The sequence below is a fragment of the Dendrobates tinctorius genome, unplaced genomic scaffold, assembly GCF_039654945.1.
Source record: "Dendrobates tinctorius isolate UK_male_01 unplaced genomic scaffold, ASM3965494v1 ptg000173l, whole genome shotgun sequence".
Lineage (NCBI taxonomy): Eukaryota > Metazoa > Chordata > Amphibia > Anura > Dendrobatidae > Dendrobates > Dendrobates tinctorius.
This window is the reverse complement of record NW_027361840.1, coordinates 1,638,191-1,926,548: the sequence shown is the minus strand read 5'-3', so window position 1 is coordinate 1,926,548 and position 288,358 is coordinate 1,638,191. Positions and strand designations below refer to the sequence as shown.

Below are 288,358 nucleotides of genomic sequence, written 5' to 3'. Positions count from 1 at the left end.
TCTTTTGCCATATGGCCAGAAGCATTACAATTCCTGCAAGTTGGCATCTCCTTGCAACTATCCTGGGTATGCCCAAAATTTTTACACCTCCTGCAATACATCGGGGCATCTGGAAAGAAAAAAACAGTATTTTTCCCAATTGAAAAATTAAGAGGGGGGTAATGGATGCCTCCCGGGCCTTGGGGATCCATCCCAAATCTCACAAAAAATTTGTACTTCCCGGTCCAAAGCCCTTCTCCATTCAGGACCCTGTGGGAGTACTGAACATAAATGCAATGTCTTTTCAAAAATAAACCAATGTCCTCCACGGAAACAAAAGGGTTATGCATGAAAACTACAAGTGGGATATCTCCCTTAGAGTACAGCACAGTAAAGGTAAGACCTTCCAGCAAAGGATTTGCCACTCCATTTTTCAGGGCAGTAAACAAATTCTGGCAAGCCGCCATAGAAGATAGCACCAGTACATACCTGCCTTCTCTCCTAAATTCCTGCAGGCATATTATATCGGACTTCCGAATCTTCAGGATGTCATAAAACACCATGTTGACCAAATATCCCAGGGAAAAATGCAACTTCTTATCTTCAGCGATGTCAATCCTGAATCCATTTTTGACCCGGCTATCACCGGTCCCAGAGAATTGAAGTCTGACTCCCATCATCCACAACTCCAAGGGTCTCCTCTCCGAAACCTCCTGGCTATCTCCCAAAAGCAGCGACCGGCTTAAGCCACCGAAGTGGCGATGCCGGAAGGCCAAGAGACAGCACTCAGGGTATTCAGGAAACTCCGCACCTCATCAGTGTGGAGTAGGAAACTGGCCAGTAGGAGCAATGCCTAGTAGAAGACTGTGAAAAATGAGGATGAATGAACTCATGGAGATCAACATCCAACACTGCGGAGACACATCACATGTTTCTCAACACAGTGATTCTAGAGCAATGCCCCCATCCTTTATGGGAAATATGTAAAAATATGCAAAACACTGTGTCTCCGCGGCTTGTGTTTTGCATATTTTTACATTTTTTTTTGTAAGTTTTAATGTTCAGATAATCCGACATGTAAAAAAAAAATAATTCAGTTAAAACACCATGAAAGGCTTTCTTTGGAGATATATATATATATAAATAAAAGGACAATAGGTGAATAATCTCTGGAGTGAAAAGTGGTCAAGTCACATTGTAACTTGGGGCAGGAAAGCGTGAATGACAGCAGAAAGCAACAAAAACAAAATATAGTTTCAATAAGTACATTAAAAAACACAACTATAATAAACTAGAAAACATAAAATCAGTTTATTTGTATTAGATTTTTATGTGCACCTGTGGGAAGACGGGGTGAAACAAAGAAAAAAAAAATTATCTGAAGCTGGATATTATAGACACACAAGAGGTAACAACAACAAAATAGTAAATATATATTAAAAAAGTGAGAAATAAAAAAACTGTGATCAATGAATTTAGGGACATTTAGGAAAAAACAGCAAAAATTAATACATAGGATACATTTGAGTCCTAACCACTGGATTTCCACGTTCTGCCGTAAAAGCCCATCTGTCACTAGGGTCACCAATTTCGTCAGTTCAAATTGGAACTTTGTTTTCCTTAGGAGAATTCAAAATTTAATAAATGTAATATAAGATGTTAGAACAATGACTTTGTTCACCTACCAGCTCGGCTTTAACAAGGTCTGGACCCTATAGGCATTTTTTAATAACAAAAAAATTAAAAAAATTGAATCAGGTCCAATGTAGTTTTCAGCAGCTTCACTTGATACCCAAAAAAATCGTAAACATAATCTCAAAACAATATACAACCCATAAATCAAGAAAAAAAGTAAATCAAGTGTACGAGCACCTTCAATGCAAGAGGGGCTGGCAACGATAGCTTAAGCAATGCCACAATGGCCACCAGAAACTGGATTGTCATGACAGGCCTTTAGGATATTTTGTTCGAACCTCCTTTTCCCCATGGTAAAGAAACCCTTCATCTGCTCGATATGGCTTAGATGTTTGTCTGGACTGGGACTTGGCTCTTACATGTTTCTCTGGAGGTAGGGCATTGATCCACTGGGGGCACTTTTGTTCTTTTGCAGTGTAGAATCTCAATAGCTGGTTATATAGTTGGTCTTCCATGGTTGTCAAAATTGGAAACCTTATTTTGGTGTTGGGGGTGTTGCAAACTCACTTTACATATCTTTTCAGGATAGAAGAGGAACTCACACTGGAGAAATGAGTGCACATCATAGAGAGCAGAGAGAAACATTCATAGCAAGCTGCCATACGACATAACATTAACTTTGCACTGATGGAACAGCGCCATCTACTGTCAGTGTAATGCAACTCCTCCAACACATATTGTTAAGGCTGTGTGCACACGCTGTCGGAATGCTCTGCGGATTTGTCCGAGCGGATTTAGTAAAATCTGCAGGTCAGAAGACCTGTGGTTTATCTGCGGTTTTCCCTGCGGTTTATCATCTCTACAATGGAGCAGATGGCAAACCGCAGCGGAATCCGCAGAAAGAATTGACATGTCAATTCTTTCTGCGGTTTTGAAACCGCAGCAAATCCGCGTGGAAAGTTCCGCACCGTCTGCACTGCGGGTTCCATTTTCCATTCATTTTAATGGTACTGTACAACGTAGCTGATTCTGCTGCGGTTCTGCAGGACCAAAACCGCTGCGGATCCGCAGCAGAATCCGCAGCGTGTGCACACACCCTTAGTGTAGCCCTACTTTCTGCATTGTAGTCATTCTGTAGAATAACTACACCAGGAAAACACAACAGTATTCGGGCTTGGAGGGGTGTAGTTTAGCCTAGGCCACTTTAACCACTGTTTCCATGCAGTGTTGCCGGACATTATGTGCCTGAGAATATTTTAATGCCATATTGACAATAAATATTTGTTTTTAACCGTCTCCTGACATCGCTGGATCCTTCCATTTCTTGGACTGATGTTTCCTTACTCTCTTGGATCCGTGCAGGGCGTTGGCTGATGGTGAGACAAGCTGCACATAGCAGAAAGGTGAGCTGACTTCAACCTTTTTTTTTCCTCTAAACAAAACACCATGTCTGCTTTTTATGTGGAGAGGGACTGAAAACTTGTGCTTAAACATTATACTTGAAATAATTTATTTTTTCACTTTCATAATCCATTGTTATACACTTCTGTGAAATATCTGTACATTTAAAATGTTCAATGCAACCCTAGAGTAATTCTTGGAGAGGTATAGTTTCTAAAATGGGGTCACCTCGGGGGGGTTTCTGCTGTTACGGCATCTCAGGGGCTCTGCAAATGTGACATGATATCTGAAATCTATTCTAGCAAAACTTGTACTCCGAAAGTCAAATGCTGCGCCATCCCCCTCAAGTCTTGCTGCATGTCCAAACAAGAGTTTCTGACAAGGGATGGGCGAACCCGAATAGTAAAGTTCAGTGTTCGTACCGAACACCTTGTGTCCATGCACAGACCCCAAACACGGAATTTTCCAGGAATGCTGTGTTACTGTTCAGATTCGGCAGCCCAAACACTTATTGAAAGGCTGCAGAAAACTCAATCAACTAGCTATACTGTGAGGACACTTCCGGCGCCTCCTTAGTATATGGGCTTGTGGTTTATGGCAGCTCATTTATGTGCATATCACACAAGAGAGGGCTGGGGTCTTCCAAACCATGCTGAGCAAGGAAAAAACAGATTAAAAACATATGTGACATGCACGAAATGTGAACAAGTCAGTCAGACAGTGCTCACGCCACCCAATGGCTGAAATACAACAAGAAAACACAAAATGACAAATTTGCAAAAATACTCTGCAGTAAAAAATATGGCAGTAATCAGCAAGTGCTGGATAACAAATCCAGGGTATTTAGTCGAAATGTTTATCCTGTTCATTTAGACACTGTTCACATGTTCAGGTTTTAAATACATTAGATAGGAACTGCTCCGTGAAGGGTTACCGTGACGTGGTGGAGCAGCTTGGCATATATTTTTTGCAAAAAACGTATCGACTAAATACCCTGTATTTGTTATCCAGCACTTGCTGATTACTGCCATATTTTTTACTGCAGGGTATTTTTGCAAATTTGTCATTTTGTGTTTTCTTGTTGTATTTCAGCCATTGGGTGGCGTGAGCACTGTCTGACCGACTTGTTCACATTTTGTGCATGTCATATATGTTTTTAAGAAGATGGGAGGCGCCGGACCCGGACCTGCAACACCCATCGGACCGAACCGCATCGGACCGCCCCCCGATGAGTATAATAAAACTTATTCTTCATATCTTTCAGGTCGGAACTGGGGCTTAGCTACAGCATTATATACTAGTTGCCAAAACTGTGGCAACACTTAAAGGGGTTGTCCGGGCTTTTCACATAATCTCAGTGCATATCTGGGCTGCAGAATGTTGACAATAAGTAATTTACCTTCTGTGGCCAGTTTGCAGCGCTTCCAAGATATGATCTCTTGCTTCTATGAAAAACGTCCAGGGGGGTGTTCTGGCTTTGAAATGAGAACTGGTCGTTTCCTCCTCAATTGTTTTACTTTCCATAGATCACTGTTCAGCGTGTGTCTGGGGGAGGAGCAGCTGGGTGGTCCTGCTCTCTGCGCGGAGGCTGCTAGAGGGGGAGGATTTGTTATTGTGTGAGGAGGGATAGGCTTCTTCATGTGGTCGGGGAGGGCCTGTTGCTATGGAGGGTGGGGTTGTTGCTATAGAGGGCATGTTTTTAGTAGAGTAGGAGGAAGCGACCAGTTCTCATTTCAATGCCAGAACACCCCCCCCGGACGTTTTTTTTAGAAGCAAGAGATCATATCTTGGAAACCCTGCAAACTGGCCACTGAAGGTAAATTACTTATTGTCAGCATTCTGCAGCCCAGATATGCACTGAGATTATGTGAAAAGCCCGGACAACCCCTTTAAAGTTTATTGTGGATAAACTTAAAATTTGTAATAATTTTTGAGGCTTCTGGAACTTTTGGAGATCTTTCTTATTTGATTATGTGATTATATTTATAGCCCAGGCACGCAATCTGTTACTAAAGATATTAAGAGACTTGTTTTTGATATTTTGTCGGTAGTTTTTATAATTATGACAAGAAATACTGTACTTCATTCTCTGTGAGTAAAATTCATAAATTTTTATTTGAAGCCTTGTTGAATCAATGCCAAGAAGATGCAAAGAATACCCTACATGCTACTAAAGGAAGAACACATGGGGATAGCATGAAATTAAAATATTAGGATGTGACATTTTTATTCGGCCATTTCACTGTTCTATTAGAAGTAATGATGAGATATTTTGTATTATGGTAACCTTTTTTTCTATGTAGAAGTGTTCTAATCTACCATAGACTACTTGTGGCATTATTGTTATAAACACTTTGCATGATTGCATGCTAAACACTTTAACCCCTTAATGACCGCCGATACGCCTTTTAATGGCGGTAGTTAAGGGTACTAAAACCACAGCGCCATTAATTCACGGCGCTGTGATTCAAGTGAATAGCGCCCCCCAGTGTCAGATTTTCTCCGGGGTCTCGGCTGCCAGGGGTAGCTGAGACCCCAGAGAACATGAATCGGTCGGTTTTTACTGACCCCGCTTTTGCGATCGCCGTTATTAACCCTATAACGGCGACCCCCAAAAAAAGCCGCGATTTTACATTTAATTTCTCTTTCCTCTGATGTGATCGCACATCAGAGGAGAGAGAAATAGGGTCCCCGATCCCCCCCCCGGTACATCTACGTGGCCCTCCGTCGCCTCCCGGTGGTCCCACGTCCCGCCGGCGTCCTCCGATGGGCGCCGCCATCTTGAAAATGGCGGGCGCATGCGCAGTGCGCCCGCCGGGAATCTGCCGGCTCCGGCTGGCAGATTCCATTCATTATTTTGATCACTATGATAAATGGTCATAGTGATCAAAATAAAAAAAAGTACATAACCCCCCCGTGTATCACCCCCTTATATAGTCAAATATAATGAAACAAAGAAAATATTTTTTTTTCAGTTTTCCATTAGGGTTAGGGTAGGGCTAGGGTTAGGGTTAGGGTTGGGCTAGGGTTAGGGTTAGGGATGGGCTAGGGTTAGGTTTGGGCTAGGGTTAGGCTAGTGTTAGGGCTAGGGTTAGGGTTAGGGCTAGGGTTAGAATTAGGGTTAGGGCGAACTAGGATTAGGGTTAGAATTAGGATTAGGGATTAGGGTTGGGATTAGGGTTAGGGGTGTGTTGGGGTTAAGGTTGGAGCAAGAATTGAGGGGTTTCCACTATTTACCAACTTTGGGGGTCTAAAAATTGGGGTCTAAAAAATAACTTTAGTGGAAATAAAAAAGTCTCTTTATTTTCACGGCTCTGCGTTTATAAACTTTTGTGAAGCGCTTGGGGGTTCAAAGTGCTCACCACACATGTAGATGAGTTCCTTAGGGGGTCTAATTTCCAAAATGGGGTCACTTGTGGGGGGGTTTCCACTGTTTAGGCCCATCAGGGGCTCTGCAAACGCAACATGATGCCCGCAGACCATTCCATCAAAGTCTGCATTCCAAAATGGCACTCCTTCACTTCCAAGCTCTCCCATGAGCCCAAACAGTGGTTCCCCCCACATATGGGGTATCAGCGTACTCAGGACAAATCGCACAACAACTGTGCAGGTATGATTTCTCCTGTTACCCTTGTAAAAATAAAAATTTGTGGGCGAAAAGATCATTTTTGTTGAAAAAAATGGATTTCTTATTTTCACGGCTCTACGTTATAAACTTCTGTGAAGCACTTGAAGGTTCAAAGTGCTCACCACACATCTAGATAAGTTCCTTAATGGGTCTAGTTTCCAAAATGGGGTCACTTGGAGTTTTCCACTGTTTAGGCACATTAAGGGCTCTCCGAACGCAACATGGCATCCGATCTCAATTCCAGCCAATTCTGCGTTGAAAAAGTCAAACGGCGCTCCATCCCTTGCGAGCTCTGCTTTGTGCTGAAAAAGTGGTTTACCCCCACATATGGGGTATCGGCGTATTCAGGAGAAATTGTACAACAAACTTTGTGGTTAATTTTCTCTTTTAACACTCGTAAAAATAAAAAAAATTGGTTCTGAAGTAAATTTTTTGCAAAAAAAAGTTAAATGTTAATTTTTTCCTTCCACATTGCTCTTGTTCCTGTGAAGCACTTAAAGGGTTAATAAACTTCTTGAATGTGGTTTTGAGCACCTTGAGGGGTCTAGTTTTTAGAATGGTGCCACTTTTGGGTATTTTCTGTCATGCACACCCCTCAAAATAACTTTAAATATGATGTGGTCCCTAAAAAAATGGTTTTGTAAATTTTGTTGTAAAAATGAGAAATCGCTGATCAACTTTTACCCCTTATAACTTCCTAACAAAAAAAAATGTTGCTTCCAAAATTGTGCTGATGTAAAGTAGACATGTGGGAAATGTTATTTATTAAGAAATTTGTGTGACACATCTCTCTGATTTAAGGGCATAAAAAGTTAAAGTTTTAAAATTGCAAAATTTTCTAAATTTTCACCATATTTCCTTTTTTTTCATAAATAAACACAAGACTTATCGAAGAAATTTTACCACTAACATGAAGTACAATATGTCATGAAAAAACATTCTTAGAATCAGTAAGATCCATTAAAGCGTTCCAGAGTTATAACCTCATAAAGGGACAGTGGTCAGAATTGTAAAAATTGGCCTGGTCATTAAGCTGCAGACTGGCTCTGCCGCTAAGGGGTTAAAAAACGACAAAAATTTGAAGTGTTGCCCCAATTTTGGCCACTAGTGTAGAATGCTGTAGATGAGCCCTGGAAGGTGGTGGCCGCATCTTAAAGCGGCCAAAACAGCTGACAGGTGCACTTTAAAATTATTTAATAAATAATTTTTAAAAAATGAAGTAGGATCCCCATCATTTTTGATAACCAGACAAGCTAAAGTGGACAACTGGGGATTGGTATTCTCAGACTGGTAAGGGGCCATGCATATTGACCCTCCCCAGCCTATAACTTTAGCAGCCCTCAGCCACCCCAGAAGAGGTGCATCTATTAGACCCAGAGGGGTCCAGATTCTGGCCTGGTATGGTGGTAAAGGAAAAAGACACCGCCCCAGGGGGTGGAGAGAAGCTCCGCGGTGGGAAAGAGAGCCAAGAAGAAGACACAGCACCAGGAGGCCATGATGGAAGATGGAAGGAGGCCTGTGAAGCTCGGTGGAGAGATACCAGCTTCTCTCGGCTCTATGGAATCAGGCTCGGCCCCTCAGCAGACTTCGACCTGGTGCAGCTGGAGAAGGAGATCGAGGAGCTGAGCAGGAGTCTTCAGCAGCGACAGGCTCTGCTTGCGCTGAGAAGACAGACTACCCAGGAGCAGTCCGCCATCCCCCTGGTACCCTCACCACCAGTACCCACCAGCAGTTCCCCGATACCCATCGCCAGCTTCCCGGTACCTGCCGCAACAGTCTCCCCGTCACCTGAGGCTGAAGAGAATGATCATGGCTCTGGAGGAACAGGTACAGCTATCACCCCTGGGACATGGGATGTCCTGCTAGGCCCCATCGGGTTACCACCGACCCCAAAATCCAGCCAGGTTGTGATGGACGCCACCTGGGACCGGAAAATAGCGCCCAGGGGAGGGATACTGGAACCTGTCCCCATGCCGTGGACACCTTCAGTAGCGTGCAGCAGGCAGGAATTCCCCAAAGGGATGTACTGGGAGCTGAAGTCAGGGGGTTTCCCATCTCCACGGAGTAGTTCTGCCATCGGCAGGTGCTCCAGTTTGAGCAGGAGGAGATGGAGCACTGAAGGCAGAAGCAGGCCCTGGTGGAACGGGATCTAATGCACAAGAGATAGGTCCGGGGTGAACAACTGGATGACTGCAGTCCCATGGGATGGGGCAGATTCCTCCTCTTTGACAACAAGAGGGGGTTCGGCTTCATACAGGACTCCAGGGAAGCCCCAGAACTATTTGTCAACAGGCGAGATGTAGAAGCTCATTTAATCCACGGGCATCCAGAGCGTGACCTGTTTCTGGGGGAGTACGTCTCCTTCACCCGCCATCTTGGAGACAGGGGATGGTACGCGCTTCATGTCCACAGGATTCCCACAGAGCTAGCAGTACCACAAGAACACCAGGGGGCACCAAAACCAATCAAGCATTCACCAAAAGCTTCATCTGACCACCAGGGGGCAGTAGTAACCACCGCAACGCCTGCAGCTACAGCAACAGCTTCCACAGTTAACCAAGTGGTGGGCAAAGCACTGGAGCCACCTTCAGCAGCAATGTCACCGGCTTCTAAAAAGCATCAAGCTGCCATGACTCAACCACAGGCAGTTCTCCCTCCAGAACAATTGTAGGAAGTGTTACAGCATACACTAATGGAAAATGCATGTCTTGTGCACCCTAGCAAAAAGAATACAGAAGTTCTTCCCTGGAGGCAACAAAAGCCAGATGCTTCCAGTCCTTACGAGCTGAACGAAACTTGCAGCAAGTTATTGTAAATAGTTTACCCCAGGAGGGTATTTATCAAAATATTTCCAGACTGTGAGATCATGAACGCTGAGTGATCCGGACACTCTATTTGTACATAGTTCAACACCTTTTTAGGTGCTCTTCCTTGGTTTTACGCAAATCTTTTCATCATCACACAAAATCACAGACCTGAACCAAAACCCGCTGGGTGTGGCCGAAGACAGGGTCTAAGGGGAAGAGCAGGGATGTCCTGCAGCCCACCCAGGACCAACGTCGGAGGTTTTGAGCGGGTTCTCCAGACAACAGATGGACACTTGAAGATACCGGCTGGAACAGTATCTGTCACCTACTTCACTTAATAAATAGCCTTTTGGATGTAATAATAAAAGTGATAATATAACTGTAATTATTATGCTGTGTACAAGAAACATATGTTGATAATGTAGATAATAGGCTATAGGTATTGGTAACAGTTACCACGCAACTGTTAGGTAAGACTTGTGTATGATAAATGTATAGGTGCAGGATGTAATATATATTTATGGTGAATGCAGCTAGAAAAATGATAATAATAGATAGGATCCTAAAGCAGTTTTTGAAAAATGGAAACAGAAATGGTTAATTAGGGACCAAAATGTTTGTAGTAGGTGACGAACCTTAGAATGGCGGTTGTCACCCAGTTTAAAAGTGGTAAAAGGAAATGGAAAAAGTATTTCAGTAGTAATGAAGGAACTTTAATATGGTATCGAACCAATAAACAGATAACAGCTGTTGCCAGTAGCACTTTAAAATGGTAATAGTATATAAGATAGCATTAGTAACTTACAGGTAATGTGTTAAACTATTTTATGCAATGTTCAACTATAAGTGCCTCCCATAAAGGGAAGATGCGTTTGATATTGCTAATAGGTTGACAGATCTATCTAAAATATTTTTGTATGTTCCAGTATCATCATGTTTTTCTTACTTGTTACAGCCCGCGGATATGCTATGCTTAACGGGGGGTATGTGGTGCCCCTGAGTGTTCAGTTGCCACAGAGGTACTGCACCTCTTCCTGAGGTGTAGTATCCCACTATCCAGGTAAGATGGAGACACCTGACCAGACTCCAGCACCTGCACCCAGCACAGACACCTTAGAACAGCAGGGCACCTTATATGACACCCAGCTTGGTTCATGAAGGGTGCTGGGAGGTGGGTGGAGCTTAGGTTTTACTTGAGAGCGAGAGAACTGTAGGAAATCAGGGAGCAGTTCCCCAGAGGGGGACGCAGTGAGAGAACGTTTTATGCAGAAGCTCTCTGTGAGCTGGAGCTGCTGGGAAGGAAAAGGAAAGAAAGACAGTTATTCATTGGAAGGAAGGAATAGATGGGACGTGTGGAGAATAGCTGGGGACTGGGAGCTAGAGTAGAGCCCTTCCTCAAGCTAAAGCGCCAAGAGCCGGGCTCTGGGAAACCGAGGTTGTGTGGATGCTAATGGTCCCACAGCAGAAACCGGAGGAGTAGAGACTTCAGACTCTCTATTTCCAACTAAGACTCGACAACACAACAGCAGCACGAGTGTGCCGGGACACTGGAGTGAAGTGGTCCCTGAAGTAGGCTACAGCTGCCTGTCATGCGAGTTCTATGCAATAACAGACAGAAGGAACTTGAGTGTAATCCAGAACTACAAGTACTTCACAATAGCGCTAGGAAGGAGTCATCCAGGAAAGGCACATAACGAGGGAGTGGTGGGAAGGAGTACTCCATCTGCCTGGGTGTTATGAATGGGCACCGAGGAGGATAGCAGGCCCAAGCTAAGCCACAGAAAACCAGAGAGGTTGGTAACTAAGTGGATGCAAATCCCTGATCCTGTCCACACAGCTAGCAGTAGCCATGGAGCATGCCTACGATGATCCTAGACGCCTCGGCACAGCCAGAGAGCTAACTAAGCCTAAAGCAAGAAAAGGGAAATCTTATCTGCCCCGGAGCAGACCCCAAAGGAATAGATAGCCCCCAAACATATATTGTCGGTGAGACAAGATGAAAACACAAACACAGGCAGAAAAATAGACTGAGCAAAAGATGGGGCCCACACTGACTAGACAGGACAGGAAAGGAAAGACACTGTCTGCAATCACGCAAAAAACCCTGCAAAAAGTCCAACACTTCTGATGCACATAAAACACTGAAGTCGCACAACTTCACCCCCCTATATCAGCACTCTGGTATATTCTGAAAGCAAAGCAAAAAGAGACCAAAATAACAGTGGAAAAAACAAACTGGCACAAGCAGTAACATATGGGCGGTGATTCAGCACAGCCCCAGCCGGAGCTGGCTAACCCGCACAAAGCTGAGATAGACAAAACCAGATCAAATGCAAACAGAATAGCAAATGAATCACTTAGCTGAACCATGCAGGGGAAGAGCAGGAGACATCAGACCTCAGAAGGAACAGGAAGAAAATCACCAGCAGGGATAGAGGGAGTCAGCTGTCTTAAATCCCAATCAGAAACCCCAGATCTCCAATCGTCTTCCACATTATCAGGTGGCGAGCCTCTGTTAATCAGATCAGCTCCACTACCTCCAGTAACCACCAGAGGGAGCCCAGAAAGAGAACTCGCAACCCCTCTGTCAATCTGACCAGCTCCACTACCTTCAGTAAAGCCAGAGAGAGAATTCCCAACACCTGGGAGTTGATTGAGCCCCACACCTGGAGGACACGGCACAGAAACGGGCATCTGTGAGCACCAGAAAAGTGACTAAAGCTTTGGAACTGCATCTGGCTGTGTCTGTTGCCTTCTTCCTGCGTCAACCCGCTCGGCACTGCTACATCTCTGTGCCTAAACACTACACCATCTTCCTACAACTGCCCTGGGACTACAGCTCTACCTGTGGAGAGCTATTACACCTCTGCTGCATCACACCATCAGTCCCAGAGGATCTGCACTGCAGCGCTGGTCACCTTCTGACCAGATACCACAGGTGGCGTCATAAACTTACCTACACATAAACTTTATTCAACACCAATCTCCTCATTTTACATGGTCACTAAGGGCCACGGACCGGGTCACTGCCATCGCGACACATCCCTTTAAGATACCGGTACGGTACCGAGTCACCCCACATGCCCTGGGGGTGTTCTACAAACTACACATAGAGGCTTTTTGGCACAGTACTCCCACGGGCAGGGGTCCAGAGTACACAGAGAAATTTTTGGAACAGTACTCCAACAGGCAGGGGTGCAGAATACACACAAAGCCTTTTTGGCACAGTACTTCCACAGGCAGGAGAGCAGAGTACTCACAAGCTTTTTTGCAGAGTGCACACACACAGACCCTAACACTGTCCCTCACTCCAGCTGCATCCTATCCCTAGGACGCAGGAGGATCGGTCCTAGGCCTCCTCCTCTTCTCTTTGTATACAGCCCCTATTAGACAAACAATCAGTAGATTTGGTTTCCAGTACCATATCTATGTTGATGACACCCAATTATACACTTCTCCTGGTATCATGCCTGCATTACTACAAAGCACCAGTGATTGTCTTACCGCTGTCTCTAACATGATGTTCTCCCTCTATCTGAAACTGAACCTGTCAAAAACTGTAATCCTCGTGTTTCCTCCCTCTACTAACCTACCTATGCCTGCCATTGCCATTTCCATGTGTGGTTCCACCATTACTCCCCAGCAACATGCCCGCTGTCTTGGGATCATACTTTCATTCACCCCCCCACATCCGATCACTGGCTCGCTCTTGTAATCTGCACCTCAAACCCATTTCTAGAATTCGACCCTTTCTTACTTTCGACTCTGCAAAAACTCTTACTGTTTCTGTTATTCATTCTAGTCTGGACTATTGTAATGCTCTACTAATCAGTCTCCCTCTTACCAAACTCTCCCCCCTCCAATCTGTCCTGAATGCTGCAGCCAGGATCATATTCCTCACCAATCGTTACACCGATGCCTCTACCTTGTGCCAGGCCTTACACTGGTTACCCATCCACTCCAGAATTCAGTATAAACTTATTACCCTCACCCACAAAGCACTCCATGGCTCAGCACCACCCTACATCTCCTCCCTCGTCTCAGTCTACCACCCTACCCGTGCCCTCCGTTCTGCTGATGACCTGAGGTTATCATCCTCATTAATCAGAACCTCCCACTCCTGTCTCCAAACCTTTTCATGTGCTGCGCCAATTTTTTGGAATGCACTACCCAGGTTAATTCTATTAATCCCCAAAACCCACAGTTTTAAGCGTGCCTTAAAAATGCATTTGTTCAGACTGGCCTACCACCTCAATGCATTAACCTAAATATCCCTGTGTGGCCAATTCAATATTTTTACCATAACCAGGTTCCTCTCATCATGTTCTCACACGCTTTATGCATTTAATAGACCTCTGTGTCTGTACTGTTACATATTTAGACTGTTAACTGGTTCATGTGTGGCGACCTGTGACTTTGCCGCCACAAAATGGTCAACTATGTACTACTTTATATGTGTTTTGTAAATGATGGGAGTTATGCTTTCTCTATTGGAGACAACTGCATGTGGGTTGCCCTCCCAGGGCTGTGAGGTACTCGGTACCAGGCCGGTCACTCAGAGGGGAAGGTGTCACAGCAGCGGAGACCCGGTCCGTGGCCCTGGGTGCCCAAGTAAAAGGGAGATTGAATGGTGGAATGTAGGTGATTAGATGAATAGTTTGTGACGCCACCTGTGGTGTTCGGCAAGGGAGGTGTTAAGCCAACGCTGCATGCAGATCCTCTGGGACTGATGGTATGATGCAGCAAAGATTTTATAGCTCCCCACAGGTGAAGCTGTAGTCCTAGGGCAGTGTAGATGTAGAGGCAAAGGGAAGGCGTAGGTGAGGCAATGTCGGGCACCAAGATGTAGCAGTGCCGGGTGTGTTGACGCAGGAATAAGTGGAGGACACCAGAGCATGTAGTTCCAAAGCTTTATTCACAGTCTGTTGTGCAAACAGGTGCCTGCCTCTGTGCCGTGTCCTCCGGGTCAGGGACTCAGTCAACCTCCAGGCCAGGTAGAATACTCCTTTCCAACACTCCGCCAACATGTGCCTTTCTGAACGTCTCCTCTTATAGCGCCTATAAATGAAGTACTCCCAGTACTGAGTTACACTGGAGTTCCTCCTGTCCAATGTTCTTATGAACTTTCCTTGTACGGCAGACAGCTGCAGCCTACTTCGGGGACTCATTGCTTCCTAGTCCTGGCTCACTTCTCTGATGCTGTTGTGCCCCCAAGTCTGATGTGGGAATAAAGTATTGTTAACTTCTACTCCTCCGGTGTCTGCTGCAGGATCATTAGTATCCATACAACCTCGGGGACCGGGCCCCGGCCTTGCGCTTAGAACTTCTAGGAAGGGTTCTCCTCTAACCCACGTCCTCTGTTCTCTTTTACTCCTCACGTTCCGTACTAATCCTTCTTTCTATGGAGAATCAGGCTTTCAGTCTATGTTGCTCTCTCTCTCTTCCTTTCCGGTGCCAGCAGACCCAGGTCACTGGGGTCTGCTGCAGCACGTCCATCCATCTATCCCTCTCTCTGGGGATCTCCTTCTCTCTCCAACTCACTAACCAACTGACCTTCTCATCCTAAACTCTTCCCGCTCTTTTAATGTAACCTAAGCTCCACCCACCTCCCAGCACGTTTCGTGTTCCAAGCAGGGAGCCACCAATGGGTGCTTTGCTTTACTCCAAGCAGGGAGCCGCTGAAGGTGCTTTGCTACACTACTTTGTGGTGTAAGGTGCAGGTGTTGGAGTTTGGTTGGGAGTCTCCACCTTACCTGGATGGTGGGGCACCGCACCTCAGGAGGAGGTGCAGTACCTCTGTGGCGACTGAGCCTCAGGGGCGCCACATAAGCACACAATTTTACCTCACTCTCTTACTTTCCTGAAGCTTAGAGCTTTGGAGATGTACCCTAACTGGGAGGGGAGGAGTTTAGTTGTTGTTCTGTGAGGAAGACGGTGTGAAGAAATTGGAGAATGTTCTGGGAGCAGTGACATGTGCTCTCCCCTGGAACAATGCTTAGGAGAATCAGGGCTTCAGCCCCTAGGCCAGCTATGCTTTTAGAGTCAGATGGTAATGTAGTGGTAGGCGGGGAAGGTGTGCTGTTCCCACAGAACTGGGGGGTGACCCACCTCTTGGCATCGACAGACACGAGACAGAGACAAGAGTTATATTCAACTGGTTCCGTTTTTATTGGCCGCCCTTCTGACTACCAGCACAGTTCTTGACAGGAGATATTACACTGTTCTCTTGTTCACAGGCCCGAGTACCTTCATTTCTTGACTAACACCATTGTGGTTTCCTTCGTCGTTCTTTCCACCGTGGCTGCCCTAGGCAAATCCACCACGGCGTTTCACCCTCCAAAGTACACCGTCGTCTGGTACTCACAGACTGTCTCTGTCTACGACCACTATCCTATAGGGTCACCCCCGTGACCGTCTCCATCGTCAGTTACTCTCTGTAGGGGTATTCGACTTTTCTCCCTACAGCAGGTCCGCCTCTCTAGTGAGCTCCCTGGGCTGACTGAAGCTTCTAGAAGCTTACCTCAGGATTTATACTCTCAGCCCAGGTAGCCCCGCCCACTGTCACCTGACAGTTACCTCTGACCAATGAGAGTGACCTTGACCTCTGGCAGTTATGTAACACTCTCATGGCAGTTACATAACCACCCTTTACAAGCTCCTCACTGCCATCTAATGGTCACTCTCAATATGGCACCCTTTCCCTTGATCTGAGTGCCTCTGTCAGGTCAACCTCCCCACATTCTCCCTTCCTTTGACCATTGTCATCCTCGACAATCTTGTCCTGGGGTGAAAGTGGTGTCCGAAATCTGCACTGTCATAGTCGGCGGCTGGGTCACACAGACCCTCTGTCACCCAGACTCCTAGTCACACAGACCCCTTTGTCACACAGACTCCTGGTCACACAGACCCTTATGTCACACAGACCCCTTTGTCACACAGACCCCTTTGTCACACAGACCCCTTTGTCACACAGACCCCTTTGTCACACAGACTCATGGTCACACAGACCCTTGGTCAAACAGACCCGTGTCACACAGACTCTTGGTCACACATACCCCATTGTCACACAGACTCCTGGTCACACAGGCCCTTGGGCACACACACTTGGTCACACAGACCCCTTTGTCATGTACCCGGTCTGTCAGTCTCCTTCTTGTCCCATCGTCCTGTCATCTTGGACAAGTCATGGTCGTCATGCTCTCCATACCCGGGATCTGCTGAATATACATTTTCTTGTTTAAAATAAATAACACTTTAACATTTCAAATTCACTAAACAGTTTTCCACATTTGTTGCAATACGTTTTTTATCAAAACAGAGCTCTCTTTTTTTTTTTTTTTTAACACAACTACACACACACAAAAAAAAACATGTCAACCAGATTAGGACAGGGATGCCCCCTTCCTTTAAATATAACACTCTCATTAGGCATCCCTGATGCACCAGGAGGATATGTTTCCAGGCAAGATGGAATGCTCCCTTCCAACACTCTGCCAACATGTGCCTTTCTGAACGTCTCCTTTATAGCGCCTATTTGGATGAAGTACTCCCAGTACTGAGTTACACTGGAGTGCCTCCTGACAGATGTTCCCAAGAACCTTACTTGTATGACAGACAGCTGTAGCCTGCTTCAGGGACTCCTTTCTCCTGAGTCCCGGCTCTCTATCATGTTGCTGTTGTGCCCCAAGTCTTAGATGGGAGTAGTGCATTTACAGCCCACTTAGAACTTCAAGGCAGCGTTCTCTCTCTCTAACCCACGTCCTCTATGTTCCCTTTTCTCCTTCGTTCCGTACTTGTCTCTCTTTCTTAAGGAAACTTTGGTTTCAAGTCTTTGTCTTTCTCCTTCTTTCCTTTCCCGTGCCAGCTGGCTCAGATCACTGAGGCAGCTGCAGCACTCCTTCCTCCATCCCTCTTCCAGGGATCCTCACTCCTCTCTGAGTGACTTCCTAACCGACTGACCTCCTGTCAGACTGACCTGTCATCCTACACTTTCCCACTCTTTTATATACTCTCAACTCCACCCACCTCCCAACACGTCTCGTGTTCCAAGCAGGGAACCACCAAAGGTGCTCTGCTACCCTCTGAGCATGGAGCCGCAATGTGGATTTGCTGAACTACCGTCTGGTGTGGGATGCAGGTGTTGGAGTGTGGTTAGGAGCTCCCACCTTACCTGGATGGTGGGGCACTACACCTTGGGAGAAGGTGCAGTACCTCTGTGGCGACTGAGCCTCAGGGGTGCCACATACCCCCCCGTTAAACACAGCACGTCCGTAGGCTGCAAGGTAAACAAAGTTGACAGCAAAGAAAGATACAAAAATTTTGTAATGCAGAACAAACATTTCTTATACTAAACTTCCTAGTATAGGAGGTGCTCATTCTTTAATGTTGCAAACAGTCCTTAATTAACTACCTAAAGTTTTTAATTTTAAGTGCAATTCTCAATTCAAAGTGCTATTCTCTGTTACTCACTATCACTTCAGTATTCTTTATTAACACATTTCTTTTTATGTCTTGTGCATATTTTCCACTTTTCACTCTGCACCTTCAATCCTCCAATTCTTTATTCTCTTTATTCTTTATTCAATTCTCTTATCTCTGTGTCAAAACATTCCTAATTTTCCATAAAAGCCATTTCTCAGTTACCAATACTCTTATATAACACATTATCAAATACTTCACATTTAAAACATTCAACAATTCTTGAAAGTGCTGGACACCACTCCCAGCCGGGATCTCTTGCAGTGTCCTTTGATTGGAATCAGGTTCCAAATGAGGTAGACATCATCTTCGAAAAGTGTCCTTATGTAAAACATTATCTTTGCAAAGTGTCCTATGTAAACATTATCTTCGCAAAGTGTCCTATGTAAAACCAAGAGAGAGCACCTAAAGAGGTGCAAACTATTTACAAGAGAGTTTGTGATACACTCCAAGATCATGATCACTGTAGTTCAATTGTAGAGGCTGCCAATAAAACTGGGCAACACGGGAAAACACAAAACATGATAACCAAAAATAGAAGGCACAACTGGTGCAAATAAACCTTCCTGGGTAGCAAAAGTGGCTTATTTATTTTGAGTGGTGATCCCCTCGTGGGGTTCTGGAACTGGAACCGCTACCAGGGGTGATACTTGGGGTTCTGCAGGGGTTGCAGCCGGTTCAGCCAGGGCGGTAGCGGGTACCGATAGGTGTTGTTCTGCGATTGCAGGTGGTACCACAGCGAGTGATACTACAGCCGGTTGTTGCGGGTATTGGGCAATTTGATGGCCAGCACATGAGGTCGGCACGATCACTAGACCGTTTCTGTTTGCGGGTGTGGCTCCTAATACCAGGACCATGGTAGGGGCGGTCATTCATACCTGCTACCTCCCGGCAATGTTCCGGCTCCTGAGGAGGCACAGGATGGCGAATGATGGCGGCCGCAACCCCCGGGGTTGTCTGTCGTACGGCCGGAGACTGCATCCGTCCCGACTCAGGACCAGGACAGGCCGGTAGGAGCCTGCGCAGCCGCGCCGGCTTTGGGCTGGGACTCCGCTCCCATCCCACAGTCTCCAGGGCTCTCATGTACCTTCTCCTGGCAGGCCGCGTCCAGTGACAACACCGGCCTGGAGGCCGCGGCGGGCGCGGTACAGGGCGTTGAGGCGGCTGTATGCTCCGCGAGCGCTGCCTGGGGGAGCGTGGCTTCCCCCGCCATTCTCTTCTGGCCTCCGCACTCCCTCCATCATGGCGTTCTGGTGTTCTTCTTCCTGCCTCGGCCCCGTTCCCACCACTGGCTTCTTCTGCCCCTCCTTCTTGGGACGGCGTCTTCTTCCAGTGCCTCCATACCAAGCCAGTATACGAACCCCTCGGGGGGTGGGCCATGTTGCTGTCACATAGTAATTCAGGCAGGGAAGGCTCAAGACTGTTCGCGGTCTTTTCCTAGGACCTCCCATCTCTTCACGCCCTTCTTCTCCGCACCAGCGGCCATTTTTAATGTTCATGTTAGTCTATTAAATTGGGTCTTCTGCACATTCTCAAAAGATTTAAGTCCAAGGCACACAGAACCCGATGGTATCAGGTCTCGTCATCCTGTTCGTGACGCCAAAATTGGGTCTCCCTACCAGGGCTGTGGGGTACTCGGTACCGGGCCGGTGTCATGGGGATGTGTCACAGCAGCAGTGACCCGGTCTGTGGCCATGAGCGCCCAATGGAGTTTATGTAATGGTTTGAATGAATAGTTCGTGATGCCACCTGTGGTGTTCGGCAAGTGAGGTGTTAGGCCGACGCTGCATGCAGATCCTCTTGGACTGATGGTGTGTGACAGCATAGATGGTGCAGCTCCCCACAGGAGGAGCTGTAGTCCCAGGGCAGTGTAGATATGATGTTGAAGGAGAGGCACAAGCAGTGTCGGACTGGGGTGCCAAGGGTCCACCAGTAACATGGACTTTGGGGGGCCCACTTTTCACCTGCATACAAATATTACGCTACCCTCAATCACAAATTTACCTATATTTCTACAGAAATAATAAGCTGGGTAGTTTGGTTAATGAATGAGGAGATGCTGCTTTTTTCTGTACAGAGTGAATCAAGTGAATTATGCCAAGTACTGACCATACAATGGGGGTGGGGACCAGCTCTGCACAGGGGCCCACTGGGGGATTCCACTGTTCCCCTATGGGCCAGTCCAAGCCTGGGCACAAGCGATGTAGAAACTGGTACCCAGATGTAGCAGTGCTGATTGTGTTGGCGTGAGAATAAGTGGAGGACACCAAGGCTTGTAGTTCCAAAGCTTTATTCACAGTCTGTAGTGCACACAGGTGCCTGCCTCCGTACTGTGTCCTCCAGGTCAGAGACTCAGTCAACCTCCAGGCAAGATGGAATGCTCCCTTCCAACACTCCGCCAACATGTGCCTTTCTGAACGTCTCCTTTATAGCGCCTATTTGGATGAAGTATTCCCAGTACTGAGTTACACTGGAGTGCCTCCTGACAGATGTTCCCAAGAACCTTACTTGTATGACAGACAGCTGTAGCCTGCTTCGGGGACTCCTTTCTCCTGAGTCCCGACTCTCTATCCATGTTGCTGTTGTGCCCCAAGTCTTAGATGGGAGTAGTGCATTTACAGCCCACTACTCCACCGGTGTCTGCTGCAGAACCATTAGTGTTCATACAACCTCGGGGAACTTCTAGGCAGGGTTCTCGCTCTCTAACCCACGTCCTCTATGTTCCCTTTTCTCCTTCGTTCCATACTTGTCTCTCTTTCTTATGGAAGCTTTGGTTTCAAGTCTTTGTCTTTCTCCTTCTTTCCTTTCCTGTGCCAGCTGGCTCAGATCACTGAGGCAGCTGCAGCACTCCTTCCTCCATCCCTCTTCCAGGGATCCTCACTCCTCTCTGAGTGACTTCCTAACCGACTGACCTCCTGTCAGACTGACCTGTCATCCTACACTTTCCCACTCTTTTATATACTCTCAACTCCACCCATCTCCCAGCACGTCTCGTGTTCCAAGCAGGGAACCACCAAAGGTGCTCTGCTACCCTCTGAGCATGGAGCCGCAATGTGGCTTTGCTGAACTACCGTCTGGTGTGGGATGCAGGTGTTGGAGTGTGGTTAGGAGCTCCCACCTTACCTGGATGGTGGGGCACTACACCTTGGGAGAAGGTGCAGTACCTCTGTGGCGACTGAGCCTCAGGGGCGCCACACATGGAGCGTGGTGATGAGGCTGGGCTGGAGTGCTGCCGGCGGGACCGGTGACACGCTCACCTTCACAGCTGCCGCAGCTCCCTGCAGGCTTTCCCACTGCTCCTTTTTCAGCCATTGATCTTCACCCCGCCGTCCGACAGGGCCGGCCTCCAGGCCCGACAGCTCCGTGGGGAAACTCACTGGGCAGGTCTCCAATTCTTGGCGCCACCACCATTCCTGGCATCCGATACCCCGACAGCTACAGCGTCTCATGCCGTCCGAGGTCCAGTAGCTGAATGGCGCCAAACAGCCGCAGCAGGTCTCTCCACGTGGGCCACTCCCGTTCTTGGAGGGTGCGGCAGTGGGCTTCTCCACCCATCTTCCAGGGTCCAACATGAGGGAACAGTTCTCTTTAGATGAACACCACTCCCCCCAGGGGTGGATTTGATAAAGCACCGGGTCAGTCCGTACAATCAGCAATGCCTGTATCTCTCTCTTTTTGGACACCAAATCACCATAACCATTTCTTTGACAGCCAGCAATCCTCAGTCCAGTTTTTTTTTTTTTATTTGTAATCCACAGGGAACAGCAACCAAACTATTCTTCACCCCACACAACTTGGGGGCCTTTGTTTCTTGATGGCAGGCTTGCCACTGAAGATGTTGTATTGGTGGCGGCTATCCTGCCGACTATGCCAAATGTAGTGGTAGGGCTGAAGGAGGGCGTGCTGTGGTGCTGCTGTGAATTTTGACGTTGATACTGATAGACGGGGAAGGTGTGCTGTTCCCACAGAACTGGGGGGTGACCCACCTCTTGGCGTCGACAGACACGAGACAGAGACAAGAGTTATATTCAACAGGTTCCGCTTTTATTAGCCACCCTTCTGACGGCCAGCACAGTTCTTGACAGGAGATATTACACTGCTCTCTTGTTCACAGGCCCGAGTACCATCACTTCTTGACTAACACCGTCGTGGTGTCCTTCGTGGTTCTTTCCACCATGGCTGCCCTAGGCAAATCCACCACGGCGTTTCACCCTCCAAAGTACACCGTCGTCTGGTACTCACAGACCGTCTGCGACCACTATCCTTTAGGGTCACCTAGGGCTGCCACTAGGAATTTCAGGGCCCCATACTGGCAAAATTTTCAGGGCCCCCTTTAGACTCCGCCCAGGCTCCATCCAGCCCTGCCTCCAGCCCTCGAACTGTCCACAGTCCCACCGCTCTCTCTTGGTAAAACTCCACTTCTCACCTATCACACATTAACAGTTCCCATCACCAGGTCACACATATAGCCAGCAGCTTTTGCTTTGGCCTAAAGATTGTTTTAAGCCGCCACCATAACAGGGTAGACACTTTTGGCCAGGCCCTACTCTACTGTAACCTATTAAATATTTGTTAAAATATGCAATACAATTTAGGTATATTTTTATTTATTTTCAATTTTTTAAAATGACCAATAATATCACATACAAGGAACAAATACCACCGCACCATGTCCAGACCACAACTTACCACCACATACAAGGAACAAATACCGCTACACCATGTCCAGACCACATATTACCACCACATAGTGACCTATAATAATACATACAAGGAACAAATACCGCCATACCATGACCAGACCACATATTACTACCATAGTGACCGAATAATATCACATACAAGGAACAAATACCACCGCACCATGAACAGACCGCAAATTACCACCACAAAGTGACCAAATAATAGAATATACAAGGGACAAATACCACTGCACCACGCCCAGACCACATATTACCACCACATCTTTCATCCAGCACAGATCGCCATCACGTCTTCCAGCCAGGACTCGTCTCTGCAGGAAATAACACAGTTATCTAGAGCTCCGCTTGCAGAACACATTACTTATTTTTTCCCAACTTCTACATTACACCACATGAAGAAAAAAAGGCGACATAGTATCACTCTACACAGTAACAGGACCACCCCCCCATTTACAACAGTATCCTCAAGAAAATAAAATAAATACATCACTGCAGTAATAATATCCCTTAATTAGCCCCTATGGTAATAATATCCCTCATCCTGACCCCCATGTGTCTCATTCCTGGCTTCAGCCATATGTTCTCCCATCCTACCCTCATCAGTATCCATTCTGCCCCATATGATCTCCCCTCCTGACCAATCTGTCTAAATCGTATCCATCCTGCCCCATGACCCTGCCCCATCTGTCTCCAATCATGCCCGGTGTCACACATTCTGCCCCCTCCTGTGTCTCACTGTCACATTCTGCCCCCTCCTGTCTCACTGTCACATTCTGCCCCCTCCTGTGTCTCACTGTCACATTCTGCCCCCTCCTGTGTCTCACTGTCACATTCTGCCCCCTCCTGTGTCTCACTGTCACATTCTGCCCCCTCCTGTGCCTCACTGTCACATTCTGCCCCCTCCTGTGTCTCACTGTCACATTCTGCCCCCTCCTGTGTCTCACTGTCACATTCTGCCCCCTCCTGTGCCTCACTGTCACATTCTGCCCCCTCCTGTGCCTCACTGTCACATTCTGCCCCCTCCTGTGTCTCACTGTCACATTCTGCCCCCTCCTGTGTCTCACTGTCACATTCTGCCCCCATGTCCAGCATTCTGCCCCAGTGTCTGGCATTCTACCCGCAGCGTCCAGCATTCTGCCCGCAGCGTCCAGCATTCTGCCCCAGCTCACAGCCTGCCCCCATGTCCAGCATTCTGCCCCCAGCGTCCAGCATTCTGCCTCAGTCTCCAGCATTCTGCCCAGCTTCAAGCATTCTGCCCCATGTCCAGAATTCTGCCCCAGCATCCAGCATTCTTCTGCCCCATGTCCAGCACTCTGCCCCATCTCACAGTCTGCCCTCATATCCAGCATTCTGCCCCCAGCGTCCAGCATTCTGTCCCCAGTGTCCAGCATTCTGCTCCATGTCCATTCTGCCCCCAGTGTCCAGCATTATGCCCCATGTCCAGCATTCTGCCCCCAGCATCCAGCATTCTGCCCCATGTCCATTCTGCCCCCAGTGTCTAGCATTATGACCCATGTCCAGCATTCTGCCCCAGCATCCAGCATTCTACCCCATGTCCATTCTGCCCCCAGAATTCTGCCCCATGTCCAGCATTCTGCCCCCAGTGTCCAGCATTCTGCCCCCAGCATTCTGCCCCCAGTGTCCAGCATTCTGCCCCCAGCATTCTGCCCCCAGTGTCCAGCATTCTGCCCCCAGTGTCCAGCATTCTGCTCCCAGCATTCTGCCCCAGCGTCCAGCATTCTGCCCCCAGCATTCTGCCCCCAGTGTCCAGCATTCTGCCCCCAGCATTCTGCTCCCAGCATTCTGCCCCAGCGTCCAGCATTCTGCCCCCAGCATTCTGCCCCCAGTGTCCAGCATTCTGCCCCCAGCATTCTGCCCCCAGTGTCCAGCATTCTGCCCCCAGCATTCTGCCCCCAGCATTCTGCCCCCAGCATCCAGCATTCTGCCCCCAGCATTCTGCCTCCAGCATTCTGCCCTGGGCTCCCTGGATAGCCGCTCTCAAAAAAAAAAAAAAATTCTTCTTACCTTGTTATCTAGCTGTGCTCCAGCGGCAAGGCTCCCTTCCTCTCCCAGTCCCACGTGGCACACTGACTGAATGAGGAAGTGGAGGAGCAGAGCAGTGTGTGACGTCAGGTGAGGGCAGAGCTGTGGCTGCCGGACCATTGTGCAGGGGGGGATTTCGGCGCTGGCTGAACCATGGTGCGGGGGGGGCCTGCCCAAGGGGCCCGGGGGGCCCAGCAGGCGCTGAGTCTGAATTTAAAATAAAGCTGCAGAAGCCTGAATAAAATGTAGGGGGCCCCAGCGCGGATCGGGCTGCCAGCGTGGTCGAGCCCCCCTAATCACCGGGCCCCATACACATGTAAGGCCTGTCATGCCCTGATGGCGGCGCTGGGGTCACCCCCCGTGACCGTCTCCACCGTCAGTTACTCTCTGTAGGGGTATTCCACTTTTCTCCCTACAGCAGGTCATCCTCTCTAGTGAGCTCCCTGGGCTGACTTAGGCCTGCTTCACACTTCAGTTTTTTGTTGTCAGTCAAAATCCGCCAAAACGCCAGAAAGCGGATCCGTTCATAACTGATGCAAACGGATGCCAGCGGACCGTTTTTATGACGGATCCGTTTGCAGAAGAAATTTTAAAGGAAGAGAGAGAGAGAGAATGTATGTATGTATGTCAGGGTTAAGTTTCTTCCTGACATCATTCCTCCGGGCAGGCGCAGTAGAAAAATGCGGATCCTTCAGGCCAAAAAACGTTACATGCTCCTTCCAGGCATGTTTGCGGATGCCATAGAAATGGCGGATCCACAAAAAAACGTATATAACGGATGGCCATCCGTCAAGATCCACCAGTAATGAAAGTCAATGGAAGAAAAAACGGATCCGCCCAAAAAAATGGCGGATCCGTTTTATTAGGAAAACGGCGGATCTTGACTGATGGCAAAAAACTGAAGTGTGAAACAGGCCTTAAGCTTCTAGAAGCTTACCTCAGGATTTATACTCTCAGCCCAGGTAGCCCCGCCCACTGTCACCTGACAGTCACCTCTGACCAATGAGAGTGACCTTGACCTCTGGCAGTTATGTAACACTCTCATGGCAGTTACATAACCACCCTTTACAAGCTCCTCACTGCCATCTAATGGTCACTCTCAATATGGCACCCTTTCCCTTGATCTGAGTGCCTCTGTCAGGTCAACCTCCCCACAGTAAGTTGAGAGACTGCTTGGTTTGTACAACCAGCAGTGGAGTGTCTTCTCCCAGGAAAACTACAGCAGTGAGGGATTATGCCAGAACGAGCACTTGCTTCACACAGGATTCAAGCTGCATGTTGCTGGGGCAGAAACACTGGAAGTTTCAGAATCTGGGAAACCTTTGTCCCTGAAGGGATTAGAACAGCAGGAAGTTTACACTCAATCACAGCAGAGAGATAACTTCCATCGTGCAGAGCAGACTGTAAATCTGGTGAGAGAATTGTATTTTATCCTTTGAACTGCATCTGGACTTGAGTAAATGATAAAGTAACTTTTCTTGTCTCCTGCCTTGTTACTCCGTGCCATCTACTCCCATCACTATCTCTGGGTGACTAGCCCTAGTTGGAGGGGGTTTACACACCTGCACTGCTATCACCATCTATCCCCCAGAGATCATCTGCAGTACCGGCTATCTTACAGTCAAACACTCCAACTGGCGTCACAGACTCTTTTTCAAATTTCTTTTATTTTTTAACTTCCATTTCACTGTTCCCGGAGCACAGGCATCGGGCACAGCTGCCAACCCCATGACCCCTGAATCCAACCCGGTGACCAGAGTACCCCGCTCCGGGTGATACACATGCAGCAACAGGAACACCCAATTCTTACACTAAGGCTGGTCCAAACAATAAAAGCAATTGTTACCACCCACCTTTCGTGTCTCCCTCTTTCCTCATAGACTGTAAGCTTGTGAGCAGGGCCCTCATTCCTCTTGGTATCTGTTATGATCTATGTGATTATTGTTATGCTGTAATGTCTATTGTCTGTACAAGTCCCCTCTGAAATGTAAAGTGCTGCGGAATATGTTGGCGCTATAGAAATAAAATGTATTATTGTTAATAAGCTAAGCCGAGTAAAATAGTGACAGCCTATGCTGGCTGGGTCACGTTGTGTGCTGGCTAATCACAGCCATGCCAATACTTGGTATGGATGTGATGGCTCCTGAAGTGCCCACAGCTTAAAAGCTTGTTTGGCAGAGCTGCAAACCGGATATCTGTTAAAAAGTCCGTGTTTGGGGTTTAGTACCGGACACTAGGTGTTTGGTACGATCTCCGAACTTTGCAGTTCGAGTTCACTCATCACTACTGGTGACCCCTCTCTATAGTACTGAGGGGCTGGTGGCCTCTTCTTGGGGGTTCCATATTACAGAAGTTCTTTCTCTCCTAATTTCTCGCCCCCTGCACAAAGCTGACAATATCCCCCCTGCCCCCACCTGACGGCTCCAGACAGCTGCACCATCACCCTCATCGTCCTCAATGGCTGTCAGGATACTCGATATGTCTCCATTCCTGTGCAGCTGTCAGGAGTCAATCAAGAAGAGGAGCGTCCCTCCAATCTTCAGGAGGTTTCTCTGGACTCAGGAGCAGTCAGTGCCGCTGTCTACCGTCCTCCAGCACTAAGCAGCCTCTCCAGGACCCCGCTGTCTACCGTCCTCCAGCAGTAAGCAGCCTCTCCAGGACCCCGCTGTCTGCCGTCCTCCAGCACTAAGCAGCCTCTCCAGGACCCCGCTGTCTGCCATCCTCCAGCACTAAGCAGCCTCTCCAGGACCCCGCTGTCTGCCGTCCTCCAGCACTAAGCAGCCTCTCCAGGACCCCGCTGTCTGCCATCCTCCAGCACTAAGCAGCCTCTCCAGGACCCCGCTGTCTGCCATCCTCCAGCACTAAGCAGCCTCTCCAGGACCCCGCTGTCTGCCATCCTCCAGCACTAAGCAGCCTCTCCAGGACCCCGCTGTCTACAGTCCTCCAGCACTAAGCAGCCTCTCCAGGACCCCGCTGTCTGCCGTCCTCCAGCACTAAGCAGCCTCTCCAGGACCCCGCTGTCTGCCATCCTCCAGCACTAAGCAGCCTCTCCAGGACCCCGCTGTCTGCCATCCTCCAGCACTAAGCAGCCTCTCCAGGACCCCGCTGTCTACAGTCCTCCAGCACTAAGCAGCCTCTCCAGGACCCCGCTGTCTACAGTCCTCCAGCACTAAGCAGCCTCTCCAGGACCCCGCTGTCTACCATCCTCCAGCACTAATCAGTCTCTCCCGGACCCCGCTGTCTGCCGTCCTCCAGCACTAATCAGTCTCTCCCGGACCCCGCTGTCTGCCGTCCTCCAGCACTAAGCAGCCTCTCCAGGACCCCGCTGTCTGCCATCCTCCAGCACTAAGCAGCCTCTCCAGGACCCCGCTGTCTACAGTCCTCCAGCACTAAGCAGCCTCTCCAGGACCCCGCTGTCTACAGTCCTCCAGCACTAAGCAGCCTCTCCAGGACCCCGCTGTCTACCATCCTCCAGCACTAATCAGTCTCTCCCGGACCCCGCTGTCTGCCATCCTCCAGCACTAATCAGTCTCTCCCGGACCCCGCTGTCTGCCGTCCTCCAGCACTAAGCAGCCTCTCCAGGACCCCGCTGTCTGCCGTCCTCCAGCACTAAGCAGCCTCTCCAGGACCCCACTGTCTGCCGTCCTCCAGCACTAAGCAGCCTCTCCAGGACCCCGCTTGTCTAACGTCCTCCAGCACTAAGCAGCCTCTCCAGGACCCCGCTGTCTGCCATCCTCCAGCACTGAGCAGCCTCTCCAGGACCCCGCTGTCTGCCGTCCTCCAGCACTAAGCAGCCTCTCCAGGACCCCGCTGTCTGCCGTCCTCCAGCACTAAGCAGCCTCTCCAGGACCCCGCTTGTCTACCGTCCTCCAGCACTAAGCAGCCTCTCCAGGACCCCGCTGTCTACCATCCTCCAGCACTAAGCAGCCTCTCCAGGACCCCGCTGTCTACCATCCTCCAGCACTAAGCAGCCTCTCCAGGACCCCGCTTGTCTACCGTCCTCCAGCACTAAGCAGCCTCTGCAGGACCCCGCTGTCTACCATCCTCCAGCACTAAGCAGCCTCTCCAGGACCCCGCTGTCTGCTGTCCTCCAGCACTAAGCAGCCTCTCCAGGACCCCGCTGTCTACCGTCCTCCAGCACTAAGCAGCCTCTCCAGGACCCCGCTGTCTACCGTCCTCCAGCACTAAGCAGCCTCTCCAGGACTCCTCTGTCTGCCATCCTCCAGCACTAAGCTGCCTCTCCAGGACCCCGCTGTCTACCGTCCTCCAGCACTAAGCAGCCTCTCCAGGACCCCGCTGTCTGCCATCCTCCAGCACTAAGCAGCCTCTCCAGGACCCGGATGTCTACCGTCCTCCAGCACTAAGCAGCCTCTCCAGGACCCCGCTATCTACCGTCCTCCAGCACTAAGCAGCCTCTCCAGGACCCCGCTGTCTGCCGTCCCCCAGCACTAAGCAGCCTCTCCAGGACCCCGCTGTCTGCCGTCCTCCAGCACTAAGCAGCCTCTCCAGGACCCCGCTGTCTACCGTCCTCCAGGACCCCGCTGTCTGCCATCCAGGTAACTCTCCATCCTCCACCTCCAGAGCTGTCGCTCCTGGAATAGTGAGTAATATATGAAGAGTGGGGTGAGGACTTATTCATCCTAATGACTCCGTCATATTGTGACTGCGGAGTCCTTCTTTTTTATGTGGCTGTGCCGTCCTCTATTACTGTATGTGGCAGGACACCAAGCCTCAGATGGCAGAGGATGGGGGTGGTCTATAATGTTTGTTGAGATTTATTAGAAACTAGCTGAAGATACCGGCGCTGCCCGGGCATAGTAACTAACTGTGGTTAGTTATAGCAAATTATAATTATCCTCCATCCCATAGTCCCGTGCCCATATACCCATCATACATATCCTCCATCCCATAGTCCAGTGCCCATATACCCATCATACATATCCTCGATTCCATAGGCCCGTGCCCATATACCCATCATACATATTCGCCATCCCATAGTCGAGTGCCCATATACCCATCACACATCCCCCATCCCATAGTCCCATGCCCATATACCCATCATACATATTCTCCATCCCATAGTCGAGTGCCCATATACCCATCATACATATTCTCCATCCCATAGTCGAGTGCCCATATACCCATCACACATCCTTCATCTCATAGTCCAATGCCCATATACCCATCACACATCCTCCATCCCATAGTCCCGTGCCCATATACCCATCATACATATCCGCCATCTCATAGTCCCATGCCCATATACCCATCACACATCCTCCATCCCATAGTCCCGTGCCCATATACCCATCACACATCCTCCATCCCATAGTCCCGTGCCCATATACCAATCAAACATATCCTCCATCCCATAGTCAAGTGCCCATATACCCATCACACATCCTCCATCCCATAGTCCTGTGCCCATATACCTGTCATACATATCCGCCATCCCATAGTCCTGTGCCCATATACCTGTCATACATATCCTCCATCCCATAGTCGAGTGCCCATATACCCATCACACATCCTTCATCTCATAGTCCCGTGCCCATATACCCATCACACATCCTCCATCCCATAGTCCCGTGCCCATATACCAATCAAACATATCCTCCATCCCATAGTCAAGTGCCCATATACCCATCACACATCCTCCATTCCATAGTCCTGTGCCCATATACCTGTCATACATATCCGCCATCCCATAGCCCTGTGCCCATATACCTGTCATACATATCCTCCATCCCATAGTCCAGTGCCCATATACCCATCACACATCCTCCATCGCATAGTCAACCATTATGACATCATAATAAGCGGCGGGGCTTGCAACCTATGTTGGCAACCATTGTGACATCATAATGAGGGGCGGGGCTTGATACGCACACACTGTTTCCCCAGTATGCAAATAGGGGCATTATGACATCATAATGAGGGGCGGGGCTTGACGCACACACACTTTTTCCCCAGTATGTAGATAGGGGCAAAATTGTTTGGTGAATTGGAACGTGCGGGGTTAAAATTTCGCCTCACAACATAGCTTAGGACGCTCTCGGGGTCCAGACGTGTGACTGTGCCAAATTTTGTGGCTGTAGCTGCGACGGTGCGGATGCCAATCCCGGACATACACACATACATACATACATACATACACACATACATACATACACACATACATACATACATACATACATACATACACACTTTGAGCTTTATATATTAGATAACATCACAGCCGGAGGACACAGACTGATGTGAGGGAATTAGTAGAATTCAGTAGTGTGGCAGCTCCAAGGTTAAGGTGGGGGAATTTCTCCAGACCCCCATACACATAGGCATATGCTTTCTATAAGGGAGGGAAGAAACAGCGGATAGACATCTCTAGTACCAGTGAGAGCAGAAGGTGGAGAGTTGTATCTGGAGACACAAGGAAAAGCATCCCAAAAATTGTCCCCGAGACCCTGACAAATGTCTCGTGTCCCTTCCCTTGTATATGGGGGCACCACATAACGAGCTCCTTGTAAATTTCTCAGTCTGTCACCACTGTAGCCCTCCACCATATATACACACAGGACTCAGTATATAGTGTATATAATATGCACAGAAATCCTTCTCCTATCCTGTACACTGGGTGTAATTCTCAGTATCTGTATTATTCTGTATATACAGTTGCTTGTGAAAGTATTGTACCACCCCCCAACAGCTCCCCACTCTCCTGACATTTTTTGTGTTTTGCATCAGTTCATGTACAGAACATGCCGACAACTGAGAACATCCGTTTTTCTTTTATTTTGTGAAGCAAACAACAAATAGGACAAAATAACTGAAAGCTTCAGTGTCCAAAACTATTCACTCCCCTAAAGTCAGTATTTTGTAGAGCCTCCTATTGTGGCAATTACAGCTACGAGTCTCTTTGGATAAGTCTCTATGAGCTTTCCACATCTTGCCACTGGGATTTTTGCCCATTCCTCAAGGCAAAACTGCTCCAGGTCCTTAGTTAGATGGTTTCCTCAGGTGAACATTGATCTTCATTTCTGACCACAGATTCTCCATTGGATTAAGGTCTGGGCTTTGAGTAGGCCACTCCAAAACATTTCCACGTTTCCCCTTACACCACTCGAGTGTTGCTTTAGCCGTATGCATTGGGGCATTATCTTGTTGGAAGATGAACCTCCATCCCAGTCTCAAATCACTGACAGCCTACAACAGATTTTGCTCAAGAATATCCCTGTATTTCACACCATCCATCTTCCCTTCAACTTAGACCATTTTCCCTGTCCCTGCTGCCGAAAAACATCCCCACATCATGATGATACTACTGCTATGTTTCACAGGGAATGGTGTTCTTGAGGTGATGAGCCATGTTGGTTTGGCAAAAGACAGCATTTACCTTGGTGGCCAAAAAGGTCAATTTTTGTCTCATCCGACCACAGCACCTTCCACAAGATATAATTAGGGAGTCTCCCACATGTCTTTTGACAACCTCAAAACAAGCCTTACAATTTTTGCTTGGAAGTAAAGACTTTTCTGCTCACTCTTCCTTAAAGTCACCTCTATGGAGTGTATGGTTTATTGTGGTCATTTGGACAGATATTCCAGTCTCTGCTTGGGAACTCTGCAGCTCCTTCAGGGTTAACTTTGGTCTCTGTGCTGCTTCTCTTATTAATGCCCTCCTTGCCTGGGCTGACAGTTTTGGTGTGTGACCATCTCTTGGTAAGTTTGTTGTGATACCCTGTTCTTTCCAAACGATGATAATGCATTTGATGGTGCTCCGGGGATCATCAGAGATTGGGATTTTTTTTAGAACTCAAACCTAACTTGTACTTCTCAACAACTTTGCACCTGACTTGTTTGGAGATCGCCTTGATCTTCATGGTGTTGTTTGGAGATCTCCTTGGTATTCATGGTGTTGTTTGGAGATCGCCTTGGTCTTCATGGTGTTGTTTGGAGATCTCCTTGGTATTCATGGTGTTGTTTGGAGATCTTCTTTGACTTCATGGTGCTGTTTGGAGATCTCCTTGGTCTTCATGGTGTTGTTTGGAGATCGCCTTGGTCTTCATGGTGTTGTTTGGAGATCGCCTTGGTTTTCATGGTGTTGTTTGGAGATCTCCTTGGTCTTCATGGTGTTGTTTGGAGATCTTCTTTGTCTTCATGGTGCTGTTTGGAGATCTCCTTGGTCTTTATGGTGTTATTTGGAGATCTCCTTGGTCTTCATGGTGTTGTTTGGAGATCGCCTTGGTCTTCATAGTGTTGTTTGGAGATCTTCTTTGTCTTCATGGTGCTGTTTGGAGATCTCCTTGGTCTTCATGGTGTTGTTTGGTTAGTGGTGCCACTTGTTAGTGGTGTTGCAACCTCTATGGCCTTTCAGAAAAGGTAAAGTGTACCCCATTCCATGAATATTCATTTTTATTAAGTATCGGCTCACGTGACTGCCGGCCGCAGCAGGAAGTCTCCGGATGACACTGTGCTCGCTAGAGAGCAATGAATACTCACTGCTTTACGCGCACACAGCCCCAGCGTACAGAGCATTGAGTATTCCGGCATCTGCTCTTTGGCTTGCGAGCAGCGCATGACGTCCCTGCTATGCATTGCTTACAAGCATAAAGCAGTTGACGCTGCGAGGGAGCACCGGAAAGTTAAGTATAATGGTTTTTTTTTTAATGTTTTCTGATGGGGCCGTGCATACCAGGATCGGGGTGGGTGGGTGCGGGCTAATCATAAAGATGGGGCCATGCATACCAGAAGAGGGGCTTGGGGCCAATCATACCAGAATAAGGAAGCGGCCAATTATACCAGGGTAAAGATGGGACCATGCATACCGGGATGGGGGCCAATCATACCAGGTTAAGGATGGCACCCTGTATACCAAGATAGTGATGGGGCCATGCATACTAGGATGAGATGGGAGATCCTGCATACCAAGATAAGGATGAGGGAGCCATGCATGCTAGGATGGAGATTAAGGAGCCATGCAAATAAGGGTAAGGATGAGGGAGACCGGTGCGTCTTATAGTCCAAAAAATACAGTATATACTGACAGACATGTGACACTGAGATTTTACACAGGAGAACGTCCTGTCACTAAGCATGTGATTTATGAAAAGAATTGCTTGCAACAGAAGTTTTTAGGGACTTCATCGCAAAAGGGATGAATACATATGGACCTGTCGATTTTTAATTATTTGATTCAATACGTTTACTTTATGCCTATATTGTTCTCACTTCACCAGTTAAGACTATTGGATTCTGATACTACATCATAGAAACATACAAAATAGAGTTGGAAGGGACCTCCAGCGTCATCGTACCAAACCCACTGCTCAGTGCAGGATTTACTAAACCATCTCAGACAGATGTCCAGCCTCTGTTTGAAGACTTCTATTGAAGGAGGACTCACCACCTCTCGTGGCAGCCTGTTCCACTCATTGATCACCCTTACTGTTAACAAGTTTTTTTCTAATATCTAATCTGTATCGTCTCCCTTTCAGTTTCATCCCATTGCTTCTCGTGTTTCCATGTGCAAATGAGAATAATGATGATCCTTCTACACTGTGACAGCCCTTCAGATATTTGTAGACAGCTATTAAGTCTACTCTCAGTCTTCTTTTTTGCAAGCTAAACATTCTCAGATCCTTTAACCGTTCCTCGCAGGACATACTTTGCAGATTGCTCACCATCCTGGTCGCTCTTCTCTGTACTTGCTCCAGTTTTTCAATCTATATACACAACCTCTGATGTTATACTAGTGGTAAAATGATAACTTGCCACAAAATGCAGAAGATTAAAATAATCTTTATTAATGACACATGATAAAATATATTAAAATAAATGAATTGCAAATCAAGCTAACGGAACACGAAGGAGCACGAATACTGGACAATCAACGGTAAGTACCAGCAAAAAGAAGCACAGCCGCCATTTAAATAGTGATTATTCACATGAGAGATATAAAGTGCAAAGTGCTAAGGAATCATTCTGTTAGATCTTTTTGAATCCTCTCAATTGTCTAGTTTTAGCTATTCCTACTAGCTTTGTCTCATCAGCAAATTTAATCAGTTTACCTTCAATTTCTTCATCTAAATAATTGATAAATATGTTGAACAATGCTGGAGCCAGGACAGAGCCTTGTGGTACCCCTCTTAAGACATTTTTCCTACTGGGTGTGCAACCATTTATGATCACTTTTTTGGGTTTGATCACTGAGCCAGTTATGAATCCATCTAACTGTAGCCTTGTCAATTCCATACTTGGTCATTTTTTCAATGAGGATTGTATGAGATACTTTGTCAAATGCTTTGCGGAAGTCAAGATATACTATATCTACAGCATTTCCTTATCCATCCAGTCAGTGATTCCATCATAGAAAGAAATTAAATTAGTCTGGCATGACTTGTTTGCTACAAACCCATGCTGGCTGTGATTAATTACTGTATTCTTATCCAAGTGCTTACATACATGCTGTTTAATAATTTGTTCAAAGATTTCCTGGCATAGAAGCAAGGCTCACTGGCCTGTAATTTCCTGACTCCATCTACTTTCCTTTTTGGAAGATAGGGACAACATTTACCTTTCTCCAATGTTTTGTTACTTATCCTGTTCTCCAGGATTTCTCAAAGATTTTGGCTAGCGGTTCTCCAAATTCTTTCAGTCCCCTAGTATCCAAGAAGTATCATTTCTCCTTGCGGAGAATGACATGTTAAGCATGCCGAGATGAGGAGACTTAAAGCCGCAATGCTTATTTATTTAAATAATTTTAAAAAAAACAGCATGGGGACCCCTCTATTCTTGATAACCAGCCCTGCTGAAGCTGACAGCTGAGGGTTGCAGCCCCCAGTAGTGAGTTTTGTCTGGCTGGTTATGAAAAATAGGGGGGAACCCACACCGCTTTTTTAATTACTGTATTTATTTACAGTGCAGTAGCGTCTGATGAATACTCCCATCCGCCGCTCCTGATGTCATTGTTATTAGCAGCAGCAGGGGTAGGACTTTTACTCCCATCATCTGCTGCCTGCTCTCTCTTTTGTTACTTAATTGTAACTCTCATCATTCTCCCCTGCTTTTGCCGATCGCCGGCAGAGCAGGGGAGAATGATGAGAGCCGTATTCTTCTTCCCCGGCGCCAATGCGTGTCACATGTGTCATGATACCAGTGCTGGGTGACCGGCACTGCTGGGGTTAATGTTCTGACCTCAGTGCAGACTCTCACCTGCACACCTGGGACCTATTATGGTGGCCTCTCATTGGTTCTGGGGAGGCTTCTTATAGCCTCAGGAAGCGCCCATCCCCCGTCAGTTATACTTTTGCCCTTGGCAATGTGTGGTGACCCCTGAGTGTGTTAGTGCTGTGTTCTGGTTGCTTGATTCTCTGTGTACGACTCGGTCTGTTCTCTGGATTTTGCTTTGGATTCTGCCTGGTACCCTCTACGTCTGTTTGGGTTTGATCTCTGCTTGGCCCTGACTATCCGTTCTGTCTCATCCCTGGTACTTTACTGATATCTTGTGTATGACCTTAGGCTTTGTCTGACCTCCCGTCTGTTTATCCCTCCTGTACCTCGCTTGCCTGTACTGTGCATGACCCCCGCTTTGCCCGACTTTGAGTTTTCTACCTTCTTTGAAAGCAGGATGCTAAGCCCCGCCCCCTTGCAGTCACATGACCGTTCACATGACCGTAGGTCCTGTGCCGGCTTGCTAAACTTCTACATTCAGGTCCTGTGCATCTTTATTTTCCCGCTGTTCTTGTCCCCAGGGGTCCCTACGGTGCGGGTGAGTCCCTGCTTAGCGGAGGCTGTACGCCGGTGCTGTCAGGACCCTGACATTATAACTGACCATTACGTTTTTTGGGGGGGTTTATGCAGAGAGTTATGGATCCCATACAGTCTCTGGCTGACCAGATGAAAAGTCTGAGTCAGATGTTTCAGGGTTTATCTCTGGAGCAGCGATCTCTGGCTCGTTCTCAGCAGCAGGTTTCTGAGACAGTGCGGGGGGCTCTAGCTGCTGGGTCTCTGGGGGCTGGGGCGAGTGATGTTGTTTTGGTGTCCCCAGAACCACCTGTTAAACTGCCTGACTTTTTTTCTGGAAACAAAAAGGAGTTCAGGGTCTTCATGGAGGGGTGCAAACTTTTTTTTAGTTTGAGACCACGTTCCTCTGGGGACGAAAGTCAGAAGGTTGGGGTCATAGAATCATAGAATCATAGAATCGTAGAGTTGGGAGGGACCTCCTGGGCCATCTGGTCCAACCCCCTGCTCAAAGCAGGATTCGCTAAATCATCCCAGTTAGATGTCTGTCCAGCCTCTGTTTGAAGACTTCCATTGAAGGAGAACTCACCACTTCTCGTGGCAGCCTGTTCCACTCATTGATCACTCTAACTGTCAAAAAGTTTTTTCTAATATCTAATCTGTGTCTCCTCCCATTCAGCTTCATCCCATTGCTTCTAGTCTTTCCTTGTGCAAATGAGAATAAAGTTGATCCTTCTACAATGTGACAGCCCTTTAGATATTTGTAGACAGCTATTAAGTCTCCTCTCAGTCTTCTCTTTTGCAAACTAAACATTCCCAAATCCTGCAACCTTTCCTCATAAGACAGGGTTTGCAGACCGGTCACCATTCTGGTCGCTCTTTTCTGAACTTGCTCCAGTTTGTTGATGTCTTTTTTAAAATGTGGTGCCCAAAATTGGACACAATATTCCAGATGAGGTCTGACCAAAGAGGAGTAGAGGGAAATAATTACTTCACGTGATCTAGACTGTATGCTTCTGTTAATACATCCTAGAACTGCATTTGCCTTTTTTGCTGCTGCATCACACTGTTGACTCATATTCAGTCTGTGATCTATTAGTATACCCAAGTCTTTTTCACATGTGCTGTCACTTAGCCCTATTCCTCCCATTCTATATATGCTTTTTTCATTTTTATTGCCCAGATGTAGTACTTTGCATTTCTCCCTGTTAAAAACCATTCTGTTAGTTGCTGCCCACTTCTCCAGTTTATTTAAATCTTTTTGAATCCTCTCTCTCTCTTCTCTAGTATTAGCTATCCCTCCTAGCTTTGTGTCATCAGCAAATTTAATCAGTTTACCCTCAATTCCTTCATCTAAATCGTTGATAAAGATGTTGAACAATACAGGGCCCAGGACAGAGCACTGTGGTACCCCACTTGAGACATTCTTCCAACTGGATGTGCAGCCATTTACGACCACTCTTTGGGTCCGATCACTAAGCCAGTTATGAATCCACCTAACAGTTGCCTTGTCCATTCCATACTTAGCCATTTTTTCAATAAGGATTGTATGAGAGACTTTGTCAAATGCTTTGCTGAAGTCAAGATATACTATATCTACAGCATTTCCTTGATCCACCCAATCAGTAATACCGTCATAGAAGGAAATTAAATTAGTCTGACATGACTTATTAGTTACAAACCCATGCTGACTCTGTTTAATCACTTCATTCTTATCCAGGTATTGACATACATGTTGTTTAATAATTTGTTCAAAGATCTTTCCTGGTATAGAAGTCAGACTCACCGGCCTATAGTTGCCTAGGTCCACCTTCTTCCCCTTTTTGAAGATAGGAACAACATTTGCTCTTCTCCAGTCTTCTGGCACTTCTCCTGTTCTCCAAGAATTTTCAAAGATTATGGAGAGGGGTTCAAAAATTTCTTCTGCTATCTCCTTCAGTACTCTGGGGTGTAATTCATCTGGACCTGGAGACTTGAATTCATTTAGGTTAGCTAAGTGTTTCCTCACTATCTTTCTGTTTATAGATATTCTGGATTCTTCTATTCCCTTAATAGGACAGTGAATAACAGTTGATGTTACATTTCCTTTCTGAGAGAAAACACATGCAAAATAGGAATTTAAAAGTTCAGCCTTCTCAACATCCTGTCTTACCATTTCATCATTTTCATCCTGTAAAAATCCTATAGCATCTTTGACTTTTCTTTTACTTTTGACATATCCCCAAAATCCTTTATTATTGCTTTTGACATCTCTTGCAAGCCTCAATTCATTTTCAGCTTTAGCTAATCTGATTTGTGCCCTGCAGGTTCTGCAGACAGCATTATATTCTTCTTTAGATATGCCTCCCTCTTTCCATTTTATAAACATTTTTTTCTTCCTTTTTATCATGCGCTTAAGTTCTGTGTTCATCCATCCTGGTTTCCTTAAATGCTTCCTATTCTTCCCTCTTTTCGGAATTGTTAACAACTGTGCTTTGAGAATTTCATTTTTCAAGATTTCCCATCCTTCCTGGACATTTTTGTCTTTAAGGATATCAAGCCATTGGATCCCTCCAATTCTCTTTCTGAATCCCTTAAAATCCGCCTTTCTGAAATCTAACCTTGACGTCTGAGTCTTCACAGGTCTTCCGCCGCTAGTTATCCAAAATTCTAAAATAGCATGGTCGCTACCTTCTAGGGTCCCAGCCACTTTTACCTCCTCAACCATTTCCTCCCTGTTTATAAGGATTAGATCCAAGGTAGCAGTTCCCCTTGTTTTCTCCTTTACCTTTTGGAAGAAAAAGTTGTCAGCAAGAGAGGATAAGAATTTCCTTGACCTGTTAGTTTTGCCTGAGAGAGATTCCCAACAAATGTCTGGATAGTTGAAATCTCCCATGACAACTATGTCATATTTTTTGGAGAACTTGGCCATTTGATGCTTAAAGAGTTCATCCATATCTTCAGCTTGCACAGGCGGCCTGTAGTAAATGCCTACAATGGTGTCCTTTCCATTGTTCTGTCCTTGTATTCTTACCCAAACAGTTTCCACAGAACTCCCAGTCTCTAAAGCTTCAATCTCTGTGCAGATATACGCGTTTCTAACATACAATGCGACACCCCCTCCTCGTTTATCAAGTCTGTTTCTTGCAAATAAGTTGTATCCTTCTAGTCTTGTATTCCAATCATGTGTATTGTCCCACCAAGTCTCAGTGATTCCAATGACATCATATTTCTTTTCCTGTGTTAGTAGTTCCAATTCTCCTTGTTTGTTGCCCATGCTTTGTGCATTAGTATAGAAACATTTTAGTTTGTGATTGGTTTCTCTTTCTCCAATATTTTTATTAATTAGATTCTTTCGTCTTTGTTCTTCCTTTCCACTTCTAATAGCAGAGTTCTCAATAGCATTTGTCAGGTGTATGGCTTTTTCTGGTCTTTTGCTTCCTTTCCCATGTTCTAGTTTAAAGCTCTCCTTACAAGTGTAGCAAGGCGACTTCCAAATACCTGCTTTCCAGTCTTCGTAAGGTGCACCCCATCTCTAGCAAGTAGTCCATCGTATAAGTAGTTCACTCCGTGATCCAGAAATCCAAATAGTTGCTGACGGCACCATCGACGTAGCCAGTTGTTCACCTGCAGAATCTTATTCCACCTCCTTGTTCCATGGCCATCCACTGGGAGGATGGAAGAGAAGACCACCTGCGCTCCCAGTTCTTTCACTTTCTTGCCTAAGTCTTCAAAGTCTCTGCAGATGGTTTCCAGGTCGTTTCTTGCGGTGTCATTTGTCCCCACATGTAGTAGCAGGAATGGGTAGTCATCTGTAGGTCTGAAGAGTCCTGATATCCTGTCAGACACATCTTTAATTTTTGCACCGGGAAGACAGCACATTTCTATTGAAGTTATATCCGGTCTGCAGATAGCGGCCTCTGTTCCTCTCAACAGGGAATCCCCCATGACCACCACTCTCCGTTTCTTCTTCACAACATTTTTCTTTCTCCATCCAGGAGGATTCTGAAGGCGTACAAGGTTGCTGTTTGTTGGCAAAGTCTTATCCTGATGTATTTCTTCATCGTTTCCCTGCGTGAGAGCCTGGTACTGGTTTCTGAGCAGTATGGGTGCTGACTGCCTCCTGATCCTCCTGCTTCTCTGGGTCACATGTCTCCATTCCTCTGTTTCTTCAGGTGCACTTCGAATTATGCACTTCGAATTATGGTCATTATGTCTCTGTTAAGAGGGTCCCCACAAGCTTGGGCTTTCTCCCTTCCTCCCACTGCCCCTGAGAGAGTGTCTGTGAATGCATTCTTTGAGGCTCTCGGGCACATTTATGATGAGCCTGACCAAGTGCGATTGGCAGAGGACATGGTGATGAGCGTCTGTCAGGGGAAACACTCAGCTGAGTGGTTTTGTACTGAATTTCGCCGCTGGGCCGCAGAGGTCTCTTCGAATGACGCTGCACTCCGAGGACTCTTTCGCAGAGGCTTGTCCGAGCGGCTGCAGGATGCCTTGGCGTTACATCCCCCACCTAACTCTCTTGAGGACGCCATGACCCAGGTCGTCCGGATGGACCACAGGCTGCGGGCCAGAGGGGTGATGCTGGTGGAAACTCCATTGTTCCCCAGTGGAAAGAGACTGCCCCTGAGCTCATGGATGTAGGCGCCCTCTCCCTGAAGGATACGGAGAGGAAACGCTGGAAGGACAAGCAGTTATGCTTTTACTGCGGTAAAACGGGACATTGGAAAAGGGAGTGTTCTGATTGCCCATCTTCAACCCGGTCGGCGGGAAATGACTAGGTCTGGGTAGTCAACGGGGAGACTACTCAGACCCTCAGGTACTCTTTTCCTCGTTTTCTAAAGTGTTACTGCATGTGGAACTATTTGTGGACAGTAGTTCTTTTTCCTCTACAGCCTTCGTGGACTGCGGATCATCGATTAACCTCATTGACTCCCAATTGGTCACACACTGTAAGATAGGGACAGTTAGGCTCAAGGTTCCGATCAAGGTGATGGCCATTGACTCCTCTCCCCTCACTAAGGAGGGAATTCTCTTTATGTCTGACTTGTTTTCGCTCAGAGTGGGCACTACTCATGTGGAAAACCTAAGTTGTTTTGTTCTGGACAATCTACCTGCAGGGTTGGTGTTGGGCATGCCCTGGTTACAACGTCATAACCCAGTTATTAACTGGAAAATGGGGGAGATTGTCCAATGGGGGTTTAATGATTTTAAGTTATGTGATAAATCCGCACTGCTGGTTGAACCTGTTAAATCTGTGTCTGTATCATCTGTCGAGCTGGAAGGTATTCCAGAATGCCTGAAGGACTTCGAACATGTATTCTCCGAAAGCGAGGCCGAGACGTTACCGCCACATAGACGCTTTGACTGCGCTATTGAGCTGGTCCCGGGGGCTAAATTACCTCAAGCCCGTCTGTTTAATTTGTCTGGTCCTGAGCGCTTGGCTATGAAGGAGTACATTGATGAAAGTCTGCGCAAAGGACACATACGTCCTTCAATCTCACCTGTGGCGGCAGGTTTCTTTTTTGTAAAGAAAAAAGATGGCGGGTTACCTCCCTGTCTCGATTTTCGGGAGCTTAATCAGATTACGGTACGGAATACGTACCCCCTTCTGTTGATTCCCGATTTGTGTAACCAACTATCAGGGGCAAAGTGATTTTCTAAACTGGATCTTCGGGGGGCATATAATTTGATAAGGGTCCGAGAGGGGGATGAATGGAAAACCGCGTTCTTCACGACCGAGGGACTGTTTGAAATATTAGTCATGCCGTTTGGTCTTACCAATGCCCCCACCATATTTCAGAACTTCATCAACGTGGTATTCTCGGATCTCATTGGTCATTTTGTCGTTATCTACTTAGATGATATTTTGATATACTCCCCCGACAAGTATTCTCATCTGGAACATGTACGAACTGTTCTCCAAAGACTGAGAGAAAATCATCTGTATGCCAAATTGGAGAAATGTGTATTCTATGTGCAAGAATTGTCTTTTTTGGGATTAATTGCATCCGGTGAGGGTTTTCGCATGGACCCCAAGAAGGTGCAGGCCATTGCGGATTGGGTGCAACCCCAAGATCTTAAGGGTCTTCAGCGCTTCTTGGGGTTCGCCAATTATTACCGCAAATTTATCCGGGGGTTTTCGCAAGTGATCAAACCTCTCACGGATCTAACATGCGAAGGTGCGGATGTGAGAAATTGGTCCTCACTCACAAAAGAGGACTTTGCAATGCTGAAAAAATGTTTTATGTCTGCTCCTGTCTTGGTACAGCTAGATCCTTCCAAACCATTTGTGGTGGAGGTGGATGCCTCCGAGGTAGGGGTGGGGCAGTGTTATTCCAAGGGTCTGCCACTCTAACCAACCTCAGGCCATGTGCTTTCATTTCCAGGAAGTTCTCTGCTGCTGAAAGAAATTATGATGTAGGCAATAGAGAGCTTCTTGCGGTCAAGTTGGCGTTTGAGGAATGGAGGCACTTTTTGGAGGGGGCCAGTCACTCGGTTACTGTGATCACTGATCACAAAAATTTGTCATACATTGAGTCTGCTAAAAGATTAACGCCCAGACAGGCCCGTTGGTCACTTTCTTTTTCTCGTTTCCAGTTTACTATTACATTCCGGCCAGGGTCAAAGAATGTCAAGGCTGACGCCTTATCTCGTAGTTTTCACCCTGTGTCTGCCCCTGAGCCACCGTCCTCCATCCTGCACCCTGGGGTTGTGTTAGCAGGGATCTCGTCTGAATTGGAACGGGAAATTGAGGGGGCCCAGTTGCTGGCTCCTGCGGCCAAGCCAGGGGGCAAGTTGTTTGTCCCAGAGCAACTTCGCCTTAAACTCTTGCAAGAGTTCCACGAATCCAAGTTGTGTGCTCACCCTGGTATATCAACCACGCGACTGGCGGTGGCTAGGATCTTCTGGTGGCCTACTCTTGGTTCTGATATAAAGAAGCTCATTTCTGGTTGCGGGGTCTGCGCTCGTTCTAAAAGCTCCCATAGCCGGCCGGGGGAGCTGATGCCCTTGGAAGTTCCCGAAAGACCGTGGACCCATCTGTCCATGGATTTTATTACCAATCTTCCCTCTTCCAGGGGTAATACGGTGGTATGGGTAGTGGTGAACAGATTTTCAAAGCAGGCTCATTTTGTACCTCTGTCCGCATTACCTTCTGCTGAGACCTTATCCAGATTGTTTGTGCAGCATGTGGTCTGCTTGCATAGGGTACCCCTGAATGTGGTGTCTGATCATGGTGTGCAGTTTGTGGCTAAGTTTTGGCGTGCTTTCTGCAAAAAATTAGGGATATCTCTGTCCTTTTCGTCTGCATACCATCCTGAGAGTAATGGTCAGACGGAACGCACTAATCAGTCTCTGGAACAGATCCTCAGATGTCTGACTTTTGCTAGACAGAATGACTGGTGTGATATACTGCCGTTGGCTGAATTTGCCTTCAATAGTCAGGTGAGTCAATCCACTGGTATGTCCCCTTTCTTGATCAACTATGGATTCAGTCCTCATTTTGGTGAGTTTTCTCGTCTGGATACGGGGTGCCCCGGGGCTGAGGACTCTGTTCAGTGGTTAAAAGATACATGGGCAGAAGTCCAGCGGCGTATATCTAGGTCTCAAGGCAGGTATAAGTTTTTCGCGGACAGGAAACGAACACCTGGTCCCATGTTTCAGGTTGGAGAGAAAGTTTGGCTCTCCACGCGAAACATTAAGTTAAAGATTCCGTCAGCCAAGTTGGGCCCCAAATTCATTGGCCCGTACAAGATTGTGGAAAAAATCAACCCAGTAGCGTACAGGCTGTGCCTTCCACCCTCTTTCAAGATCCCTAACATCTTCCATAGATCTCTACTGAAACCGTTTGAAGCAGTCCGGGGAGAATCCGAGTCCGCTGCTCCTCCGGTTTCGATTGAGGGACATGTGGAATATGAGATTGGTCACATCGTAGATTCTAAGTTGGTACGGTGGTCAGTACAGTACCTAGTTCATTGGAAGGGGTATTGGCCGGAGGACAGGTCATGGGTGCCGGCCCGGTTGATGCATGCGGATCGTCTGGTTCGGGCTTTCCATGCTAGATACCCGGGCAAGCCTGGGGGTCCAGAGGCCCCCCGTTGAGAGGGGGGTACTGTCATAATACCAGTGCTGGGTGACCGGCACTGCTGGGGTTAATGTTCTGACCTCAGTGCAGACTCTCACCTGCACACCTGGGACCTATTATGGTGGCCTCTCATTGGTTCTGGGGAGGCTTCTTATAGCCTCAGGAAGCTCCCATCCCTGTCAGTTATACTTTCGCCCTTGGCATAGTGTGGTGATCCCTGAGTGTGTTAGTGCTGTGTTCTGGTTGCTTGATTCTCTGTGTACGACTCGGTCTGTTCTCTGGATTTTGCTTTGGATTCTGCCTGGTACCCTCTACGTCTGTTTGGTTTTGATCTCTGCTTGGCCCTGACTATCCTTTCTGTCTCATCCCTGGTACTTTACTGATATCTTGTGTATGACCTTTGGCTTTGTCTGACCTCCCGTCTGTTTATCCCTCCTGTACCTCACTTGCCTGTATTGTGCTTGACCCCTGCTTTGCCTGACTCTGAGTTTTCTACCTTCTCTGAAAGCAGGCCCCGCCCCCTTGCAATCACATGACCGTAGGTCCTGTGCCGGCTTGCTAAACTTCTACATTCAGGTCCTGTGCGTCTTTATTTTCCAGCTGTTCTTGTCCCCAGGGGTCCCTACGGTGCGGGTGAGTCCCTGCTTAGTGGAGGCTGTACGCCGGCGCTGTCAGGACCCTGACAATATGGATGACATCCATGTGTGTTATGCATACGCACATATGCTGGATGTTTTGTGGCCCATGCTGATATAAAAAATGGACATCAGCGTGTTTTGCCCATGGACACATGGTCCGTGGAAACACAGTGACATGTGCACAGACCCATTCACTTAAATAGGCAAATAGCGCTCCATCCCTCCCGAGTCTCTCCCCATGGCTAAGTAGCACTGTACAGCTACATATGGGGTATTGCCACGTTCAGTAGAAATTGTGGGACAAATTTTGTTGCCATTTTTACCCACTTCTTGTGTGAAAATGTAAAATCTTTGACTAAAACAAAATTTTGGTGGTAAAAATGTAGTTATTTTGTACTCACTGCCCAATGGTATAAAATTCTGTGACACCCATGGTGTCAATATGATCACTGCACCCCTAGATGAATATATTGAGAGGTGTAGTTTGTAAAATGGGGTCACTTATGGGGGGTTCTGCTATTTTGGCACCTCATCGGCTCTCCCAGTGGGTCATGGCACCTGCAAACCATAACAGTAAAATATGGCGCTCCTTCCCTTCTGAGCTCTGACATGTGCTCAAACAGTGGTTTAACCCCACATATGGGGTATCAGCGTACTCAGGACAAATTGCACGATAACTCTTGCATTTCAATTTCTTCTGTTACCCTTCAGAAAATAAAAAATTGGGGGCAAAAAGATCATTTTTGTGAAAAAAGTATGATTTTTTATTTTTACGGCTCCACGTTCTAAACTTCTGTGAAGCACTTGGGGGTTCAAAGTGCTCACCACACATCTAGATAAGTTCCTTAGGGGTCTAGATTCCAAAATTATGTCACTTGTGGGGGTTTCCACTGTTTAGGCACATCAGGGGCTCTCCAAAAGCAACATGGCGTCCGATCTTAATTCCAGCCAATTTTGCATTGAAAAGTTAAAACGACGCTCCTTCCCTTCTGAACTCTGCCATGCGCCCAAACAGTTGTTTACCCCCACATATGGGGTATCCACATACAGTACTCAGGACAAATTGCACAACAATCATTGGGGTCCAATTTCTCCTGTTACCCTTGGAAAAATTAAAAAATGGGCACAAAAAGATCATTTTTGTCAAAAAATATGATTTTTTATTTTTACGGCTCTACGTTTTAAACTTTTGTGAAGCACTTGGGGGTTCAAACTGCTCACCACACATCTAGTTCCTTAGGGGATCTAGTTTCCAAGATGGTGTCACTTGTGGGGGTTTTCACTGTAAAGGCACATCAGGGGCTCTCCAAACGCGACATGGCGTCCAATCTCAATTCCAGCCAATTTTGCGTTGAAAAAGTTAAACGGCGCTCCTTCTCTCCTGAGCTCTGCCATTCGCCGAAACAGTGGTTTACCTGCATATATGGGGTATTATCGTAGTCAGGAGAAATTGCACAACAACTTTTGGGGTCCAATTTCTCCTGTTACCCTTGGTAAAATAAAAAAAATTTGATGTGAAATAATTTTTTTGTGTTAGGCTACTTTCACACTTGCTTTTTTTTGCAGCGCGTTTTTCCCGCAAAAAAATGCATTGAAAAAACGCATACATAAGCATACAAATGCTGCGTTTTTTTCAAGCATTTTTATGCACATGCATAAAAAAGACGCAGCGTTTTTATGCGTTTGTATGCATTTTTAGTGCGTTTTTAGTGCGTTTTTACCGCATTTGCGTTTTTTTCCAACATTAGTTGGCCTAGGGTTAGGATTAACAGTAACCCAAACCATGACTTTACAAAACCCTAACCCTAAACCCTAACCCTAACCCTAAACCCCAACCCTAACCCTAAACCCTAACCCTAACCCTAAACCCTAACTCCTAACCCTAACCCTAAACCCTAATCCTAACCCTTAACCAAACACTACAAACCCTAACCCTTAACCAAACCCTACTAACCCTAACCCAAACCCTAACCCTAAATCCCCTTAACTAACCCTAACTCTAACCCAAACCCATAATTTCCATTGTCTAACCAAAGGGCAAAAAAAAAACGCATGGGCAAAAAAACACATACATGAGCATGCCAATGCGCATGTGTGCGCACCCATAGACTTACAATGGGTGTCTTGCTGTAAAAAACGCATTGCGCGCGCATGCGTTTTTTTACAGCAAGTCGGACGCCCAAAAAATGCAACAGGATGCATTTTGTGCGCCTGAGCGCACACCACAAAAAAATGCATGCGCGCAAAAATGCATACAAACGCATGTGTATGCGCACATAAGCGCATCCCATGCAAAAGATAGGGGAAAAAAGCGCATGCGTTTTTTAGCGCTAAAATACAGCGCAATAAAACACAAGTGTGAAACCAGCCTTTAAAAGTTAAATGTTCCATTTTTTTAAACATTCCAAAAATTCCTGTGAAGCACCTGAAGTGTTAATATACGTCTTGAATGTGGTTTTAAGCACCGTGAGGGGTGCAGTTTTTAGAATGGTGTCACTTTTGGGTATTTTCTATCATATAGACCCCTCAAAGTGACTTCAAATGTTATGTGGTCCTAAAAAAAAATTATGTTGTAAAAATGATAAACCGCTGTTTGACTTTTAACTCTTACAACGTCCTAACAAAAGGAAATTTTGGTTAAAGTAGACATGTGGGAAATGTTACTTATTAAGGATTTTGTGTCACATGTCTCTGTGATTTAAGGGCAGGAAAATTCAAAGTTGGAAAATTGCAAAATTTTCCACATTTTCGTCAAACTTCCGTCTTTTTCACGAATAAACGCAAGTCATGTCAAAGAAATTTTACTACTATCATGAAGTATATGTCAGGAAAAAAACACTGTCAGAATCCCCGCCATCCATGGAAGCATTCCAGAGTTATTACCTCATAAAGGGACAGTGGTCAGAATTGTAAAAATTGGCCGGTCATTAACTTGCAAACCACCCTCGGGGGTAAAGGGGTTAATGAGCCTTGTCACATAACTTAGGATAAAAGCCAAACCAGAATCTCAATTTGCAGGCACTGTGTTTCGGGGTACTGTCCCTCATCAGTGCAAAGTGTGAGATCTGGTTTGGCTGTATGAGAGGCATCTGACTGGCATCCTTGCGGAGAGTGACATGTTAAGCATGCCAAGATGAGGAGACTTAAAGCCGCAATGCTCCTCTGGGAAATATGCAAATTGTCTCTTCAGAGAAGAAGAGGACTAGAACTCTAGCTCTACCTATTGGAAGTAGCAATCCTAAAAGTTAATTCAATTTTGACCCTTTAACGAGCCTTGTCACATAACTTAGTTATGTGACAAGGCTCGTTAAAGGGTTGACATTGACTTTTAGGATTGCTACTTCCAATAGTTGGCACTAGAGTACTAGTCCTCTTCCTCTCTGAAGAGACAATATGCATAGTCCCCTAGGATTTAATTCATCTGGACCAGCAGATGTAAAGTCAGGTAAATTAGCTCAGTGTTCCTGCACCATCTCTCTGTTTATAGATAGTGTGGATTCTTTTATTCCTTCGATGGCACTGTGAAGATCAGTTGATGTTTACAATTACTTTCTGAGAGAAAACAGATGCAAAATAGGAATTTAAAATTTCGGTCTTCTCAACATCATTTTTTACCACTTCACCCTTTTCATCCTGTAAAAATTCTAGAGCATGTTTGACTTTTCTTTAACTTTTGACTTATCCCCAAAATCCTTTTTGATTGTTTTTTACGTCTCTTGCAAGTCTTAATTCATTATCAGCTTTAGATAATCTGATTTGTGCCCTGTAGGTTCTGCAGACAGCATTATATTCTTCGTTAGATATGCCTCCTTCTTTTTATTTCATAAATATTTCTTTCTTACTTTTTCACATGCGTTTAAGTTCTGTGTTCATCCATCCTGATTTCTTCAATGCATCATATTCTTCACTCTTTTAGGAATTGCTAACGATTTTGCTTTGAGAATCTAATTTTTCAAAATCTCCCGTCCTTCTTGGACATTTCTGTCCTTTAGAACAACCGGCCATTGGACCTTTCCTACCCTCTTCCTCAGTCCCTTAAAATCTGCCTTTTGAAGTCCAACCTAGAAGTCTGAGTCCTCACTGGTCTTCCTCCTCTAGTAGTCCAAAATTCTATGATACCATGACTGCTGCCTCCTAGAGTCCCAGCCACTATTACCTCCTCAACTACTTCCTCTCTGTTGGTAAGAATTAGGTCCAAGATTGCAGATCCTCTTGTTTTCGCTTCTACCTTTTTGAAAGATAAAGTTGTCAGCAAGAGATGAGAATTTTCTGGACCTAATACTTTTGCCTGAGAGAGATTCCCAACAAATATCTGGATAATTGAAATCTCCCATGATCATTATGTCATTTTTTTTTTTGACAAATTGGTCATCTGATGCATAGAGTTCATCCATATCTTCAGCTTGCACAGGTGGTCTATATTAAACACCTACAATGGTGTCCTTTCCACTGTTCTCTCCTTGTATTATTACACAAACAGTCTCCCTAGAACTAGCGGTCTCTGAAGCTTTAATCTCTGTAGAGATCAGGGGCAGACATACCACCGATGAAGCCGGTCCAATTGCACTGGGACCGGAGGTGGAGGGGGCTCTTGCAGGCAGGGGCATACTGCCCATAGCGGCAGACCATGCAGCTGTTATGGGGCCACTCAGTCAAGATTATGCTCGGGAGTGAGAAGGGCCCGGTGTTATGCAACACTGGGTCCCTCTCACTCCCTCCAGTAATCAAGTGAATACCAAGAGCTGGGGGAAGAGCAGCGTGCAGAATGCAGGAGTTCAAAAAGGGGGTTTGTCATGCAGGGAGAGGTGCTGGCCAATGACTGCTTTACCCACCAGACTGATGAGAGCACTCACTGGCTGCCGTCTCTGTCCTCCTGCATGGCGCATCCCAATGGTGAGTACTCACCTGTAGTCGGGGGCCCAGGTCACACAGCACACAGGGGACAACTGTGGAGGAAAAGCAGAACTTACAGGGGGACTTCTGCTCCCTCCAATGTTCTATTCCCAGCAGCATCTCACAGAGAAGAGGTTGAGGCAGGAGGCTTACTGCATGGGGCAGCAGGGAGCTGATATCAGTCCTCTGATGTGCCCAATTCCCCACAGTGGGGTCTGCAGCCCTGTCCAGCTGGTCTTTGAATTATGAGGCCGACCTCCTCCAGGACTCTTCTGAACACCTGATATATATTAGCATGTATGTTTGTATATAGACATATGTGTGTATGTATGCACAGTATATGTATGTGTGTGTGTCTGTGTGTGTATGTATGTGCTTGTATGTGTTTTAATATGTGTATATATGTGTATGTATGTAAATTTGTGTGTATGTATCTACAGTGTATGTATGTGTGCGTGTCTGTGTGTTTATGTATCTGTGTATGTGTGTATGTATGTATGGTATGTGTATATGCGTATGCATGGTATATACATATGTCTGTGTGTATGTATGTATGATATATGTTTGCTAACTTTGTTACTATATCTTACAGTGATAAGGTTCTTTAGAAGGACGCAGATCTGGGGATTTTTTATGATGGAATATATGCTGAACTGGAAGGACACATGTCTTTTTTGGCCTTGCTAACTATGTTACTATATCTATGTGCACGTATGTGTGTGTATACATGTATGATATATGTGTGTGTGTATGTACGGTATATGTGTATGTCTATATGTATGTATGATATGTGTGTAAATGTACGATGTATGTGTGTGTATAGTATGTTTATATGTATATGTGTATACTGTACCGGGGTGGGATTCGGCCGGTTCTCCCCGGTTCGGTGGAACCGGTTGTTAAAAAAGCAGCCAGTTCCCCGAACCAGGGAGATCCAGAGCCGCGATCTGGTACTTTGCAGCGGCGCCGGCGCACAAGGGGAGAGGAGTAAGAGGAGGACTCTCTGCTTCGACTTCCTAGATGTTAGCCCCGCCCGCCGGATACCGCGTGCGGCGCACTGATACGTCCGTGCACTATGACTGAGCACACACCCTGCCGGACCCCAGCGGCCCCCGTGCACTGATACCTGCGGCAGAGCTTTGCCGCTATTGGGTATCTGGGGGAGTCGCCGTGCGCTGCTACCTACCCAGTGTGAGCTGTGCTGTGCGGCCTTGCGTGTCACCATCATCCTCATCACCCCGGTCACCGGTGCAGTGGTGGTGTGCTGCCAGTGTGTGTGCAGCACGGTGGAGCAGGATGGGCGGTGCGGGGCCTGGGGGCCACCTAGGAGGCCTGGTCAATCACGGGACTCACTTACTGCAGACACGTCGCAGCCTGTCACTGTGTACTGTACTCCAATGCCCCGTCAGTATGTCTGTGGTGCCTATTGGGGACCTGTGATGCCTATTGGGGACCTGTGCCTGCATATTGGGGACCTGTGCTGTCTAAAGGGAACAATGCTGCCTATTGTGGACCTGTGCTGTCTATTGGGGACCTGTGCTGCCTATTGGGGACCAATGCTGCCTATTGGGGACCAATGCTGCCTAATGGGAAACTGTGCTGCCTATTGGGGACCTGAGCTGCCTATTGGGGACCTGTACTGCCTATAGGGAACAATGCTGTCTATTGGGGACCTGTGCTGTCTATTGGGGACCTGTGCTGCCTATTGGGGACCTGTACTGCCTATAGGGAACAATGCTGCCTATTGGAGACCTGTGCTGTCTATTGGTGACCTGTGCTGCCTATTGGGGACCTGTGCTGCCTATTGGGGACCAATGCGCCTATTGGGGACTTGTGCTGACTATTGGGGACCAATGCTGCCTATTGGGGACCTGTGCTGCCTATTTGGGACCTGTGCTGCTTATTGGGGGACCTATGCCTGCCTATTGGGGACCTGTTCTGATCTCATTCCAATTTATTTTTTTTCAACTGTTTGACTGCACCCCTACTTGTATATGTTTGAGGAAAAGGTGCGTGTAAATGGGTGTAGCTTAATAACCGGTGTGGTTTAAAATGGGTGTGGCTTAAAATGGGTGTGGTTTTCCTACACACAAACACAGAACCTGTTGTTAAAAATTTGAATCCCACCCCTGATACTGTATGTGTGTATGTGTGTTTGTGTGGATATTTGTACGTAAGATATATGTGTATGTATGTGTGAAGATATTTGTTTTCGGTGCATGTATGATACTGTGTATTGCCAACTGTTTAGCAATAAGGTTTGGATACGGCTTTAAAGAAGGCACCACTTGGATATGACACAATTTTATTATGCAATGACCAACTTCAAATGATAAAACACCAAATTAATGGAATATATGACAATGATATAGACATAGAAAATAGTATGATATTGCGTATACTTATATATTCAAACTACAAAGGGTTTGGTACATATACTCACATCAGAAAGAAGAAGAGAAAATAATCTTCACTAGGGGCATTTACGTCTGTCCGGAAATACTTCAGCTGGAGAAGCGGTCAGCGAAGACAGAATGTTTCCTAGACCTACACTGTGAAGAGCGTCCTCTCACACAGGTCAACAAAGCTCCTGCCTCTTCTGACTGCCTCCCCGACTTTTATATGCTTTAAACAAAGGTTTACACAATATAATATTGTGTAAACATGAAAATACACAAGTTAGTTGTCTGATGTTCCAATCACATGACAGAGGCCAGCTATCATGAATAAATAACATCAAACAAAACTTGCCTCTTCGGACTATTTTACTCCTGTCCTAATATTTACATATGATAAGAGTAAATCATACACAGAACAAAGTTTCCAACAACATGCTATGATCAGAACCCTAGCACAAAATATATATATATTTCAGACTACAGTTAAAGAGATCTTTAAGATTGAATACACTATAATGGTTTCAGATCGCCAACTATATTCCTGGTTCTACATTAGGCTTCCCTAGGCATATTTCTATGGCCTTATGTACAATAATGTGCAATTGTCTATATGCCTGGTCCACTTTTAACCCCCATTTGACACAAATATCAGATGATGCCTTGTCAATATACTCACACCATTCACTGCTCTTAAAATTCAAGTAGGTCAACAGCGTACACAAAGGTTAATCCTTTCCAGTAATCCAGATTAAACATACTGTTTCAACAATCATTGTATTTTAGTATACTCAATACTAAGGCTGCATCTCAATATCCGTTGTGGGTCTGACCTTATGAACCCTGGTTTCCAAGAACTGGATATGGGGCCTTCAAATGCTGACATTACAGGCTAACTTCAATATGGACTAATCAATATATTACAATATGTAGGCTATAAGATATCCATATTTTTATTAGCACCACATACTGTTATTGTAAAGAATAGGAAAATCAATCTATCGCTTTAAAGGGTTATTCACCGATAATGGATCGGGGATAACTTGCTAATCACTGGGGATTCGACCACTGGGCCCCCCAGAGATTCTGAGAACAAGGCTCTGCAGTCTGATCCTAGATGGAGCAGAGTTGTGCATGCTCGGCCTCTGCTCTCTCCATTATCTATAGAGCTGCTGAGCGCTGCCCTTGGCTATTTCCATCGGCTCCATACACAATGAATAAAGTATTGAGAGAATGTCACACTGCTCCTAATCTAGGGATTGTGATGTGCGTGGCATAATGTGAATTAGCCGGACAGCTCGAATCATTCCAGAACACATAGCGGTGGGCTTCACGGACTCCAATCATAATGCAGCTGCTCCCGGTGTCTGGGACTGGCTGCGGTGCTGATGTCATATCAACAGTGCGGCAGCCAATCAGTGAACTGAGTGGGGTATTACATCTACATGGGGACCCAACGCTCCGACCTCCTGAGCTCACTGATTGACTGCTGTGCTGTTGATTTGACCTCAACACTGCAGCCAATCCCAGACACCGGGAGCAGAGGAAACACTCCGGGAAGATGAGTTCAGATTGTTTATTTACAATAACTTGGAGCCGGTGACCAATATTTCCTTAAAGAGAACAATCCCTTTAACTAAGAACCACATGTTCAGCTTAATATATTTTTTCATAGCTTCAAAAGAACTACAGGTGCTTTCAACAAAATTAGAATATCACCAAAAAGTGAATTTATTTCAGTTCATCAATACAAAAAGTGACTCTCCTCTATTCTAAAGTATAGCGTCATTGCACACAGAGTGATCTATGTCACGTGTTTATTTCTGGTAATGTTGATGATTATGGCTTAAAGCCAATGGGAACGCAAAAGTCATTATCTCAGTACATTAGAACACTTTATAACACCAGCCTGAAAAATGATTGTAAAATCTGAAATGTCTGTTCAGTAAATGCACTCAATACTTAGTCGGGCTCCTTCTGCATCAATTCCTGCATCAATGCGGCGTGACATGGAGGCGATCAGCCTGTGGCACTGCTGAGGGGTTATGGAAGCCGAGGTTACTTTGATAGCAGCCTTCAGCTCGTCTGCATTGTTGGGTCTGGTGTTTCTCATCTTCCTCTTGACAATACTCTATAGATTCTCTATGGGGATAAGATCAGGAGAGTTTGCTGCCAATCAAGCCCAGTGATACTGTTGTGAGTTTGGGTCGCCCTCCCAGGGCTGTAGGGTACTCGGTACCGGGCCGGTCTCTCAGATGGGAATGTCACAGCAGCGGTGACCTGGTCCGTGGCCCTGGGTGCCCAAGTAAAAGGGAGATTGAATGGTGGAATGTAGTTGATTAAATAAATAGTTCGTGACGCCACCTGTGGTGTTCGGCAAGGGAGATGTTAAGCCGACGCTGCATGCAGATCCTCTGGGACTGGTGGTATGGTGCAGCAAAGATGTTATAGCTCCCCACAGGTGGAGCTGTAGTCCCAGGGCAGTGTAGATGTAGAGGCAAAGGGAAGGCATAGGTGAGGCAATGTCGGGCACCAAGATGTAGCAGTGCCGGGTGTGTTGGCGCAGGAATAAGTGGAGGACACCAGAGCATGTAGTTCCAAAGCTTTACTCACAGTCTGTTGTGCAAACAGGTGCCTGCCTCCGTGCCGTGTCCTACAGGTCAGGGACTCAGTCAACCTAAAGGCCAGATGGAAAACTCCTTTCCAACACTCCGCCAACATATGCCTTTCTGAACGTCTCCTCTTATAGTGCCTATAAATGAAGTACTCCTAGTACTGAGTTACACTGGAGTTCCTCCTGTTCAATGTTCTTATGAACTTTCCTTGTACGGCAGACAGCTGTAGCCTGCTTCGGGGACTCCTTGCTTCCTAGCCCCGGCTCACTTCTCTGATGCTGTTATGCCCCCAAGTCTGATGTGGGAATAAAGTATTGTTAACTTCTACTCCTCCGGTGTCTGCTGCAGGATCATTAGTATCCACACAACCTCGGGGACCGGGCCCGGGCCTTGCGCTTAGAACTTCTAGGAAGGGTTCTCCTCTAACCCACATCCTCTGTTCTCTTTTACTCCTCACGTTCCGTACTAATCCTTTCTTTCTATGGAAAAATCAGGTTTCCTTTCTATGTCTCATTCTTGTGCCAGCAGACCCAGGTCACTGTGGCCTGCTGCAGCACTTCCTTCATCCATCCCTCTCCCGGGGATCTTCTCTGTCTCACTCTCTGTCCTTCTGCATCCCAATCACTGAATTACTCCATGACCGACTGCATGACTGACTGAATGACTGACTGCCTGATTGACTGCATGACTGCCTGAATCCTAAACTCTTCCCGCTCTTTGTAATATAAACTAACTCCACCCACCTCCCAGCATGTTTCATGTTCCAAGCAGAGAACCACCAATGGGTGCTTTGCTATACTCCAAGCAGGGAGCCGCCGAAGGTGCTTTGCTACACTACTTTGTGGTGTGGGGTGCAGGTGTTGGAGTGTGGTTCGGAGTCTCCACCTTACCTGGATGGTGGGGCACCGCACCTCAGGAGGAGGTGCAGTACCTCTGTGGTGACTGAGCCTCAGGGGCACCACATACCCCCCCGTTAAACACAGCACGTCCGTGGGCTGCAAGTTAAACAAAGTTGGCAATATAGGAACATACAAAATTTTTATATTACATAACGAACATTCCTTATACTAAACTTCCCAATGTGGGAGGCACTGTTTCTTGAACGTTACAAACAAGTTAACTGCCTATCTATATTTAAAGTTATGCTGCCTAGTTCAAAGTGCTATAACAACAGATTCACTATCAACTTGAGCAATACATTTGCTAGCAACACATTTCTTTTCTGTTTATCTTTCACATTTTTATTTAACGCTCACATCTTTATTCAAACTCTGTAACACATTCACTATTTTTCTTTCTCAATTAGACCTTATAAAATCTGTCATTAATACTTTCACTACACACTATCACTGTCTAGTTCTTATTCAAAAATATTAAGCATTATTAATAAGTGCAAAGAGTAGACACTGGTCCGGCCATCATGTCTTGAAATGTCCTTATTATGAGGTAATCCTTGTTCAAGGGAAGGTTCCTATGTAAAAACAAGAGAGAGCACCTAAAGAGGTGCAAACTATTTACATTTACAGTTCTGGATCACTCAGGGTCCATGATCTCCACAGTTCAAGTGTAAAGGCTGCCAATGGAACTAGGCAACAACTGGATCAACAGATACCATAATCAAAAATAGAAAAAATATTAGAAAACTGAAAAAACAGGCACAATGGTGCAAATACCCTCCTGGGCAACAAAGTTAGTTTACTGTAAATTACTAGTGGTGATCCCCTCCTTGGGTTCTGGAAGCTGATTGCTTGGGCTGCTCCAGGGGAGATGCTCTGGGTGTCCAGATGGGTTGAGGATGTGCTGATTCTCATATGGCATGGCTGCTGCCTGAGGTACAGCAGGGGTGGTGATATCAACGGTTGCTGGTGGCGTCTCTGCTACCAGGAGTTCAGTAGGAGTAGCAGCTGGTACTAATGGATACTGTTCCTCATTTGCGGGTGGTACTGCTGCTCTGGTGCGTGGCCTGACATCTAGGGACACCGCGGCCTGTTGGCATTGGTAGGCAGCTACACAGGGGCTTTGTGGCCAAGGGATTTCGATATCCCCAAGCGGCCTAGACTCTTCCAAGCCCTGAATGTGTCGAATCGTGCACGCCTGGTCCAGCCGGACCCTTCTCAGCAGGGACCTCTTCCACCTCCCCATTTCCGACAGTCTAGTGCCCCCGGACGGCTCGTCCAACATCCCCATTTCAAGCTCCCGCAGGCCAGCCTCTGACAATGTAAATTCAGGGGGTAGCCCATTAGGAGGGCCAGGATCTATAACTGGCACCTCCCGGTGGTGTTGTCTCGGGTCCGGTACAGGCACGGTGTGGTTCCTGGTTGCAGCGGCGATGGTAATGGCTGCCCGGGTAGATACCGGAGACAGCGGTGGAACTGGCGGCTCCCGGTCTGCGGGGGTCTCCAGTGGGACCTGCGCAGCCGCGTCAGGTCCAGGCAGGAGCTCCTCTTCCTCTGCTTCGGCTCCCTTGGCAGCATGGAGCGGCGGGGAGATGCCCACAGACCCTGCCGGGGTCATTGCAGCCATCTCAGGTTCTACAGGGTCTTCCTGGGGAGATCCGATGCAGCGGTGACAGGTAACGGTGTTGCGGGTACTGCAGGTGTAGGCCCCTTCTGGGCACGCTGCAGGTTCAATGTCCATAACGCTTCCTGCCTCAGTCGCAGGCAGCACGTCAGCTGTGCTATCTCGTCCTCCAGCTGTTGGCGGTTCATCCCAGAGACGGGGTTGGAGCCTTCAGCCATGGCGCCGGGGAGGTTCAACTCAACCTCTGCATGCTCCGCAGGCCTCCTCCCTTCTCCTTCCAAGATGGCGTTCTGGCATTCTTCTTCCTGCCTAAGCTCTTTTCCCGCCACTGGCCTCCGCTCCTCCTTCTGGGGGCGGCGTCTTCTTCCAACTCCTCCATACCAGGCCAGTATATGAACCCCTCGGGGGGTGGGCCATGTTGCTGTCACATAGAAGTTCAGACAGGGGAGGCCCAGGACAGTTCGCGGTCTTTTCTTAGGACCACCCATGTTGTCACGCCCTTCTTTACCCCACTAGCGGCCATTTTTAGCGTTCATTCTACAGTCTATTAAATTGGGTCTTCTGCACATTTTCAAAAACTTTGAGTCTTAGGCACACAGAACCCGATGGCATCGGGTCTAGTCATCCTGTTCATGACGCCAAGTTTGGGTCGCCCTCCCAGGGCTGTGGAGTACTCGGTACCGGGCCGGTCTCTCAGATGGGAATGTCACAGCAGCGGTGACCTGGTCCGTGGCCCTGAGCGCCCAAGTAAAAGGGAGATTGAATGGTGGAATGTAGTTGATTAAATAAATAGTTTGTGACGCCACCTGTGGTGTTCGGCAAGGGAGATGTTAAGCCGACGCTGCATGCAGATCCTCTGGGACTGATGGTGTGGCGCAGCAAAGATGTTATAGCTCCCCACAGGTGAAGCTGTAGTCCAAGGGCAGTGTAGATGTAGAGGCAAAGGGAAGGCGTAGGTGAGGCAATGTCGGGCACCAAGATGTAGCAGTGCCGGGTGTGTTGGCGCAGGAATAAGTGGAGGACACCAGAGCATGTAGTTCCAAAGCTTTACTCACAGTCTGTTGTGCAAACAGGTGCCTGCCTCCGTGCTGTATCCTCCGGGTCAGGGACCCAGTCAACCTCCAGGCCGGAAGGAATGCTCCCTTCCAACACTCCACCAACACGTGCCTTTCTGAACGTCTTCTCTTATAGCGCCTATAAATGAAGTACTCCTAGTACTGAGTTACACTGGAGTTCCTAGTGTTCAATGTTATTATGAACTTTCCTTGTACGGCAGACAGCTGTAGCCTGCTTCGGGGACTCCTTGCTTCCTAGCCCCGGCTCACTTCTCTGATGCTGTTATGCCCCCAAGTCTGATGTGGGAATAAAGTATTGTTAACTTCTACTCCTCCGGTGTCTGCAGCAGGATCATTAAAAAATCAGGTTTCCTTTCTATGTCTCTTTCTTGTGCCAGCAGACCCAGGTCACTGTGGCCTGCTGCAGCACTTCCTTCATCCATCCCTCTCCCGGGGATCTTCTCTGTCTCACTCTCTGTCCTTTTGCATCCCAATCACTGAATCACTCCATGACCGACTGCATGGCTGACTGAATGACTGACTGATTCCTAAACTCTTCCCGCTCTTTGTAATATAAACTAACTCCACCCACCTCCAAGCACGTTTCATGTTCCAAGCAGGGAGCCACCAATGGGTGCTTTGCTATACTCCAAGCAGGGAGCCGCTGAATGTGCTTTGCTACACTACTTTGTGTTGTGGGGTGCAGGTGTTGGAGCGTGGTTGGGAGTCTCCACCTTACCTGGATGGTGGGGCACCGCACCTCAGGAGGAGGTGCAGTACCTCTGTGGTGACTGAGCCTCAGGGGCACCACATGTACACCAGATATTGGTACTTTTGGCAGTGTGGACAGGTGCCAAGTCCTGCTGGAGAATGGCATTTCTATCTCCATAAAGCTTGTCGGCAGAGGGAAGCATGAAGTGCTCTAAAATGTCCTGGTAGACGGCTGCACTGACTTTGGTCTTGATAAAACACAGTGGACCTACACCAGCAGATGACATGGCCCCCAAACCCTCACTGATGGTGGACACTTCACACTAGACCTCCAGCAGCTTGGATTGTGGCCTCTCCACTCTTCCTCCAGACTCCATTACCACTGACAACAGTCCAGTTGTTCTCCTTGGCCCAAGTAAGACGCTTCTGGCGTTGCCTATTGGTCATGAGTGGCTGACACAAGGAATGTGACACTTGTAGCCCATGTCCTGGACACGTCTGTGTGTGGCTGCTCTTGAAGCAATGACTCCAGCAGCGGTCCACTCCTTGTGAATCTCCACCACATTTTTAGTAATAAAACTTATAGGAAAAAAGCGCAGATTGTGTCTTATCTCACAATTTAAAAGAAAAACATACCTACAAAGAGCTGCTCACCAGATGTCAGTGTATTCACAAGCGTATAATGCCGGCTGCTGCAGTTCCACGGGTCGGCCTACGACCATAACAGAATTGTTATATAGGAAGATTTGTGGATTGTAATCCGCACTGCCAGCAAATTCAAAACCAGACATAGTGAAGAAGAAAATAGTGGTTTATTCAACGCGTTTCGGAGTCCATATGACTCCTTCTTCAGGAAATACCACAATATTTCCTGAGATAATGACTTTTGGGTTCTCATTGGCTGTAAGCCATAATCATCAACATTACCAGAAATAAACCCGTGAGATAGATCACTCTGTGTGTAATGACTCTATAGAATATAGGAGAGTCACTTTTTGTATTGAAGAGATGAAATAAATTAACATATTGATGATATTCTAGTTTTATGAGAAGCACCTGTATTAGTTTTAGATGTGCGGTCCATTGTCTTTTTTCTCCAGTTATGTTGACTTTTCTTTCCATCTATAACTTTTCTATTATTTCTTTCACAGTTATGAAATCTGGTGAAGATCTGATGAATCTTAGTTCTGCAGCCGTAATGGAGAAAGAAGAGTGTGATGTGCGGGGTGATGAGCGGTGCACAGAGGACGGTCCCACAGGTAACCACCCTGGTGAGGAGCCATCACTAAATAAAGCAGAGAAGAGTCACGTTCTCCTCAATCTCCAAACCGGACAGTTCTGAGCTGGAGGTTTTATGTTTTGTGTTTTCTCCGTTTCTTCAGCCGTAGATTTCCCCATTCAGATAAATACAGGTGATATCTGGTGATAATGTGATAGTGCTCTATGATAACACCACAGTGCAGCTATAATATGGGTGTAAGATACAGCGAAAACATGGTGGTGAGGAGCGTGACCGGAGCCGATATCTCTATCATCTACTGTCACTACTGATGACGATGAGGATGTGTCCAATTTTGGGACTATGGAGCCATTAGCTGTTATTAGACACATACTGTATGTAGTGATGTTCGTGTAGACACAGCTATACCGGAGTCTGCTCACAGCTGTCTCTTCCGATTACTTAATAGAAGTTAACATTCGGCCATAGGTTTATCTCTTCTTTATATGGGGAGAGAAGAAATCTGCTCTGAGACTTCTCTGCCAGTGATTTAATATCCAAGAAAACAAAAGCATCAGACGTTTGAATCCAGACTTTAGGGAGAGATTGAAGATTATCACATATGAGGGGCGATCCAAAAGTAATGATAATCAATAATAAACACAATGAATATAGTCAAAAAAAGTTTTATTTTTCTACATAGTCTCCTAACAAGTCTATACATTTAGTCCATCTCTTTTCTAAACTTAGAATTCCCTTCGAAAAAAATTCTTGATCTTGACCCTCAAATCTCCCCAACAGCGGTTATCACGTCGCTATTGTCGTCAAATTTCTTGCTCCGGAGGTGTTCCTTGAGCCGAGGAAAGAGAAAGAAGTCACTTGGGGCTAGATCTGGTGAATGGGGGGGGTGTTCCACCAGTTCAAAGCCCGCTTCTTGAATGGTAGCCATGGCAACTGCAGCTTTGTGAGCCGGTGCGTTATCTTGGTGAAACAGCACTCCAGCCCGCAGTTTGCTGCTCCTTTTCTCCTTGATAGCCTCCCGCAATCTTCTTATTTGTTCTGCGTAGTAGGAGCCCATAATAGTGGCTCCCTTCTCCAAATAGTCCACCTTAATTATTCCTTCAGTATCCAAAAAAACGGACGCCATAACCTTCCCTGCTGAGCTTGACACTTTGAATTTCTTCGGCGTCGTTTTGTCGGCTCGTTTCCATGTCATCGATTGTTGTTTAGTTTCGGGATCAAAGTGGTGGATCCAGGTCTCATCCATGGTCAAAAAACGTGACAAAAAATTCTCCTTGTCTGCTTGGAACTTTTCGAGATTTGCTATTGAAATGTCAACTCGTTTCTTCTTTTGCTCGTCGGTTAACATTTATGGCACCCAATGCGTGGAGACCTTTCTCATATGCAATTCTTTTTCAAGGATTCTTTGAATACTGCCATATGAGATCCCTGTGACCTCAGCTACATGCCTGATAATCATTCTTCGATCTGCCAACACAACTTCTTCAACTTTTTTCACGTTTTCTTCATTGAGGGACGTGGATGGGCGTCCTTCGCGATGTTCATCTTCCGTCGATGTTCTTCCCAGCTTAAATTCCTTGGCCCAGCGTGCAACTGTGGAATATGGAGAAGAGTCCCCCAATTTTTCCACCAAGTCGCTGTGTAGGTCTTTGGTAGACATTTTTTTCAAGCAGAGGTATTTGATGACAGCTCTGAGCTCGTTTTTTTCCATTTTGATGTTCACTCCTTGGCAGTTCATATTCAAATGAATGTAGCTCCCGGGAATCGTGGCCTATTTAAGTGATTTTTTTTTCCTGGACTAGTGGGTACCTAAGAGAGAAGAAAACATTTTATTTTAATTTCTGTGTGCAATAGAAATAACCGATTTCATTACTTTTGGATCGCCCCTCGTACACACTAGATGGTTAGAAGATTCTGATATCTTTAACCTCACGGGTAAAGGGGTTTTCCCAAGAACAGAATATATAAAAATATTCTTGTGCTGAGTGTTACAGAAACTTGTTGTCAAGGGCTTACCACAACGGAGCAGAGCCAGAAGACGTCTGGTGGCTCCTACTAAGCTGAGAAGGAGCACTTCTCCAGTGTATTAAACATGTTTATTTCTTCCAGCAGAACATGGGTTAATCAGCCATGTTGGAAACTCCGGCATTCAGCTGTGCTCGGTTAGCCACTCCTTCTCCCTATAAAATCTGGGCTCGATTACCAAGTCCTCATCAGAGTTAGCAATTACTGCATGACATTGGATTGGGAGAAGTTAGTTTTGAGAAGTAGTGCTGGACGAGTTTATAAGCGACTGTTGTCTTGTTTGTACACTTGGTAATTCCTTATCCTTCCCTGTTTTGCTTTCTTCCCCCTCCCTACACACCCTGGTGAATACCTCTGTTATATGTGAGTGTATATTTTGTGTGTGTGGAGTTTTCAGTTTACCCTTGTCTTGTTACCCTGTCTGTCGGGTTGGTGTACTGCGGTGAACAGTAGCGCCCTTCTTCCTGTGCGGGGGAAATGGACAGACTAAGGGCTGATCTAGGAGATAAGGCAAGGGAGGAGGCCCCGGCATCTTTGCCATCTGAAGTATCCTGGGCAATAGGGCGAGCTAGGATGCCCCTTAGTGTTAGGGCCAGGAAAGGTGCCCCTGGTCCCAGGTCAGTCGCCAGTCGAATCGTGAGACTTGTTCAACCAAGTCAGGACCCAAATCATCAACTGATTTTAGCGCAAGGTTGTTTGTTGGCTTGCTAGCAAGGAGACAACACAAGCAGTGATGGGTGAACCCCTGTTTTTTTGAGTCCGACAAGATTGGCCAAACAGTTAAAAAAATGTTTTGTTCAGGTACCAGAACAGTACCCGGACCCCATTTACGTGAATGACGGGCCCAAACACCATATGTTTGCCACAATGTCATGAGCATGACTGCGCGGCAAACACTGCCTCTGATCAGAGGTAAGATTAATACCACCAGTCAGAGAGCTGCGGTTCCCACACTGTCATATGACAGTGTGAGACCGCAGCTGCGACCAGAGGTAAACATTTTACCTCCTGTCACAGACGTCGGCTGATGGGACTAGTACTCCCATCAGTCTACATCTGCAGTTGCTGATAACAGTGAGTAGGCGCAGCTGATTGGAGAGTTCATCAGCTGGTGCCTCCGCTATGAATAAAACAAATTAAATAATGGCATGGGTTCCGCTGTATTTTTGATAACCAGACAGGCAAAACTGACAGCTGTGGGCTGATACCCTCAGCTGTCAGCTTTATCAAGGTTGGTTATCAAGAATAGAGGGGGTCTCACGCCATTTTTTAAAAATTATTATTTAAATAAATAATTTAAAATTTATCTTTGAAAACCAGCCAAGTTTAAGAAGATAGCTGGGGGCTGGTATTCTCAGGCTGGTAAGGTGCCGTGAATATTGCCCCCCCTTAGCATAAAAATAGCAACCTGCAGCCGCCCCAGAAAAGGCTAATCTATTTGATGCACCAATTCTGGGGCTTTGCTCAGCTTTTCCCACTTGCCCTGTAGCGGTGGCAAGTGGGGTTCATAATTGTGGGGTTGATGTCATCTTTATATTCTCAGGTGACATCAATCCGACGGGTTAGTAATTGAGAGGTGTCTATAAGACACTTATCCATTACTAATCCTATAGTGATATTGTAAATGAACACACAGAAAGAATAATGTCCTCTATTTGAAAAGAGCACACTTTTTTACTTTTTTAATTAAAAATATCAAACACAGTTATACTCGCCTAACGCCCATTCCATTGAAATCATCACCTCCTGTAAAAGAACAGAAAATAATAAACAACAAAAATACTCACCTAACACCCATTTCATTGAAGCCATGGTTTCCTGTAAAAAAAACAAAAGTAAAAAACAACCATATCCTACACCAGTCCAACGTTCTGTCCCATGCTGTAATCCATGTGGGCGATAAATAGTTTTCTACCTGGACAATGCCAAGATGCGGCTGCCCAAGCATAAAACCACTGAGGAATGAGCTGTTGCGAGGTTACCGTAGTTCACTGAGGCTGCGATCCCAGCCGGGCTGATATGCAGTGACCTCACTGAAATTTCTCACTGTGAACTGCGATGAACTCACTGAGCTCATTGCTGCACAGTGAGACTTTTTCTCACGGTGCCAGTGGTGAGGTCACCTTAGTTCAGGGTCCCATCTGGGAATGCAGCCTCCTGCTAATGGATGATCACTAGATGATGCTCCCAGCTCGGCCAGGCAGGAAGCCCTGGATGTAGCCCTTGGCTCATGTCTCTCCCTACGAGAACAAGACCGGGGAGCGGGACTTGCAGATGTCCTCGAAGATTCCGATGATAAGGGAGAGCACCATCTTGAGGACCAAGACCAGGAGCCCCTCCTGTGAGATCTGGACATCTGACGCACATGCTTGGAACGCTTGCTGCGTCGGTGTGAGGACCCAGACGAGAATGAGCTGGATACACGCCTTCAACCACTATTTGATTCAGCTCCATGTGACATGGCTGTGGCCAAAACAGCAGAGGCCACATGGGGCAAAGTAGCAGCTACAGGGACCTCAGTATCCTCTTTATTAAATTCAGCAGTGCTGGGTACAACACCAGCAGGAAGAATTACACCACTTGTTGGTAACTGGGGATTTATTTGCAGTGGTTCAGGAGGCTCCTTTGCAGAGGTAGAAGTATTGCCTCTGGAAACCATCTGCTCACCATATGGGGGTTGAGGAGTAATATATAATGTCTGCTGTAGGGTTATTGATGGCGTCTTTTTAATGGTGCCGCACACACTGAGGACAGTGGATGCCAACATGTGGGGACTGGATGGGGGAAAGTGGTGTGAGCTCATCAGTTCATTCACCTTTTGTGTCCGAGGATCTCCCTCTTCTGGTGAAGGAAGGTAGTGAGGCTGATTTGGATGAAAGAAAACAAACACCTGATCAGGTTGATTGTGACTGGGTAACAGGAATTTCAGACTGGATATAAGGCAGCCGACGCCCTTCTGAGTGGCTGGTGATTTCTCTGCTGGATTCTTGGAGTCCAGTCTGATTCCTGCTTCCCAAAGATAAGTTTTTGCTCTGCTATTGAACTTATTAGTTTTGGTTTTGTTTACCTTGTTTTTTGAGTTCAGCCATCACCGGCCGGAGGTGTGCTGGATTCTTATTCCTTGATCAGTGTTCTCTTTTGCTCTGCTTTCAGAATATTCTGAGTGCTGACATAGGGTTTGAAGTCTAGTGATTTCAGGGTCTTTTTTGCTTATCAGTTGTGTTGGTAATATTTTTAGCAGGGTTTTCTCGGATTGCAGACAGCAGCTTTTCTGTCCTGTCCTTTTTAGTTAGCTTGGGCCCCATCGTTTGCTCAACCTATCTTTCTATCTGTGTTAGTGTTTTCATCTTGTTTCACCGTCATTATATGTTGGGGGCTGCCTATTGCTTTGGGGTCTGCTCTGGGGCAGTCAGTTTTTCCCTTTTCTCTCTTTAGGCTTATTTAGATCTCCGGCTGTGACGAGGTGTCTAGGATCACCGTAGGAACACTCCACGGCTACTGCTAGTTGTGTTATAGGATTAAGGGTCTGCAATCCGCTAGCTTCCAACCTCTCTGATTTTCTGGGCTGAGCTTGTGTTTTGTTTTTTCCTCCTCGGTGACTCAATCATAACAGGAAAGGGGGTGGAGCAACACTGCCTGTTTGGCACGCATGTAGTCGCCCAGCAGACAGAGGAGCAGAGAGTGTGGGTGTGGAGGAAGTTGGGCGGCACGGTGGCTCAGTGGTTAGCGCTGCAGCCTTGCAGCGCTGGAGTCCTGGGATCGAATCCCACCAAGGACAACATCTGCAAGGAGTTTGTATGTTCTCCCCGTGTTTGCGTGGGTTTCCTCCGGGTACTCCGGTTTCCTCTCACACTCCAAAGACATACTGATAGGGAATTTAGATTGTGAGCCTCATCAGGGACAGTGATGATAATGTGTGCAAAATGTAAAGCGCTGCGGAATATGTTAGCGCTATATAAAAATAAAGATTATTATTATAACTAAGAGCACCTTCCTGTGCCACACTGGCAAGCAGCAGTTTGATAAGAGGGTTATACATCACTTAACTCTTAACTCAGCATTCTCATTTATGGTCACCCACTGAATTGTAGACTCCCACCCAGTTGTTATTTGATTACTGGATTGAAATTCATTGGGAACTCCTTGGGGGACTCCAGTCTCATACACATAGATGCTAGAGTCAAAGGATCGTTTCGGAGACTCCCTTCTTGTGCTGGCATGTATTCGGGCTTTCTCCAACCTTTTCCATGTAGACGGCAGGTGTCAGGGCTTTATTAGTTGGATTAAGGCACACTCCCCTTCAGTGTTACGCAGGGCTGTGGAGTCGGAGTCATGGAGTCGGAGTCGGAGTCGGTGCTCATTTTGGTGGAGTCGGAGTCGGAGTTGGAGTCAGTATAAAATGTACAGACTCCGACTCCTAAAATATATAATAAATTGGGTACAGTAGTTCAATGCAGGATGTGCTGAATATTTTTTCATAGGAATTTGGGAAAGTTATGAAATGTCCTATAAATGGCTGTTCTATTCCTGATCTAAGGCTAGATTCACACACAGCATTTTTGCTGCGTTTTTTTGTGGATACATTTTTCAGCTGCAAAAGCAGATCAGATTTTAAAACACCCTATCACCTGAAAGGTTTTTGAGCTCATAGATAATGTTTTCAATATCAAAAGCAGATTAGAAATCTGCTCTATCTATATATCCATATCTGTCTATCCATATCTTATCTGTACCAAAAAGAATGAAAGCCGGGTAGCACACAGACTAACACTTCCTGCCAGGCAAAGGATGAGGAAAGAGCGTCAAAAACATCATTAACAAGATATTTTGTAAGTGACAAAGTTACTGTAACAGTGACAGCAGATGTGTCTAACAGACAGCTCCTCCAGCTTGTTGTGAAGGACGGTGTACGATTATCATTATTTGCACGACCAGCTTTTACAGCTCTTAATGGAGAAATGGCCGCAAACTTGGTGTTTCTCTGGAAAGAGAAAGTATTAGAAAATTAGTGATTGAAGAAGCCCTTAAACAAAAGGAAGATCTTAAAAAGACTCTCAAAAGACGCTTCATGTTTCTTACAATGGACGCCTGCACACGTCACAGAGTGAACTATTTTGCCATCAATATTCGATATGTTTGTGACAACAAAAATTGTTACCAACACGCTGGCAGTAACAGATACTAAAGCTCATCACAGCAGCCAGTTTCTCCAGGCCTTAGTGGAAAAAGTTCTGCAAGATTACAAACTCAAAAAAGAACAGGTTCTTGCTATTGTAACGGACAATGCTTCACACATAAGTACAATTACACTGATGAGAGTAATGAACAACAGCTAGAGGAACATTTAGGATTCAGTATGTTTGAGATGGAAGGCCACAGTGCTGTTCATGTAACTGAGGAACAAACCGATATTACAACAGAAGAACAGCAAAATTATGCTGTTGAAATTGATGATCTTGTTGAAGCTGCTTCAAAACACTTTCCTATTCATCACATGCGCTGTGCTGTGCACACGCTGCAGCTGGCAATAAGAGAGAGTCTGCAAGAGGGACATGCTGGAAATCTGATTGGAAAAGTGAGGAAATTGGTTATTGCCGCCAGAACCCCTAAAATTGATTCCATCTTGAAGAGACATTCTGGAAAAGGGCAATTGTTGATCAAGCCACTCGGTGGGGCAGCACTTATTTAATGATTGAGCGATTGCTTGAACTAAAACCGTTTCTTATAGATATGGCGAACCCTCAGGTAACCCTAAATGAAGGTCAATGGACACAGGTGGCTGAATTGAAGGAATTGCTTAATTACCCATTTACCGTGACTAAAAAATTACAAGCTGAGGATTTAACTCCTGGCATTTTCATGAGGGAGTGGAAGAACTTGCTATTTTGCTGTTTAATCGCAGACGGCATTTCTGCTTCAATGAAACGGAGAGAGACACAGCTATTGGAAAATAAAATTTTTCTGGCAGCTGTTTATGTGGACCCAAGTCATCGTATACTGCTTTAATAATCAACAGCTTACTAAAGGAAAAGAAGCTCTGCCTGAGGTAACAGTTAGGAAGAGTGGCCTACAGGAGGACTGCCAGGCGCAAGAGGACTCGGGTCCTGACAGTGCTACTGCTGCCATATCTTCAGCCTCATCAGATTTGACTTTGACAAGTATGTGGATGACATGGAGCAGGCAAAGCGTTGCCGCAAGGAAAAAGATTTCACTCCGTCTCCTATAGCAAGCAGATTGACCATATTTCAGCAAAATGTTTCACTTGCTCGCAAAGAAATAGAAAAATTCAACCATTCATCAAAACTGACTGTGCAGGAGGCAATTCCTTTATACCCGGAAATTGTTAGAGATGTTGCCCATGTGGTTACGTCTTTGCCTCCAACCCAAGTTAGTGTAGAGAGGTTGTTCTCTAGCCTTAAAATTATTAGGTCAGATGTGAGGTCATCTATGAAGGAGGATCTGATGGAGGCAATTCTATTTCTTAGAACAAATTCATAGACTGCACAAATGCTATTTAGTATGTTTTTGTTGAAAACTGCTTTTTGCCACTTATAGTTTATTACATAGTGTTATATATATACTGTATATATACACTCACTGGCCACTTTATTAGGTACACCATGCTAGTAAGGGGTTGGACCCCCTTTTGCCTTCAGAACTGCCTCAATTCTTTGTGGCAGAGATTCAACAAGGTGCTGGAAGCATTCCTCAGAGATTTTGGACCATATTGACATGATGGCATCACACAGTTGGCGCAGATTTGTCGGCTGCACATCCCTGATGCGAATCTCCCGTTCCACCACATCCCAAAGATGCTCTATTGGATTGAGATCTGGTGACTGAGGAGGCCATTTGAGTACAGTAAACTCATTGTCATGTTCAAGAAACCAATCTGAGATGATTTGAGCTTTATGACATGGCGCATTATCCTGCTGAAAGTAGCCATCAGATGTTGGGAACATTGTGGTCATAAAGGGATGGACATGGTCAGCAACAATACTCAGGTAGGCTGTGGCATTGCAACGATGCTCAATTGGTACCAAGGGGCCCAAAGAGTGCCCAGAAAAAATTCCCCACACCATGACACCACCACCACCAGCCTGAACCGTTGATACAAGGCAGGATGGATCCATGCTTTCATGTTGTTTACGCCAAATTCTGACCCTACCATCCGAATGTCGCAGCAGAAATCGAGACTCATCAGACCAGGCAACGTTTTTCCAATCTTCTACTGTCCAATTTCGATGAGCTTGTGCAAATTGTAGCCTCAGTTTCCTGTTCTTAGCTGAGAGGAGTGGTACCCAGTGTGGTCTTCTGCTGCTGTAGCCCATCTGCCTCAAAGTTCGACGCACTGTGCGTTCAGAGATGCTCTTCTGCCTACCTTGGTTGTAACGGGTGGCAATTTGAGTCACTGTTGCCTTTCTATCAGCTCGAACCAGTCTGCCCATTCTCCTCTGACCTCTGGCATCAACATGGCATTTCCGGCCACAGAACTGCCGCTCACTGGATTTTTTTTCTTTTTCGGACCATTCTCTGTAAACCCTAGAGATGGTTGTGCGTGAAAATCCCAGTAGATCAGCAGTTTCTGAAATTCTCAGACCAGCCCTTCTGGCACCAACAATCATGCCACGTTCAAAGGCACTCAAATCACCTTTCTTCCCCATACTGATGCTCGGTTTGAACTGCAGGAGATTGTCTTGACCATGTCTACATGCCTAAATGCACTGAGTTGCCGCCATGTGATTGGCTGATTAGAAATTAAGTCTTAACACACAGTTGGACAGGTGTACCTAATAAAGTGGCCAGTGAGTGTATATGTAATCGATATTAAATAGTGTATTACATATTTACAATTTATTACAGTTTTTTGTGTTCTAAAGTTGTATTCCAAAAAATATTATGTTCTATCTAAATATCTTGATTATTGTATCATAAAAATGATTTAATGTCTGATGTTCACATTGTACTACAATAAATTTTTCACTTAAATATAAGCAATATATGTGGGAGTCGGAGTCGTGGAGTCGGAGTTGGAGTCGGAGTCACAGGTTTGGCTTACTGACTCCACAGCCACGCCCACAGGGCCCTTATCTTACCATGACCACATAACCTCCATATGTCTTCTCTCACGGTAGTCTGGTTTGTCCAGATGTTGGTGTGGTTCTCATGTACGGAGATGTCGATCCTTTCTGCTCATGAGTCCCCTTGAAGTTTGTCATAGTCAAGTCCAGTAGCTGGGAGCACAAAACAAGTCTAGCTGCCCAGATTAGGCTACTTTCACACATCAGTTTTTCGCCGTCAGGCGCAATCCGGCATCGCGCCGGAGCGCCGGATCTGGCAAATGTTATGTAAAACCGGATGTGACGGATCCGGTTTTCTGCCGGATCCGTCTTGGTCATCAGACAAAAAACCGGATCCGTCTCATCCGTTTCATCCGTTTTTCCATCCGTTTTCCACCGGATTACGCCGGATCCGTTTTTTAAAAACACCCCTTGGGGGTTTTGAAACGGGATTGGCTGCTGAAATCTATATATACCGTGTTCCTACAGCCCATCTTTGACAGGTTGTAGAGGAGAAAGTGCAGGTTGGAGAGAAGAGCAAGTGACTGGCGAAGATGGATGTTGTGATTGCAAATATTTTGAAGAATTTGTTGGATTTTACAGCGGAGGCGAACCGTTTGAGGGTGATTGTTCTGGAGAAGGAGAGAGCGAGACAGCAGCGCATCAGGCATCAGCGACGCCGTTTGCGGATCCACCCCATCACAGCCAAGAGAATGACGCGTGGGGTCTATTCTACACTCTGCATGGACCTTAGACGAAACCCGGAGAAATTTTTGGGATATGTTCAGATGAAAATGGAGAATTTTGATTACTTGGTGGAGCGCATTGCACACCTCATAAGAAAATCGGACACCTATTGCCGCTTCTCCGTTTCACCCGCAGAGCATCTGATGGTGACTCTAAGGTAAGACACATTTATTGGATATGCTCGCATCAGAGCACACTTTCACTGCAATCTTGTTGGTGGAATAAAACAAAAACACATGACCATAGTCCTATCATTAAAAATATTTTATTGATATACCATAATAATATAAAACCAAGGTTTAATTAAAAAAGCAGCAAAACATCAAATATATATATGATAATATGCAAAAAAATTGAAGGGTCAGCTAACCATAATCATAAGAGAAGGTTACACATATGTGTAGAGTCCCATGCCACAGAAAAATATGCAAATAGTGTTACATAACGAATATAAAAATATATGTAATAGTGCCGTAAAGGTATGTGATAAAAAACATATATTAACAAAACGACATACAATTAGATTAAAGTGCAATATATGTGCTAACAAAAAACACAATTTGTGTGAATAATAAACACTAAAGTGCAAAGTGCAATAGTGTCCAGCAGGGGTTGCTACACATAGATAAAATTGCGATTTTGTGACCATGAACATATATCTCTTAACGAATGAGAGTGTATGAAGGCGCAGTTAGGAGATAAACAATCACCACAGGTAGTAGTAAACCAATCAGAAAAACGAAATGGTTGCTGCCAACAACCAGACTATAATGTTAAATAGTTATACCTGTGGATTTATAAATGCTCCTACACGCCAGAGGTAGCTGCCCTTCCCCAACGCGCGTTTCGGCCAATTGCCTTCGTCAGGGGGTGGATACTAGCAGAAGCCAATAGGTATTTATGTACCAAAGAGCCAATCAAGACTCATTAAACAAAATTTAGACCAATCACAGTCAGAAAGGCGTGGTGTTTCAATTATTATTAAAGCATATGCATATAATGCACATGACCTGAATTGAATGAAACTGCCACATCTAGCATTAAGACATTAAATACTGGTATAATGTAAAACCATCAAGTATAAGACACTGCACAGATCGCAGTTTATGTGGTGGCTGACATTGTGTATCAAACAGCCAATCATAGCCCGTAAAACAAAAATTGGGCCAATCAGCATCCAAGAGGTGTGGCGCTTCAAATAGTCACTCAGTCTGTACAAAATTGCACCAATAACTGGTAGCGTATCAGACAGCCAATCATAGACCTTCAAACAGAAAATGGACCAATCATAGTCTAGAGGGCGTGACGCTACGAACGATGTCTCCATTGGAACAAAAATGCGGATGCATACGTAAATACTTAATAATCACAACAACCAGCAGATGAATATCACAATGACACCACATAATACAAGGCTATGCAATTTACAGAAACCGCCATCTAGTTGGTAATTAACACAGATAGTTATAATGTGCAGTGTATAGGACTAGATAAACTTAATAACCAGCGGTTGTTACATATTTTTACAAAGCCGCAGTGTCTAAATATCATATCCCAAACTATATTGATACTTATTGCTTAAATAATACCACAACTGCCACATATAAATATTTAATGGTCACTGCAGCCAGCGGATGAAAGTCACAAATGACGCAACATAGCATATAACTACGCAATTTATAAACGCCGCCATTATATGATAACTTAAATCGTGCAGAGCTCAAACAAAAAGGCCACAATAAAGTCATACTACAGCATGTCTACTTCTCTCCCCCAGAAAGAAACCTGTCACATTTCAAGTAGCTGTATCCGTTATACTCAATAGAAATAATTTAGTTTCTGTAGACACACAATAGAAGAACATCAACTTATAATAAGCATCAATAGTTGTATTGATGTATTAAAAAAAAAAAAAATATATATGTATATATATGTATAAACAGACTTAATGGCCAACTGTTATTGCATATCTATACAAAACCGCAGTGTCTGGATATCTCAACCCTAATATCCAAACCCTAATCAACCCTAATATACAAATATTCACAACTGTCAACATGGACCTTGAGAACATCCTTGAAGTTCCTCAAGATGAATGAAATTTTTCTTTTTCCTTTATATTTTTTCTTTATATATAAGATGCAATCAACATGAATACCATTGTTTGTGTACTGCATATACATCAGTTGTGTCAGGTACGCGCGTGCTGCAATTGGGCATGCATGGGCCTCTGGTGTGTCGCGTCTTTTACCTCCCTTCTGCAACACGCTTTCAGTGGGGAGGCTGACGTGGCTCGTTGGAGTGTCCTGCTGTTCTTTGCGCCATGTGCGTCGTTTACTGCCATCTACTGAGTAATGCAATATTTAATCCATGCTATGTCTGTGATTGACATTTTTACATGCATGTTTAAACTAGATGACTTTGGTTTCATAATAATCTCCTTTGGTATATGGTATTAAGAAATAAATGTATCAATTTAGCTAGGGTTGAGATATCCAGACACTGCGGTTTTGTATAGATATGCAATAACAGTTGGCCATTAAGTCTGTTTATACATATATATACATATATATTTTTTTTTTTTTTAATACATCAATACAACTATTGATGCTTATTATAAGTTGATGTTCTTCTATTGTGTGTCTACAGAAACTAAATTATTTCTATTGAGTATAACGGATACAGCTACTTGAAATGTGACAGGTTTCTTTCTGGGGGAGAGAAGTAGACATCCTGTAGTATGACTTTATTGTGGCCTTTTTGTTTGAGCTCTGCACGATTTAAGTTATCATATAATGGCGGCGTTTATAAATTGCGTAGTTATATGCTATGTTGCGTCATTTGTGACTTTCATCCGCTGGCTGCAGTGACCATTAAATATTTATATGTGGCAGTTGTGGTATTATTTAAGCAATAAGTATCAATATAGTTTGGGACATGATATTTAGACACTGCGGCTTTGTTAAAATATGTAACAACCGCTGGTTATTAAGTTTATCTAGTCCTATACACTGCACATTATAACTATCTGTGTTAATTACCAACTAGATGGCGGTTTCTGTAAATTGCATAGCCTTGTATTATGTGGTGTCATTGTGATATTCATCTGCTGGTTGTTGTGATTATTAAGTATTTACGTATGCATCCGCATTTTTGTTCCAATGGAGACATCGTTCGTAGCGTCACGCCCTCTAGACTATGATTGGTCCATTTTCTGTTTGAAGGTCTATGATTGGCTGTCTGATACGCTACCAGTTATTGGTGCAATTTTGTACAGACTGAGTGACTATTTGAAGCGCCACACCTCTTGGATGCTGATTGGCCCAATTTTTGTTTTACGGGCTATGATTGGCTGTTTGATACACAATGTCAGCCACCACATAAACTGCGATCTGTGCAGTGTCTTATACTTGATGGTTTTACATTATACCAGTATTTAATGTCTTAATGCTAGATGTGGCAGTTTCATTCAATTCAGGTCATGTGCATTATATGCATATGCTTTAATAATAATTGAAACACCACGCCTTTCTGACTGTGATTGGTCTAAATTTTGTTTAATGAGTCTTGATTGGCTCTTTGGTACATAAATACCTATTGGCTTCTGCTAGTATCCACCCCCTGACGAAGGCAATTGGCCGAAACGCGCGTTGGGGAAGGGCAGCTACCTCTGGCGTGTAGGAGCATTTATAAATCCACAGGTATAACTATTTAACATTATAGTCTGGTTGTTGGCAGCAACCATTTCGTTTTTCTGATTGGTTTACTACTACCTGTGGTGATTGTTTATCTCCTAACTGCGCCTTCATACACTCTCATTCGTTAAGAGAGTGTTCATGGTCACAAAATCGCAATTTTATCTATGTGTAGCAACCCCTGCTGGACACTATTGCACTTTGCACTTTAGTGTTTATTATTCACACAAATTGTGTTTTTTGTTAGCACATATATTGCACTTTGATCTAATTGTATGTCGTTTTGTTAATATATGTTTTTTATCACATACCTTTACGGCACTATTACATATATTTTTATATTCGTTATGTAACACTATTTGCATATTTTTCTGTGGCATGGGACTCTACACATATGTGTAACCTTCTCTTATGATTATGGTTAGCTGACCCTTCAATTTTTTTGCATATTATCATATATATATTTGATGTTTTGCTGCTTTTTTAATTAAACCTTGGTTTTATATTATTATGGTATATCAATAAAATATTTTTAATGATAGGACTATGGTCATGTGTTTTTGTTTTATTCCAGTTTTGGTCTATGACTGTCCTTTAGTTGCTATAATATAGTCTTGGGTGGTGTATGCAACATACTATATTAAAATTGACTAATTTCCCACTACATCCCCTTTATTTTGCTAATCTTGTTGGTGGTAGTTTGTATCTCCAAGTGTTAGAGCTCAGTTTTGGTATGCAATGCTGTGATTTTTAACTAATTTATTGTTTTTTAATTCCCCACAGATTTCTTGCAACTGGAGAATCCCTTTCGTCACTGCATTTCCAGTACAGACTCGGGATTTCCACCATATCTGGAATAGTGAAGCACACATGCCGTGCACTGTGGGACTCCTTAGCTGAAGAGTTTTTACCAGAGCCCACAACAGAGAGGTGGATTGAAATTTCAGAAAAGTTTCAACAGATATGTCATTTTCCGAACTGCTTGGGCGCTGTGGACGGGAGACATATCCGCATTGTAAAGCCAGCCGGATTGGGATCGGAATATTTCAATTACAACAAATATTTTTCCATTGTCCTCATGGCCATCGCTGACGCCGAATACAAATTTATTGCTGTTGATATTGGGGCCTATGGCTGCTCCAATGACTCTCAAGTTTTCAAACTGTCTGCCATGGGGCGTAAACTATATGGAAACACCTTCCAGTTCCCACCACCTAGACCGCTGCCGCAAACATCTGGTCCACCTATGCCATTTGTCTGTGTAGGGGATGAAGCCTTCCAGCTGTCAGAACACCTTTTGAAACCCTACTGTAGCAGAGGATTGACAAGAACAAAACGCATTTTTAATTACCGCCTAACAAGAGCAAGAAGAATGGTGGAATGCTCCTTTGGTATTCTGACAGCCAAATGGCGGGTCCTATTGACTGCGATCAACCTCAAGACAGAAACTGTGGACGAGCTGATCAAAGCTTGCGTGGTACTCCACAATTTTGTTATGTGCAAGGAACCCATTTCCATTGAGGACTCGGAAGAAAGCACCTTGCAAGATTACCACAACATTACCAATCGAAGTTTTGTGACGGTGTCACGAATGAGGGACAATTTTGCACAATACTTTGTCACCCCAAGGCAGAATAGAATGGCAGGATGATAGAGTTTAATAAATTTCTGCCCTTAACCAAAGTTGTGTACCTTCTGTACCAACAGTATATACCTTTTCCAAACAAAGTTGGCTATCTTGTTGTCTATCTTGTTGTGGTTTAACTATTTTTACCTTTTGCCCACAGTTGTGTGTTAGGCAAAGTCTTTCACCTTTTAACCAAAGTTGTGTACATTGTTAGGAAATCGCCAACAAGATACCCAACTTTTGGTAAAAGGTGAAATACTTTGTGTAAAGCACAACCAGGAACACAACTGTGGGCAAAAGGTAAAATTTAATTACCTTTTACCCACTGTTATGTACCTTGTTTTGTATACCTTTTGACCTTTTGTCTACCCTGTAAACCTTTTTTTAAACCATATTTTGCCGCAGAAATAAAACACAGACAACCAGTGTAAACCAATAATTTAACTTTTATTGAAAACTTTTGTTTTTTATTAAACTGTAAATGTCCCAAAAAAATTTTCATTTTTATTTGAAGACACACATTTATAAGTTAGTGTAGTGTGGGGTGGAAATACTGCTGGAGGGGCTGCGGGACACTTCGACACTGGGAGTGTGTAGAGAGGACTGGGATCGTGGTGGGGAAGGAACAGTTAGAGGTGAAGGGGTGGAAAAAGCAAGAGAATGGGTGGACATGTGGGTAGCAGAACAGGTGGTGGGTGGTGGAGTGATGGGTTGGGCAGGGACTGGAGTAGCAGATGATGTGGTTGGGAAGTGGTAGGGGGACGGAGTTTGGTATGGGGAAGGAGCTTGGTAAGGGGCAGGTTGCTGGAAGTGGGGAGGTTGCTGGTACTGGGGAGGTTGCTGGTACTGGGGAGGTTGCTGGTACTGGGTAGGTGTCTGGTACTGAGGAGGTGGCTGGTAAGGAATAGGAGGGGGAAGAGGGACAGTGGCTGGAGGGGGTGCAGGTCGAGGAACTACTGTGGTGGGAGGTGGAGGTTGGGAGGTAACCTGCTGTAGAGCACCGTGGCACGAATGCATTACATGCATCTGCTGGGTAGGAGATAGCATTGTCATGCGCTCCACAACAGACCTGAAAAAGGTGTGGTTTGGAGAAGATCTTGCTTCTGAATGCATTGTTTGCAGAAGTGTCTTCAACTCCAGAATGCCGGAGTTGAGCTGTTGAAAGCCTACGGAGATTTGCTCTGACAAGACTTTGAGACAGTTCTGGAAAGATGCATTCAGATGCAAGAACTCTGGGGCATAGCTCTTTTCCTGACCCCTCTGCCGCTGCCGCCCAGTACCCGCAGGTGTACTAGAGGTGGCAGGGGCAGAAGGGTGGGGTAAAGGGAAAGCGTTCTCCTCACCAGCAGCTTCATGTAATGTAGGTGGCCATGATGCTCCTGCGCTGGTGGATGGGAGAGATGGATCGAATGTGAGGGAAGGTTGGGAAGGTGCAGATGTGCCGGGGTGCTTGAAGTGTCCCTCTGTGCCGGTCTCCTCAGGGATCGCTGCAGAAGGGTCCAACCGTGCAGGCTCCCGAGTGCTGGTCACCGTGCTGTGGAATAAAGAGAAAAAAATTTAATTAATATAGTGACATGGCATGGCGCTGGCTGAAAAAAATTAGACATGTAAAAATTATTTTTTGACATGGGGTGTGTAATATTTACCTTCTGGTGACCATTGTCTCCCGGAGGAACGACAGGGCTCGGGCGTACCTGTACTTGCTCCTGCGTCCACCAGATCCACTCGGGGCCCGCATCTCTTTATTGAACTCCTTCTTGAAACGATCCCTCACAGACCGCCACGGCTTCACAATTCTCTCCCCTGAAACAAGAAAGCACAAAGTGGTTAGTATACAACATCAGTGTTTCCCAAACTCCGGTCCTCGTGGTCCCCAGGGGTCATGTTTTCAGGATTTCCATAGTGTTGCTCAAAAGGAAAGCCTGAAAACATGACCCGTGGGTACCACGAGGACTGGAGTTCGGGAAACACTGCTTGACATCAAGCAGCTGAAACTGTATATACTTACGCTCTTGAATCTGGGCCCGAGCATCAAGGTCCTCCCAGCGGTCCACAAGGAGAGAACAGATTTCCTCCCAGAGCCGTCGGGTCACAATTAGATCAGCATGCCGGCGGTCAGCCATATTCCAAAGCGGCTCTTTCTCTAACAAGATCGATGAGGTGGTCCACATCAATCCCTCCATCCTCACCGTCAGAGTAGGGAGCACGCTGTGAAGGCTGTTAAAGAAAAAAAGAAAAATAGCATAATTAGCCTCCAGACTTAAAGAAATGAAATAAAAAGTGCAAAAAAAACAAAGCAAAAATATTATACTTACACGCTGGTGACTGCCGCGTCGCTGTCGCCGACGACCCTTGGAGGCACTGCGAGGACCTCTTGGCCGAGCACCAGATTGGGAAGACTAGAAAAGAAAAGCAAAAAAATTATGTTTGGATGTAGGCTTATGTGTTTGCTGTGTGATATCTGCGCTACATTGTTTTCAATGTGTTGTGTGTAGTGTGATGCTGTGTTTCTGTATTTGATGCAGGAAACTTACCAATTGTGAGCCCACTCCAGGTGTCTGTCCACCCCCTCCTTCTTCATCTGGGAGTTCCTCTTCAGCTTGTGATTCCTGTTTTGAAATAAAAGCCAATGAATAGACATATATTCCCGATATGATGGATTTTGGAAATACAAACTTACCGTCAAACGCTGACGATGTGAGGGAGGGCTCCCAGAAGAAGATGTGGTGTCCTCCTGCTGGCCAGTCTCCACTCCTGCTGCTGCTGCTGTTGCTGCTGCTGCTGCTGTTGCTGCTGGTGCTGCCGGTGCTGCTGCATCAATAGGGCGACTTCTGCTGGTGAATAAAGAGAAACAAAGGGCCACTGAATATATTGATATTCCATGGCCCTAGTTTTGAGGAATGGGAGATTTGATAATTACCGTCTGTCATCTGCTGGTGGACTCCCCTCCACATGGTCACCATGGTCCCTTCGCTCCATTTGGGGTGGTGGTGCTGGTGGTGCAGTTATCTCCTGCCATCTCCTGCGGCTGGCTCCTCTCTTGGGTGGCATGTTGGCTGTGGCTGAGGGTCCCACAGTCATGGTTTTATATATGTTTGCTGTGGGCAGGGCTACTGAGCATGCTCAGACCAAAAAACCGGATCCGGCACATTGCGGCGCTCATAGACTTTCATTGTGTGAAAAAGCCGGAAGCGCCGGATCCAGCGTGTACAGCTTTTTCGCCGGAGACAAAAAACGTTACAGTTGCCGTTTTTTCCAGACGCTGGATTGCGACACATTGCCGGATCCGGCCAAAACCGGACGAAACGCATGACCATCCGGCGCGATCCGGCGCTAATGCAAGTCAATGGGGAAAAACCAGATCCGACATTGCATTTCGCCGGATCCAGTTTTCGTAAAAATAGCCGGATCGCGCCTGACGGCGAAAAACTGATGTGTAAAAGAGGCATAAGCGATCACCTGGAGTGGGACGTCTGGTTTATTCATGGGTGGAAAGAGCAGGGGTTTTGCCTTTACCCTCAGTAGGTCGGTAAGAGCTGTTTTTATTTAGGCTCTTAGCTGTGTATCTTATCTGATCTAAGCACCAATTCTTTTCATCATACCCAATTTCTAGGGCCAGTTCGTCTTCATACATCAGGTGTACCTAACTGTGGGTCATAAGGATCCTAAAGTTGCTCCACCAGGGATTTCCATTTTTCGCTTCTTATTTATCTTATTGGCTTGGGGCTGTTGTACTTTTATGGAGAAGTGACCGATAGGCTATGTTCACATGCTGCATTTTTTCAGCTTTTTTTTAAGGCAAATTTTCAGCTGTGTTTACAGTACCAGCAAAGTCTATGAGATTTCAGAAATCTCATGCAAGCACCTTATTTTTTTTTAATCTGACTTTTGTCAAAGAGCTGCATTTTTGCAAAATACAGCATGTCACTTCTTTCAGCTTTTTTGGAGCGGTTTTCACCCTTCGAAAGCAATGGGTAGTGCAAAAATGCTGCAAAAACGCCTAAAAAAAATGACGCAGGTATCTGGTTTTGCTGCGTTTTTGCTGCCAAAGCCTGCTGAAGTTGAATTAGGTTATTTTTTTCTGCCCTAAACTTTATCAGCATTCACAAGAGACAAATGAACACTGACAAAACCGCAGTAGACAAACGCAGCAAAAACGCGTCAAAAAAACGAAGTAAAATCTGTTATTTTGTAGTTGCTTCTTTAATGCCAAGAGAGCAGGTTTTGCGTGCAGAAAAAAAATGCTGCAAAAACGACGCAACATGTGAACATAGCCATAGGGTCTGTACCTAATACATCGCCTTCAATGTCATGTAATCTTTGGTCTGTAATCTGGGGTTTCTTTAAAGTAATTCACAAATCATTACAATTATCTGCCTCTGTACAGGTATTATCTGGTGTGTTTGTGGGTATAAAGCAAATATATTTATCTGACTGTGTGAGTCTGGATGCTTGATTTTGATTTTTGCAATAACCATTCAATAATCTACCGAAATTTACTTGTACTGTAGATTCCTGTCCTTCAATAAATGTTATATTTGCTACGGGATACCCCATTCTAGTGTCTTTCCAGTAGGTGGGGCCCGAAGTCTAGATCCTCTGTACCCAACTCTGGGTGAAGGATCCAGTTCCCTGGAGGCAGAAAGCACATCATGTGAATAATGTCATGCATTTATGTGTGTGTATATACTGTATATACACACTGCCAGGGCAACAAATCTCCTGGAGTGGCCTAGCCAGTCTCCAGATCTGAACCTCACAGAAAACCTTTGGAGGGATTTGAAAGTCCGTGCTGTCCAGCGACAGGCCTAAAACATCACTGCTCTAGAGGAGGTCTACATGAAGGAATGGGCCAACATACCACCAACAGTGTGCGCCAACCGTGTGAAGACTTACAGAAAACGTCTGACCTCAGTCATTGCCAACAAAGGATATATAACAAAATACAGAGATGAACTTTTGTTAATGACCAAATACTTATTTTCCATCATAATTTGCAAAATAAATCTTCCCAAATCAGACAAGGTGATTTCCTGGATTTGTTTTCTCATTGTGACTCTCACAGTTGTGGTCGACCTATGATGTCAATTACAGGCCGCTCTCATCTTTATAAGTGGGAGAACTTGCACAATTGGTGGCGACTAAATACTTTTTTTCCCCACTATAAGGCTACTTTCACACATCAGGTTTTCGGCGTCAGGCGCGATCCGACGTCGTGCCGGAACGCCGGATCCGGCAAATGTTTAGTAAAACCGGATGTGACGGATCCGGTTTTCTGCCGGATCCGTCTTTTTCTTGACAGACAAAACCGGATCCGTCTCATCCGGTTCATCCGTTTTTCTATCCGTTTTTCGACGGATTACGCCGGATCCGGTTTTTAAAATTGACCCTTGTGGCCTTCCGAACGGGATTGGCTACTGGAAAACTATATATAGAGTGTTCCTACAGCCCTTCTTTGACAGGTTGTCGAGGAGAAAGTGCAGGTTGGAGAGAAGAGCAAGTTACTGGCGAAGATGGATGTTGTCATTGGAAATATTTTGAAGAATTTGGCGGATTTTATAGCGGAGGCGAATCGTTTGAGGGTGATTGTTCTGGAGAAGGAGAGAGCGAGACAGCAGCGCATCAGGCATCGTAGACAACGTTTGTGGATCCACCCCATCACAGCCAAGAGAATGACGCGTGGGGTCTATTCTACACTCTGCATGGACCTTCGACGAAACCCGGATAAATTTTTTGGATATGTTAGGATGAAAATGGAGAATTTTGATTACTTGGTGGAGCGCATTGCACACCTTATAAGAAAAGCGGACACCTATTGCCGCTTCTCTGTTTCACCCGCAGAGCGTCTGATGGTGACTTTAAGGTAAGCCACATTTATTGGATGTGATCGCATCAGAGCACACTTTCACTGCAATCTTGTTGGTGGTAGTTTGTATCTCCAAGTGTTATAGCTCAGTTTTGGTATGCAATGCTGTGATTTAAAACTAATTTATTGTTTTTTAATTCCCCACAGATTTCTTGCAACTGGAGAATCCCTTTCGTCACTGCATTTCCAGTACAGACTCGGGATTTCCACCATATCTGGAATAGTGAAGTACACATGCCGTGCACTGTGGGACTCCTTAGCTGAAGAGTTTTTACCAGAGCCCACAACAGAGAGGTGGATTGAAATTGCTGACAAGTTTCAACAGATATGTCAGTTTCCCAACTGCTTGGGCGCTGTGGACGGGAAACATATCCGCATTGTAAAGCCAGCCGGATCGGGATCGGAATATTTAAATTACAAGAAATATTTTTCAATTGTCCTCATGGCCATCGCTGACGCGGAATACAAATTTATTGCGGTTGATATTGGGGCCTATGGCCGCTCCAATGACTCTCAAGTTTTCAAACTGTCTGCCATGGGGCGTAAACTGTATGGAAACACCTTCCAGTTCCCACCACCTAGACCGCTGCCGCAAACATCTGGTCCACCTATGCCATTTGTCTGTGTAGGGGATGAAGCCTTCCAGCTGTCAGAACACCTTTTGAAACCGTACTCTAGCAGAGGATTGACAAGACCAAAACGCATTTTTAATTACCGCCTCACAAGAGCAAGAAGAATGGTTGAATGTACCTTTGGTATTCTGACAGCCAAATGGCGGGTCCTATTGACTGCGATCAACCTCAAGACAGAAACTGTGGACGAGGTGATCAAAGCGTGCGTGGTACTCCACAATTTTGTTATCTGCAAGGAACCCATTTCCATTGAGGACACCTCTGAAGAAACCACCTTGCAAGATTACCAGGACATTACCACTAGAAGTTCTGTGACGGTTTCAGTAATGAGGGACAATTTTGCACTATACTTTATGTCACCTCAAGGCAGAGTACACTGGCAGGATGACAGAGTGTGAAAGATTTGTGCCCTAAAACTTGTGTACCTTCTGTACCAACAGTATATACCTTTGCCAACCAAAGTTGGCTATCTTGTCATGGTCTCTATTTTTAGCTTTAGACCACAGGTGTGTACCTGGTTGTGTTTTATGCAAAGTATTTCACCTTTTAACAAAAGTTGTGTACATTGTTAGGAAATCACCAACAATAAACACAACTTTTTAGGTGAAATACTTTGCTTCAAACACAACCAGGAACACAACTGTGGCAAAAAGCTAAAATTTACCCACAGTTATATACCTAGTTTTGAATACCATTTCACCTTTTAAATACCCTGTATTTAACCTTTTTCGCCGCAGAAAGAAATGACAGGCAACCAGTGTAAAATAATTTAACTTTTATTGAAAAATGTTTTTTTTAGTAAACTTTTTTAAAATTTTAATAAACTTGTTTAATAAAGCTTTGAAACCATAAAACTGGTCATTTTTATTTAAATACACACATTATAAATCTGTGTAGTGTGTGGTGGAAATACTGCTGGAGGGGCTGCGGGACACTTCGACACTGGGAGTGTGGAGAGAGGACTGGGATCGTGGTGGGGAAGGAACAGTTAGAGGTGAAGGTGTGGAAAAAACTACAGAATGGGTGGACATGTGGGAAGCAGAAGAGGTGGTGGGTGGTGGAGTGGAGGGTTGGGCAGGGACTGTAGGAGCAGATGATGTTGATGGCAAGTTGTATGGGGAAGGAGTTTGGTATGGGGCAGGTTGCTGGAAGTGGGGAGATGTCTGGTACGGGGCAGGTTGCTGGAAGTGGGGAGATGTCTGGTACGGGGCAGGTTGCTGGAAGTGGGGAGATGTCTGGTACGGGGCAGGTTGCTGGAAGTGGGGAGATGTCTGGTACGGGGCAGGTTGCTGGAAGTGGGGAGATGTCTGGTACTGGGGAGGTTGCTGGTACTGGGGAGTTTGCAGGTACTGGGGAGGTTGCTGGTACTGGGGAGGTTGCTGCTACTGGGGAGGTTGCTGGTACTGGGGAGGTTGCTGGTACTGGGGAGGTTGCTGGTGCTGGGGAGGTTGCTGGTGCTGGGGAGGTTGCTGGTGCTGGGAAGGTGGATGGTATGTAATAGGAGGGGGAGGATGGAAAGTGGCTGGAGGGGGTGTAGATGTAATAGGAGGGGGAGGATGGAAAGTGGCTGGAGGGGGTGTAGATGTAATAGGAGGGGGAGGATGGAAAGTGGCTGGAGGGGGTGCAGGTGGAGGAACTACTGTGGTGGGAGGAGGAGGTTGGGAGGTAACTTGCTGGAGAGCAGCGTGGCATGAATGCATTACATGCATCTGCTGGGCAGGAGAGAGCGTTTCCATGCGCTCCACAACAGACCTGAAAAAGGTGTGGTTTGGCGAAGATCTTGCTTCTGAATGCATGGTTTGCAGAAGTGTCTTCACCTCCAGAATGCTGGAGTTGATCTGCTGATAGCCTGCGGAGATTTGTTCTGACAAGACTTTTAGACAGTTCTGGAAAGATGCATTCAGATGCAAGAACTCTGGCGCATAAGTCTTTTCCTGACCCCTCTGCCGCTGCCGCCCAGTACCCGCAGGTGTACTAGAGGTGGCAGGGGCAGAAGGGTGGGGTAAAGGGAAAGCGATCTCCTCACCAGCAGCTTCATGTAATGTAGGCGGCCACGATGCTCCTGTGCTGGTGGATGGGACAGATGGGTCGAATGTGTGGGAAGGCTGGGAAGGTGCAGATGTACCGGGGCGGTCGAAGTGTCCCTCGGTGCCGGTCTCCTCAGGGATCGCCTCAGAAGGGTCCAATCGTGCAGGTTCCCGAGTGCTGCTCACCGTGCTGTGGAATAAAGAGAAAAAAAAACAATTAAAATACTGACATGGTACGGCCCTGGCTGAAAAAAAAAAGTTACATCTAAACATTTTTTTGTCACATGTGGTGTGTAATATTTACCTTCTGGTGAGCATTGTCTCCCGGAGGAACGACAGGGCTCGTGCGTACTTGTACTTGCTCCTGCGTCCTCCAGATCCACTCGTGGCCCGCATCTCTTTATTGAACTCCTTCTTGAAACGATCCCTCACAGACCGCCACCGCTTCACAATTCTCTCCCCTGAAACGAGAAAGGACAAAGTGGTTAGTATACAACATCAGTGTTTCCCAAACTCCAGTCCTCATGGTCCCCAGGGGTCATGTTTTCAGGATTTCCAAAGTAAATAGAAATCCTGAACACATGATCCGTGGGGACCACGAGGACTGGAGTTCGGGAAACACTGGTTTAAATCAAGCAACCGGTACTGTATATACTTACGCTCTTTAATCTGGGCCCGAGCTTCGAGGTCCTCCCAGCGGTCCACAAGGAGCGAACAGATTTCCTCCCAGAGTCGTCGGGTAACGATCAGGTCAGCGTGGCGGCGGTCAGCCATATTCCAGAGCGGCTCCCTTTCTCTGACGAGATCGATGAGGCGGTCCACATCAATCCCTCCATCCTCACCGTCAGAGTCGGGAGCACGCTGTGAAGGCTGTTAAAGAAAAAGACAAAAATAACATAATTAGCCTCCACAAAAGAAATGAAATAAAAAGTGCAAAAAAAACAAAGCAAAAATATTTATACTTACACGCTGGTGACCGCCGCGTTGCTGTCGCCGACGACCCTGGGAGGCACTGCGAGGACCTCTTGGCCGAGCACCAGATTGGGAAGACTAGAGAAGAAAACAAAAAATGTTATGTCTTTGGATGTAGGCATTTGTTTGCTGTGTGTGGTCTGCAGAACATTGTTTTCTATGTGTTGTGTGTAGTGTGATGTTGTGTTTCTGCGTTTGATGCAAAAAACTTACCAATTGTGAGCCCACTCCAAGTGTCTGTCCACCCCTTCCTTCTTCTTCTGGGAGCTCCTCTTCATCTTGTGATTCCTGTTTTGAAATAAAAGGCAATGAATACACATATATTACAGAGATGATGGATTTTGGAAATAAAAACTTACCGTCAAACGCTGACGATGCGAGGGAGGGCTCCCTGAAGATGTGCTGTCTTCCTCATGGCCAGACTCCATGGCTGTGGGTGGTGTTTCTGCTGCTGCCATTGCTGCTGCATCTATTGGGCGGCTGTTGAATAAAGAGAAACAAAGGGCCAATGAATATCTTGATATTCCATAGCCCTAGTTTGGAGGAATGGGGGATTTGATAATTACCGTCTCTCATCTGCTGCTGGACTCCCCTCCCGTTGTTCAGCATGCTGCTCCATTTGGGGTGGTGCTGATGGTGCTGCTGCTGCAGATGTCTGCTGCCTTCTCCTGCTCCTGGTTCTTGGCTTGGGTGGCATGTTGGGTGTGGCTGAGGGTCCCATTGTCTTGCTTTTATATATGTCCTGTGGGCAGAGCTACTGAGCATGCTCAGACCAAAGAAACCGGATCCGGCCGCCGGATCCGGCTGTTGCCGGATCCGGCGCATTGCGGCGCTCGTAGGCTTTCATTGTATGAAAAATCCGGACACGCCGAATCCGGCGTGTCCGGCTTTTTCGCCGGAGACAAAAAACGTTACAGTCACCGTTTTTTCTAGACGCCGGATCGCGACACATTGCCGGATCCGGCGAAAATCGGATGAAACGCATGGCCATCCGGCTCGATCCGGCTCTAATGCAAGTCAATGGGGGGGAAACCGGATCCGGCATTGCATTTCGCCGGATCCGTTTTTAGTCAAAAGCGCCGGATTGCGCCTGACGCCGAAAACCTGATGTGTGAAAGAGGCCTAAGTGTTGGGATTTGCCCGCAAGGGGAGGACTTAGTGAGAGAGACAGTGTAACAATGTAGCAGGGGGTGAAAAGAAGAGCCAAGAAACATGCTACATATCTGGGACCACCAATTAAATATTCAAAAGTGCAAAGTTTATTAGAGTCGCAACACAACACCCAAAGATTAAAAACATTTAAAAACAGATCATGTGATACATACCCCATAATGGGGTCAGCTCCCGGGACATGAAAGCACCAAAATACAAAAGTTCATAAACAGGTAATATGATGATAATAATGATAATCCTATTCAATTTTTAGGATTATCATAATCGTCATCATATTACCTAGACATAGGCCTATTCACATAGACCCTTTCTCCAGTCTGGGCCTCCTGAATGAATCCATATCCTTTGGCCAGGTCGAGGTGCCAGACCACTCCGCTGGTCATTTAGCCAGCTACAACTCCCCCGCCGGGGCGCTTCAAGTCTCTGACAATGCAGCATTCCTGTCGCTTCTTTTCCCGGATCACACTCTGGATCCATTGAACCTCTTCTGCAATGGACCTCCGGGGCTCCTCCACATACGCAGCACTGGCACCGGCCAGAACAAGTGCAGGCCGGGAAGAAACAGATGCCACCAACAACGGGGATGACGGTGGAGACGGGGCGCGACCAGAGAGGATGACAGAGCCACAGAGGGTGAAGAAACAGTGGTCAGGCCGGTAGGTCGTTCGGACAGAAACTTCCTACTCACTGCCACTGCATCTGTTTGTAAGAGGTTCGTCGGATGCAGTGAACAGCAGGAGGCAGAGAAGGGGTTAACAAGGTTTACTAAGGCAATTATTGAATATGAGTTCAAGGAAATCTTCCGCGCAGGGAGGTGTTGAGACAGGCAGTGAAATATAAAATAAAACACAATAAAAGTAAAAGTGAAGATAAGGACTTATCGATTAGATCTTATTGGAGAACGGTTGGTACAGTTCCCAACGGCGTTGTAGTCCATGAACAAAGTCTTTGCCTTTGTGGCGTAAAAACGAGATGCACTGTCTCCTGACCGTGCCAAAGTATCCCGCTGCGTTGGTCTTGGGTCCGTTTAACTTGGGTCCATTAAACTTCGGATAAAGTTCCTGCTGTGGGTCATTGAAGCTTGACGCGACACGCCGGGAGCATGATGTCGTACAGGCTGCAGGTATGACAAGGCCTCGTACAGAGTCACAGCCTTTAGGAAAGGTCGTTAAATCTGCTGCACTACCCGTTAAGGGTCTCGTACGTGGGGAGGAACTGGATACAGTACTCAAGTAGGGAACAGTCTGAAAAGGATTGGCTTCAGTGGCAGTAGATGAGGAGAGGGAGTCAACCTTCGTCCTGCTCTGCAGTCGCCTTCCCGCCAAGTCTCTCCCCTTCCCGCGCTCCTCTCCTTTTAAGTCCCCCACGCCCCCTTCAGTCAGGTGCTCGCGCTCTTCCCGCCCAGGCAAGTCAGGCACGTCAGGCAAGTCACCCCCCTGCAACAGTGGTGACAGCCCTGATCGTTCCGGCTCCAGAGCGTATTTCTGTCTGCTGGCACTATTCCTGTTCACCCCCTTACATGGTGACAGTCCTCCTGCGTGGCCATGGAATACAGGGATGGTGACCGCAGCAAATACCCTGCAGCTTCTAATGTCCTCTGGGCTCCTTCCGCTTCTCCAGTTCCGCGGGTTCCTCATTCTCCACTGGCCGCTTGTCTGACTGCCAGAAAGGATGCCATTCCTCAAACTCCTCCACCAGGCTTCAAAGCTCAGGCCCATCTCTGCCCAGGCCACGGATCGCGTCCAGTCCTGATGGCCAATGCCACCATGGAAAGATGTGCTGCGCCTCTCCATCACGTCCAGCAATGGCATTTCGTCCATTAACAGGTAGTCTCTCTTTGCCAGACTACTCCCGTTCGTGGGTGGAGTCACTTCCTGCTGCTCCACCCATTTTTCCAGACTCTGCTGCGAGGAAGGGAACTCTCTCTTCACCCACACCCATTTTGGGTGGGCATCCATCACAATGGGGTGCCGCCTTCTCTCTCCTGGTGCCAAATCTCTGGCATGACGCCAACGAAAGGCGGCACCCTCCGTCATTTCCACGCCACTGACCTCTGTCATCTTGCCAGTGTTTGGCGCCATTTTACAGTCAGTGTCAGCCGCCATCTTTGACTCTCTCACGGCGGTCAACATTTCAAAATCATTGTCAACTCTTTCACGATGGACAACAATTCACAAAGCTCGAGAGTCTTCTCCATCAGCATCTCAAAATCACTTTCAGCTTCTCGTCTGGTTCCAATTGGGAAAGTTGCAGGGAACGCCATCTCAGCTACTCCCACCCTGGTCACAGACCCATATCCTTCTCTGTTTGTCAGTCTTGGGGTTTCAGGGCTGCTGAATCGATCCTGCCGACTACGCCAAATGTAAAATGGTGGTACATGGTGGTAGTCGCGGGCGAGTCCACTAAGGCATAGTCAGTCCACTCTCCGGCCCCTTGCACATGAAAAGGCAGTCCTAGTCCCACACCCAGGTCACAGTGGGTTACCTCAGATGGATGGCTCCACTCCATGCCAAAATGGATGCACCACACATCACACTCTTTAGGGCCCAACAGTGGCAATTTGGTTTTAATAAAGGTGTAGTAAAGAAAACGATAATGGTTTCTGATTTGTTCCAATTCACAGCAACGGCTGCAGCAGCAAAGTCCATAACTCCCAGGGAGATCCCAGAAGCTGAAAGTCTCTCAGAGGACACGTATACAGTCCTTGTGAATGCTGCCCAATGGTCCCCTGGCTGCTCTGTCCACTTCAGGGGTAAGGCAAGCTCCCAGCAGGAGAGCATATCCTGCCACAGGCACGCCTGCCCTGCCTCTGCTCTGGAGACAGGGACTTCCTGTCAGCTTGGAGGCTGCTGGCTCAGTCCCCTAAATTAACCCTATCTTTCCCTACTCCAAACACATCTATATATTACATGGTACACTGGTAACACATTAAAACATGGCAAACACAGCACATGCATTAATATACATAGCAAACATTACAGTACAACACGCATAAATGACCACATACAGGGAAGGAGAGAGGGAAGGCAGGGGAGCGTGTCTGCCATCTCCTTACACCAGGACTGTGCTTCTTGAATAGAGTTAGATAGATTTGGGGTTGTTAGAAGTGTGCATTGCTGCCAAGGAGTGATCCACAGCTGGAAGAGAAGAGACTGGAGTGAGGAATAGTGAGATCGTAAAGAGAGCTACTGAGAGACCTTCCTGAAGGCGATATCAGATGAGACGCCGAGTTACTAGAAACCTGAGAGCTTGCTAGTGCCAAATGTGATGGACCTAAGGAGGACTGAGAGCGTGGGACCAGCGGGGGTTCCGAGTGGTAGATCCAGAACGTCTATAGTGGTAGGACGTAGAACAGATGGGTGAGTAGCAAGAAACTCGCTCATCAGGACTGCGGCCTAGAAGCTGGGTTATGGTGACATACAGGCGAAACGATAAGCTGCAGAGCCCTGAAGTAGCCAACAGAGGAAGGATACAGTGTGAAAGAACCCTGCTTAAGGCTGTGCACCCGCTATCCCTTGTACATATCAAGTTCAGTAAATTCCCCATGTTTGAACAGATGTCTCCTGTATTATGGTAATCTGTGGAACTTGTGGTCCTGGCCAGCCAACATCATGTGCCAAAGGCGACCTACATGGGCGCAAGGCCCACACAACAGCAGCGCAAATGCAGAGACTGGTGGCAGGCTGGGGCGGAGGATAGCGTGCTGTGGGTATTTAGGAGATGTGGCTGGTAGGCGGCGGAGGTGTGCTGTACTCACAGGAATGGGGGGTGACCCGCTTCTTGACATCCACAGGCAAGAGACAGAGGCAGGAAATGTATTCAACAGGGTTTGCTTTTATTGGCCGCCCTTACGACGACCAGCACCATATATGACAGATGGTTTACACTGTTTTACCACTGCAGACAGGCCCGGGCACCTTCACTTGTTCACTTTCTCCATCAGGCGTACTTCGTGGCTCTATCCACCGTGGCTGCCCTAGGCCAATCCACCACGGCGTTTCACCCTACAAAGTCCACCGTACACCAGACCCTCACAGGCCGTCTCTGCCTGTGACCAATGTGCTGTAGGGTCACCCCCCGTGACCGTTTTCTACCGTCAGAAAGTCTCTGAGGGGTCTCCTCTGTGTGACAGACCCTGCTTCTTTGTGAGCTCCCCTGGCTGACTGAAGCTTCTAGAAGCTCACCTCAGTATTTATCCAGTCAGTCCAGGTAGCCCCGCCCTCTGTCACCTGACAGTCACCTTCGCCCAATCAGAGTCACCTTGACCTCTGGCAGTTATGTAACCCTCATATGACAGTTACATAACCATTGCCGTCGGTGCTCTCCAGTGACCTCTGATGGCGGACTGCCACATGACACCTGCTGTCAATCACTCTGTCTCCTATTACAGACAGAACCGTACCCAGCTCAACCTCCCCACACTGACACCCCGCCGGGATCCACGCTTTCATGTGGCACGCCGAGATGTGACTGCTAGATATATATATTTTGTTTATTAATTGATTTGCGACTTCTTACAAGATGAAATTCTCCAAAGAAAATGTCACGATAATTCTTAGAAAAAATGTAGTGCTTTATTGGATTGTCCACCAAAAAGCATCATTGCAGTCAAATAGAAAATACGTGAAATAGAAAGAAATTGTTCATTTGTCGATAATTAGCTCATTAGATTAGTTGAAATTCACCCATCTTTTCCTGGATTCTGAATGGATATTTTTGTCTGTCCATGTCTATATCATGGCTCCAGATGTTGCAGGAATAGCAGGTGTCAAGCCTTTAGAAGCACATGTCAGCTGTGGCATGTAGACCCTGTAATGAATGAAGAGAAGAGCCCGCTCTGTGTCTGATGTGGTTTATGCAGTTGTGTGAAAAAGTGTTCACCCCCTTCCTGATTTCCGATTCTTTTGCAAGTTTGTGACACTTAAATGCTTCAGATCACCGAGCAAATGTTAATATTTAATAATAAAGCCCTTCATTTAAAAACTGCATTCTGTGATTATTTGTCTTATTTTTGGCTAATATTTATATTTGTTCGATCTAAAAAGTGTGAGAAACATGCAAAAGAATAGGAAATCAGGAAGGGGACAAACATTTTTTCATACCACTCTACACCAGGATGGGGGCATATATCAGGTTTGGAGGAAATATACCAGCATCAGGAACATGTACCGGGATGGGGAACATGTACCAAGATAAGGAACATATACCGGGATGGGGAACATGTACCAAGATAAGGAACATATACCGGGATGGGGAACATGTACCAAGATAAGGAACATATACCGGGATGGGGAACATGTACCAAGATAAGGAACATATACCGGGATGGGGAACATGTACCAAGATAAGGAACATATACCGGGATGGGGAACATGTACCAAGATAAGGAACATATACCGGGATGGGGAACATGTACCAAGATAAGGAACATATACCGGGATGGGGAACATGTACCAAGATAAGGAACATATACCGGGATGGGGAACATATACCAAGATAAGGAACATATACCGGGATGGGGAACATGTACCAAGATAAGGAACATATACCGGGAAGGGGAACATATACCAAGATAAGGAACATATACCGGGATGGGGAACATGTACCAAGATAAGGAACATATACCGGGATGGGGAACATGTACCAAGATAAGGAACATATACCGGGATGGGGAACATGTACCAAGATAAGGAACATATACCGGGATGGGGAACATATACCAAGATAAGGAACATATACCGGGATGGGGAACATGTACCAAGATAAGGAACATATACCGGGATGGGGAACATGTACCAAGATAAGGAACATATACCGGGATGGGGAACATGTACCAAGATAAGGAACATATACCGGGATGGGGGACATATACCAAGATAAGGAACATATACCGGGATGGGGAACATGTACCAAGATAAGGAACATATACCGGGATGGGGAACATATACCAAGATAAGGAACATATACCGGGATGGGGGACATATACCAAGATAAGGAACATATACCGGGATGGGGAACATGTACCAAGATAAGGAACATATACCGGGATGGGGAACATGTACCAAGATAAGGAACATATACCGGGAGAGGGAACATGTACCAAGATAAGGAACATATACCGGGATGGGGAACATGTACCAAGATAAGGAACATATACCGGGATGGGGGACATATACCAAGATAAGGAACATATACCGGGATGGGGGACATATACCAAGATAAGGAACATATACCGGGATGGGGGACATATACCAAGATAAGGAACATATACCGGGATGGGGAACATGTACCAAGATAAGGAACATATACCGGGAGGGGGAACATATACCAAGATAAGGAACATATACCGGGATGGGGGACATATACCAAGATAAGGAACATATACCGGGATGGGGAATATGTACCAAGATAAGGAACATATACCGGGATGGGGAACATATACCAAGATAAGCAACATATACCGGGATGGGGAACATGTACCAAGATAAGGAACATATACCGGGATGGGGAACATGTACCAAGATAAGGAACATATACCGGGATGGGGAACATGTACCGGGATGGGGAACATATACCGGGTTGGGGAACATGTACCAAGATAAGGAACATGTACCGGGATGGGGAACATGTACCAAGATAAGGAACATATACCGGGAGGGGGAACATATACCAAGATAAGGAACATATACCGGGATGGGGAACATGTACCAAGATAATTAACATATACCGGGATGGGGAACATGTACCAAGATAAGGAACATATACCGGGATGGGGAACATGTACCGGGATGGGGAACATATACCGGATTGGGGAACATGTACCAAGATAAGGAACATGTACCGGGATGGGGAACATGTACCAAGATAAGGAACATATACCGGGAGGGGGAACATATACCAAGATAAGGTACATATACCGGGATGGGGAACATGTACCAAGATAAGGAACATGTACCGGGATGGGGGACATATACCAAGATAAGGAACATATACCGGGATGGGGAACATGTACCAAGATAAGGAACATATACCGGGATGGGGAACATGTACCAAGATAAGGAACATATACCGGGAGGGGGAACATATACCAAGATAAGGTACATATACCGGGATGGGGAACATGTACCAAGATAAGGAACATGTACCGGGATGGGGAACATATACCAAGATAAGGAACATATACCGGGATGGGGAACATGTACCAAGATAAGGAACATATACCGGGATGGGGAACATGTACCAAGATAAGGAACATATACCGGGATGGGGAACATGTACCAAGATAAGGAACATATACCGGGATGGGGAACATGTACCAAGATAAGGAACATATACCGGGATGGGGGACATGTACCAAGATAAGGAACATATACCGGGATGGGGAACAAGTACCAAGATAAGGAACATATACAGGGATGGGGAACATATACCAAGATAAGGAACATATACCGGGATGGGGGACATGTACCAAGATAAGGAACATATACCGGGATGGGGAACATGTACCAAGATAAGGAACATATACCGGGATGGGGAACATGTACCAAGATAAGGAACATATACCGGGATGGGGAACATGTACCAAGATAAGGAACATATACCGGGATGGGGAACATGTACCGGGATGGGGAACATATACCGGATTGGGGAACATGTACCAAGATAAGGAACATGTACCGGGATGGGGAACATGTACCAAGATAAGGAACATATACCGGGAGGGGGAACATGTACCAAGATAAGGTACATATACCGGGATGGGGAACATGTACCAAGATAAGGAACATGTACCGGGATGGGGGACATATACCAAGATAAGGAACATATACCGGGATGGGGAACATGTACCAAGATAAGGAACATATACCGGGATGGGGAACATGTACCAAGATAAGGAACATATACCGGGAGGGGGAACATATACCAAGATAAGGTACATATACCGGGATGGGGAACATGTACCAAGATAAGGAACATGTACCGGGATGGGAAACATATACCAAGATAAGGAACATATACCGGGATGGGGAACATGTACCAAGATAAGGAACATATACCGGGATGGGGAACATGTACCAAGATAAGGAACATATACCGGGATGGGGAACATGTACCAAGATAAGGAACATATACCGGGATGGGGAACATGTACCAAGATAAGGAACATATACCGGGATGGGGGACATGTACCAAGATAAGGAACATATACCGGGATGGGGAACAAGTACCAAGATAAGGAACATATACCGGGATGGGGAACATATACCAAGATAAGGAACATATACCGGGATGGGGGACATGTACCAAGATAAGGAACATATACCGGGATGGGGAACATGTACCAAGATAAGGAACATATACCGGGATGGGGAACATGTACCAAGATAAGGAACATATACCGGGATGGGGAACATGTACCAAGATAAGGAACATATATCGGGATGGGGAACATGTACCAAGATAAGGAACATATACCGGGATGGGGAACATGTACCAAGATAAGGAACATATACCGGGATGGGGACATGTACCAAGATAAGGAACATATACCGGGATGGGGAACATGTACCAAGATAAGGAACATATACCGGGATGGGGAACATGTACCAAGATAAGGAACATATACCGGGATGGGGGACATATATCAGGATGAGGGTTACATATCAGGATGAGGCACATATACCGGGATGGAGGACATACACTACCGTTCAAAAGTTTGGGGTCACCCAGACAATTTTGTGCTTTCCATGAAATCTCATACTTTTATTAATCACATGAGTTGCCAAATGAATGTGAAATCTCGTCCAGACATTGACAAGGTTCGAAAAAAAGATTTTTATCTGAAATAATAATTTTCTCCTTCACACTTTGCTCTCGGCACAGAATGCTCCTTGGCAGCAATTCCAGCATTGCAGACCTTTGGCATTCTAGCAGCTAATTTGCTGAGGTAATCTGGAGACATTTCCCCCCATGCTTCCAGAAGCCCCTCCCACTTGTCGGTTTGGTTTGATGGGCACTTTTTGCGTACCATACGGTCAAGCTGCTCCCACAGCAGCTCAATGGGGATGAGATCTGGTGACTGCGCTGGCCGCTCCATTACAGACAGAATACCAGCTGCCGCTTCTTCCCTACATAGTTCTTGCATAATTTGGAGGTGTGCTTTGGGTCATTGTCGTGTTGTAGGATGAAATTGGCTCCAATCAGGCGCTGTCCACAGGGTATGGCATGGCGCTGCAAAATGGAGTGATAGCCTTCCTTATTCAAAATCCCTTTTACCTTGAACAAATCTCCCACTTCACCAGCACCAAAGCAACCCCAGACCATCACATTACCTCCACCATGCTTGACAGATGGCGTCAGGCACTCTTCCAGCATCTTTTCAGTTGTTCTGCATCTCACAAATGTTCTTCTGTGTGATCCAAACACTTCAAACTTGGATTCGTCTGTCCATAACACTTTTTTCCAATCTTCCTCTGTCCAATGCCTGTGTTCTTTTGCCCATATTAATCTTTTCCTTTAATTAGCCAGTCTCAGATATGGCTTTTTCTTTGCCACTCTGCCCTGAAGGCCAGCATCCTAGAGTCGCCTCTTCACTGTAGACATTGACACTGGCGTTTTGCTTGTACTATTTAATGAAGCTTCTCTTTCTACTCTGGTTAGAGCCTGTTTGTGCTCTCCTCTGAAGGGAGTAGTACACACCGTTGTAGGAAATCTTCAGTTTCTTGGCAATTTCTCACATGGAATAGCCTTTATTTCTCAGAACAAGAATAGACTGTCGAGTTTCACATGAAAGTTCTTTTTTTCTGGCCATTTGGAGACTTTAATGGAACCAACAAATGTAATGCTCCAGATTCTCAAATAGCTCAAAGGAAGTTCAGGTTTATAGCTTCTCTAATCAGCCAAACTGTTTACAGCTGTGCTAACATACTTGTACGAGGGTTTTCAAGGGTATTCTAACCATCCATTAGCCTTCTTACACAGTTAGCAAACACAAAGTACCATAAGAACAATGGAGTGATGGTTGTTGGAAATGGGCCTCTATACACCTATGAAGATATTGCATTACAAACCAGACGTTTGCATCTAGAATATTCATTTACCACATTAACAATGTATAGAGTGTATTTCTGGATCATTTAATGTTAGCTTCATTGGAAAAAACTGTGCTTTTCTTTCAAAAATAAGGACATTTCTAAGTGACCCTAAACTTTTGAATGGTAGTGTATACCAAGATGGGAAACATATACCAGGATGGGGGACATATATCAGGATGGGAAAAATATACCAGGATGGGGAACATATACCAGGATGAGGGCCATATGTTAGGATGGGAGTCACATACCAGGATGATGCATATATACCAGAATGGGGGTCACATATACCAGGATAAGGAAAATATTCCAGGATGGGGGTCACATACCAGGATGAAGCACATATATCAGAATGGGGGACATATACCAAGATGGGAAACATATACTAGAATGGGGGATATATACTAGGATGGGGGCCATATACCAGGATGTGGGTAACATACCAGAATGGGGGTCACATACCAGGATAAGGAACATATGCCAGGATGAGAAACAAATACCAGGATGGGGAACATATTCCAGGATGGGGGATATATACCAGGATGGTGGACATATACCAGGATGGGAAACATTCCAGGATGGGGGCCAGACACCAGGATGGGGGTCACATACCAGGATGAGGAACATATACCAGGATGAGGGACATATACCAGGATGGGAAGCATATACCAGTATAAGGAACATATACCAGGATGGGAAACATATTCCAGGATGGGGGTCACATACCAGGATGAGGAACATATACCAGGAGAGGGGCCATATACAAGGATGGGAAACATTTCAGGATGGGGGCCATATGCCAGGATGGGGGTCACATACCAGGATGAGGAACATATATCAGGATGGGGGACATATACCAGGATGGGGGACATATATCAGGATGGGATTCACATACCAGGATGAGGGCCATATACCAGGATGGGGGCCATATACCAGTATGGGAAACATTTCAGGATGGGGGTCACATACCAGGATGAGGAACATATACCAGGATGGGGGAAATATACCAGTATAATATTTAAATTTATTTTGTGATCTGAAACATTTAAGTATGAAAATCTTGGCAAAACAACAGGAAATAAGGAAGGGGCAAACAATTTTTCAGGGGCGTAACTACCACGGTTGCAGCAGTCGCCACTGCGACCAGGCCCGGGGAGAGTCAGGGGCACAGCAGGTCAGACAATATCTCCCAACCGTCCCGATTCTTGCCGGACAGTCCCATTTTTTAACCCCCCGCATTCCGCCCGGGACTCTATTCTTCCTGCACTGCCCCGCCAGGCTCCCCCCACATGCACCCCATCCTCGCCCTCCCAGATAGACCCACCGCAGCCCCCCACAGCCTGCAATGATGTCGTAGGCTGTTCTGTGGCTATGCGCACAGGACCTGTGATGAGGTCACAGGAGGGGAGGAGTCAGGGGTCACATAATCAGGAGCCTCTGTGTATGCAGGACTCTGCTGTTCTGGTTGTCATGGATGAGGGGAAGTTTCTGTGTGGGGTCAAGAGGGGTTTGCAGGGTGGATGTAGCAGAGATGTGTGTGTACAAGGTGTACGGAGCGGAGCCATGTGTGTACGAGGTGTATGGAGCAGAGCGGTGTGTGTATGAGGTGTATGGAGCGGAGCCGCGTGTGTACAAGGTGTACGGAGCGGAGCCGCGTGTGTACGAGGTGTACGGAGCGGAGCCGCGTGTGTACGAGGTGTACGGAGCGGAGCCGCCTGTGTACGAGGTGTGCGGAGTGGAGCGTATGTGCACAAGGTGTAGGGAGAGGAGCCACGTGTGTATGAGGTGCGGAGCGGAGCCGTGTGTGTATGAGGTGTATGGAGAGGAGCCGCGTGTGTACGAAGCGGAGCCGCGTGTGTACGAGGTGTGCGGAGTGGAGTGTGTGTGCACAAGGTGTAGGGAGAGGAGCCGTATGTGTACAAAGTGCACGGAGCGGAGCCGTGTGTGTATGAGGTGTCAGGAGAGGAGCCGCGTGTGTACGAGGTGTACGGAGAGGAGCCGAGTGTGTACGAGGTGTACGGAGAGGAGCCGCGTGTGTACGAGGTGTACGGAGAGGAGCCGCGTGTGTACGAGGTGTACGGAGAGGAGCCGCGTGTGTACGAGGTGTACGGAGAGGAGCCGTGTGTGTACGAGGTGTACGGAGAGGAGCCGCGTGTGTACGAGGTGTACGGAGAGGAGCCGCGTGTGTACGAGGTGTACGGAGAGGAGCCGTGTGTGTACGAGGTGTACGGAGAGGAGCCGCGTGTGTACGAGGTGTACGGAGAGGAGCCGTGTGTGTATGAGGTGTTAGGAGAGGAGCCGTGTGTGTACGAGGTGTACGGAGAGGAGCCGTGTGTGTGCGAGGTGTACGGAGAGGAGCCGCGTGTGTACGAGGTGTACGGAGAGGAGCCGCGTGTGTACGAGGTGTACGGAGAGGAGCCGTGTGTGTACGAGGTGTACGGAGAGGAGCCGCGTGTGTACGAGGTGTACGGAGAGGAGCCGCGTGTGTACGAGGTGTACGGAGAGGAGCCGCGTGTGTACGAGGTGTACGGAGAGGAGCCGCGTGTGTACGAGGTGTACGGAGAGGAGCCGCGTGTGTACGAGGTGTACGGAGAGGAGCCGCGTGTGTACGAGGTGTACGGAGAGGAGCCGCGTGTGTACGAGGTGTACGGAGAGGAGCCGCGTGTGTACGAGGTGTACGGAGAGGAGCCGCGTGTGTACGAGGTGTACGGAGAGGAGCCGCGTGTGTACGAGGTGTACGGAGAGGAGCCGCGTGTGTACGAGGTGTACGGAGAGGAGCCGTGTGTGTATGAGGTGTATGGAGAGGAGCCGCGTGTGTAAGAGGGGGACGGAGCGGAGATGTGCGTGTATTTTGGCATGGGGGGGCCCATTTGAAAGTTTGCATCGGGGCCCATTACTTTGTAGTTACGCCACTGCACACCACCGTATATAGGTCTCACATAGCACCTGTTTCTATATATGGTGCTACTATCTGTCCATGTTAGTGTACAAGAATAACCTAAATGTCATGTCAGCAAATATACGCAGTGCTGAGCTAGTAGAAAATGAATAACGTAATGAATATTTAACGGTGAAAAGAGAAAACAAGTGTTTCACCCGCAGCTGCCGCCCCAGGCCCCATTACACCTACCAGCTTCATCCTAAATCTAAATCTTTTGCCCAGAATTGGGGATAGGGAGTCTTCACCAGGTCTGAGACCAGCCTTTGCTTGTGGCACGTTCCCCTTTGTAACTGGACTTTAATGCATTTAGCTTTGGATTCTATTGTGTCCCTCCCTATTCTACTTTTACCAGCTTGCAATGGGACATGTGGATCCAAGAGGTCCTTTCAGTTGTTTTTGCTGTAGTGGGAGAGGTTACTGGGACTTGGCATGGACCTTCCCATCGGAGTTGATACTAGTGCTTTCCTTTTATAACTTTTATCAGCACCCAATCTCCTGGCTTCACTGTGGTGCGTTCGGTGAGTTGTTCTCCTGGAATATTTGGAACAGAAACTTCTTTCATATTTAGCATTTTCACTATGTAATTAGCTTAAGTAAAATCAGCTTTTTTATCTGATCTGTTAAATTCCTTTAAGGCCTCATGCTCACTTGCGATGAAATCGGACGAATTCAATAGGATAAAAAAAAAATCGGATTTAATTCATACCAATGTTAATCTATGATGGTGCCTTCATCTGCTTTTTTTTTCCAGCTCGGTTCGGATCAAGATCGGATTGGAAAAAAAAATTGCAGCATTCTGCAATTGTACTCGCAAATCGGATCGCATCCCGCAATAGAAGTCAATGGGTGCGATAAAAATTTTTTACGATACATGGCGCGAGTGCTGTGTGATTTTTTTATCACACCCATTGACTTCTATTGCGAGATGTGATTCGATTTTTGCTGACAATCAAAGCATGCTGTAATTTTTTTCCAGCCCGATCTTGATCCGATCTGGAAAACAAAACGCAGATAAAGACACCATCATAGATTAACATTGGCCCGAATTCAATTCCATTTTTTATTCGATTGAATTTGTCCAATTTCATCGCAAGTGAGCATGAGGCCTTACTCCTGGTGTTCACCTCTTTCTGGAGTATTGGTTGCATGATTGAAATGAGCAAATTAATTTGCAAAACCCGGGACCTTCAGCAATGTCAGACGTTTGTGGCTGCTGGATGGGAACCATTCAAATCACCATTTACCTGCTGGCAGTTGTGATTCCTCATTTGATTTGTTGCCCTGGCATGCAATCATGTATTCTTCACACCGCAGTGATAACGTCATCCAAGGACTACAAATCAAAAGAGGATCTAGGGTTTCAGCCGGTATTACGTGATTGGCAGAGTTCCTGCCTGGTGTCCACAGACTACAGATGTGGCGTCTGGACCAGGGTCCTGCGAAATGACAGCACAATTATCTTCTCAAGAACGGAGGTATAATGCGCCTTAGGCCGGGGTCACACTAGCGTACAATACGGACAAGTGCTATGCGAGAAAAGATCACAGCACTCGGACCAGTGTTAATCTATGGGGCAGCTCCCATCACCGTTTATTTTCTCGGGCGTATTCGACGTGCGTGCTGCGATTTTATGCGTATATCGTCCGTGACTCTCCAATGTAAGTCTATGGGTGCGAGAAAAACTCGGACACCACACCGACCATCTGTGTATCTTGTAACGAATACGCGCACATTTTTCTCATTTCAACCCATTGAGCCATTAAATTAAATGGGGAAAAGCAGTGAGAAATGTAAAGCCATACGGATACATAGGTGCAAGAAAATCGCATCATCGCTTTGGAAACGCATTACACATGGATCACCATACGGAGAACACTCCTGCGACCCTCGGCAGGGAGACTTGGACCGATTTTCCATACGGCAAGTGTGACCCCGGCCTTACAAACATATTTCTACCTTGTAAAGAATCAAGGTCTACATCTACATTCCCCGTCACACTCTACTGTGTTGCGGAGTGCGCTGCCCTTGCCCTTCCGCTTGTGACATGTGAGCATTGTGCAGCCAGTGTCTGATCAATGCAGCCCATAGTTCGACATGTATCGACAGGTATCAATCTGATGGTAGGTTCCCTTTATTAACAATTTGCTACCTATCTTGCAATTTACACAGAATTTCTTAAATTAATTGTGTAATATTTATATATATATAAATATAATTTTTGAGGTTACATTATTCTCAAAAACTAACATCAATTTAATTCTTGGCAGATGAGTGCACCAGGAACTTTGAAGAACATCTGATTTTGTCGTATTGTAAAGCAGATGATTGCAGTATTACACGAGATACATATGAAGACCATGCTGGCGCCTCCGATATACCCTCAGCACCTCACAGCAAAGATCTGATTTCTGGTCTCTGTAAAGAAATGTTATCACCAAATTCATCACAGATTATAAAGCAAAATAAAAGTCACAGAAGAAATGTGGAAGATCAGAGAGGTCTTACAATTCAGAAGCCATATTCATGTTCAGAATGTGGGAAATGTTTTGCACATAAATCAAATCTTAATCGTCACGAGAAAAGTCACACAGGAGAGAAGCCATATTCATGTTCAGAATGTGGGAAATGTTTTACACATAAATCAGAGCTTAATTATCATGAGAAAATTCACACAGGAGAGAAGCCATATTCATGTTCAGAATGTGGGAAATGTTTTTCAATTAAATCAAATCTTGTTGCACATGAGAGAATTCATACAGGAGAGAAGCCATATTCATGTTCAGAATGTGGGAAATGTTTTGCACAGAAATCACAGCTTAATTATCATGAGAGATTTCACACAGGACAGAAGCCATATTCATGTTCAGAATGTGGGAAATGTTTTTCAGATAAACCACATCTTAATTATCACGAGAAATTTCACACAGGAGAGAAGCCATATTCATGTTCAGAATGTGGGAAATGTTTTGCACAAAAATCACATCTTAATAGTCACGAGAAAATTCATACAGGAGAGAAGCCATATTCATGTTCAGAATGTGGGAAATGTTTTGCACATAAATCACAGCTTAATTATCACGAGAAATTTCACACAGGAGAGAAGCCATATTCATGTTCAGAATGTGGGAAATGTTTTGCACATAAATCACAGCTTAATAGTCACGAGAAAATTCATACAGGAGAGAAGCCATATTCATGTTCAGAATGTGGGAAATGTTTTGCACAAAAATCACATCTTAATAGTCACGAGAAAATTCATACAGGAGAGAAGCCATATTCATGTTCAGAATGTGGGAAATGTTTTGCACAAAAATCACATCTTAATTATCACGAGAAATTTCACACAGGAGAGAAGCCATATTCATGTTCAGAATGTGGGAAATGTTTTGCACATAAATCTATTCTTAATCGTCATGAGAAAATTCATACAGGAGAGAAGCCATATTCATGTTCAGAATGTGGGAAATGTTTTGCACATAAATCAGAGCTTAATTATCATGAGAAAATTCACACAGGAGAGAAGCCATATTCATGTTCAGAATGTGGGAAATGTTTTTCAATTAAATCAAATCTTGTTGCACATGAGAGAATTCATACAGGAGAGAAGCCATATTCATGTTCAGAATGTGGGAAATGTTTTGCAAAGAAATCACATCTTAATAGTCACAAGAAAATTCATACAGGAGAGAAGCCATATTCATGTTCAGAATGTGGGAAATGTTTTGCACATAAATCACAGCTTAATTATCACGAGAAATTTCACACAGGAGAGAAGCCATATTCATGTTCAGAATGTGGGAAATGTTTTGCACATAAATCACAGCTTAATTATCATGAGAGATTTCACACAGGACAGAAGCCATATTCATGTTCAGAATGTGGGAAATGTTTTGCAGATAAACCACATCTTAATAGTCACGAGAAAATTCATACAGGAGAGAAGCCATATTCATGTTCAGAATGTGGGAAATGTTTTGCACATAAATCACAGCTTAATTATCACGAGAAATTTCACACAGGAGAGAAGCCATATTCATGTTCAGAATGTGGGAAATGTTTTGCACATAAATCACAGCTTAATTATCACGAGAAAATTCACACAGGAGAGAAGCCATATTCATGTTCAGAATGTGGGAAATGTTTTGCACAAAAATCACAGCTTAATTATCACGAGAAAATTCACACAGGAGAGAAGCCATATTCATGTTCAGAATGTCCAGGCCAGAACGTATAGGGAAGCTTCCCTGAAACCAGGTTTTGAGCTCCCCCTTCTTCTGGTCTGAAGTCAGGAAAAGTGTTGGATGCTGCTGTTACCTGTAAAGGGAACCCTCTTTGCTTCCAGGCATGACATTACCCCCTGTGAGGGAGGCAATGCCACTGTGGCAACCAGACTCCTGGGGTGCCACAATTCCTCCTGTCAGGTGTACAGTATGTTACTCCTCCTGTGAGGTGCACAGTACAGTAGATTTTTCCTCCTGTCAGGTGTATAGTGTTTTACTCTTGTCAGGTGCACAGTACAGAGTATTACTCCTGTTGTCAGGTGTACAGTACAGTGTTATTCCTCCTGTCAGGTGTACAATACATGTTTGGCCATTGTTAAATAATGTATGCCTTATATATTATGGGATATTCTTACTGTTGTGGAATAGGACTCAAGAGATAAAATCTTAAAGAAGATAATGTTTATTACTGAAGGCCAGGAGTACACTGACAGTACACTTCACGGAATGCTCTGAGAACAAACACTCTGATGATACTTTTCATAGTCAACATATTATGACTGTTGCATAAAGTTTCTTAGTCCCATCAACCAATGATACAAGCCCAGCTTTCTGACACTGGGCACTACATTACAACCAAAAATCTTTGGTGATCTTCAGATTTCTTGATTCCTTGCACCTAGTCAATGCACCCAGTGCCAGAGGCAGCAAAACAACCACAAATATCTTTGATCCTCCACCATATCTGACTGTAGGTACTGTGTTCTTTTCTTTGTTGCCCTCATTTTGTTTTCAGTAAATAGTCAAATGATGTGCTTTACTAAAAACCTCTATCTTGGTCTAATCTGTCCACTTATGTGGCAACTTATCGCATGGGCTGATGCCCTCAGATCTGGGGCAAAATGGCTGAGGGAACCCCCAAGCGCAGTGAGTTTGAACAGGGAGGACGCTGCATTACCACCAATGGCGGTATGACCCCGCAATGTACTGTAGGCCGTAAGAAGAACTGCAGGAGAAGTCAAAACAGTACAGAAAGGCAGGTCGCACACCATGTGGCAGCTGACTTCGGGGGCTGATGCTCTTATGTCTAGGGCAAATCAGACTGGGGAACGCCTAACTGTAGCAGATCTGGACGGGGAGGACGCTGAGGTACCGCATGATATGGTCCGACCTGGGTACGTGCCGTGTGATAGAGAGAAATACAGGGAAAGTGGAAGAAACGTGCAATGTGGAACTTGTTGATGCTGTGAAGAATATGAATGTGCTGCGTAAACGAACCGGTAAAGTTGTTCATTTGAAAGTTGAAATGGACTGTCTCGATTTGTGCGGAACCGTCTATAGGGAGCCTTTAGCAGCGCAGAGGGGACCCTGACGGAGCAGAAAGTGAAACCACAGGTATGAGAAGTAATGGACATTGTTTGCACGTGATGGGAGGCCAGGGTGCACCTGAAACATTAATCTTAGCCACTAGAGTTGAGCGAAACGGGTCGAAAAATTTCAAAAGTCGCCGACTTTTGGCAAAGTCGGGTTTCATGAAACGGAACCCGACCCTAGGATGAGGTCGGCCACGAGGTCGGCGACTTACGCGCCAAAGTCGCGTTTCAAAAGTTTGTTTTGCGCTCTTTTTCAGCCAATCAGGATCCACGGACACTGTGGGCAACGTGATGACATAGGCACGGGTCACCACCATCTTTCAGAAGGGCATGCAAGTGATTGGCTTGCTTTGGTATAAAAGGGCGTGCACGCCGACCGCCATCTTACTTCTGCCGATCTTAGCATAGGGAGAGGTTGCTGCTGATTCTGTAGGGAGAGCGTTAGGCAGGGAAGAAGAAAAAAAAACTGCTTCTGCTGCTAGCGATTGTGCCTGTACAACACACCAGTCACTGTGTGCAGTGCAAGGGGAGGCTATATTGTGGTGTATCAGTGGTGTTGGTTGTTAGGCTGCCTTCTAAGGCTTCCTGACAGCTGCATTGCTGTTTACCCACTGCTCTGAAAACTGCTTTTTTAAAAGCAATCCCAATTTTTTTTTTTGTCCTGCTGAGGTACTGAGCGTGCATTTTTTCACACCATACTGCGGTGTACGCTCCTTACACAGTACCATGTAACGGCTGTTATCACAGCCACAGTGAAGCTATCTGTGTGTCACTCTGTGAGAATAAGTCGAGGACATGTTCCGTTCTTACAGACCTGCACCTACTAGTTTTGTCTAGCTTTCAAACAGTTAAATATATTTGCTGTTTGATCGCATTCAAAACTATAGAGAGACAGCATGTGTCAGTCCGTATACTTAAAAAACACGGAGCTTGACAATTTAACGTACACCGGACAGCCGTGTACGTGCACGCTCCTCTCAGTACCGTGTAACGGCTGTTATCACGGCCACAGTGAAGCTATCTGTGTGTCACTGTGGAAGGATAAGTGGAGGACTTGTTCCGTTCTTACAGACCTACACTCTAAGGAGATTCCTATTCTGCCCAATTCTACATACACCTTGTAGTTTGTGATACACTAGCCAATTTCTGCCTGTGACATAGCGCTGTGATATTCAGTGGGCCTCACACAATCCGAAAGTGTCCATTGTCCACTAGTGTGTGCAGAAATTCAAAATCTCCCTTATCCTCTAGTCACTTTTTTCACACCTGTGCCATCGAGCCTGTGACATAGCGCTCAGATATTAAGTGGGCCTCACACAATCCAAAAGTGTCCAGTGTCCACAAGTGTGTGCAGAAATTCAAAATCTCCCTTATCCTCTAGTCACTTTTTTCACACCTGTGCCATCGAGCCAGTGACATAGCGCTCTAATATTCAGTGGGCCTCACACAATCCAAAAGTGTCCAGTGTCCACAAGTGTGTGCAGAAATTCAAAATCTCCCTTATCCTCTAGTCACTTTTTTCACACCTGTGCCATCGAGCCTCTGACATAGCGCTCTAATATTCAGTGGGCCTCACACAATCCAAAAGTGTCCAGTGTCCATAAGTGTGTGCAGAAATTCAAAATCTCCCTTATCCTGTAATCACTTTTTTCACACCTGTGCCATCAAGCCTGTGACATAGCGCTCTAATATTCAGTGGGCCTCACACAATCCAAAATTGTCCAGTGTCCACAAGTGTGTGCAGAAATTCAAAATCTCCCTTATCCTCTAGTCACTTTTTTCACACCTGTGCCATCGAGCCTGTGACATAGCGCTCTAATATTCAGTGGGCCTCACACAATCCAAAAGTGTCCAGTGTCCACAAGTGTGTGCAGAAATTCAAAATCTCCCTTATCCTCTAGTCACTTTTTTCACACCTGTGCCATCGAGCCTGTGACATAGCGCTCTAATATTCAGTGGGCCTCACACAATCCAAAAGTGTCCAGTGTCCACAAGTGTGTGCAGAAATTCAAAATCTCCCTTATCCTCTAGTCACTTTTTTCACACCTGTGCCATCGAGCCTGTGACATAGCGCTCTAATATTCAGTGGGCCTCACACAATCCAAAAGTGTCCAGTGTCCACAAGTGTGTGCAGAAATTCAAAATCTCCCTTATCCTCTAGTCACTTTTTTCACACCTGTGCCATCGAGCCAGTGACATAGCGCTCTAATATTCAGTGGGCCTCACACAATCCAAAAGTGTCCAGTGTCCACAAGTGTGTGCAGAAATTCAAAATCTCCCTTATCCTCTAGTCACTTTTTTCACACCTGTGCCATCGAGCCTCTGACATAGCGCTCTAATATTCAGTGGGCCTCACACAATCCAAAAGTGTCCAGTGTCCACAAGTGTGTGCAGAAATTCAAAATCTCCCTTATCCTGTAGTCACTTTTTTCACACCTGTGCCATCAAGCCTGTGACATAGCGCTCTAATATTCAGTGGGCCTCACACAATCCAAAAGTGTCCAGTGTCCACAAGTGTGTGCAGAAATTCAAAATCTCCCTTATCCTCTAGTCACTTTTTTCACACCTGTGCCATCGAGCCTGTGACATAGCGCTCTAATATTCAGTGGGCCTCACACAATCCAAAAGTGTCCAGTGTCCACAAGTGTGTGCAGAAATTCAAAATCTCCCTTATCCTCTAGTCACTTTTTTCACACCTGTGCCATCGAGCCTGTGACATAGCGCTCTAATATTCAGTGGGCCTCACACAATCCAAAAGTGTCCAGTGTCCACAAGTGTGTGCAGAAATTCAAAATCTCCCTTATCCTCTAGTCACTTTTTTCACACCTGTGCCATCGAGCCTGTGACATAGAGCTTTAATATTCAGTGGGCCTCACACAATCCAAAAGTGTCCAGTGTCCACCAGTGTGTGCAGAAATTCAAAATCTCCCCTGTCCTATAGACACCTTGTACCTTGTTTTACATTACTATATAGTTTGTTGGATTTTGTCTACATTTCTACAAAAAATGAGGAAGGCTGGTGGAAGAGGCCTTGGAATTGGGCGGGGGTTGGCAGCTGGTAATGATGGTGTTGGTGGTGGATCTGATGGTAGTGGCAAGAGCAAAATAGGACCGAATGCAGGAGGTGTTGAGCCTGCGTCATCGTCTGGCTCCATAAGGCTTCGAAGGCTTAGTTTTCTAGGAGTTGGCAAACCGCTTTTAAAGCCAGAGCATCAGGAAAAAGTTTTGTCTTACATTGCTGACTCAGCCTCCAGCTCTATCGCCTCCTCTTCTGAAGTTGTAAAAAGTAAAAGCACTGAGTCGTTATTGGAGGCTCATGTTCATGAACCACACCTTTCCTTGTGTCCTTCACCCCAACCAAGATTGAAGGATGACGCAAGCCATACTACTGATTACTCCATGGAGCTGTTTTCACATACCATGCCTGGATTATCAAGTGAAATGGTGAATTACCCAGGCCAAGATGAATCTGACATGGAGTGCACTGATGCACAGCCGCTGATAGATGATTCTGCTGGTACATTCACTCAGAGCACTACATTGTCCTCGCAGTGTACAGAGCCAGATTCTGACCCTGATGAGACTCAGGTGCCCCATCCCGCACACTATACCACCATACACGGTGACACAGAGGAAGGTGCACATGACATTGAAGAGGAGGTGATGGATGACACAGTTGTTGACCCAGATTGGCATCAATTGGGGGAAGAGGGTGCTGCTTCCAATAGCTCAGATGAGGAGCATCCACAGCAGACATCGACATCGCAACAGCTGTTATCTAGCAGGCCCGGAGCACTCCAAAGACAGGTTCCAAAAATCAAAAGAGTTGCTGGACAGCTTGTCCAGAGGGTCAAAAGATCACAGCGTGCTAGGCCGCAAAATGTCTGCCAAGGTAGGAAGAGTGCAGTGTGGCACTTTTTTGAACAAAATCCTCATGATCAGGCCAAGGTTATCTGTAAGAAGTGCGCAAAGACCTTTAGCCGAGGGAAAAATCTGAAAAATTTGAATACCAGTTGCATGCTTAGACATTTAACCACCATGCACTTGCAAGCGTGGACACAACACCAAACCTCAAGTGCCACATGTGCAACTGATCACAACGAAGGTAGTCCGCAGCGCTACATTGTTTCCCCCACTGTAAGCCTACCGGTTAGCACAGCAGCAAATGTTGAGGTGTCGTTGCAAGGCCACAGCAGTCAGGGAATCCCACTGTTATATCAACGAAAGACTGATTCTAGGCCATCAGAAAGAACAACAACTCCATCACCATCATCAACCCTCTCTCAGTCCGCCCAGTCCACCGCTACTTCCACCATATGCAGCTCTCAAGTCCAGCTCACCCTCCCAGACACTATGAGTAGGTCAAGAAAGTACTCAGTCTCTCATCCGCGTACACTGGGTTTGAACGCCCACATTGCCAAACTAATCTCGTTTGAGATGATGCCCTTTCGGTTGGTGGAAAGCGCAGCTTTCCGCGAACTCATGGCCTATGCAGTACCACGCTATGACCTACCCAGTCGCCACTTCTTCTCTCGCAAAGCCATCCCAGCCCTCCACCATCATGTGAAAGACCGCATTGTCCATGCACTCAAGCAGTCAGTGAGCGGAAAGGTGCACCTCACAACTGATGCATGGTCCAGTCGGCATGGCCAGGGCCGTTACGTGTCCATCACTGCGCACTGGGTTAATGTGGTGGATGCAGGGTCCACAGGGGACAGCGGTGGTGGGACAGTGCTGCCTAGCCCACGGTATAGGAAACAGTTGGCTGTAGGCCTTCGACCCTCCTCCTCCTCCTCCTCCAGAAGCGAAAGCTCATCCACAGAGCGCAGTCGTACGAGCACTCCATCTGCAGCTGCCACTGTTGCACACGAGGTGTCCCCCTATCGAGCAGCTAGTGGAAAGCGTCAGCAGGCTGTGTTGCAGATGATGTGTTTGGGCGACAGACACACCGCCGAGGTGCTGGCCGAGTACTTGAAGCGACAAACTGAGTCATGGCTGGGCAGTGTACATCTTGAGGCAGGCAAGGTAGTTAGTGATAACGGCCGTAATTTTGTGGCAGCCACAGCACTTTCAAAACTCAGCCACATACCTTGCTTGGCTCACACCTTGAACCTGGTGGTGCAGTGCTTCCTCAAAAATTATCCGGAGTTAACAGCCCTGCTCCAGCAGGTGCGAAGACTGTGCGCGCACATCCGCCGGTCGCCTGTACACTCCGTTCGTATGCAGAAGCTGCAGCGATTGCTCCACCTTCCCAACCACCGCCTCATTATCGACATTGCAACAAGGTGGAACTCCACCCTGAACATGGTGGAGCGGCTGTGCGAGCAGAGGCAGGCCATAATGCATTTGTGGGAGGATACACGGCCAGGCACTTTGAGAGCAGACATGGAGTTGACAGGTGTGCAGTGGTCGAAGCTGAAAGACCTCTGTAAAGTCCTTCAGTGTTTTAAGGAATGCACACGGCTGGTAAGCGCAGACGACGCCATCCTAAGCATGAGCATCCCACTTATGCGTCTGCTCATGCAAACTTTGACGCACCTTAAGGAGCAGGCTTCTGCAGCCAATGTTGATGAGGAGGAGGGAATCCTTGATGACATTCAGCCATTGTCTGCTCAGGGACCTCTCCTGGATGAGGTGGAGGAAGAAGAGGAGGAGGAGGATGATGGGGATGATTACTTAGGGGAGGAGGATGCATCTCGTGGGGCAAGTGAAAATGTTGGCGTGGCAAGGTCTGGTACAGGGTTTGTGCGTGACTGGAGGGATGTGGATTTTCCAGAAAGTGCTCCTCCAACCAGCACTCGCAGTGCATCATTGACACCGGGAACATTGGCCCACATGTCAGATTATGCCTTGCTGATCCTAAAAAGGGACCCCCGCATTGCCAAAATGATGAACGATGATGACTACTGGTTGGCCAGCTTCCTGGATCCACGCTATAAAGGCAAATTACAAAACATCATGCCACAGGAGAACCTTGACCTAATATTGGCTAATAAACAAGCAACTCTGGTAAATCGGTTGCTTGAGGCATTCCCAGCACACAGCAGCGGTGATGGTTCTCACACGAGCCGTACGGGCCGGGGGCAGCTTGGCAGAGGTGTTCCTGGTGCACACAGCAGAAGTGGCGTTGGAGACAGGGGTTTCATGACAATGTTGTGGACTGATTTTTCAAGTACCGCTCACACAACTGGTAATACTGCATCGATGGAAAGTGACAGGAGACAGCAGTTGTCAACTATGGTTACAAACTACTTTTCCTCCCATATCGATGTTCTCCCACACAGGTCATTCCCCTTTGACTATTGGGCCGCTAAACTGGACACCTGGCCTGAATTGGCACAATATGCCTTACAGGAGCTCGCTTGCCCAGCTGCAAGTGTGCTATCGGAAAGAGTCTTCAGTGCAGCTGGATCAATCCTGACAGAAAAAAGGACCCGTCTGTCAACCCAAAATGTGGATGATCTAACCTTCATTAAAATGAACCATGCATGGGTTTCCAAGGATTTTGTCCCACCTTCCCCTGATGACACATAGGGTGACAGAAAAATGGCTTGCTTTGGTCCACCTCTTCCTGGGACTTGACCTATTTCGCCTTTTGCATCAGCTGAATGTCCAACATCAACATATGCCACTTTCAAAAACTCCTTAACTGTGCTGCCTCCCCCCCCATGGCCATGGTCACCACCTAGCGCAAGACACCGTGCGAGTGCCGTTGCCCTGGACAGGTGGGTAGGCCGACTCTTGGGCGCGGGCACTGGCACAGGGACCCTCATAGTGCAATCAAGTGTCTCTGACGGTGGTGGTGCACACCCGCCGTCAGACACACCGCCGTACTATGAGGGGCCCAGTGCCAGTACCGACGCCCACGAGTGGGCCCCCCTTGCTTGGGCAGGGCCCCAGCATTTGCAATCTTTACCTCTCCCTGCTCCTCCGCTGTGTAGTCTGGGCCGTCAAATCCATACTGTGCCTGACACCGTCTGAGCCTGCCTCCTGATGTATAGACATATATTTTGAATGTGTACGCTACCCATACATGTTATCCGGGGATACGGTACCCTTTCTCACCTTTGTGCAATCACGTGCAAGCCATACTGTGCCTGACACCGTCTGAGCCTGCCTCCTGATGTATAGACATATATTTTGAATGTGTACGCTATCCATACATGTTATCCGGGGATACGGTACCCTTTCTCACCTTTGTGCAATCACGTGCAATCCATACTGGGCCTAACACCGTCTGAGCCTGCCTCCTGATGTATAGACATATATTTTGAATGTGTACGCTATCCATACATGTTATCCGGGGATACGGTACCCTTTCTCACCTTTGTGCAATCACATGCAAGCCATACTGGGCCTATCACCGTCTGAGCCTGCCTCCTGATGTATAGACATATATTTTGAATGTGTACGCTATCCATACATGTTATTCGGGGATACGGTACCCTTTCTCACCTTTGTGCAATCACGTGTAATCCATACTGGGCGTGAGAACGGCTGGCGAGCTGTTAAGCAAGCTACAGCACCTGTGGTTTGCACACGTAAGTTTTTCATTTTTTCAGGAATGACGGTTAGGCCTAATTCCGGAACTGCGGTTGACCTGCACTTACTGGGAAATCATCGTTCGCGGGTAATAATTGTAATCAGTGATCCCCATCACTAACGTTGTTCAGCGGGTTATCTGCACCTGTAAGCGACAAACGCTGGCCTTTTCAGTGTAGCGCACATGCAGCCACAGACATGTAAGGGCATGACACACCAGTTATTGGCCAATCTCATGTGCCAGAGCCTCACGTGTCCCTCTAGTAAGCCGGACTCGGACCGCGGGGCATGACGGAGTCTCGTTCGTTAACGGAATTAAGCTTGCAATGTGTGCATCTTTTCTGTAGCTGGCATGGTTGAGGTTTCCCAGGTGGAGTCGAATTTAACCGTAGGCTCCACTCCTGGTGGTGCCCTTCTGGACATTCCTTTAAGGTTCAGCTTTGCAACCATACTGCCCACGTAAAACAAACACTTTGCCTTCATGAATGCTGTTTGGAGGGTCATGACTCGTGGGAATAACGCCGCCCAATTAGTTAACCTGCTAGAGAGATCCTTCGTTGCTCCCAAGCATGACATCACACTCCCTAGGAGGAAGGTAATGCCACTGTGGCGACCGTACTCCTGGGGGCGACACAAGTGCACTGATGCCCAGCCACTGCTCGATGAATCTGCTGGTACATTGACCCAGACCACTGTCAAGGTGAAAATATATTTTCTTATATAACTTTTATATTTTTATACTGTGAAACAATAAGTTTTTCCTAATTGCTTGCTAATGCAAATGTAACTGTATTAAAGATGGCTGCCAGTGTTCACTTTCACTTAAATTCAGTGTCTAAAGAGTTAAGTTAAGTTTCATTTCTCCTAAGTTTCATTTCTCCTAAAAAAAGATAACTCAGGAATGTGAAGAAGGAGTAACCATCGGGAGACGTTTTGACGAATCAGAGAGAGACTGGACACTAGATGTATACTGCATAAACCCCGCCTAATGCACGCCTTCCCCTAACACTCAATATAGTATTGTGTATTTTTAAATAAAAGCCAGTTGTTGTACTGCTCCTGACAGGTGTGGATGCAGGACATTAGCTAAGATTGAATCAGCTACGTGTCTGAGTCATTCTTAATCGGTACCAGATGTTTTGCGCTCGCACAATGATTTGGAATGACTGGTGAATGAGGATTTATTGTCGTTTACGACCCCGACAATTTGGCGCCCAACGTGGGGCGTGGACAGTGATCCGAGGCTCCTCTGGACCCATGCTTGGATGTCTGTGGATGATACCTGTAGTGGCTGACCTCGAGGACTGATCACCCTCCAAAACACGGTAAGTGAGATCATATACACTGTATGTGTCACACTTGCTAGTGTCTCAGCCGTTATTGGTTTGTCTGTGGTCTCCTTGGGTCTGAGGGGTGACCGGTCGAGTGGTGAGACCGAGTGCGATCCTGTGCCACGCTCTGAACCAGCAACTGAGAGACGTTGCATTCTGCGCGTCCTCGTGTACACCACACCTCCTCCACCGGTCATTGTACTCCATTCAACCACCCTACCCGTGACTATTGTCTAGTAGTGAAGTGGAGTGATAAATTGAGCTAGTTGCAGATTGTGGGGCAACCTAGAGGAAGGGATAGGAGACGCAGCCTCTGTGATATTGTACCAGCTAGGTAATTAAGACGTCCCGAGAAGGGACCACCTGTATTTCTGTGGAGGGCTCTCACTAGGAGACCGCCTCCCGACTGTTGGAATATCGTGGCAGGATAGTCTGTTAATCACTGCTGTTCAAGGTTAGGGAAAGGAAATATTGAGCGCGAGGCTCTTTTCCTAGTACGTCGAACGTGAGGCTCCGTACTGTGGAACATCAGTGTTGATATCGCTACCAGTGGTTTTTCTGCAGAGAACCATAGTATTCTGTAAGAGTCATGCTGCGTATCTTAAAGCAGAAGAAGTCTGTGCCCCACAAGTTAGATGAGGATGCTGTGGAGGTCAAGGCAATAGTAGCGTCACGGGAAGGCAAGAAGGCAGTCAAGAATGTTGAGAGATTGTATAAGCATGTAGGATTGCCCTCGTCAGGGAGATTACAGCCGGCTATGTGGCATAATCTCATAGAGAACAAACGAGGCATGTTGAAAGATAAAGGATTGTTAGAACAAGCACAAGCTCATCTGCGAGTTGCGCGAGGCTTGAAGAATGAAGGATGGAAAGAGATTGATGGGGAACAGTCAGGGAAAGATACCTGAAGAAGGAGACCGGTTATGTGATATAATTGAGGATAGATATGGAAGTAGTGCAGCAAAGAACCTGGAAAAAGTATTAATCAAATCCAAAGTGCAAGATAGGCAGGCTGTGTGAATCCTTGTATATATGTCTATGAGAACCTCTGAATAAGATGAGAGATGAGTAATTGAGTATAAAAAAAAAAAAAAAAAATCAGTGAATGAGCACGTATGAATGAATCATCACACATCGTTTTTGTGTCAAGAGATTTGTGACCTTTCTAGTTGTGGTGGAATCCCGGACAGATGCGTTATAGATATTTCAAATCTACATCTGAGACTGAATGAATTGAGTAATGATATAGTTCGTGTTATATGTGGCATTACATTGTAAAGTTTCCTGAATGCATTTGGCCAGAAAAAGGGCAAGGCATGGTTAATCTCATTATACAGTTATCTGCCCTTACAGTGAAATCCCGTGATTTTGAGTTTCTTTGTAGAAATTGATTTTGATAAGTCTAAAGAACTACAGAATTCTGTGAAGGACGACGCTGCATTCTGACGGGAGGGAGGAATGATACCGCTGCGTAGTTTTTCTTCTCCCTTCGCTCTTGTCTCTGCTGAGTGTGAGCTGTGCTCAAAATTCTCTGTAATTCTATCCGTAAGGTACGCGCTGAAAGATTTGTGCATTTTAAAGCAACAGTACTTAATTGAAGATTGGAAGTTAAAAGTAAGATATGGTGCCTAATTTAGAAGGGAATTGTAAGTGATTGCTTGGTCATTAATGTGTTTGAACCTGCTTCTAGTTGTGTGATTGATTTGTATAGCAAATTGTGTCAAATTACAAGACACAGAGAAGGAAGGAGGCAGTAAAACAAGTGGGACAAATATTGAAAAAGGCAAAAATACCAGAGTGTGAATGTTTGGATGTACAAAAAGGCACAGACAAGGGAAGAAAATAGCAAGTGAATAAATGATGCTTGAGAATGTGCAGCAGTATGGAAGGTGTATTATGAATGTTTGATTGACAAAGTGTAACCAGAGACCCAGACAAAATAGATGGACTTGTAAACACTGTGGTCAGACTCAGACAAATCCAGACTGAATAGCTACTTGTGTGACCTGTGCTACTGACCTAAGAGAATTGCACTAAATCCTATCCAGACAAGATCATAAGAAGCTGACATGATAGTGTGGATAGTGGGGACATTGGCCCTTGAGGAGTAAGCTGACAGTAGACATCAGACGGCCAACCCCATCAGGACCTAGAAGTGTGACTAGAATAAGAAAGATGCAGGTGTATTATCCCTGGAGCCCCTCTGACCAGCTAGCTTTGCTGAAGCAGCTGCCTGCCCCTGAAGACCAACCATTCCCGTTTTACAGACACATAAAGGAAGTACAGCAGACATATAAGTGTACCTGGGCAGACCTAGAGAGGTTGGTGAGTTTAAAGGCAGGTGACGCACTAGATCATATAATTAAGACACACAGATGTGACAAAGAATCAGGCTTGGGGCATGGATGATAAATCTGCACGATCTGGGGAGACGTACTGTGAGTCACTAAGACAATGGGCTGCAGTGGAACAATCAGAGCAGTCCGTACTCCTGACTAATGTGACACAGCAAAGAGGAGAGAGTGTAGAGATGTACCTTGGACGGTTACAGCTGAAATGGGCAGACATGGGGTACATTTGCATAAACCCACTTGATGTTAGAATACTGGTGAATGCATTCATTGACGGTATGAACAAAGACTTACGAGACGCAGTACAGACAGCCAGACCTGAATGGAGACATGTAGATCCGAAAGACCTCCTTAAGGTAGCTAAAGAAATTGAGCAAACAAGGACAATAAAACGACCTGTCATGTATGCTGGAGCACAAGGAAAAAAGTGGAGACGTAATAGGGAAGACATGTGAGATGACACTGACGTTTCTTTTGACAATCTATTCCCCACATGACATCCATGCCATACTCCTACAAGTTCAACCAAAACATCTGTCTATGGCCAGACAGCTCTGACTTGAGTGTGCTCTACTAATTCCTGAGTATGTCACTCCTCAAAAGATGTAACGTTCTGAATCCAGCCACCCTCCTGCCTATGGATTCAGAAAAGGGGGAATTGGTGACCGTATTAGCGAGTGAGGAAGGATACTTTGACATGACGCATGAACATGTCTGCATAGAACTGATGAGTCAGGAGACAGTTGGGTTTGCACACATTCATGAAAAACCTGTTCCTAATGCAGACTTTGAGTTTCTTTTTTGTAGATGGCCCCAGATACCACCAGGATGGACGATTCTACACTGGATATGCAGTAGTATCCTCACATGAGGTAATCCGAGCGGAACCACTCTCTCCTCACATGTCGGCGCAGGAGGCAGAGTTGAAGGCACTCACTGAGGCGTGTAGAGCCGCTGCAGGTAAAGTCGCTAATATTTTCACAGATTCGAAGCCCATTAAAAATGCAGAGCTGGTGAAACAATTGATGGAGGCATTGATGTTACCAGTCCAGGTTGGCATTGTCAAGGTAAAAGCACACACAAAGGTGACTCCGTGGAGGTAGAGGGCAATAGAAGGGCGAACGAGGCTGCTAAAATAGCACAAGGCGGCCTAGAGAGAGCAGTGGACGGTGGCGGGGAGTCAGCGTATTCCAGCCACATTGGGTCTAGATGTCCTGAAATCCCTCCAGCAAAAGGCTGCCCAAACAGAGACGGTACACCGAGGGAGACTGGGAGCTGAGCTGAACTCAAATGGAGTATGGGAGAATAAGGATAAAATGTGCCCACCAAAGTCCCTGTTCCCAATCATGGCGCAAGCAGCACATGGCCCCAATCACACCTCAAAAAGTCACATGTGTGCCATGGTAGATGCCTTCTGGATCGCTCCTGGCTTCAGTTGCGCAGCCGCGAAACTTGTACAATCATGCCTCATCTGTGCACAGCACAACCCAGGTAAAACAGTAAAAGTCCCTAAGAAAGCGACACCTAGGCCTCTCTACCCGTTTCAGAGACAGCAGATTGACGACATACAGCTACCAAGGTATGAGTGTATGCAAATATCCTAGTATGTGTAGATCTCTTCTCTGGATGGCCAGAGGCCTACCCGGTGAAAACGGCTACAGCTCGAGCCACTGCAAAGAAACTGGTGATGGAACTAGTACCACGATTCGATGTCCCTGAAACAATTGAATCAGACAGAGATCCAGATAGTGTGGAAGGAACTCACTGTCTACAACCTGGTGATTACGTATATGTCAAGAAACACTCCAGAAAGACCCTTGAACCCCGATATCAAGGACCTTACCAAGTACTCCTAACAACGCCTACTTCTGTTAAGTTGGAAGGACGACCAACCTGGATCCACGCATCGCATTGCAAACTAGCCACAGGAATTAACAAAGCATAAGAGTGCATAATGTTTTGGTTTGGTTTTGTTGCATTATCTGTAATAATGGTAGCTGCGTGGGACAATCTAAATTCTCCAATGTCCTTGAATAATAAGTTTATACAACATCATGAAAAAATACTAAATGATTGGTCAAAAGACACTCAGTCTCCAGCAGATTGCTGGATCTGCACACATTCACCAGTATCAGCCACTAGTATTCCGTTCCTTGTTATTCCTGTGCCACCCGAGGAATTATTTGCCTGGACCAGTTGTTCTGATACACTTGCTAATAATGCTACAAATAATGTGAAGTTATGGAACACAACTGTTGGTATACCTATTGTGGGATGGGTAGGATACCCTTGGTGGCAGGGTAATCTTTCAGGAAGTAACACATACCTTCAATATCTGGCATATAAAGGGGGGGCTTGGGTACCCAGGAATAGAACTCGATTAACCTACCTGGGGCAAATTCCAATGTATGGCCTACAAGTTAGTTTTAATGTAACTTCCCACTCTACTGATGCCTTCAAACCAATACTGCTAGAAAGAAGGTTGCATAATACGTCCTGGGAGTATTCCAATTTATTTCCCCAGGGCAATAATGAAACTTGTTTTAATATTTCAGGTAATATACCTTGCAACGAGTCATCTGGATATGAGAAAGGAACTCCCACCTGTAGAAATCCCGATGTAGGGTATTGTAGCCCTTTAGGACAACTTCCAAATTGGTGTATGCTTCAGAATGTATCTGCGTTCATAGATTTAGTTCATAGACTGGTATTACAACATTCAGCCCTATGGGACCTACCTAGTGACATGTTCTGGGTATGTGGAGACAATGCATATAAATGGTTGCCAGTAGGGGTAAAAGGTGCTTGTACTCTGGGTCGTTTGACTCCAGCTACCTTTGTTATTCCGAATGACCAGTTGAATACTCAGAGCATACCTAAACACCACTGCCTGTGTCATGAATTTGTTGAAAGGTTTGAAGCCCACTGATTGCCCAGATTACGTCCCACTAATTCATAAGGAACCCAAACTAAAGGTCCCAGGAGAAGTAACTGTATTAGCTGACAATTACACCTGCTATAATTCCCACGACACCACAGGTACACCAGTAGGGATCTTCGAGACAGGTTTCTGCAAAGAGAATAGTTCTCTGGATGCTGACTTGTTAATCAAACATACACAATATATGTATGACATTTATTGGTTATGTGGAGATGGTAAGCTCCGTCCTAGGTTGCCAAATGCCTGGACAGGCCAATGCACCCTTGTTAAACTAGCTATGCAGTTCAAGATTCTACCCTGGGATCCAAAGATACCTGATGAACCTACCAGGAAAAGGAGAAGCCTCGATCAGCTCCATATGAGTTATGAAGAAGATCCACTAGTATATATTGATGCTATTGGAGTGCCAAGGGGGGTGCCTGACCAATTTAAAGCCCAGAAGCAGATCTATGCTGGCTTTGCTTCTATAATCCCACAGGTGCAGATTAATAAAAATGTTGAATGGATCAATTACATATATTACAGTGAACAAAGGTTTGTCAATTTCAGCCAAGATGCCTTCCAAGGTATAGTTGAAGAATTGGGCCCTAACACTAGGATGACACTCCAAAATCGACTAGCCCTTGATATGATATTAGCTGAGAAAGGAGGAGTTTGTGGGATGGTGGGAGAGGAGTGTTGTACCTATATCCCTCAGAACTCTGGAGTGAATGGAAAAACCATGATAGCCCTTAAAAAGATAACTGGGTTAGCAGCATTGAAAACTAATGCTGGAGTAGACACATCTTTCTTTTCCGGCTGGTTGGGTGGACTCAAGGGATTCCTTCAACAAGCTTGTATAGTACTGATTGCCCTCCTTGTAATTGGATCAATAACTCTTTGTTGTGTTATTCCCTTGTATAAAAAGGTTATTGCCAAAGCAACTCCGACTGGCACCTTCCTCAATCAAGAAGTAGACCCACCAGAGTACGATGGTACTGATCTAGGGGAGATCCCTAAGTATATTCCCCTCAAGAGAGTAGACAAAACCCCCCATTCTCAGATGATGTTAAGAGACTTAGTTTAGGGACAGCGGGAGAACTCCATGTGAGGTTAGTGAAGGGTTCAGCTGCCTGGAGGCCTCTCGCTAGGGGAGAGCTTCTGAGGTGTCTGGATGAAGAAATCCACCTCCCCTTTTCCCATCACATGGACAGTCTCGAAGGATCTTTCATTAAGGGAAAAACTTAGTGTTTAGGGGGGATTGTCAAGGTGAAAATATATTTTCTTATATAACTTTTATATTTTTATACTGTGAAACAATAAGTTTTTCCTAATTGCTTGCTAATGCAAATGTAACTGTATTAAAGATGGCTGCCAGTGTTCACTTTCACTTAAATTCAGTGTCTAAAGAGTTAAGTTAAGTTTCATTTCTCCTAAGTTTCATTTCTCCTAAAAAAAGATAACTCAGGAATGTGAAGAAGGAGTAACCATCGGGAGACGTTTTGACGAATCAGAGAGAGACTGGACACTAGATGTATACTGCATAAACCCCGCCTAATGCACGCCTTCCCCTAACACTCAATATAGTATTGTGTATTTTTAAATAAAAGCCAGTTGTTGTACTGCTCCTGACAGGTGTGGATGCAGGACATTAGCTAAGATTGAATCAGCTACGTGTCTGAGTCATTCTTAATCGGTACCAGATGTTTTGCGCTCGCACAATGATTTGGAATGACTGGTGAATGAGGATTTATTGTCGTTTACGACCCCGACACCACTACATTCCCCTCGCACGCTACACGGCCTGAATCTGACCCTGATGAAACTCAGGTTACCCTTCCCATATACAGTTCCATCTTACACGGTGACAAAGAGGAAGCTGCAGATGAAAGTGCAGGTTCGGCCCACCCGCCATCAGACACACCACCGTACTATCAGGGGCCCTGTGCCAGTGCCGTCGCCAACGAGTGGGCCCCCCCTGCTTGCTCAGGATCACAGCACTTGCAAGGTTGAAATACTGTGCAGTGAGATGGAAGATGGGGACGACGAGGAGTCCAGACTAGTACAGGGATTCCCTAGCGAGGAGACTTATTTGATTGTTTTCAATGTTGGGACAGCAATTTTTGGGGAGCACTATACTCTGGAGAATGATAGATGGGGCCCACCATACACTGGAACATTCCAAAAGTGGACATCAGACACTGGAGCAGCATTTACAGGGCCCATTATACACTAGAGCATTAGAAATGGGGCCCATTATGTTTGGAGCATTATTTGGGCCCATAAGACAGTGGAGCTTCATCCATGGGGACCAACATATACTGTAGCATTATGTGGAGCTCATCATATACTGTTTCAAACATTATATGGGACCAATGATTCTGTATGGAGAAATAGATGGGCCTCATCATGAGATGTAAAAAGTGAAGTATTTTTCATTGTACTATACCGCTATTTCTCTGCCGTATCGGAGCATGATGAGTTGTGGTATGTGTTAAAGGGGCGCTCTTTCGCCCAGGGCACATGAAAACCTGGAGCCAGCCCTACCCCCCCACAACTTTAGCCAAATCACCCCCATTTTTCAGTGCGTAACTTGTATTATGAAGTTAATTAAGGTTGACAAGCTTAAGTAAGAAGAATTGATGCTTTTGGCATTCAAATGGGCACTGTAGGTGTGTTTCCTGTCCTCCTCTCACTGCCGACTTTTATTCCCCATTGACTTACATTGGGTTTCGTGTTTCGGGACGACCCCGACTTTTCCCTATAATCGGCCGATCTTGCTGGACCCGACTTTTGGAAAAGTCGGGTTTCACGAAACGAAACTCGACCTTAAAAAACCAAAAGTCGCTCCACTCTAGTGATTAGGTTCTTTAGAAGGACATAGATCTGGGGATTTTTTATGATGGAATATATGCTGAACTGGAAGGACACATGTCTTTTTCGGCCTTGCTAACTATGTTACTATATCTATGTGCATGTATGTGTGTGTATATATGTATGGTATATATGTGTGTGTATGTACAGTATATGTGTATGTCTATATGTATGTATGATATGTGTGTAAATGTACGGTGTATGTGTGTGTATAGTATGTTTATATGTATATGTGTATACTGTACCGGGGTGGGATTTGGCCGGTTCTCCCCGGTTCGGTGGAACCGGTTGTTAAAAAAGCAGCCAGTTCCCCGAACCAGGGAGATCCAGAGCCGCGATCTGGTACTTTGCAGCGGCGCCGACGCGCAAGGGGAGAGGAGTAAGAGAAGGACTCTCTGCTTCGACTTCCTAGATGTTAGCCCCGCCCGCCGGACACCGCGTGCGGCGCACTGATACGTCCGTGCACTCTGACTGAGCACACACCCTGCCGGACCCCAGCAGCCCCCGTGCACTGATACCTGCGGCAGAGCTTTGCCGCTATTGGGTATCTGGGGGAGTCACCGTGCGCTGCTACCTACCCAGTGTGAGCTGTGCTGTGCGGCCTGCGTGTCACCATCATCCTCATCACCCCGGTCACCGGTGCAGTGGTGGTGTGCTGCCAGTGTGTGTGCAGCAGCACGGTGGAGCAGGATGGGTGGTGCGGGGCCTGGGGGCCATCTAGGAGGCCTGGTCAATCACGGGACTCACTTACTGCAGACACGTCGCAGCCTGTCACTGTGTACTGTACTCCATTGCCCCGTCAGTATGTCTGTGCTGCCTATTGGGGACCTGTGATGCCTATTGGGGACCTGTGCCTGCATATTGGGGACCTGTGCTGTCTATAGGGAACAATGCTGCCTATTGTGGACCCGTGCTGTCTATTGGGGACCTGTGCTGCCTATTGGGGACCAATGCTGCCTAATAGGGACCTGTGCTGCCTATTGGGGGCCTGAGCTGCCTATTGGGGACCTGTACTGCCTATTGGGGATCTGTACTGCCTATAGGGAACAATGCTGCCTATTGGAGACCTGTGCTGCCTATTGGGGACCTGTGCTGCCTATTGGGGACCAATGCTGCCTATTGGGGACCTGTGCTGCCTATTTGGGACCTATGCCTGCCTATTGGGGACCTGTTCTGATCTCATTCCAATTTATTTTTTTTCAACTGTTTGACTGCACCCCTACTTGTATATGTTTGAGGAAAAGGTGCGTGTAAATTGGTGTAGCTTAATAACCGGTGTGGTTTAAAATGGGTGTGGCTTAAAATGGGTGTGGTTTTCCTACACACAAACACAGAACCTGTTGTTAAAAATTTGAATCCCACCCCTGATACTGTATGTGTGTATGTGTTTTTGTGTGGATATTTGTACGTAAGATATATGTGTATGTATGTGTGAAGATATTTGTTTTCGGTGCATGTATGATACTGTGTATTGCCAACTGTTTAGCAATAAGGTTTGGATACGGCTTTAAAGAAGGCACCACTTGGATATGACACAATTTTATTATGCAATGACCAACTTCAAATGATAAAACACCAAATTAATGGAATATATGACAATGATATAGACATAGAAAATAGTATGATATTGCGTATACTTATATATTCAAACTACAAAGGGTTTGGTACATATACTCACATCAGAAAGAAGAAGAGAAAATAATCTTCACTAGGGGCATTTACGTCTGTCCGGAAATACTTCAGCTGGAGAAGCGGTCAGCGAAGACAGAATGCTTCCTAGACCTACACTGTGAAGAGCGTCCTCTCACACAGGTCAACAAAGCTCCTGCCTCTTCTGACTGCCTCCCCGGCTTTTATATGCTTTAAACAAAGGTTTACACAATATAATATTGTGTAAACATGAAAATACACAAGTTAGTTGTCTGATGTTCCAATCACATGACAGAGGCCAGCTATCATGAATAAATAACATCAAACAAAACTTGCCTCTTCGGACTATTTTACTCCTGTCCTAATATTTACATATGATAAGAGTAAATCATACACAGAACAAAGTTTCCAACAACATGCTATGATCAGAACCCTAGCACAAAATATATATATATTTCAGACTACAGTTAAAGAGATCTTTAAGATTGAATACACTATAATGGTTTCAGATCGCCAACTATATTCCTGGTTCTACATTAGGCTTCCCCAGCCATATTTCTATGGCCTTATGTACAATAATGTGCAATTGTCTATATGCCTGGTCCACTTTTAACCCCCATATGACACAAATATCAGATGATGCCTTGTCAATATACTCACACCATTCACTGCTCTTAAAATTCAAGTAAGTCAACAGCGTACACAAAGGTTAATCCTTTCCAGTAATCCAGATTAAACATACTGTTTCAACAATCATTGTATTTTAGTATACTCAATACTAAGGCTGCATCTCAATATCCATTGTGGGTCTGACCTTATGAACCCTGGTTTCCAAGAACTGGATATGGGGCCTTCAAATGCTGACATTACAGGCTAACTTCAATATGGACTAATCAATATATTACAATATGTAGGCTATAAGATATCCATATTTTTATTAGCACCACATACTGTTATTGTAAAGAATAGGAAAATCAATCTATCGCTTTAAAGGGTTATTCACCGATAATGGATCGGGGATAACTTGCTAATCACTGGGGATTCGACCACTGGGCCCCCCAGAGATTCTGAGAACAAGGCTCTGCAGTCTGCTCCTAGATGGAGCAGAGTTGTGCATGCTCGGCCTCTGCTCTCTCCATTATCTATAGAGCTGCTGAGCGCTGCCCTTGGCTATTTCCATCGGCTCCATACACAGTGAATAAAGTAGATACCAGGTGGTACAGACACCAGACACATAACATAATATAATATATACTTGGCCGGGCTCTGCTGGTTCCAGCAATTATCATGTAACCACGAGGAGCGCTTTGCACACTTGTCATGTGCTGACTCTAGTGTCCGCCACGTCTGCAGTGTTCTGTTCACTGACGTCGCTGACACCAGTTGTCACTTTACAGCAAGTCAGACTGCGCTGGAGCCAGCAGAACCGATTCCTGATGGATATATATGTATACGCAGTAATAAGATAGGGGCCGGAGGCTGGAATGGAGGTCTATCCTCATTAGAGATGAGGCCAGCTTTCGTTTTAGACACAATGATAACCAGACTTTGGTCTAGAGACCACGTAGGCAACACCACAAAGAAGCTTTCATGAGAGAATGTCACACTGCTCCTAATCTAGGGATTGTGATGTGCGTGGCATAATGTGAATTAGCCGGACTGCTCGAATCATTCCAGAACACATAGCGGTGGGCTTCACGGACTCCGATCATAATGCAGCTGCTCCCGGTCAGGGCCGGTTTTAGGCAAAGTGGGGCCCTAGGCAAAGTTTAAATTGGGGCCCCAAATGATAACATATAGCACATCACAGAAGCATTTCGATTGTATTTACATGCGCTGAGTTCAGTCCGCTAAATGAGTGTGATCGACAATACTGAAGAAGTTGTTCAACACTTGTTTCCCGGCCTCTTTCCACCGTCTGAGAAAGAATGATGGGAACAGAACGATCACTAATGGATCACTAAGGGTGTGTGCACACATTGCAGTTTTTGCTGCGGATCCGCAGCGGATTTGGTCCTGCTGATCCGCAGCAGTTTCCATGCGGTTTACAGTACCATGTAAACCTATGGAAAACCAAATTCGCCATGCACATGCTGCGGAAAATTCCACACAGATTTGCTGCGGTTTATTTTCCACAGCATGTTACTTCTTTTTTGCGGAACCGCAGCTGTAGTGTACGTTCCGGGACATACAAATCAATCTCTCTCTCTCATCCGCACTGCCAAACCGCACTAGAACCTGCATCAAATCCACTGTACACATGCTAGGAATCCGCAGGAAAAATGCATGTGTTTTACCCTGCGGTTTCGGCCAAGATATATGGATTCTCTGCAGAAAAAGTCACAGACTAATCCGCAACGTGTGCACACACCCTAACAGATCACCATACAGTATCATGTTATCAGCAGCACATCTACAGTTTACACCCCATAGTCCTCCATATAATATAATCTGCCCCATAGTCCTCCATATAGTATAATACACTCCTCAGTCCTCTATATAGTATAATAAACTTCTCATAGCCCTCCATATATTAAAATACACTGCTCAGTCCTCCATATAGTATAATACACTCGTCATAGTTCTCCATATAGTTAAATGCACCGCCATAGTCACCCATAGTTCTTCATATAATGTATTCCCCATAGTCCTCAATACAGTATAACGCAGCCCACATATAGTATAATGCAGCCACCCCATAGAGCATAATGCAGCCACCCCACAGAGTATAATGCAGCCCCGCCATAAAATATAATGTAACCCCCATAGAATATAATGCAGCCCACCTCTTATAGTATAATGCAGCCACCCCTTAGAGAATAATGCAGCTACCCCAGAGTATAATGCAGCCACTCCACAGAATATAATGTAACCCCCATAGAAAATAATGCAGCCCCACCCCCATATAGTATAATGCAGCCCCTCCACAGAATATATGGCAACCCCCTCATAGGATATAATGCAGCCCCTTATATAGTATAATGTAGCCCCTCCATAGAATACAATGTAGCCCTCCTCATATAGTATAATGCATCCTCCATCGAATATAATATAATACAGCCCCCCATAGAATATAATGTAGCCCCAAATAGAATATAATACAGCCCACCTCCCCATAGAATATAATGTAGCCCCCCCATATTATATAACACAGCCTCCCCCTATAGAATATAATGTAAAATGTACCCCATGGTATATAACACAGCCACATAGTATATAGCCCAGCACCACATGCTATACAGCCCAGCCCACCATGGTATACAGCACAGCCCACCATGGTATACAGCCCACCATGGTATAATACAGCCCAGCATGGTATATAGCCCCCCAGAATGGAATAATACAGCCCAGTAGTATAATACAGCCCAGCATGGTGTATAGCCCCCCAGCATGGTATAATACAGTCCAGCATGGTATAATATAGCCCAGCATGGTATATAGCCCCCTCAGAATGGTATAATACAGCCCAGTATGGTATATAGTCCCCCAGAATAGTATAATACAGCCCAACATGGTAGAATACAGCCAAGCATGGTATATAGCCCCCCAGAATGGTATAATACAGCCCAGCACGGTATAATACAGCCCAGCATGGTATATAGCCCCCCAGAATGGTATAATACAGCCCAGCATGGTATAATACAGCACAGCATGGTATATAGCCCCCCCAGAATGGTATAATACAGCCCAGTACAGTATAATACAGCCCAGCATGGTATATAGCCCCCCTAGAATGGTATAATACAGCCCAGCAAGGTATAATACAGCTCAGCATGGTATATAGCCCCCCAGAATTGTATAATACAGCCCAGCACGGTATAATACAGCCCAGCATGGTATATAGCCCCCCAGAATGGTATAATACAGCCCAGCATGGTATAATACAGCACAGCATGGTATATAGCCCCCCCAGAATGGTATAATACAGCCCAGTACAGTATAATACAGCCCAGCATGGTATATAGCCCCCCTAGAATGGTATAATACAGCCCAGCAAGGTATAATACAGCCCAGCATGGTATATAGCCCCCCAGAATGGTATAATACAGCCCAGCATGGTATAATACAGCCCAGCATGGTATATAGCCCCCCCAGAATGGTGTAATACAGCCCAGCATGGTATATAGCCCCCCCAGCATGGTATGATACAGCCCAGCCTGGTATAATACAGCCCAGCATGGTTTATAGCCCCCCCAGAATGGTGTAATACAGCCCAGCATGATATAATACAGCCCAGCATGGTATACAGCGCCCCAGAATGGTGTAATACATCCCAGCTTGGTATAATACGGCCCAGCATGGTATATAGCCCCCCCAGAATGGTGTAATACATCCCAGCTTGGTATAATACGGCCCAGCATGGTATATAGCCCCCCCAGAATGGTGTAATACATCCCAGCTTGGTATAATACGGCCCAGCATGGTATATAGCCCCCCCAGCATGATATGATACAGAATGGTGTAATACAGCCCAGCATGGAATATAGCCCTCCCAGCATGGTATGATACAGCCCAGCATGGTATATGGCCCCCCCAGCATGGTATGATACAGCTGAGCATGGTATATAGCCCCCCCAGAGTGGCCGCACAGTCCAATACTCATACTGATTTAAAAAAAAAAAAAAAAACACTCCTCACCTTCTCCTCGTGCCCGCGCTGCTGGCTGCTCCTGTCTCTTACTGCTCTGTCTGGCACACAGTGAGAGCGCAATGACGTCATCGTGCCCCCGCTGTGTCAGAGGCAGAGCGGGGAATGATGGGAGAGGGAGCCTCAGCTGACGCTCTCTCCTCCATCACTGCCTCCTTCAATGCGGTGGCGGCGGGAGTCGGCGCTGGGGGCAGGCAGGCCCCCCTGCCTCACAGGGGCCCCATAGCGGCTGTGTGATGTGCCGCTGGCTGGGGGCCCCTGGAGGAGCAGGGGCCCTAGGCAGCTGCCTGGTCTGCCTGCCCCTAACGCCGACCCTGCTCCCGGTGTCTGGGACTGGCTGCGGTGCTGATGTCATATCAACAGTGCGGCAGCCAATCAGTGAACTGAGTGGGGTATTACATCTACATGGGGACCCAACGCTCCGACCTCCTGAGCTCACTGATTGACTGCTGTGCTGTTGATTTGACCTCAACACTGCAGCCAATCCCAGACACCGGGAGCAGAGGAAACACTCCGGGAAGATGAGTTCAGATTGTTTATTTACAATAACTTGGAGCCGGTGACCAATATTTCCTTAAAGAGAACAATCCCTTTAACTAAGAACCACATGTTCAGCTTAATATATTTTTTCATAGCTTCAAAAGAACTACAGGTGCTTTCAACAAAATTAGAATATCACCAAAAAGTGAATTTATTTCAGTTCATCAATACAAAAAGTGACTCTCCTCTATTCTAAAGTATAGCGTCATTGCACACAGAGTGATCTATGTCACGTGTTTATTTCTGGTAATGTTGATGATTATGGCTTACAGCCAATGGGAACGCAAAAGTCATTATCTCAGTACATTAGAACACTTTATAACACCAGCCTGAAAAATGATTGTAAAATCTGAAATGTCTGTTCAGTAAATGCACTCAATACTTGGTCGGGCTCCTTCTGCATCAATTCCTGCATCAATGCGGCGTGGCATGGAGGCGATCAGCCTGTGGCACTGCTGAGGGGTTATGGAAGCAGAGGTTGCTTTGATAGCAGCCTTCAGCTCATCTGCATTGTTGGGTCTGGTGTTTCTCATCTTCCTCTTGACAATACTCTATAGATTCTCTATGGGGATAAGATCAGGAGAGTTTGCTGCCAATCAAGCCCAGTGATACTGTTGTGAGTTTGGGTCGCCCTCCCAGGGCTGTGGGGTACTCGGTACCGGGCCGGTCTCTCAGATGGGAATGTCACAGCAGCGGTGACCTGGTCCGTGGCCCTGGGTGCCCAAGTAAAAGGGAGATTGAATGGTGGAATGTAGTTGATTAAATGAATAGTTTGTGACGCCACCTGTGGTGTTCAGCAAGGGAGATGTTAAGCCGACGCTGCATGCAGATCCTCTGGGACTGGTGGTATGGTGCAGCAAAGATGTTATAGCTCCCCACAAGTGGAGCTGTAGTCCCTGGGCAGTGTAGATGTAGAGGCAAAGGGAAGGCGTAGGTGAGGCAATGTCGGGCACCAAGATGTAGCAGTGCCGGGTGTGTTGGCGCAGGAATAAGTGGAGGACACCAGAGCATGTAATTCCAAAGCTTTACTCACAGTCTGTTGTGCAAACAGGTGTCTGCCTCCGTGCCGTGTCCTACAGGTCAGGGACTCAGTCAACCTAAAGGCCAGATGAAAAACTCCTTTCCAACACTCCGCCAACATATGCCTTTCTGAACGTCTCCTCTTATAGTGCCTATAAATGAAGTACTCCTAGTACTGAGTTACACTGGAGTTCCTCCTGTTCAATGTTCTTATGAACTTTCCTTGTATGGCAGACAGCTGTAGCCTGCTTCGGGGACTCCTTGCTTCCTAGCCCCGGCTCACTTCTCTGATGCTGTTATGCCCCCAAGTCTGATGTGGGAATAAAGTATTGTTAACTTCTACTCCTCCGGTGTCTGCTGCAGGATCATTAGTATCCACACAACCTCGGGGACCGGGCCCGGGCCTTGCGCTTAGAACTTCTAGGAAGGGTTCTCCTCTAACCCACATCCTCTGTTCTCTTTTACTCCTCATGTTCCATAATAATCCTTTCTTTCTATGGAACAATCAGGTTTCCTTTCTATGTCTCTTTCTTGTGCCAGCAGACCCAGGTCACTGTGGCCTGCTGCAGCACTTCCTTCATCCATCCCTCTCCCGGGGATCTTCTCTGTCTCACTCTCTGTCCTTCTGCATCCCAATCACTGAATTACTCCATGACCGACTGCATGACTGACTGAATGACTGACTGCCTGACTGACTGCATGACTGACTGAATCCTAAACTCTTCCCGCTCTTTGTAATATAAACTAACTCCACCCACCTCCCAGCATGTTTCGTGTTCCAAGCAGGGAGCCACCAATGGGTGCTTTGCTATACTCCAAGCAGGGAGCCGCCGAAGGTGCTTTGCTACACTACTTTGTGGTGTGGGGTGCAGGTGTTGGAGTGTGGTTGGGAGTCTCCACCTTACCTGGATGGTGGGGCACCACACCTCAGGAGGAGGTGCAGTACCTCTGTGGTGACTGAGCCTCAGGGGCGCCACATACCCCCCCATTAAACACAGCACGTCCGTGGGCTGCAAGTTAAACAAAGTTGGCAATATAGGAACATACAAAATTTTTATATTACATAACGAACATTCCTTATACTAAACTTCCCAATGTGGGAGGCACTGTTTCTTGAACGTTACAAACAAGTTAACTGCCTATCTATATTTAAAGTTATGCTACCTAGTTCAAAGTGCTATAGCAACAGATTCACTATCAACTTGAGCAATACATTTGCTAGCAACACATTTCTTTTCTGTTTATCTTTCACATTTTTATTTAACGCTCACATCTTTATTCAAACTCTGTAACACATTCACTATTTTTCTTTCTCAAATAGACCTTATAAAATCTGTCATTAATACTTTCACTACACACTATCACTGTCTAGTTCTTATTCAAAAATATTAAGCATTATTAATAAGGGCAAAGAGTAGACACTGGTCCGGCCATCATGTCTTGAAATGTCCTTATTATGAGGTAATCCTTGTTCAAGGGAAGGTTCCTATGTAAAACCAAGAGAGAGCACCTAAAGAGGTGCAAACTATTTACATTTACAGTTCTGGATCACTCAGGGTCCATGATCTCCACAGTTCAAGTGTAAAGGCTGCCAATGGAACTAGGCAACAACTGGATCAACAGATACCATAATCAAAAATAGAAAAAATATTAGAAAACTGAAAAAACAGGCACAATGGTGCAAATACCCTCCTGGGCAACAAAGTTAGTTAACTGTAAATTACTAGTGGTGATCCCCTCCTTGGGTTCTGGAAGCTGATTGCTTGGGCTGCTTCCAGGGGAGATGCTCTGGGTGTCCAGATGGGTTGAGGATGTGCTGATTCTCATATGGCATGGCTGCTGCCTGAGGTACAGCAGGGGTGGTGATATCAACGGTTGCTGGTGGCGTCTCTGCTACCAGGAGTTCAGTAGGAGTAGCAGCTGGTACTAATGGATACTGTTCCTCATTTGCAGGTGGTACTGCTGCTCTGGTGCGTGGCCTGACATCTAGGGACACCGCGGCCTGTTGGCGTTGGTAGGCAGCTACACAGGGGCTTTGTGGCCAAGGGATTTCGATATCCCCAAGCGGCCTAGACTCTTCCAAGCCCTGAAGGTGTCGAATCGTGCACGCCTGGTCCAGCCGGACCCTTCTCAGCAAGGACCTCTTCCACCTCCCCATTTCCGACAGTCTAGTGCCCCCGGACAGCTCGTCCAACATCCCCATTTCAAGCTCCCGCAGGCCAGCCTCTGACAATGTAAATTCAGGGGGTAGCCCGTTAGGAGGGCCCGGATCTATACCTGGCACCTCCCGGTGGTGTTGTCTCGGGTCCGGTACAGGCACGGTGTGGTTCCCGGTGGCAGCGGCGATGGTAATGGCTGCCCGGGTAGATACCGGAGACGGCGGTGGAACTGGCGGCTCCCGGTCTGCGGGGGTCTCCGGTGGGACCTGCGCAGCCGCGTCAGGTCCAGGCAGGAGCTCCTCTTCCTCTGCTTCGGCTCCCTTGGCAGCATGGAGCGGCGGGGAGATGCCCACAGACCCTGCCGGGGTCATTGCAGCCATCTCAGGTGCTACAGGGTCTTCCTGGGGAGATCCGATGCAGGGGTGACAGGTAACGGTGTTGCGGGTACCGCAGGTGTAGGCCCCTTCTGGGCACGCTGCAGGTTCAATGTCCATAACGCTTCCTGCCTCAGTCGCAGGCAGCACGTCAGCTGTGCTATCTCGTCCTCCAGCTGTTGGCGGTTCATCCCAGAGACGGGGTTGGAGCCTTCAGCCATGGCGCCGGGGAGGTTCAACTCAACCTCTGCGCGCTCCGCAGGCCTCCTCCCTTCTCCTTCCAAGATGGCGTTCTGGCGTTCTTCTTCCTGCCTAAGCTCTTTTCCCGCCACTGGCCTCCGCTCCTCCTTCTGGGGGTGGCGTCTTCTTCCAACTCCTCCATACCAGGCCAGTATACGAACCCCTCGGGGGGTGGGCCATGTTGCTGTCGCATAGAAGTTCAGACAGGGGAGGCCCAGGACAGTTCGCGATCTTTTCTTAGGACCACCCATGTTGTCACGCCCTTCTTTACCCCACTAGCGGCCATTTTTAGCGTTCATTCTACAGTCTATTAAATTGGGTCTTCTGCACATTTTCAAAAACTTTGAGTCTTAGGCACACAGAACCCGATGGCATCGGGTCTAGTCATCCTGTTCGTGACGCCAAGTTTGGGTCGCCCTCCCAGGGCTGTGGAGTACTCGGTACCGGGCCGGTCTCTCAGATGGGAATGTCACAGCAGCGGTGACCTGGTCCGTGGCCCTGAGCGCCCAAGTAAAAGGGAGATTGAATGGGGGAATGTAGTTGATTAAATAAATAGTTTGTGACGCCACCTGTGGTGTTCGGCAAGGGAGATGTTAAGCCGACGCTGCATGCAGATCCTCTGGGACTGATGGTGTGGCGCAGCAAAGATGTTATAGCTCCCCACAGGTGAAGCTGTAGTCCCAGGGCAGTGTAGATGTAGAGACAAAGGGAAGGCATAGGTGAGGCAATGTCGGGCACCAAGATGTAACAGTGCTGGGTGTGTTGGTGCAGGAATAAGTGGAGGACACCAGAGCATGTAGTTCCAAAGCTTTACTCACAGTCTGTTGTGCAAACAGGTGCCTGCCTCCGTGCTGTATCCTCCGGGTCAGGGACTCAGTCAACCTCCAGGCCGGATGGAATGCTCCCTTCCAACACTCCACCAACATGTGCCTTTCTGAACGTCTTCTCTTATAGCGCCTATAAATGAAGTACTCCTAGTACTGAGTTACACTGGAGTTCCTAGTGTTCAATGTTATTATGAACTTTCCTTGTACGGCAGACAGCTGTAGCCTGCTTCGGGGACTCCTTGCTTCCTAGCCCCGGCTCACTTCTCTGATGCTGTTATGCCCCCAAGTCTGATGTGGGAATAAAGTATTGTTAACTTCTACTCCTCCGGTGTCTGCTGCAGGATCATTAGTATCCACACAACCTCGGGGACCGGGCCCGGGCCTTGCGCTTAGAACTTCTAGGAAGGGTTCTCCTCTAACCCACGTCCTCTGTTCTCTTTTACTCCTCACATTCCGTACTAATCCTTTCTTTCTATGGAAAAATCATGTTTCCTTTCTATGTCTCTTTCTTGTGCCAGCAGACCCAGGTCACTGTGGCCTGCTGCAGCACTTCCTTCATCCATCCCTCTCCCGGGGATCTTCTCTGTCTCACTCTCTGTCCTTCTGCATCCCAATCACTGAATCACTCCATGACCGACTGCATGGCTGACTGAATGACTGACTGATTCCTAAACTCTTCCCGCTCTTTGTAATATAAACTAACTCCACCCACCTCCAAGCACGTTTCATGTTCCAAGCAGGGAGCCACCAATGGGTGCTTTGCTATACTCCAAGCAGGGAGCCGCTGAAGGTGCTTTGCTACACTACTTTGTGTTGTGGGGTGCAGGTGTTGGAGCGTGGTTGGGAGTCTCCACCTTACCTGGATGGTGGGGCACCGCACCTCAGGAGGAGGTGCAGTACCTCTGTGGTGACTGAGCCTCAGGGGCGCCACATGTACACCAGATATTGGTACTTTTGGCAGTGTGGACAGGTGCCAAGTCCTGCTGGAGAATGGCATTTCTATCTCCATAAAGCTTGTCGGCAGAGGGAAGCATGAAGTGCTCTAAAATGTCCTGGTAGACGGCTGCACTGACTTTGGTCTTGATAAAACACAGTGGACCTACACCAGCAGATGACATGGCCCCCAAACCCTCACTGATGGTGGACACTTCACACTAGACCTCCAGCAGCTTGGATTGTGGCCTCTCCACTCTTCCTCCAGACTCCGTTACCACTGACAACAGTCCAGTTCTTCTCCTTGGCCCAAGTAAGACGCTTCTGGCGTTGCCTATTGGTCATGAGTGGCTGACACAAGGAATGTGACACTTGTAGCCCATGTCCTGGACACGTCTGTGTGTGGCGGCTCTTGAAGCAATGACTCCAGCAGCGGTCCACTCCACCACATTTTTAGTAATAAAACTTATAGGAAAAAAGCGCAGATAGTGTCTTATCTCACAATTTAAAAGAAAAACATACCTACAAAGAGCTGCTCACCTGATGTCAGTGTATTCACAAGCGTATAATGCCGGCTGCTGCAGTTCCACGGGTCGGCCTATGACCATAACAGAATTGTTATATAGGAAGATTTGTGGATTGTAATCCGCACTGCCAGCAAATTCAAAACCAGACGTAGTGAAGAAGAAAATAGTGGTTTATTCAACGCGTTTCGGAGTCCATATGACTTCTTCTTCAGGAAATACCACAATATTTCCTGAGATAATGACTTTTGGGTTCTCATTGGCTGTAAGCCATAATCATCAACATTACCAGAAATAAACCCGTGAGATAGATCACACTGTGTGTAATGACTCTATAGAATATAGGAGAGTCACTTTTTGTATTGAAGAAATGAAATAAATTAACATATTGATGATATTCTAGTTTTATGAGAAGCACCTGTATTAGTTTTAGATGTGCGGTCCATTGTCTTTTTTCTCCAGTTATGTTGACTTTTCTTTCCATCTATAACTTTTCTATTATTTCTTTCACAGTTATGAAATCTGGTGAAGATCTGATGAATCTTAGTTCTGCAGCCGTAATGGAGAAAGAAGAGTGTGATGTGTGGGGTGATGAGCGGTGCACAGAGGACGGTCCCACAGGTAACCACCCTGGTGAGGAGCCATCACTAAATAAAGCAGAGAAGAGTCACGTTCTCCTCAATCTCCAAACCGGACAGTTCTGAGCTGGAGGTTTTATGTTTTGTGTTTTCTCCGTTTCTTCAGCCGTAGATTTCCCCATTCAGATAAATACAGGTGATATCTGGTGATAATGTGATAGTGCTCTATGATAACACCGCAGTGCAGCTATAATATGGGTGTAAGATACAGCGAGAACATGGTGGTGAGGAGCGTGACCGGAGCCGATATCTCTATCATCTACTGTCACTACTGATGACGATGAGGATGTGTCCAATTTTGGGACTATGGAGCCATTAGCTGTTATTAGACACATACTGTATGTAGTGATGTTCGTGTAGACACAGCTATACCGGAGTCTGCTCACAGCTGTCTCTTCCGATTACTTCATAGAAGTTAACATTCGGCCATAGGTTTATCTCTTCTTTATATGGGGAGAGAAGAAATCTGCTCTGAGACTTCTCTGCCAGTGATTTAATATCCAAGAAAACAAAAGCATCAGACGTTTGAATCCAGACTTTAGGGAGAGATTGAAGATTACCACATACGAGGGGCGATCCAAAAGTAATGATAATCAATAACAAACACAATGAATATAGTCAAAAAAATGTTTTATTTTTCTACATAGTCTCCTAATGGTTTTAAATACAAGAGTTAGGACTGTCCCACAAGGGTTGCCGTGACGTGGCGGGATGGCTTCTACATTATTTTGATCAAAATTATGTTAACTAAATACCCTTATTATTACTATTATTACTACCTTCATGCAATTTTTGCAATATATTTTTTTACTTTTTTTATTCCAGGATATTTGTTTTGTGTTTTGTTTTTGTTTTTCTCTGTGTAAAGGTCATGTGTTCATATGCAATTACATTTTGCATGCACATTAATTTACTTTTTCTGCTCAGACCCAGTTTCTCAATTGTTTCATTGTGCATTCTGTGCATATAAGGGTGTGACCGCCCTGTTTCTGAGTTGGAAAATCCATCCTGTCTGGCCTATACTATTACTGGTGGCTCAGTCCCTCTGTCCTTGTTCACATTTACGTCACTTGACAAGTGGAAAGGTTTTAAATACAAGAGTTAGGACTGTCCCACAAGGGTTGCCGTGACGTGGCGGGATGGCTTCTACATTATTTTGATCAAAATTATGTTAACTAAATACCCTTATTATTACTATTATTACTACCTTCATGCAATTTTTGCAATATATTTTTTTACTTTTTTTATTCCAGGATATTTGTTTTGTGTTTTGTTTTTGTTTTTCATAGTCTCCTAACAAGTCTATACATTTAGTCCATCTCTTTTCTAAACTTAGAATTCCCTTTGAAAAAAATTCTTGATCTTGACCCTCAAAAAACTCCCCAACAGCGGTTATCACGTCGCTATTGTCGGCAAATTTCTTGCTCCGGAGGTGTTCCTTGAGCCGAGGAAAGAGAAAGAAGTCACTGGGGGCTAGATCTGATGAATAGGGGGGGTGTTCCACCAGTTCAAAGCCCGCTTCTTGAATGGTAGCCATGGCAACTGCAGCTTTGTGAGCCGGTGCGTTATCTTGGTGAAACAGCACTCCAGCCCGCAGCTTGCTGCGCCTTTTCTCCTTGATAGCCTCCCGCAATCTTCTTATTTGTTCTGCGTAGTAGGAGCCCATAATAGTGGCTCCCTTCTCCAAATAGTCCACCTTAATTATTCCTTCAGTATCCAAAAAAAACGGACGCCATAACCTTCCCTGCTGAGCTTGACACTTTGAATTTCTTCGGCGTCGTTTTGTCGGCTCGTTTCCATGTCATCGATTGTTGTTTAGTTTCGGGATCAAAGTGGTGGATCCAGGTCTCATCCATGGTCAAAAAACGTGACAAAAAATTCTCCTTGTCTGCTTGGAACTTTTCGAGATTTGCTATTGAAATGTCAACTCGTTTCTTCTTTTGCTCGTCGGTTAACATTTATGGCACCCAATGCGCGGAGACCTTTCTCATATGCAATTCTTTTTCAAGGATTCTTTGAATACTGCCATATGAGATCCCTGTGACCTCAGCTACATGCCTGATAGTCACTCTTCGATCTGCCAACACAACTTCTTCAACTTTTTTCACGTTTTCTTCATTGAGGGATGTGGATGGGCGTCCTTCGCGATGTTCATCTTCCGTCGATGTTCTTCCCAGCTTAAATTCCTTGGCCCAGCGTGTAACTGTGGAATATGGAGAAGAGTCCCCCAATGTTTCCACCAAGTCGCTGTGTAGGTCTTTGGTAGACATTTTTTTCAAGCAGAGGTATTTGATGACAGCTCTGAGCTCATTTTTTTCCATTTTGATGTTCACTCCTTGGCAGTTCATATTCAAATGAATGTAGCTCCCGGGAATCGTGGCCTATTTAAGTGATTTTTTTTTTCCTGGACTAGTGGGTACCCAAGAGAGAAGAAAACATTTTATTTTAATTTCTGTGTGCAATAGAAATAACCGATTTCATTACTTTTGGATCGCCCCTCGTACACACTAGATGGTTAGAAGATTCTGATATCTTTAACCTCACGGTTAAAGGGGTTTTCCCAAGAACAGAATATATAAAAATATTCTTGTGCTGAGTGTTACGGAAACTTGTTGTCAAGGGCTTACCACAACGGAGCAGAGCCAGAAGACGTCTGGTGGCTCCTACTAAGCTGAGAAGGAGCACTTCTCCAGTGTATTAAACATGTTTATTTCTTCCAGCAGAACATGGGTTAATCAGCCATGTTGGAAACTCCGGCATTCAGCTGTGCTCGGTTAGCCACTCCTTCTCCCTATAAAATCTGGGCTCAATTACCAAATCCTCATCAGAGTTAGCAATTACTGCATGACATTGGATTGGGAGAAGTTAGTTTTGAGAAGTAGTGCTGGACGAGTTTATAAGCGACTGTTGTCTTGTTTGTACACTTGGTAATTCCTTATCCTTCCCTGTTTTGCTTTCTTCCCCCTCCCTACACACCCTGGTGAATACCTCTGTTATATGTGAGTGTATATTTTGTGTGTGTGGAGTTTTCAGTTTACCCTTGTCTTGTTACCCTGTCTGTCGGGTTGGTGTACTGCGGTGAACAGTAGCGCCCTTCTTCCTGTGCGGGGGAAATGGACAGACTAAGGGCTGATCTAGGAGATAAGGCAAGGGAGGAGGCCCCGGCATCTTTGCCATCTGAAGTATCCTGGGCAATAGGGCGAGCTAGGATGCCCCTTAGTGTTAGGGCCAGGAAAGGTGCCCCTGGTCCCAGGTCAGTCGCCAGTCGAATCGTGAGACTTGTTCAATCAAGTCAGGACCCAAATCATCAACTGATTTAAGCGCAAGGTTGTTTGTTGGCTTGCTAGCAAGGAGACAACACAAGCAGTGATGGGTGAACCCCTGTTTTTTGGGTCCGACAAGATTGGCCAAACAGTTAAAAAAGTTTTGTTCAGGTACCAGAACAGTACCCGGACCCCATTCACGTGAATGACGGGCCCAAACACCATATGTTTGCCACAATGTCATGAGCATGACTGCGCGGCAAACACTGCCTCTGATCAGAGGTAAGATTAATACCACCAGTCAGAGAGCTGCGGTTCCCACACTGTCATATGACAGTGTGAGACCGCAGCTGCGACCAGAGGTAAACATTTTACCTCCTGTCACAGACGTCGGCTGATGGGACTAGTACTCCCATCAGTCTACATCTGCAGTTGCTGATAACAGTGAGTAGGCGCAGCTGATTGGAGAGTTCATCAGCTGGTGCCTCCGCTATGAATAAAACAAATTAAATAATGGCATGGGTTCCGCTGTATTTTTGATAACCAGACAGGCAATACTGACAGCTGTGGGCTGATACCCTCAGCTGTCAGCTTTATCAAGGTTGGTTATCAAGAATAGAGGGGTCTCACGCCATTTTTTTAAAATTATTATTTAAATAAATAATTTAAAATTTATCTTTGAAAACCAGCCAAGTTTAAGAAGATAGCTGGGGGCTGGTATTCTCAGGCTGGTAAGGTGCCATGAATATTGCCCCCCTTAGCATAAAAATAGCAACCTGCAGCCGCACCAGAAAAGGCTAATCTATTTGATGCACCAATTCTGGGGCTTTGCTCAGCTTTTCCCACTTGCCCTGTAGCGGTGGCAAGTGGGGTTCATAATTGTGGGGTTGATGTCATCTTTATATTCTCAGGTGACATCAATCCGACGGGTTAGTAATTGAGAGGTGTCTATAAGACACCTATCCATTACTAATCCTATAGTGATATTGTAAATGAACACACAGAAAGAATAATGTCCTCTATTTGAAAAGAGCACACTTTTTTACTTTTTTAATTAAAAATATCAAACACAGTTATACTCGCCTAACGCCCATTCCATTGAAATCATCACCTCCTGTAAAAGAACAGAAAATAATAAACAACAAAAATACTCACCTAACACCCATTTCATTGAAGCCATGGTTTCCTGTAAAAAAAACAAAAGTAAAAAACAACCATATCCTACACCAGTCCAACGTTCTGTCCCATGCTGTAATCCATGTGTGCGATAAATAGTTTTCTACCTGGACAATGCCAAGATGCGGCTGCCCAAGCATAAAACCACTGAGGAATGAGCTGTTGCGAGCACATTACCAGTGACTAGTGGTGATGTCATGGAGGTTACCGTAGTTCACTGAGGCTGCGATCCCAGCCGGGCTGATATGCAGTGACCTCACTGAAATTTCTCACTGTGAACTGCGATGAACTCACTGAGCTCATTGCTGCACAGTGAGACTTTTTCTCACGGTGCTAGCGGTGAGGTCACCTTAGTTCAGGGTCCCATCTGGGAATGCAGCCTCCTGCTAATGGATGATCACTAGATGATGCTCCCAGATCGGCCAGGCAGGAAGCCCTGGATGTAGCCCTCGGCTCATGTCTCTCCCTACGAGAACAAGACCGGGGAGCGGGACTTGCAGATGTCCTCGAAGATTCCGATGATAAGGGAGAGCACCATCTTGAGGACCATGACCAGGAGCCCCTCCTGTGAGATCTGGACATCTGACGCACATGCTTGGAACGCTTGCTGCGTCGGTATGAGGACCCAGACGAGAATGAGCTGGATACACGCCTTCAACCCCTATTTGATTCAGCTCCATGTGACATGGCTGTGGCCAAAACAGCAGAGGCCACATGGGGCAAAGTAGGAGCTACAGGGACCTCAGTATCCTCTTTATTAAATTCAGCAGTGCTGGGTACAACACCAGCAGGAGGAATTACACCACTTGTTGGTAACTGGGGATTTATTTGCAGTGGTTCAGGAGGCTCCTTTGCAGAGGTAGAAGTATTGCCTCTGGAAACCATCTGCTCACCATATGGGGGTTGAGGAGTAATATATAATGTCTGCTGTAGGGTTATTGATGGCGTCTCTTTAATGGTGCCGCACACACTGAGGACAGTGGATGCCAACATGTGGGGACTGGATGGGGGAAAGTGGTGTGAGCTCATCTGTTCATTCACCTTTTGTGTCCGAGGATCTCCCTCTTCTGGTGAAGGAAGGTAGTGAGGCTGATTTGGATGAAAGAAAACAAACACCTGATCAGGTTGATTGTGACTGGGTAACAGGAATATCAGACTGGATATAAGGCAGCCGACGCCCTTCTGAGTGGCTGGTGATTTCTCTGCTGGATTCTTGGAGTCCAGTCTGATTCCTGCTTCCCAAAGATAAGTTTTTGCTCTGCTATTGAACTTATTAGTTTTGGTTTTGTTTACCTTGTTTTTTGAGTTCAGCCATCACCGGCCGGAGGTGTGCTGGATTCTTATTCCTTGATCAGTGTTCTCTTTTGCTCTGCTTTCAGAATATTCTGAGTGCTGACATAGGGTTTGAAGTCTAGTGACTTCAGGGTCCTTTTTGCTTATCAGTTGTGTTGGTAATATTTTTAGCAGGGTTTTCTCGGATTGCAGACAGCAGCTTTTCTGTCCTGTCCTTTTTAGTTAGCTTGGGCCCCATCATTTGCTCAACCTATCTTTCTATCTGTGTTAGTGTTTTCATCTCGTTTCACCGTCATTATATGTTGGGGGCTGCCTATTGCTTTGGGGTCTGCTCTGGGGCAGTCAGTTTTTCCCTTTTCTCTCTTTAGGCTTATTTAGATCTCCGGCTGTGACGAGGTGTCTAGGATCACCGTAGGAACACTCCATGGCTACTGCTAGTTGTGTTATAGGATTAGGGGTCTGCAATCCGCTAGCTTCCAACCTCTCTGATTTTCTGGGCTGAGCTTGTGTTTTGTTTTTTGCTCCTCGGTGACTCAATCATAACAGGAAAGGGGGCGGAGCAACACTGCCTGTTTGGCACGCATGTAGTCGCCCAGCAGACAGAGGAGCAGAGAGTGTGGGTGTGGAGGAAGTTGTCGGAGCTACCTCATCTTCACAGTGTGCGTGTAAGCACCCGACACCCAGAGGAGTAAGAGGTATGGGTGGAGGAATGATGGACAGAGGATTGGGGGGCAGAGCCCCATTGTCTGCACTGCATTCGTGTAAGAGAAGCAGAGGGGAAGGGGCTGAGACGAACAAGAGGACGAGAACGCCTTGTAGACCACCGGCCTGGTATTGCTTCGGCAGGGGATGGAAGGTGAGTACTAAGCCCTGAACTAAGAGCACCTTCCTGTGCCACACTGGCACGCAGCAGTTTGATAAGAGGGTCAGACATCACTTAACTCTTAACCCAGAGTATGAGATAGCGGGGCGCTACAGTCAGTGGCACATTCCTTAATCAGTGTCATGCCACCCATTACAGCCAGAATTGTCAGCCAATTCTTCAGAAAGTGCTGTCTATGCCTCCAAGGCCTTGGTTATACTTCCATTTGGCGCTGTATTATTGGGAATAAAAATGCCAAAATAAAACAACCATGTAACAGACACCTTCCATGTCTACTAGCGACATATATAGAGCCATCCTATTCTGCCATGCCATCAGAGTGGTGGGCTCCAGTTGTTCAGCTTTCTCTTTAATAGCATCTCGGCTGTAATGAACAGATCTCTGCTGCTCATAGTAGGTGTACTGGGTGGGCCATTTTTATGGATAGACCTGGGTGGGCCATTTATAAAGTTGTATCCAAAATGGCCGACTTCAAAATGGCCACCATGGTCACCACCCATCTTGAAAAGTTTTCCCCCTCCCATATACTAATGTGCCACAAACAGAAAGTTGATATCACCAACCATTACCATTTTATTTAGGTGTATCCATATAAATGACCCACCCTGTAGTTTATCCAATCAGCATTCTCATTTATGGTCACCCACTGAATTGTAGACTCCCACCCAGTTGTTATTTGATTACTGGATTGAAATTCATTGGGAACTCCTCGGGGGACTCCTGTCTCATACACATAGATGCTAGAGTCAAAGGATCGTTTCGGAGACTCCCTTCTTGCGCTGGCATGTATTCGGGCTTTCTCCAACCTTTTCCATGTAGACGGCAGGTGTCAGGGCTTTATTAGTTGGATTAAGGCACACTCCCCTTCAGTGTTACGCAGGGCTGTGGAGTCGGAGTCGTGGAGTCGGAGTCGGAGTCGGTGCTCATTTTGGTGGAGTCGGAGTCGGAGTTGGAGTCAGTATAAAATGTACAGACTCCGACTCCTAAAATATATAATAAATTGGGTACAGTAGTTCAATGCAGGATGTGCTGAATATTTTTTCATAGGAATTTGGGAAAGTTATGAAATGTCCTATAAATGGCTGTTCTATTCCTGATCTAAGGCTAGATTCACACACAGCATTTTTGCTGCGTTTTTTGTGGATACATTTTTCAGCTGCAAAAGCAGATCAGATTTTAAAACACCCGATCACCTGAAAGGTTTTTGAGCTCATAGATAATATTTTCAATATCAAAAGCAGATTAGAAATCTGCTCTATCTATATGTCCATATCTGTCTATCCATATCTTATCTGTACCAAAAAGAATGAAAGCCGGGTAGCACACAGACTAACACTTCCTGCCAGGCAAAGGATGAGGAAAGAGCGTCTAAAACATCATTAACAAGATATTTTGTAAGTGACAAAGTTACTGTAACAATGACAGCAGATGTGTCTAACAGACAGCTCCTCCAGCTTGTTGTGAAGGACGGTGTACCATTATCATTATTTGCACGACCAGCTTTTATAGCTCTTAATGGAGAAATGGCCGCAAACTTGGTGTTTCTCTGGAAAGAGAAAGTATTAGAAAATTAGTGATTGAAGAAGCCCTTAAACAAAAGGAAGATCTTAAAAGACTCTCAAAAGACGCTTCATGTTTCTTACAATGGACGCCTGCACACGTCACAGAGTGAACTATTTTGCCATCAATATTCGATATGTTTGTGACAACAAAAATTGTTACCAACACGCTGGCAGTAACAGATACTAAAGCTCATCACAGCAGCCAGTTTCTCCAGGCCTTAGTGGAAAAAGTTCTGCAAGATTACAAACTCAAAAAAGAACAGGTTCTTGCTATTGTAACGGACAATGCTTCAAACATAAGTACAATTACACTGATGAATGAGAATAATGAACAACAGCTAGAGGAACATTTAGGATTCAGTATGTTTGAGATGGAAGGCCACAGTGCTGTTCATGTAACTGAGGAACAAACAGATATTACAACAGAAGAACAGCAAAATTATGCTGTAGAAATTGATGATCTTGTTGAAGCTGCTTCAAAACACTTTCCTATTCATCACATGCACTGTGCTGTGCACATGCTGCAGCTGGCAATAAGAGAGAGTCTGCAAGAGGGACATGCTGGAAATCTGATTGGAAAAGTGAGGAAATTGGTTATTGCCGCCAGAACCCCTAAAATTGATTCCATCTTGAAGAGACGTTCTGGAAAAGGGCAATTGTTGATCAAGCCACTCGGTGGGGCAGCACTTATTTAATGATTGAGCGATTGCTTGAACTAAAACCGTTTCTTATAGATATGGCGAACCCTCAGGTAACCCTAAATGAAGGTCAATGGACACAGGTGGCTGAATTGAAGGAATTGCTTAATTACCCATTTACCGTGACTAAAAAATTACAAGCTGAGGATTTAACTCTTGGCATTTTCATGAGGGAGTGGAAGAACTTGCTATTTTGCTGTTTAATCGCAGACGGCATTTCTGCTTCAATGAAACGGAGAGAGACACAGCTATTGGAAAATAAAAATTTTCTGGCAGCTGTTTATGTGGACCCAAGTCATCGTATACTGCTTAATAATCAACAGCTTACTAAAGGAAAAGAAGCTCTGCCTGAGGTAACAGTTAGGAAGAGTGGCCTACAGGAGGACTGCCAGGCGCAAGAGGACTCGGGTCCTGACAGTGCTACTGCTGCCATATCTTCAGCCTCATCAGATTTGACTTTGACAAGTATTTGGATGACATGGAGCAGGCAAAGCATTGCCGCAAGGAAAAAGATTTCACTCCGTCTCCTATAGCAAGCAGATTGACCATATTTCAGCAAAATGTTTCACTTGCTCGCAAAGAAATAGAAAAATTCAACCATTCATCAAAACTGACTGTGCATGAGGCAATTCCTTTATACCCGGAAATTGTTAGAGATGTTGCCCATGTGGTTACGTCTTTGCCTCCAACCCAAGTTAGTGTAGAGAGGTTGTTCTCTAGCCTTAAAATTATTAGGTCAGATGTGAGGTCATCTATGAAGGAGGATCTGATGGAGGCAATTCTATTTCTTAGAACAAATTCATAGACTGCACAAATGCTATTTAGTATGTTTTTGTTGAAAACTGCTTTTTGCCACTTATAGTTTATTACATAGTGTTATATATATACTGTATATATATATGTAATCGATATTAAATAGTGTATTACATATTTACAATTTATTACAGTTTTTTGTGTTCTAAAGTTGTATTCCAAAAAATATTATGTTCTATCTAAATATCTTGATTATTGTATCATAAAAATGATTTAATGTCTGATGTTCACATTGTACTACAATAAATTTTTCACTTAAATATAAGCAATATATGTGGGAGTCGGAGTCGTGGAGTCGGAGTTGGAGTCAGAGTCACAGGTTTGGCTTACTGACTCCACAGCCACGCCCACAGGGCCCTTATCTTACCATGACCACATAACCTCCATATGTCTTCTCTCACGGTAGTCTGGTTTGTCCAGATGTTGGTGTGGTTCTCATGTACGGAGATGTCGATCCTTTCTGCTCATGAGTCCCCTTGAAGTTTGTCATAGTCAAGTCCAGTAGCTGGGAGCACAAACAAGTCTAGCTGCCCAAATTAGGCTACTTTCACACATCAGTTTTTCGCCGTCAGGCGCAATCCGGCATCGCGCCGGTGCGTCGGATCTGGCAAATGTTATGTAAAACCGGATGTGACGGATCCGGTTTTCTGCCGGATCCGTCTTGGTCATCAGACAAAAAACCGGATCCGTCTCATCCGTTTCATCCGTTTTTCCATCCGTTTTCCACCGGATTACGCCGGATCCGTTTTTTAAAAACACCCCTTGGGGGTTTTGAAACGGGATTGGCTGCTGAAATCTATATATACCGTGTTCCTACAGCCCATCTTTGACAGGTTGTAGAGGAGAAACTGCAGGCTGGAGAGAAGAGCAAGTGACTGGCGAAGATGGATGTTGTGATTGCAAATATTTTGAAGAATTTGTTGGATTTTACAGCGGAGGCGAACCGTTTGAGGGTGATTGTTCTGGAGAAGGAGAGAGCGAGACAGCAGCGCATCAGGCATCAGCGACGCCGTTTGCGGATCCACCCCATCACAGCCAAGAGAATGACGCGTGGGGTCTATTCTACACTCTGCATGGACCTTAGACGAAACCCGGAGAAATTTTTGGGATATGTTCGGATGAAAATGGAGAATTTTGATTACTTGGTGGAGCGCATTGCACACCTCATAAGAAAATCGGACACCTATTGCCGCTTCTCCGTTTCACCCGCAGAGCATCTGATGGTGACTCTAAGGTAAGACACATTTATTGGATATGCTCGCATCAGAGCACACTTTCACTGCAATCTTGTTGGTGGTAGTTTGTATCTCCAAGTGTTAGAGCTGAGTTTTGGTATGCAATGCTGTGATTTTTAACTAATTTATTGTTTTTTAATTCCCCACAGATTTCTTGCAACTGGAGAATCCCTTTCGTCACTGCATTTCCAGTACAGACTCGGGATTTCCACCATATCTGGAATAGTGAAGCACACATGCCGTGCACTGTGGGACTCCTTAGCTGAAGAGTTTTTACCAGAGCCCACAACAGAGAGGTGGATTGAAATTTCAGAAAAGTTTCAACAGATATGTCAGTTTCCGAACTGCTTGGGCGCTGTGGACGGGAAACATATCCGCATTGTAAAGCCAGCCGGATCGGGATCGGAATATTTCAATTACAAGAAATATTTTTCCATTGTCCTCATGGCCATCGCTGACGCCGAATACAAATTTACTGCTGTTGATATTGGGGCCTATGGCTGCTCCAATGACTCTCAAGTTTTCAAACTGTCTGCCATGGGGCGTAAACTATATGGAAACACCTTCCAGTTCCCACCACCTAGACCGCTGCCGCAAACATCTGGTCCCCCTATGCCATTTGTCTGTGTAGGGGATGAAGCCTTCCAGCTGTCAGAACACCTTTTGAAACACTACTGTAGCAGAGGATTGACAAGAACAAAACGCATTTTTAATTACCGCCTAACAAGAGCAAGAAGAATGGTGGAATGCTCCTTTGGTATTCTGACAGCCAAATGGCGGGTCCTATTGACTGCGATCAACCTCAAGACAGAAACTGTGGACGAGGAGATCAAAGCTTGCGTGGTACTACATTTTGTTATGTGCAAGGAACCCATTTCCATTGAGGACTCGGAAGAAAGCACCTTGCAAGATTACCACAACATTACCAATCGAAGTTTTGTGACGGTGTCACGAATGAGGGACAATTTTGCACAATACTTTGTCACCTCAAGGCAGAATAGACTGGCAGGATGATAGAGTTTAATAAATTTCTGCCCTTAACCAAAGTTGTGTACCTTCTGTACCAACAGTATATACCTTTTCCAAACAAAGTTGGCTATCTTGTTGTCTATCTTGTCGTGGTTTAACTATTTTTACCTTTTGCCCACAGTTGTGTGTTAGGCAAAGTCTTTCACCTTTTAACCAAAGTTGTGTACATTGTTAGGAAATCGCCAACAAGATACCCAACTTTTGGTAAAAGGTGAAATACTTTGTGTAAAGCACAACCAGGAACACAACTGTGGGCAAAAGGTAAAATTTAATGACCTTTTACCCACTGTTATGTACCTTGTTTTGTATACCTTTTGACAGTTTGTCTACCCTGTACTTAACCTTTTTTTAAACCATATTTTGCCGCAGAAATAAAACACAGACAACCAGTGTAAACCAATAATTTAACTTTTATTGAAAACTTTTGTTTTTTATTAAACTGTAAATGTCCCAAAAAAATTTTCATTTTTATTTGAAGACACACATTTATAAGTTAGTGTAGTGTGGGGTGGAAATACTGCTGGAGGGGCTGCGGGACACTTCGACACTGGGAGTGTGTAGAAAGGACTGGGATCGTGGTGGGGAAGGAACAGTTAGAGGTGAAGGGGTGGAAAAAGCAAGAGAATGGGTGGACATGTGGGTAGCAGAACAGGTGGTGGGTGGTGGAGTGATGGGTTGGGCAGGGACTGGAGTAGCAGATGATGTGGTTGGGAAGTGGTAGGGGGACGGAGTTTGGTACGGGGAAGGAGCTTGGTAAGGGGCAGGTTGCTGGAAGTGGGGAGGTTGCTGGTACTGGGGAGGTTGCTGGTACTGGGTAGGTGTCTGGTACTGAGGAGGTGGCTGGTAAGGAATAGGAGGGGGAAGAGGGACAGTGGCTGGAGGGGGTGCAGGTCGAGGAACTACTGTGGTGGGAGGTGGAGGTTGGGAGGTAACCTGCTGTAGAGCACCGTGGCACGAATGCATTACATGCATCTGCTGGGTAGGAGATAGCATTGTCATGCGCTCCACAACAGACCTGAAAAAGGTGTGGTTTGGAGAAGATCTTGCTTCTGAATGCATTGTTTGCGGAAGTGTCTTCAACTCCAGAATGCCGGAGTTGAGCTGTTGAAAGTCTACGGAGATTTGCTCTGACAAGACTTTGAGACAGTTCTGGAAAGATGCATTCAGATGCAAGAACTCTGGGGCATAGCTCTTTTCCTGACCCCTCTGCCGCTGCCGCCCAGTACCCGCAGGTGTACTAGAGGTGGCAGGGGCAGAAGGGTGGGGTAAAGGGAAAGCGTTCTCCTCACCAGCAGCTTCATGTAATGTAGGTGGCCATGATGCTCCTGCGCTGGTGGATGGGAGAGATGGATTGAATGTGAGGGAAGGTTGGGAAGGTGCAGATGTGCCGGGGTGCTTGAAGTGTCCCTCTGTGCCGGTCTCCTCAGGGATCGCTGCAGAAGGGTCCAACCGTGCAGGCTCCCGAGTGCTGGTCACCGTGCTGTGGAATAAAGAGAAAAAAATTTAATTAATATAGTGACATGGCATGGCGCTGGCTGAAAAAAATTAGACATGTAAAAATTATTTTTTGACATGGGGTGTGTAATATTTACCTTCTGGTGACCATTGGAGGAATGACAGGGCTCGGGCGTACCTGTACTTGCTCCTGCGTCCACCAGATCCACTCGGGGCCCGCATCTCTTTATTGAACTCCTTCTTGAAACGATCCCTCACAGACCGCCACCGCTTCACAATTCTCTCCCCTGAAACAAGAAAGCACAAAGTGGTTAGTATACAACATCAGTGTTTCCCAAACTCCAGTCCTCGTGGTCCCCAGGGGTCATGTTTTCAGGATTTCCATAGTGTTGCTCAAAAGGAAAGCCTGAAAACATGACCCGTGGGTACCACGAGGACTGGAGTTCGGGAAACACTGCTTGACATCAAGCAGCTGAAACTGTATATACTTACGCTCTTGAATCTGGGCCCGAGCATCAAGGTCCTCCCAGCGGTCCACAAGGAGCGAACAGATTTCCTCCCAGAGCCGTCGGGTCACAATTAGATCAGCATGCCGGCGGTCAGCCATATTCCAAAGCGGTTCTTTCTCTAACAAGATCGATGAGGTGGTCCACATCAATCCCTCCATCCTCACCGTCAGAGTAGGGAGCACGCTGTGAAGGCTGTTAAAGAAAAAAAGAAAAATAGCATAATTAGCCTCCAGACTTAAAGAAATGAAATAAAAAGTGCAAAAAAAACAAAGCAAAAATATTATACTTACACGCTGGTGACCGCCGCGTCGCTGTCGCCGACGACCCTTGGAGGCACTGCGAGGACCTCTTGGCCGAGCACCAGATTGGGAAGACTAGAAAAGAAAAGCAAAAAAATTATGTTTGGATGTAGGCTTATGTGTTTGCTGTGTGATATCTGTGCTACATTGTTTTCAATGTGTTGTGTGTAGTGTGATGCTGTGTTTCTGTATTTGATGCAGGAAACTTACCAATTGTGAGCCCACTCCAGGTGTCTGTCCACCCCTTCCTTCTTCATCTGGGAGTTCCTCTTCAGCTTGTGATTCCTGTTTTGAAATAAAAGCCAATGAATAGACATATATTACAGAGATGATGGATTTTGGAAATACAAACTTACCGTCAAACGCTGACGATGTGAGGGAGGGCTCCCAGAAGAAGATGTGGTGTCCTCCTGCTGGCCAGTCTCCACTCCTGCTGCTGCTGTTGCTGCTGCTGCTGCTGTTGCTGCTGGTGCTGCCGGTGCTGCTGCATCAATAGGGCGTCTTCTGCTGGTGAATAAAGAGAAACAAAGGGCCACTGAATATATTGATATTCCATGGCCCTAGTTTTGAGGAATGGGAGATTTGATAATTACCGTCTGTCATCTGCTGGTGGACTCCCCTCCGCATGGTCACCATGGTCCCTTCGCTCCATTTGGGGTGGTGGTGCTGGTGGTGCAGTTATCTCCTGCCATCTCCTGCGGCTGGCTCCTCTCTTGGGTGGCATGTTGGCTGTGGCTGAGGGTCCCACAGTCATGGTTTTATATATGTTTGCTGTGGGCAGGGCTACTGAGCATGCTCAGACCAAAAAACCGGATCCGGCACATTGCGGCGCTCATAGACTTTCATTGCGTGAAAAAGCCGGAAGCGCCGGATCCAGCGTGTACAGCTTTTTCGCCCGAGACAAAAAACGTTACAGTTGCCGTTTTTTCCAGACGCTGGATTGCGACACATTGCCGGATCCGGCCAAAACCGGACGAAACGCATGACCATCCGGCGCGATCCGGTTTTCGTAAAAATAGCCGGATCGCGCCTGACGGCGAAAAACTGATGTGTGAAAGAGGCCTAAGCGATCACCTGGAGTGGGACGTCTGGTTTATTCATGGGTGGAAAGAGCAGGGATTTTGCCTTTACCCTCAGTAGGTCGGTAAGAGCTGTTTTTATTTAGGCTCTTAGCTGTGTATCTTATCTGATCTAAGCACCAATTCTTTTCATCGTACCCAATTTCTAGGGCCAGTTCGTCTTCATACATCAGGTGTACCTAACTGTGGGTCATAAGGATCCTAAAGTTGCTCCACCAGGGATTTCCATTTTTCGCTTCTTATTTATCTTATTGGCTTGGGGCTGTTGTACTTTTATGGAGAAGTGACCGATAGGCTATGTTCACATGCTGCATTTTTTCAGCTTTTTTTTAAGGCAAATTTTCAGCCGCGTTTACAGTACCAGCAAAGTCTATGAGATTTCAGAAATCTCATGCAAGCACCTTATTTTTTTTTAATCTGAATTTTGTCAAAGAGCTGCATTTTTGCAAAATACAGCATGTCAATTCTTTCAGCTTTTTTGGAGCGGTTTTCACCCTTCGAAAGCAATGGGTAGTGCAAAAATGCTGCAAAAACGCCTAAAAAAAATGACGCAGGTGTCTGGTTTTGCTGCGTTTTTGCTGCCAAAGCCTGCTGAAGTTGAATTAGGTTATTTTTTTCTGCCCTAAACTTTATCAGCATTCACAAGAGACAAATGAACACTGACAAAACCGCAGTAGACAAACGCAGCAAAAACGCGTCAAAAAAAGAAGCAAAATCTGTTATTTTGTAGTTGCTTCTTTAATGCCAAGAGAGCAGGTTTTGCGTGCAGAAAAAAAATGCTGCAAAAACGACGCAACATGTGAACATAGCCATAGGGTCTGTACCTAATACATCGCCTTCAATGTCATGTAATCTTTGGTCTGTAATCTGGGGTTTCTTTAAAGTAATTCACAAATCATTACAATTATCTGCCTCTGTACAGGTATTATCTGGTGTGTTTGTGGGTATAAAGCAAATATATTTATCTGACTGTGTGAGTCTGGATGCTTGATTTTGATTTTTGCAATAACCATTCAATAATCTACAGAAATTTACTTGTACTGTAGATTCCTGTCCTTCAATAAATGTTATATTTGCTACAGGATACCCCATTCTAGTGTCTTTCCAGTAGGTGGGGCCCGAAGTCTAGATCCTCTGTACCCAACTCTGGGTGAAGGATCCAGTTCCCTGGAGGCAGAAAGCACATCATGTGAATAATGTCATGCATTTATGTGTGTGTATATACTGTATATACACACCGCCAGGGCAACAAAGCTCCTGGAGTGGCCTAGCCAGTCTCCAGATCTCAACCCCATAGAAAACCTTTGGAGGGATTTGAAAGTCCGTGCTGTCCAGCGACAGGCCCAAAACATCACTGCTCTAGAGGAGATCTACATGAAGGAATGGGCCAACATACCACCAACAGTGTGCGCCAACCGTGTGAAGACTTACAGAAAACGTCTGACCTCTGTCATTGCCAACAAAGGATATATAACAAAATACAGAGATGAACTTTTGTTAATGACTAGTGTTGAGCATTCCGATACCGCAAGTATCGGGTATCGGCCGATACTTGCTGTATCGGAATTCCGATACCGACTTCCGATATTTTTTCAATATCGGAATTCGGCATCGGAATCGGAAGTTCAGTTGATTGACGGCCTGACGTCATCATGATGCGCGGTGTGTGCGCATCATGATGCGCCGTCATTTCGGGCCTTCCGGGGGTCTCTGCCGGCCTGCCGGGGGGCTGTGCCGGCCTGCCGGGGGGCTGTGTGGACTGCCCGGGGTCTGTACCGGCCTGCCGGGGGGCTGTGCCGGCCTGCCGGTGGTCTGTGCACCCTGTGGGGGTCTGTACCGGCCTGCCGGGGGGCTGTGCCGGCCTGCCGGGGGGCTGTGCTGATGTCCGGGGGTCTGTGCAAGCATCGTCCGATGGGACTACAAGTCCCATCGGACGATGCCTGCTACCATGACAGTGATTGACACATTAGCCAATGATGGGACAGTAGTAGTCCCATCATCCGGCTAATGTGTTAAATGTTAAAAAAAAAAAAAAAAATACTACATACATACTACATGCATGCTACATACATACTACATGCTACATACATACTACATATATACTACATACATACTACATACATGCTACATACATACTACATGCATGCTACATACATACTACATGCTACATACATACTACATGCATGCTACATACATACTACATATATACTACATACATACTACATACATGCTACATACATACTGCATGCTACATACATACTACATACATACTACATACATACTACATGCATGCTACATACATACTACATATATACTACATGCATGCTACATACATACTACATGCTACATACATACTACATATATACTACATACATACTACATACATACTGCATGCTACATACATACTACATACATACTACATGCATGCTACATACATACTACATGCATGCTACATACATACTACATGCATGCTACATGCATGCTACATACATACTACATGCTACATACATACCACATACATACTACATACATACTACATACTACATATATACTACATGCATGCTACATACATACTACATGCTACATACATACCACATACATACTACATACATACTACATACATACTACATGCTACATACATACTACATATATACTACATGCATGATACATACATACTACATGCTACATACATACCACATACATACTACATACATACTACATACATACTACATGCTACATACATACTACATATATACTACATGCATGCTACATACATACTACATGCTACATACATACCACATACATACTACATACATGCTACATATATACTACATGCATGCTACATACATACTACATATATACTACATGCATGCTACATACATACTACATGCTACATGCATGCTACATACATACTACATACATACTACATGCTACATACATACCACATATATACTACATACATACAATACATTCATACAATACATACATAGACATACAGTACATATAACATAGAGTAACATACTTACCAATACTTGTCACATTGTTCCCCGAAGCCATTGTCTTTTCCGGAATAAATATTAACATAACAAACCACAAAAATACTCACCCACGATCCGAAGCAGTCCACGAGTGTGTCCCACGACGATCTTGGGTAGAGAACTGCAGCATCAGATGATGCTGCCGTTCTCTTCGGGCTGCAGGAATCCAATGACGGAAGGTAGGTATCCTTCCGCACTGTATTCCTCCGCCACTTAAAAAAAAAAAGTCCCTAGTCTCACTTTATGCCCCCCGGCAGGCCGGCACAGCCCCCCGGAGCCTGCACAGACCACCGGCAGGCCGGCACAGACCACCGGAGCCTGCACAGACCCCCTGGCAGGCCGGCACAGCCCCCCGAAAGGCCCGTACAGACCCCAGAGATGCTGTACAAGGGCAGGAAAGGGTTTTTCTTATTCCGATACCGGAAGTATGTATGTAGCATGTAATTATTTTTTTTTTTTTTTTTTTTTTTTTTACATTTAACACATTAGCCGGATGATGGGACTACTACTGTCCCATCATTGGCTAATGTGTCAATCACTGTCATGGTAGCAGGCATCGCCCGATGGGACTTGTAGTCCCATCGGACGATGCCTGCACAGACCCCCGGAGCCTGCACAGACCACCGGCAGGCCGGCACAGCCCCCCGGCAGGCCGGCACAGCCCCCCCGGCAGGCCGGCACAGCCCCCCGGCAGGCCGGCACAGCCCCCCGGCAGGCCGGCACAGCCCCCCGGAGCCTGCACAGACCACCGGCAGGCCGGCACAGACCACCGGAGCCTGCACAGACCCCCTGGCAGGCCGGCACAGCCCCCCGAAAGGCCCGTACAGACCCCAGAGAGGCTGTACAAGGGCAGGAAAGGGTTTTTCTTATTCCGATACCGGAAGTCCCATAGACTTGAATGGGACTTCCGGTATCGGAATCGGCGATACCGATACTTTTTTTAAAGATCGGCCGATACCATCCGATACGATACTTTGAAGTATCGGACGGTATCGCTCAACTCTATTAATGACCAAATACTTATTTTCCACCATAATTTGCAAAATAAATTTTCCCAAATCAGACAAGGTGATTTTCTGGATTTGTTTCCTCATTGTGACTCTCACAGTTGTGGTCGACCTATGAGGTCAATTACAGGCCGCTCTCATCTTTATAAGTGGGAGAACTTGCACAATTGGTGGCGACTAAATACTTTTTTCCCCACTATAAGTGTTGGGATTTGCCCGCAAGGGGAGGACTTAGTGAGAGAGACAGTGTAACAATGTAGCAGGGGGTGAAAAGAAGAGCCAAGAAACATGCTACATATCTGGGACCACCAATTAAATATTCAAAAGTGCAAAGTTTATTAGAGTCAACGCAACACCCAAAGATTAAAAACATTTAAAAACAGATCATGTGATACATACCCCATAATGTGGTCAGCTCCCCGGACATGAAAGCACCAAAATACAAAAGTCCATAAACAGGTAATATGATGATAATGATAATCCTATTCAATTTTTAGGATTATCATAATCGTCATCATATTACCTAGACATAGGCCTATTCACATAGACCCTTTCTCCAGTCTGGGCCTCCTGAATGAATCCATATCCTTTGGCCAAGTCGAGGTGCCAGACCACTCCGCTGGTCATTTAGCCAGCTACAACTCCCCCGCCGGGGCGCTTCAAGTCTCTGACAATGCAGCATTCCTGTCGCTTCTTTTCCCGGATCACACTCTGGATCCATTGAACCTCTTCTGCAACGGACCTCCGGGGCTCCTCCACATACGCAGCACTGGCACCGGCCAGAACAAGTGCAGGCCGGGAGGAAACAGGTGCCACCAACAACGGGGATGACGGTGAAGACGGGGCGCGACCAGAGAGGATGACAGAGCCACAGAGGGTGAAGAAACAGTGGTCAGGCCGGTAGGTCGTTCGGACAGAAACTTCCTACTCACTGCCACTGCATCTGTTTGTAAGAGGTTCGTCGGATGCAGTGAACAGCAGGAGGCAGAGAAGGGGTTAACAAGGTTTACTAAGGCAATTATTGAATATGAGTTCAAGGAAATCTTCCGCGCAGGGAGGTGTTGAGACAGGCAGTGAAATATAAAATAAACACAATAAAAGTAAAAGTGAAGATAAGGACTTATCGATTGAAGATCTTATTGGAGAACGGTTGGTACAGTTCCCAACAGCGTTGTAGTCCATGAACAAAGTCTTTGCCTTTGTGGTGTAAAAACGAGATGCACTGTCTCCTGACCGTGCCAAAGTATCCCGCTGCGTTGGTCTTGGGTCCGTTTAACTTGGGTCCATTAAACTTCGGATAAAGTTCCTGCTGTGGGTCATTGAAGCGTGACGCGACACGCCGGGAGCATGATGTCGTACAGGCTGCAGGTATGACAAGGCCTCGTACAGAGTCACAGCCTTTAGGAAAGGTCGTTAAATCTGCTGCACTACCCGTTAAGGGTCTCGTACGTGGGGAGGAACTGGATACAGTACTCAAGTAGGGAACAGTCTGAAAAGGATTGGCTTCAGTGGCAGTAGATGAGGAGAGGGAGTCAACCTTCGTCCTGCTCTGCAGTCGCCTTCCCGCCAAGTCTCTCCCCTTCCCGCGCTCCTCTCCTTTTAAGTCCCCCATGCCCCCTTCGGTCAGGTGCTCGCGCTCTTCCCGCCCAGGCAAGTCAGGCACGTCAGGCAAGTCACCCCCCTGCAACAGTGGTGACAGCCCTGATCGTTCCGGCTCCAGAGCGTATTTCTGTCTGCTGGCACTATTCCTGTTCACCCCCTTACATGGTGACAGTCCTCCTGCGTGGCCATGGAATACAGGGATGGTGACCGCAGCAAATACCCTGCAGCTTCTAATGTCCTCCGGGCTCCTTCCGCTTCTCCAGTTCCGCGGGTTCCTCATTCTCTACTGGCCGCTTGTCTGACTGCCGGAAAGGATGCCATTCCTCAAACTCCTCCACCAGGCTTCAAAGCTCAGGCCGATCTCTGCCCAGGCCACGGATCGCCTCCAGTCCTGATGGCCAATGCCACCATGGAAAGATGTGCTGCGCCTCTCCATCACGTCCAGCAATGGCATTTCTTCCATTAACAGGTAGTCTCTCTTTGCCAGACTATTCCCGTTCGTGGGTGGAGTCACTTCCTGCTGCTCCACCCATTTTTCCAGACTCTGCTGCGAGGAAGGGAACTCTCTCTTCACCCACACCCATTTTGGGTGGGCATCCATCACAATGGGGTGCCGCCTTCTCTCTCCTGGCGCCAAATCTCTGGCATGACGCCAACGAAAGGCGGCACCCTCCGTCATTTCCACGCCACTGACCTCTGTCATCTTGCCAGTGTTCGGCACCATTTTACAGTCAGTGTCAGCCGCCATCTTTGACTCTCTCACGGCGGTCAACATTTCAAAATCATTGTCAACTCTTTCACGATGGACAACAATTCACAAAGCTCGAGAGTCTTCTCCATCAGCATCTCAAAATCACTTTCAGCTTCTCGTCTGGTTCCAATTGGGAAAGTTGCAGGGAACGCCATCTCAGCTACTCCCACCCTGGTCACAGACCCGTATCCTTCTCTGTTTGTCAGTCTTGGGGTTTCAGGGCTGCTGAATCGATCCTGCCGACTACGCCAAATGTAAAATGGTGGTACATGGTGGTAGTCGCGGGCGAGTCCACTAAGGCATAGTCAGTCCACTCTCCGGCCCCTTGCACATGAAAAGGCAGTCCTAGTCCCACACCCAGGTCACAGTGGGTTACCTCAGATGGATGGCTCCACTCCATGCCAAAATGGATGCACCACACATCACACTCTTTAGGGCCCAACAGTGGCAACTTGGTTTTAATGAAGGTGTAGTAAACAAAACGATAATGGTTTCTGATCTGTTCCAATTCACAGCAATGGCTGCAGCAGCAAAGTCCATAACTCCCAGGGAGATCCCAGAAGCTGAAAGTCTCTCAGAGGACACGTATACAGTCCTTGTGAATGCTGCCCAATGGTCCCCTGGCTGCTCTGTCCACTTCAGGGGTAAGGCAAGCTCCCAGCAGGAGAGCATATCCTGCCACAGGCACGCCTGCCCTGCCTCTGCTCTGGAGACAGGGACTTCCTGTCAGCTTGGAGGCTGCTGGCTCAGTCCCCTAAATTAACCCTATCTTTCCCTACTCCAAACACATCTATATATTACATGGTACACTGGTAACACATTAAAACATGGCAAACACAGCACATGCATTAATATACATAGCAAACATTACAGTACAACACGCATAAATGACCACATACAGGGAAGGAGAGAGGGAAGGCAGGGGAGCGTGTCTGCCACCTCCTTACACCAGGACTGTGCTTCTTGAATAGAGTTAGATAGATTTGGGGTTGTTAGAAGTGTGCATTGCTGCCAAGGAGTGATCCACAGCTGGAAGAGAAGAGACTGGAGTGAGGAATAGTGAGATCGTAAAGAGAGCTACTGAGAGACCTTCCTGAAGGCGATATCAGATGAGACGCCGAGTTACTAGAAACCTGAGAGCTTGCTAGTGCCAAATGTGATGGACCTAAGGAGGACTGAGAGCGTGGGACCAGCGGGGGTTCCGAGTGGTAGATCCAGAACGTCTATAGTGGTAGGACGTAGAACAGATGGGTGAGTAGCAAGAAACTCGCTCATCAGGACTGCGGCCTAGAAGCTGGGTTATGGTGACATACAGGCGAAACGATAAGCTGCAGAGCCCTGAAGTAGCCAACAGAGGAAGGATACAGTGTGAAAGAACCCTGCTTAAGGCTGTGCACCCGCTATCCCTTGTACATATCAAGTTCAGTAAATTCCCCATGTTTGAACAGATGTCTCCTGTATTATGGTAATCTGTGGAACTTGTGGTCCTGGCCAGCCAACATCATGTGCTAAAGGCGACCTACATGGGCGCAAGGCCCACACAACAGCAGCGCAAATGCAGAGACTGGTGGCAGGCTGGGGCGGAGGATAGCGTGCTGTGGGTATTTAGGAGATGTGGCTGGTAGGCGGCGGAGGTGTGCTGTACTCACAGGAATGGGGGTGACCCGCTTCTTGACATCCACAGGCAAGAGACAGAGGCAGGAAATGTATTCAACAGGGTTTGCTTTTATTGGCCGCCCTTACGACGACCAGCACCATATATGACAGATGGTTTACACTGTTTTACCACTGCAGACAGGCCCGGGCACCTTCACTTGTTCACTTTCTCCATCAGGCGTACTTTGTGGCTCTATCCACCGTGGCTGCCCTAGGCCAATCCACCACGGCGTTTCACCCTACAAAGTCCACCGTACACCAGACCCTCACAGGCCGTCTCTGCCTGTGACCAATGTGCTGTAGGGTCACCCCCCGTTACCGTTTTCTGCCGTCAGAAAGTCTCTGAGGGGTCTCCTCTGTGTGACAGACCCTGCTTCTTTGTGAGCTCCCCTGGCTGACTGAAGCTTCTAGAAGCTCACCTCAGTATTTATCCAGTCAGTCCAGGTAGCCCCGCCCTCTGTCACCTGACAGTCACCTTCGCCCAATCAGAGTCACCTTGACCTCTGGCAGTTATGTAACCCTCATATGACAGTTACATAACCATTGCCGTCGGTGCTCTCCAGTGACCTCTGATGGCGGACTGCCACATGACACCTGCTGTCAATCACTCTGTCTCCTATTACAGACAGAACCGTACCCAGCTCAACCTCCCCACACTGACACCCCGCCGGGATCCACGCTTTCATGTGGCACGCCGAGATGTGACTGCTAGATATATATATTTTGTTTATTAATTGATTTGCGACTTCTTACAAGATGAAATTCTCCAAAGAAAATGTCACGATAATTCTTAGAAAAAATGTAGTGCTTTATTGGATTGTCCACCAAAAAGCATCATTGCAGTCAAATAGAAAATACGTGAAATAGAAAGAAATTGTTCATTTGTCGATAATTAGCTCATTAGATTAGTTGAAATTCACCCATCTTTTCCTGGATTCTGAATGGATATTTTTGTCTGTCCATGTCTATATCATGGCTCCAGATGTTGCAGAAATAGCAGGTGTCAAGCCTTTAGAAGCACATGTCAGCTGTGGCATGTAGACCCTGTAATGAATGAAGAGAAGAGCCCGCTCTGTGTCTCATGTGGTTTATACAGTTGTGTGAAAAAGTGTTCACCCCCTTCCTGTCTTGGGGTCATACTTGATTCCGAGCTTTCCTTTTCCCCCCACATTCGATCACTGGCTCGCTCTTGTCATCTGCACCTCAAAAACATTTCTAGAATTCGACCTTTTCTTACTTTTGACTCTGCAAAAACTCTTACTGTTTCTCTTATTCATTCTCGTCTCGACTATTGTAACTCTCTTCTAATCGGTCTCCCTCTTACCAAACTCTCCCCTCTCCAATCTGTCTTGAATGCTGCAGCCAGGATCATATTCCTCACCAATCGTTACACCGATGCCTCTACCTTGTGCCAGTCATTACACTGGCTACCCATCCACTCCAGAATTCAGTATAAACTTATTACCCTCACCCACAAAGCCCTCCATGGCTCAGCACCACCCTACATCTCCTCCCTTGTTTCAGTATACCACCCTACCCGCGCCCTCCGTTCTGCTGATGACCTGAGGTTAGCATCCTCAATAGTCAGAACCTCCCACTCCCGTCTCCAAGACTTTACACGTGCCGCACCAATTCTTTGGAATGCACTTCCCAGGTCAATACGATTAGTCCCCAATCCCCACAATTTTAAGCGTGTCCTGAAAACGCATTTATTCAGACTGGCCTATCGCCTCAACACATTAACCTAATCTATCCCTGTGTGGCACAGCCAAAAGTTTTACCATAACCAGGTTCCCAGCATCATGTTCCCACATGCTTTATGCCTCCATTAGCCCTCTGTGTCTGTACTGTTACTTAACATTATGGCTGGTCCATACAATCAGGGCAACTGTTACCACCCACCTTTCGTGTCTCCCTCTTTCCTCATAGACTGTAAGCTTGCGAGCAGGGCCCTCACTCCTCTTGTTATTTGTTATAATCTACTGTAGGTGATTATTGTTATGCTGTAATGTCTATTGTCTGTACAAATCCCCTCTGAAATGTAAAGTGCTGCGGAATATGTCGGCGCTATAAAAATAAAATTTATTATTATTATTATTATTATTATTATTATTCCTGATTTCCGATTCTTTTGCAAGTTTGTGACACTTAAATGCTTCAGATCACCGAGCAAATGTTAATATTTAATAATAAAGCCCTTCATTTAAAAACTGCATTCTGTGATTATTTGTCTTATTTTTGGCTAATATTTATATTTGTTCGATCTAAAAAGTGTGAGAAACATGCAAAAGAATAGGAAATCAGGAAGGGGACAAACATTTTTTCATACCACTCTACACCAGGATGGGGGCATATATCAGGTTTGGAGGATATATACCAGCATCAGGAACATGTACCGGGATGGGGAACATGTACCAAGATAAGGAACATATACCGGGATGGGGAACATGTACCAAGATAAGGAACATATACCGGGATGGGGAACATGTACCAAGATAAGGAACATATACCGGGATGGGGAACATGTACCAAGATAAGGAACATATACCGGGATGGGGAACATGTACCAAGATAAGGAACATATACCGGGATGGGGAACATGTACCAAGATAAGGAACATATACCGGGATGGGGAACATGTACCAAGATAAGGAACATATACCGGGATGGGGGACATATACCAAGATAAGGAACATATACCGGGATGGGGAACATGTACCAAGATAAGGAACATATACCGGGATGGGGAACATATACCAAGATAAGGAACATATACCGGGATGGGGGACATATACCAAGATAAGGAACATATACCGGGATGGGGAACATGTACCAAGATAAGGAACATATACCGGGATGGGGAACATGTACCAAGATAAGGAACATATACCGGGATGGGGGACATATACCAAGATAAGGAACATATACCGGGATGGGGGACATATACCAAGATAAGGAACATATACCGGGATGGGGGACATATACCAAGATAAGGAACATATACCGGGATGGGGAACATGTACCAAGATAAGGAACATATACCGGGAGGGGGAACATATACCAAGATAAGGAACATATACCGGGATGGGGGACATATACCAAGATAAGGAACATATACCGGGATGGGGAATATGTACCAAGATAAGGAACATATACCGGGATGGGGAACATATACCAAGATAAGCAACATATACCGGGATGGGGAACATGTACCAAGATAAGGAACATATACCGGGATGGGGAACATGTACCAAGATAAGGAACATATACCGGGATGGGGAACATGTACCGGGATGGGGAACATATACCGGGTTGGGGAACATGTACCAAGATAAGGAACATGTACCGGGATGGGGAACATGTACCAAGATAAGGAACATATACCGGGAGGGGGAACATATACCAAGATAAGGAACATATACCGGGATGGGGAACATGTACCAAGATAAGGAACATATACCGGGATGGGGAACATGTACCAAGATAAGGAACATATACCGGGATGGGGAACATGTACCGGGATGGGGAACATATACCGGATTGGGGAACATGTACCAAGATAAGGAACATGTACCGGGATGGGGAACATGTACCAAGATAAGGAACATATACCGGGAGGGGGAACATATACCAAGATAAGGTACATATACCGGGATGGGGAACATGTACCAAGATAAGGAACATGTACCGGGATGGGGGACATATACCAAGATAAGGAACATATACCGGGATGGGGAACATGTACCAAGATAAGGAACATATACCGGGATGGGGAACATGTACCAAGATAAGGAACATATACCGGGAGGGGGAACATATACCAAGATAAGGTACATATACCGGGATGGGGAACATGTACCAAGATAAGGAACATGTACCGGGATGGGGAACATATACCAAGATAAGGAACATATACCGGGATGGGGAACATGTACCAAGATAAGGAACATATACCGGGATGGGGAACATGTACCAAGATAAGGAACATATACCGGGATGGGGAACATGTACCAAGATAAGGAACATATACCGGGATGGGGAACATGTACCAAGATAAGGAACATATACCGGGATGGGGGACATGTACCAAGATAAGGAACATATACCGGGATGGGGAACAAGTACCAAGATAAGGAACATATACCGGGATGGGGAACATATACCAAGATAAGGAACATATACCGGGATGGGGGACATGTACCAAGATAAGGAACATATACCGGGATGGGGAACATGTACCAAGATAAGGAACATATACCGGGATGGGGAACATGTACCAAGATAGGGAACATATACCGGGATGGGGAACATGTACCAAGATAAGGAACATATACCGGGATGGGGAACATGTACCAAGATAAGGAACATATACCGGGATGGGGACATGTACCAAGATAAGGAACATATACCGGGATGGGGAACATGTACCAAGATAAGGAACATATACCGGGATGGGGAACATGTACCAAGATAAGGAACATATACCATGATGGGGAACATGTACCAAGATAAGGAACATATACCGGGATGGGGAACATGTACCAAGATAAGGAACATATACCGGGATGGGGGACATATATCAGGATGAGGGTTACATATCAGGATGAGGCACATATACCGGGATGGAGGACATACACTACCGTTCAAAAGTTTGGGGTCACCCAGACAATTTTGTGCTTTCCATGAAATCTCATACTTTTATTAATCACATGAGTTGCCAAATGAATGTGAAATCTCGTCCAGACATTGACAAGGTTCGAAAAAAAGATTTTTATCTGAAATAATAATTTTCTCCTTCACACTTTGCTCTCGGCACAGAATGCTCCTTGGCAGCAATTCCAGCATTGCAGACCTTTGGCATTCTAGCAGTTAATTTGCTGATGTAATCTGGAGACATTTCCCCCCATGCTTCCAGAAGCCCCTCCCACTTGTCGGTTTGGTTTGATGGGCACTTTTTGCGTACCATACGGTCAAGCTGCTCCCACAGCAGCTCAATGGGGATGAGATCTGGTGACTGCGCTGGCCGCTCCATTACAGACAGAATACCAGCTGCCGCTTCTTCCCTACATAGTTCTTGCATAATTTGGAGGTGTGCTTTGGGTCATTGTCGTGTTGTAGGATGAAATTGGCTCCAATCAGGCGCTGTCCACAGGGTATGGCATGGCGCTGCAAAATGGAGTGATAGCCTTCCTTATTCAAAATCCCTTTTACCTTGAACAAATCTCCCACTTCACCAGCACCAAAGCAACCCCAGACCATCACATTACCTCCACCATGCTTGACAGATGGCGTCAGGCACTCTTCCAGCATCTTTTCAGTTGTTCTGCATCTCACAAATGTTCTTCTGTGTGATCCAAACACTTCAAACTTGGATTCGTCTGTCCATAACACTTTTTTCCAATCTTCCTCTGTCCAATGCCTGTGTTCTTTTGCCCATATTAATCTTTTCCTTTAATTAGCCAGTCTCAGATATGGCTTTTTCTTTGCCACTCTGCCCTGAAGGCCAGCATCTTAGAGTCGCCTCTTCACTGTAGACATTGACACTGGCGTTTTGCTTGTACTATTTAATGAAGCTTCTCTTTCTACTCTGGTTAGAGCCTGTTTGTGCTCTCCTCTGAAGGGAGTAGTACACACCGTTGTAGGAAATCTTCAGTTTCTTGGCAATTTCTCACATGGAATAGCCTTTATTTCTCAGAACAAGAATAGACTGTCGAGTTTCACATGAAAGTTCTTTTTTTCTGGCCATTTGGAGACTTTAATGGAACCAACAAATGTAATGCTCCAGATTCTCAAATAGCTCAAAGGAAGTTCAGGTTTATAGCTTCTCTAATCAGCCAAACTGTTTACAGCTGTGCTAACATACTTGTACGAGGGTTTTCAAGGGTATTCTAACCATCCATTAGCCTTCTTACACAGTTAGCAAACACAAAGTACCATAAGAACAATGGAGTGATGGTTGTTGGAAATGGGCCTCTATACACCTATGAAGATATTGCATTACAAACCAGACGTTTGCATCTAGAATATTCATTTACCACATTAACAATGTATAGAGTGTATTTCTGGATCATTTAATGTTAGCTTCATTGGAAAAAACTGTGCTTTTCTTTCAAAAATAAGGACATTTCTAAGTGACCCTAAACTTTTGAATGGTAGTGTATACCAAGATGGGAAACATATACCAGGATGGGGGACATATATCAGGATGGGAAACATATACCAGGATGGGGAACATATACCAGGATGAGGGCCATATGTTAGGATGGGGGTCACATACCAGGATGATGCATATATACCAGAATGGGGGTCACATATACCAGGATAAGGAAAATATTCCAGGATGGGGGTCACATACCAGGATGAAGCACATATATCAGAATGGGGGACATATACCAAGATGGGAAACATATACTAGAATGGGGGATATATACTAGGATGGGGGCCATATACCAGGATGTGGGTAACATACCAGAATGGGGGTCACATACCAGGATAAGGAACATATGCCAGGATGAGAAACAAATACCAGGATGGGGAACATATTCCAGGATGGGGGATATATACCAGGATGGTGGACATATACCAGGATGGGAAACATTCCAGGATGGGGGCCAGACACCAGGATGGGGGTCACATACCAGGATGAGGAACATATACCAGGATGAGGGACATATACCAGGATGGGAAGCATATACCAGTATAAGGAACATATACCAGGATGGGAAACATATTCCAGGATGGGGGTCACATACCAGGATGAGGAACATATACCAGGAGAGGGGCCATATACAAGGATGGGAAACATTTCAGGATGGGGGCCATATGCCAGGATGGGGGTCACATACCAGGATGAGGAACATATATCAGGATGGGGGACATATACCAGGATGGGGGACATATATCAGGATGGGATTCACATACCAGGATGAGGGCCATATACCAGGATGGGGGCCATATACCAGTATGGGAAACATTTCAGGATGGGGGTCACATACCAGGATGAGGAACATATACCAGGATGGGGGAAATATACCAGTATAATATTTAAATTTATTTTGTGATCTGAAACATTTAAGTATGAAAATCTTGGCAAAACAACAGGAAATAAGGAAGGGGCAAACAATTTTTCAGGGGCGTAACTACCACGGTTGCAGCAGTCGCCACTGCGACCAGGCCCGGGGAGAGTCAGGGGCACGGCAGGTCAGACCATATCTCCCAACCGTCCCGATTCTTGCCGGACAGTCCCATTTTTTAACCCCCCGCATTCCGCCCGGGACTCTATTCTTCCTGCACTGCCCCGCCAGGCTCCCCCCACATGCACCCCATCCTCGCCCTCCCAGATAGACCCACCGCAGCCCCCCACAGCCTGCAATGATGTCGTAGGCTGTTCTGTGGCTATGCGCACAGGACCTGTGATGAGGTCACAGGAGGGGAGGAGTCAGGGGTCACATAATCAGGAGCCTCTGTGTATGCAGGACTCTGCTGTGCTGGTTGTCATGGATGAGGGGAAGTTTCTGTGTGGGGTCAAGAGGGGTTTGCAGGGTGGATGTAGCAGAGATGTGTGTGTACAAGGTGTACGGAGCGGAGCCATGTGTGTACGAGGTGTATGGAGCAGAGCGGTGCGTGTATGAGGTGTATGGAGCGGAGCCGCGTGTGTACAAGGTGTACGGAGCGGAGCCGCGTGTGTACGAGGTGTACGGAGCGGAGCCGCGTGTGTACGAGGTGTACGGAGCGGAGCCGCCTGTGTACGAGGTGTGCGGAGTGGAGCGTATGTGCACAAGGTGTAGGGAGAGGAGCCACGTGTGTACGAGGTGCGGAGCGGAGCCGTGTGTGTATGAGGTGTATGGAGAGGAGCCGCGTGTGTACGAAGCGGAGCCGCGTGTGTACGAGGTGTGCGGAGTGGAGTGTGTGTGCACAAGGTGTAGGGAGAGGAGCCGTATGTGTACAAAGTGCACGGAGCGGAGCCGTGTGTGTATGAGGTGTTAGGAGAGGAGCCGCGTGTGTACGAGGTGTACGGAGAGGAGCCGAGTGTGTACGAGGTGTACGGAGAGGAGCCGCGTGTGTACGAGGTGTACGGAGAGGAGCCGCGTGTGTACGAGGTGTACGGAGAGGAGCCGCGTGTGTACGAGGTGTACGGAGAGGAGCCGTGTGTGTACGAGGTGTACGGAGAGGAGCCGCGTGTGTACGAGGTGTACGGAGAGGAGCCGCGTGTGTACGAGGTGTACGGAGAGGAGCCGTGTGTGTACGAGGTGTACGGAGAGGAGCCGCGTGTGTACGAGGTGTACGGAGAGGAGCCGTGTGTGTACGAGGTGTACGGAGAGGAGCCGCGTGTGTACGAGGTGTACGGAGAGGAGCCGCGTGTGTACGAGGTGTACGGAGAGGAGCCGTGTGTGTACGAGGTGTACGGAGAGGAGCCGCGTGTGTACGAGGTGTACGGAGAGGAGCCGCGTGTGTACGAGGTGTACGGAGAGGAGCCGTGTGTGTATGAGGTATATGGAGAGGAGCCGTGTGTGTACGAGGTGTACGGAGAGGAGCCGTGTGTGTACGAGGTGTACGGAGAGGAGCCGCGTGTGTACGAGTTGTACGGAGAGGAGCCGTGTGTGTATGAGGTGTATGGAGAGGAGCCGCGTGTGTAAGAGGGGGACGGAGCGGAGATGTGCGTGTATTTTGGCATGGGGGTCCCATTTGAAAGTTTGCATCGGGGCCCATTACTTTGTAGTTACGCCACTGCACACCACCGTATATATGTCTCACATAGCACCTGTTTCTATATATGGTGCTACTATCTGTCCATGTTAGTGTACAAGAATAACCTAAATGTCATGTCAGCAAATATACGCAGTGCTGAGCTAGTAGAAAATGAATAACGTAATGAATATTTAACGGTGAAAAGAGAAAACAAGTGTTTCACCCGCAGCTGCCGCCCCAGGCCCCATTACACCTACCAGCTTCATCCTAAATCTAAATCTTTTGCCCAGAATTGGGGATAGGGAGTCTTCACCAGGTCTGAGACCAGCCTTTGCTTGTGGCACGTTCCCCTTTGTAACTGGACTTTAATGCATTTAGCTTTGGATTCAATTGTGCCCCTCCCTATTCTACTTTTACCAGCTTGCAATGGGACATGTGGATCCAAGAGGTCCTTTCAGTTGTTTTTGCTGTAGTGGGAGAGGTTACTGGGACTTGGCATGGACCTTCCCATCGGAGTTGATACTAGTGCTTTCCTTTTATAACTTTTATCAGCACCCAATCTCCTGGCTTCACTGTGGTGCGTTCGGTGAGTTGTTCTCCTGGAATATTTGGAACAGAAACGTCTTTCATATTTAGCATTTTCACTATGTAATTAGCTTAAGTAAAATCAGCTTTTTTATCTGATCTGTTAAATTCCTTTAAGGCCTCATGCTCACTTGCGATGAAATCGGACGAATTCAATAGGATAAAAAAAAAATCGGATTTAATTCATACCAATGTTAATCTATGATGGTGCCTTCATCTGCTTTTTTTTTCCAGCTCGGTTCGGATCAAGATCGGATTGGAAAAAAAAATTGCAGCATTCTGCAATTGTACTCGCAAATCGGATCGCATCCCGCAATAGAAGTCAATGGGTGCGATAAAAATTTTTTACGATACATGGCGCGAGTGCTGTGTGATTTTTTTATCACACCCATTGACTTCTATTGCGAGATGTGATTCGATTTTTGCTGACAATCAAAGCATGCTGTAATTTTTTTCCAGCCCGATCTTGATCCGATCTGGAAAACAAAACGCAGATAAAGACACCATCATAGATTAACATTGGCCCGAATTCAATTCCATTTTTTATTCGATTGAATTTGTCCAATTTCATCGCAAGTGAGCATGAGGCCTTACTCCTGGTGTTCACCTCTTTCTGGAGTATTGGTTGCATGATTGAAATGAGCAAATTAATTTGCAAAACCCGGGACCTTCAGCAATGTCAGACGTTTGTGGCTGCTGGATGGGAACCATTCAAATCACCATTTACCTGCTGGCAGTTGTGATTCCTCATTTGATTTGTTGCCCTGGCATGCAATCATGTATTCTTCACACCGCAGTGATAACGTCATCCAAGGACTACAAATCAAAAGAGGATCTAGGGTTTCAGCCGGTATTACGTGATTGGCAGAGTTCCTGCCTGGTGTCCACAGACTACAGATGTGGCGTCTGGACCAGGGTCCTGCGAAATGACAGCACAATTATCTTCTCAAGAACGGAGGTATAATGCGCCTTAGGCCGGGGTCACACTAGCGTACAATACGGACAAGTGCTATGCGAGAAAAGATCACAGCACTCGGACCAGTGTTAATCTATGGGGCAGCTCCCATCACCGTTTATTTTCTCGGGCGTATTCGACGTGCGTGCTGCGATTTTACGCGTATATCGTCCGTGACTCTCCAATGTAAGTCTATGGGTGCGAGAAAAACTCGGACACCACACCGACCGTCTGTGTATCTTGTAACGAATACGCGCACATTTTTCTCATTTCAACCCATTGAGCCATTAAATTAAATGGGGAAAAGCAGTGAGAAATGTAAAGCCATACGGATACATAGGTGCAAGAAAATCGCATCATCGCTTTGGAAACGCATTACACATGGATCACCATACGGAGAACACTCCTGCGACCCTCGGCAGGGAGACTTGGACCGATTTTCCATACGGCAAGTGTGACCCCGGCCTTACAAACATATTTCTACCTTGTAAAGAATCAAGGTCTACATCTACATTCCCCGTCACACTCTACTGTGTTGCGGAGTGCGCTGCCCTTGCCCTTCCGCTTGTGACATGTGAGCATTGTGCAGCCAGTGTCTGATCAATGCAGCCCATAGTTCGACATGTATCGACAGGTATCAATCTGATGGTAGGTTCCCTTTATTAACAATTTGCTACCTATCTTGCAATTTACACAGAATTTCTTAAATTAATTGTGTACTATTTATATATACACTCACTGGCCACTTTATTAGGTACACCATGCTAGTAAGGGGTTGGACCCCCTTTTGCCTTCAGAACTGCCTCAATTCTTCATGGCAGAGATTCAACAAGGTGCTGGAAGCATTCCTCAGAGATTTTGGACCATATTGACATGATGGCATCACACAGTTGGCGCAGATTTGTCGGCTGCACATCCCTGATGCGAATCTCCCGTTCCACCACATCCCAAAGATGCTCTATTGGATTGAGATCTGGTGACTGAGGAGGCCATTTGAGTACAGTAAACTCATTGTCATGTTCAAGAAACCAATCTGAGATGATTCGAGCTTTATGACATGGCGCATTATCCTGCTGAAAGTAGCCATCAGATGTTGGGTACATTGTGGTCATAAAGGGATGGACATGGTCAGCAACAATACTCAGGTAGGCTGTGGCGTTGCAACGATGCTCAATTGGTACCAAGGGGCCCAAAGAGTGCCCAGAAAAAATTCCCCACACCATGACACCACCACCACCAGCCTGAACCGTTGATACAAGGCAGGATGGATCCATGCTTTCATGTTGTTTATGCCAAATTCTGACCCTACCATCCGAATGTCGCAGCAGAAATCGAGACTCATCAGACCAGGCAACGTTTTTCCAATCTTCTACTGTCCAATTTCGATGAGCTTGTGCAAATTGTAGCCTCAGTTTCCTGTTCTTAGCTGAGAGGAGTGGTACCCAGTGTGGTCTTCTGCTGCTGTAGCCCATCTGCCTCAAAGTTCGACGCACTGTGCGTTCAGAGATGCTCTTCTGCCTACCTTGGTTGTAACGGGTGGCAATTTGAGTCACTGTTGCCTTTCTATCAGCTCGAACCAGTCTGCCCATTCTCCTCTGACCTCTGGCATCAACATGGCATTTCCGGCCACAGAACTGCCGCTCACTGAATTTTTTTTCTTTTTCGGACCATTCTCTGTAAACCCTAGAGATGGTTGTGCGTGAAAATCCCAGTAGATCAGCAGTTTCTGAAATTCTCAGACCAGCCCTTCTGGCACCAACAATCATGCCACGTTCAAAGGCACTCAAATCACCTTTCTTCCCCATACTGATGCTCGGTTTGAACTGCAGGAGATTGTCTTGACCATGTCTACATGCCTAAATGCACTGAGTTGCCGCCATGTGATTGGCTGATTAGAAATTAAGTCTTAACACACAGTTGGACAGGTGTACCTAATAAAGTGGCCAGTGAGTGTATATAAATATAATTTTTGAGGTTACATTATTCTCAAAAACTAACATCAATTTAATTCTTGGCAGATGAGTGCACCAGGAACTTTGAAGGACATCTGATTTTGTCGTATTGTAAAGCAGATGATTGCAGTATTACACGAGATACATATGAAGACCATGCTGGTGCCTCCGATATACCCTCAGCACCTCACAGCAAAGATCTGATTTCTGGTCTCTGTAAAGAAATGTTATCACCAAATTCATCACAGATTATAAAGCAAAATAAAAGTCACAGAAGAAATGTGGAAGATCAGAGAGGTCTTACAATTCAGAAGCCATTTTCATGTTCAGAATGTGGGAAATGTTTTGCACATAAATCAACTCTTAATAGTCACGAGAAAAGTCACACAGGAGAGAAGCCATATTCATGTTCAGAATGTGGGAAATGTTTTGCAGATAAACCACATCTTAATTATCACGAGAAATTTCACACAGGAGAGAAGCCATATTCATGTTCAGAATGTGGGAAATGTTTTGCACAAAAATCACATCTTAATAGTCACGAGAAAATTCATACAGGAGAGAAGCCATATTCATGTTCAGAATGTGGGAAATGTTTTGCACATAAATCACAGCTTAATTATCACGTGAAATTTCACACAGGAGAGAAGCCATATTCATGTTCAGAATGTGGGAAATGTTTTGCACATAAATCACAGCTTAATTATCACGAGAAATTTCACACAGGAGAGAAGCCATATTCATGTTCAGAATGTGGGAAATGTTTTGCACATAAATCACAGCTTAATTATCACGAGAAATTTCACACAGGAGAGAAGCCATATTCATGTTCAGAATGTGGGAAATGTTTTGCACATAAATCACAGCTTAATTATCACGAGAAAATTCATACAGGAGAGAAGCCATATTCATGTTCAGAATGTGGGAAATGTTTTGCACATAAATCACAGCTTAATTATCACGAGAAATTTCACACAGGAGAGAAGCCATATTCATGTTCAGAATGTGGGAAATGTTTTGCACATAAATCACAGCTTAATTATCACGAGAAATTTCACACAGGACAGAAGTCATATTCATGTTCAGAATGTGGGAAATGTTTTGCACAAAAATCACATCTTAATAGTCACGAGAAAATTCATACAGGAGAGAAGCCATATTCATGTTCAGAATGTGGGAAATGTTTTGCACATAAATCAACTCTTAATAGTCACGAGAAAAGTCACACAGGAGAGAAGCCATATTCATGTTCAGAATGTGGGAAATGTTTTGCACATAAATCAGAGCTTAATTATCATGAGAAAATTCACACAGGAGAGAAGCCATATTCATGTTCAGAATGTGGGAAATGTTTTTCAATTAAATCAAATCTTGTTGCACATGAGAGAATTCACACAGGAGAGAAGCCATATTCATGTTCAGAATGTGGGAAATGTTTTGCACAGAAATCACATCTTAATTATCATGAGAGAATTCATACAGGAGAGAAGCCATATTCATGTTCAGAATGTGGGAAATGTTTTGCAGATAAACCACATCTTAATAGTCACGAGAAAATTCATACAGGAGAGAAGCCATATTCATGTTCAGAATGTGGGAAATGTTTTGCAAAGAAATCACATCTTAATTATCATGAGAGATTTCACACAGGACAGAAGCCATATTCATGTTCAGAATGTGGGAAATGTTTTGCAGATAAACCACATCTTAATAGTCACGAGAAAATTCATACAGGAGAGAAGCCATATTCATGTTCAGAATGTGGGAAATGTTTTGCACATAAATCACAGCTTAATTATCACGAGATATTTCACACAGGAGAGAAGCCATATTCATAGTATGATTGTAAATGTGATGCTCTATTTTGAGAACTGCTGAGCTAATTCACGAGTGCATGTACAGCGGTGTACAAACTCAATAGACAGACTACAGGTCTCTAGACCACTGTGCATGAGCGCTCCTGCATCGTTGTCTGACCAATCGTTGAAGATCTCAGGGTCTGGATCACCTATGAACAACAATGCTTTAAAAACATGCCAAGGAAATATAAATATTTAGCTACAATTTAATGCTTGGCTATGAAACAAAAAACATTACTGGTTAGTACAAAGATTATATGTAATGACCAAATAGTCTCAAGGATACAATAAAGAAAACAATAAAACATGTCGTATTCTGTATTTTCCTACTATAAATCCTTCATGAATATTCAATATACGACTATATTTTATTGAATCTTATCATGTGCTCTCCTGATGCTTGGGTAGACTAAAACCATCCCCCCAAAAATCATATATTTCTCAGACATGGGCCAATATTATTTGCACAATTTGTGCTTGAGCATAAAGAGGCTGCCCTGAACTCAGGCGGTTTAAAGGGTTACAGTAGGGTCTGTCCTAGGGTCAACCTCTCCATGCAGGAGTAGTGAGAAGATGGTCACTCGCTCCCTCCTGCCCCTTAGAACTGTGAGTGGATGACAGCATGAGACCTCGGTTATTTCCTTTCATACCCTTGTTTTATATATAGTTTATGTAGAAAGTATGAATATACAGACAATCACATGCAATAAGAATGAAGAAAGGTGCCCTCGGGATTTAGCTGCTGGGACTTCAGTACCCGCACAACCACGGACTCCGGCGTCCAGTCTCCAGCACTTGGCCCTGGAGTGAGCTTATCTACAGCTTCACTCCTCAAGTTCTTCCTTACTTCCTCTCTCCTCTCTGTCTCCCTCAGACTGTCTCTTGCAGTCTCTCTGCTACTGACTGACTAGCCCCGCCTCCAGGCCAGAACGTATAGGGAAGCTTCCCTGAAACCAGGTTTTGAGCTCCCCCTTCTTCTGGTCTGAAGTCAGGAAAAGTGTTGGATGCTGCTGTTACCTGTAAAGGGAACCCTCTTTGCTTCCAGGCATGACATTACCCCCTGTGAGGGAGGCAATGCCACTGTGGCAACCAGACTCCTGGGGTGCCACAATTCCTCCTGTCAGGTGTACAGTATGTTACTCCTCCTGTGAGGTGCACAGTACAGTAGATTTTTCCTCCTGTCAGGTGTATAGTGTTTTACTCCTGTCAGGTGCACAGTACAGAGTATTACTCCTGTTGTCAGGTGTACAGTACAGTGTTATTCCTCCTGTCAGGTGTACAATACATGTTTGGCCATTGTTAAATAATGTATGCCTTATATATTATGGGATATTCTTACTGTTGTGGAATAGGACTCAAGAGATAAAATCTTAAAGAAGATAATGTTTATTACTGAAGGCCAGGAGTACACTGACAGTACACTTCACGGAATGCTCTGAGAACAAACACTCTGATGATACTTTTCATAGTCAACATATTATGACTGTTGCATAAAGTTTCTTAGTCCCATCAACCAATGATACAAGCCCAGCTTTCTGACACCGGGCACTACATTACAACCAAAAATCTTTGGTGATCTTCAGATTTCTTGATTCCTTGCACCTAGTCAATGCACCCAGTGCCAGAGGCAGCAAAACAACCACAAATATCTTTGATCCTCCACCATATCTGACTGTAGGTACTGTGTTCTTTTCTTTGTTGCCCTCATTTTGTTTTCAGTAAATAGTCAAATGATGTGCTTTACTAAAAACCTCTATCTTGGTCTAATCTGTCCACTTATGTGGCAACTTATCGCATGGGCTGATGCCCTCAGATCTGGGGCAAAATGGCTGAGGGAACCCCCAAGCGCAGTGAGTTTGAACAGGGAGGACGCTGCGTTACCACCAATGGCGGTATGACCCCGCAATGTACTGTAGGCCGTAAGAAGAACTGCAGGAGAAGTCAAAACAGTACAGAAAGGCAGGTCGCACACCATGTGGCAGCTGACTTCGGGGGCTGATGCTCTTATGTCTAGGGCAAATCAGACTGGGGAACGCCTAACTGTAGCAGATCTGGACGGGGAGGACGCTGAGGTACCGCATGATATGGTCCGACCTGGGTACGTGCCGTGTGATAGAGAGAAATACAGGGAAAGTGGAAGAAACGTGCAATGTGGAACTTGTTGATGCTGTGAAGAATATGAATGTGCTGCGTAAACGAACCGGTAAAGTTGTTCATTTGAAAGTTGAAATGGACTGTCTCGATTTGTGCGGAACCGTCTATAGGGAGCCTTTAGCAGCGCAGAGGGGACCCTGACGGAGCAGAAAGTGAAACCACAGGTATGAGAAGTAATGGACATTGTTTGCACGTGATGGGAGGCCAGGGTGCACCTGAAACATTAATCTTAGCCACTAGAGTTGAGCGAAACGGGTCGAAAAATTTCAAAAGTCGCCGACTTTTGGCAAAGTCGGGTTTCATGAAACGGAACCCGACCCTAGGATGAGGTCGGCCACGAGGTCGGCGACTTACGCGCCAAAGTCGCGTTTCAAAAGTTTGTTTTGCGCTCTTTTTCAGCCAATCAGGATCCACGGACACTGTGGGCAACGTGATGACATAGGCACGGGTCACCACCATCTTTCAGAAGGGCATGCAAGTGATTGGCTTGCTTTGGTATAAAAGGGCGTGCACGCCGACCGCCATCTTACTTCTGCCGATCTTAGCATAGGGAGAGGTTGCTGCTGATTCTGTAGGGAGAGCGTTAGGCAGGGAAGAAGAAAAAAAAACTGCTTCTGCTGCTAGCGATTGTGCCTGTACAACACACCAGTCACTGTGTGCAGTGCAAGGGGAGGCTATATTGTGGTGTATCAGTGGTGTTGGTTGTTAGGCTGCCTTCTAAGGCTTCCTGACAGCTGCATTGCTGTTTACCCACTGCTCTGCAAACTGCTTTTTTAAAAGCAATCCCAATTTTTTTTTTTTGTCCTGCTGAGGTACTGAGCGTGCATTTTTTCACACCATACTGCGGTGTACGCTCCTTACACAGTACCATGTAACGGCTGTTATCACAGCCACAGTGAAGCTATCTGTGTGTCACTCTGTGAGAATAAGTCGAGGACATGTTCCGTTCTTACAGACCTGCACCTACTAGTTTTGTCTAGCTTTCAAACAGTTAAATATATTTGCTGTTTGATCGCATTCAAAACTATAGAGAGACAGCATGTGTCAGTCCGTATACTTAAAAAACACGGAGCTTGACAATTTAACGTACACCGGACAGCCGTGTACGTGCACGCTCCTCTCAGTACCGTGTAACGGCTGTTATCACGGCCACAGTGAAGCTATCTGTGTGTCACTGTGGAAGGATAAGTGGAGGACTTGTTCCGTTCTTACAGACCTACACTCTAAGGAGATTCCTATTCTGCCCAATTCTACATACACCTTGTAGTTTGTGATACACTAGCCAATTTCTGCCTGTGACATAGCGCTGTGATATTCAGTGGGCCTCACACAATCCGAAAGTGTCCATTGTCCACTAGTGTGTGCAGAAACTCAAAATCTCCCTTATCCTCTAGTCACTTTTTTCACACCTGTGCCATCGAGCCTGTGACATAGCGCTCAGATATTAAGTGGGCCTCACACAATCCAAAAGTGTCCAGTGTCCACAAGTGTGTGCAGAAATTCAAAATCTCCCTTATCCTCTAGTCACTTTTTTCACACCTGTGCCATCGAGCCAGTGACATAGCACTCTAATATTCAGTGGGCCTCACACAATCCAAAAGTGTCCAGTGTCCACAAGTGTGTGCAGAAATTCAAAATCTCCCTTATCCTCTAGTCACTTTTTTCACACCTGTGCCATCGAGCCTCTGACATAGCGCTCTAATATTCAGTGGGCCTCACACAATCCAAAAGTGTCCAGTGTCCATAAGTGTGTGCAGAAATTCAAAATCTCCCTTATCCTGTAGTCACTTTTTTCACACCTGTGCCATCAAGCCTGTGACATAGCGCTCTAATATTCAGTGGGCATCACACAATCCAAAAGTGTCCAGTGTCCACAAGTGTGTGCAGAAATTCAAAATCTCCCTTATCCTCTAGTCACTTTTTTCACACCTGTGCCATCGAGCCTGTGACATAGTGCTCTAATATTCAGTGGGCCTCACACAATCCAAAAGTGTCCAGTGTCCACAAGTGTGTGCAGAAATTCAAAATCTCCCTTATCCTCTAGTCACTTTTTTCACACCTGTGCCATCGAGCCTGTGACATAGCGCTCTAATATTCAGTGGGCCTCACACAATCCAAAAGTGTCCAGTGTCCACAAGTGTGTGCAGAAATTCAAAATCTCCCTTATCCTCTAGTCACTTTTTTCACACCTGTGCCATCGAGCCAGTGACATAGCGCTCTAATATTCAGTGGGCCTCACACAATCCAAAAGTGTCCAGTGTCCACAAGTGTGTGCAGAAATTCAAAATCTCCCTTATCCTCTAGTCACTTTTTTCACACCTGTGCCATCGAGCCTCTGACATAGCGCTCTAATATTCAGTGGGCCTCACACAATCCAAAAGTGTCCAGTGTCCACAAGTGTGTGCAGAAATTCAAAATCTCCCTTATCCTGTAGTCACTTTTTTCACACCTGTGCCATCAAGCCTGTGACATAGCGCTCTAATATTCAGTGGGCCTCACACAATCCAAAAGTGTCCAGTGTCCACAAGTGTGTGCAGAAATTCAAAATCTCCCTTATCCTCTAGTCACTTTTTTCACACCTGTGCCATCGAGCCTGTGACATAACGCTCTAATATTCAGTGGGCCTCACACAATCCAAAAGTGTCCAGTGTCCACAAGTGTGTGCAGAAATTCAAAATCTCCCTTATCCTCTAGTCACTTTTTTCACACCTGTGCCATCGAGCCTGTGACATAGCGCTCTAATATTCAGTGGGCCTCACACAATCCAAAAGTGTCCAGTGTCCACAAGTGTGTGCAGAAATTCAAAATCTCCCTTATCCTCTAGTCACTTTTTTCACACCTGTGCCATCGAGCCTGTGACATAGCGCTCTAATATTCAGTGGGCCTCACACAATCCAAAAGTGTCCAGTGTCCACCAGTGTGTGCAGAAATTCAAAATCTCCCCTGTCCTATAGACACCTTGTACCTTGTTTTACATTACTATATAGTTTGTTGGATTTTGTCTACATTTCTACAAAAAATGAGGAAGGCTGGTGGAAGAGGCCTTGGAATTGGGCGGGGGTTGGCAGCTGGTAATGATGGTGTTGGTGGTGGATCTGATGGTAGTGGCAAGAGCAAAATAGGACCGAATGCAGGAGGTGTTGAGCCTGCGTCATCGTCTGGCTCCATAAGGCTTCGAAGGCTTAGTTTTCTAGGAGTTGGCAAACCGCTTTTAAAGCCAGAGCATCAGGAAAAAGTTTTGTCTTACATTGCTGACTCAGCCTCCAGCTCTATCGCCTCCTCTTCTGAAGTTGTAAAAAGTAAAAGCACTGAGTCGTCATTGGAGGCTCATGTTCATGAACCACACCTTTCCTTGTGTCCTTCACCCCAACCAAGATTGAAGGATGACGCAAGCCATACTACTGATTACTCCATGGAGCTGTTTTCACATACCATGCCTGGATTATCAAGTGAAATGGTGAATTACCCAGGCCAAGATGAATCTGACATGGAGTGCACTGATGCACAGCCGCTGATAGATGATTCTGCTGGTACATTCACTCAGAGCACTACATTGTCCTCGCAGTGTACAGAGCCAGATTCTGACCCTGATGAGACTCAGGTGCCCCATCCCGCACACTATACCACCATACACGGTGACACAGAGGAAGGTGCACATGACATTGAAGAGGAGGTGATGGATGACCCAGTTGTTGACCCAGATTGGCATCAATTGGGGGAAGAGGGTGCTGCCTCCAATAGCTCAGATGAGGAGCATCCACAGCAGACATCGACATCGCAACAGCTGTTATCTAGCAGGCCCGGAGCACTCCAAAGACAGGTTCCAAAAATCAAAAGAGTTGCTGGACAGCTTGTCCAGAGGGTCAAAAGATCACAGCGTGCTAGGCCGCAAAATGTCTGCCAAAGTAGGAAGAGTGCAGTGTGGCACTTTTTTGAACAAAATCCTCATGATCAGGCCAAGGTTATCTGTAAGAAGTGCGCAAAGACCTTTAGCCGAGGGAAAAATCTGAAAAATTTGAATACCAGTTGCATGCTTAGACATTTAACCACCATGCACTTGCAAGCGTGGACACAACACCAAACATCAAGTGCCACATGTGCAACTGATCACAACGAAGGTAGTCAGCAGCGCTACATTGTTTCCCCCACTGTAAGCCTACCGGTTAGCACAGCAGCAAATGTTGAGGTGTCGTTGCAAGGCCACAGCAGTCAGGGAATCCCACTGTTATATCAACGAAAGACTGATTCTAGGCCATCGGAAAGAACAACAACTCCATCACCATCATCAACCCTCTCTCAGTCCGCCCTGTCCACCGCTACTTCCACCATATGCAGCTCTCAAGTCCAGCTCACCCTCCCAGACACTATGAGTAGGTCAAGAAAGTACTCAGTCTCTCATCCGCGTACACTGGGTTTGAACGCCCACATTGCCAAACTAATCTCGTTTGAGATGATGCCCTTTCGGTTGGTGGAAAGCGCAGCTTTCCGCGAACTCATGGCCTATGCAGTACCACGCTATGACCTACCCAGTCGCCACTTCTTCTCTCGCAAAGCCATCCCAGCCCTCCACCATCATGTGAAAGACCGCATTGTCCATGCACTCAAGCAGTCAGTGAGCGGAAAGGTGCACCTCACAACTGATGCATGGTCCAGTCGGCATGGCCAGGGCCGTTACGTGTCCATCACTGCGCACTGGGTTAATGTGGTGGATGCAGGGTCCACAGGGGACAGCGGTGGTGGGACAGTGCTGCCTAGCCCACGGTATAGGAAACAGTTGGCTGTAGGCCTTCGACCCTCCTCCTCCTCCTCCTCCAGAAGCGAAAGCTCATCCACAGAGCGCAGTCGTACGAGCACTCCATCTGCAGCTGCCACTGTTGCACACGAGGTGTCCCCCTATCAAGCAGCTAGTGGAAAGCGTCAGCAGGCTGTGTTGCAGATGATGTGTTTGGGCGACAGACACACCGCCGAGGTGCTGGCCGAGTACTTGAAGCGACAAACTGAGTCATGGCTGGGCAGTGTACATCTTGAGGCAGGCAAGGTAGTTAGTGATAACGGCCGTAATTTTGTGGCAGCCACAGCACTTTCAAAACTCAGCCACATACCTTGCTTGGCTCACACCTTGAACCTGGTGGTGCAGTGCTTCCTCAAAAATTATCCGGAGTTAACAGCCCTGCTCCAGCAGGTGCGAAGACTGTGCGCGCACATCCGCCGGTCGCCTGTACACTCCGTTCGTATGCAGAAGCTGCAGCAATTGCTCCACCTTCCCAACCACCGCCTCATTATCGACATTGCAACAAGGTGGAACTCCACCCTGCACATGGTGGAGCGGCTGTGCGAGCAGAGGCAGGCCATAATGCATTTGTGGGAGGATACACGGCCAGGCACTTTGAGAGCAGACATGGAGTTGACAGGTGTGCAGTGGTCGAAGCTGAAAGACCTCTGTAAAGTCCTTCAGTGTTTTAAGGAATGCACACGGCTGGTAAGCGCAGACGACGCCATCCTAAGCATGAGCATCCCACTTATGCGTCTGCTCATGCAAACTTTGACGCACCTTAAGGAGCAGGCTTCTGCAGCCAATGTTGATGAGGAGGAGGGAATCCTTGATGACATTCAGCCATTGTCTGCTCAGGGACCTCTCCTGGATGAGGTGGAGGAAGAAGAGGAGGAGGAGGATGATGGGGATGATTACTTAGGGGAGGAGGATGCATCTCGTGGGGCAAGTGAAAATGTTGGCGTGGCAAGGTCTGGTACAGGGTTTGTGCGTGACTGGAGGGATGTGGATTTTCCAGAAAGTGCTCCTCCAACCAGCACTCGCAGTGCATCATTGACACCGGGAACATTGGCCCACATGTCAGATTATGCCTTGCTGATCCTAAAAAGGGACCCCCGCATTGCCAAAATGATGAACGATGATGACTACTGGTTGGCCAGCTTCCTGGATCCACGCTATAAAGGCAAATTACAAAACATCATGCCACAGGAGAACCTTGACCTAATATTGGCTAATAAACAAGCAACTCTGGTAAATCGGTTGCTTGAGGCATTCCCAGCACACAGCAGCGGTGATGGTTCTCACACGAGCCGTACGGGCCGGGGGCAGCTTGGCAGAGGTGTTCCTGGTGCACACAGCAGAAGTGGCGTTGGAGACAGGGGTTTCATGACAATGTTGTGGACTGATTTTTCAAGTACCGCTCACACAACTGGTAATACTGCATCGATGGAAAGTGACAGGAGACAGCAGTTGTCAACTATGGTTACAAACTACTTTTCCTCCCATATCGATGTTCTCCCACACAGGTCATTCCCCTTTGACTATTGGGCCGCTAAACTGGACACCTGGCCTGAATTGGCACAATATGCCTTACAGGAGCTCGCTTGCCCAGCTGCAAGTGTGCTATCGGAAAGAGTCTTCAGTGCAGCTGGATCAATCCTGACAGAAAAAAGGACCCGTCTGTCAACCCAAAATGTGGATGATCTAACCTTCATTAAAATGAACCATGCATGGGTTTCCAAGGAATTTGTCCCACCTTCCCTTGATGACACATAGGGTGACAGAAAAATGGCTTGCTTTGGTCCACCTCTTCCTGGGACTTGACCTATTTCGCCTTTTGCATCAGCTGAATGTCCAACATCAACATACTCTTGGGCGCGGGCACTGGCACAGGGACCCTCATAGTGCAATCAAGTGTCTCTGACAGTGGTGGTGCACACCCGCCGTCAGACACACCGCCGTACTATGAGGGGCCCAGTGCCAGTACCGACGCCCACGAGTGGGCCACCCTTGCATGGGCAGGGCCCCAGCATTTGCAATCTTTACCTCTCCCTGCTCCTCCGCTGTGTAGTCTGGGCCGTCAAATCCATACTGTGCCTGACACCGTCTGAGCCTGCCTCCTGATGTATAGACATATATTTTGAATGTGTACGCTACCCATACATGTTATCCGGGGATACGGTACCCTTTCTCACCTTTGTGCAATCACGTGCAAGCCATACTGTGCCTGACACCGTCTGAGCCTGCCTCCTGATGTATAGACATATATTTTGAATGTGTACGCTATCCATACATGTTATCCGGGGATACGGTACCCTTTCTCACCTTTGTGCAATCACGTGCAATCCATACTGGGCCTAACACCGTCTGAGCCTGCCTCCTGATGTATAGACATATATTTTGAATGTGTACGCTATCCATACATGTTATCCGGGGATACGGTACCCTTTCTCACCTTTGTGCAATCACATGCAAGCCATACTGGGCCTATCACCGTCTGAGCCTGCCTCCTGATGTATAGACATATATTTTGAATGTGTACGCTATCCATACATGTTATTCGGGGATACGGTACCCTTTCTCACCTTTGTGCAATCACGTGTAATCCATACTGGGCGTGAGAACGGCTGGCGAGCTGTTAAGCAAGCTACAGCACCTGTGGTTTGCACGCGTAAGTTTTTCATTTTTTCAGGAATGACGGTTAGGCCTAATTCCGGAACTGCGGTTGACCTGCACTTACTGGGAAATCATCGTTCGCGGGTAATAATTGTAATCAGTGATCCCCATCACTAACGTTGTTCAGCGGGTTATCTGCACCTGTAAGCGACAAACGCTGGCCTTTTCAGTGTAGCGCACATGCAGCCACAGACATGTAAGGGCATGACACACCAGTTATTGGCCAATCTCATGTGCCAGAGCCTCACGTGTCCCTCTAGTAAGCCGGACTCAGACCGCGGGGCATGACGGAGTCTCGTTCGTTAACGGAATTAAGCTTGCAATGTGTGCATCTTTTCTGTAGCTGGCATGGTTGAGGTTTCCCAGGTGGAGTCGAATTTAACCGTAGGCTCCACTCCTGGTGGTGCCCTTCTGGACATTCCTTTAAGGTTCAGCTTTGCAACCATACTGCCCACGTAAAACAAACACTTTGCCTTCATGAATGCTGTTTGGAGGGTCATGACTCGTGGGAATAACGCCGCCCAATTAGTTAACCTGCTAGAGAGATCCTTCGTTGCTCCCAAGCATGACATCACACTCCCTAGGAGGAAGGTAATGCCACTGTGGCGACCGTACTCCTGGGGGCGACACAAGTGCACTGATGCCCAGCCACTGCTCGATGAATCTGCTGGTACATTGACCCAGACCACTACATTCCCCTCGCACGCTACACGGCCTGAATCTGACCCTGATGAAACTCAGGTTACCCTTCCCATATACAGTTCCATCTTACACGGTGACAAAGAGGAAGCTGCAGATGAAAGTGCAGGTTCGGCCCACCCGCCATCAGACACACCACCGTACTATCAGGGGCCCTGTGCCAGTGCCGTCGCCAACGAGTGGGCCCCCCCTGCTTGCTCAGGATCACAGCACTTGCAAGGTTGAAATACTGTGCAGTGAGATGGAAGATGGGGACGACGAGGAGTCCAGACTAGTACAGGGATTCCCTAGCGAGGAGACTTATTTGATTGTTTTCAATGTTGGGACAGCAATTTTTGGGGAGCACTATACTCTGGAGAATGATAGATGGGGCCCACCATACACTGGAACATTCCAAAAGTGGACATCAGACACTGGAGCAGCATTTACAGGGCCCATTATACACTAGAGCATTAGAAATGGGGCCCATTATGTTTGGAGCATTATTTGGGCCCATAAGACAGTGGAGCTTCATCCATGGGGACCAACATATACTGTAGCATTATGTGGAGCTCATCATATACTGTTTCAAACATTATATGGGACCAATGATTCTGTATGGAGAAATAGATGGGCCTCGTCATGAGATGTAAAAAGTGAAGTATTTTTCATTGTACTATACCGCTATTTCTCTGCCGTATCGGAGCATGATGAGTTGTGGTATGTGTTAAAGGGGCGCTCTTTCGCCCAGGGCACATGAAAACCTGGAGCCAGCCCTACCCCCCCACAACTTTAGCCAAATAACCCCCATTTTTCAGTGCGTAACTTGTATTATGAAGTTAATTAAGGTTGACAAGCTTAAGTAAGAAGAATTGATGCTTTTGGCATTCAAATGGGCACTGTAGGTGTGTTTCCTGTCCTCCTCTCACTGCCGACTTTTATTCCCCATTGACTTACATTGGGTTTCGTGTTTCGGGACGACCCCGACTTTTCCCTATAATCGGCCGATCTTGCTGGACCCGACTTTTGGAAAAGTCGGGTTTCACGAAACGAAACTCGACCTTAAAAAACCAAAAGTCGCTCCACTCTAGTGATTAGGTTCTTTAGAAGGACATAGATCTGGGGATTTTTTATGATGGAATATATGCTGAACTGGAAGGACACATGTCTTTTTCGGCCTTGCTAACTATGTTACTATATCTATGTGCATGTATGTGTGTGTATATATGTATGGTATATATGTGTGTGTATGTACAGTATATGTGTATGTCTATATGTATGTATGATATGTGTGTAAATGTACGGTGTATGTGTGTGTATAGTATGTTTATATGTATATGTGTATACTGTACCGGGGTGGGATTTGGCCGGTTCTCCCCGGTTCGGTGGAACCGGTTGTTAAAAAAGCAGCCAGTTCCCCGAACCAGGGAGATCCAGAGCCGCGATCTGGTACTTTGCTGCGGCGCCGACGCGCAAGGGGAGAGGAGTAAGAGGAGGACTCTCTGCTTCGACTTCCTAGATGTTAGCCCCGCCCGCCGGACACCGCGTGCGGCGCACTGATACGTCCGTGCACTCTGACTGAGCACACACCCTGCCGGACCCCAGCAGCCCCCGTGCACTGATACCTGCGGCAGAGCTTTGCCGCTATTGGGTATCTGGGGGAGTCACCGTGCGCTGCTACCTACCCAGTGTGAGCTGTGCTGTGTGGCCTGCGTGTCACCATCATCCTCATCACCCCGGTCACCGGTGCAGTGGTGGTGTGCTGCCAGTGTGTGTGCAGCAGCACGGTGGAGCAGGATGGGTGGTGCGGGGCCTGGGGGCCATCTAGGAGGCCTGGTCAATCACGGGACTCACTTACTGCAGACACGTCGCAGCCTGTCACTGTGTACTGTACTCCATTGCCCCGTCAGTATGTCTGTGCTGCCTATTGGGGACCTGTGATGCCTATTGGGGACCTGTGCCTGCATATTGGGGACCTGTGCTGTCTATAGGGAACAATGCTGCCTATTGTGGACCCGTGCTGTCTATTGGGGACCTGTGCTGCCTATTGGGGACCAATGCTGCCTAATAGGGACCTGTGCTGCCTATTGGGGGCCTGAGCTGCCTATTGGGGACCTGTACTGCCTATTGGGGATCTGTACTGCCTATAGGGAACAATGCTGCCTATTGGAGACCTGTGCTGCCTATTGGGGACCTGTGCTGCCTATTGGGGACCTGTGCTGCCTATTGGGGACCAATGCTGCCTATTGGGGACCTGTGCTGCCTATTGGGGACCTGTGCTGCCTATTGGGGACCTGTGCTGCCTATTGGGGACCAATGCTGCCTATTGGGGACCTATGCCTGCCTATTGGGGACCTGTTCTGATCTCATTCCAATTTATTTTTTTTCAACTGTTTGACTGCACCCCTACTTGTATATGTTTGAGGAAAAGGTGCGTGTAAATTGGTGTAGCTTAATAACCGGTGTGGTTTAAAATGGGTGTGGCTTAAAATGGGTGTGGTTTTCCTACACACAAACACAGAACCTGTTGTTAAAAATTTGAATCCCACCCCTGATACTGTATGTGTGTATGTGTTTTTGTGTGGATATTTGTACGTAAGATATATGTGTATGTATGTGTGAAGATATTTGTTTTCGGTGCATGTATGATACTGTGTATTGCCAACTGTTTAGCAATAAGGTTTGGATACGGCTTTAAAGAAGGCACCACTTGGATATGACACAATTTTATTATGCAATGACCAACTTCAAATGATAAAACACCAAATTAATGAAATATATGACAATGATATAGACATAGAAAATAGTATGATATTGCGTATACTTATATATTCAAACTACAAAGGGTTTGGTACATATACTCACATCAGAAAGAAGAAGAGAAAATAATCTTCACTAGGGGCATTTACGTCTGTCCGGAAATACTTCAGCTGGAGAAGCGGTCAGCGAAGACAGAATGCTTCCTAGACCTACACTGTGAAGAGCGTCCTCTCACACAGGTCAACAAAGCTCCTGCCTCTTCTGACTGCCTCCCCGGCTTTTATATGCTTTAAACAAAGGTTTACACAATATAATATTGTGTAAACATGAAAATACACAAGTTAGTTGTCTGATGTTCCAATCACATGACAGAGGCCAGCTATCATGAATAAATAACATCAAACAAAACTTGCCTCTTCGGACTATTTTACTCCTGTCCTAATATTTACATATGATAAGAGTAAATCATACACAGAACAAAGTTTCCAACAACATGCTATGATCAGAACCCTAGCACAAAATATATATATATTTCAGACTACAGTTAAAGAGATCTTTAAGATTGAATACACTATAATGGTTTCAGATCGCCAACTATATTCCTGGTTCTACATTAGGCTTCCCCAGCCATATTTCTATGGCCTTATGTACAATAATGTGCAATTGTCTATATGCCTGGTCCACTTTTAACCCCCATATGGCACAAATATCAGATGATGCCTTGTCAATATACTCACACCATTCACTGCTCTTAAAATTCAAGTAAGTCAACAGCGTACACAAAGGTTAATCCTTTCCAGTAATCCAGATTAAACATACTGTTTCAACAATCATTGTATTTTAGTATACTCAATACTAAGGCTGCATCTCAATATCCATTGTGGGTCTGACCTTATGAACCCTGGTTTCCAAGAACTGGATATGGGGCCTTCAAATGCTGACATTACAGGCTAACTTCAATATGGACTAATCAATATATTACAATATGTAGGCTATAAGATATCCATATTTTTATTAGCACCACATACTGTTATTGTAAAGAATAGGAAAATCAATCTATCGCTTTAAAGGGTTATTCACCGATAATGGATCGGGGATAACTTGCTAATCACTGGGGATTCGACCACTGGGCCCCCCAGAGATTCTGAGAACAAGGCTCTGCAGTCTGCTCCTAGATGGAGCAGAGTTGTGCATGCTCGGCCTCTGCTCTCTCCATTATCTATAGAGCTGCTGAGCGCTGCCCTTGGCTATTTCCATCGGCTCCATACACAGTGAATAAAGTAGATACCAGGTGGTACAGACACCAGACACATAACATAATATAATATATACTTGGCCGGGCTCTGCTGGTTCCAGCAATTATCATGTAACCACGAGGAGCGCTTTGCACACTTGTCATGTGCTGACTCTAGTGTCCGCCACGTCTGCAGTGTTCTGTTCACTGACGTTGCTGACACCAGTTGTCACTTTACAGCAAGTCAGACTGCGCTGGAGCCAGCAGAACCGATTCCTGATGGATATATATGTATACGCAGTAATAAGATAGGGGCCGGAGGCTGGAATGGAGGTCTATCCTCATTAGAGATGAGGCCAGCTTTCGTTTTAGACACAATGATAACCAGACTTTGGTCTAGAGACCACGTAGGCAACACCACAAAGAAGCTTTCATGAGAGAATGTCACACTGCTCCTAATCTAGGGATTGTGATGTGCGTGGCATAATGTGAATTAGCCGGACTGCTCGAATCATTCCAGAACACATAGCGGTGGGCTTCACGGACTCCGATCATAATGCAGCTGCTCCCGGTCAGGGCCGGTTTTAGGCAAAGTGGGGCCCTAGGCAAAGTTTAAATTGGGGCCCCAAATGATAACATATAGCACATCACAGAAGCATTTCGATTGTATTTACATGCGCTGAGTTCAGTCCGCTAAATGAGTGTGATCGACAATACTGAAGAAGTTGTTCAACACTTGTTTCCCGGCCTCTTTCCACCGTCTGAGAAAGAATGATGGGAACAGAACGATCACTAATGGATCACTAAGGGTGTGTGCACACGTTGCGGTTTTTGCTGCGGATCCGCAGCGGATTTGGTCCTGCGGATCCGCAGCAGTTTCCATGCGGTTTACAGTACCATGTAAACCTATGGAAAACCAAATTCGCCATGCACATGCTGCGGAAAATTCCACACAGATTTGCTGCGGTTTATTTTCCACAGCATGTTACTTCTTTTTTGCGGAACCGCAGCTGCAGTGTACGTTCCGGGACATACAAATCAATCTCTCTCTCTCATCCGCACTGCCAAACCGCACTAGAACCTGCATCAAATCCACTGTACACATGCTAGGAATCCGCAGGAAAAATGCATGTGTTTTACCCTGCGGTTTCGGCCAAGATATATGGATTCTCTGCAGAAAAAGTCACAGACTAATCCGCAACGTGTGCACACACCCTAACAGATCACCATACAGTATCATGTTATCAGCAGCACATCTACAGTTTACACCCCATAGTCCTCCATATAATATAATCTGCCCCATAGTCCTCCATATAGTATAATACACTCCTCAGTCCTCTATATAGTATAATAAACTTCTCATAGCCCTCCATATATTAAAATACACTGCTCAGTCCTCCATATAGTATAATACACTCGTCATAGTTCTCCATATAGTATAATGCACCACCATAGTCACCCATAGTTCTTCATATAATGTATTCCCCATAGTCCTCAATACAGTATAACGCAGCCCACATATAGTATAATGCAGCCACCCCATAGAGCATAATGCAGCCACCCCACAGAGTATAATGCAGCCCCGCCATAAAATATAATGTAACCCCCATAGAATATAATGCAGCCCACCTCTTATAGTATAATGCAGCCACCCCTTAGAGAATAATGCAGCTACCCCAGAGTATAATGCAGCCACTCCACAGAATATAATGTAACCCCCATAGAAATAATGCAGCCCCACCCCCATATAGTATAATGCAGCCCCTCCACAGAATATATGGCAACCCCCTCATAGGATATAATGCAGCCCCTTATATAGTATAATGTAGCCCCTCCATAGAATACAATGTAGCCCTCCTCATATAGCATAATGCAGCCTCCATCGAATATAATATAATACAGCCCCCCCATAGAATATAATGTAGCCCCAAATAGAATATAATACAGCCCACCTCCCCATAGAATATAATGTAGCCCCCCCATATTATATAACACAGCCTCCCCCTATAGAATATAATGTAAAATGTACCCCATGGTATATAACACAGCCACATAGTATATAGCCCAGCACCACATGCTATACAGCCCAGCCCACCATGGTATACAGCACAGCCCACCATGGTATACAGCCCACCATGGTATAATACAGCCCAGCATGGTATATAGCCCCCCAGAATGGAATAATACAGCCCAGTAGTATAATACAGCCCAGCATGGTGTATAGCCCCCCAGCATGGTATAATACAGTCCAGCATGGTATAATATAGCCCAGCATGGTATATAGCCTCCTCAGAATGGTATAATACAGCCCAGTATGGTATATAGTCCCCCAGAATAGTATAATACAGCCCAACATGGTAGAATACAGCCAAGCATGGTATATAGCCCCCCAGAATGGTATAATACAGCCCAGCACGGTATAATACAGCCCAGCATGGTATATAGCCCCCCAGAATGGTATAATACAGCCCAGCATGGTATAATACAGCACAGCATGGTATATAGCCCCCCCAGAATGGTATAATACAGCCCAGTACAGTATAATACAGCCCAGCATGGTATATAGCCCCCCTAGAATGGTATAATACAGCCCAGAAAGGTATAATACAGCTCAGCATGGTATATAGCCCCCAGAATTGTATAATACAGCCCAGCACGGTATAATACAGCCCAGCATGGTATATAGCCCCCCAGAATGGTATAATACACCCCAGCATGGTATAATACAGCACAGCATGGTATATAGCCCCCCCCAGAATGGTATAATACAGCCCAGTACAGTATAATACAGCCCAGCATAGTATATAGCCCCCCTAGAATGGTATAATACAGCCCAGCAAGGTATAATACAGCCCAGCATGGTATATAGCCCCCCAGAATGGTATAATACAGCCCAGCACGGTATAATACAGCCCAGCATGGTATATAGCCCCCCCAGAATGGTGTAATACAGCCCAGCATGGTATAATACCGCCCAGCATGGTATATAGCCCCCCCAGCATGGTATGATACAGCCCAGCCTGGTATAATACAGCCCAGCATGGTATATAGCCCCCCCAGCCTGGTATAATACAGCCCAGCATGGTTTATAGCCCCCCCCAGAATGGTGTAATACAGCGCAGCATGATATAATACAGCCCAGCATGGTATACAGCGCCCCAGAATGGTGTAATACATCCCAGCTTGGTATAATATGGCCCAGCATGGTATATAGCCCCCCCAGAATGGTGTAATACATCCCAGCTTGGTATAATACGGCCCAGCATGGTATATAGCCCTCCCAGCATGGTATGATACAGCCCAGCATGGTATATGGCCCCCCCAGCATGGTATGATACAGCTGAGCATGGTATATAGCCCCCCCAGAGTGGCCGCACAGTCCAATACTCATACTAATTTAAAAAAAAAAAAAAAAACACTCCTCACCTTCTCCTCGTGCCCGCGCTGCTGGCTGCTCCTGTCTCTTCCTGCTCTGTCTGGCACACAGTGAGAGCGCAATGACGTCATCGCGCCCCCGCTGTGTCAGAGGCAGAGCGGGGAATGATGGGAGAGGGAGCCTCAGCTGACGCTCTCTCCTCCATCACTGCCTCCTTCAATGCGGCGGCGGCGGGAGTTGGCGCTGGGGGCAGGCAGGCCCCCCTGCCTCACAGGGGCCCCATAGCGGCTGTGTGATGTGCCGCTGGCTGGGGGCCCCTGGAGGAGCAGGGGCCCTAGGCAGCTGCCTGGTCTGCCTGCCCCTAACGCCGACCCTGCTCCCGGTGTCTGGGACTGGCTGCGGTGCTGATGTCATATCAACAGTGCGGCAGCCAATCAGTGAACTGAGTGTGGTATTACATCTACATGGGGACCCAACGCTCCGACCTCCTGAGCTCACTGATTGACTGCTGTGCTGTTGATTTGACCTCAACACTGCAGCCAATCCCAGACACCGGGAGCAGAGGAAACACTCCGGGAAGATGAGTTCAGATTGTTTATTTACAATAACTTGGAGCCGGTGACCAATATTTCCTTAAAGAGAACAATCCCTTTAACTAAGAACCACATGTTCAGCTTAATATATTTTTTCATAGCTTCAAAAGAACTACAGGTGCTTTCAACAAAATTAGAATATCACCAAAAAGTGAATTTATTTCAGTTCATCAATACAAAAAGTGACTCTCCTCTATTCTAAAGTATAGCGTCATTGCACACAGAGTGATCTATGTCACGTGTTTATTTCTGGTAATGTTGATGATTATGGCTTACAGCCAATGGGAACGCAAAAGTCATTATCTCAGTACATTAGAACACTTTATAACACCAGCCTGAAAAATGATTGTAAAATCTGAAATGTCTGTTCAGTAAATGCACTCAATACTTGGTCGGGCTCCTTCTGCATCAATTCCTGCATCAATGCGGCGTGGCATGGCGGCGATCAGCCTGTGGCACTGCTGAGGGGTTATGGAAGCCGAGGTTACTTTGATAGCAGCCTTCAGCTCGTCTGCATTGTTGGGTCTGGTGTTTCTCATCTTCCTCTTGACAATACTCTATAGATTCTCTATGGGGATAAGATCAGGAGAGTTTGCTGCCAATCAAGCCCAGTGATACTGTTGTGAGTTTGGGTCGCCCTCCCAGGGCTGTGGGGTACTCGGTACCGGGCCGGTCTCTCAGATGGGAATGTCACAGCAGCGGTGACCTGGTCCGTGGCCCTGGGTGCCCAAGTAAAAGGGAGATTGAATGGTGGAATGTAGTTGATTAAATGAATAGTTTGTGACGCCACCTGTGGTGTTCAGCAAGGGAGATGTTAAGCCGACGCTGCATGCAGATCCTCTGGGACTGGTGGTATGGTGCAGCAAAGATGTTATAGCTCCCCACAAGTGGAGCTGTAGTCCCAGGGCAGTGCAGATGTAGAGGCAAAGGGAAGGCGTAGGTGAGGCAATGTCGGGCACCAAGATGTAGCAGTGCCGGGTGTGTTGGCGCAGGAATAAGTGGAGGACACCAGAGCATGTAATTCCAAAGCTTTACTCACAGTCTGTTGTGCAAACAGGTGTCTGCCTCCGTGCCGTGTCCTACAGGTCAGGGACTCAGTCAACCTAAAGGCCAGATGAAAAACTCCTTTCCAACACTCCGCCAACATATGCCTTTCTGAACGTCTCCTCTTATAGTGCCTATAAATGAAGTACTCCTAGTACTGAGTTAAACTGGAGTTCCTCCTGTTCTTATGAACTTTCCTTGTACGGCAGACAGCTGTAGCCTGCTTCGGGGACTCCTTGCTTCCTAGCCCCGGCTCACTTCTCTGATGCTGTTATGTCCCCAAGTCTGATGTGGGACTAAAGTATTGTTAACTTCTACTCCTCCGGTGTCTGTTGCAGGATCATTAGTATCCACACAACCTCGGGGACCGGGCCCGGGCCTTGTGCTTAGAACTTCTAGGAAGGGTTCTCCTCTAACCCACATCCTCTGTTCTCTTTTACTCCTCACGTTCCATAATAATCCTTTCTTTCTATGGAAAAATCAGGTTTCCTTTCTATGTCTCTTTCTTGTGCCAGCAGACCCAGGTCACTGTGGCCTGCTGCAGCACTTCCTTCATCCATCCCTCTCCCGGGGATCTTCTCTGTCTCACTCTCTGTCCTTCTGCATCCCAATCACTGAATTACTCCATGACCGACTGCATGACTGACTGAATGACTGACTGCCTGACTGACTGCATGACTGACTGAATCCTAAACTCTTCCCGCTCTTTGTAATATAAACTAACTCCACCCACCTCCCAGCATGTTTCGTGTTCCAAGCAGGGAGCCACCAATGGGTGCTTTGCTATACTCCAAGCAGGGAGCCGCCGAAGGTGCTTTGCTACACTACTTTGTGGTGTGGGGTGCAGGTGTTGGAGTGTGGTTGGGAGTCTCCACCTTACCTGGATGGTGGGGCACCACACCTCAGGAGGAGGTGCAGTACCTCTGTGGTGACTGAGCCTCAGGGGCGCCACATACCCCCCCATTAAACAGCACGTCCGTGGGCTGCAAGTTAAACAAAGTTGGCAATATAGGAACATACAAAATTTTTATATTACATAATGAACATTCCTTATACTAAACTTCCCAATGTGGGAGGCACTGTTTCTTGAATGTTACAAACAAGTTAACTGCCTATCTATATTTAAAGTTATGCTACCTAGTTCAAAGTGCTATAGCAACAGATTCACTATCAACTTGAGCAATACATTTGCTAGCAACACATTTCTTTTCTGTTTATCTTTCACATTTTTATTTAACGCTCACATCTTTATTCAAACTCTGTAACACATTCACTATTTTTCTTTCTCAATTAGACCTTATAAAATCTGTCATTAATACTTTCACTACACACTATCACTGTCTAGTTCTTATTCAAAAATATTAAGCATTATTAATAAGGGGAAAGAGTAGACACTGGTCCGGCCATCATGTCTTGAAATGTCCTTATTATGAGGTAATCCTTGTTCAAGGGAAGGTTCCTATGTAAAACCAAGAGAGAGCACCTAAAGAGGTGCAAACTATTTACATTTACAGTTCTGGATCACTCAGGGTCCATGATCTCCACAGTTCAAGTGTAAAGGCTGCCAATGGAACTAGGCAACAACTGGATCAACAGATACCATAATCAAAAATAGAAAAAATATTAGAAAACTGAAAAAACAGGCACAATGGTGCAAATACCCTCCTGGGCAACAAAGTTAGTTTACTGTAAATTACTAGTGGTGATCCCCTCCTTGGGTTCTGGAAGCTGATTGCTTGGGCTGCTTCCAGGGGAGATGCTCTGGGTGTCCAGATGGGTTGAGGATGTGCTGATTCTCATATGGCATGGCTGCTGCCTGAGGTACAGCAGGAGTGGTGATATCAACGGTTGCTGGTGGCGTCTCTGCTACCAGGAGTTCAGTAGGAGTAGCAGCTGGTACTAATGGATACTGTTCCTCATTTGCAGGTGGTACTGCTGCTCTGGTGCATGGCCTGACATCTAGGGACACCGCGGCCTGTTGGCGTTGGTAGGCAGCTACACAGGGGCTTTGTGGCCAAGGGATTTCGATATCCCCAAGCGGCCTAGACTCTTCCAAGCCCTGAAGGTGTCGAATCGTGCACGCCTGGTCCAGCCGGACCCTTCTCAGCAAGGACCTCTTCCACCTCCCCATTTCCGACAGTCTAGTGCCCCCAGACGGCTCGTCCAACATCCCCATTTCAAGCTCCCGCAGGCCAGCCTCTGACAATGTAAATTCAGGGGGTAGCCCGTTAGGAGGGCCCGGATCTATACCTGGCACCTCCCGGTGGTGTTGTCTCGGGTCTGGTACAGGCACGGTGTGGTTCCCGGTGGCAGCGGCGATGGTAATGGCTGCCCGGGTAGATACCGGAGATGGCGGTGGAACTGGCGGCTCCCGGTCTGCGGGGGTCTCCGGTGGGACCTGCGCAGCCGCGTCAGGTCCAGGCAGGAGCTCCTCTTCCTCTGCTTCGGCTCCCTTGGCAGCATGGAGCGGCGGGGAGATGCCCACAGACCCTGCCGGGGTCATTGCAGCCATCTCAGGTGCTACAGGGTCTTCCTGGGGAGATCCGATGCAGCGGTGACAGGTAACGGTGTTGCTGGTACCGCAGGTGTAGGACCCTTCTGGGCACGCTGCAGGTTCAATGTCCATAACGCTTCCTGCCTCAGTCGCAGGCAGCACGTCAGCTGTGCTATCTCGTCCTCCAGCTGTTGGCGGTTCATCCCAGAGACGGGGTTGGAGCCTTCAGCCATGGCGCCGGGGAGGTTCAACTCAACCTCTGCGCGCTCCGCAGGCCTCCTCCCTTCTCCTTCCAAGATGGCGTTCTGGCGTTCTTCTTCCTGCCTAAGCTCTTTTCCCGCCACTGGCCTCCGCTCCTCCTTCTGGGGGTGGCGTCTTCTTCCAACTCCTCCATACCAGGCCAGTATACGAACCCCTCGGGGGGTGGGCCATGTTGCTGTCGCATAGAAGTTCAGACAGGGGAGGCCCAGGACAGTTCGCGGTCTTTTCTTAGGACCACCCATGTTGTCACGCCCTTCTTTACCCCACTAGCGGCCATTTTTAGCGTTCATTCTACAGTCTATTAAATTGGGTCTTCTGCACATTTTCAAAAACTTTGAGTCTTAGGCACACAGAACCCGATGGCATCGGGTCTAGTCATCCTGTTCGTGACGCCAAGTTTGGGTCGCCCTCCCAGGGCTGTGGAGTACTCGGTACCAGGCCGGTCTCTCAGATGGGAATGTCACAGCAGCGGTGACCTGGTCCGTGGCCCTGAGCGCCCAAGTAAAAGGGAGATTGAATGGGGGAATGTAGTTGATTAAATAAATAGTTCGTGACGCCACCTGTGGTGTTCGGCAAGGGAGATGTTAAGCCGACGCTGCATGCAGATCCTCTGGGACTGATGGTGTGGTGCAGCAAAGATGTTATAGCTCCCCACAGGTGAAGCTGTAGTCCCAGGGCAGTGTAGATGTAGAGACAAAGGGAAGGCGTAGGTGAGGCAATGTCGGGCACCAAGATGTAGCAGTGCCGGGTGTGTTGGTGCAGGAATAAGTGGAGGACACCAGAGCATGTAGTTCCAAAGCTTTACACACAGTCTGTTGTGCAAACAGGTGCCTGCCTCCGTGCTGTATCCTCCGGGTCAGGGACTCAGTCAACCTCCAGGCCGGATGGAATGCTCCCTTCCAACACTCCACCAACATGTGCCTTTCTGAACGTCTTCTCTTATAGCGCCTATAAATGAAGTACTCCTAGTACTGAGTTACACTGGAGTTCCTAGTGTTCAATGTTATTATGAACTTTCCTTGTACGGCAGACAGCTGTAGCCTGCTTCGGGGACTCCTTGCTTCCTAGCCCCGGCTCACTTCTCTGATGCTGTTATGCCCCCAAGTCTGATGTGGGAATAAAGTATTGTTAACTTCTACTCCTCCGGTGTCTGCTGCAGGATCATTAGTATCCACACAACCTCAGGGACCGGGCCCCGGCCTTGCGCTTAGAACTTCTAGGAAGGGTTCTCCTCTAACCCACGTCCTCTGTTCTCTTTTACTCCTCACATTCCGTACTAATCCTTTCTTTCTATGGAAAAATCAGATTTCCTTTCTATGTCTCTTTCTTGTGCCAGCAGACCCAGGTCACTGTGGCCTGCTGCAGCACTTCCTTCATCCATCCCTCTCCCGGGGATCTTCTCTGTCTCACTCTCTGTCCTTCTGCATCCCAATCACTGAATCACTCCATGACCGACTGCATGGCTGACTGAATGACTGACTGATTCCTAAACTCTTCCCGCTCTTTGTAATATAAACTAACTCCACCCACCTCCAAGCACGTTTCATGTTCCAAGCAGGGAGCCACCAATGGGTGCTTTGCTATACTCCAAGCAGGGAGCCGCTGAAGGTGCTTTGCTACACTACTTTGTGTTGTGGGGTGCAGGTGTTGGAGCGTGGTTGGGAGTCTCCACCTTACCTGGATGGTGGGGCACCGCACCTCAGGAGGAGGTGCAGTACCTCTGTGGTGACTGAGCCTCAGGGGCGCCACATGTACACCAGATATTGGTACTTTTGGCAGTGTGGACAGGTGCCAAGTCCTGCTGGAGAATGGCATTTCTATCTCCATAAAGCTTGTCGGCAGAGGGAAGCATGAAGTGCTCTAAAATGTCCTGGTAGACGGCTGCACTGACTTTGGTCTTGATAAAACACAGTGGACCTACACCAGCAGATGACATGGCCCCCAAACCCTCACTGATGGTGGACACTTCACACTAGACCTCCAGCAGCTTGGATTGTGGCCTCTCCACTCTTCCTCCAGACTCCGTTACCACTGACAACAGTCCAGTTCTTCTCCTTGGCCCAAGTAAGACGCTTCTGGCGTTGCCTATTGGTCATGAGTGGCTGACACAAGGAATGTGACACTTGTAGCCCATGTCCTGGACACGTCTGTGTGTGGCGGCTCTTGAAGCAATGACTCCAGCAGCGGTCCACTCCACCACATTTTTAGTAATAAAACTTATAGGAAAAAAGCGCAGATAGTGTCTTATCTCACAATTTAAAAGAAAAACATACCTACAAAGAGCTGCTCACCTGATGTCAGTGTATTCACAAGCGTATAATGCCGGCTGCTGCAGTTCCACGGGTCGGCCTACGACCATAAGAGAATTGTTATATAGGAAGATTTGTGGATTGTAATCCGCACTGCCAGCAAATTCAAAACCAGACGTAGTGAAGAAGAAAATAGTGGTTTATTCAACGCGTTTCGGAGTCCATATGACTCCTTCTTCAGGAAATACCACAATATTTCCTGAGATAATGACTTTTGGGTTCTCATTGGCTGTAAGCCATAATCATCAACATTACCAGAAATAAACCCGTGAGATAGATCACTCTGTGTGTAATGACTCTATAGAATATAGGAGAGTCACTTTTTGTATTGAAGAAATGAAATAAATTAACATATTGATGATATTCTAGTTTTATGAGAAGCACCTGTATTAGTTTTAGATGTGCGGTCCATTGTCTTTTTTCTCCAGTTATGTTGACTTTTCTTTCCATCTATAACTTTTCTATTATTTCTTTCACAGTTATGAAATCTGGTGAAGATCTGATGAATCTTAGTTCTGCAGCCGTAATGGAGAAAGAAGAGTGTGATGTGCGGGGTGGTGAGCGGTGCACAGAGGACGGTCCCACAGGTAACCACCCCGGTGAGGAGCCATCACTAAATAAAGCAGAGAAGAGTCACGTTCTCCTCAATCTCCAAACCGGACAGTTCTGAGCTGGAGGTTTTATGTTTTGTGTTTTCTCCATTTCTTCAGCCGTAGATTTCCCCATTCAGATAAATACAGGTGATATCTGGTGATAATGTGATAGTGCTCTATGATAACACCGCAGTGCAGCTATAATATGGGTGTAAGATACAGCGAGAACATGGTGGTGAGGAGCGTGACCGGAGCCGATCTCTCTATCATCTACTGTCACTACTGATGACGATGAGGATGTGTCCAATTTTGGGACTATGGAGCCATTAGCTGTTATTAGACACATACTGTATGTAGTGATGTTCGTGTAGACACAGCTATACCGGAGTCTGCTCACAGCTGTCTCTTCCGATTACTTCATAGAAGTTAACATTCGGCCATAGGTTTATCTCTTCTTTATATGGGGAGAGAAGAAATCTGCTCTGAGACTTCTCTGCCAGTGATTTAATATCCAAGAAAACAAAAGCATCAGACGTTTGAATCCAGACTTTAGGGAGAGATTGAAGATTACCACATACGAGGGGCGATCCAAAAGTAATGATAATCAATAACAAACACAATGAATATAGTCAAAAAAATGTTTTATTTTTCTACATAGTCTCCTAACGGTTTTAAATACAAGAGTTAGGACTGTCCCACAAGGGTTGCCGTGACGTGGCGGGATGGCTTCTACATTATTTTGATCAAAATTATGTTAACTAAATACCCTTATTATTACTATTATTACTACCTTCATGCAATTTTTGCAATATATTTTTTTACTTTTTTTATTCCAGGATATTTGTTTTGTGTTTTGTTTTTGTTTTTCATAGTCTCCTAACAAGTCTATACATTTAGTCCATCTCTTTTCTAAACTTAGAATTCCCTTCGAAAAAAATTCTTGATCTTGACCCTCAAAACTCCCCAACAGCGGTTATCACGTCGCTATTGTCGGCAAATTTCTTGCTCCGGAGGTGTTCCTTGAGCCGAGGAAAGAGAAAGAAGTCACTGGGGGCTAGATCTGGTGAATAGGGGGGGTGTTCCACCAGTTCAAAGCCCGCTTCTTGAATGGTAGCCATGGCAACTGCAGCTTTGTGAGCCGGTGCGTTATCTTGGTGAAACAGCACTCCAGCCCGCAGTTTGCTGCGCCTTTTCTCCTTGATAGCCTCCCGCAATCTTCTTATTTGTTCTGCGTAGTAGGAGCCCATAATAGTGGCTCCCTTCTCCAAATAGTCCACCTTAATTATTCCTTCAGTATCCAAAAAAACGGACGCCATAACCTTCCCTGCTGAGCTTGACACTTTGAATTTCTTCGGCGTCGTTTTGTCGGCTCGTTTCCATGTCATCGATTGTTGTTTAGTTTCGGGATCAAAGTGGTGGATCCAGGTCTCATCCATGGTCAAAAAACGTGACAAAAAATTCTCCTTGTCTGCTTGGAACTTTTCGAGATTTGCTATTGAAATGTCAACTCGTTTCTTCTTTTGCTCGTCGGTTAACATTTATGGCACCCAATGCGCGGAGACCTTTCTCATATGCAATTCTTTTTCAAGGATTCTTTGAATACTGCCATATGAGATCCCTGTGACCTCAGCTACATGCCTGATAGTCACTCTTCGATCTGCCAACACAACTTCTTCAACTTTTTTCACGTTTTCTTCATTGAGGGACGTGGATGGGCGTCCTTCGCGATGTTCATCTTCCGTCGATGTTCTTCCCAGCTTAAATTCCTTGGCCCAGCGTGTAACTGTGGAATATGGAGAAGAGTCCCCCAATGTTTCCACCAAGTCGCTGTGTAGGTCTTTGGTAGACATTTTTTTCAAGCAGAGGTATTTGATGACAGCTCTGAGCTCGTTTTTTTCCATTTTGATGTTCACTCCTTGGCAGTTCATATTCAAATGAATGTAGCTCCCGGGAATCGTGGCCTATTTAAGTGATTTTTTTTTTCCTGGACTAGTGGGTACCCAAGAGAGAAGAAAACATTTTATTTTAATTTCTGTGTGCAATAGAAATAACCGATTTCATTACTTTTGGATCGCCCCTCGTACACACTAGATGGTTAGAAGATTCTGATATCTTTAACCTCACGGTTAAAGGGGTTTTCCCAAGAACAGAATATATAAAAATATTCTTGTGCTGAGTGTTACGGAAACTTGTTGTCAAGGGCTTACCACAACAGAGCAGAGCCAGAAGACGTCTGGTGGCTCCTACTAAGCTGAGAAGGAGCACTTCTCCAGTGTATTAAACATGTTTATTTCTTCCAGCAGAACATGGGTTAATCAGCCATGTTGGAAACTCCGGCATTCAGCTGTGCTCGGTTAGCCACTCCTTCTCCCTATAAAATCTGGGCTCGATTACCAAATCCTCATCAGAGTTAGCAATTACTGCATGACATTGGATTGGGAGAAGTTAGTTTTGAGAAGTAGTGCTGGACGAGTTTATAAGCGACTGTTGTCTTGTTTGTACACTTGGTAATTCCTTATCCTTCCCTGTTTTGCTTTCTTCCCCCTCCCTACACACCCTGGTGAATACCTCTGTTATATGTGAGTGTATATTTTGTGTGTGTGGAGTTTTCAGTTTACCCTTGTCTTGTTACCCTGTCTGTCGGGTTGGTGTACTGCGGTGAACAGTAGCGCCCTTCTTCCTGTGCGGGGGAAATGGACAGACTAAGGGCTGATCTAGGAGATAAGGCAAGGGAGGAGGCCCCGGCATCTTTGCCATCTGAAGTATCCTGGGCAATAGGGCGAGCTAGGATGCCCCTTAGTGTTAGGGCCAGGAAAGGTGCCCCTGGTCCCAGGTCAGTCGCCAGTCGAATCGTGAGACTTGTTCAATCAAGTCAGGACCCAAATCATCAACTGATTTAAGCGCAAGGTTGTTTGTTGGCTTGCTAGCAAGGAGACAACACAAGCAGTGATGGGTGAACCCCTGTTTTTTGGGTCCGACAAGATTGGCCAAACAGTTAAAAAAGTTTTGTTCAGGTACCAGAACAGTACCCGGACCCCATTCACGTGAATGACGGGCCCAAACACCATATGTTTGCCACAATGTCATGAGCATGACTGCGCGGCAAACACTGCCTCTGATCAGAGGTAAGATTAATACCACCAGTCAGAGAGCTGCGGTTCCCACACTGTCATATGACAGTGTGAGACCGCAGCTGCGACCAGAGGTAAACATTTTACCTCCTGTCACAGACGTCGGCTGATGGGACTAGTACTCCCATCAGTCTACATCTGCAGTTGCTGATAACAGTGAGTAGGCGCAGCTGATTGGAGAGTTCATCAGCTGGTGCCTCCGCTATGAATAAAACAAATTAAATAATGGCATGGGTTCCGCTGTATTTTTGATAACCAGACAGGCAATACTGACAGCTGTGGGCTGATACCCTCAGCTGTCAGCTTTATCAAGGTTGGTTATCAAGAATAGAGGGGTCTCACGCCATTTTTTTAAAATTATTATTTAAATAAATAATTTAAAATTTATCTTTGAAAACCAGCCAAGTTTAAGAAGATAGCTGGGGGCTGGTATTCTCAGGCTGGTAAGGTGCCATGAATATTGCCCCCCCTTAGCATAAAAATAGCAACCTGCAGCCGCACCAGAAAAGGCTAATCTATTTGATGCACCAATTCTGGGGCTTTGCTCAGCTTTTCCCACTTGCCCTGTAGCGGTGGCAAGTGGGGTTCATAATTGTGGGGTTGATGTCATCTTTATATTCTCAGGTGACATCAATCCGACGGGTTAGTAATTGAGAGGTGTCTATAAGACACCTATCCATTACTAATCCTATAGTGATATTGTAAATGAACACACAGAAAGAATAATGTCCTCTATTTGAAAAGAGCACACTTTTTTACTTTTTTAATTAAAAATATCAAACACAGTTATACTCGCCTAACGCCCATTCCATTGAAATCATCACCTCCTGTAAAAGAACAGAAAATAATAAACAACAAAAATACTCACCTAACACCCATTTCATTGAAGCCATGGTTTCCTGTAAAAAAAACAAAAGTAAAAAACAACCATATCCTACACCAGTCCAACGTTCTGTCCCATGCTGTAATCCATGTGTGCGATAGTTTTCTACCTGGACAATGCCAAGATGCGGCTGCCCAAGCATAAAACCACTGAGGAATGAGCTGTTGCGAGCACATTACCAGTGACTAGTGGTGATGTCATGGAGGTTACCGTAGTTCACTGAGGCTGCGATCCCAGCCGGGCTGATATGCAGTGACCTCACTGAAATTTCTCACTGTGAACTGCGATGAACTCACTGAGCTCATTGCTGCACAGTGAGACTTTTTCTCACGGTGCTAGTGGTGAGGTCACCTTAGTTCAGGGTCCCATCTGGGAATGCAGCCTCCTGCTAATGGATGATCACTAGATGATGCTCCCAGATCGGCCAGGCAGGAAGCCCTGGATGTAGCCCTCGGCTCATGTCTCTCCCTACGAGAACAAGACCGGGGAGCGGGACTTGCAGATGTCCTCGAAGATTCCGATGATAAGGGAGAGCACCATCTTGAGGACCAAGACCAGGAGCCCCTCCTGTTAGATCTGGACATCTGACGCACATGCTTGGAACGCTTGCTGCGTCGGTATGAGGACCCAGACGAGAATGAGCTGGATACACGCCTTCAACCCCTATTTGATTCAGCTCCATGTGACATGGCTGTGGCCAAAACAGCAGAGGCCACATGGGGCAAAGTAGGAGCTACAGGGACCTCAGTATCCTCTTTATTAAATTCAGCAGTGCTGGGTACAACACCAGCAGGAGGAATTACACCACTTGTTGGTAACTGGGGATTTATTTGCAGTGGTTCAGGAGGCTCCTTTGCAGAGGTAGAAGTATTGCCTCTGGAAACCATCTGCTCACCATATGGGGGTTGAGGAGTAATATATAATGTCTGCTGTAGGGTTATTGATGGCGTCTCTTTAATGGTGCCGCACACACTGAGGACAGTGGATGCCAACATGTGGGGACTGGATGGGGGAAAGTGGTGTGAGCTCATCTGTTCATTCACCTTTTGTGTCCGAGGATCTCCCTCTTCTGGTGAAGGAAGGTAGTGAGGCTGATTTGGATGAAAGAAAACAAACACCTGATCAGGTTGATTGTGACTGGGTAACAGGAATATCAGACTGGATATAAGGCAGCCGACGCCCTTCTGAGTGGCTGGTGATTTCTCTGCTGGATTCTTGGAGTCCAGTCTGATTCCTGCTTCCCAAAGATAAGTTTTTGCTCTGCTATTGAACTTATTAGTTTTGGTTTTGTTTACCTTGTTTTTTGAGTTCAGCCATCACCGGCCGGAGGTGTGCTGGATTCTTATTCCTTGATCAGTGTTCTCTTTTGCTCTGCTTTCAGAATATTCTGAGTGCTGACATAGGGTTTGAAGTCTAGTGACTTCAGGGTCCTTTTTGCTTATCAGTTGTGTTGGTAATATTTTTAGCAGGGTTTTCTCGGATTGCAGACAGCAGCTTTTCTGTCCTGTCCTTTTTAGTTAGCTTGGGCCCCATCGTTTGCTCAACCTATCTTTCTATCTGTGTTAGTGTTTTCATCTCGTTTCACCGTCATTATATGTTGGGGGCTGCCTATTGCTTTGGGGTCTGCTCTGGGGCAGTCAGTTTTTCCCTTTTCTCTCTTTAGGATTATTTAGATCTCCGGCTGTGACGAGGTGTCTAGGATCACCGTAGGAACACTCCATGGCTACTGCTAGTTGTGTTATAGGATTAGGGGTCTGCAATCCGCTAGCTTCCAACCTCTCTGATTTTCTGGGCTGAGCTTGTGTTTTGTTTTTTGCTCCTCGGTGACTCAATCATAACAGGAAAGGGGGCGGAGCAACACTGCCTGTTTGGCACGCATGTAGTCGCCCAGCAGACAGAGGAGCAGAGTGTGGGTGTGGAGGAAGTTGTCGGAGCTACCTCATCTTCACAGAGTGCGTGTAAGCACCCGACACCCAGAGGAGTAAGAGGTATGGGTGGAGGAATGATGGACAGAGGATTGGGGGGCAGAGCCCCATTGTCTGCACTGCATTCGTGTAAGAGAAGCAGAGGGGAAGGGGCTGAGACGAACAAGAGGACGAGAACGCCTTGTAGACCACCGGCCTGGTATTGCTTCGGCAGGGGATGGAAGGTGAGTACTAAGCCCTGAACTAAGAGCACCTTCCTGTGCCACACTGGCACGCAGCAGTTTGATAAGAGGGTCAGACATCACTTAACTCTTAACCCAGAGTATGAGATAGCGGGGCGCTACAGTCAGAGGCACATTCCTTAATCAGTGTCATGCCACCCATTACAGCCAGAATTGTCAGCCAATTCTTCAGAAAGTGCTGTCTATGCCTCCAAGGCCTTGGTTATACTTCCATTTGGCGCTGTATTATTGGGAATAAAAATGCCAAAATAAAACAACCATGTAACAGACACCTTCCATGTCTACTAGCGACATATATAGAGCCATCCTATTCTGCCATGCCATCAGACTGGTGGGCTCCAGTTGTTCAGCTTTCTCTTTAATAGCATCTCGGCTGTAATGAACAGATCTCTGCTGCTCATAGTAGGTGTACTGGGTGGGCCATTTTTATGGATAGACCTGGGTGGGCCATTTATAAAGTTGTATCCAAAATGGCCGACTTCAAAATGGCCACCATGGTCACCACCCATCTTGAAAAGTTTTCCCCCTCCCATATACTAATGTGCCACAAACAGAAAGTTGATATCACCAACCATTACCATTTTATTTAGGTGTATCCATATAAATGACCCACCCTGTAGTTTATCCAATCAGCATTCTCATTTATGGTCACCCACTGAATTGTAGACTCCCACCCAGTTGTTATTTGATTACTGGATTGAAATTCATTGGGAACTCCTCGGGGGAATCCAGTCTCATACACATAGATGCTAGAGTCAAAGGATCGTTTCGGAGACTCCCTTCTTGCGCTGGCATGTATTCGGGCTTTCTCCAACCTTTTCCATGTAGACGGCAGGTGTCAGGGCTTTATTAGTTGGATTAAGGCACACTCCCCTTCAGTGTTACGCAGGGCTGTGGAGTCGGAGTCGTGGAGTCGGAGTCGGTGCTCATTTTGGTGGAGTCGGAGTCGGAGTTGGACTCAGTATAAAATGTACAGACTCCGACTCCTAAAATATATAATAAATTGGGTACAGTAGTTCAATGCAGGATGTGCTGAATATTTTTTCATAGGAATTTGGGAAAGTTATGAAATGTCCTATAAATGGCTGTTCTATTCCTGATCTAAGGCTAGATTCACACACAGCATTTTTGCTGCGTTTTTTGTGGATACATTTTTCAGCTGCAAAAGCAGATCAGATTTTAAAACACCCGATCACCTGAAAGGTTTTTGAGCTCATAGATAATATTTTCAATATCAAAAGCAGATTAGAAATCTGCTCTATCTATATATCCATATCTGTCTATCCATATCTTATCTGTACCAAAAAGAATGAAAGCCGGGTAGCACACAGACTAACACTTCCTGCCAGGCAAAGGATGAGGAAAGAGCGTCTAAAACATCATTAACAAGATATTTTGTAAGTGACAAAGTTACTGTAACAATGACAGCAGATATGTCTAACAGACAGCTCCTCCAGCTTGTTGTGAAGGACGGTGTACCATTATCATTATTTGCACGACCAGCTTTTATAGCTCTTAATGGAGAAATGGCCGCAAACTTGGTGTTTCTCTGGAAAGAGAAAGTATTAGAAAATTAGTGATTGAAGAAGCCCTTAAACAAAAGGAAGATCTTAAAAAGACTCTCAAAAGACGCTTCATGTTTCTTACAATGGACGCCTGCACACGTCACAGAGTGAACTATTTTGCCAACAATGTTCGATATGTTTGTGACAACAAAAATTGTTACCAACACGCTGGCAGTAACAGATACTAAAGCTCATCACAGCAGCCAGTTTCTCCAGGCCTTAGTGGAAAAAGTTCTGCAAGATTACAAACTCAAAAAAGAACAGGTTCTTGCTATTGTAACGGACAATGCTTCAAACATAAGTACAATTACACTGATGAATGAGAATAATGAACAACAGCTAGAGGAACATTTAGGATTCAGTATGTTTGAGATGGAAGGCCACAGTGCTGTTCATGTAACTGAGGAACAAACAGATATTACAACAGAAGAACAGCAAAATTATGCTGTAGAAATTGATGATCTTGTTGAAGCTGCTTCAAAACACTTTCCTATTCATCACATGCGCTGTGCTGTGCACACGCTGCAGCTGGCAATAAGAGAGAGTCTGCAAGAGGGACATGCTGGAAATCTGATTGGAAAAGTGAGGAAATTGGTTATTGCCGCCAGAACCCCTAAAATTGATTCCATCTTGAAGAGACGTTCTGGAAAAGGGCAATTGTTGATCAAGCCACTCGGTGGGGCAGCACTTATTTAATGATTGAGCGATTGCTTGAACTAAAACCGTTTCTTATAGATATGGCGAACCCTCAGGTAACCCTAAATGAAGGTCAATGGACACAGGTGGCTGAATTGAAGGAATTGCTTAATTACCCATTTACCGTGACTAAAAAATTACAAGCTGAGGATTTAACTCTTGGCATTTTCATGAGGGAGTGGAAGAACTTGCTATTTTGCTGTTTAATCGCAGACGACATTTCTGCTTCAATGAAACGGAGAGAGACACAGCTATTGGAAAATAAAAATTTTCTGGCAGCTGTTTATGTGGACCCAAGTTATCGTATACTGCTTAATAATCAACAGCTTACTAAAGGAAAAGAAGCTCTGCCTGAGGTAACAGTTAGGAAGAGTGGCCTACAGGAGGACTGCCAGGCGCAAGAGGACTCGGGTCCTGACAGTGCTACTGCTGCCATATCTTCAGCCTCATCAGATTTGACTTTGACAAGTATTTGGATGACATGGAGCAGGCAAAGCATTGCCGCAAGGAAAAAGATTTCACTCCGTCTCCTATAGCAAGCAGATTGACCATATTTCAGCAAAATGTTTCACTTGCTCGCAAAGAAATAGAAAAATTCAACCATTCATCAAAACTGACTGTGCATGAGGCAATTCCTTTATACCCGGAAATTATTAGAGATATTGCCCATGTGGTTACGTCTTTGCCTCCAACCCAAGTTAGTGTAGAGAGGTTGTTCTCTAGCCTTAAAATTATTAGGTCAGATGTGAGGTCATCTATGAAGGAGGATCTGATGGAGGCAATTCTATTTCTTAGAACAAATTCATAGACTGCACAAATGCTATTTAGTATGTTTTTGTTGAAAACTGCTTTTTGCCACTTATAGTTTATTACATAGTGTTATATATATACTGTATATATATATGTAATCGATATTAAATAGTGTATTACATATTTACAATTTATTACAGTTTTTTGTGTTCTAAAGTTGTATTCCAAAAAATATTATGTTCTATCTAAATATCTTGATTATTGTATCATAAAAATGATTTAATGTCTGATGTTCACATTGTACTACAATAAATTTTTCACTTAAATATAAGCAATATATGTGGGAGTCGGAGTCGTGGAGTCGGAGTTGGAGTCAGAGTCACAGGTTTGGCTTACTGACTCCACAGCCACGCCCACAGGGCCCTTATCTTACCATGACCACATAACCTCCATATGTCTTCTCTCACGGTAGTCTGGTTTGTCCAGATGTTGGTGTGGTTCTCATGTACGGAGATGTCGATCCTTTCTGCTCATGAGTCCCCTTGAAGTTTGTCATAGTCAAGTCCAGTAGCTGGGAGCACAAACAAGTCTAGCTGCCCAGATTAGGCTACTTTCACACATCAGTTTTTCGCCGTCAGGCGCAATCCGGCATCGCGCCGGTGCGCCGGATCTGGCAAATGTTATGTAAAACCGGATGTGACGGATCCGGTTTTCTGCCGGATCCGTCTTGGTCATCAGACAAAAAACCGGATCCGTCTCATCCGTTTCATCCGTTTTTCCATCCGTTTCCCACCGGATTACGCTGGATCCGTTTTTTAAAAACACCCCTTGGGGGTTTTGAAACGGGATTGGCTGCTGAAATCTATATATACCGTGTTCCTACAGCCCATCTTTGACAGGTTGTAGAGGAGAAACTGCAGGCTGGAGAGAAGAGCAAGTGACTGGCGAAGATGGATGTTGTGATTGCAAATATTTTGAAGAATTTGTTGGATTTTACAGCGGAGGTGAACCGTTTGAGTGTGTTTGTTCTGGAGAAGGAGAGAGCGAGACAGCAGTGCATCAGGCATCAGCGACGCCGTTTGCGGATCCACCCCATCACAGCCAAGAGAATGACGCGTGGGGTCTATTCTACACTCTGCATGGACCTTAGACGAAACCCGGAGAAATTTTTGGGATATGTTCGGATGAAAATGGAGAATTTTGATTACTTGGTGGAGCGCATTGCACACCTTATAAGAAAAGCGGACACCTATTGCCGCTTCTCCGTTTCACCCGCAGAGCATCTGATGGTGACTCTAAGGTAAGACACATTTATTGGATATGCTCGCATCAGAGCACACTTTCACTGCAATCTTGTTGGTGGTAGTTTGTATCTCCAAGTGTTAGAGCTGAGTTTTGGTATGCAATGCTGTGATTTTTAACTAATTTATTGTTTTTTAATTCCCCACAGATTTCTTGCAACTGGAGAATCCCTTTCGTCACTGCATTTCCAGTACAGACTCGGGATTTCCACCATATCTGGAATAGTGAAGTACACATGCCGTGCACTGTGGGACTCCTTAGCTGAAGAGTTTTTACCAGAGCCCACAACAGAGAGGTGGATTGAAATTTCAGAAAAGTTTCAACAGATATGTCAGTTTCCGAACTGCTTGGGCGCTGTGGACGGGAAACATATCCGCATTGTAAAGCCAGCTGGATCGGGATCGGAATATTTCAATTACAAGAAATATTTTTCCATTCTCCTCATGGCCATCGCTGATGCCGAATACAAATTTATTGCTGTTGATATTGGGGCCTATGGCTGCTCCAATGACTCTCAAGTTTTCAAACTGTCTGCCATGGGGCGTAAACTATATGGAAACACCTTCCAGTTCCCACCACCTAGACCGCTGCCGCAAACATCTGGTCCCCCTATGCCATTTGTCTGTGTAGGGGATGAAGCCTTCCAGCTGTCAGAACACCTTTTGAAACACTACTGTAGCAGAGGATTGACAAGAACAAAACGCATTTTTAATTACCGCCTAACAAGAGCAAGAAGAATGGTGGAATGCTCCTTTGGTATTCTGACAGCCAAATGGCGGGTCCTATTGACTGCGATCAACCTCAAGACAGAAACTGTGGACGAGGAGATCAAAGCTTGCGTGGTACTACATTTTGTTATGTGCAAGGAACCCATTTCCATTGAGGACTCGGAAGAAAGCACCTTGCAAGATTACCACAACATTACCAATCGAAGTTTTGTGACGGTGTCACGAATGAGGGACAATTTTGCACAATACTTTGTCACCCCAAGGCAGAATAGACTGGCAGGATGATAGAGTTTAATAAATTTCTGCCCTTAACCAAAGTTGTGTACCTTCTGTACCAACAGTATATACCTTTTCCAAACAAAGTTGGCTATCTTGTTGTCTATCTTGTCGTGGTTTAACTATTTTTACCTTTTGCCCACAGTTGTGTGTTAGGCAAAGTCTTTCACCTTTTAACCAAAGTTGTGTACATTGTTAGGAAATCGCCAACAAGATACCCAACTTTTGGTAAAAGGTGAAATACTTTGTGTAAAGCACAACCAGGAACACAACTGTGGGCAAAAGGTAAAATTTAATGACCTTTTACCCACTGTTATGTACCTTGTTTTGTATACCTTTTGACAGTTTGTCTACCCTGTACTTAACCTTTTTTTAAACCATATTTTGCCGCAGAAATAAAACACAGACAACCAGTGTAAACCAATAATTTAACTTTTATTGAAAACTTTTGTTTTTTATTAAACTGTAAATGTCCCAAAAAAATTTTCATTTTTATTTGAAGACACACATTTATAAGTTAGTGTAGTGTGGGGTGGAAATACTGCTGGAGGGGCTGCGGGACACTTCGACACTGGGAGTGTGTAGAGAGGACTGGGATCGTGGTGGGGAAGGAACAGTTAGAGGTGAAGGGGTGGAAAAAGCAAGAGAATGGGTGGACATGTGGGTAGCAGAACAGGTGGTGGGTGGTGGAGTGATGGGTTGGGCAGGGACTGGAGTAGCAGATGATGTGGTTGGGAAGTGGTAGGGGGACGGAGTTTGGTACGGGGAAGGAGCTTGGTAAGGGGCAGGTTGCTGGAAGTGGGGAGGTTGCTGGTACTGGGGAGGTTGCTGGTACTGGGTAGGTGTCTGGTACTGAGGAGGTGGCTGGTAAGGAATAGGAGGGGGAAGAAGGACAGTGGCTGGAGGGGGTGCAGGTCGAGGAACTACTGTGGTGGGAGGTGGAGGTTGGGAGGTAACCTGCTGTAGAGCACCGTGGCACGAATGCATTACATGCATCTGCTGGGTAGGAGATAGCATTGTCATGCGCTCCACAACAGACCTGAAAAAGGTGTGGTTTGGAGAAGATCTTGCTTCTGAATGCATTGTTTGCGGAAGTGTCTTCAACTCCAGAATGCCGGAGTTGAGCTGTTGAAAGCCTACGGAGATTTGCTCTGACAAGACTTTGAGACAGTTCTGGAAAGATGCATTCAGATGCAAGAACTCTGGGGCATAGCTCTTTTCCTGACCCCTCTGCCGCTGCCGCCCAGTACCCGCAGGTGTACTAGAGGTGGCAGGGGCAGAAGGGTGGGGTAAAGGGAAAGCGTTCTCCTCACCAGCAGCTTCATGTAATGTAGGTGGCCATGATGCTCCTGCGCTGGTGGATGGGAGAGATGGATCGAATGTGAGGGAAGGTTGGGAAGGTGCAGATGTGCCGGGGTGCTTGAAGTGTCCCTCTGTGCCGGTCTCCTCAGGGATCGCTGCAGAAGGGTCCAACCGTGCAGGCTCCCGAGTGCTGGTCACCGTGCTGTGGAATAAAGAGAAAAAAATTTAATTAATATAGTGACATGGCATGGCGCTGGCTGAAAAAAATTAGACATGTAAAAATTATTTTTTGACATGGGGTGTGTAATATTTACCTTCTGGTGACCATTGTCTCCCGGAGGAACGACAGGGCTCGGGCGTACCTGTACTTGCTCCTGCGTCCACCAGATCCACTCGGGGCCCGCATCTCTTTATTGAACTCCTTCTTGAAACGATCCCTCAGAGACCGCCACCGCTTCACAATTCTCTCCCCTGAAACAAGAAAGCACAAAGTGGTTAGTATACAACATCAGTGTTTCCCAAACTCCAGTCCTCGTGGTCCCCAGGGGTCATGTTTTCAGGATTTCCATAGTGTTGCTCAAAAGGAAAGCCTGAAAACATGACCCGTGGGTACCACGAGGACTGGAGTTCGGGAAACACTGCTTGACATCAAGCAGCTGAAACTGTATATACTTACGCTCTTGAATCTGGGCCCGAGCATCAAGGTCCTCCCAGCGGTCCACAAGGAGCGAACAGATTTCCTCCCAGAGCCGTCGGGTCACAATTAGATCAGCATGCCGGCGGTCAGCCATATTCCAAAGCGGTTCTTTCTCTAACAAGATCGATGAGGTGGTCCACATCAATCCCTCCATCCTCACCGTCAGAGTAGGGAGCACGCTGTGAAGGCTGTTAAAGAAAAAAAGAAAAATAGCATAATTAGCCTCCAGACTTAAAGAAATGAAATAAAAAGTGCAAAAAAAAACAAAGCAAAAATATTATACTTACACGCTGGTGACCGCCGCGTCGCTGTCGCCGACGACCCTTGGAGGCACTGCGAGGACCTCTTGGCCGAGCACCAGATTGGGAAGACTAGAAAAGAAAAGCAAAAAAATTATGTTTGGATGTAGGCATATGTGTTTGCTGTGTGATATCTGCGCTACATTGTTTTCAATGTGTTGTGTGTAGTGTGATGCTGTGTTTCTGTATTTGATGCAGGAAACTTACCAATTGTGAGCCCACTCCAGGTGTCTGTCCACCCCTTCCTTCTTCATCTGGGAGTTCCTCTTCAGCTTGTGATTCCTGTTTTGAAATAAAAGCCAATGAATAGACATATATTACAGAGATGATGGATTTTGGAAATACAAACTTACCGTCAAACGCTGACGATGTGAGGGAGGGCTCCCAGAAGAAGATGTGGTGTCCTCCTGCTGGCCAGTCTCCACTCCTGCTGCTGCTGTTGCTGCTGCTGCTGCTGTTGCTGCTGGTGCTGCCGGTGCTGCTGCATCAATAGGGCGTCTTCTGCTGGTGAATAAAGAGAAACAAAGGGCCACTGAATATATTGATATTCCATGGCCCTAGTTTTGAGGAATGGGAGATTTGATAATTACCGTCTGTCATCTGCTGGTGGACTCCCCTCCGCATGGTCACCATGGTCCCTTCGCTCCATTTGGGGTGGTGGTGCTGGTGGTGCAGTTATCTCCTGCCATCTCCTGCGGCTGGCTCCTCTCTTGGGTGGCATGTTGGCTGTGGCTGAGGGTCCCACAGTCATGGTTTTATATATGTTTGCTGTGGGCAGGGCTACTGAGCATGCGCAGACCAAAAAACCGGATCCGGCACATTGCGGCGCTCATAGACTTTCATTGTGTGAAAAAGCCGGAAGCGCCGGATCCAGCGTGTACAGCTTTTTCGCCGTAGACAAAAAACGTTACAGTTGCCGTTTTTTCCAGACACTGGATTGCGACACATTGCCGGATCCGGCCAAAACCGGACGAAACGCATGACCATCCGGCGCGATCCGGTTTTCGTAAAAATAGCCGGATCGCGCCTGACGGCGGAAAACTGATGTGTGAAAGAGGCCTAAGCGATCACCTGGAGTGGGACGTCTGGTTTATTCATGGGTGGAAAGAGCAGGGATTTTGCCTTTACCCTCAGTAGGTCGGTAAGAGCTGTTTTTATTTAGGCTCTTAGCTGTGTATCTTATCTGATCTAAGCACCAATTCTTTTCATCGTACCCAATTTCTAGGGCCAGTTCGTCTTCATACATCAGGTGTACCTAACTGTGGGTCATAAGGATCCTAAAGTTGCTCCACCAGGGATTTCCATTTTTCGCTTCTTATTTATCTTATTGGCTTGGGGCTTTTGTACTTTTATGGAGAAGTGACCGATAGGCTATGTTCACACGTTGCATTTTTTCAGCTTTTTTTAAGGCAAATTTTCAGCCGCGTTTACAGTACCAGCAAAGTCTATGAGATTTCAGAAATCTCATGCAAGCACCTTATTTTTTTTTAATCTGAATTTTGTCAAAGAGCTGCATTTTTGCAAAATACAGCATGTCAATTCTTTCAGCTTTTTTGGAGCGGTTTTCACCCTTCGAAAGCAATGGGTAGTGCAAAAATGCTGCAAAAACGCCTAAAAAAAATGACGCAGGTGTCTGGTTTTGCTGCGTTTTTGCTGCCAAAGCCTGCTGAAGTTGAATTAGGTTATTTTTTTCTGCCCTAAACTTTATCAGCATTCACAAGAGACAAATGAACACTGACAAAACCGCAGTAGACAAACGCAGCAAAAACGCGTCAAAAAAACGAAGCAAAATCTGTTATTTTGTAGTTGCTTCTTTAATGCCAAGAGAGCAGGTTTTGCGTGCAGAAAAAAAATGCTGCAAAAACGACGCAACATGTGAACATAGCCATAGGGTCTGTACCTAATACATCGCCTTCAATGTCATGTAATCTTTGGTCTGTAATCTGGGGTTTCTTTAAAGTAATTCACAAATCATTACAATTATCTGCCTCTGTACAGGTATTATCTGGTGTGTTTGTGGGTATAAAGCAAATATATTTATCTGACTGTGTGAGTCTGGATGCTTGATTTTGATTTTTGCAATAACCATTCAATAATCTACAGAAATTTACTTGTACTGTAGATTCCTGTCCTTCAATAAATGTTATATTTGCTACAGGATACCCCATTCTAGTGTCTTTCCAGTAGGTGGGGCCCGAAGTCTAGATCCTCTGTACCCAACTCTGGGTGAAGGATCCAGTTCCCTGGAGGCACAAAGCACATCATGTGAATAATGTCATGCATTTATGTGTGTGTATATACTGTATATACACACCGCCAGGGCAACAAATCTCCTGGAGTGGCCTAGCCAGTCTCCAGATCTGAACCTCACAGAAAACCTTTGGAGGGATTTGAAAGTCCGTGCTGTCCAGCGACAGGCCCAAAACATCGCTGCTCTAGAGGAGGTCTACATGAAGGAATGGGCCAACATACCATCAACAGTGTGCGCCAACCGTGTGAAGACTTACAGAAAACGTCTGACCTCTGTCATTGCCAACAAAGGATATATAACAAAATACAGAGATGAACTTTTGTTAATGACCAAATACTTATTTTCCACCATAATTTGCAAAATAAATTTTCCCAAATCAGACAAGGTGATTTTCTGGATTTGTTTCCTCATTGTGACTCTCACAGTTGTGGTCGACCTATGAGGTCAATTACAGGCCGCTCTCATCTTTATAAGTGGGAGAACTTGCACAATTGGTGGCGACTAAATACTTTTTTCCCCACTATAAGTGTTGGGATTTGCCCGCAAGGGGAGGACTTAGTGAGAGAGACAGTGTAACAATGTAGCAGGGGGTGAAAAGAAGAGCCAAGAAACATGCTACATATCTGGGACCACCAATTAAATATTCAAAAGTGCAAAGTTTATTAGAGTCAACGCAACACCCAAAGATTAAAAACATTTAAAAACAGATCATGTGATACATACCCCATAATGTGGTCAGCTCCCCGGACATGAAAGCACCAAAATACAAAAGTCCATAAACAGGTAATATGATGATAATGATAATCCTATTCAATTTTTAGGATTATCATAATCGTCATCATATTACCTAGACATAGGCCTATTCACATAGACCCTTTCTCCAGTCTGGGCCTCCTGAATGAATCCATATCCTTTGGCCAAGTCGAGGTGCCAGACCACTCCGCTGGTCATTTAGCCAGCTACAACTCCCCCGCCGGGGCGCTTCAAGTCTCTGACAATGCAGCATTCCTGTCGCTTCTTTTCCCGGATCACACTCTGGATCCATTGAACCTCTTCTGCAACGGACCTCCGGGGCTCCTCCACATACGCAGCACTGGCACCGGCCAGAACAAGTGCAGGCCGGGAGGAAACAGGTGCCACCAACAACGGGGATGACGGTGGAGACGGGGCGCGACCAGAGAGGATGACAGAGCCACAGAGGGTGAAGAAACAGTGGTCAGGCCGGTAGGTCGTTCGGACAGAAACTTCCTACTCACTGCCACTGCATCTGTTTGTAAGAGGTTCATCGGATGCAGTGAACAGCAGGAGGCAGAGAAGGGGTTAACAAGGTTTACTAAGGCAATTATTGAATATGAGTTCAAGGAAATCTTCCGCGCAGGGAGGTGTTGAGACAGGCAGTGAAATATAAAATAAACACAATAAAAGTAAAAGTGAAGATAAGGACTTATCGATTGAAGATCTTATTGGAGAACGGTTGGTACAGTTCCCAACAGCGTTGTAGTCCATGAACAAAGTCTTTGCCTTTGTGGTGTAAAAATGAGATGCACTGTCTCCTGACCGTGCCAAAGTATCCCGCTGCGTTGGTCTTGGGTCCGTTTAACTTGGGTCCATTAAACTTCGGATAAAGTTCCTGCTGTGGGTCATTGAAGCGTGACGCGACACGCCGGGAGCATGATGTCGTACAGGCTGCAGGTATGACAAGGCCTCGTACAGAGTCACAGCCTTTAGGAAAGGTCGTTAAATCTGCTGCACTACCCGTTAAGGGTCTCGTACGTGGGGAGGAACTGGATACAGTACTCAAGTAGGGAACAGTCTGAAAAGGATTGGCTTCAGTGGCAGTAGATGAGGAGAGGGAGTCAACCTTCGTCCTGCTCTGCAGTCGCCTTCCCGCCAAGTCTCTCCCCTTCCCGCGCTCCTCTCCTTTTAAGTCCCCCATGCCCCCTTCGGTCAGGTGCTCGCGCTCTTCCCGCCCAGGCAAGTCAGGCACGTCAGGCAAGTCACCCCCCTGCAACAGTGGTGACAGCCCTGATCGTTCCGGCTCCAGAGCGTATTTCTGTCTGCTGGCACTATTCCTGTTCACCCCCTTACATGGTGACAGTCCTCCTGCGTGGCCATGGAATACAGGGATGGTGACCGCAGCAAATACCCTGCAGCTTCTAATGTCCTCCGGGCTCCTTCCGCTTCTCCAGTTCCGCGGGTTCCTCATTCTCTACTGGCCGCTTGTCTGACTGCCGGAAAGGATGCCATTCCTCAAACTCCTCCACCAGGCTTCAAAGCTCAGGCCGATCTCTGCCCAGGCCACGGATCGCCTCCAGTCCTGATGGCCAATGCCACCATGGAAAGATGTGCTGCGCCTCTCCATCACGTCCAGCAATGGCATTTCTTCCATTAACAGGTAGTCTCTCTTTGCCAGACTATTCCCGTTCGTGGGTGGAGTCACTTCCTGCTGCTCCACCCATTTTTCCAGACTCTGCTGCGAGGAAGGGAACTCTCTCTTCACCCACACCCATTTTGGGTGGGCATCCATCACAATGGGGTGCCGCCTTCTCTCTCCTGGCGCCAAATCTCTGGCATGACGCCAACGAAAGGCGGCACCCTCCGTCATTTCCACGCCACTGACCTCTGTCATCTTGCCAGTGTTCGGCACCATTTTACAGTCAGTGTCAGCTGCCATCTTTGACTCTCTCACGGCGGTCAACATTTCAAAATCATTGTCAACTCTTTCACGATGGACAACAATTCACAAAGCTCGAGAGTCTTCTCCATCAGCATCTCAAAATCACTTTCAGCTTCTCGTCTGGTTCCAATTGGGAAAGTTGCAGGGAACGCCATCTCAGCTACTCCCACCCTGGTCACAGACCCGTATCCTTCTCTGTTTGTCAGTCTTGGGGTTTCAGGGCTGCTGAATCGATCCTGCCGACTACGCCAAATGTAAAATGGTGGTACATGGTGGTAGTCGCGGGCGAGTCCACTAAGGCATAGTCAGTCCACTCTCCGGCCCCTTGCACATGAAAAGGCAGTCCTAGTCCCACACCCAGGTCACAGTGGGTTACCTCAGATGGATGGCTCCACTCCATGCCAAAATGGATGCACCACACATCACACTCTTTAGGGCCCAACAGTGGCAACTTGGTTTTAATGAAGGTGTAGTAAACAAAACGATAATGGTTTCTGATTTGTTCCAATTCACAGCAATGGCTGCAGCAGCAAAGTCCATAACTCCCAGGGAGATCCCAGAAGCTGAAAGTCTCTCAGAGGACACGTATACAGTCCTTGTGAATGCTGCCCAATGGTCCCCTGGCTGCTCTGTCCACTTCAGGGGTAAGGCAAGCTCCCAGCAGGAGAGCATATCCTGCCACAGGCATGCCTGCCCTGCCTCTGCTCTGGAGACAGGGACTTCCTGTCAGCTTGGAGGCTGCTGGCTCAGTCCCCTAAATTAACCCTATCTTTCCCTACTCCAAACACATCTATATATTACATGGTACACTGGTAACACATTAAAACATGGCAAACACAGCACATGCATTAATATACATAGCAAACATTACAGTACAACACGCATAAATGACCACATACAGGGAAGGAGAGAGGGAAGGCAGGGGAGCGTGTCTGCCACCTCCTTACACCAGGACTGTGCTTCTTGAATAGAGTTAGATTTGGGGTTGTTAGAAGTGTGCATTGCTGCCAAGGAGTGATCCACAGCTGGAAGAGAAGAGACTGGAGTGAGGAATAGTGAGATCGTAAAGAGAGCTACTGAGAGACCTTCCTGAAGGCGATATCAGATGAGACGCCGAGTTACTAGAAACCTGAGAGCTTGCTAGTGCCAAATGTGATGGACCTAAGGAGGACTGAGAGCGTGGGACCAGCGGGGGTTCCGAGTGGTAGATCCAGAACGTCTATAGTGGTAGGACGTAGAACAGATGGGTGAGTAGCAAGAAACTCGCTCATCAGGACTGCGGCCTAGAAGCTGGGTTATGGTGACATACAGGCGAAACGATAAGCTGCAGAGCCCTGAAGTAGCCAACAGAGGAAGGATACAGTGTGAAAGAACCCTGCTTAAGGCTGTGCACCCGCTATCCCTTGTACATATCAAGTTCAGTAAATTCCCCATGTTTGAACAGATGTCTCCTGTATTATGGTAATCTGTGGAACTTGTGGTCCTGGCCAGCCAACACCATGTGCTAAAGGCGACCTACATGGGCGCAAGGCCCACACAACAGCAGCGCAAATGCAGAGACTGGTGGCAGGCTGGGGCGGAGGATAGCGTGCTGTGGGTATTTAGGAGATGTGGCTGGTAGGCGGCGGAGGTGTGCTGTACTCACAGGAATGGGGGGTGACCCGCTTCTTGACATCCACAGGCAAGAGACAGAGGCAGGAAATGTATTCAACAGGGTTTGCTTTTATTGGCCGCCCTTACGACGACCAGCACCATTTATGACAGATGGTTTACACTGTTTTACCACTGCAGACAGGCCCGGGCATCTTCACTTGTTCACTTTCTCCATCAGGCGTACTTCGTGGCTCTATCCACCGTGGCTGCCCTAGGCCAATCCACCACGGCGTTTCACCCTACAAAGTCCACCGTACACCAGACCCTCACAGGCCGTCTCTGCCTGTGACCAATGTGCTGTAGGGTCACCCCCCGTTACCGTTTTCTGCCGTCAGAAAGTCTCTGAGGGGTCTCCTCTGTGTGACAGACCCTGCTTCTTTGTGAGCTCCCCTGGCTGACTGAAGCTTCTAGAAGCTCACCTCAGTATTTATCCAGTCAGTCCAGGTAGCCCCGCCCTCTGTCACCTGACAGTCACCTTCGCCCAATCAGAGTCACCTTGACCTCTGGCAGTTATGTAACCCTCATATGACAGTTACATAACCATTGCCGTCGGTGCTCTCCAGTGACCTCTGATGGCGGACTGCCACATGACACCTGCTGTCAATCACTCTGTCTCCTATTACAGACAGAACCGTACCCAGCTCAACCTCCCCACACTGACACCCCGCCGGGATCCACGCTTTCATGTGGCACGCCGAGATGTGACTGCTAGATATATATATTTTGTTTATTAATTGATTTGCGACTTCTTACAAGATGAAATTCTCCAAAGAAAATGTCACGATAATTCTTAGAAAAAATGTAGTGCTTTATTGGATTGTCCACCAAAAAGCATCATTGCAGTCAAATAGAAAATACGTGAAATAGAAAGAAATTGTTCATTTGTCGATAATTAGCTCATTAGATTAGTTGAAATTCACCCATCTTTTCCTGGATTCTGAATGGATATTTTTGTCTGTCCATGTCTATATCATGGCTCCAGATGTTGCAGAAATAGCAGGTGTCAAGCCTTTAGAAGCACATGTCAGCTGTGGCATGTAGACCCTGTAATGAATGAAGAGAAGAGCCCGCTCTGTGTCTCATGTGGTTTATGCAGTTGTGTGAAAAAGTGTTCACCCCCTTCCTGATTTCCGATTCTTTTGCAAGTTTGTGACACTTAAATGCTTCAGATCACCGAGCAAATGTTAATATTTAATAATAAAGCCCTTCATTTAAAAACTGCATTCTGTGATTATTTGTCTTATTTTTGGCTAATATTTATATTTGTTCGATCTAAAAAGTGTGAGAAACATGCAAAAGAATAGGAAATCAGGAAGGGGACAAACATTTTTTCATACCACTCTACACCAGGATGGGGGCATATATCAGGTTTGGAGGATATATACCAGCATCAGGAACATGTACCGGGATGGGGAACATGTACCAAGATAAGGAACATATACCGGGATGGGGAACATGTACCAAGATAAGGAACATATACCGGGATGGGGAACATGTACCAAGATAAGGAACATATACCGGGATGGGGAACATGTACCAAGATAAGGAACATATACCGGGATGGGGAACATGTACCAAGATAAGGAACATATACCGGGATGGGGAACATGTACCAAGATAAGGAACATATACCGGGATGGGGAACATGTACCAAGATGAGGAACATATACCGGGATGGGGGACATATACCAAGATAAGGAACATATACCGGGATGGGGAACATGTACCAAGATAAGGAACATATACCGGGATGGGGAACATATACCAAGATAAGGAACATATACCGGGATGGGGGACATATACCAAGATAAAGAACATATACCGGGATGGGGAACATGTACCAAGATAAGGAACATATACCGGGATGGGGAACATGTACCAAGATAAGGAACATATACCGGGATGGGGGACATATACCAAGATAAGGAACATATACCGGGATGGGGGACATATACCAAGATAAGGAACATATACCGGGATGGGGAACATATACCAAGATAAGGAACATATACCGGGATGGGGGACATATACCAAGATAAGGAACATATACCGGGATGGGGAACATGTACCAAGATGAGGAACATATACCGGGATGGGGAACATGTACCAAGATGAGGAACATATACCGGGATGGGGGACATGTACCAAGATAAGGAACATATACCGGGATGGGGAACATGTACCAAGATAAGGAACATATACCGGGATGGGGAACATATACCAAGATAAGGAACATATACCGGGATGGGGGACATATACCAAGATAAGGAACATATACCGGGATGGGGAACATGTACCAAGATAAGGAACATATACCGGGATGGGGAACATGTACCAAGATAAGGAACATATACCGGGATGGGGGACATATACCAAGATAAGGAACATATACCGGGATGGGGGACATATACCAAGATAAGGAACATATACCGGGATGGGGGACATATACCAAGATAAGGAACATATACCGGGATGGGGAACATGTACCAAGATAAGGAACATATACCGGGAGGGGGAACATATACCAAGATAAGGAACATATACCGGGATGGGGGACATATACCAAGATAAGGAACATATACCGGGATGGGGAATATGTACCAAGATAAGGAACATATACCGGGATGGGGAACATATACCAAGATAAGCAACATATACCGGGATGGGGAACATGTACCAAGATAAGGAACATATACCGGGATGGGGAACATGTACCAAGATAAGGAACATATACCGGGATGGGGAACATGTACCGGGATGGGGAACATATACCGGGTTGGGGAACATGTACCAAGATAAGGAACATGTACCGGGATGGGGAACATGTACCAAGATAAGGAACATATACCGGGAGGGGGAACATATACCAAGATAAGGAACATATACCGGGATGGGGAACATGTACCAAGATAAGGAACATATACCGGGATGGGGAACATGTACCAAGATAAGGAACATATACCGGGATGGGGAACATGTACCGGGATGGGGAACATATACCGGATTGGGGAACATGTACCAAGATAAGGAACATGTACCGGGATGGGGAACATGTACCAAGATAAGGAACATATACCGGGAGGGGGAACATATACCAAGATAAGGTACATATACCGGGATGGGGAACATGTACCAAGATAAGGAACATGTACCGGGATGGGGGACATATACCAAGATAAGGAACATATACCGGGATGGGGAACATGTACCAAGATAAGGAACATATACCGGGATGGGGAACATGTACCAAGATAAGGAACATATACCGGGAGGGGGAACATATACCAAGATAAGGTACATATACCGGGATGGGGAACATGTACCAAGATAAGGAACATGTACCGGGATGGGGAACATATACCAAGATAAGGAACATATACCGGGATGGGGAACATGTACCAAGATAAGGAACATATACCGGGATGGGGAACATGTACCAAGATAAGGAACATATACCGGGATGGGGAACATGTACCAAGATAAGGAACATATACCGGGATGGGGAACATGTACCAAGATAAGGAACATATACCGGGATGGGGGACATGTACCAAGATAAGGAACATATACCGGGATGGGGAACAAGTACCAAGATAAGGAACATATACCGGGATGGGGAACATATACCAAGATAAGGAACATATACCGGGATGGGGGACATGTACCAAGATAAGGAACATATACCGGGATGGGGAACATGTACCAAGATTAGGAACATATACCGGGATGGGGAACATGTACCAAGATAAGGAACATATACCGGGATGGGGAACATGTACCAAGATAAGGAACATATACCGGGATGGGGAACATGTACCAAGATAAGGAACATATACCGGGATGGGGACATGTACCAAGATAAGGAACTTATACCGGGATGGGGAACATGTACCAAGATAAGGAACATATACCGGGATGGGGAACATGTACCAAGATAAGGAACATATACCATGATGGGGAACATGTACCAAGATAAGGAACATATACCGGGATGGGGAACATGTACCAAGATAAGGAACATATACCGGGATGGGGGACATATATCAGGATGAGGGTTACATATCAGGATGAGGCACATATACCGGGATGGAGGACATACACTACCGTTCAAAAGTTTGGGGTCACCCAGACAATTTTGTGCTTTCCATGAAATCTCATACTTTTATTAATCACATGAGTTGCCAAATGAATGTGAAATCTCGTCCAGACATTGACAAGGTTCGAAAAAAAGATTTTTATCTGAAATAATGTAGAAAAATATATATATATATATCTTCTTGCACGGTTGAGAATCAAAAGTAAAGGCAATGTTGAATTGAGGATAAAATAAATCTTGTTTTTAATTATTCATTTCAAAAAGTGATTACAAAAATGAAGAAAAGTAAGTTCATGACATGCAGTAATTATTTGAAGAGAAAACGAGCATTGTTCTTACATATAGTCTTGAGCAGCTGTCCGGGTGTTCGAGAGTCTCAAGGGATATGAGATCTCCTGAACAAGAGTTAGACCGGCTTTATATACTATTCTGACCTATAAACTACAACCACATATGGTGGCTTGCCACTATGTTCATAAGTTCTTCCATATTAAGTGAACCGTAGTTATTTTAACAATATGCATACAGTTATTTATGCATTACCTTAGTCTGAGATATTTAAGCCTAAAGTCTGAGATCTTTAGAACCATTCATTATCTCTAAATAGTCACATTTTGACAGCTTTGACTATTTTGACCTATACATTTGACAAGAGAGACAGCTGTGTGAGCCAAGGAACTCAGAATAACTCAGTCACTTCTCTAAAGTAAGCAAAGCCTGTTAACTATATTCTGTATGAGAGAATTAATCCATATATTTTTTTATTATAGAAATACTGATATTTTACAGTCCCCCCTGATTATGATTTGAGAAATATCATAATCAATCCTAACTCATTCTCTCACCATTCGTATCACATTCATTCTTTATTCTGAAAACCTTGTATCACATCTGCCCTGAATGTCATCTGAATTTTCAAACCTATTGTAAAAACAAAAATTAGATCAGAGAGTTATATTTTTTTCGTTTTAACATCTCTCTTAAAATATCATCTTCCTTTTTCATTTCTATCTTTATATTCTTATAAATTCTCCTAATTTTACACATAATAATTATTTGATATATTATACACAGCAAAACTATGATAAATAGAATAACAATCGGATTAGACAATACATTTCCTGCTGCCATTTTCGCTGAAGACTGTGACCAACTAGTTACAGATTTTCCTAAATTTCTCCACCATGATGAGCCTGACATACTCGTCCATTCATGTTCAATATCATTTAGATTACCTTGTTCATGTCTAAATACAATTTCAGCTTCTTTTAATTGTTTTGTCAGCAGATTTAATAAACCCTTGTCTTTCTTTATTTCATTTGTCCACAAATCCCAAGGGAATTTATTGACTTGTGACAAATTGAACTGGATCGGAAGGATTTTCAGACGTCTTGAGCCTATTGACGTAATATTAATACTTCCTTCCTTCTTTGTGAGAGTTTTAACATTTCCCTCAATACAATATAAACCCATTGTCAGATTTTCGACATGTACACAAGATGAGAAGAATGCAGAAACTGCTTCTCTTCCTGACATGACTTGGAAACAAGTTTTGTTAGCGCTTACTGGTGTCACCAAGTCATGTATCGTGTGGACATTCTCAACTCTGGCATGACAAGAAGTATGATTATGGAAACATGAATGATAAATGACTTTATCCTGTCCAGGTAGACACATTACCTTGGAAACAAAATTTAAGCATGACGAAATGTCTAATTGTTCAATGTTTGTACCATCAAATGCAAAATCTGTGTACTGTAATTGATAATATAACAATTGTGTAGGGCTGACAGGAATTCCCAGAACACCCATAGGAACCAGGGTTTCTTCTCTTCCTGACACTGGAATCAGTGATGTTCCTACACAAATGTTCTGTTCACATCCTAACCACTTATTTACCCACAAATCTGTATGGTTTAACGCAAAGTTATATTCTATGGGCAAATTTCTTATTAGCCCTAAAGGGGTAATTCCACTTTGTAAGGCTTGTGCAATCATTTTCAGATTGGTGGAATATTCAATCTGAATTTCTAGACATGTTTTGGCCACTTGAGATTCCTGTTCACTTTCCATTAAAGCTAAAGTAGCATCTTGAAGATGTGATACAGAAGATCCCAATACAGTAGCAGTGTTCAAAACCATCTTTTCAAGGACTTGATTCAAGCTTTTCTGAATCTCTACCCCTTTTCCTCCAATATACCCAATATTTTCCAGATCTGATTTAAGTGTATGAATGTCCATAGTGTTAATTAAACTTCCTACTGTTCCTAATCCCCCCAAAATACCTTCAAACACTCCCCTCTTACTTCTAACCTGTGTTGAAGTTCTTTTCCCAAACCATTGTTCTATTCCCATCTCCATGTTAGTGAGATGTGGTTGACACTGGGGATATCTAGAAGAGATTTTCCAGTTAGACATGTTAAAGGTCCATACCATGGTCAGAAACACTCCATCTCGTAACAGAGGTTTAGTTTGGAACTGATTGATCTGAAAAGGAGTAGATGGTTGAAATCTTGTCTGTGTGCATACATTATCTACTGCTGACCATATATTTACCTTTACATCTCTACATTGTTTGTAGTTATATTTCGTTAAAATGCAACATTGGTAAGGTCCAGAATCCTTAGGAGATGGATTATCTACAGAAAAAATAAAATCCTTATTTAACCATCTCACGTTACCGGATTGACCTCTGTGTATAACATTTGTTGGACCATTTGAAAAACTTCCCAAAAATGATTTATCTTTGGTCCATATTAACAAAGATTCTGAAGGTAGCTCTAACCTCGTGTTGCATTTTAATAATAAAGGAGACATATTTTCTTGACTATATACTGCTTGTGGTGTAACCCTTACTTCTGGAGCTATAGTATTTGAAACTGTAAAAACTACAGATACCTGTACTTGTACTGGTTCTCTGGTTATCTGAAAATTCCATGTTTTTACCCAATCCTCGTCTCCTTCTGTAATAGAAAGAAATGCAGGATCTAAAACTTTCCCAAATAGTTGTGTCCTTAACCAAGCATCTGTTTTGGATGTTTCAACTTTCCCTTTTGCGATCATATCATTTGTAATATCTCCTGACCACACAGCTCTCTCTTCACCTCTTATCTCTATATTCCAGAATAACACATCTGTAGGACTACATTCCCATGTGCCTGTCTTATTATTGTGTATATAATCTCCTTGTAACTGTGTGAACTTCGTCTTAGGTCCTGTGGCTGCATGTAATATTATGTCAGTGTCATGTATAAAGTGTAGCTCAATACAGCATTTTGCACCAAAACCCATGCAAATGTTTCCAGTAATATCTACTGAATCGTCCGGTATGTCCTCATCTATTAAGCTTTGTAGATTCGTTCCTCTTGGTTTCCTTGGATGTAAAGTTCCTTTGAAAAGTTCCTTCACTTCACTAGTATTTGTTCCATGGTGTGAAATATCTTCAGCGTAGATCACAGTTGAAACAGTACAAAACAGCAGAAATGTGATTCCCATCAGATAGTAGCTTTTCCTGGGCAACGTCTTTTTCTCCTGAAGGATTGGTGTTGAATCCCTTCCGTCAAAGACGTGGAGTTTCATATTCCAGTTCTTATTGGAATCCATTTCTTCCTAAAAGAAATGCAGTATCATTATTTTGCAATATACAGTTTGCATTGATCAACATGTACCCACAATTTTTGTTGTCTGCGGGTATTTTTAACCACCTTAGATGCTCGTTGCACAAGAATCATCACTTGTCCCATGGTTTCGATAATTTCAAAGGGACCTTCCCAATTACTTTCCCAAGGTCCATTCTTCCTGAAAGTTTTAATCATCACTAGAGCCCCTTTCTTGAATTTGGATACATATGGTGGCTCCATTCTCTGCATTCTTGATGCAGCATGTGGAAGAATTGTTTTCAAATTTTCCTGCAACAATTGCAACCATTTGGACCTTGCAACAGCATCTTTTTGTGGTGTAGACAAAAATGGTTCATGAGGAAAAATCAATGGCATTTTTCTTCCTGTCATCAGTTCAAAAGGAGTAAACTGAGTTGTGGCAGAGGTTGTTCCTCTTACACTCAACAGTACAAAAGGTACTGCATCAACCCAAGTATTGCCTTTGTCCAATAACATCTTGGCAATTCTGGATTTTATTGTTCTATTCATCCTTTCCACAATACCAGCAGACTGTGGATGGTAGGGTACATGAAACTGCTGTCGTACCCCTAGAATAGCACAAACGGCTTGCATGATTTTTCCTGTAAAGTGACTTCCTCGATCAGAGGTGATCATTCTTGGGATCCCCCAAGTACAAAAGACATGATTAACTAATGCTCTAGCTGTAGACAAAGCATCATCTTTCCTGACAGGTAAAATTTCAACCCACTTAGAAAAAACATCTACTACAACCAATGCATACCTGAGACCATTTTTACCTGATGGTAACGGTCCAATGTAGTCGATTTGTAACGTAGACCATGGACCCTCTGCAGGTGCGATTCGGAGTAGTGGCGGTTTCTGTCCTTTTGGTCTTGGATTAATTTGGGCACAAATGAGACATGATTGAACAACACTTTGCACTGTCTCTTCCATCTTTTCCCAGTAAAATTTCTCTCTGAGAATGCCTAACAATTTTTGTTGGCCCAAATGACCCAAACTTTCATGATTGTATTTTGTGAACTCAACCTGTAGATGTCTTGGGACAACAGGACGCAACTCCCCGTTTAAGTCATGACACAAAACCCCGTTTTCACAAACAAAGGGAGGTTTTGGATCAACCCGGGAAGCAACAAGAGATGAGTCTTTTTCTTGTTCTTCCACAAAAGAAGGGATATGCGTGTCTGTTCTTTGAACTGCTGAAACCTCGAGCGGTTCAGGTTCAAACACCTCTTCTCCTGTCAGGGCTGCCTCTTTGGCTAGCATATCTGCGGTTGCATTTCCAACAGATAATTCATCATCAGATTTTTTATGGGCCGGAACCTTGACAATAGCAAAACCATTAGGGTTTTTTGATGCTATCCTGAAAATTGTCTTCAGTGTGTCACTGTGAACAAGAGTCTTATTAGATGAATCTACATAGCCTCTTTTTTCCCAAACTGACAAGTAATCTGTCAGTGATCTTACAACATAAGAGCTATCACTGTAGATTGTAATGGGACACTGATCATCTGCTTCATTCAGCTGTAGTACCATTTTTACTGCTTCTAGCTCTGCTCTTTGAGCTGAAAAATGACTCGGTAATTTGTGCTTCACAACCTGTCCTCTGTTGGGATAAAAAATGGCATATCCTGAATAATAGTGCCCATCTGAATAGAATCTGGAACCATCTACAAAAATTGGTTCGTCTGTTACCTCTGCTTTCCGTCTGAAAAGTGATGGACTTGGATCCTGAAAAGACTGTAAACAATCATGAGTTTGTCCTTCATATTGCATCAGCTGAGGAAGAACATATTTGGCCTTGTAATCTACCTCAATTTGTTTGGGAGACAATGACAATAACCAATGAGCAAATCTCTGATGTGACACACCTGGGATATTATTCTCAAAGAGAAGTTTTAGTGTAGAGTGAGGAGTTTGCAAAATGATTTTGTTGAACCCGACAATATGTTTGGTTGCTTTGACTGCAAAGTACACACCTACCAAGTGTCTTGCACAGGTCTCAAAACCTTTTTCAACAGGTGAGAGAAGTTTTGAAAAATAGCCCAAAATTCTCCACTCTTCCCCATGTAATTGCAGTAATACAGCAGAAACAGAAATCTCCGATGTGTGCACTTGCAAAGCAAATGGAGCCGAAGGATCTACTGTGGACAAAGCAGGTGCATTTTGTAAATTCATTTTCAATTGTTCAAATGAGGTTTGCTGTTCATCACCCCAAGGACCAAAGTAATCACTGTTTTCACCTTTCAAAAGATCATATAAAGATCTGGCCTTATCTGCAAAATTCTCAATGAAATCCCTTGAATAATTCATAAGACCTAAAAAATGTCTCAATGCCTTGTGTGATGTCGGAATTGGTAGGGAAGCAATTGCCTCAATTCTTTCCTGCAGTGGCTGCCTTTTTCCTGGACTCAACAGCACCCCTAAAAATCTGACCTCAGTCTGCATCAATTTGACCTTTTTGGTGTTCAATTTCAACCCTGCATCATGCAGCAACTCAAACAATTCTGTCAGAAGAGAAACATGTGTCTCTTTATCCTCTGTAGACAATAAAATATCATCCACATATTGCAGAATGCAATCAGGCCTCGAAAATCTGGATAATACCTTTGCCAATGCCTGATGAAAAACACTAGGTGACAAATGTGCTCCTTGAGGTAACCTGCAAAACAGATATTGCTCGTCCAAGAAAGTAAATGCAAACTTATACTGACAACTCTTTTCAAGAGGTATACTGAAAAAACCATTGCTAATGTCCAGTACAGAGAAGTATTTGGCCTTTGCATTTAACCTTGCCATCATGTCATGAGTATCTGCCACAATTGGTGCGACATTGGGTGTATGCTTATTGAACATCCGTAAATCCAATATCATTCGATAAGAACCATCAGATTTCAAAACACACCACAAAGGATTGTCCGAATTTCTGCATAAAATCTGTGCCAAGTATATTTTCAGAATCACGACAATACCAGATGTCAATTTCTGTTTTGAAAGAACTAGGTATTTCCAAAATCACATTGGGAACTAAGGTTGCTTTAGTTCCACCTTTTCCACTGAAACCGACAATTGTACAAACTGGTGAATCTGGGTTTAGCTTCAAATCAAGGTTTGGAACACTTAACTGAGCTCCTGTGTCAATGAGGAATACAGCATTCTGTCCTGCTAAACTTACTTTGATAAATGGTCTTCCACAGTCATCCAATGTAACTCGAGTCACAAATTCCAATGGATGTGGTACAGGAATAGTCTGTGATTGTCAGAAAGATGAAGGAGATGGGAGAAGACCAGTGTCCTTTTTAAAAGACCTTGGAATTCTATCCCTTGACTCTGTTTCCTTCACTGTCATTTCTCTGATCTGTCTGATTAATGGTGCATATGGTGACTGTGTTTGTCTGTTGGCAGTATGAGCAGGTGCAGATAATTGTAATGCAGGTGCGGAAGGTGTGGTGTATGATTTTGGCATGAGTCCGTTTTCCCTTCCAAGCTTACCTGTTCCTTGTGTACCCATCTCTGATTCTGCTCTCAAAAATTTCCTGCACTGCCACTTCAAGTGTCCAGGTATACCACAAAAATAACAATGGATATTGTTCCTTTGTGTAGTATTTTTACCTCTATGCTCAATGTGATCCCTGCTCTTGGAGAATACTGTGGCTCTAGGTTTCAGTTGACTGTCTTCCTTCTCATGAACTACCGCTATTTTAGCCTTGACCTGATTTTGTTTCATGGATCTCCTTATTCTGTCAATAAAAACTGTTGCTTCTTGCAATGATGGCTGAGTGTTAGCCAATTGCACTGAGGCAGGATCTAAGTACTTGAACTTCTTTACAAAAAATTTGATCATGGATGCTGGCTCTTCGTGAGGCCTGAGATCCATTACCATCCTATAGGCCTGTTCAAACTTTACCAAAAAAGAGAATGGGTCTTCAGAAATATTTGTTTGTAAACTCCCTAAAATATCAACTGTAGGCATGTCTTCTCCGGTTGTAAACAATACTAATTGTCTAAGTCTGTCTTCTTTTGTACTATGTGCCATTTCATTCTCATCATTTAATCTGGGTGTGATCTGTAATCTTTTTCCCATATGTGAAGGTAACCAAACTTTGAATATTTTATTCTTTTGCTCATCATTCAAATTGTATTTGTCTGTGTTTGATTCAAAAGTGTCCGCATTATAAAAGGCATCCATCTTATCATTGTAATTTGGAATGTCTTTTACAATTTTCATTAGCTGATCGTGTATTTTCAGATTAATGCGTGCTGCTCTGTCATGTAATTTTTTCCGTTGTAATTCTACTGCCTCTAATTCCTCTACTGAAGCATCTGGATTTTGCATATTTGGTACAAATGAAGAGGCAACACTGTCCTCCTGTTTACCTGTTGATCTTGTGTTAACAGAAACCCTTTTTATATCTTGTCGTAATTTAGACAATAACTCTGTCCTGGTATCTATTTGATCTTCCAATTGTTCTATATGTTCTGACAAAATCAAACAATTTGGACAATCAAAGTAATCCCCGTCAGACTCTTGTGTGTCACCTGGTGTGTCAGTGTGATTAATGTCTTGTGTGACAATGCATGTTTTATAGGTGTTAGGTTCAGTTTTCTCAAAGACTAGGCTATTATACACATGAACTAGCTGCATAACATTCTGAAGTTTCCTTTGTAATTTTCTAACTGAGAAAAACCTTTTGTCAATTTTAACATTTTCTGCCTCACATTGATTATACAAACTAGACCATAATTGGGCATCCGTATGATTATGAACAAACTTGAAATCTATGTTACTTTTCTTAGCATAATCATGTATAAAATCCATTATATTTTTTTCTCACCTATTGAGAGTCTTTCCCGTCAATGGATGGTCCTCTGTGTCCTTATGCAATCCTCAGATCTCCGTCTGGATGAGACGCATGCAGCTCTTTACGATCCTCACCCGTCGTCTCCAGGTTCAGTGTGATCCTTGTGCCGTGAAATAGTGGAATTCGTGAGGAGGCTTGTACAACAGGTGGTTTTTTAGCAGAGTTCGTGCTCCCCCCTTGCACAATCGAGGAAGGAATGCCAGCCAAAATTAGCACAAAAGATCAGTCTGGCTAAGGCTCACCAAAATGTAGAAAAATATATATATATATATCTTCTTGCACGGTTGAGAATCAAAAAGTAAAAGCAATGTTGAGGATAAAATAAATCTTGTTTTTAATTGTTCATTCAAAAAGTGATTACAAAAATGAAGAAAAGTAAGTTCATGACATGCAATAATTATTTGAAGAGAAAACGAGCATTGTTCTTACATATGGTCTTGATCAGCTGTGTTGTCCGGGTGTTCGAGAGTCTCAAGGGATATGAGATCTCCTGAACAAGAGTTAGGCCGGCTTTATATACTATTCTGACCTATAAACTACAACCACATATGGTGGCTTGCCACTATGTTCATAACTTCTTCCATATTAAGTGAACCCTAGTTATTTGAAACAATATGCATACAGTTATTTATGCATTACCTTAGTCTGAGATATTTAAGCCTAAAGTCTGAGATCTTTAGAACCATTCATTATCTCTAAATAGTCACATTTTGACAGCTTTGACTATTTTGACCTATACATTTGACAAGAGAGACAGCTGTGTGAGCCAAGGCACTCAGAATAAGTCAGTCACTTCTCTAAAGTAAGCAGCCTGTTAAATAGATTCTGTATGAGAGAATTAATCTATATTATAGAAATACTGATATTTTAAATGCAGTCACTGTGTGCAGTCTCCTACTCCTGTGCAGTCACTGTGTGCAGTCTCCTCCTCCTCTGCAGTCACTGTGTGCAGTGTCTTCCACCTGTGCAGTCACTGTGTGCAGTCTCCTCTTTCTGTGCAGTCACTGTGTGCAGTCTCCTCTTTCTGTGCAGTCACTGTGTGCAGTCTCCTCTTTCTGTGCAGTCACTGTGTGCAGTCTCCTCCTCCAGTGCAGGCACTGTGTGCAGTCTCCTCCTCCTGTGCAGTCACTGTGTACATTCTCTTCCTCCTGTGCAGTCACTGTGTGCAGTCTCTTACCCTGTGCAGTCACTGTGTGCAATCTCTTCCTCCGATGCAATCACTATGTGCAGTCTCCTCCTCCTGTGCAGGCACTGTGTGCAGTCTCCTCCTCCTGTGCAGTCACTGTGTACAGTCTCTTCCTCCTGTGCAGTCACTGTGTGCAGTCTCTTACCCTGTGCAGTCACTGTGTGCAATCTCTTCCTCCGATGCAATCACTATGTGCAGTCTCCTCCTCTTGTGCAGTCACTGTGCGCAGTCTCCTCCTCCTGTGCAGTCACCGTGCGCAGTCTCTTCCTCCTGTGCAGTCACTGTGCGTAGTCTACTTCCTCCTGTGCAGTCACTGTGTGCAGTCTCCTCCTCCTGTGCAGTCACTGTGTGCAGTCTCCTCCTCCTGTGCAGTCACCGTGTGCAGTCTCCTCCTCCTGTGCAGTCACCGTGTGCAGTCTCCTCCCCCTGGCAGTCACCGTGTGCAGTCTCCTCCTCCTGTGCAGTCACTGTGTGCAGTCTCCTCCTCCTGTGCAGTCACTGTGTGCAGTCTCCCCCTCCTGTGCAGTCACTGTGCGCAGTCTCCTCCTCCTGTGTAGTCACTGTGTGTGCAGTCTCCTCCTCCTGCGCAGTCACTGTCTTCAGTTTCCGCCTCCTGTGCAGTCCCTGTGTGCAGTCTCCTTCTCCTGTGCAGTCATGTGTGCAGTTTCCTCCTCCTGTGCAGTCACTGTGTGCAGTTTCCTCCTCCTGTGCAGTCACTGTGTGCAGTTTCCTCCTCCTGTGCAGTCACTGTGTGCAGTCTCCTCCACCTGTGCAGTCACTGTGTGCAGTCTCCTCCACCTGTGCAGTCACTGTGTGCAGTCTCCTCCTCCTGTGCAGTCACTGTGTGCAGTCTCATCCTCCTGTGCAGTCACTGTGTGCAGTCTCATCCTCCTGTGCAGTCACTGTGTGCAGTCTCCTCCTCCTGTGCAGTCACTGTGTGCAGTCTCCTCCTCCTGTGCAGTCACTGTGTGCAGTCTCCTCCTCCTGTGCAGTCAGTGTGTGTGCAGTCTCCTCCTCCTGTGCAGTCACTGTGTGCAGTCTCCTCCTCCTGTGCAGTCACTGTGTGCAGTCTCCTCCTCCTGTGCAGTCACTGTGTGCAGTCTCCTGTGCAGTCACTGTGTGCAGTCTCTTTCCCTGTGCAGTCTCCTCCTCCTGTGCAGTCTCCTGTGCAGTTACTGTGTGCAGTCTCCTGTGCAGTCACTGTGTGCAGTCTCCTGTGCAGTCACTGTGCACAGTCTCCTCCTCCTGTGCAGTCACTGTATGTGCAGTCTCCTCCTCCTGTGCAGTCACTGTATGTGCAGTCTCCTCCTCCCGTGCAGTCACTGTGTGCAGTCTCCTCCTCTTGTGCAGTCACTGTGTGCAGTCTCCTCCTCCTGTGCAGTCACTGTGTACAGTCTCTTCCTCCTGTGCAGTCACTGTGTGCAATCTCTTCCTCCGATGCAATCACTGTGTGCAATCTCTTCCTCCGATGCAATCACTGTGTGCAATCTCTTCCTCCAATACATTCACTGTGTGCAGTCTCCTCCTCCTGTGCAGTCACTGTGTGTGCAGTCACTGTGTGCAGTCTCCTCCTTTTCTCAGTCACGGTGTGCAGTCTCCTCCTCCTGTGCAATCACTGTGTGCAGTCTCCTCCTCCTGTGCAGTCACTGTGTGCAGTCTCCTCCTCCTCTGCAGTCACTGTGTGCAGTGTCTTCCACCTGTGCAGTCACTGTGTACAGTCTCTTCCTCCTGTGCAGTCACTGTGTGCAGTCTCTTACCCTGTGCAGTCACTGTGTGCAATCTCTTCCTCCGATGCAATCACTATGTGCAGTCTCCTCCTCTTGTGCAGTCAATGTGTGCAGTCTCCTCCTGTGCAGTCACCGTGCGCAGTCTCTTCCTCCTGTGCAGTCACTGTGCGCAGTCTACTTCCTCCTGTGCAGTCACTGTGCGCAGTCTACTTCCTCCTGTGCAGTCACTGTGTGCAGTCTCCTCCTCCTGTGCAGTCACTGTGTGCAGTCTCCTCCTCCTGTGCAGTCACCGTGTGCAGTCTCCTCCTCCTGTGCAGTCACCGTGTGCAGTCTCCTCCCCCTGGCAGTCACCGTGTGCAGTCTCCCTCCCTGGCAGTCACCGTGTGCAGTCTCCTCCTCCTGTGCAGTCACTGTGTGCAGTCTCCTCCTCCAGTGCAGTCACTGTGCGCAGTCTCCTCCTCCTGTGCAGTCACTGTGTGTGCAGTCTCCTCCTCCTGTGCAGTCACTGTCTTCAGTTTCCTCCTCCTGTGCAGTCCCTGTGTGCAGTCTCCTTCTCCTGTCCAGTCACTGTGTGCAGTTTCCTCCTCCTGTGCAGTCACTGTGTGCAGTTTCCTCCTCCTGTGCAGTCACTGTGTGCAGTTTCCTCCTCCTGTGCAGTCACTGTGTGCAGTCTCCTCCTCCTGTGCAGTCACTGTGTGCAGTCTCCTCCTCCTGTGCAGTCACTGTGTGCAGTCTCCTCCTCCTGTGCAGTCACTGTGTGCAGTCTCCTCCTCCTGTGCAGTCAGTGTGTGTGCAGTCTCCTCCTCCTGTGCAGTCACTGTGTGCAGTCTCCTCCTCCTGTGCAGTCACTGTGTGCAGTCTCCTCCTCCTGTGCAGTCACTGTGTGCAGTCTCCTGTGCAGTCACTGTGTGCAGTCTCTTACCCTGTGCAGTCTCCTCCTCCTGTGCAGTCTCCTGTGCAGTTACTGTGTGCAGTCTCCTGTGCAGTCACTGTGTGCAGTCTCCTGTGCAGTCACTGTATGTGCAGTCTCCTCCTCCTGTGTAGTCACTGTATGTGCAGTCTCCTCCTCCTGTGCAGTCACTGTATGTGCAGTCTCCTCCTCCCGTGCAGTCACTGTGTGCAGTCTCCTCCTCTTGTGCAGTCACTGTGTGCAGTCTCCTCCTCCTGTGCAGTCACTGTGTACAGTCTCTTCCTCCTGTGCAGTCACTGTGTGCAATCTCTTCCTCCGATGCAATCTCTGTGTGCAATCTCTTCCTCCGATACAATCACTGTGTGCAGTCTCCTCCTCCTGTGCAGTCACTGTGTGTGCAGTCACTGTGTGCAGTCTCCTCCTTTTCTCAGTCACGGTGTGCAGTCTCCTCCTCCTGTGCAATCACTGTGTGCAGTCTCCTCCTCCTGTGCAGTCACTGTGTGCAGTCTCCTCCTCCTCTGCAGTCACTGTGTGCAGTGTCTTCCACCTGTGCAGTCACTGTGTGCAATCTCCTCTTTCTGTGCAGTCACTGTGTGCAGTCTCTTCCTCCTGTGCAGTCACTGTGTGCAGTTTCCTCCTCCTGTACAGTCACTGTGTGCAGTTTCCTCCTCCTGTACAGTCACTGTGTGCAGTCTCCTCCTCCTGTGCAGTCACTGTGTGCAGTCTCTTCCTTCTATGCAGTCACTGTGTGCAGTCTCCTCCTCCTGTGCAGTCACTGTGTGCAGTTTCCTCTTCCTGTGCAGTCATTGTGTGCGGTCTCCTCCTCCTGTGCAGTCACTGTGTGCAGTCTCCTCCTCCGGTGCAGTCACTGTGTGGTCTCTTCCCCGTGCAGTCACTGTGTGCAATCTCCTTCCTTCGATGCAATCACTGTGTGCAGTCTCCTCCTCCTGTGCAGTCACTGTGTGCAGTCTCCTCCTCCTGTGCAGTCACTGTGTGCAGTCTCCTCCTCCTGTGCAGTCACTGTGTGCAGTTTCTTCCTCCTGTGCAGTCTCCTCCTCCTGTGCAGTCACTGTGTGCAGTCTCCTCCTCCTGTGCAGTGACTGTGTGCAGTCTCCTCCTCCTGTCAGTCACTGTGTGCAGATTCCTCCTCCTGTGCAGTCACTGTGTGCAGTTTCTTCATCTTTTGCTGTCACTGTGCAGTCTCCTCCTCCTGTGCAGTCACTGTGTGCAGTCTCCTCCTCTTGTCAGTCACTGTGTGCAGTCTCCTCCTCCTGTCAGTCACTGTGTGCAGTCTCCTCCTCCTGTCAGTCACTGTGTGCAGTCTCCTCCTCCTGTCAGTCACTGTGTGCAGTCTCCTCCTCCTGTCAGTCACTGTGTGCAGTCTCCTCCTCCTGTCAGTCACTGTGTGCAGTCTCTTCCTCCTGTCAGTCACTGTGTGCAGTCTCCTCCTTCAGTGCAGTCACCGTGTGCAATCTCTTCCTCCTGTGCAGTCATCGTGTGCAGTCTCCTTCTCCTGTGCAGTCACCGTGTGCAGTCTCCTCCTCCTGTGCAGTCACCGTGTGCAGTCTCCTCCTCCTGTGCAGTCACCGTGCACAGTCTCCTCCTCCTGTGCAGTCACCGTGCGCAGTCTCCTCCTCCTGTGCAGTCACCGTGCGCAGTCTCCTCCTCCTGTGCAGTCACCGTGCGCAGTCTCCTCCTCCTGTGCAGTCACCGTGCGCAGTTTCATCCTCCTGAGCAGTCACCGTGCGCAGTCTCTTCCTCCTGTGCAGTCACCGTGCGCAGTCTCTTCCTCCTGTGCAGTCACCGTGCGCAGTCTCTTCCTCCTGTGCAGTAACTGTGCGCAGTCTCCTTCCTCCTGTGCAGTCACCGTGTGCAGTCTCCTCCTCCTGTGCAGTCACCGTGTGCAGTCTCCTCCTCCTGTGCAGTCACCGTGCGCAGTCTCCTCCTCCTGTGCAGTCACCGTGCGCAGTCTCCTCCTCCTGTGCAGTCACCGTGCGCAGTCTCCTCCTCCTGTGCAGTCACCGTGTGCAGTCTCCTCCTCCTGTGCAGTCACCGTGTGCAGTCTCTTCCTCCTGTGCAGTCACCGTGTGCAGTCTCCTCCTCCTGTGCAGTCACCGTGTGCAGTCTCCTCCCCCTGGCAGTCACTGTGTGCAGTCTCCTCCTCCTGTGCAGTCACTGTGCGCAGTCTCCTCCTCCTGTGCAGTCACTGTGCGCAGTCTCCTCCTCCTGTGCAGTCACTGTGCGCAGTCTCCTCCTCCTGTGCAGTCACTGTGTGCAGTTTCCTCCTCCAGTGCAGTCACTGTGTGCAGTTTCCTCCTCCTGTGCAGTCACTGTGTGCAGTTTCCTCCTCCTGTGCAGTCACTGTGTGCAGTTTCCTCCTCCTGTGCAGTCACTGTGTGCAGTTTCCTCCTCCTGTGCAGTCACTGTGTGCAGTTTCCTCCTCATGTGCAGTCACTGTGTGCAGTTTCCTCCTCATGTGCAGTCACTGTGTGCAGTCTCCTTCTCCTGTGCAGTCACTGTGTGCAGTTTCCTCCTCCTGTGCAGTCACTGTGTGCAGTTTCCTCCTCCTGTGCAGTCACTGTGTGCAGTTTCCTCCTCCTGTGCAGTCACTGTGTGCAGTTTCCTCCTCCTGTACAGTCACTGTGTGCAGTCTCCTCCTCATGTGCAGTCACTGTGTGCAGTCTCTTACCCTGTGCAGTCACTGTGTGCAGTCTCTTACCCTGTGCAGTCACTGTGTGCAGTCTCCTCCTCCTGTGCAGTCACTGTGTGCAGTCTCCTCCTCCTGTGCAGTCTCCTGTGCAGTCACTGTGTGCAGTCTCCTGTGCAGTCACTGTGTGCAGTCTCCTGTGCAGTCACTGTGTGCAGTCTCCTGTGCAGTCACTGTGCACAGTCTCCTCCTCCTGTGCAGTCACTGTATGTGCAGTCTCCTCCTCCTGTGCAGTCACTGTATGTGCAGTCTCCTCCTCCTGTGCAGTCACTGTGTGTGCAGTCTCTTACCCTGTGCAGTCACTGTGTGCAGTCTCCTCCTCCTATGCAGTCACTGTGTGCAGTCTCCTCCTCCTATGCAGTCACTGTGTGCAGTCTCCTCCTCCTGTCAGTCACTGTGTGCAGTCTCCTCCTCCTGTCAGTCACTGTGTGCAGTCTCCTTCCTCCTGTGCAGTCACTGTGTGCAGTCTCTTCCTTCTGTGCAGTCACTGTGTGCAGTCTCCTCCTCACGTGCAGTCACTGTGTGCAGTCTCCTTCTCCCGTGCAGTCACTGTGTGCAGTCTTCTCCTCCCGTGCAGTCACTGTGTGCAGTCTCCTCCTCCCGTGCAGTCTCCTCCTCCCGTGCAGTCACTGTGTGCAGTCTCTTCCTCCTGTGCAGTCACTGTGTGCAGTCTCTTCCTCCTGTGCAGTCACTGTGTGCAGTCTCTTCCTTCTGTCAGTCACTGTGTGCAGACTCTTCCTTCTGTGCAGTCACTGTGTGCAGTCTCCTCCTCCTGTGCAGTCACTGTGTGCAGTCACTGTGTGCAGTCTCCTCCTCCTGTGCAGTCACTGTGTGCAGTCTCCTCCTCCTGTGCAGTCACCGTATGCAGTCTCCTCCTCCTGTGCAGTCACCGTGTGCAGTCTCCTCCTCCCGTGCAGTCACTGTGTGCAGTCTCCTGTCTGGTGTGAGGCTGTGATGAGAGTCAGACACAAGGGTCGTTTCGTGCCCCCCAGGATGTAGAGAGACTGGATGCGGTTGAGAGTTGGGTGAATTACCGCCACAGCTGTGGTTACAACACAGAACATCAGTGTGAACTGGGTTCGGTGATTTCACCAAGTCAGATTTCGGAAAACCTGATTGGGGCTTCTATTTTTGCAAAGATCTGTAAGACAGTAATGGGACAGATCTCTCCCTCCCGTCCGTGTCTTGTTTCCTGCAGGTACGGGTTGGGTGGGTCAGTTTTTGGTCTCATGTCCAGCAGAGCTGGAGGTTGAGTGTTTGCCTGGCAGTATGAGACTGAGCACAGACCAGAGACCTGGGCCGAGCCAACACAGCCCCCGAGATTCCCACAGTGGTGCAGGCGCCCACGGCACCGGACTGTACACGGACACATCCAGCTGCGATCTGGATGGGAACGGAAATTGGCAAATACCTGGGTCACTGCCTCACTACCTTACATTTGGTGGAGAATGCGGGCAGTGTGAATTGAGGCCTACAACAAAGAAAACTGCAGGCATGTGATGAAGCCCGCAACGCTACAACTCAGGACCGCAGACAAGATGGAGGAATGACTAAAGCAGCTGGCCCTCTAAAATGCAGCAGACAGTCAGGACAACAAACTGCGACCCTAAGAGAGATACCCCCACCGAAGACCCCAGATCATCACAAGGCCCTGGACAAAGTCAGGCCGGCGCGGAGAAAGGGAGAATTTGCCCATCAAGCAGACCAGTGGGCTGAAGCGCTGGCTCCATTCTTGATGGGAGATGCCTAGAAACCATACTTCACCCTCAGCCGTGAGGATGCTTGGAATTATGGAAGATTCAAAGGTGAGATCTTTGTCTGAATGGGGGTCAACACGCTGGTATGGCAGAGCGGGTACACCAATGGTCCTTTGTGGAGGCCCGACCCGCTAGGTCTCAGGCATATGACTTACTGCATCTCATAAAAAAATGGCTCCATCCCGAGACCTGGAGCCCAGTCCAGATGGCTGAGAGGGTAGTAGTCGACTAGTTTGTAGAAACTCTGCAGATCACCATACAAGGGGACCTGGGCAACCTAGGTCAAGTGCTTAGCCCGACTGAACGCTATTTGGCCACCCAGGACCTGGTACAGGACTGTGTCCGACTGCTGCTATCAAGCTGGCTCCTTCAAGTAAATAAGCCAGGGAAAGGGACATGACCCTCTGCTGGGTTTAGTCAGAACCAAGCCCAAACTGAGGGTACCAGGAGCCCAGCTTCTGTACACTTGTCTCGTGGATGAGCAGTGCCACCGCTATCAGGTGCTTGTGGTGCCAAGAGATGAGCCTGCCAACCGCCGCTTGAGCCCATGGAAAAGAGGGGTAATCTGCATACATGGGGAACTGCAGGAGTAATTGACGCGGAGGTTACCCTTTTCACACTGAGCGGGGGGATTAAACATGTAGTGGGAGTAGTGAACAACCTTTCCTTATGGGACGATTTTGGGAAGAGACTTGCCCCTGTTCTGGTCCCTATAGGAGAGCAAAGTCAACTTTCCCAAGGTAAAGGTCTGTCCGGGCGTGGAACCCAAAGATCCCAAGTCAGGGATACCTGCAGCTGGAGCAGAGGCGGTATTTCCTCATATGGCAATTGCTATACTGGGTTAACAAAATTCGAGAAGTAGAACAGCTGGTAGTGCCCCAATCTAACCGCTGGGCGGTGCTGCTTGAGATGGCCCACAAACACGTGCTGGGTGGTCATCTAGGGGTTAAAAAGACACGAGCGTATTCTGCAGCTTCTGGGCCCGGGGTTTATGCCGAGGTTTTGTGAGTTTTGCCCAGAGTGTCAGCTAACCACAGCCACCGCAAATTTCCACTGGTTCCTCTGGCTTTTATTGAGGTTCCTTCTGAGCAGGCTGCCATGGACCTGGGAGGGCCGATAGTAAAATCAGCCCGTGGCCACCAAAACAAATTAGTGGTGGTGAATTATGCTACTCACTACCTGAAGGCAATGCCTATTCGTCCTACCTCGGCAAACCGTATTGACCGGGAGCTAAGGAGATCCCTACAGATGAGTGGACTCCTTTTATGTCCAACATGACAGCGGAGTTGTGCGCCGCCCACAGACAGGTGGTTCAGTGGAGAGACTTAACAAAACATGAAAATCTGGGTTGAAAAAAATAGTATCCAAAGCTGGGAAGGATTGGGACATGTTGCTGCCCTACTTAATGTTTGCCATCCGGGAGGTATCGCAGTCATCAACAGGGTTCTCTCCGTTCAAACTATTATATGGCAGACATCCCAGAGGCCTGATGGACATTGCCAAAAAGGCATGGAAAGGGGAGGCGACGTGTGGTGGACTCTAGTACAGTCCCAGCAAATACACAAGATGGTGCAAATTACAGTCTCACCCTTCCGCTGGCTCGCCGGGATAAGAGCAGCTGCGACTTTGGGGTTTTCAGAGCCAACTACCCCCACCAGTGGCACCCGCTTTGACAGGCACCCACAGAGAGGAGATAATGACAGGCTTAGGAAGATGACAGTCCATTGGTGCCAGCTGATCTGATTGTCTCAACCTAGCTTCTTTGAACGTCTCCATGGGGCCTGGTGACCTGATTGTCACAACTTGGCTTCTCTGAAATTCTCCATGGGTTCAATGATGCTCAATTGATCAGATCTCTATTCCTCCAGCTGGGTCCACGGTCCCTTAAGCTGTCATGCTGTACAGTGTCTCAAATCTGTTTTCCTCTGGTTGGAGCCATGGTGTCTTGGCTACTGTCATGAAGAGTCATAAATCTATATTCCTGCAGTTGGAGCCATGGTTTCAGGCTGTTGTTCTGTAGTGACTCTCTGCGGAAGTATAGAGGTCCCTTTTAATACACACATCTGTCCTTAAGGCCATCATCCACAGGTTCAGGGCAAGGATACATAAGGTCAACTGTCATTGTTCAAGAATTCAATCTGCAATCTTCGAGGGTCAATAAGCTGCATGGACTGATACAATGGATAATCAACAAATTAGCAAACATCGATTGTTCGATGACCCTGCATTCCTGTGCGCCAAGGATAGCAGAACAATAAGCTGCAACACACATCAATTCAAGAGTCAACATTCAGGCTCATATGAAAAATGGCCTATGTCTCTTGACCTACTAGAAAAAATGAATTAATGCTATTTAATCACATTGCCCCCCTCTTAATTAGCCAGACATGATAGGCTTCCAATCATCCTCCTGATCCCCGGCTTGACCTGGGTAACTGCTCATGTAATCCACGAGAACTGATCTCGTATCCATTGCATCCACACATAGCATCCTCTGCATCCTGTGGTTTCTGGAAGCTGATGAAAGCAAAAGATGTAGCCCTACCTCCCTCGTGATTCTTCAACTTGATGGTACGGATCTGCCCATACCAATAGAATAACTACTCCAGCTCCTTTTCCCGCTTGAGGCTTCAGGTCCCAATGTGACCAACAACTCATGGATTTGGGTTGCTTGGGACTGAGTATTTGATTCCAGATTACCACTGGATCCTTGATTTGGCAGGCAGTTCAATTCCTCTTCGTCAAGCTCATCGTCCTCCACAATGTTCTTGCCATCCCAAAGGACCAATTTCTGTATCAAATCCGACTTGAGTGTCAGTGGCCCTGCATTTGATCTGCCGAAGCTGCCACAACTCCTGTAGTCCCCATTTCTTGTTGTACCTGCATATCCCCTGTGGTTCTGCTCCCAAGGCCGAGCTTGTTGGGTTGGACATGGTGGTGTCCAAAACCTGCTGTGTATGCCTCACCTATGGTATGCTGGGACTGTATCTGCCTCCCTGGTTGTGGAGCACTTGATCGGTGTCTACGAACACAAGTCCCCTGCAGCTCTCCCGGATCCGCCTGCCTGAGTAGTATCTCCCCACTGTCATCAAGTGTGGAGACACGAGGGTCAGTGGGTGGTCTTGTCCTCTGGCCCGGATCCCTTTAGAAAGACCGCATGGACCAGGGCTCATCCCACTGACGACCGCACTCCTTCCCTATGAGCATAATGCTACTCAGGCAACACAAGGTGAGCCGGTTGTTAACAGAGTGGTGGTAAAACTTTACTGAATCACCAACAGACAAGAACATACAGAACAGTCCAAGCAAATACACAAGATGGGGCAAATTACAGAGTCTCACCCTTCCACTGGCTTGCCGGAATTAGAGCAGCTGTGACTTTGGGGCTTCCAGTGCTGACCACCTCCACCAGTGGCTCCCTGCTTTTGGTGGGCACCCACAGAGAGAAGGTAATGACAAGCTTAGGAAGCTGACAGTCCATCAAGGTACGTGGCCAGGTGACCTGATTGTCCCAACTTGGCTTATCCGAACGTCTCCATTGATTCAGAGATGGTCAACGGATCAGATCTGTATTCCTCCAGCAGGGGCCATGGTCCTCTGTTATCCTGCAGAGTGTCTCAAATCGGTATTTATTTGGTATTCCTCCGGTTGGAGCCATGGTGGCATGGCTACTGTCATGTAGAGTCTTAAATCTGTATTTCTGTGGTTGGAGCCATGGTTTTTTGGCTGCTGTTCAATTGCGTGTCTCTGCAGAAGGATAGAGGTCCCTTTTTATACCCACATCTGTCCTCCAGGCCATCAGGTCAGGGGGAATATGGGATGAGGTCTACTCTCATTGTTCGAGTATTCAATCAATCTGCATAGTTTGTCCTTCAATGTTTGCAGGTCAACAAGCTGCATGGACTGGGACAATAGGTAATCCACATATTAGCAATCATTGATTGTTCAATGACCCTGCGTCCCTGTCCACCAAGGATAGCAGCACAATCAGCGGTAACAAACATCACTTCAAGAGTCAACATTCAGGCTCATATGAACAATTGTTCTCCTGTCCTATTGGGAAATATGTCTGGTATAATTAAGAACACACGCTGTGTCATCACAGTCCGAATTCCAAAGCTGGACGGACCGTTATGGTCACAATTTGACCTTTGTCCAATTCCCCAGGTAGATGAAGAAATTAAGAGACTGGGTCAGGCCCGTACTTCACAACACTCCATCTGATCAATGGTCACTGGCAGGTGCCTTTGACAAAGTTGGCGAGAGAAGACCACCTTCTAACCCCGGAGGGTCTCATCACCATGTTGACTTGCCTTTTGGGTTACATGGGGCCTCAGCCATGTTTCACAGGCAGATGGACATAGTTTGAGAATCCCATGTTAAGCATGCGTCGGCGTACCTGGGCCATGTCATCATCTACAGTGACGACTGTCAGAATCACTTATCTTGTACAAGTGGGAGTGGCTCAGAGCCACAGGCCTAACAGCAAACCCCAAAAAATGTGTAAAAGGTCTTGAGAAAGCACGTTACTTGGGGGTACGTGACTGGTCGAGGGCTCATTATGGGGGTTGGTCATTCATGGAGCGATTACTGAGACATCAATCATTCCAGGGTGATCACCGAGGTGTCGATCATTCATGGGTCGATCATCGAGGCGTCGATCATTCAAAGGGCGATGACTGAGTCATCAACATCAAAGAGGCTCCATGATGAACGTCCTCATGGCCACAAGGACAAACCAGTCAATACGGGGAGGCTTCCGGCTCATGTGTGCAGCATGCGGTTGTGGACGGCGGATGGTTAATGATTGTCGGCCGCATCCTCATTAAAAGCAGGAGAAACTTCTGCACAAGCTAATGAGTAACTGCGTGCGCGGAGGCGCGAGGTCATGTGACTGCCACCCGGGGATCGGGACTAAGGTAGAAAGGACTGAGCCAGCGGACAAAGAACTAAAGGGGGAACGGAGTGAGCAGCTCTGCGGCTTTGTGATTGGCTGCTTCGGTTCTTCGTCTCTGTTTACACTAATTGGTTACAAAACTCTAATTTCACATAACCACTTACACTCCAATCACATCCAGAGCTGCGCTCATAGTTCTGCTATTCAGAGTCAGAGCTCTAAATTATTTACAGATGCTGCTTTGTGTGTGACTGGAGATGAGATAAAGGATTTACAGGGACTTTCTGCAGCAGTCTCGCCTCTCATGTCTCCCCTCACATGTCTCTCTGCTTTCTGGGGTTAAAATGATTTGTCCTCAGAAAGCCAATGAGCCTTGTGTGATACTGGGGCGCCATCTACTGGTCAGAAGAGGAAGTGCAAGGGGACTTTCTAACCAAAGCTCTGTAGGTGACAGATAAGGCCTCTTTCACACATCAGGTTTTCGCCGTCAGGCGCGATCCGGCGCTTTTGACAGAAACCGGATCCGGCGAAATGCAATGCCGGATCCGGTTTCCCCCCCATTGACTTGCATTTGCGCCGGATCGTGCCGGATGGCCATGCGTTTCATCCGGTTTTCGCCGGATCCGGCAAAGTGTCGCGATCCGGCGTCTGGAAAAAACGGCTACTATAACGTTTTTTGTCTCTGGCGAAAAAGCCGGACACGCCGGATCCGGCGCGTCCGGCTTTTTCACACAATGAAAGCCTATGAGCGCCGCAATGCGCCTGATCCGGCGAAAGCCGGATCCGGTGGCCAGATCCGTTTTTTTTGGTCTGAGCATGCTCAGTAGGCCACAAGGGTCAATTTTAAAAACCAGATCCGGCGTAATCCGTCGAAAAACGGATAGAAAAACGGATGAACCGGATGAGACGGATCCGGTTTTGTCTGTCAAGAACAAGACGGATCCGGCAGAAAACCGGATCCGGCACATCAGGTTTTACAAAACATTTGCCGGATCCGGCATTCCGGCACAACGCCGGATCGCGCCTGACGCCGAAAACCTGATGTGTGAAAGTAGCCTAAGACGACATGTGACAGCAGAATAGTGACTGCAGCTCTGGAGGTGAGTGGAGTATAAGAACGCAGGATAGTGAGTGCAGCTCTGGGTATGAGTGGAGTATAAGAGCGCAGAATAGCGTGTGCAGCTCTGGGTGTGAGTGGAGTATAAGAACCCAGAATAGGGAGTGCAGCTCTGGGTGTGAGAGGAGTATAAGAACGCAGAATAGCGAGTGCAGTTCTGGGTGTGAGTTGAGTATAAGAACGCAGAATAGTGAGTACAGCTCTGGGTGTGAGTGGAGTATAAGAACGCATAATAGTGAGTGCAGCTCTGGGTGTGAGTGGAGTATAAGAGCGCAGAATAGTGTGTGCAGCTCTGGTTGTGAGTGGAGTATAAGAACACAGTAGTGTGTGGAGCTCTGGGTGTGAGTGGAGTATAAGAACGCAGAATAGTGAGTGCAGCTCTGGAGGTGACTGGAGGATAGAGCACGCCCAGGAAGAGGAGGAGCATCTGTGCTGAGCATCTGCAGGCTAGGGCCTTGCTGAGCTCCTGGGAAGGGAGGTTTTTTCCTGCAAGGACTTTCCATCTGCCCCCTTCCCAGGAAAGAGGACTTTCCCTGGGACTGAGCGCCGGGGCTGTGCCCCTGGCTCCCACCCTCCGGCAAGCCAGCTGGGGGTGGGGGGCCTCAGCACCATCCGGAGGCCAGGGTGCAGCCAGCCAGTCCCAGGGAGATGGGGAAGAGACGGAGCCAGGAGAGAGGGGGTCGCAGGACCCAGGAGCCCCGGGACACCGGGCCCCCCGAAGCTGGTACCGTGGCGGCTCCTCCTCCCGGAGGAGTGGCGGCCCAGAGCAGAGGTGCAGTGGCAGAGCCCCCCAACATCTGGGGCTCCAGAGCTGAGGGAGAGCCATCCACCATCTACGCCTCCCGCATCCATGCGCACCTCTGCGAATATGAGGAGGCCGCCAAACAGCTGAGAAAACTCCGGGAGGAGTTAAGGGGAGCACGAGCGGTGGCTAAGAACCGGCTCCCCGCCTCGAGACGAGCTGAGGTCTCCGCCACGGTGGAGAGGCTGAAGGGGGCTATCAGGGCCTTGGAGGAGATACGGGCGGCTATCCTGAGTGGGAGCGGCCCCTTTGCAGAGAAACTGAAAAACGATGACCGGTTTAGAGCCATGACCGGAGGGTCTCCTGGGGGGTCGGGAGGCCCCTGCCAGGTGGAGGGCCAAGAGGAGGAGGATGGCGGAACATCTACGCCTGCCCCACCTGAAGGCCTGGTGAGCAACAACACCCAGGTAACATGCAGCGGGGTGGCCCCTGAGCAAGTGGCTCTCCCACCGGACTCCAGTTACTCGGAGGAAAGTGGGGGCGAGGGGGAGGCTGGTGGGAGTGGGGACAGTAGTAGTGAGGGGGGCTGCCTCGTCCTACAACAGGTGAGGCAGATCGAGTCCCCAGAGCGGTTTGGCACACTGCTCTTTGGGGATGAGGTCTGCCCTGAGGACGAGGCAACCGGAAAGAGGAAAAAGAAAAAAAACAAGCGCAAGCCAAAAAACACCGTGGCTGACAAACTTATGTTTGTCCCTCTTTCCGGGGTCCCTCTGTCCCGCTGTATGGAACCCGCTGCCCACCCCGGCTCGGGCCCTGTGGTGGGTCCGCAGCGGGGGCGCGGGCAGAGTGATGTGTGCCTGGACCTTACCGTCACATCTGGTGGTGGCGGTGAGGGTTCAGGCAGCGACATGGAGGTCGGTGCTGGTGCCAGTGGTGTAACAGCCGCTGGCGGTATTGGCAGTAGTGGTGTCCGGGCTCAGTCCCCGGTGGCAGGGGGGGCTGTCCTGGCGCTCAGCACGGGTACAGCCAGGACCGCACCTCCGGCGGTGAGTGCTGGGGTCTCTGGATCCCCCACGCACGGGTCCGTTAAGTCTGGTCCACTTATGGGGGTCCAGAGACCTAGAAAGGGCGTGGAGGCTGCTGTGAAGCAGCAGCTAAAAAAATGCAAGGGGCTGGTAGCTCCTCTGACGGCGCCCGTGGCAAGAGCGGGGTCCCCGGCGCGTAGACCCAAAAAGGGGTCCGTGCTGGGGGCACCGCCGCCGCTGGGCGATGAGGGGGAGTGGCCAGCCCTGCCAACATCAAGTGGTGGGTTCAGGGGCGCAGTGACAGTCCGTGAGGGGGGCGTGGCCTCCCCGAGTGTTGCCCAGCCTGCAAAGGCTGCGGCATGCGGGGGGGCGTGTCCTCGGCCGCTGTCCCGCCCGCTGTGCCCGCGTCACCTGGGGAGGGCGTGGCCTCGCAAGGGGTCACTGCTCTGCCCGGGGTGGCTGCGGCCGGCGGGGGGGGCGTGGCCTTGGCGGGCCCACTGCCTCCTGTCCCGCCTACCCCCTCAAGCAGCATAGTGCCCCCAAAAGTCGGTAGGGAGTTGTCGGGGTCCCCAGCCCGCTTACCTCCATCTGGTGGTGCGGGGGCTCTGGCGCTCCTTGGGAAGCCGGCGGGGGCGAACAGCAGAGGGCAGGGTGCGGTGGCAGTGGCCGTCCCTGTCCTCAGTGCAAAGACACCACAAAAAGAAAAAAAAGTGGAGCCAGAGAACCCAGGAGCTGCTGCTGCTCCCAGGCTCGGGCAGGGCGTACTGAGTGCGCTCTGCTCGGAGGTATTTAAAGGGGCAGCGGCACTCCTGGACAAGAGTTGGAGCAGTGCCAGCAGCTCCAAGGAGCAGAGCACTGGCCAGTCAGGGCCCCCAGCAGGCAGGCAGGGGTACTGCAACACCAAGTCTGCTAATGTAAATAGTGGTCTATCTGGAAGTGAGAGTGGGAGTGAGATAGGAGATATTTTTGAAGAGCTGTTTGAGGACATAAATGGTGATGTGAGCGATATGGATGAGGGAGTGAGTGCGAGTGTGAATGTGGCAGTAAATGCTGGAGTGAGTGCCGGAGCGAGTGGAAATAATAAAAGAGTGAACGGGAGAGTGAATGAGGGTGCTGGCACAAGTGGTGGTAGTGGTGGGAGGGCTGGCCCGTCTGCCCCCCCAGCCGCGAGGCCCCAACGTAATTATGCGGGGGTCGCGGCTGGGGGTCGGGGTGGTTCCGGGGGGGTCTCCTCGCCTCCGGGCTCCGGGGACGGCGGTTTGCACCGCCGTTTCCTGGAGGCCCTCCAAAGGGGAGAAAGATCGATCATGGTAGAGGGGAGGACAGTGGACCTGTCTTTCTGGATAGAGAGACATGGCCTAGCAGCCTTCCAAAATCAAAGGGAGGGAGGGACTGTTTGGTCTCTCCCCACAGCCGGGCAGGGGCCGCCAAGAAGGAATGTGGTCCGTCTTAGGTGGGGGGGCAGTGAAGCTTGTCCACCTAGGAGCAAGGTGGTGGAGCTCCTCCTTAAGATGGGCTTCGGGGCGAATGACATCTTTGCCCTGATACACCCTTCGGCGTCCCGCTTCTTCGACGTCAGCTTCGTGCGGCCAGAGGGGCTTGAGCTCTTCTGGTCAAACTACGAGCTGGTGCGAGAAGAGCCCGGATGGCGAGACTTCGTGGCTCAAGCGGTGTCTCGCCAAAATTCCGTCAAGCGAGTGACCGTGGTTACATGTAACGAGTCACTCGCAGGCGTGGACATCATGACGTGGCTTTCCCGTTACGGGGAGGTCACCGAGGTCCCAAAAAAGAACAGGGACGAGTTTGGCATCTGGTCGGGGGGCTGGACCTTCATGGTCAAATTGAAGGTTTCCGGCGGCACGGTCACCCACATCCCTTCCTCGGCGTTCCTGGGAAGGGACAGGATCCTGGTCTTCTACCAGGGGCAACCGAAGGTCTGCCACAAGTGCGGCGACCCCACTCACTTCAGCGCCAACTGCAAGGTGCAGAAGTGCGCGTTGTGTGGTGGGGTAGGTCACCTGGCTGCCTTGTGCAAAGACATTCGGTGCCACCTGTGTGGTGACCTGGGTCACCCTCTCAGCCGCTGCCCTCGCTCTTTCTCTAATGCCGCCACAGGCCCGGTGGGGGGAGACCGCGGGGGGGCAACCCCCGGTGGCGCTGCTTCTGCTGTGGCAGGTGGTGGCGAAGGGGGAAGGGCTGAGGGGCCAGTGAGGAAGGGCAATGCTGCAAGGGGCCCCGCGTACCAGCGGAGGCAGGAAAAACGCCAGGGAGGTAAGGGACAGGTGGAGCCTCGGGCAACCGGGGTGATGCCTGCTCCTCCCTCCAGGCCCGTGGCCAAAGCCTCTGAGGCCCTGGGGGAGAGTGCGGTGAGTGAGGAGATCAGGAGGATGGAGAGAGAGGAGAAAGCGGCTGACTCGGACAATTCCTCTCAGTATGAAAGTGTTGATGAGGATGTCCAAGAGCAGCCTACAGCACCAGGTGGCAAAACCAGGCGTGCCAAGCGCAAAGCGGTGGGGAGGAAGGCTGACAAGCCTTCAAAGTCCCCCCCGCCCCCGACCACAAGGGTGCATACGGAAGGGCCCGCTGACCCCCCTCTGATCAGACTCTCCAACCGGTTCAGCGCCCTCGGGGGTTCAGATGATGAACCGCAAGACGAGGGTACTGGGCCGGGGGTAACACCGGAGGGTCCTTCGGGGGATGGCGGAGTCCGTCCCTCAGGGGGCATTGCTCCTCCTGAGGGGGGGACAGACCTGGAACCCGGGGGCGAGGACACCGGGGGGGGTGGGATGGACACGTCGGGAGCTTCCCTGAAAAGGAAGGTGTCTGACCCCTCCCCAGGAGGAGGTAATAGCGGGGTAGGGAAGAAATTGGCCATCCAACTCGATCACCCATGATGGCTGAACTCGCCCCGTTGACGCTGGCGTCTATTAATGTCGCCAGCATTAAGTCAGATGCGGCTCGCTTCACGGCCTTTGATTTTTTCTCCCGGATTGAGGCAGAAATTTTATTCTTGCAAGAGACCAGACTAACAGACATGGGGGCCATCTATAAATCACGGAGGGAGTGGAGGTGCGGGCCCTCATACTGGTCTCTTGCGGCCGAGCCGTATAGCGGGGTGGCAGTCCTTTTTAAGACTGCAGCAGTTGAATGCCGACGGGTTACTGAGTTGGAAATGGGGAGGTGCCTGATCCTAGATGTCTTCATGAGGGGACAAGAGCTCCGGCTCATCAACATCTACGGCCCGCAGTCCAAGTGGGACCGCAAATGTCTCTTCCTGAGGATCAAGCCCTTTCTTTTTACGAGCCGACAGGTGGTCTTCGGTGGGGACTTCAACACCATTACGAGGTCCCGTGACCGGGGGGGTCCCGGAGACCGCCTGGCTTATGATAGCGTCGCGTTGAATAGCATAGCCAGTGAAGCTCGCCTGGTGGATGCCCACATCCGGCACACCCCAGGTCACGGAGGTTTCACCTACCATAGGGGTAGCTGTAGGTCTAGAATAGACAGGTTTTTTTTGAAGGAGGACGCCATCTTTTCTGCTGTGTCCGCCGTTGAGGTGGAGTTCTCCGATCACTGTCTAATTTTCTTTTCTCTGAATGTTGCAGAGACTCCTCGGATGGGAAGAGGGCTGTGGAAGCTCAATTCGTCCCTGCTGGAAGAAGCGGAGGTGAGACAATCCTTCGAGGATTTTCTTCAGAGCCAGGTACCGCTGTTGGATCTCTGTAGTAGTAAGTCAGAGTGGTGGGAGATCTTCAAAAAGCGGGTGGCGGGGTTCTTCCGTCAGCTCTCGAGCCTCAGGAGTCTGAACAGGCACCGCTTGTACCAGGCTCTGGGGAGGAAACTCGAGCAGCTTGTCTCGACTGGAGGTGACCGAGAGGAAATCTCCAGAGTGAAATCTTTGCTCAAGAGGTGTCAGTATGATAGGCACACATCTTTGGTTTTTGAGAGGGACTTCGGGAAGTACCGCTCGCCCGACCCTTACAGAAACTGTAAGATGTCAGTGAATTGTAAGATGGTGACAGGACTGATCGACAGTACGGGGTCCCTGAACAGATCCAAATCAGGGATCCTGGAGGTGGTCAGATCCTTCTACTCACACCTCTTGGAAAAGAAGGATCTGGATCGGGACAGGATGTCGGCTTTCCTGGCTGAAGCCATCCCTGAGCCAGGGGGTGACCCCTCTCTTGGTGTTTTGGCAGAAGAAATCAGGGAAGAGGAAGTGAGACTGGCCATTGATGGGCTTCGGCTCAAGAAATCGCCAGGTCCGGATGGCTTAACATCTGAGTTCTATAAGACTTTTAGGGACTCCTTGGTCCCCCTCTTGACAGGGGTCTTTAATGAGTGTCTCTCCTCGGGCACTCTTCCCGGCTCAATGAGGAAGTCAGCCCTCATTATTCTGTCAAAGGGTAAGGATCCGTCCCGAATCGAGAACTGGCGTCCCATAGCGCTTCTCGATACGGACCGGAAGGTTCTGGCCAAGGTGCTGTTTAATCGGCTGGTGAAGTTTGCACCCCGGCTCCTTTCAGGGGCCCAGCATTGCTCTGTTCCAGGCCGCAGTACTTTTAGTGCTGTGCTCGGTGTCCGAGAGGCAGTGGAGCAGGGTAGGGCAGGTCACTGGAAGGGGTACTTGCTGTCATTAGATCAAGCGAAAGCCTTTGACCGGGTCAACCACGAGTACCTCTGGTCCGTCCTTTTGAGGTATGGTCTGCCTGGGAGGTTTGTAAAATGGTTAGAGATCTTGTACCAAGGGGCTGAGACTTTTCCGCTGGTGAATGGTTGGTCAGGTCGTCCTTTTGAGGTGGGTTATGGGGTCCGTCAGGGCTGTCCGCTGAGCCCGCTTTTATACGTGTTCGCGATCGATCCCTTCTTAAGGAGGGTAGATCGTGGACCGTTGGCGGGAGTCGGGATGGACCGGGCGGGCTCTGGCTCCTCTCTGAGGGTGGTGGCGTACGCCGATGATGTTTCCCTGTTCGTATCCTCGAGAGGGGAGGCGGACTGGGTCATGTCGGAGGTAGTGCGCTACTCGGAGGCATCCGGGTCCATGATCAACCGGGATAAGTGTGAAAGTCTCTGGCTGGGAGGGGGAGATCCTAGTTTTGATCTCCCGGACACCCTTCCAGGGCCCCAGGCCACCGCCAAAATTCTAGGCATCGAATTTGGCCCCGGGGACTACCCCCAGCAAAATTGGGAGGGCAGACTTAAGATCGCCGCCCAAAAGGTGGACCAATGGAAGGGTTGGTCTTTAACCCTGAGGGAAAGGGTTGCCCTGGCTAAAGGCTATCTGCTACCTTTATTGATATACCTGGGCAGTGTGTGCATCTTGCCGGAACCTCTCTGGACGCGGGTCTATAGCCTGTTCTTCCAATTGTTATGGGGGAATAGGCTTAACCTAATCAAGAGGGAGGTTACATACCGTACGAGGAGACTAGGCGGGTTGGGTATGGTCAACCCGGTGGTGTTTCTAGTAAACACCTTTCTTAAGACTAACATCTCTAACCTCTGGCTAGAGAGGGCTCCTCCGTGGGTAGTCTCCTGCAAGGGTTGGCTTTGGCCTTTCTTCCAGGAATGGGAGACAGGAGGGCGGGTGAAGGACCTACGCACACCTCATGGGCATCTTCCGGCTTACGCTACCCCGGTTCTGAAGGTGATCCGCCGGTGGGGTCTGGGAGTGTGGGAAATCAGGACCATGTCGAGGCAGTGCCTTGACAGGAGGGTCCTGTTGACCCATTTCCAGAAGCCCCTGGCCCTTAAGGATTGCCCAGGCCGGGATCTGGAGGTCGGGCTGGGGCTTTTAAATTCTAAGCGGATCCCCATGAAGTTTTGGGACTTGACCTGGCGTTGCTTCCACGGGAGGCTGTATGTAAGGGACAACTTGAAGTGCAGGAACTCCGATGACCGGGGTTGCCCTCGTGAGGAGTGTGGCGACGTGCTGGAAAGCATGGAGCACTTCCTGCTTCATTGTCCCTTTAATGCAGAGGTTTACAACAGGGTGGGTGCCTCCATACGTTGGCCGCGCCTGGCGTCCCTCTCCTACGCTGAATGGGCCTATGGAGCGTTCAGATCCCTGGGTGGCCGGGACCCGTGCACTTTATTCCTAGTCAGTGCAGTGGTTAGGTTCCACACTTGGAATGCACGGTGCCTAGTTACGACGCGGAAAAAAACCCTCCCAAGGGATGAGGTGGTAGGAAACATCTTGGGTGACCTGGTGAAGGTCCGTTCTTTGGAGTTCGAAAGGTTGGGTGTGAGGAAGGCCTCTTGGCTTTGGAGAGGCCTCTCATTTTAAAAACGCACTCAAGGGAGAGCTAGCTCCGTGTGAATGAGGGTAGGGATAGCATAAGTTTCACTGGGTGTGTTAGGGACAGAAGTAGGGGCAGATAGGGACAGGGAGGGACAGGCACTGAGGGACAGATAGAGAGTTAGTTATGATAAGTTAGGTAGAGTAGGGGCAGGTAGGGACAGATAGGGACAGGTTTCTTTTTTTAGGGACAGTCTTAGTTCTTGAGGGATAGGATGAATGTGTTAGTGAGGGATGGAGCCTCTAGAACCCCGTTTTCCTGGTGGTGGGCTGGTGCATGCCACCTTAGCTTTTTGTTTTAAAAACAGGACATATAATGGATATTGGGCTTACAGGTGCCAAACTTGGGCCTTGGGTATGTAAATGCTGTGTTTAGTTTGTATATTAATGCGTAAGTAGATGGGATGGTATTGAGAGTTTTGGAAAATGTCTTTTGGTTGTGCTTTGGTAAAAGGAAAAACATATAACACACGTTTTTTTTGTTTTTTTAGTTAGAATGTGTGGATGGGGTGTAGTCAGGTTGGGAGGGGGGTGCATGGGGGGTGGTGGATGGATGACCGGATGCCAAGAGCAACATGAAGGAGCAGAGGAGCAGGGCAGGAGAAGTAGACTCTGCGGACCCTGGAAATAATTTTTGTGTGGAATCAAAAGGCCATAAACTTTCGTGGACCAGATTTTGCAGTGACAAGGCTACAAACTTGTAGGACCTGCGGTGCAAGGTGGTGGGAAAAAAAAGGCTGCGAACTTGTTGCCATGTGTGGGAGAGGAAAAAAAAAAAAAAAAAAAAAAATCTTTGCTGTGTAATAGGAGGTAAGGTTTGACGGCCAAAGTGGCAGAGTTCTTGTTTTTTTCAAGGCGGAGGGCCAGGAAAGGGTTATTTTCGTTTCTTTTTTGTAAATAGTAAAATTGTAAATAGTAAACTAGTAAAATCGGTGAGGTGTGAATGGGGGTGAATGGGGGTGAATGGAGTGAGAGTGGGGAGAGGGGTTTATGTTTCTTTGTATTCTCTTTTCAGTGGATTCCTGCTGGGGGACCCTAAGCTGCCGAGCTTAGTGGAGGACAAGGAAAGGATTTGGACTTTCAGTTGTTTGCGCATGTTTTGCACATTTTATGTCTGTCTATGTTGGTTTTCTTTAGTTTATGTATTGTGGTTTGTTTCTGAGTGTAATTTTGATAATTTTGTAAAATAAAAGAGTTGGAGTATAAGAACGCAGGATAGTGAGTGCAGCTCTGGGTATGAGTGGAGTATAAGAGCGCAGAATAGCGTGTGCAGCTCTGGGTGTGAGTGGAGTATAAGAACCCAGAATAGGGAGTGCAGCTCTGGGTGTGAGAGGAGTATAAGAACGCAGAATAGCGAGTGCAGTTCTGGGTGTGAGTTGAGTATAAGAACGCAGAATAGTGAGTACAGCTCTGGGTGTGAGTGGAGTATAAGAACGCATAATAGTGAGTGCAGCTCTGGGTGTGAGTGGAGTATAAGAGCGCAGAATAGTGTGTGCAGCTCTGGTTGTGAGTGGAGTATAAGAACACAGTAGTGTGTGGAGCTCTGGGTGTGAGTGGAGTATAAGAACGCAGAATAGTGAGTGCAGCTCTGGAGGTGACTGGAGGATAGAGCACGCCCAGGAAGAGGAGGAGCATCTGTGCTGAGCATCTGCAGGCTAGGGTCTTGCTAAGCTCCTGGGAAGGGAGGTTTTTTCCTGCAAGGACTTTCCATCTGCCCCCTTCCCAGGAAAGAGGACTTTCCCTGGGACTGAGCGCCGGGGCTGTGCCCCTGGCTCCCACCCTCCGGCAAGCCAGCTGGGGGTGGGGGGCCTCAGCACCATCCGGAGGCCAGGGTGCAGCCAGCCAGTCCCAGGGAGATGGGGAAGAGACGGAGCCAAGAGAGAGGGGGTCGCAGGACCCAGGAGCCCCGGGACACCGGGCCCCCCGAAGCTGGTACCGTGGCGGCTCCTCCTCCCGGAGGAGTGGCGGCCCAGAGCAGAGGTGCAGTGGCAGAGCCCCCCAACATCTGGGGCTCCAGAGCTGAGGGAGAGCCATCTACCATCTACGCCTCCCGCATCCATGCGCACCTCTGCGAATATGAGGAGGCCGCCAAACAGCTGAGAAAACTCCGGGAGGAGTTAAGGGGAGCACGAGCGGTGGCTAAGAACCGGCTCCCCGCCTCGAGACGAGCTGAGGTCTCCACCACGGTGGAGAGGCTGAAGGGGGCTATCAGGGCCTTGGAGGAGATACGAGCGGCTATCCTGAGTGGGAGCGGCCCCTTTGCAGAGAAACTGAAAAATGATGACCGGTTTAGAGCCATGACCGGAGGGTCTCCTGGGGGGTCAGGAGGCCCCTGCCAGGTGGAGGGCCAAGAGGAGGAGGAGGAGGATGGCGGAACATCTACGCCTGCCCCACCTGAAGGCCTGGTGAGCAACAACACCCAGGTAACATGCAGCGGGGTTGCCCCTGAGCAAGTGGCTCTCCCACCGGACTCCAGTTACTCGGAGGAAAGTGGGGGCGAGGGGGAGGCTGGTGGGAGTGGGGACAGTAGTAGTGAGGGGGGCTGCCTCGTCCTACAACAGGTGAGGCAGATCGAGTCCCCAGAGCGGTTTGGCACACTGCTCTTTGGGGATGAGGTCTGCCCTGAGGACGAGGCAACCGGAAAGAGGAAAAAGAAAAAAAACAAGCGCAAGCCAAAAAACACCGTGGCTGACAAACTTATGTTTGTCCCTCTTTCCGGGGCCCCTCTGTCCCGCTGTATGGAACCCGCTGCCCACCCCGGCTCGGGCCCTGTGGTGGGTCCGCAGCGGGGGCGCAGGCAGAGTGATGTGTGCCTGGGCCTTACCGTCACATCTGGTGGTGGCGGTGAGGGTTCAGGCAGCGACATGGAGGTCGGTGCTGGTGCCATTGGTGTAACAGCCGCTGGCGGTATTGGCAGTAGTGGTGTCCGGGCTCAGTCCCCGGTGGCAGGGGGGGCTGGCCTGGCGCTCAGCACGGGTACAGCCAGGACCGCACCTCCGGCGGTGAGTGCTGGGGTCTCTGGATCCCCCACGCACGGGTCCGTTAAGTCTGGTCCACTTATGGGGGTCCAGAGACCTAGAAAGGGCGTGGAGGCTGCTGTGAAGCAGCAGCTAAAAAAATGCAAGGGGCTGGTAGCTCCTCTGACGGCGCCCGTGGCAAGAGCGGGGTCCCCAGCGCGTAGACCCAAAAAGGGGTCCGTGCTGGGGGCACCGCCGCCGCTGGGCGACGAGGGGGAGTGGCCAGCCCTGCCAACATCAAGTGGTGGGTTCAGGGGCGCAGTGACGGTCCGTGAGGGGGGCGTGGCCTCCCCGAGTGTTGCCCAGCCTGCAAAGGCTGCGGCATGCGGGGGGGGCGTGTCCTCCTCGGCCGCTGTCCCGCCCGCTGTGCCCACGTCACCTGGGGGGGGAGTGGCCTCGCAAGGGGTCACTGCTCTGCCCGGGGTGGCTGCGGCCGGCGTGGGGGGCGTGGCCTTGGCGGACCCACTGCCTCCTGTCCCGCCTACCCCCTCAAGCAGCATAGTGCCCCCAAAAGTCGGTAGGGAGTTGTCGGGGTCCCCAGCCCGCTTACCTCCATCTGGTGGTGCGGGGGCTCTGGCGCTCCTTGGGAAGCCGGCGGGGGTGAACAGCAGAGGGCAGGGTGCGGTGGCAGTGGCCGTCCCTGTCCTCAATGCAAAGACACCGCAAAAAGAAAAAAAATTGGAGCCAGAGAACCCAGGAGCTGCTGCTGCTCCCAGGCTCGGGCAGGGCGTACTGAGTGCGCTCTGCTCGGAGGTATTTAAAGGGGCAGCGGCACTCCTGGACAAGAGTTGGAGCAGTGCCAGCAGCTCCAAGGAGCAGAGCACTGGCCAGTCAGGGCCCCCAGCAGGCAGGCAGGGGTACTGCAACACCAAGTCTGCTAATGTAAATAGTGGTCTATCTGGAAGTGAGAGTGGGAGTGAGATAGGAGATATTTTTGAAGAGCTGTTTGAGGACATAAATGGTGATGTGAGCGATATGGATGAGGGAGTGAGTGTGAATGTGGCAGTAAATGCTGGAGTGAGTGCCGGAGCGAGTGGAAATAATAAAAGAGTGAACGGGAGAATGAATGAGGGTGCTGGCACAAGTGGTGGTAGTGGTGGGAGGGCTGGCCCGTCTGCCCCCCCAGCCGCGAGGCCCCAACGTAATTATGCGGGGGTCGCGGCTGGGGGTCGGGGTGGTTCCGGGGGGGTCTCCTCGCCTCCGGGCTCCGGGGACGGCAGTTTGCACCGCCGTTTCCTGGAGGCCCTCCAAAGGGGAGAAAGATCGATCATGGTAGAGGGGAGGACAGTGGACCTGTCTTTCTGGATAGAGAGACATGGCCTAGCAGCCTTCCAAAATCAAAGGGAGGGAGGGACTGTTTGGTCTCTCCCCACAGCCGGGCAGGGGCCGCCAAGAAGGAATGTGGTCCGTCTTAGGTGGGGGGGCAGTGAAGCTTGTCCACCTAGGAGCAAGGTGGTGGAGCTCCTCCTTAAGATGGGCTTCGGGGCGAATGACATCTTTGCCCTGATACACCCTTCGGCGTCCCGCTTCTTCGACGTCAGCTTCGTGCGGCCAGAGGGGCTTGAGCTCTTCTGGTCAAACTACGAGCTGGTGCGAGAAGAGCCCGGATGGCGAGACTTCGTGGCTCAAGCGGTGTCTCGCCAAAATTCCGTCAAGCGAGTGACCGTGGTTACATGTAACGAGTCACTCGCAGGCGTGGACATCATGACGTGGCTTTCCCGTTACGGGGAGGTCACCGAGGTCCCAAAAAAGAACAGGGACGAGTTTGGCATCTGGTCGGGGGGCTGGACCTTCATGGTCAAATTGAAGGTTTCCGGCGGCACGGTCACCCACATCCCTTCCTCGGCGTTCCTGGGAAGGGACAGGATCCTGGTCTTCTACCAGGGGCAACCGAAGGTCTGCCACAAGTGCGGCGACCCCACTCACTTCAGCGCCAACTGCAAGGTGCAGAAGTGCGCGTTGTGTGGTGGGGTAGGTCACCTGGCTGCCTTGTGCAAAGACATTCGGTGCCACCTGTGTGGTGACCTGGGTCACCCTCTCAGCCGCTTCCCTCGCTCTTTCTCTAATGCCGCCACAGGCCCGGTGGGGGGAGACCGCGGGGGGGCAACCCCCGGTGGCGCTGCTTCTGCTGTGGCAGGTGGTGGCGAAGGGGGAAGGGCTGAGGGGCCAGTGAGGAAGGGCAATGCTGCAAGGGGCCCCGCGTACCAGCGGAGGCAGGAAAAGCGCCAGGGAGGTAAGGGACAGGTGGAGCCTCGGGCAACCGGGGTGATGCCTGCTCCTCCCTCCAGGCCCGTGGCCAAAGCCTCTGAGGCCCTGGGGGAGAGTGCGGTGAGTGAGGAGATCAGGAGGATGGAGAGAGAGGAGAAAGCGGCTGACTCGGACAATTCCTCTCAGTATGAAAGTGTTGATGAGGATGTCCAAGAGCAGCCTACAGCACCAGGTGGCAAAACCAGGCGTGCCAAGCGCAAAGCGGTGGGGAGGAAGGCTGACAAGCCTTCAAAGTCCCCCCCGCCCCCGACCACAAGGGTGCATACGGAAGGGCCCGCTGACCCCCCTCTGATCAGACTCTCCAACCGGTTCAGCGCCCTCGGAGGTTCAGATGATGAACCGCAAGACGAGGGTACTGGGCCGGGGGCAACACCGGGGGGTCCTTCAGGGGATGGCGGAGTCCGTCCCTCAGGGGGCATTGCTCCTCCTGAGGGGGGGACAGACCTGGAACCCGGGGGCGAGGACACCGAGGGGGGTGGGATGGACACGTCGGGAGCTTCCCTGAAAAGGAAGGTGTCTGACCCCTCCCCAGGAGGAGGTAATAGCGGGGTAGGGAAGAAATTGGCCATCCAACTCGATCACCCATGATGGCTGAACTCGCCCCGTTGACGCTGGCGTCTATTAATGTCGCCAGCATTAAGTCAGATGCGGCTCGCTTCACGGCCTTTGATTTTTTCTCCCGGATTGAGGCAGAAATTTTATTCTTGCAAGAGACCAGACTAACAGACATGGGGGCCATCTATAAAGCACGGAGGGAGTGGAGGTGCGGGCCCTCATACTGGTCTCTTGCGGCCGAGCCGTATAGCGGGGTGGCAGTCCTTTTTAAGACTGCAGCAGTTGAATGCCGACGGGTTACTGAGTTGGAAATGGGGAGGTGCCTGATCCTAGATGTCTTCATGAGGGGACAAGAGCTCCGGCTCATCAACATCTACGGCCCGCAGTCCAAGTGGGACCGCAAATGTCTCTTCCTGAGGATCAAGCCCTTTCTTTTTACGAGCCGACAGGTGGTCTTCGGTGGGGACTTCAACACCATTACGAGGTCCCGTGACCGGGGGGGTCCCGGAGATCGCCTGGCTTATGATAGCATCGCGTTGAATAGCATAGCCAGTGAAGCTCGCCTGGTGGATGCCCACATCCGGCACACCCCAGGTCACGGAGGTTTCACCTACCATAGGGGTAGCTGTAGGTCTAGAATAGACAGGTTTTTTTTGAAGGAGGACGCCATCTTTTCTGCTGTGTCCGCCGTTGAGGTGGAGTTCTCCGATCACTGTCTAATTTTCTTTTCTCTGAATGTTGCAGAGACTCCTCGGATGGGAAGAGGGCTGTGGAAGCTCAATTCGTCCCCGCTGGAAGAAGCGGAGGTGAGACAATCCTTCGAGGATTTTCTTCAGAGCCAGGTACCGCTGTTGGATCTCTGTAGTAGTAAGTCAGAGTGGTGGGAGATCTTCAAAAAGCGGGTGGCGGGGTTCTTCCGTCAGCTCTCGAGCCTCAGGAGTCTGAACAGGCACCGCTTGTACCAGGCTCTGGGGAGGAAACTCGAGCAGCTTGTCTCGACTGGAGGTGACCGAGAGGAAATCTCCAGAGTGAAATCTTTGCTCAAGAGGTGTCAGTATGATAGGCACACATCCTTGGTTTTTGAGAGGGACTTCGGGAAGTACCGCTCGCCCGACCCTTACAGAAACTGTAAGATGTCAGTGAATTGTAAGATGGTGACAGGACTGATCGACAGTACGGGGTCCCTGAACAGATCCAAATCAGGGATCCTGGAGGTAGTCAGATCCTTCTACTCACACCTCTTGGAAAAGAAGGATCTGGATCGGGACAGGATGTCGGCTTTCCTGGCTGAAGCCGTCCCTGAGCCAGGGGGTGACCCCTCTCTTGGTGTTTTGGCAGAAGAAATCAGGGAAGAGGAAGTGAGACTGGCCATTGATGGGCTTCGGCTCAAGAAATCGCCAGGTCCGGATGGCTTAACATCTGAGTTCTATAAGACTTTTAGGGACTCCTTGGTCCCCCTCTTGACAGGGGTCTTTAATGAGTGTCTCTCCTCGGGCACTCTTCCCGGCTCAATGAGGAAGTCAGCCCTCATTATTCTGTCAAAGGGTAAGGATCCGTCCCGAATCGAGAACTGGCGTCCCATAGCGCTTCTCGATACGGACCGGAAGGTTCTGGCCAAGGTGCTGTTTAATCGGCTGGTGAAGTTTGCACCCCGGCTCCTTTCAGGGGCCCAGCATTGCTCTGTTCCAGGCCGCAGTACTTTTAGTGCTGTGCTCGGTGTCCGAGAGGCAGTGGAGCAGGGTAGGGCAGGTCACTGGAAGGGGTACTTGCTGTCATTAGATCAAGCGAAAGCCTTTGACCGGGTCAACCACGAGTACCTCTGGTCCGTCCTTTTGAGGTATGGTCTGCCTGGGAGGTTTGTAAAATGGTTAGAGATCTTGTACCAAGGGGCTGAGACTTTTCCGCTGGTTAACGGTTGGTCAGGTCGTCCTTTTGAGGTGGGTTCTGGGGTCCGTCAGGGCTGTCCGCTGAGCCCGCTTTTATACGTGTTCGCGATCGATCCCTTCTTAAGGAGGGTAGATCGTGGACCGTTGGCGGGAGTCGGGATGGACCGGGCGGGCTCTGGCTCCTCTCTGAGGGTGGTGGCGTACGCCGATGATGTTTCCCTGTTCGTATCCTCGAGAGGGGAGGCGGACTGGGTCATGTCGGAGGTAGTGCGCTACTCGGAGGCATCCGGGTCCATGATCAACCGGGATAAGTGTGAAAGTCTCTGGCTGGGAGGGGGAGATCCTAGTTTTGATCTCCCGGACACCCTTCCAGGGCCCCAGGCCACCGCCAAAATTCTAGGCATCGAATTTGGCCCCGGGGACTACCCCCAGCAAAATTGGGAGGGCAGACTTAAGATCGCAGCCCAAAAGGTGGACCAATGGAAGGGTTGGTCTTTAACCCTGAGGGAAAGGGTTGCCCTGGCTAAAGGCTATCTGCTACCTTTATTGATATACCTGGGCAGTGTGTGCATCTTGCCGGAACCTCTCTGGACGTGGGTCTATAGCCTGTTCTTCCAATTGTTATGGGGGAATAGGCTTAACCTAATCAAGAGGGAGGTTACATACCGTACGAGGAGACTAGGCGGGTTGGGTATGGTCAACCCGGTGGTGTTTCTAGTAAACACCTTTCTTAAGACTAACATCTCCAACCTCTGGCTAGAGAGGGCTCCTCCGTGGGTAGTCTCCTGCAAGGGTTGGCTTTGGCCTTTCTTCCAGGAATGGGAGACAGGAGGGCGGGTGAAGGACCTACGCACACCTCATGGGCATCTCCCGGCTTATGCTACCCCGGTTCTGAAGGTGATCCGCCGGTGGGGTCTGGGAATGTGGGAAATCAGGACCATGTCGAGGCAGTGCCTTGACAGGAGGGTCCTGTTGACCCATTTCCAGAAGCCCCTGGCCCTTAAGGATTGCCCAGGACGGGATCTGGAGGTCGGGCTGGGGCTTTTAAATTCTAAGCGGATCCCCATGAAGTTATGGGACTTGACCTGGCATTGCTTCCACGGGAGGCTGTATGTAAGGGACAACTTGAAGTGCAGGAACTCCGATGACCGGGGTTGCCCTCGTGAGGAGTGTGGCGACGTGCTGGAAAGCATGGAGCACTTCCTGCTTCATTGTCCCTTTAATGCAGAGGTTTACAACAGGGTGGGTGCTTCCATACGTTGGCCGCGGCTGGCGTCCCTCTCCTACGCTGAATGGGCCTATGGAGCGTTCAGATCCCTGGGTGGCCGGGACCCGTGCACTTTATTCCTAGTCAGTGCAGCGGTTAGGTTCCACACTTGGAATGCACGGTGCCTAGTTTCGACGCGGAAAAAAACCCTCCCAAGGGATGAGGTGGTAGGAAACATTTTGGGTGACCTGGTGAAGGTCCGTTCTTTGGAGTTCGAAAGGTTGGGTGTGAGGAAGGCCTCTTGGCTTTGGAGAGGCCTCTCCTTTTAAAAACGCACTCAAGGGAGAGCTAGCTCCGTGTGAATGAGGGTAGGGATAGCATAAGTTTCACTGGGTGTGTTAGGGACAGAGGTAGGGACAGATAGGGACAGGGAGGGACAGGCACTGAGGGACAGATAGAGAGTTAGTTATGATAAGTTAGGTAGAGTAGGGGCAGGTAGGGACAGATAGGGACAGGTTTCTTTTTTAGGGACAGAAGTAGGGACAGTCTTAGTTCTTGAGGGATAGGATGAATGTGTTAGTGAGGGATGGAGCCTCTAGAACCCCATTTTCCTGGTGGTGGGCTGGTGCATGCCACCTTAGCGTTTTGTTTTAAAAACAGGAAATATAATGGATATTGGGCTTACAGGTGCCAAACTTGGGCCTTGGGTATGTAAATGCTGTGTTTAGTTTGTATATTAATGCGTAAGTAGATGGGATGGTATTGAGAGTTTTGGAAAATGTCTTTTGGTTGTGCTTTGGTAAAAGGAAAAACATATAACACACGTTTTTTTTTGTTTTTTTAGTTAGAATGTGTGGATGGGGTGTAGTCAGGTTGGGAGGGGGGTGCATGGGGGGTGGTGGATGGATGACCGGATGCCAAGAGCAACATGAAGGAGCAAAGGAGCAGGGCAGGAGAAGTAGACTCTGCGGACCCTGGAAATAGTTTTCGTGTGGAATCAAAAGGCCATAAACTTTCGTGGACCAGATTTTGCAGTGACAAGGCTACAAACTTGTAGGACCTGCGGTGCAAGGTGGTGGGAAAAAAGGCTGCGAACTTGTTGCCATGTGTGGGAGAGGGGAGAAAAAAAAAAAAAAAAAAAAATCTTTGCTGTGTAATAGGAGGTAAGGTTTGTCGGCCAAAGTGGCAGAGTTCTTGTTTTTTTCAAGGCGGAGGGCCAGGAAAGGGTTATTTTCGTTTGGTTTTTGTAAATAGTAAAATTGTAAATAGTAAACTAGTAAAATCGGTGAGGTGTGAATGGGGGTGAATGGGGTGAGAGTGGGGAGAGGGGTTTATGTTTCTTTGTATTCTCTTTTCAGTGGATTCCTGCTGGGGGACCCTAAGCTGCCGAGCTCAGTGGAGGACAAGGAAAGGATTTGGACTTTCAGTTGTTTGCGCATGTTTTGCACATTTTATGTCTATGTTGGTTTTCTTTAGTTTATGTATTGTGGTTTGTTTCTGAGTGTAATTTTGATAATTTTGTAAAATAAAAGAGTTGGAGGACAAGGAAAGGATTTGGACTTTCAGTTGTTTGCGCATGTTTTGCACATTTTATGTCTATGTTGGTTTTCTTTAGTTTATGTATTGTGGTTTGTTTCTGAGTGTAATTTTGATAATTTTGTAAAATAAAAGAGTTGGAGATAAGAACGCAGAATAGCGAGTGCAGCTCTGGGTGTGAGTGGAGTATAAGAATGCAGAATAGTGAGTGCAGCTCAGGGTGTGAGTGGAGTATAAGAACGTAGAACAGCGAGTGCAGCTCTGGGTGTGAGTGGAGTATAAGAACACAGAGTAGCGAGTACAGCTCTGGGTGTGAGTGGAGTATAAGAACGTAGAATAGCGAGTGCAGCTCTGGGTGTGAGTGGAGTATAAGCGCATAATAGCGAGTGCAGCTCTGGGTGTGAGTGGAGTATAAGAACGCAGAATACCGAGTGTAGCTCTGGGTGTGAGTGGAGTATAAGAATGCAGAACAGTGAGTGCAGCTCTGGGTGTGAGTGGAGTATAAAAGCGCACAATAGTGTGTGCAGCTCTGGGTGTGAGTGGAGTATAAGAATGCACAGTAGTGTGTGCACCTCTGGGTGTGAGTGGAGTTTAAGAGTGCAGAATAGTGTGTGCAGCTCTGGGTGTGAGTGGAGTATAAGAACGCACAGTAGTGTGTGCAGCTCTGGGTGTGAGTGGAGTATAAGAACGCAAAATAGTGTGTGCAGCTCTGGGTGTGAGTGGAGTATAAGAACGCAGAATAGTGTGTGCAGCTCTGGGTGTGAGTGGAGTATAAGAACGCAGAATAGTGTGTGCAGCTCTGGGTGTGAGTGGAGTATAAGAACGCAGAATAGTGTGTGCAGCTCTGGGTGTGAGTGGAGTATAAGAACGCAGAATAGTGTGTGCAGCTCTGGGTGTGAGTGGAGTATAAGTACGCAGAATAGTGTGTGCAGCTCTGGGTGTGAGTGGAGTATAAGAACGCACAGTAGTATGTGCATCTCTGGGTGTGAGTGGAGTATAAGAATGCAAAATAGTGAGTGCAGCTCTGGGTATGAATGGAGTATAAGAGCGCAGAATAGTGAGTGCAGCTCTGGGTGTGAGTGGAGTATAAGAACGCAGAATAGTGAGTGCAGCTCTGGGTATGAATGGAGTATAAGAGCGCCGAATAGCGTGTGCAGCTCTGGGTGTGAGTGGAGTATAAGAACGCAGAATAGTGAGTGGAGCTCTGGGTGTGAGTGGAGTATAAGAATGCAGAACACTGAGTGCAGCTCTGGATGTGAGTGGAGCATAAGAACGCAGAATAGTGTGTGCATCTCTGGGTGTGAGTGGAGTATAAGAACGCAGAATAGTGAGTGCAGCTCTGGGTATGAGTGGAGTATAAGAACGCAGAATAGTGTGTGCATCTCTGGGTGTGAGTGGAGTATAAGAACGCAGAATAGTGTGTGCAGCTCTGGGTGTGAGTGGAGTATAAGAACGCAGAATAGTGAGTGCATCTCTGGGTGTGAGTGGAGTATAAGAACGCAGAATAGTGTGTGCATCTCTGGGTGTGAGTGGAGTATAAGAACGCAGAATAGTGTGTGCATCTCTGGGTGTGAGTGGAGTATAAGAACGCAGAATAGTGAGTGCAGCTCTGGGTAAGAGTGGAGTATAAGAACCCAGAATAGTGAGTGCAGCTCTGGGTATGAGTGGAGTATAAGAGCGCAGAATAGTGAGTGCAGCTCTGGGTATGAATGGAGTATAAGAACGCAGAATAGTGAGTGCAGCTCTGGGTGTGAGTGGAGTATAAGAATGCAGAACAGTGAGTGCAGCTCTGGGTGTGAGTGGAGTATAAGAGCGCACAATAGCGAATGGAGCTCTGGGTGTGAGTGGAGTATAAGAACGCATAATAGTGAGTGCAGCTCTGGGTGTGAGTGGAGTATAAGATCGCAGAATAGTGAGTGCAGCTCTGGTTGTGAGTGGAGTATAAGAACGCACAGTAGTGTGTGCAGCTCTGGGTATGAGTGGAGTATAAGAGCGCAGAATAGTGTGTGCAGCTCTGGGTGTGAGTGGAGTATAAGAACGCAGAATAGTGAGTGGAGCTCTGGGTGTGGGTGGAGTATAAGAACCCAGAATAGTGAGTGCAGCTCTGGGTATGAGTGGAGTATAAAAGCGCAGAATAGCGTTTGCAGCTCTGGGTGTGAGTGGAGTATAAGAACGCAGAATAGTGAGTGCAGCTCTGGTTGTGAGTGGAGTATAAGAACGCAGAATAGGGAGTGGAGCTCTGGGTGTGAGTGGAGTATAAGAACGCAGAATAGCGAGTGCAGCTCTGGGTGTGAGTGGAGTATAAGAACGCAGAATAGCGAGTGCAGCTCTGGGTGTGAGTGGAGTATAAGAACGCAGAATAGTGAGTGGAGCTCTGGGTGTGAGTGGAGTATAAGAACCCAGAATAGTGAGTGCAGCTCTGGTTGTGAGTGGAGTATAAGAACGCATAATAGTGAGTGCAGCTCTGGGTATGAGTGGAGTATAAGAACGCAGAATAGCGAGTGCAGCTGTGGGTGTGAGTGGAGTATAAGAACGCACAGTAGTGTGTGCAGCTCTGGGTGTGAGTGGAGTATAAGAGCGCAGAATAGTGAGTGCAGCTCAGGGTGTGAGTGGAGTATAAGAACCCAGAATAGTGAGTGCAGCTCTGGGTATGAGTGGAGTATAAGAGCGCAGAATAGTGTTTGTAGCTCTGGGTGTGAGTGGAGTATAAGAGCGCAGAATAGTGAGTGCAGCTCTGGTTGTGAGTGGAGTATAAGAACCCAGAATAGTGAGTGCAGCTCTGGGTATGAGTGGAGTATAAGAGCGCAGAATAGTGAGTGCAGCTCTGGGTGTGAGTGGAGTATAAGAACCCAGAATAGTGAGTGCAGCTCTGGGTATGAGTGGAGTATAAGAGCGCAGAATAGTGTTTGTAGCTCTGGGTGTGAGTGGAGTATAAGAGCGCAGAATAGTGAGTGCAGCTCTGGTTGTGATTGGAGTATAAGAATCCAGAATAGTGAGTGCAGCTCTGGGTGTGAGTGGAGTATAAGAACACAGAATAGTGAGTGCAGCTCTGGGTATGAGTGGAGTATAAGAGCGCAGAATAGTGTTTGTAGCTCTGGGTGTGAGTGGAGTATAAGAGCGCAGAATAGTGAGTGCAGCTCTGGTTGTGAGTGGAGTATAAGAATCCAGAATAGTGAGTGCAGCTCTGGGTATGAGTGGTGTATACGGACCCAGAATAGTGAGTGCAGCTCTGGGTGTGAGTGGAGTATAAGAACGCATAATAGTGAGTGCAGCTCTGGGTATGAGTGGAGTATAAGAACGCAGAATAGTGAGTGGAGCTCTGGGTGTGAGTGGAGTTTAAGAACGCAGAAGAGCGAGTGCAGCTCTGGGTGTGAGTGGAGTATAAGAGCGCAGAATAGTGAGTGCAGCTCTGGTTGTGAGTGGAGTATAAGAACGCATAATAGTGAGTGCAGCTCTGGGTATGAGTGGAGTATAAGAACGCAGAATAGCGAGTGCAGCTGTGGGTGTGAGTGGAGTATAAGAACGAAGAATAGTGTGTGCATCTCTGGGTGTGAGTGGAGTATAAGAACGCAGAATAGTGAGTGCAGCTCTGGGTATGAGTGGAGTATAAGAACGCAGAATAGTGAGTGCAGCTCTGGGTATGAGTGGAGTATAAGAACGCAGAATAGTGAGTGCAGCTCTGGGTGTGAGTGGATTATAAGAATGCAGAACAGTGAGTGCAGCTCTGGGTGTGAGTGGAGTATAAGAGCGCACAATAGCGAATGGAGCTCTGGGTGTGAGTGGAGTATAAGAACGCATAATAGTGAGTGCAGCTCTGGGTGTGAGTGGAGTATAAGAACGCAGAATAGTGAGTGGAGCTCTGGGTGTGAGTGGAGTATAAGATCGCAGAATAGTGAGTGCAGCTCTGGTTGTGAGTGGAGTATAAGAACGCACAGTAGTGTGTGCAGCTCTGGGTATGAGTGGAGTATAAGAGCGCAGAATAGTGTGTACAGCTCTGGGTGTGAGTGGAGTATAAGAACGCAGAATAGTGAGTGGAGCTCTGGGTGTGGGTGGAGTATAAGAACCCAGAATAGTGAGTGCAGCTCTGGGTATGAGTGGAGTATAAGAGCGCAGAATAGCGTTTGCAGCTCTGGGTGTGAGTGGAGTATAAGAACGCAGAATAGTGAGTGCAGCTCTGGTTGTGAGTGGAGTATAAGAACGCAGAATAGTGAGTGGAGCTCTCAGTGTGAGTGGAGTATAAGAACGCAGAATAGCGAGTGCAGCTCTGGGTGTGAGTGGAGTATAAGAACGCAGAATAGCGAGTGCAGCTCTGGGTGTGAGTGGAGTATAAGAACGCAGAATAGTGAGTGGAGCTCTGGGTGTGAGTGGAGTATAAGAACCCAGAATAGTGAGTGCAGCTCTGGTTGTGAGTGGAGTATAAGAACGCATAATAGTGAGTGCAGCTCTGGGTATGAGTGGAGTATAAAAACGCAGAATAGCGAGTGCAGCTGTGGGTGTGAGTGGAGTATAAGAACGCACAGTAGTGTGTGCAGCTCTGGGTGTGAGTGGAGTATAAGAGCGCAGAATAGTGAGTGCAGCTCTGGGTGTGAGTGGAGTATAAGAACCCAGAATAGTGAGTGCAGCTCTGGGTATGAGTGGAGTATAAGAGCGCAGAATAGTGTTTGTAGCTCTGGGTGTGAGTGGAGTATAAGAGCGCAGAATAGTGAGTGCAGCTCTGGTTGTGAGTGGAGTATAAGAACCCAGAATAGTGAGTGCAGCTCTGGGTATGAGTGGAGTATAAGAGCGCAGAATAGTGTTTGTAGCTCTGGGTGTGAGCGGAGTATAAGAGCGCAGAATAGTGAGTGCAGCTCTGGTTGTGAGTGGAGTATTAGAACCCAGAATAGTGAGTGTAGCTCTGGGTGTGAGTGGAGTATAAGAGCGCAGAATAGTGAGTGCAGCTCTGGGTGTGAGTGGAGTATACGGCGGATGTTCTCGGCGCGGGCTGCTGTGCTTACCCGTCTGCCACCCCGGACTCCTGTCGCTGGGGGGTGCGCGGCCCTTGTCTCGGACCACGGCTGCCTCCTCCAGGACCTCCATCTTGCCCTTGTACTGCAGCTCCAGCAGGGGGAGGACGTCCGGCAATCTGGCGGAGATGACGCTGCAGGTGACGTCCGGCCGCCCGATGAACCTCTGCCGGACCCTCATCTCGTGGCCGCTCACCACCCTGATGTCGTCCACGTCCTGCCGCTGGTAGCGCTGCACCGGCCGGAGGTCGCAGTCACAGATCTCCAGGGCGGACAGCAGGAGCGTCAGGTGTCCCGGGCGGAGGGTGACGTCGGGGTGACGGCAGAAGACGATGGGGATGACAGTGATGACGCCGTCCTTCCCGCGGCTCAGGGCGGACGCCGCAGCTTCTGTACTCGTCGTCCTCTTCCAAGGATTCCTGCTGAACGGCCACCAGGACGGAGACTCCAGGACTGACAGCATCCTGCGGGGACGACAACCAGAGAGCGTCGCTGCAGACCATCGCACCCGACCCCTAGGGTCACCGTACCAATGCCGGCTGTGCTGGAGGCGACTGCCGGACCACCATAGATCGTGCTCATCCTGCACCTCCTGGTTCATGAACACAAGGCCAGAACATAATATAGCAAGGGGTTAATGGTAGATCCTCTGCTCAGTATCCCCGGTCCTGCACTCATGAGGCTCGGGATGAGCCGTGCAGGCAGCAGGGGGTTAATGGTAGATCCTCTGCTCTCCATCCCTGGCCCTGATCTCGTGCACCAGGAGGCACAGGATGAGCAGTGCAGGCAGCAGGGGGTTAATGGTAGATCCTCTGCTCTCGATCCCTGGCCTTGCTCTCCTGCAGCAGGAGGCACAGGATGAGCAGTGCAGGCAGCAGGGGGTTAATGGTAGATCCTCTGCTCTCGATCCCTGGCCTTGCTCTCCTGCAGCAGGAGGCACAGGATGAGCAGTGCAGGCAGCAGGGGGTTAATGGTAGATCCTCTGTTCTCCATCCCTGGCCCTGATCTCGTGCAGCAGGGGGCTCAGGATGAGCAGTGTAGGCAGCAGGGGGTTAATGGTACATCCTCTGCTCTCCATCCTTGGCCTCGTGCAGCAGGGGGCTCAGGATGACTCTTACCTGTCGGCGGTGGCCATGTCGCCCTCTATCTTGCTCAGGCCGCTCGTGATGTTGCCCAGCTGCTCCCCCTGGTGGTGCAGGACCCGGGTGGTGTCCTCCAGGCGTCTCTGGGAGCCGGACATGATGGCGATGAGCTCGGCCCCCCGGGAGGTGTTGGGGGTCCCCTGCTCCCCTCGCGGTGACAGGAGCTGCTCCCTCCAGAAGTGCTCCAGCACGGTGAAGACGGCGTTCCTGCTGGGCGCCAGCGAGCTGAACCAGTGCTTGTGCCCGCCGCGCGCCAGCACCGTGATGGCGCTGAAGATGTAACTGGACGACTCCTTCTTCATCTCATTGATGCAGGACAGCGGGACGCTCACTGCGCAGTGCTCGGCTCCGTCCAGCTGGAGGCGCAGGTGAGTGGCGGTCAGCGACAGCCGCCCCGGACGCCATCGCTTCTCGCTGGCCAGGTAGTAGGAGCAGCTCCAGCTCCGGACGGCGGGATCCTTACTCATCAGGGTCCGAGATCAATCTGCAAAATCAACAGAGAACTGCTGAGTCTGCACGAACACAAATCAGGAGAGCAAGGCTGCAGTGTAAAGCAATCAACCAAAAACCCCAAACATTAATGTGCCTCCCACAATGACATCAAACCCATCTGTTCTATGTTGTTGTAGATAAAACAGAAACGAGCACAAGGTTCAAACAATGAAAAAATCATTTTTATTATTCCACATGGAAAAAATCTTTAAATAATTACAACACAAATTATCATACAAGCTGACGTAACCTGTATGGCAGGAGTAATGACATGGAGATCAACGCGCCATTATTAACCTTCACCGACCCTTTAATGTTACTAGTGCGGCCCGGCGCCATCATTATTTTGGCCTCCAATCAATGTATGAAGTCCGGCAAAGCCGCAGCCCGTCCACCTCCAGAACAAGGGAGAGATCCAAGCACAATTCACTCCAGCAAGGAACCAGTGCCCGTCCAATGATTATATCATAGCTCACATGTATATAGCCTGGTGCCACATCCCTCACCCCGACGCGCGTTTCGTCCTCTTCATCAGGGGGCGTATCAAGGAAGAGGGAAAGTGGGTTTTTATATTGTTAAAGCACCAATGAAAATGTATAGAATTGGAACAGCCAAACTAAAGGCGGCGCGCAGCATAACATCACCGCTGGCTCTCAAAAGCCCCGTCATCTCCGGCTGGTGAGACGCCAGCACTCAGGCTGCCATCGTGACAGGCCTGCATGGGTGTCAGCGTACTCCTAATGGCCGGGGAGATCAGAGTCCCAGCAATGGTGAAGGAGAACCGTGTGCTCTATGGTGGCGATTCCAATAGGACCCCACAGAATGACGGTCTGATAAAGTGATCGTCATCTGCCTGATAAATGCAGACGTGAGCGACGTTATTATAATTATATTCTCCAAGACATGAAAACGCGTCATTGCATAAAAGCCGATAATACTATACAAGGCATCATCAATCTCAGGGGCAAACATGCACTGTGAAGAGAAGACTAATCCATACTTTACTCCATATATCACAACGGTCCTAAAGTCCAGACTATACCATCAGCTCCGTCACACCGCTGCACTACGATGACAGAGCCACATACACTATGCAAAAGGGACTGACAAGACACCAAGCCATAAACACTAAATACACGAATCTATACAGTGCAAACACAAAAAGGCTAAACTAACATGTACAGATAGATTTATTTTGAACATTATGAACTTTCTTCTTTATGTAGTAAAATATGGATTAGTATTATAGTCCAGTTCCGTGCGGGGTTGAATTGTGCTTGGATCTCTCCCTTCTTCTGGAGGTGGACGGGCTGCGGCTTTGCCGGACTTCATACATTGATTGGAGGCCAAAATAATTATGTCGCCGGGACGCACTAGTAACATTAAAGGGTCGGTGAAGGTTAATAATGGCGCGTTGATCTCCATGTCATTACTCCTGCCATACAGGTTACGTCAGCTTGTATGATAATTTGTGTTGTAATTATTTAAAGATTTTTTCCATGTGGAATAATAAAAATGATTTTTTCATTGTTTGAACCTTGTGCTCGTTTCTGTTTTATCTACAACAACATAGAACAGATGGGTTTGATGCAGTGTAAAGCAGGCAGGAATACAGCAGCAGCCTGAGCCGAGACGCAGATACACAACGCAGCTAAGCCCGAACCGCTGATCACCACTGGGCCCCAATTGAGAAAGGCTGCAGTGTAAAGCAGGCAGGAACACAGCAGCAGCCTGAGCCGAGACGCAGATACACAATGCAGCTAAGCCCGAGCCGCTGATCACCACTGGGCCCCAATGGAGAAAGGCTGCAGTGTAAAGCAGGCAGGAACACAGCAGCAGCCTGAGCCGAGACGCAGATACACAACGCAGCTAAGCCCGAGCCGCTGATCACCACTGGGCCCCAATGGAGAAAGGCTGCAGTGTAAAGCAGGCAGGAATACAGCAGCAGCCTGAGCCGAGACGCAGATACACAATGCAGCTAAGCCCGAGCCGCTGATCACCACTGGGCCCCAATGGAGAAAGGCTGCAGTGTAAAGCAGGCAGGAATACAGCAGCAGCCTGAGCCGAGACGCAGATACACAACGCAGCTAAGCCCGAGCCGCTGATTACCACTGGGCCCCAATGGAGAAAGGCCGCAGTGTAAAGCAGGCAGGAATACAGCAGCAGCCTGAGCCGAGACGCAGATACACAACGCAGCTAAGCCCGAGCCGCTGATCACCACTGGGCCCCAATGGAGAAAGGCTGCAGTGTAAGGCAGGCAGGAACACAGCAGCAGCCTGAGCCGAGACGCAGATACACAATGCAGCTAAGCCCAAGCCGCTGATCACCACTGGGCCCCAATGGAGAAAGGCTGCAGTGTAAAGCAGGCAGGAACACAGCAGCAGCCTGAGCCGAGACGCAGATACACAACGCAGCTAACCCCAAGCCGCTGATCACCACTGGGCCCCAATGGAGAAAGACTGCAGTGTAAAGCAGGCAGGAATACAGCAGCCGCCTGAGCCGAGACGCAGATACACAATGCAGCTAAGCCCGAGCCGCTGATCACCACTGGGCCCCAATGGAGAAAGGCTGCAGTGTAAAGCAGGCAGGAATACAGCAGCAAGCAGCAGCCTGAGCCGAGACGCAGATACACAATGCAACTAACCCCGAGCCGCTGATCACCACTGGGCCCCAATGGAGAAAGGCTGCAGTGTAAAGCAGGCAGGAATACAGCAGCAGCCTGAGCCGAGACGCAGATACACAATGCAGCTAAGCATGAGCCGCTGATCACCACTGAGCCCCAATGGAGAAAGGCTGCAGTGTAAAGCAGGCAGGAATACAGCAGCAGCCTGAGCCGAGACGCAGATACACAATGCAGCTAAGCCCGAGCCGCTGATCACCACTGGGCCCCAATGGAGAAAGGCTGCAGTGTAAAGCAGGCAGGAATACAGCAGCAAGCAGCAGCCTGAGCCAAGACGCAGATACACAATGCAGCTAACCCCGAGCCGCTGATCACCACTGGGCCCCAATGGAGAAAGGCTGCAGTGTAAAGCAGGCAGGAATACAGCAGCAGCCTGAGCCGAGACGCAGATACACAATGCAGCTAAGCATGAGCCGCTGATCACCACTGAGCCCCAATGGAGAAAGGCTGCAGTGTAAAGCAGGCAGGAATACAGCAGCAGCCTGAGCCGAGACGCAGATACACAATGCAGCTAAGCCCGAGCCGCTGATTACCACTGGGCCCCAATGGAGAAAGGCTGCAGTGTAAGGCAGGCAGGAACACAGCAGCAGCCTGAGCCGAGACGCAGATACACAATGCAGCTAAGCCCGAGCCGCTGATCACCACTGGGCCCCAATGGAGAAAGGCTGCAGTGTAAAGCAGGCAGGAACACAGCAGCAGCCTGAGCCGAGACGCAGATACACAACGCAGCTAACCCCAAGCCGCTGATCACCACTGGGCCCCAATGGAGAAAGACTGCAGTGTAAAGCAGGCAGGAATACAGCAGCCGCCTGAGCCGAGACGCAGATACACAATGCAGCTAAGCCCGAGCAGCTGATCACCACTGGGCCCCAATGGAGAAAGGCTGCAGTGTAAAGCAGGCAGGAATACAGCAGCAAGCAGCAGCCTGAGCCGAGACGCAGATACACAATGCAGCTAACCCCGAGCCGCTGATCACCACTGGGCCCCAATGGAGAAAGGCTGCAGTGTAAAGCAGGCAGGAATACAGCAGCAGCCTGAGCCGAGACGCAGATACACAATGCAGCTAAGCATGAGCCGCTGATCACCACTGAGCCCCAATGGAGAAAGGCTGCAGTGTAAAGCAGGCAGGAATACAGCAGCAGCCTGAGCCGAGACGCAGATACACAATGCAGCTAAGCCCGAGCTGCTGATCACCACTGGGCCCCAATGGAGAAAGGCTGCAGTGTAAAGCAGGCAGGAATACAGCAGCAGCCTGAGCTGAGACGCAGATACACAACACAGCTAAGCCCGAGCCGCTGATCACTACTGGGCCCCAATGGAGAAAGGCTGCAGTGTAAAGCAGGCAGGAATACAGCAGCAGCCTGAGCCGAGACGCAGATACACAACGCAGTTAAGCAAGAGCCGCTGATCACCACTGGGCCCCAATGGAGAAAGGCTGCAGTGTAAAGCAGGCAGGAATACAGCAGCCGCCTGACCCGAGACGCAGATACACAACGCAGCTAAGCCCGAGCCGCTGATCACCACTGGGCCCCAATGGAGAAAGGCTGCAGTGTAAAGCAGGCAGGAACACAGCAGCAGCCTGAGCCGAGACGCAGATACACAACGCAGCTAACCCCGAGCCGCTGATCACCACTGGGCCCCAATGGAGAAAGACTGCAGTGTAAAGCAGGCAGGAATACAGCAGCAGCCTGAGCCGAGACGCAGATACACAACGCAGCTAAGCCCGAGCCGCTGATCACCCCTGGGCACCAATGGAGAAAGGCTGCAGTGTAAAGCAGGCAGGAATACAGCAGCAGCCTGAGCCGAGACGCAGATACACAATGCAGCTAAGCCCGAGCCGCTGATCACCACTGGGCCCCAATGGAGAAAGGCTGCAGTGTAAAGCAGGCAGGAATACAGCAGCAGCCTGAGCCGAGACGCAGATACACAATGCAGCTAAGCAAGAGCCGCTGATCACCACTGGGCCCCAATGGAGAAAGGCTGCAGTGTAAAGCAGGCAGGAATACAGCAGCAGCCTGAGCCGAGACGCAGATACACAATGCAGCTAAGCCCGAGCCGCTGATCACCACTGGGCCCCAATGGAGAAAGACTGCAGTGTAAAGCAGGCAGGAATAGAGCAGCAGCCTGAGCCGAGACGCAGATACACAATGCAGCTAAGCATGAGCCGCTGACCACCACTGGGCCCCAATGGAGAAAGACTGCAGTGTAAACCAGGCAGGAATACAGCAGCAGCAGCCTGAGCCGAGACGCAGATACACAATGCAGCTAAGCATGAGCCGCTGACCACCACTGGGCCCCAATGGAGAAAGGCTGCACTGTAAAGCAGGCAGGAATACAGCAGCAGCAACCTGAGCCGAGACGCAGATACATAATGCAGCTAAGCCCGAGCCGCTGATCACCACTGGGCCCCAAGGGAGAAAGGCTGCAGTGTAAAGCAGGCATGAATACAGCAGCAGCCGCCTGAGCCGACATGCAGATACACAATGCAGCTAAGCATGAGCCGCTGACCACCACTGGGCCCCAAGGGAGAAAGGCTGCAGTGTAAAGCAGGCAGGAATACAGCAGCAGCAGCCTGAGCCGACATGCAGATACACAATGCAGCTAAGCATGAGCCGCTGACCACCACTGGGCCCCAAGGGAGAAAGGCTGCAGTGTAAAGCAGGCAGGAATACAGCAGCAGCAGCCTGAGCCGAGACACAGTTAAACAATGCAGCTAAGCATGGGCCGCTAATAACCACCGGGCCCCAATGGAGAAAGGCTGCAGTGTAAAGCAGGCAGGAATACAGCAGCAGCAACCTGAGTTGAGACGCAGATACACAATGCAGCTAAGCATGAGCCGCTGACCATCACTGGGCCCCAAGGGAGAAAGGCTGCAGTGTAAAGCAGGCAGGAATACAGCAGCAGCTTGAGCTGAGACGCAGATACACAATGCAGCTAAGCATGAGCCGCTGACCACCACTGGGCCCCAAGGGAGAAAGGCTGCAGTGTAAAGCAGGCAGGAATACAGCAGCCAACTGAGCCGAGATGCAGATACACAATGCAGCTAAGCATGAGCCGCTGACCACTACTGGGCCCCAAGGGAGAAAGGCCGCAGTGTAAAGCAGGCAGGAATACAGCAGCAGCCTGAGCCGAGACGCAGATACACAATGCAGCTAAGAATGAGCCGCTGACCACCACTGGGCCCCAAGGGAGAAAGGCTGCAGTGTAAAGCAGGCAGGAATACAGCAGCAGCAGCCTGAGCCGAGACGCAGATACACAATGCAGCTAAGCCTGAGCCGCTGATCACCACTGGGCCCCAATGGAGAAAGGCTGCAGTGTAAAGCAGGCAGGAATACAGCAGCAGCCTGAGCCGAGACGCAGATACACAATGCAGCTAAGCATGAGCCGCTGACCACCACTGGGCCCCAAGGGAGAAAGGCTGCAGTGTAAAGCAGGCAGGAATACAGCAGCAGCAGCCTGAGCAGAGACGCAGATACACAATGCAGCTAAGCACGAGCCGCTGATCACCACTGGGCCCCAATGGAGAAAGGCTGCAGTGTAAAGCAGGCAGGAATACAGCAGCAGCCTGAGCCGAGACGCAGATACACAATGCAGCTAAGCATGAGCCGCTGACCACCACTGGGCCCCAATGGAGAAAGGCTGCAGTGTAAAGCAGGCAGGAATACAGCAGCAGCCTGAGCCGAGACGCAGATACACAATGCAGCTAAGCATGAGCCGCTGACCACCACTGAGCCCCAAGGGAGAAAGGCTGCAGTGTAAAGCAGGCAGGAATACAGCAGCAGCAGCCTGAGCAGAGACGCAGATACACAATGCAGCTAAGCATGAGCCGCTGACCACCACTGGGCCCCAATGGAGAAAGGCTGCAGTGTAAAGCAGGCAGGAATACAGCAGCAGCCTGAGCCGAAACGCAGATACACAATGCAGCTAAGCATGAGCCGCTGACCACCACTGGGCCCCAAGCGAGAAAGGCTGCAGTGTAAAGCATGGGGGTGTGCAGAGCAGACGTGAGACGGGGGTCCTGTGCGGTGACTAGTGGCGCCTCCCCGGCTGACGGCCTTCTGATTAGGGGAGGTCCTGATGACTATACGTGGCCCGGGCGGTTCACATCTGGAGAAACGGGTGAAACGTCCATTTATAAGAAATGAGTTTTTGCAGACTTACAATAAAACCTCGGCAGCTCTTCTGGAGGGCGAGTTACCCGTCAGCTAGAGCTCTCTGCGGTCAGCCGAATCTGAAGAGGCATTGACCTCAGGGGTCTATCATCTGGAGACGTCATGTGACCGGGAGACGTCATGTGACCGGGAGCCGCCAAGGTTTTATCTCATCTGTAAACGACACCACACAGCCACCGACTCGTGACATCATCATCATCATCATACCGGAGGGCAGGCCTGTGGAGTCGGAGTCGTGGAGTCGGAGCTCATTTTGGTGGCGTCAGAGTTGGAGTCGGTATAAAATGGACCGACTCCAACTCCTAAAATATATAATAAATTGGGTGCAGTAATTCAGTGCAGAATGTGCTGAATATTTTTTCATAGGAATTTGGGAAAGTTATGAAATGTCCTATAAATGGCTGTTCTATTCCTGATCTAAGGCGACATTCACACACAGCGTTTTTCCTGCGTTTTTTGAGGATACGTTTTTCAGCTGCAAAAGCCGATCAGCTTTTTAAAAAACCGCATCACCTGAAATGTTTTTGAGCTCATAATGTTTTCAATAGCAAAAGCAGATTATAAATCTGCTCTATCTATATATCCATTTATCCATATCTGTCTATCCATATCATATCTGTACCAAAAAGAATGAAAGCCGGGTAGCACACAGACTAACACTCCTTTTTTTTAGCACCAGTCAGGTACACCTCATAGCGGCCCAAGGACGCCCAGGACAGGCATTGCTCGTCTTCAGTAACATCAACTGATAGTTGGAATAAATAGACGGCATTCATCACCACATCTTCTTAAGGTGCAGGCTTTATTTTCAAGTGTAGGGGTGTGCAGTATGAGGTTCTGCAGCAGCTGAGGTGTGCAGTATGAAATTCTGCGGAACAGTATGAGGTTCTGCCCCCCCCCAGGTTTGATCCTGGATACGCCCATAGTGTGAATGTAGCCTGAGGATCTAGGGTTTATCTTAGCTGAGATAAGTCATAGTGTGTGTGTAATATATATATATATATATATATATATATATATATACAGTATATGCAGTACAGACCAAAGTTTGGACACACCTTCTCAAAGCGTTTTCTTTATTTTCATGATCATGAAAATTGTAGATTCACTCTGAAGGCATCAAAACTATGAATTACCACATGTGGAATTATATAATTAACAAAAAAGTATGAATCAACTGAAAATATGTCTTATATTCTAGGTTCTTCACAGTATTCACCTTTTGCTTTGATTACTGCTTTGCACACTCTTGGCATTCTCTTGATGGGCTTCAAGAGGTAGTCACCGGAAATGGTCTTCCAACAGTCTTGAAGCAGTTCCCAGAGATGCTTAGCACTTGTCGGCCCTTTTGCCTTCACTCTGCGGTCCAGCTCACCCCAAACCATCTCGATTGGGTTCAGGTCTGGTGACTGTGGAGGCCAGGTCATCTGCGTAACCCCCATCACTCTCCTTCTTGGTCACATAGCCCTTACACAGCCTGGAGGTGTGTTTGAGGTCATTGTCCTGTTGAAAAATAAATGATGGTCCAACTAAACACAAACCGGATGGAATAGCATGCCGCTGCAAGATGCTGTGGTAGCCATGCTGGTTCAGTATGCCTTCAATTTTGAAGAAATCCCCAACAGAATGCCAAGAGTGTGCAAAGCAGTAATCAAAGCAAAAGGTGGCTACTGTGAAGAACCGAGAATATAAGATGTATTTTCAGTTGTTTCACACTTTTTTGTTAATTATATAATTCCACATGTGATAATTCATAGTTTGATGCCTTCAGAGTGAATCTATAATAATAATAATAATAAATTTTATTTCTATAGCGCCAACATATTCCGCAGCACTTTACATTTCAGAGGGGATTTGTACAGACATTAGACATTACAGCATAACAATAATCACATAGATCATAACAGATACCAAGAGGAATGAGGGTCCTGCTCGCAAGCTTACAGTCTATGAGGAAAGAGGGAGACACGAAAGGTGGGTGGTAACAGTTGCCCTGATTGTATGGACCAGCCATAATGTTAAGTGTGTATCAGTACAGACGCAGAGAGCTAATGGATGCATAAAGCATGTGGGAACATGATGCGGGGATCCTAGTTATGGTAAAACTTTTGGCTGTGCCACACAGGGATAGATTAGGTTAATGTGTTGAGGCGATAGGCCAGTCTGAATAAATGCGTTTTCAGGGCACGCTTAAAATTGTGGGGATTGGGGACTAATCGTATTGACCTGGGAAGTGCATTCCAAAGAATTGGCGCAGCACGTGTATAGTCTTGGAGACGGGAGTGGGAGGTTCTGATTATTGAGGATGCTAACCTCAGGTCATCAGCAGAACGGAGGGCGCGGGTAGGGTGGTATACTGAAACAAGGGAGGAGATGTAGGGTGGTGCTGAGCCATGGAGGGCTTTGTGGGTGAGGGTAATAAGTTTATACTGAATTCTGGAGTGGATGGGTAGCCAGTGTAATGACTGGCACAAGGTAGAGGCATCGGTGTAACGATTGGTGAGGAATATGATCCTGGCTGCAGCATTCAAGACAGATTGGAGAGGGGAGAGTTTGGTAAGAGGGAGGCCGATTAGAAGAGAGTTACAATAGTCGAGACGAGAATGAATAAGAGAAACAGTAAGAGTTTTTGCAGAGTCAAAAGTAAGAAAAGGTCAAATTCTAGAAATGTTTTTGAGGTGCAGATGACAAGAGCGAGCCAGTGATCGGATGTGGGGGGAAAAGGAAAGCTCGGAATCAAGTATGACCCCAAGACAGCGGGCCTGTTGCTGGGGAGTAATAGTGGAACCACACACAGAAATGGCAATGTCGGGTATAGGTACATTAGTAGAGGGAGGAAACACAAGGAGTTCAGTCTTTGACAGGTTCAGTTTCAGATATAGTGAGGACATGATGTTAGACACAGCGTTTAGACAATCGCCAGTGTTTTCTAGAAAGGCTGGCGTGATGTCAGGAGAAGCGTATAATTGGGTGTCATCAGCATAGAGATGGTACTGGAAACCAAATCTACTGATTGTTTGACCAATAGGGGCAGTGTACAAGGAGAAGAGGAGGGGGCCTAGAACCGATCCTTGAGGAACCCCAACAGTAAGGGGAAGATGAGAGGAGGAGGAACCAGCAAAAGATACAGTAAAGGAGCGGTCAGAGAGATAGGAGGAGAACCAGGAGAGAACGGTGTCCTTGAGGCCAATGGAGCGGAGCATAGTGAGGAGGAGCTGATGATCCACAGTGTCGAATGCTGCAGAGAGATCCAAGAGAATTAGCATGGAGTAATGACCATTAGATTTAGCTGTTAGTAGATCATTAGAGACTTTAGTGAGGGCAGTTTCAGTAGAGTGTAAAGAGCGGAAACCGGATTGGCGAGGGTCGAGAAGAGAGTTATCAGAGAGATAGTGGATAAGACGGGAGTGGACCAGGCGTTCCAGGAGTTTAGAGATGAAGGGAAGATTAGAGACAGGTCTATAGTTAGCAGCACAGTTTTGGTCGAGAGATGGTTTTTTAAGTAGTGGATGTATGACGGCATGCTTAAATGAGGAGGGAAAGATACCGGAAGAGAGAGAGAGGTTAAATATTTTAGTTAGGTGAGGGGTGACAGCAGGGGAAAGGGACTGGAGGAGATGTGACGGAATAGGGTCACTGGTGCAAGTGGTTGGGCGAGAAGATGCAAGGAGCCTGCTTACAATTTTCATAGTCATGAAAACAAAGAAAACTCTTTGAATGAGGTGTGTCCAAAATAATCAATATTACAAAGTGTTTTACATATTTACAATTGATTACAATTTTTTGTGTTCTAAAGTTGTATTCCAATAAATATATATTATGTTCTATCTAAATATCTTGATAATTGTATCATAAAAAACGATTTAATGTCTGATGTTCACATTGTACTACAATACATTTTTCACTTAAATATAAGCAATATATGTGGGAGTCGTGGAGTCGGTGTAAGGGAAATTGAGGAGTCGGAGTCGCAGGTTTGGCTTACCGACTCCACAGCCCTGCCGGAGGGGGAGGACACCACACAGCCACCGACCCGCAACATCATCATCATACCGGAGGAGGACACCACACAGCCACCGACCCGCGGCATCATCATCATACCGGAGGGGGAGGACACCACACAGCCACCGACCCGCAGCATCATCATCATACCGAAGGGGGGGGACACCACACAGCCACCAACCCACAGCATCATCATCATACCGGAGGGGGAGGACACCACACAGCCCACCGACCAGTGGCATCACCATCATACCGGAGGGGGGAGGACACCACACAGCCACCAACCCGAGGCATGATCATCATCATCATACCGGAAGGGGGGACACCACACAGTCACCGACCCGCGGCATCATCATCATCATACCGGAGGGGGGAGGACACCACACAGCCACCGACCCACAGCATCATCATTATCATATTGGAGGGGAAGTGACACCACATGGCAACCGACCCGCAGCACCATCATCGTGCCTGGCCTCTGCCGCTCCCCCTCATACCCTGGCCTCTGTCACTCCTCTCACACCACGGTCTCTGCCGCTCCCCTCACATCTTGGCCTCTGCTGCTCTCCTCATACCCTGGCCTCTGCTGCTCCCCTCAATTCCCGGCCTCTGCCGATCCCCTCATACCCAGGCCTCTGCCGCTCCCCACACATCCCGGCCTCTGCTGCTCTGCTCATACCCTGGCCTCTGCCGCTCCCCTCATACTCTGGTCTCTGCCGCTCCTCTCACATCCTGGCCTCTGCTGCCCTCCTCATACCCTGGCCTCTGCCGCTCCCCACATACTCTGGCCTCTGCCGCTCCCCTCACATCCCGGCCTGTGCTGCTCTCCTCATACCCCGGCCTCTGCCGTTTCGCTCATACCTCGCCCTCTGACGCTGCCCCAAATCCCTTCCTATCCCAAATTACAGGTCCAGATGAATTACTCCCCAGAGTACTGAAGGAGATAGCAGAAGAAATTTTTGAACCCCTCTCCATAATCTTTGAAAATTCTTGGAGAACAGGAGAAGTCCCAGAAGACTGGAGAAGAGCAAATGTTGTTCCTATCTTCAAAAAGAGTAAGAAGGTGGACCCAGGCAACTATAGGCCGGTGAGTCTGACTTCTATACCAGGAAAGATCTTTGAACAAATTATTAAACAACATGTATGTCAGTACCTGGATAAGAATGAAGTGATTAAACAGAGTCAGCATGGGTTTGTAACTAATAAGTCATGTCAGACTAACTTAATTTCCTTTTATGACAGAATCACTGACTGGGTGGATCAGGGAAATGCTGTAGATATATTATATCTATGGTATGGACAAGGCAACTGTTAGGTGGATTCATAACTGGCTTAGTGATAGGACCCAAAGAGTGGTCGTAAATGGCTGCACATCCAGTTGGAAGAATGTCTCAAGTGGGGTACCACAGGGCTCTGTCCTGGGCCCTGTATTGTTCAACATCTTATTAACGATTTAGATGAAGGAATTGAGGGTAAACTGATTAAATTTGTTGATGACACAAAGCTAGGTGTCATAGCTAATACTAGAGAAGAGAGAGAGGATTCAAAAAGATATAAATAAACTGGAGCAGTGGGCAGCAACTAACAGAATGGCTTTTAACAGGGAAAAATGCAAAGTACTACATCTGGGCAATAAAAATGAAAAAAGCATATACAGAATGGGAGGAAAAGGGCTAAGCAACAGCACATGTGAAAAAGACTTGGGTATACTAATAGATCACAGACGGAATATGAGTCAACAGTGTGATGCAGCAGCAAAAAAGGCAAATGCAATTCTAGGATGTATTAACAGAAGCATACAGTCTAGATCACGTGAAGTCATTATTGCCCTCTACTCCTCTTTGGTCAGACCTCATCTGGAATATTGTGTCCAGTTTTGGGCGCCACATATTAAAAAAGACATCAACAAACTGGAGCAAGTTCAGAAAAGAGCGACCAGAATGGTGACCGGTCTGCAAACCCTGTCTTATGAGGAAAGGTTGCAGGATTTGGGATTGTTTAGTTTGCAAAAGAGAAGACTGAGAGGAGACTTAATAGCTGTCTACAAATATCTAAAGGGCTGTCACATTGTAGAAGGATCATAATTATTCTCATTTGCACAAGGAAAGACTAGAAGCAATGGGATGAAACTGAATGGGAGGAGACACAGATTAGAGATTAGAAAAAACTTTTGACCGTGAGAACAGAGAAAACCAAAGAGAACAAATCCTCCAATAAATTATTAAAATATAAATTTTATTGAACCTTATATAAAAATCTTTAAAAAGGAAGACAATACACAAAAAAAGTGAAAAAACAGCAAACATTGAGCAGAAGGATAAATTCAGTCGGTCATAAATAAATAAAGATCCAAAAGAAATTTTTACAAGTAAGATCCAAAGTAGATAAATAGAAGCAGAAATGCTTTTAAGTGGATCACATAGCGGTGTGAATAAAACAGGACACTCATCAGGAGAGCTTTAAACTAGAACAACATGGGAAGGGAAGCAAAAGACCAGAAAAAGCCATACACCTGACAAATGCTATTGAGAACTCTGCTATTAGAAGTGGAAAGGAAGAACAAAGACAAAAGAATCTAATTAATAAAAATATTGGAGAAAGAGAAACCAATCACAAACTAAAATGTTTCTATACTAATGCACAAAGCATGGGCAACAAACAAGGAGAATTGGAACTACTAACACAGGAAAAGAAATATGATGTCATTGGAATCACTGAGACTTGGTGGGACAATACACATGATTGGAATACAAGACTAGAAGGATACAACTTATTTGCAACAGACTTGATAAACGAGGAGGGGGTGTCGCATTGTATGTTAGAAATGCGTATATCTGCACAGAGATTGAAGCTTCAGAGACTGGGAGTTCTGTGGAAACTGTTTGGGTAAGAATACAAGGACAGAACAATGGAAAGGACACCATTGTAGGCATTTACTACAGGCCGCCTGTGCAAGCTGAAGATATGGATGAACTCTTTATGCATCAAATGGCCAAGTTCTCCAAAAAATATGACATAGTTGTCATGGGAGATTTCAACTATCCAGACATTTGTTGGGAATCTCTCTCAGGCAAAACTAACAGGTCAAAGAAATTCTTATCCTCTCTTGCTGACAACTTTATCTTCCAAAAGGTAGGGGAGAAAACAAGGGGAACTGCTACCTTGGATCTAATCCTTATAAACAGGGAGGAAATGGTTGAGGAGGTAAAAGTGGCTGGGACCCTAGGAGGTAGCGACCATGCTATTTTAGAATTTTGGACAACTAGAGGCGGAAGACCTGTGAAGACTCAGACGTCAAGGTTAGATTTCAGAAAGGCAGATTTTAAGGGATTCAGAAAGAGAATTGGAGGGATCCAATGGCTGGATATCCTTAAAGACAAAAATGTCCAGGAAGGATGGGAAATCTTGAAAAATGAAATTCTCAAAGCACAAATGTTAACAATTCCGAAAAGAGGGAAGAATAGGAAGCATTTAAGGAAGCCAGGATGGATGAACACAGAACTTAAGCACATGCTAAAAAGGAAGAAAAAAAATGTTTATAAAATGGAAAGAGGGAGGCATATCTAAAGAAGAATATAATGCTGTCTGCAGAACCTGCAGGGCACAAATCAGATTACTAAAGCTGACAATGAATTGAGGCTTGCAAGAGATGTCAAAAGCAATAATAAAGGATTTTGGGGATATGTCAAAAGTAAAAGAAAAGTCAAAGATGCTATAGGATTTTTACAGGATGAAAATGATGAAATGGTAAGACAGGATGTTGAGAAGGCCGAACTTTTAAATTCCTATTTTGCATCTGTTTTCTCTCAGAAAGGAAATGTAACATCAACTGTTCTTCACTGTCCTATTAAGGGAATAGAAGAATCCAGGATATCTATAAACAGAAAGATAGTGAGGAAACACTTAGCTAACCTAAATGAATTCAAGTCTCCAGGTCCAGATGAATTACACCCCAGAGTACTGAAGGAGATAGCAGAAGAAATTTTTGAACCCCTCTCCATAATCTTTGAAAATTATTGGAGAACAGGAGAAGTCCCAGAAGACTGGAGAAGAGCAAATGTTGTTCCTATCTTCAAAAAGGGGAAGAAGGTGGACCCAGGCAACTATAGGCCGGTGAGTCTGACTTCTATACCAGGAAAGATCTTTGAGCAAATTATTAAACAACATGTATGTCAGTACCTGGATAAGAATGAAGTGATTAAACAGAGTCAGCATGGGTTTGTAACTAATAAGTCATGTCAGACTAACTTAATTTCCTTCTATGACGGAATCACTGATTGGGTGGATCAAGGAAATGCTGTAGATATAGTATATCTTGACTTCAGCAAAGCATTTGACAAAGTATCTCATACAATTCTTATTGAAAAAATGACTAAGTATGGAATGGACAAGGCAACTGTTAGGTGGATTCATAACTGGCTTAGTGATCGGACCCAAAGAGTGGTCGTAAATGGCTGCACATCCAGTTGGAAGAATGTCTCAAGTGGGGTACCACAGGGCTCTGTCCTGGGCCCTGTATTGTTCAACATCTTTATCAACGATTTAGATGAAGGAATTGAGGGTAAACTGCTTAAATTTGCTGATGACACAAAGCTAGGAGGGATAGCTAATACTAGAGAAGAGAGAGAGAGGATTCAAAAAAGTATAAATATACTGGAGCAGTGGGCAGCAACTAACAGAATGGTTTTTAACAGGGAAAAATGCAAAGTACTACATCTGGGCAATAAAAATGAAAAAAGCATATATAGAATGGGAGGAATAGGGCTAAGTGACAGCACATGTGAAAAAGACTTGGGTATACTAATAGATCACAGACTGAATATGAGTCAACAGTGTGATGCAGCAGCAAAAAAGGCAAATGCAATTCTAGGATGTATTAACAGAAGCATACAGTCTAGATCACGTGAAGTCATTATTTCCCTCTACTCCTCTTTGGTCAGACCTCATCTGGAATATTGTGTCCAGTTTTGGGCACCACATTTTAAAAAAGACATCAACAAACTGGAGCAAGTTCAGAAAAGAGCGACCAGAATGGTGACCGGTCTGCAAACCCTGTCTTATGAGGAAAGGTTGCAGGATTTGGGAATGTTTAGTTTGCAAAGGAGAAGACTGAGAGGAGACTTAATAGCTGTCTATAAATATCTAAAGGGCTGTCACATTGTAGAAGGATCAACTTTATTCTCATTTGCACAAGGAAAGACTAGAAGCAATGGGATGAAACTGAATGGGAGGAGACACAGATTAGATATTAGGAAAAACTTTTTGACAGTTAGAGTGATCAATGAGTGGAACAGGCTGCCACGAGAAGTGCTGAGTTCTCCTTCAATGGAAGTCTTCACACAGAGGCTGGACAGACTGTCTGTAATGATTTAGCGAATCCTGCTTTGAGCAGGGGGTTGGACCAGATGGCCCAGGAGGTCCCTTCCAACTCTACGATTCTATGATTCTATGACTAAACTGGGGAGAAGATAATTCAATAGAAGAAAACTTCATACAGTTCATAAATAGCAAATACAAGACAATACTGAGAGCTGGCAGAGTAAGAATACTTCTTTGCACATCATAGAAAATGCATAATAGGTAAAAATACATAATATACATAGATAATTAAATGCACAGAGTAACCCTGAGTCCAGCCTGTTGCAATGTGCCCCTTGACGCGCGTTTCGAGATCTTTTCCTCAGAAGAGGGCACATTGCAGCAGGTTGGACAGGTTGGACTCTGGGTGACTCTGTACATTTTTAGACATGGTTCAATAAAAATTCTATTTTAATAATTTATTGGAGGATTTTTTCTCTTTGGTTTTCTCTGTTTTCACAGCGGCTAGACAAACATCTGTCTGGGATGATTTAGCGAATCCTGTTTTGAGCGGGGGGTTGGACCAGATGGCCCAGGAGGTCCCTTCCAACTCTACTATTCTATGATACTATGATTTGCTCCCAAATTCCCCCTCTCCTCCCTTGCCCCAGCTGCCCCCTCTCCTCCCATATTTCATTTCCCGTCATATCTCGGCTCCCACACCTTCTCTCGTTTCCCACCCCTGGTACCGAATTCTGATTCCTCCTGTTCCTTTCTTGCGTCAGCCCTGGCCCCTGAATCCTCTCATATCCCAGCTCCTCCCAAACCCTGGCTCCCTCGTTCCTTCAGGATTCCGCCTCCAGGGCTCAC

General features: G+C 47.1%; 3 protein-coding genes and 1 long non-coding RNA gene across 5 annotated transcripts; 2 read left to right on the top strand and 2 right to left on the bottom strand.

Moving 5' to 3' along the window:
- Window positions 1-74,864: 74,864 nt before the first annotated feature.
- LOC141053947 (uncharacterized) lies at window positions 74,865-77,139 on the top strand. Its single transcript, XR_012221294.1, has 2 exons — window positions 74,865-75,079; window positions 75,857-77,139. It is a non-coding gene; the product is annotated as an uncharacterized lncRNA (long non-coding RNA).
- Window positions 77,140-100,740: 23,601 nt separating this feature from the next.
- Window positions 100,741-198,971, top strand: LOC141053987 (uncharacterized). The gene is made up of 5 exons (XM_073551130.1): window positions 100,741-100,920; window positions 102,670-104,622; window positions 136,440-136,547; window positions 172,159-173,862; window positions 198,781-198,971. Exons 1-5 carry the CDS (start codon window positions 100,761-100,763, stop codon window positions 198,969-198,971), a joined length of 4,116 nt encoding a protein of 1,371 aa, XP_073407231.1. The 5' UTR covers window positions 100,741-100,760.
- A 24,615-nt stretch (window positions 198,972-223,586) lies between these two features.
- LOC141053920 (uncharacterized) lies at window positions 223,587-245,816 on the bottom strand. 2 transcript variants are annotated; one of them, XM_073551089.1, is made up of 2 exons: window positions 230,181-245,816; window positions 223,587-226,976 (listed from the first exon to the last, which is right to left on the bottom strand). In XM_073551089.1, exon 2 carries the CDS (start codon window positions 226,968-226,970, stop codon window positions 224,307-224,309), a length of 2,664 nt encoding a protein of 887 aa, XP_073407190.1. In that variant the 5' UTR covers window positions 226,971-226,976; window positions 230,181-245,816; the 3' UTR covers window positions 223,587-224,306. The 2 variants fall into 2 exon arrangements, with proteins under 2 accessions (XP_073407190.1, XP_073407191.1); XM_073551090.1 differs by having other exon boundaries at window positions 231,841-245,816.
- A 22,081-nt stretch (window positions 245,817-267,897) lies between these two features.
- On the bottom strand, window positions 267,898-271,316 carry LOC141053923 (uncharacterized). Its single transcript, XM_073551094.1, has 2 exons — window positions 270,821-271,316; window positions 267,898-270,166 (listed from the first exon to the last, which is right to left on the bottom strand). The coding sequence occupies exons 1-2, from the start codon at window positions 271,309-271,311 to the stop codon at window positions 268,036-268,038; spliced, it is 2,622 nt and encodes an 873-aa protein (XP_073407195.1). The 5' UTR covers window positions 271,312-271,316; the 3' UTR covers window positions 267,898-268,035.
- Between the last annotated feature and the right edge of the window lie 17,042 nt (window positions 271,317-288,358).

Bases quoted from the DNA above. Each gene is read 5' to 3' on its own strand.
- LOC141053987 (XM_073551130.1), top strand. From the start codon at position 100,761: ATGGGACATGTGGATCCAAGAGGTCCTTTCAGTTGTTTTTGCTGTAGT. The intron at 104,623-136,439 runs GCCAGAACGTAT...TTTCTTTCACAG, and splicing joins TTCATGTTCAGAATGTCCAG to TTATGAAATCTGGTGAAGAT. The intron at 173,863-198,780 runs GTTTTGCACATA...TTTCTTTCACAG, and splicing joins ATGTTCAGAATGTGGGAAAT to TTATGAAATCTGGTGAAGAT.
- LOC141053920 (XM_073551089.1), bottom strand. From the start codon at position 226,970: ATGGATTCCAATAAGAACTGGAATATGAAACTCCACGTCTTTGACGGA.
- LOC141053923 (XM_073551094.1), bottom strand. From the start codon at position 271,311: ATGAGTAAGGATCCCGCCGTCCGGAGCTGGAGCTGCTCCTACTACCTG. The intron at 270,167-270,820 runs GTAAGAGTCATC...TCGTCCCCGCAG, and splicing joins GACATGGCCACCGCCGACAG to GATGCTGTCAGTCCTGGAGT.